Genomic DNA, 288,358 nt, shown 5'->3' with positions numbered 1-288,358 from the left:
TGCACATTGACTTTCTCTCGGAATCCTTGGGGCACACTCAGAGCAGGAGGGCCTGCCTGCCCAGGGAGTGAGTAGCCTTCTGCTCCATCTGCCCCATGGTTCCCTTACTTGGCTACTGTGGGGGCATGTGGGAAGGGTGGCAGCTAAGTGACACAGGGGTAGGAACATCCCTGGGGATATTCAAGCTTTGGGATGCCTGAATTGTCCTTCACTGAGGAGGACTATCCCTGAGGGGCTACTGTGTGTCTGCCAAGATACTACCATGATGGGTATTAGGCCAAAGTCCAGTGGACACGTAAAGATGCCCTGACCTCAGGGAACGCCCATCTCAGAAAGGACCAAAGTCAGTGGCTCCCCAAGCAGCATGAATTGCTGAGGCCCAGAGATGAAGCAGTTGTGTCTGCTGGGTAGGGATGGTGCAGAGTGTAGGGACAGTGGTACCCAACAGAGCCAGGGCAAAGTCAGATGGGCCCTCGAGGCCAAGAAAGGACTTCACACGTCACCCTGGTAACAATGGTGGATACAGGCACGTTTTAGGAGTGGTTGCTACAAAATCAGGTTCAATTAATTTCCAAGCAGCTCCTCAGGACAGCTTAGGAAATTAAAGTGGGGAGAAGCCACAGTGGAAATTATTTCTGGCTTCTGAATGAGCTTTTTGGAATTTCAGCGGGCAAAATCCATCGTTGAGTAAGGGCTGTGGCTTTCTCTTGTTCTAGACTCTCGGGCAGACAGACAGACATGACATAGGCTCAGGTCAGACAGAGGACAGCTTCCCAGGCAACCTGTTCTCTGGAAACTGACATTAATCCGTGGCAGAGCTTCCACAGAAACATAGGCTCTCCTCAGGAATGTTTTTTCTATGAATAAAAACCTTATTGAGTGTTTGGAAGCCATATAGAAGAATCAATATCCTTGACACATAAAAGTGTCTCTGATAACAACACAGCACTGGGAGTTAATCTCAGAAATTCAGCTTCACAGGCAGCATCAGCTGCGATACTGTACACCCAGAGTTTAGAGGGAGCCTGTGAGTCCAGGCTAGCCCAAGGTCAGATGGTCGGGTTTGACCACTGCTTCCCTATCTCCTACCCCGACCCCTGGGAAGTCTCCCTTCATAGAATCCAACTGCTACTCTTCAGCCTCGTGGGAGCATCTGGCTTCCATGTAGGGCTGGGATGAAGGCAGAGTTCCCTCTCCTAAGCCAAGGCATAAGTAGGGCCACTCAGAGAGGCCATGAATTCCCAAGGCCATTCCCTTTTCGCTGGAGCAGAAAGGAAGGTGGCCGGGGAGCTGGGTTGAACACCAGCAGCTTCTGCAGGAAAGAGAAGCAGTGTGCCTTGTGTTTGGAGCAGGCAGGGCATGGTGGGGACACAGCTGGAGGGCTGGATTACTGGGAGCAGAGAGTGAGGATGAAGATGGCACAGCTGGGAAGCAGCGGGGATGTGTCAGGCTTCTGGCCTGGTCTGACCTCATAGAGGATGCAGCCAGTTCCGGCATCAGCTGACTGTACACCCAAAGCGAGAGGGCACTGGGGGATCTTGCTTAATCAGTGATGTGGGTGGAAGTGATGCTCCAGGCCCCCACACGCATCACAGGCACAGCTGGCTTGATTTTGTGTGCATGTCTGGGCTAGCCCGCGATGCTCTTTTCCCACAGCCAGTCACCTTTTAGGGAACCTTTGCTGGGCAGACCACACGGACACTATTATGACCTGTCCTGGACAGCATTGGCTGTGTGGGCACAGGCGGGGGCTTCCTGAAGCTTCTCTTGGTATTCTCTTTCTCAAGTGTGCTTCCAGGGGTCGGTGTACAGCTCTTCTGTGATTCTGTGAGCGAGCTAAAGTCTGGCTTGAGGGTTTCCTAGGTAACACGAGCAAATCAAACTGCTCAGGCTCAGTTTTCCTACCTGTGAAATGTGATCATGTGGTCAGCACAGTCTCACACGTGTTTAGCGCCAATGCAGGTCACTAAGGGTGGAGGAGAGAGTAACGTTATCCATACCCTTGGTGATGTTCCGCTGTCCCTGTGATGGTTCTCAGACTGACAGTGCCTTTATGAACCCAGGGAGAAGGAATATAAGAATAATAAATTGGCTCATTAGTATGTAGGTAATTAGAGGCAGAACCAAGACCAGGCTTATAACTCCATCCATCTATTCATCTATTTCCTGTCTGTTCATCTTCACCCTTCCATTCATTCATTCACCCTTCCAGGCACTCACCTACTTACTTCTCCTTCTATCTATCATCAGCATACCCATCCATCCATCCATCCATCCATCATCCATCCATCCATCATCCATCCATCCATCATCCATCCATCCATCATCCATCCATCCATCCATCCATCATCCATCCATCCATCATCCATCCATCCATCCATCCATCATCCATCCATTCATCTGTCTATTCTTCTGTCCATCAGTCCATCCGTCTGTCCGTCCATCCATCCGTCCGTCCGTCCGTCCGTCCGTCCATCCATCCGTCCGTCCGTCCATCCATCCGTCCATCTGTCCATCCATCCATTCATCTATTCATCCATCTATCCACTTTACATTAGTCTACTCACCCCCCCCACAAAACCATCCATCTACCCACTTTCTACCACCCATGCATTCTCCTATATTCTTCCCATTTGTCCATCTGTCAGTTTGCCCCATCTCTCCCACCTTCTTTCCCTCCCTCCCTCCGTCCCCGCCTCCCTTCCTCCATCTTATTCACCCCTCCTTACCAATCAACCCACTTCCCCCATCAATCAACCCCCTTCTCATCATCCATATATGCTCTTCCGTTCCATACTTTGCTGGACCCCTACTGGTGCTGCACATCCACAGGAATGATTCCTAGGGGAAGCTCAGGGCTCCCAGGCTCACAAATGTCTTGGCTCAGTGTGGGAGGGTGTGAACATGGTCACACAGGTGTGGGTAAACAGAACACCTGTTGAGGAGGAGGCCTCCTCATTGGCATACCTTACACGCTAGGGACAGCATCGTGAAGGATGCCTGGGTGTGAACCCGGCAGTATGGGATTCTGTACGCTGCAGAGTCTGTTCCTGCCTGGAGTCGTGGGAGCAGACTCCCAGGATCCACTCTGCAGGCCTCCTGCTCCATAGTCTGCACTTTCACAGCCCTCAGTGTGTGTGTGTGCGTGCGTGCGTGCGTGTGCGTGTGTGCAGTCATGTTTTCACCTGTGGTTCCATCTCTTCCTGCTGTGTTTGTTAGCACAGGTGCTTTGAGACATTCTGATTCAAGGACCTTGTTTGTCTCTGTAGTAATGAGAATGGCGCCCTACACATCTCAGTCTGACTAATGGTATTGTGATTGTGTGATAGACAGCCTCCTGAGCAGGTTGCATTAGGAAACACACACACACACACACACACACACACACACACACACACACACACAGAGTATTTTATAAGGAGGCCAAAAACATAGTTCTAAAAAATGAAAAGGAAAAGGGAACACAAATCATATGTAAACTCATAAACATCCATTCTTTTAATCTCAACAAGGAGCTTGTTTCCAAGGACAGGACTGGGTCTCTCTGTGGCAGCTGCATCTCGGGGTTGCAGGTGAGTCTTCTGGCCAGCTCGGCCTTTAGATTAGTCTGTGTATTGTTCCAGAAGCTTTCCTGGGTGCTCAGCTGCTGGCCTGAGACCTGCATTCCTTGCAAACTTGCCTTTGCTTCTAGCCTCACAGCCCTGGATTACTTCTGGTCAGCCTCTGCCAGCCCGGCACCGTGACAGGGCTGCCGGGCCTTGCCTGAGCCGCAGCAGCTGATGCTCATGCTCTCTGGCATGGCTTTTGCAGCATGACATTGAGACACACTCACAGGATGTTCTTTTCACTAACTTATCTGGCCATGCTGACAAAAGTACACCCCAGCCAGGGGTGAGCCTGGTGACCCTGGTGACCTCCCTCAAATCCACACAGGTCTCTGATGCCTCCGAGAGCCAGGGCTTCCTCCACGCTTCCTCCTTCACACTACCCTGCTGTCCTCTAATGGCTGGCTAACCTCGACGTGCCTGTGGCTTCCTGGTTCTTCCAGAAGAATGAAAAGGTGCAGCAGACGGGGAGAGGTAATTCTTAGCACAGACATGTGAGGGTGCCCACACTTGATTTGTTTTTATACTAAATAAAACTCAGTTAGTTAAATAACATGCTGTCTCAGAAGCCAGCTTCTCTGGCCTCTCAGTGCCCTTTGCTTGTGTCCTTAACCCAGACCTCATCTTTGGGCTCCGCTCCTACCCCCTAGGGTGTGTGTTTTGAGCTGGTCACTTTGTTCCCCCAAGGTAGTTTCAACTGAGTCCATAGTGTCCACTGTGAAGCTCTGCTTCTCATAAACCAAATTCTAGTTGTAAATCATCTAAGTATTTTTTTTTGCCAAATTCTATAAAGTATACAAACTGCACAGGTATTAAATGTGTATATGTACTTTGCCTGTATGAATGTTTGTATCCCAGGTGAGCCTGGTGCCTGTGGAGGCCAGAAAAAGTCACTGGAGCCCCTGGAGCTGGAGTTACAGTTTTGAGCCATTTGGGAAACAAATCTAGGTTCTCTGTAAGAGCAGCCAGTGCTCTTAACCCATCTCTTGAGACCCCAGATATTATGATTTTTTTTTAAAAAAATTACTGTACATCACACCGTTTTTTTCTTACTATACATTTAGCAGAGGTCTCTTATGTAATAGCCATACCATATAAAAATTACCTATAGCATGATTGGAGAAACAGCTCTGAGGTTAAGAGCATTGGCTGTTCTTTCAGAAGTTCTGAGTTCAATTCCCAGCATCCACAACCATCTATAATGAGATCTGGTGCCCTCTTCTGGCATGCAGACAGAACACTATATGCATAAACATAAATAAATCTTTAAAAAATTACCAATAGCATTGTCTGCCAGTGCGTGTCTCTGGTCTGTCTCTCGGTATGAGAAACCTTGCTGCTCAAACACAGTTCGTCCCTAGACCTTAACTTATCTCTGAGCCCCAAGCATATTATTCAGATCCTGGCTCATCATTATACTCCAGACCTTTCCTAGAGTCCCTGCCTTGGCCATGAGCCCCATTACCTTAACCTTTCTAGTTCTTCTGAATCTGGTTATGGCTCATGTACTCATCAGCCATCTGCCTGTGCATCTGTCCATCTGTCCGTCCACCCACCCACCCATCCATCCACGCAACCACCCACCCATCCACTTCCTATCATCCATCCATTCATCCATCCATCCATCCATCCATCCATGCACTCGTCCGTCCGTCCGTCCGTCCGTCCGTCCACCCACCCACCCATCCACTTCCTATCATCCATCCATCCACATTCTTCCGAGCTATTCATCTGTCACTCTCTCCCTTAATCCCTCCCTTCTACACTGGATTCCCACTGGTGCTACACACTCCCACATTCCTGGGCCTCCTGGCATGCTCCCCCATCTCCTACGTCCAGCTACTGGTACCATTTTAGTGTGTCACTTCCTCTCATTTCCTCCCCAGGCGCCAGATGTAGACGATTATAGTCCCACACTAGCTCAGAATGGAGTATAATAAAGGTCTCTTTATTTAGGGGTAGAGCTCTGGTCTGTGGTAGACTCACAGATCAGCAGTCCTCTGCATGAGCGGGGGACAGGAACTGAATCCAGCAGCCAAGGGACTGCACATGTTTCTACATCTGTATATATAGTACATGTGACCACGCCCAGAGTGTGTCAGTATCCTAAAGGTTATTGGCTGAAGGAGTTCCTACAGCACCAGGCAAACTTTATGCTGGGTCCTGTCGGTACAGGCGGACGCTTCCAAAGTGTTGATGCATTCTGCTACTGTTCAGTCAAGGTGTTCTGAATGTCACCTGCCGTGATCTTGGGAACCCTCCTCCCATCCCTTCCCATTCTCACTGTATCTCTGTACATTGGGAGGATGTCATAAGCTCTCCAGACTTCCAGACTTTTGAGGCCTCTGATGTCCTTGCTCCAACAGGTAGAGGACTAATTCCTCAGCAGTGCCCCACAGCCTGTGGCTCATCTGACTCCCCCCACCCCCATCCAAGAGCAGACTCACAGCCCTGGCTCTGTACCTCCCATGATCAGACCTCAGTAAATGGTGGGTGACAGATGAGCTGCGTCAGAGGCTTTCGGTAACACTCTCGGCACTACCGAGCACAACACGTTTTCCGTAGTGGGAAAGCGTACTCTCCTCACCCTCCTGTTTGCCCCTCATCCCCCGTCTTCACTGCCAGGGCCACACTAATGACCCTGAACTGCATCTTAATCATTGCTTGGCAAAGCGGTGAGGATTCTAATGTTGGTGAGGAGCCTTGCGGTCCTGACCCTGCCCAGCATAGCTCTACTGTCAAGCCAGGCACTTACTGTAAGCCCCTCAGGGCCCACCGAGTGGGCCAGGAGTGCACGGTATTATTGACTTGTGTTGGAACTCCCGTCAGATGTATTGATCTGGAAACAAAGTGTTGGTGGGGTAAGCTGAGGTCGATATGTCACCCCGCAGTGCAGCGGGCTTTGTGTTTTTCTTCACCTCGGAGTGTCTTCATTAGTGATTCCTGAGAAACAGGGTGCTGCTCTGCCTTCCCCATCTCCGTGATGAAGCCATGCTTAGCCGGCGGGGTGTGAGCATTGTCTGTCTGGGGTAAAGGAAAACAAGAAGCTGCACAATTTTAACATTCAAGAAGTAAGACTAGGGGCTGCAGAGTGTTGGCGTGGTACTTGTCATTCAAGGAGCAGGTCTTGAGTTCAACCCCAGTGAAAAAACTGGGTGTGATGGCAAGTGCTTGTCATAGCAGTGATGGGAAGGCAGAGGCAGGCAGGTCCCTTGGGCTCAGCAGCAAGCTAGCCCAGGCTGGTCAGTGAGATGCGCTGCCAGTTGGTGAGATGCCCTGCTGGTCAGTGAGATGCGCTGCCGGTCAGTGAGATGCGCTGCCGGTCAGTGAGATGCACTGCCAGTTGGTGAGGTGCCCTGGCGGTCAGTGAGATGACCCTGCTGGTCAGCACCTGAGGAATGACACCTAAGCTTGACCTATGCACACACAAGTGCATGTGTACTATGTGCCCCTGCATATATGAGCATGCATGCCAAACACATACAGAAGCAAGGCCAGATCACAGAGGAGACACCCTGGGCACAGAGAACCCAGGTGGCCCAGAGTGAGTCTCTGGTTCATTGTGAAATATTAATTTAAGATGTATTACACTCATTTATGCTGTGGAGTATTTGTCTAATGATTCAAAGACGTGTTACAGTTGTTTGTTTAAATAAGATTAACCTGGGGCCTGGAGGCTGCGTCAGCAACCAGCTGACAGGAAGTGGCAGGGAGGAGCCATGTGTAGCTAGGGTTTCTAAGAGGGGCTGAGTAGAAGGACGCCTGGTTTGGGGGAGCAGTGAGAGAAGAGAGAAAGTTAGCTTCTTGCTATTCAGCCTCTCTGAGTGAGCAGAATTTCACCTTAACCTTTGAATCCTGAGTTCTACAAAGGGATAGAGATCTAAATAAAGCTTCCTTTAGTGGCCGTGATAGAGCCAGTATCTGAAGGAACAATTCCTACATGGCTTCAGCCAAGGTGTCTGAACCACTAGTGGTAGCTACAGAGTCGTGATCGCCATTTAGGACAGTGGTTGCTCCAAGGGGCAGCTCCTGAACGTAATGCAAAGAAACACTGGTTATTTCAGGATCACATTGGCTGCACATGGAATCCTGCCTGAGGTTGTCCAGTTACACCTGTGTGTGTTACTATGTTATGATGAACCGGCATGAGCCGACAGGTTCATGTAGTGATATTTCATTTGTATTTTGATGAATAAAGCTTGCCTGAAGACCAGAACACAAAATATCCATACTAGTCAGTGATAACAGGCCAGGCAGTGTTGGCAGACACCTTTAATCCCAGCAGCCACACTAGTTAGCCACAGAGGCTGGGTGGAGGTACACACCTTTAATCCAGCGCTGGAGAGGAATGTAAGGTGGGCTGAGACAGGAACCTGCCCTTCAGTCTGAAGGTTTCATGGAAGTCAGAGCTCTCTAGTGCTGGCTGCTTTGCTTTTCTGATCTTCAGGTTGAACCCCAATATCTGTCTCTGGGTTTTTATTATTCATGCTACAGGTTCTCCGAAACTGCATGGTGTGTCTAGGATGGTGGCCCTGTGGAGTTGTCCCTGATGGCCGTACTGTGTCCTGGGTACTCTCTGCTGCCTTTCACAGACAGCAGGTCTTGGCGATGGGCTGCAGACTCAGTCCATCCGAAAGGGCTGATGGCTGTGGAGTCCTGCTGGTCATCCTGGTGTCACAGAGCTCAGTCAGCGCCGGGTGTCACATGGGAGGGTGGCCTGGCCTTCCTTAAACTCCATCTTCCCAGCGCTCCACACAGCAGTCGCCACACCCCTGGAGCGTCTGGGGTCACTTTCAGGCCTACACTGAGGGGCAGGTACTGTTGGGATTGTCAGTGTTCCTGGAGGCCCTGCTTGGATGGTCCCTACAGCAACACCAGGGCTCTAGTCAGAGCCTGTCACAGTCCTCCATGGAGGTGATGCCTGTTCCCAAGTATTAGAGCCCAAGATCACATTATTTATTTTTAATTAAAATATTTAGATTTATTCTACGTGCATGAGTGTTTTGCCTTCATGTGTGTGTGCTATGTACATTCAGTGCCCATCGAGGTCCAGAAATGGAGTTACAGATGGTTGTGAACTGCTATGTGGGTATTGGGAACTTAATCCATGTCCTCTGTGAGAGCAGCCAGTGTTCTTGACTGCTAAGCCATCTCTCCAACCCCTTCATTGAACTTTGAAAATACTACTAACTTTGAATAGTAAAACCAAGCAGCAGAGAGAGCATGCCATAGCTCATAGTCCCTCCATTGCTACTGTACAAGCTATGCCATGGGGTCATCCCTGACCCTGTTAGGAGGTGTGGCCGGGAGCACTGCCTCTGGGAGGGTGCTCCCACCCGCTCCCACCCTTCCACACCCCTATGTTGTGAATAGATGAGCCCGACAGCCATGATCATGGAAACATGGGCATCTCTGGTTCAGAGTCCTTCAGGTTTATGCCCAGGTATGGTGTCTGGGTCATATCACAGTTCTGTTTCTTGTTTGTTAAGAAACCTCCAGACTGATTTCCCGTTGACAGCACGTAAGGTTCTTCCTGGGCCAAATCCACACCGGCATTTATATTCCTGATGATTCCATTCTGACCAGGGTGGAGGTGGCGGCAAAATGGAGTCTTATGGTAGTTTTAACCTGAGTTTCACAGCTGGCTGAGGGTGTTGCGCACTTTTTATTCAAGTGCTTACTAGCTATTTCAATTTCGTCCTTTGAGAACGTTCTTTTGAGCTCCATGGCTCATTTTAAAAACTGGATTGTTTCGTTTTCTCGGTATTCATAGTCTGTTAAGTTCAATGGCGGTCGCAGATACTCTGCCCCAATCCTTTGTCTGATGTGAAGCTGGGAAATCTTTCCTCCCATCTGTGGGTGCCTCTTTGCCCAGACGGTGATGCCCTTTCCTACACAGAAGCTTTTCAGTTTCCTGAGGTCCCATCCATCTTATTTCTGGAGCACTTACACCCCATCCAGGAAGTTCTATGTCTGTGACTTGATGTATATCCTTCACTTTCTCCTTTGGTCGCTTCAGGACATTGGGTTTCCGGTATGGGTCTTACTTTAAGCTTCTTCATCTATTTGAGGTTCATTTTTGTGCCAGGTGAGAGGTAGGGATCTAGTTTCATTTTTTCCCACGTGTCGAAAGCCAGTTTTCCCAGCACCATTTATTGTAGATTCTTACTTTTCTCTGATGCATATTTTTAAAGTCTTTGTCAAAGATCAATTAGCTGTGCAAAGTTACACCTGGGTCTTCTAGTCTATCCAGTTAATCTACCTGCCTGGGTTTGCACCAGCACCATGCTGCTCTTGTTACTATGGCTCTGGAGTATAATTTGAAATCAGGTATGGTGATGCTTTTTGCATTTTGGCTATCCTTGGGCTTTTCCAAAATCAACAGCAACAGCTTTCCACACAGCAACAACAGCCCCCACCAAACAGCAATAACAACCCCTCAAACAAACAAACACGCAGTAATAAACCTAGTCAAGGAAACGGAAGATCTCTCCAATGAAAAGGGTAGGACGCTAAAGAAAGCAATTGAAGAAGACACTAGAAGTTGGACAGACATTGATCGGAAGAATCAATACTGTGAAAATTGCCATCTTACTAAAAGCAATCTACAGATTCAATGCAATTCCAATCAAAATACCAGGACCCTTTTTCACAGATGTATTTCACTTTTAAAAGATGGTGCCGAGCCTGACAGGGCTGAAATCTATGGAAGTAATGAGTGTGTTGGTTGTTCTTGCCCAGCTCCTGACCTCAGCTCCTTCCCTCACCTTATTCTAGAACTTTGGAATCTAACAGGGACAGATGTTTAGTAGACAGAGCCGCTGGGGTCTGATGGCTGCTGATTACTGCACAGCTGCTCATTGTCTCCTCTCCAGACTCTCGCCTTCACTCACGGGAACACCTGTGTGAAAGCAAGCCCACCCAGCATGAGCTCTCTTTGGGACCAGCAGGCGCCAGTCTTAGCACTTGGCCTCCCTTTGCATCTGCGTATTGCCCACATTGCTGTAGACTACGCAAATACAGCTCCCCTCTTGGTTCCCTTTACACTGTTTGCTCTCTGTCCTCACTGACGTTACCGTTCCAGTGTCATCCATCCTAGGAAGCTTGTGTGGACTTAGTTTAAGACCCAAGTCACAATTTTAAATAGTTCTTCCTCCTAAAACGTCAGCTGTACACGATCCTGTGATCTCACCTCTGACTTGTTCTCCTGAGCCACAGAGGATATTTTTGCTTTAAAAACACTTGTTGTGTTTCCCTTTCCTTTGAGAGTGTGTGAGGTCTTTAGGACACTCTCCTGTCATTATCAGACAGTGGGCTGTTTGGGTCCTGTGTGCTCTGGTTGTAGTGAAGTGTGCTCTGCCAGCCCTCAGCATCCGCGTTTCACTCCTCCGCGAAGATGGCAAGAGAGGAGCATTATCAACAAAGCAGTAATGGAATAGGGTTTGTGGGGAGCCCCAGAGAGAGGCCAAGAGCTAGGAGCAAGCCTTCCTGGTCATCACTTCCATGGAGAAATGGAAGTGTCCCTCAGCCTGGCACATGGGCTTCTGAGGACAGGATGGAGTGGCTGAAGAAAGAACCATGGGGCTAAAGGTGCACATCTCAAGTGTCCTCCCTGAATGTTGGGACAGCTGTGGTCCCTGAGGGCTTCCCTAAGTGCCGAGAACTCCATGAGGTGATAGTACGCACGGCAAAGACCATTATTCTTTCCACAGATTTTTGCTTACGTCGGAGCGGCAAACACAAGATAAAAAGGGGGCAGAGCTGGTATCTTAGTGAAATCGGAAGTGCTTACTAGGGCTGGCTCCCAGCTTCCTGCACTTCTAAAGACCAACCAGGTTTTCCAGGCAGAGAAGAGGAGCAGCTGCAAGACCAACAACAAAGAAGCTTGGGTCAAAGCCTGAGCTGGAGCATGCTTAGGTCGGGTGGCAGAGGGAGGTACTGAGCAGTAGGGAATAAGTCAAAGAGACAGATGTCTCAGGTGAGGCTTTTAGCCAACCTGTAGGGAAGGATGTCCCGAAGACACCAAGGAACAGCATGCTGAGTTCAAAGACCACACCTGGCAGCAATGCCTCCTTGAGGGCAATCTGCTTCTATGGGATGCAGCCAGGGACCTCACCCGAGGGTGTGGGCTTGGGTGGGGTGAACTGGGTCTGGCCGCGTTTTCCACCTAGAATCCACGGGTGATGACCTGGGTGCTGACAGAGGAGGGGACAGGGTTTTGCTGAGAGGTTAGGAGCTCTCCGCACATTCCCTGAACTGTTCTCCAGGTTCTGGGTGGTTGTTGGATTCCTAAAGACTCAGGTGTATGACTCAGCAGCAGCAAGTGGATCCTGGACCAAGTGTGAGTCCCCGGGGCAAGCCACAGGAGAGCAGCGCTGTGCATGGGGGTCGCTCATGCTGGGCCCAGAGTGTTCACTGCAGAGCACTGAGCATCTAGAGGCAGAGATCACCAACAAATTAACCCTGCACAGAGCCAATCAATCTCACAAGATTTATATTAGGGTGCACGTTTCTCTTAGGGAATTCTATAGAGAACAGTGGGCATGGTTACATGGTAGGCGTCTTCCACACTGACAACTGCAGCTTGCTCATTCAATGCTGAAAATCCAGACATCCCAAGAGATTGAGTGAGGGCTACGCAGCTGGCTGGGACAAGATGGGGAGGGTCACATGCTGACTCTGGATTTCCCATCATCCACTCTTCCACGTATTGCTTTTTTGTTGTTGTTGTTGTTTGGGTTTTTCAAGACAGGGTTTCTCTGTAGCTTTGGAGCCTATCCTGGAACTAGCTCTTCACAGAGATCCACCTGCCTCTGCCTCCCAAGTGCAGGGATCAAAAGCATGTGCCACCACCACTCAGCACATATATTGCTTTGTGTGTGTGTGTGTGTGCTTACTTTATTCATGACAAGTATATTTAAAAGGACATATAGAGTCCCTCGGTGTGGAAGCATCGTCATGGAAATGGGCATCTATAAGACTATGTTTGTGCTTAGTATGGAAGGAGATGTGCACGTGTGGACAAGAGTATTTGTATAGCAAGCATAGAAGTAGGCATCCAAGTGTGTATAGAGGTGTGCACAGAAGGGGACTCGGGGGCTTGTGGTTAGTGTACATTATATATCTATATGAAAATGTCCTGGGGTAGCATAGTCCATGTGTGATAAAAATTAAAAGAGGGGGAAGAAGTATGTATATAGAGTTGATGTGTATGCAGCCCATACTCAGTTGGTTTAAGAAAAGCATGTACACATATGTATGTGCATACATGCATGTAGCCTATACTTATGCATGCATGCACATTCCTCTCCCTGTGACCTTCCTGCTGCTGAAACTGTTCCAATAGATAACATGACATGGGGATCACCTCCGTGGAGGTCTCCACAGCAACTCCACAGTCAGAACAGAACATCTCTTCCTCCTGCAGTTTTAGTGGTCAGTCCCTAACCTCAGCAGCTGGTTGCTGTCATTTACACTGTTGGTAAGGCCTTCAAGAATATCACTAGCTTCTGATCCTCAGGGATAAGTAACCTTCGCTTACTTTCTGTTTGCTGCCCGAGGCTCTTGAGCCCCTCTTCCTTCCAGGGGAATGTTTCAATTTGGAAGAATGTTGCAACTAGGAGAAACATGCTACACAGTACCACCAGCTAGCCTAATCTAGAAAATCAATTGGTGACATTCCCAGAGATTAGCCTCTTCGGCTGACAGTCAGTGTAACCCATCATGGCTCCCTACTATGCCCGGGATGAGGAGAGATCCAGCTGAAGGTCCTGAGATGCTCCAGCAACCTGTGTGACCCAGGTATGAGGCCTGTTTGGGGATTGATGGTGAGACCCACACAGATGGCATTATGGGGGACTTGATGGTAGCTGTATTGAGGAGGAAATGGAATGGGGGAGCTCAGGTTCACCTAGGATCTCACTGGGGTGCAAACAGTTTCCATGCACCTTGAATGGGGCTCCATCTTTGTGACAGTGCACACAAGGACATGGGGGTCATATTTTACAATGTTGTCTTAGATTTCTTCTTGCTTTGGGGGTTTGAAGACATTCTCAATTTCTTAACCCACCATTTGGGAGCAGTTCAGGAGATCAGCTGTCCTCCTGAGTCCTCAGAATTAGTCTCTAAAGCGCCATCTAACTTGCTTGGAAAAGTGCACCCTCCAGAAATAGCAAATTTGGCAGGAAAGCTGGGTAAGGTCCCATGATTACATAAAAACTAGTATTCATTTTACACAGAGTGTCAAGTTGGTCTTTAAATAGCAGCCTCATAGGCACGAGCCATTTTATTATCCATTAAGTCATTCAGCATCCACTATACAGGTTTTCAGGTTATTTTCCCCAGAGGAGTTGCTGATATGCAGTATTCTTGGAAAAAAAGACAGAGAGAGAAAGAGAGAGAGAAAGGGTGGTGAGAGGAGAAAGAGAAATTGTTGAATAGCGTATCCTGCAAGCAATCTCTTATTGCATTTGCTTGATAATTTAGGCAAAATGCAGACATCAAATTTGAGACAAGTAAAAAGGAAATCTTAGGAAAGCACCATAAACTCGGGACTGTTTTCTGTAGTTCAGCTAGAGTTTTTTTGTTTTGCTGCCAATCTTGGTTCTGTCTATGGCAATTATAGGCAAAAGTCCATCATTATGTCCCCATTCTGAGTGGGACACCATGTTAGGCACAGGCCAGAAAGACAGCATTGTCTCCACTGTGGCTGGAGCCTGGAATTCCTGTTGAAGGTCACTTGGAGATTCCACAGCAGGGCATGGGGGCCACTGCGGGAGCCTCTTGCTGCTATCTTTCGCGAGCAGGGACTCCTAAGCAGCATGGAATCTCTACACATCCTAAAGGCAATACAGAAAATATTGAGTCAGGCTTTATAGACTTTTTTATTTTGGGGTCCAGAATCCAGTGATTATCAAATTTTCTAAAAGATTAGTGGCCACCAGAAATGGGGAGGGGACAGTGCTGTGGAATCTAGGTCCCAGTGAGGTGTGAGTGGCAAACTGGAAGTCATCACAACAGACGCTAATGAGGTTTGTTGTTCTGTGAGAACATGAGGCACTTTTAACTCAGCCATGCAGAGAAAGGCAACAGCCAGCAAGCACCTGCCACCTGTGATTTAGAGTTGAACCTCGGTAGCAGGAGACATCATCACACGTCATACCCTTGTCTTCTGGTTGTGGTCCCAAAGAGAGAGGATGGATAAGAAGAGCCCTGAGGTGCCATTTGAGTGACATGATGACATGGTTTGAAGGGTTATTGGAAAAGGCTTCTTCCATCTGTGGGCACGCCCCAGGATCCCCTTGCTCTGCTGGGGTTTACATCACAGGAATGCATAGCAACCCTGATAGATGGTGTGAATTCTTTCCTCTGAAAGGAGTCCTTGACTCCATCAGAAAGAGCTCTTGCATGCCTGCCTTTGCAAATGGAGGAGGCCACACCCCTTTCATCCAGCACCTTGTCCCTGCTCAAGACCGTCATCATCTTTGATGTGGGACTGGCATGATGCTGACATCCTAGGCTGGGCATATTCCCAGAATGTTGGTCCCTTGAACATGGACGTTTCCAGGGATAAAACTCAACACTGCTTCACAGCCTGTATGTGATATCAGCCACACATAAAGGTGTGCCCATGAGGCTGCCTGATGGCTGGAGCTCAGCTTTGTGTGGGTGTCAGGGATTTGAAGGCACAAGCGGTAGAGGCTTTGACTACTTAGCACATGACACAGGAGTATTGGAGAATTATAGCAGCTGGCTAGCTATACCCATGGCAGATGCAGTCATAGTCTGTGGGGCTGCTATGCCAGATCCCCAGCTCTGAACTTTGAGGATTTCAAGGATGTCACAGTGGTTTTTGGAGTCTGGAGTTGGCAAGCAGACAGATTCTTGGGCCATTTCTGCTTTTAGGTTCCACTAAAGGAGTATCTGAAATGTCATTTTCCTCTGAGAGGCAGTGCCAGCAATGTCTGAATAGTGGTCCAATGGAAAATGTCTCCCGTGATCTCAGGTGTTTGAACACTTGGTCCCCAGTTGGTGGCACTGTTTGGGGAGCTTTAGGAGGTGAGGCCTTGATGCAGGAAATACGTCACTGGGGGCAGGCCTTAAGATGAAAATCTCTGCTTCCTGCTTGGGTTCAAGGTGTGAACTCTCAGCTTCCTGTTCCGGCCACCACGTCTACTGCTTGTTGAGACTCTGCTCCATGATCTGTGACTCTTATCTCTCTAGCAGTGTGAGCCCAAGTAATCTATCTTCTCTAAGTTATCTTTGCCATGGTATAAGAGTAACTGATACAGTCTGGGGCCTCCTCTAACCAACTTCCAACTCCAGAAACCACACTTGGTTCTGTTCGGTGCTAGAATGAATGCCTTTGGCTGGGGAAGTGAAGTGATAACCACTGAAGGGCAACTAAACCATCGGGTAGCACTGGTTCAGGAACCCTAGGGCCCCTGGATGTTCCCCTGGGGAATGGGCCAGCTCTAGAAGAGCAGCAGGTGCACACACCCCTCTGCTCACTGTCTGCTCTGTTAGGGGTCATGGCTGCACCGTTCCTCCATCCCAGTCCAGCTAGTGTGTTAAAGTGAAGTTTACATGTACTCTCTCTCTCTCTCTCTGAACTGACTCTCCTCTGCCTGTCCCTTCCTCCCTGGATTCCAGCGACTTTTCTGCAGTTTTCTCTGGCCACCCTAGGGGTTCCCAAAGCAAAGGTTCTCACTCAGGTCTTGTTATTTCCCAACCCCTGGGGGCATGGAGAGGTGTTGCATATGGCATAACCAGAGAAGGGCAGGCTGACCATAGGTCCTGGAACTCATAGGTGAAAGAGAAGTTACCAGTCCTTACTATGAGTTTACTTGATTCCAGGGGGATCTTGCCAGCCGAGATGGCAGCTGGTGCCTGGGATTATGTTGTCCTGTTTGTTTTTAATTTAAGCGAGGCGAAAGGCACAGCTGTGAAGCTGAAGGGAGTAACAGAGTAACACAGTGAAAGGCTTGATGAATCTGGAGACTCAAATCACTTGGGAGCCTGACTTCAGTGAGGTGCTGCAGGAAGAGAACCATTGCTATGCATCGTCTTCAGCAGAGAAGAACTTAAACCGGATTCATTCTCTATCTACCAGCTCGGCTCCTCCCTCTGGAGTGTCAAGGACACACCTAAGGGTCTCCCCCCACCCCACATATAAGATGTAGCAATAAGAGGAGCGTCCAGGGTTCAAGTCCCTGTTTGGGCCCCATTTGTAGTAATAAGAGCGGCGGGGCTGCGTCCCCAGCACCCCGGCTGCCTGGCTAGCTTATGCCCGAAATAACAACACACAAACTGTATTCATTTAATCACTGCTTGGCCCATTTCTATCTAGCCTCTTCTAGGCTAATTCTCACATATTAATTTAGCCCATTTCTAATCATCTGTGTAGCGCCCCTAGGTGCGCTTACCGGGAAGATTCTAGCCTATGTCCATCCTGGGTCGGAGCTTCATCGTGTGTGTCTGCCCAGGAGCCGGGAGCATGGTGTCTCTCTGAGGCATCTGCTCTCGAGAGGAGAGCTGTGGAGTCTGAGCTCACTTCCTCTTCCTCCCAGCGTTCTGTTCTGTTTACTCCTCCCACCTATCTTCTAACCAATGAGGGCCAAGCAGTTTCTTTTTATTTAACCAATGACCTTCCTCCATCATTCTTTTACATTTAAAGGGGGATATGATATAGGACTTTTCATGACAATGAGACACTCTGCTCCTGGCAGCACCAATCTACTTCAAGAGGAAGATGGGCATCGAAGAGGCTCATTATGGAGTTTGATAGCCATTTGGGCAAGAAACTGCTCTTGCCTGGACTATTGCATAAACTGGACACAGAGAACCCGCAGAGAGAGGACTACTGAACTTGCCTAAGGTGAGATGATCTTTCGGGGTTCCTGATTCATGAAAGAGTCTGCGAGACATTCTTCAGGACACAACAGATAGTGACTGAACTGACTTTGAATTTTCCTGCTTTATGGAAATGTCTGCTGGATACCATGGGCCTGAAGGCTGAAGATGGATGCCCCAACTTTGGGTGACTGTCCAGGCAGCGAGATGACTGTCATTTCTAGAGTTTTAAAAGTTGCTTTTTTCTTGTTTGCTTAGGTAGTATTGTATCTTTCTGGAGTCTTTGATGGAGTTAAGAATAGTTAGTTATAGTTATAGTTTTCCTTAGTTATGATAAAGATTATTGTAACTTTTACTTGATAACTGTTTCGTTATCTGTAATTCTGCTATGTTAAAGTTAAAGCCTTTTATTTTATTTTATTTTATTTTTTTTTGCTTAAACTGAAAAAGGGGAAATGATGGAGGAAGGTCATTGGTTAAATAAAAAGAAACTGCTTGGCCCTCATTGGTTAGAAGATAGGTGGGAGGAGTAAACAGAACAGAACGCTGGGAGGAAGAGGAAGTGAGCTCAGACTCCACAGCTCTCCTCTCGAGAGCAGATGCCTCAGAGAGAGATGCCATGCTCCCAGCTCCCAGGCAGACACACGCGATGAAGCTCCGACCCAGGATGGACATAGGCTAGAATCTTCCCGGTAAGCACACCTAGGGGCGCTACACAGATGATTAGAAATGGGCTAAATTAATATGTGAGAATTAGCCTAGAAGAGGCTAGATAGAAATGGGCCAAGCAGTGATTAAATGAATACAGTTTGTGTGTTGTTATTTCGGGCATAAGCTAGCCAGGCAGCCGGGGTGCTGGGGACGCAGCCCCACTGCTCTTATTACTACAATAAGAATTTCTAGAGGATGAGGCCAAGCAGGGTTAGAACACATCTAATTGCATGTGGACGGCCGGCTCTGTCTGTAGCCTATCCCTCAATATGTATGGAGCAGGACACAGAGTAGGAGGTGATGCCATCTGTGGAGACTTGGGGTCTGATGAGCAAGACCAGTGACAGAAGTGCCCAGGTGAAGGCCAGCAAGGTTCTGAGATGGCGAGGATGTTGCAGCTGACTTTATTAAATGAACAGAATATAGTTAGGGGAATGTGGTGGTTTGAACGAATGGAATACTTGGTCCCCTGTATTAGTAAGACTATTCTAAAGGAACAGAGCTGATCTATCTATATATCTGTCTGTCTATCTATCTATCTATCTATCTATACACATACACACACATATAGTGCATATGTATACACACATACACATATATATCCCATATATCTGTATATACATATACCATACCCTTCATATATATGAGATTTATTAGAGGGACTTACAGGCTATAGTCTGAATAGGCAAACAATGACTGGATTCTGACATAAAGGCCAAGGGTCTGGTAGTTGTTCTGTTCACAAGGCTGGATGTCTCAGCAGTCCCCACATCGTGTTGGAGTCCCAGAGAAGTCTGAGAAAGATGCCAATTTCCAGTCTACACTGGAACCGCCAGGAAGTAGGCTCTAACAACAGGAAGGAGTGCCATAGAAACAGTACAGATGAACTTGTCAGCGGGGCTGAAGGCAAGCAGGCAAAAGTGAAAGCTTACGCCTTCCTGTCCTTTTAGCTAGGCTGCCACCAGAAGGCATGGCCTGGATTTGGGGTGGGTCTTCTCACCTTGATGAGTCAATCAAGACAATCCATTAGAGGTATGCACCGTTTCTTGGGTTTTAGTTGATTCTAGATGTAGTCGACAACCAAGATGAGCTAACTCATCCCCGGTTAGCGGAATTGCTTGGTAAGGATTAGGAGGTGTGGTCTTGTTGGAGGAGGTGTGCCACTGAGGGTGGACTTTGAGAACGTGTTCTCTTTCTTCCTTGTGGTTGTGGATCAAGACGTGAACTTCAGGTGTTCCTTTACTCCACCATTATGGACTCCAATCCTATTAAACCATGAAGCAAATTAGATGCTTTCTTTTGTAGATTTGCTTGGTCGTGGTGTTTTCCATAGCAACAGAAAAGTAGCTAAGACATTGAAGAAATGAGAGAAATGAAAATACGTAGTGACAGAGCAAATTATTAAAGGGGTGATTGGAACCAAAGCTGGGGTTTGCTGTAAAAAAGCATGAGGTGCAATGAAGGCATGGAGCTGATACAGGAAATTAGAGTCTTGCCAGCCTGGACTCAGGCTTGCTCCACCATGTGGGTCTGGTGACCTCAGGCCACTGTCCCTCTCTGAGCATGACAGTTGGCTAATGAAAGTGACAGTGTAGACTTGCTATGCAAGTTTAAACTCATATCCCAGGACCTGATAAGGCATGTGATCCACTCTGAAGCCACTTGTTATATAAGGAGAGAGGAAAGTACCTCTTGGTACACTTGGGATATGATCACCCACCACCATGAAAAAAATTACATATTTCAAACCCCAGCCAGCATTATTCTAAACATAGCCAACACTATTGTAATAGAAGTCACAGGGGTCCCCCGTATGAGTGTGTCATGCAGGATTGTCCACTACCCTGCTGTCTAATTGTGTCCCAGGGCCTCCAGTCACTGGTGTGGGACCAAGAAAAGAAAGGAGTAAATGCCTTTTGAATTGGGAAAATTGTTATTGGATTGTTATTATTGGATTAAGAGAACCCCACAGTTACATGAAGTATGATCAGAGCAATAAGCTGGGCTGAACTGGCTAGTCACAAAGGAGACATTCAGTGATAGGTACTATCTGATCTGCACTACAGTGGCTGGGGAGCATGCTTCTGCAGCCTCAGTGGTGAGCAGTTTCCTGGGAGCATGCTTCTGCAGCCTCAGTGGTGAGCAGTTTCCTGGGAGCATGCTTCTGCAGCCTCAGTGGTGGGCAGTTTCTGGGAGTATGCTTTTCCAGCCTCAGTGGTGGACAGTTTCTTGGGGAGCATGCTTCTGCAGCTGCAGTGGTGAGCAGTTTCCTGGGAGCATGCTTCTTCAGCAGTGGTGGACAGTTTCTTGGGGAGCATGCTTCTGCAGCTGCAGTGGTGAGCAGTTTCCTGGGAGCATGCTTCTTCAGCAGTGGTTGGCCGTTTCCTGGGTGCTATTTGAAGGGGAGCCATGTGGAACTTGACCAGAGACTACTTTGGGACAAGGAAATGATAAGATTGGGAGATACACAGCCTGGCACAGTAGGAAGAAGACAGTACCATGAAGGTGTCATCACATCCTGTGGTCACTTCTAGGAGGCTCGTGTCCCTCCTGTGACAATGCAGTTTTCTTTGGGGTGTGATAAAATGACAATAAAAAAAAATCTTTGTTACAAACCAGCAACACAAACATGAGGAAACATAAAAACCCAGCACATTTCTTCAGTTAAACGTGCAATACAGCTTTTCTATGTATTCTAGGAAAGACATGAACAATATCTACCCACCCCAAATAGGGGACCAATGACAAGGCAAAGCAAGGCTATAACCACAGTCCGAAGGTTTTAACTGGGGCTTCTTACAGGACTGAGGATGACGGCTGACTTACAGGAGCTGAAATGACTCAAAGCCTCCCACAGCATGGGTGACAGCTCCCAAGGCTGGGGACCTGGAGCTTACTGTGCTCCTGCAGGCAGCTTGACAGGTTGGAGAGCATCTCTTTCAGGCAGCTTAGAGGGTCAGAGCCTCATTCCAGGTAGCTTGGTTAGTCTCCTAGGCCTCTTCCAGCAGAGTGGCTGGTTTCTGATTGGTCAGCTTGGCCAGTCTGAGCTGAGCTCCACTTTTCTCAAAATGCCTCCTTGCAGTACTCTCTGTGTAAGCTTGGAAGTAGAGAAAGCTAGAGAGTCTGGTCAGTTTCAGGAACTTCCAGAAGCTGAGTTGTTTACTTCCTGAGTTTTAATGAACTTCTCTGCAGGATGGAATATTACACACACACACATACACACACACACACACACACACACACACACACACACACACAGAGAGAGAGAGAGAGAGAGAGAGAGAGAGAGAGAGAGAGAGAGAGGAGAGAGAGATAGTCAGAAAGAGGCAAAAAGTGCATGCAATTTGTGGGTGGCTCATGGGATTTTAGTGTGTATTTTCTAGATCTTTCTAGATTTTTTAAATCAAAATTCTACTTCTTGTATGTGGCAGCAGGAAAATGACTGTGAGAAGCTCAAGGCACCTTTGATGGTGGTGCATGCCAAGGCAGGTGTGACCGTTTACTTTGTCCTTTCTCGATTCTTTTCAGACACCCAGGTAATAATGGACACCCGTAGGCCAAATCTGACCTAAAAGCTGTGGGTCTTTGGAGAGGAGGCTGGAGGGTGAAACCCATGGTGACCTGGTGAGAGGAATATCAGCAATATGTCATACACTTTTATATTGCTGTGATAAGATACCATGATGGAAAGCAACCTACAGGGTTTATTTGGGTTTAAAGTTCCAGAGGCTCAGAGGTCACAATGAAGGCTTGGCGGCAAGAGCAGGAGGACACACAGTGAACCTCAAATCCAGAGCAGGGAGCACAAACTTGAAATGGAGCGAGTCTTTTAACTGTCAAAGTCCACCACTTCCAGTGACATCCTTCCTTCAGTAAGAGCAGACTTCCTAGGCCTCCTCAGACAGCACCACCGATCGGAGACCATGTGTCCCAATGCCTGTGACTATGGGGGACACCCTGCTGTTCAATTCTAGGACTGTCACCATGCAGAAGATTGCACCATCTTTGAGGTCTCTGCCCCTCACTTGTTCCGGGAAGTCTGTGGAGAGCTGGGATGTGGTGTGACCACAGGAGCTAGTCCCTTGGGCTCACACTCCAAACTGTGGCTTCTCTCTGGGTTACTCATGTTTTGGTAGAAAGCAACTGAGCTGTGAATCTCAGCTCCTGAAGCCGGATTGACTTTGTGCTGTTTAAGGATGATGGTCATCCCCATCCCGCCATGGGCGGGGCAAGGTACCACATCCGTCTGTCTTAGCGTCCAGCAGTCAGTCATTCATCCCTTAGCTGTGTATTAAATTTGGAGGGGAGGCACTGTACACAGCAGATTCATTCGCGATATTGGTAAGTAAACAAATACGTGTACACGCATGTGCAGGTACATGCACACATGTGCACGTGAGTAGAGAGGGCAGAGGTTGTCCCAGCTATCTTCCCTTTTAGTGGTCACGTGACTGTCACACTTGTGCTATGCATCCCCCACCCCCACACCACAGATACATACCAAATAAATGCAAAAACTTTTTTTTATTTTAAAAGCAAAACTCCAAGAAGACTTTCTGTTTCCGCCGCAGCCCTGCACGGCGTCCCCCCATCTCCTCAAGCATTCAGATGAATGGAGGATCCCTTTAGAAGTGACAGCCCGAAGTGTAAGAATGATAAACGGCTCTGGCCTTGATAATTTTTATTAAGCACTAAATGTCACATTTAACCTGCATTATGGAAAGCAATTACCCATGTATCAACAGTCAAGCAGCGCAGAGTGCAGCGCCCGCAGACGGCGCACGCGGCTCCATCTGGGAATAAGGATTTTCAATTAGGAGGCGAATAGCTGAGGGGGGATGCGGTCTTCCCGCGGCTCCCAGAGGAGGTCTCTCGGTAGAGTCTTCATACGCAAGCCAGCGTGGCGGTGTCAGCCGGCCGTCCCCAGCCATCTGCTGCCAGAGCAGCCGCACTTTATCAAATCTCAATATTTACAGACGCTGATCAGCTCGTGGGGCCAGGATGGCTCCCTGCCAGGGAGTTCTGGGAAATTCATTTTAAGGTGTGTTTCAGTAGGCTAATTAATTTACAAGCACCTGTCTCATGCCTGGGAGCTGTTAGTGGCGCAGATGAGCACAGCCGGGAGAGAGACTTTATCCCGGAAATAGATTTCAATTGATTTTAATTTGCTGATGACACAGTTGTAGGTTTAGTGGGAGTGAAGCCTACAGCCCCTATTTTTTTCCTTCCTTTTTTGGAGTGGGTCTCACTGGTGACATATTGCTTGGCTCGGCCATTGCTGGGAAGGGTGGCCTCAGCAGGATGCTCATGTGACAGGCACCTGTGGCCAAAGAGCCTGGGAAAGTGGTATTGATTGAGTCCAGTGAGATGCTGGCGTGGCATTGCTAGTTAGCCCAGATGGATGCCTAGGGACATGTGGATTTCAGACACACAACAAGTGGTCTTCAGCAACAGTGTCCCCACAGGTCCATCTAACACTATCCTGTGTGTCAAATGCCTGATGGCTGTTTAATCTGGCCTCCTAGATGTCACCTGCTGGGTTTGGAGCTTCCAGTGTGGTGACAACCATTGACTGCTGGAAAAGGCATTACTGTCAGTCAATAGTCTCCTGTACTTAGGGCCAAGGGGACACACTGCCCAGGCTCTGTCCCGAGGCTCTCTGCCCCCAGATGTACTCCTCATCCACCAACAACTGTCTTTATGTCTTTACGGCCCATCCCACCATCTTTGTTGAGTGAGGGGTTTGGGCTCCTCTCTTTGTCTGGATGGCCTTGGGATGTATGCAGACACTAGCTGTGTGAAGAAACCAGAAAAAAGAACAAGAGAAGAGAAGGGCTCCTCAAACCCACACTCTGTGTGGTCACTGCGTCACCCAAAGTTGGGTACCAGTTACACTTTTACAAGCTGAAGAGAGCGTGTGGGCGGCTTGCCAGTAGCACTCTGAAGAGGAAATGCCAAGAAGATGCAAAAGTGTACGCTGGGTGATATGGGTTTGATTTCCATTCCCAGGAAGCTGCAGTTGCCTATGGCAGTGGTCAGATACCTCTTCTTCCTGCAGGAGGGCTGGCACAGGGCACCGTGGAGAGGAGGAATGGGCGGAGGGCTTCCAAAGTGTCCTCTGTGTGAGCGTGACATGGTCAGAAGGACCTCTAGGGTTACTCAGGGACTTCTGTGGTGCTGGGTGTGTGGTTGCCCAACCTAGAGTCTCCTCCCTTTGCTTCTCTTTCCTCTCCACACCTTTTCGTTTATTGGTTTGTGTGTGCTGGGCCCACATGGGCCTAGAACTCTGGCAGTCTTCCTGCCTCAGTCATACAAGTCCTGGAGTTACTGGCTTGTGCCTGCACACTCAGCTCTATGTCCCATGTCTTAAAGCCTTCCTCTAAAAGACACATATGACATTTGGTGTCCGGAGGGAGCCACTGCTTCAGGAGAACACACAGGACAGTGGTCTCTTCAGTATTAATGCCAGGGGGCAAACTCTGCTTCTCTCAGTGACAGGCTGGTACTTTCATTGTGGGTGATGTTCTGAGTGAGACTCATGTGTGCCATGCCTCTAGATGGTGCCTGTTTTGACTTCAGCCTACATCACCGTTGAATCCTCCACAGTGAGGCTCAGCATGCTGGAGGGTAGGCACTCAATGAGTATTTCTCAAATAAATGTTAAAAGCACAGCTTTTGAAACATGCTTGAAAAAGAAAAAAACCAAGCAGAGCGTTCATCTAATTAAGAAGTGGGAAATATCAATACAGGATGGAACAAGGATTTGGCTAGTAAGATCCTGGGCGGGGGTGGAGGGTGGGGAAGGACTAAAGATACAGAGGAGGCTGAGTCAGGCCTGGCTCCGAAGCCTGCTGCCCTGTGATGAACCCTCCCTCTCTTCCTTTGCCTCCTCACTCCCCCTTTCCCTTTCTAAATATGTACACAGGAAATGAGTGTGTGCGTGCCAACACGAATGTGAACGCGTAGGCAGATTCTCCCGTGTCTTGACTGCGAAGCTGGTAGAGATGATGCTGGTTGGTGTGTGTGAGGAAAATGTTGATTTCTCTCATAAGTCAATAGATGTCCTGAGGAAGAAGCCCAGACCGCAGGTGTAGTGAGCATCCTATGTGGATGAGAAGAGGCCACCACCCTGGGTAGAGAGCCTGAGAGTCCAGCTATGCCATCCTGTAGTAGCCCTGGAGAGTGGAGTCATTCTGGGGACAAAGCCCTAAGGATGGCTTGGAGGAGGTATGAGATGGGTCAGCTCACATCAGCTTACCAAGGAGCCTCCCACGGTGCCCTCAGTGCTAACCTCTCTGCCCTGTGGGGCTCCCCATCCTGAGCTGTGTGTTTACCAGCGGTCACTGGTCCAGCACCTTATTCTCTCCCTCCACTCCTGTGTTGACTGATGCACCCTACGGTGGAGCCGAGGGAGAGCAATGCAGAGCTGCAGAAGCTATCACAGTCAGAGAACACCAGCAGGATGGCTACCACTGTGCTACAGGCAGGAGTCTGCGGTAATAGCAGAGAGGCAGCGTATTGGTGGAAATCTTTATCCTGTAGGTCCAGGAGGTGGGGGATCCTCCACTGGGCACAAACTTCAGCAATCTCCAGCCAAGCCAGCCTTCCCTGCTCCCTCACACCACAGGGAACCGCTCTGGTGTCTCTTATAAGTACACAGGTCACAGCTGGGTGGGGAGAGGTCAACTGTCTTTAAGATAGGCATTTACATTGTTATTACATATAAGTGAATGACCTCCAACAACCTCAGGAAATGCCACATCTCGAGACGCTCCTAGATGAGCTGGTGGCTGCGGGCTCTCAGAAGGCTATGTGACGGTCCCTTCTGAACCACAGGAAGGTTGGTGAAGGGCTGTCTATCACGATGTTGTTTTGCAGAGTGTCCAGACCCTGTTTGTAGGAGTATGAGTTCATGGCTTCCATGCATTTTGCTGTGCATGATGGGTGATCTCATCTTCATCTTGGTTGGGTTAAGATATGCTTGGTTATTGATGGGACACACCTTGCAGTATTTCTGTGAGTTTCCAGAGAGACTGGACGGAGGGGAGAAGACCTTTCTTGGTGTTTGAAGCCCAGCCCTATGAGCTCAGGTCCTGCTTTGTGTACAAAAGGGAAGGGACAAAGCCCACTGGGCAACAGTGTTCTTTCTCTGCTCCTTGGTCTGTCAAGGGTGAAGAAGCTGGGGCTGCTGCAGCCTTCAGCCTTTCTCATCATGTTGATGTTCCAACCAAGATGGGCTATACTTTTAAATTGTGTGCCAAAATGAGTCCTTCTTCCCAAAGTTATCCTTGTTGGGTATTGGGCTATGGGGAGAAAAGTAACATAGGGTTCTTTAAGTGGCTAGTGAGGAGGGTTCAAAGACAGCAGACCCCAGCTCAGAAATGTTTGTGCGGGACCTGCGGGACCTGGGAAAATGGTGCAGTAGGTAAAACACTTGCTGACTCAAATTCTGATCCCCAGGGTCTGTGTAAAAGCAGCTGGGTGTTGGGATACGTGCTTGCATTCCCAGCACTGGTGAGGAGACGGGGCTGGGGAAGGCTTGCTGGCCAGTTAGTCTAGTCGCATCGGTGGGCTCAGTGTATGTAAGAGACCTCGTCTCCAAGAAGGCGGTGGAAAGGTGATTGTGGCAGACACACATGTCAACCTCTGGCCTCTGTATACACACATACATGCATGGAGAAGCAGCTAAAGACAGCGTCTGAGGTTGGTACATGATTAGAGAAATGCATGTACAGAGGCACACGCACACATGCACGCACACATGCGCGCACACACACATGCACGCACACACACACACACATGCACACAATTCACTCTGTGGCTCACTGTGAGATAGATAACCAGTGTTGGCTCTGGACAGGATGTGAGTGACTGGCACTTCTAATATTGTGCACACACCCAGGGATAGTGTCCTTATCCATCTATGGACAAACTGTAAGTGTACCTCAGTCTGATCCGAGAGTCCCAGGGTGATAAGAATGCAGAAACCACAGCCCTGCCTAGGACACATCATACTCTTCCCACAGATCTTGTCCCTAGAAGCCAGGCAGCTAGCAGGCCTGGGAGCCTGGGAGGCCCCGTACTCAGGAGGAGACCTCAGATTTCCATCTTCTGAAAGGCCTGGGGGTTCACCAGACAGGGCTCATTAACTGAAGACAGTTGAGCTTGCGAGCTCCGGGGCTCACAATTCAATTATGGAGGGAGATAATCTTCCCGGGATGGTTCATCAAGACTGATTTTTAATTAATTCTGTGCATGTGGGGATGCTGTGGAACGCACAGGGCTGTCACCTCTGTGTTCATGCTGCTGGACTCTGCGCAGGTGCATGCTTAGAGCAATACTCCCCCGACAGGCTGGGCCATACTGGTTCTCTGCCTTGGGGCAGGTTGGTCTGAACATGGGTGGTTTCCAGACCTTGCTGGATTGGTCCTGATTCTGTGGCATGACTGACAGCAATGGTTCTTGCCCTGTTCTCTGGTCCACACCCTAAAACCTCAGTAGAGATGTGACCCAATAGCAGTGAGTCTTAGTTCACTTTTTTTTGAGACAGGATCTCAAGTATCCCAGGCTGGTCTAAACAATGGCCTTGAACTTCTATCAATCCTCCCACTGCTTCCTGGTGCTAGACAGGAGGTGTACCCCCATACTGGTTGGGGTCACACGCATGGCCTCGTGTCTGACTTTGACATGGTGTTGGAGAGCTGAATTCAGGCTCTCCTCTTTGCATGGATAACACTTTACCCACTGAGCTAGCTCCACAGCTCTTTGAATGGAATCTTTTCTTATTCCTACAGTTTCATAAGCTATGGATTTGTGTTAAGATGAGGAAACCCACTGACAACATACCTGAGTGGCTTTTGTGCATGTCAGCAAACTTCCTGCTATGTGATCAATCAGTCAGATCGCAACACATAGTTGAACTGCCTGCTTTAGGCCCAGAGCTAAGGTGGCCACAGGCTAACACTCTACAGTGTGTGTAAGATCTCATTACTGACTAAGTTTTGCTGTTTATGTAGATAAGCAGTTCAACACACTTGCCTTCTCCCTGCAGGCCATCTGGGACCCATGCACAGTGGCGTTTTAGGACCGTGTTTGAAATCACAGCCAGGGAAGAAAGAGGTCTTGTTTTTGATTGTTTTTAATGTTGTGATCATATTGTGGAAAGCCATACCTGAAGAGAGATTGGCATTTTAAAATTTTATTTTCCATGGTAGAGGGCCTTATACACAGGAAGCAGGCCTCTACCCTGAGCCATGCCTCCAGCTCAGGTTTAACCGTATTAACCATACCTTCCGGTGGTGTTGTGCGATCTTGTCCTGGTGTGACCATCACCACCGCTATCTCCAGAACGTCTCATCTTCCCAAACTGGAATTCCCACCTACTAATCTCTTGTTCCCCTGCCCCATCCATGGCTGTCTTGTGTCTCTGTGAACCTGACAACTCTGGCTGTCTCAGATAGATGGAATCATGGCCTGCTTATCTTTTTTTATTGACTGGCTCCATCACAACCCTGTGGCAGGTGACCTTCTCCCTGATGGCTAGATCTTATTCCACTGTGTGGACAGACCTCATCTGTTTTTCCATTTGTCTGCTAATAGGTACTTGGGACTGCAGTGACTAAATGCTTTCGTAAACAGGGGCACACAGACAGGAGTCGGTTGCTCCTGCTTTGGGTTCTTCTAAATAGACATCTTCGAAAGTTTTATGAACAGAAAAGTAATGCCTACTCTTATTACTTCAGCTTGAAAATGTTAAGTCCTAACTGTGCAGGATATCCCGCCACTGGCGTGTCTAAAAGTTCCTGAGGAACAAGTCCTCAAGAAGTGAGGTGGCTGGAGGGCACAGCAGGCGACCCAGGAGAAGCCGCCTACCGGGAGGAGAGCAGAGTCCTCCGCGTGAGGTGGCTGGAGGGCACGGCAGGCGACCCAGGAGAAGCCGCCTACCAGGAGGAGAGCAGAGTCCTCCGCGTGAGGTGGCTGGAGGGCACGGCAGGCGACCCAGGAGAAGCCGCCTACCAGGAGGAGAGCAGAGTCCTCCATGATTCTGCATTTGGCAGGACTGTAGCAGAGAGCTAGAAAATCGCTTTTGCTGGCATTGACTTTAGATGACAAAAAGAAGCAGGCGCCACTTCCTTCTGCGGTTTGCGCTTTCCTCTTTCCTGGAGAGCATCTTCCCCGACTTTCCCAGATAAGGCACGGAGGTAAATTCTGCAGATACCCCTGAAACTTAATACTAAGTTAATAGTAATGACCTCATTCTCTCTCATTCTCTCTCTCTCTCTCTCTCTCTTTCTCTCTCTCTCTCTCTCTCTCTGTGTGTGTGTGTGTGTGTGTGTGTATACACATGCATGCAGGCTGCATGCGTATAGACCAGAGGTCTACCTCATCTGTTCTTTCCTGGAACTTGCTGAGTCAGCTAAACTGAGCCCCAGGGACCTGCCTGTCTTTGTCTTCCAGGTTCTGGGTTTACAAGCATATGCCATTATGCCTATCTTAAAAAAAAATGTGGTCCTGGGCCATCTAACTCAATTATTCAAGTAGTACTGGCCAGACTTTTTGCGACCCCAAAATTCCCTTTTCTTGACAGTAATTGTTCCAGGAACAGCTGGGTGACAAAATTCAGGCCAGTGTAATACACACGGGACAGTACCAGCAAACGTTCTGAAAGTGGGCAGCAAGAGTCCGGCTCTGCATCCGGGAGCAGCGTCTGAGCTGCTGAGGTGTTCCGCTGAGGATGGAGCCAGGTGTGAGAGCCGTGAAAGTGGGAATGCCTGAGACTTGTGGGGAGAGGAGCCGGCAAAGCTGCTAAGAGAGGTCTGTATCCATCTGCGTGGCCCTGCTGTTGGGCTGCCTACAGGGAGGCAGATAGTCTGCCCCTTCCAGTGTGGAGGCTGCTAGGTGGTATGTGAGCCGTGGAACTGGATTTCATTTTCCTTAGACTTAGCTTTGACAAAGATTGTGCTGGCCAGCACAGCCCTGGGCGCTGCAGCGATGGATGAAGCACCTTACTACTCAAGTCCATCTGAGCCTGGCTCCCTTCCTCCCATCTGCCTTCAAGCCAAGGACTGACTGTCTGTCTCTCTGCTGGCCCCTCTGTTCTCAGCGTGGTGAGATCTGGGGATGAGACTTGGCTCCACACGGTGTTCAGTCTTTTCTCTCCTGTGGACCACACTGAGGTTGGATGGCATTTTGGGAATGACCCGATCCATCCTGTAGATCCTACTTGATAGGGCTGTGTTGATTAAAAACACCTCCTTCTTTCTGATGTGTGCAGCAGTAGATTAAGTTGTAGGCTCATTCCCTGCCCCTACATAACCTTGGGTTTAAGCTTGCTTTCTGCAGTGTGCAATCACTTTCCCTCCGTCCGCCAATCTTTCCTCCCATTGGCTGCTTTCTGTGGTTTCCTCCACCAATATTTTCCTGCTATAGCCACAGATAGACTTTTGGATAATCTCATTTTATCTTTCCATGACTCTGGTTGCAGGCTGAAGTGGAATCAGTTAGCTCTGAGTAGGATCAGTTAACCTCGAGTAGATGCATTAGCCCAGAGTGGCTGTCACTCCCTCTGCCTCTATTCTCACGTTACAACTTATCTTAAAAATTCATGCTTTTCTTAGTTCCCGAAGCATGAAGCTACGTGTGAGCTCCACTTTACACAATGCTCTTGTTCACTTCCTTTTCCTGCTCTATAACGTTTTTGCAAACATTTGTGCTGGTCGGCTTCATAGCCTTCTTTTTCCAGCGGAGGTGACTTGTCCCAGGTTGCTCTTGGCTGCTGGGTCGGAATGTGTGCTCCTCCGTGGTTGCTCACTCCTCAGGCTGCACCTTCTCACGCCTTCTGTCGGTGCACAGTGGCACTGGAACTGGAATTGGTGTTTGGGGAGCCAGAGGAGGTGGAGCCTAGCGCAGTTCTTCTCTGAAGTTGTCAGTGAAGCCACATGTGGTGATCCAGGCCTGCAATCCAGTCCTTGGGAGGTAGGGGAGAGGAGGATTAGACATTCACGGCCAGCCTTAATGACATAGCGAATCTGAGTTCAGTCTTGTCTACATGAGACCCTGTCTCAAACAAGTAAGCAAACAAACAAAATAAACAAATAAACAAGGTTGTTAGTCATCTGTCCTGAGCACAGTCTCAGAAAGATGCTCCAAGGTCTGCTGCAGACTTGCCACTTTCTCACTGTCCCCAGCTCAGAAGGTACACTCTCTCAGGGTCCTAGACCCAATAGGGAGGTAGAGGAGGGGGAGCCAGGAACATGAGCAACCCCTGCCAACTCTTCCTTAGTCTTCCTACGTGGCAGTGCGGTTTTAGTTCCTCTACTGGGGACAAAGATTGCTGCCCAGCAGATGTCTGCCTCCTGCCGTGGCAGAGGTCCTTTACTGAAGGTTCGACCAACTGCCTTGCTGAGCAGTCTCCCAGTGTGAAATTTGAACCATACAGTCAGTTCTGACAAGAAGAACAAGACTGCCTGGCATACATACTGCTCTCCTTCTGGAACGTTCTCGAGAAGCCAGGGACTAGAGCACTCTGGAGGAGACACTGGCATCAGGGTAAATAGACCGGGTTCTAGGAAGCCTAAGATTCGAGTGAGGGGTGAGTTGTCCTCAGAGAACAGCTGTGACATGCTCTGGGGAGTCATTGACACGAGCAATTCCCAGGGACACTAGAAGGCACCAACTCAAGGACCAGCTGCTCCAAAACTCTCCGGTATTCCTTTTGCTCTGGATCAATAAGTGGGCAAAAGGGAAATTTTCAGGAAGACACATCTGGCCATTGGAATGGCGATTTTGGTGCCTGCATTTTAGAGAATGCAAGAGGAAGAAATTGCATTACCTGCAACAGGGGCAGCCAACATAAAAAATTAAACCACTCTCGTGTCCACGTGGCTGGAAAGTTAAAGAATGCAGGCAGACTCTCATTGCCAACAGTTTGTAGACAGATCTCAGTCTGATTCTAAGAGGAAACCTGTAGTGATTTTAATAATTAAGGCACAATCAAATGTTTGTCCTTAATAATTAATGGGGAAATACCAAGCTGAAAATTTAAGCTTTTGCCCTGCATAGAGTCATTTTAAGATACATATTTGACTCGGGATTCTTTTTCCTGTGAGACACAGGAGAGAGGGTAGGACATGTGTGTGCATGTGACCCAGGTAGGGGTTGTGTGTTCAGGGTCCTCCTTGATGGTCCCAGTGTAGGCAAAGCCCTCAGATGTAAGGGCTCCTGAGTGGCGGGTTTTATATGTAGAGTCCTTGGTGAAGCAAAGACATGCTGGTTCCATATAGCAGACACACTGTTGTCCCCTGCAGTCCTGGGAACCTTAGTCAGTATTCTGGGGCAGGAACTCAGGAGGTAGAAGGAATGTAGGTGTATATGTTTGTGTGTGTAGAAGTCAGAGGTCAGCAGTAGGTGCCAGTCTCTCTTTGCCTCCCTCTTTTGAGACATGGTTGCTCACCGAGCCAGAATTCGCCTAGACTGGCCAGTCAGCAAGTCCCAGGAGTCCTCCTGCCTCTGCCTCCTCCACTCTGGTGTTTATAGATATACCACCGCACCAAGTTTACATATGGGTATGGGTATTGAACTCAGATCCTCATGTTTGCATACATTACTTACAACCATCTCCCCAGCCTCCAACCCTAGGCACTTTCTGCAAAGAGTAAAGTGTGCCAATTGTACTGTTCAGATGTTCTCCCTCCATCAACTCAGTCTGAGGACAGGCATTGCCCCTAGGTTGACAGTGAAGGTTGATAGGTGATAGCAGCCTATGTCACTCTCTTAAATCCCTCTCCACGGGGAGAGGTGCTCTCTGCTCCCGAAGCCCCCAGTGGTGTAATGGCTTCTTTGGGGTAACAGTGCTGGTCCCCCAGCACTGCAGAGCGGCAAGTATGGCCTGTAGCATGCAGCACACACACACACACACTTTGGAGCTAACAATGTAGGACCATGTGTAAAGCGAAGGAGGAAGCCTTAAACAGGTGTCATTTGAGGAATAAGACAATCGGAAGGCTTTCGCGGATAATGAAGATTACACGGAACTGTGTCAACAGATCCGCGCTTTCAGAGCGGCCGCCGTCCGCCAGGAAGCTTCCGCTTTCTCTCAGCTGCAGTTCCTTTTCATCCTCTATGTGTGTTGTCTACACTTGCCTCTTTATAGATCAAAACAGACCTCCAGGTAGTGCCTTTGGAGAAACACCTTTCTGTCTCAGGCAGGTAGAGCTCGCTGGAGACTGAAGAGGGATGCTGCCTTCTCCCGGCAGCCCCCAGCAAGTCTGGACCAGAGGCGGGCAGCGCTTTCTGATGTTGGTGTTTCTTGCATTTTGTTTTTCTGCCCATCCCTTTCTTTCAAGTTATTAATCCCGATACTACAAACTTGTGCGACAGGAAATCTATTTTGTTATCTTCCCCTGCTGTGTGTGGCGTACAAATACCTTGAACTTTGGGGGAAAGCCGTGGCAAAGTAAGGTGTGTTCTAGACCAGGAGGAATGAGTTAAGGAAGGGTTGCCAGCCTCTACTCTGTAACCTTTCCTTCAGCAGAGGCAGTAGAGTTAGTCGGACCCCACACAGGCTCTGGACACAAATCTCACCACCTTCCTGCTGCCAGGCATTAGAGCATATCACAAGCCTCCTCTAGCTTTGCTTTCTGTGACTGCCTGATGTGTGTGTGTGTAAGTTTGTGTGTGTATGTATATATATATGTGTGTGTGTGCATTTGTGTGTATGTGTGTTTGTGTGTATATATATGTGTGTGTTTGTGTATGTTTGTGTGTGTATATGTGTTTATGTTCGTATATATGTGTGTATCTATGTATGTATGTGTGTATATGTTCATATGTATTTGTGTATGTGTGTTTGTGTGTTTATATGTGTGTTATGTGAATGTATGTGTTTATGTGTGTATATATATTTATGTGTGTATATATGTATGTGTGTATCTGTGTGTATATGTGTTTGTGTGTATATGTGCGTATGCTTGTGTATGTACATGTGTTTGTGTGTATGTATGTACATGTGTATAGGTTTGTGTGCGTTTGAGCCTGCCCCAGCACAAGTGCTGTGATTTACGAGGGACCATGACCATGTGAGGTATTGGGTTCATTCGCTGGAAGGTCACAATCAACCCCTGGGTCATGTACAGTTTCACTGTATTATTGTCCTTGCTCTTTTGTTTTTTTTGTTTTTTGTTTTTTTTTGGTTTTTCGAGACAGGGTTTCTCCGTAGATTTTTTGGTTCCTGTCCTGGAACTAGCTCTTGTAGACCAGGCTGGCCTCGAACTCTGAGAGATCCACCTGCCTCTGCCTCCCGAGTGCTGGGATTAAAGGCATGCGCCACCACCGCCCAGCTATTGTCCTTGCTCTTTCTGATGTGGGTTTAGAGTCCCTGTTACAGAGCTGACCTATTTACCATATCCACCATGCTCCCTGTGCTGGTGTTTGCAAGCCGACTGGTGTCACACTGACTTTTCTACATCCCTCAGCAGAATCCGTCCCCTTTCTTCTTAACACGCCTATCTCCACGGGAGACATGATATTGTCCTCCTCCCTCGGCCATCATCACCACTCTCACATCCACCTTTGGTTTCTCCAATGTGAACCTTGAGGGCACTGTCTGCCACGTGTGGCAGATGTTCTAGAAGCTCTTGCACACTAAAGCAGTGTGTTAAGGCACATACCCGGGAGGGGGGGGTGGGGGTTCTACCTCTTAGCTCTAGTGAGCAGGTCAGAAAGTGTCAACTGTCCCAGTGGGTTTCTGGCGGCTAATTTGATTGCCATGTGACAGAATCTAAACTCATCAGGGAAGCAAACCCCTGGTTGTGTGTGTGAGGCGTTTCTACATTAGGTCATTGAGATGGGAGATCTACCCTAAGTCCCTGAACTAAAGAAAGACTAAAGAAAAGGAGAAAGCTGAGGCCCATTGGTATTCATCTTTATTTTGCTTCCTGACTATGGTTACAATGTTACTAGCCACCTCAGACTCCTGCCCATGGTTTTCAGCTGGGATGGCCGGTACTCCCAGCCGTGAGCCAGAATTAGCCCTTCCTCCTTTTGTTTTTTCGTGTCAGGAACTTTGCTGCGGAAATGAGAAGCATAATAGAGATGCCCCTTCTGGGCGCCCAGCAGCGCCAAGCTCCTTGCGGTCCTCCCCTCAGCCCCTGAACTTAAGCGCCTCAAGGTCTCAGAGACGGGAGCCTTTGGCTCTGCCCATGCCCCCGCACGCACTGTGTGCCTGTCTTTCAGGACACCCACGTGTGGGGCTCCGTGGGAGGACGCCTTTGTCTGGGAGCGGATGGAGTACACTGCGGAATCCCCTGCAGATGCCGCCGTTCCAGGAACACGTGTACTGCGGCGTATCGAGTGACGGCGCGCTGTGGGGAACAGCGATGAATAGAGGGGCACACAATAACACGCATTGTTGATGTTTGTTAAAATAAAGATATTCAATTTATAATAAAAGGGATTAAATGCTTAATTCATGCCTATGTTAATATTTGTCTGCGAGTACACAGATAAATGGCAGCGCACCTTATCACGTCCAACACCTGCGCGTACAAGTTCCTCGGCTGAGATCTCCACGGGATTGTATGTTTTACAGAGCTTAAACTTTCATTTCCCAAAAATAATGATATCATTCATTTACAGATATAGATAGGCACGCCGTACTCCAGCTTCAGCCGAGGCAGGCATTGTGGCTTGGGCTACGGAATACGGGATTAATTACAGTGGCGATAGGCCACGGTCCGCCACCGCAGCAACCAGTGACTAGCACAGTGGTGGTGGCCGCATTCTTCCCTTCAGGAGCTAGTGGGGAGCAGTGCCTCAGCTGCCTGCCCAGCGGAGGGTTGTGATGCAGTCAGTTTTGTGCAGGGCTGCTGTGCCGAGAAGCCACGGCGCTTGTGAACTGAATCTGATTTTTTAATATGCCAGGGTAATTTACTACTTAAGCGACCAGGGCTGGGGGCTTGGAGGGCTGGGTATGAAGCTGTTTGCAACAGGATTTGCCGAGCTTGCTTGAAGCCACTGGCTGCATCTCCAGTACTGCATAAGCCAGGTATGGTGGCACACTCTAGCACTAGGGCGGTAGAGGCAAGAAGATGAGGGGTTCAAGGTCATCCTTGGTTATGTATGAATTTGGGGATAGCGTGGACTACATGGGACCTCATCTGAAGGGGGAGAGAATATGATGCTATCTATCTTTGGGTGCAGCTCCCATGGGCGGCTAGCCGATACCCATGATTAGCTGTAACTCCATCATTCCTGGGCAAAGATGAAGTCAGGTCCTGCTCCTCCATGGCTTTGGGAAAGCTAAGTCCACAGCTACTTGGAACTCTGAGGTTCCAAGCCCAGGGTTGTGTTAGATACGACATGCCATCAGGGACAGTTCCTCACACAGTCCAGCCTGGCTTGCCTGGCTGTGCCATACGGGTTCCCAGGTATAGCAGTGCATCATGGGAAACCATTTGCATGAGGACAAGCTGCTGGCTAGCCTTCCTGGCTGACCTGCTTCGGAAACCAAGGCAGGGGTGTCTGGGTTCTCTCTCAGCATCTAGGGAAGTGGCCAGGGCATACCAGGGTTTCACATATGTGGTGTGGGTCAGAGAGATACCGCTGGGGTACATATGGCTGGCACCGCCCCCTCTCCTTCCTTTCTCTTTCCTGCCCTCCCTGTCTCTTTTTCCCTTCATTGCTGCCTGCTCTATACTCCTCAAGTTTCTTCCTGGTGATCTCGGGCCTCATTGCTCCTCTCCACGGACCCCCCCCCCCCCCATACACTGATACAAGGAACATATGTGATATGTGGAGGAGGCACCTGCTGTCCTGTGGTAATGAGGAACACGAGCAGCTGCGGACAATGGTGGAGATGTGGCTGCCTGGCTCCACGGAGCTGCCGTGCTCTGCTAAGGCGTCTCTGCCTGGCTGCTCAGGTCCAGGTCACAGGATTCAGAGGGAGCCCGAGTGGAAGTTCAGGCTTCCTTAGACACACTTCAAATGCTTTGAAAGCCGTGCGTGGCTGGGGCCCCGTTCTACACAGCGTGTTACTGGGCACAATCATCTGTGTGGGAAGTTCTACAAAGGAGCGCTGTTCCAGAGAGGACTGCATCTGCCCACCGGATCCAGAAACATTAGTTTATTCTGTCTTGGAGTAGGATCGGCTGGCTGCTTGGCAGACTCAGCCCTGACCTTAGCTTCCTGTCTGGCCTCTACTGAGAGAAAAGTCTCTCTCTCTCTCTCTTTCTCTCTCTCTCATATATTTTAGATAGGAAAATATTAAATTAGACTGACGTTAAAGAAGAGTGCTTTGTGATTTTTCATCAGAAAAGGGGAAAGTAAAACCTGAGCTGCCATGGGAAAGAAGTGTAGTAAAATAAATTAAAATAAATAAAAATTCGACTGGTAAACAGAAACCAGCAGATTTACTTAAAACTTAATTTCTAATATAAATCGATATAAAAGCAACCTTAACCCTTCTCGGAATCTCCAAAACACCCAAGTCCATCTCTGGGCTTGTGTTTAAATCGAAACCAGCTAAACAGTCAGTTAAGGTGTAGTCCTACCCGATGAAGTCCATCCTAGTCTGTTCTGCAAGGTAACCTGAGACCATCTGAAAACTCAGATATGCTCCCCTGCTTGCTGGCTTTAGTCTTTCCCTGCCCCAACATGGGAAATTTGATTGATTGATTGTTTCAGCATCTGGTAGCTGAAGAGAGGGGTGTAATGTTTCTCTAGGACATTTTTCTCCTGCAAGGGTGGTGACAGCTATATCACAGTCAGGAGGAGAAGGAAGAAGGGGCCTGTCCACTTCTCTTGCCTTGCAAGGTTTTTGTTTGTTTTGAGACAGGGTTTCTCTGTAGCTCTGGAGACTGACCTAGAACTAACTCTTGTAGACTAGGGTGACCTTGAACTCACAGAGGTTCCACCTGCCTCTGCCTCTGCCTCCTGAGTGCTGGGATTAAAGGCCTGTGCCACCACCTGGCTCCTTACAAGGGTTTTATTCTTACTCATTTTTCTCTTTTGTTTTGTGGCATCCTCCTGCCCCAACTTTTCAGTGCTGCTTCCTCTGAGGTCTTGTTCTGTTGGTGTTCTTGTTTCTGGGATGTTCTATACATCGGTAGTAGCTGTTATATGAATCTCCAGTCTTGTCTGTGGCTGAGAACTGGATGCCCGCCTTGGGCTGAGTAAAATGCTAAGACCTTCTTGCCTTTGATCTTCTGCAAAATGAAAATTACATCGCTATAAATTATGAATGTCCGTAATGGGTTTTAAATAGCTGGGTAGCCCTGGCCCAAATATTAGGAGGAACCATGTGGGTTGCCTGTGACACTGGGCACCATTCAGCTGGCTCAGCACCACCAAGACCCCTCTGTGGGGTGATGGGATGGACATGCCACAGACAACTGTGTTTGTAGGAAGCCGCCCCTCCCCCCTTCATTTAAACAGAATGGTTTTTTTTCTTTAGACACTGGGACTTTTGTTATGCTAATGAGCCGGGGACCATTTCCAATTCAATTTTACCTGGGCCTGGTCAGCTGAGTCGCTTTTGTTGGCGTCCCTCTGGGACCTTCCTTGTCTTTTAAACTGTAATTTAGTTGGAGCGGTCGTCAATTTCCTCTGCTCATTACATTTGCTGGGTATCACAGATATTTAATCGTGCCCATGTCCCAGGACCTGAAGGGAATCTGAAGGGGCTGTGTCTTTTCTGAGCCAGTGGGGTGGTCTGCCCCTCTGCTGCTGTCTCTGTGTCTGTCACCCCTGCCTGTGGGCTGGCCTTTGGTTGGGCTTCCAAGAAGAGATCTGGGCACAGAACCTGCTTGGAGGAGGGCTCTGTAATTAATTAGCAATTCCAGTTAGGTGGACAGGCCAGCCAGCCTGCTGGGTCTGCGCTCACTCTCACCGTCTTGGGCACAGGGGGACTCTAAGCCACCACCTGTAAACTCCCTGCCAGAGCGGAGCCTCAAACCTGCTGTATGATTAATTTTTATCAGAGTCACCAGCTGTCGTGGAAGTCCCAGCAGCGCCATTTCCTACCCCTCATCCATCCACCCCCAGCTGCGCTGGACCATGGGGGCCCCCAGCCTGGGAGTTGGGCCTCTAAGCAGGTGTTTGGTGGGCACAAGATGAACGTCCTCCCATCCCCATTTTCTGAAAGCTAGGACAAGGTTAACTGTTGAGTGTCTGCATCCAATTGAGGTCTGCATCCAATTGAGGTCTGCATCCAATTGAGGTCTGCAGTACAGAGCAGACTGGCAGGCGAGTGTCTGAGGGGTTCTCCTTCCTGCTGTCAACAGTGAAGCAGGAGCTCGGACTGGGGCCAAACACGGTCACCTGAAGCCACTGAGAGGGATGACTGACCACTGTGGCTGTCACAGAAGCATTTGCCTTCCTACACTGTGGGAGAATGACAGGAACAGACCAGAGAGAGTAAGACAGGAAGATGAGGAATAATGGATAGATGGGTACAAAGTTACACACACACACACACACACACACACACAGAGAGAGAGAGAGAGAGGGAGAGAGAGAGAGAGAACAGCATAGGGGAGTACACACAGAGAGAGAGAGAGAGAGAGAGAGAGAGAGAGAGAACAGCATAGGGGAGTACACACACACACACACACACACACACACAGAGAGAGAGAGAGAGAGAGAGAGAGAGAGAGAACAGCATAGGGGAGTACACACACACACACACACAGAACACAGCACACTGGGAGCACACACACACACACACACAGAGAGAGAGAGAGAGAGAGAGAGAGAGAGAGAGAGAGAGAGTTGGGGGAGAAAGAGAAGGGCAGCCAGCAGCTCCCTGGCAGTCTCGTGGTGACTGTCTCCCAGAACAGTGACCATGGCCCTAGCCTGAAGCCTCTGCTCTCAGCTCCACCACCCTTCTCTGTTCCACCCTGAAGTGCAGGGCTGTGTTAAATCTCCAGCCTTTGGCAGCTCCTGTGTGTCCCTTCCTGCAGAGGAGAGGCAGTGCCAGGGGATTTCAAGAGTGCCAGAGCCAGTGGGCACAGCTCCTATCCCTTGCCAACTGCAGGGTGATGGGGACTCTCTGCCCCTCCAGCCTGCTCTCAGGCTTCCTTTCTTCTACACTCTGGCGCGGCTTTCTTGGCTGTCCCTCTCCAGAGTGCGGCATCTAGACTCCCATGCAGTATCAGTGTGACTGCAGGCAATAGTCCTCCCTTTGTGTCTGATGGTGAGCAGTGGCAGTTACAGCAAAACCATGAGACACCCTAGTGCAGTGGTCACACCATCTCTGACCAAGCCCTGTGTCCCCCAAGACAGTTCTGTGAGGTCCTTTCATAAGTCATGTATGTAGAAGTCACCATGGTACCTTTTGCTGAGTGTCATGACTGAGTTCCCTGGTGACAGGTCTCCTTCAGGCAGTGGGACGCAAATTCTCTCCTTGTGTCACAATGGGTCCTGCTGGCTTTCCTCCTCCTCCTCCACGGGCGTAGATGAAGAAACACCGCCAGGTACTTCCTTCCTTTCTGACTCTAAGTTGATCACCAGTTGGCAAACACACCTGAGAGCCAGTTCTCCATTGTCCCTCTTGCCTGTGTGTCCACTAACTGGAGCTAGCTGCTAGAGCCCAGGCCTGGCTCTTCACACCCCACAAATACCTGGGCAGCAACTCCCCGAGCATTTGCTGTTGTTGGGCTGATGAAGACATTCGATAGTGGCTGGGCACAGAGTATGTTCTGCCCGCCACCCAGGAGCAGGGTGCTGCCGGCTTTGCTCTTAGTAGCTCTGTGACCGACCCCCAGGAAGTGTGTTCCTTCTCTGAACCTTGATTTCTTATGGGAAGCAGATGGCATCACTGGAAGGGGAGAGGAAAGAGGATGGATAGCTCCAAGAACCCCTGGACACCAGTGACTCAGCACTGCCTTGTTTGGAGCAGTTGTCCCCAGACATGTCAGGGGCAGGTTAGAACTGCCCAGAGTTCTAGGAGATCGTGCCTGAGGCTTGGTTAGAGTGATGGTCATGGGGCCACCAAGCACAGTAGGAGCAGACACCCTGAATATGCACGCTGCCGGCTCAGCCTTCCCAGTCTTTAGGTAAGGGCACAGTGAGGGAATCGAGGTGCCTTGTTAGGTCATATCACTGCAGCCATGCGCCTTTAGAAAAGAAACCTAAAAATTCTGAACAGCGGCTTAGCCCTGGGTGCAATGTTATGGCAACAGGCAGCAGCAATGCCTCCACACTACCACCTCTCTGGGAGACTCGGGCCGCCCTGCCGGATGTTTGGGATGTCTGCAAAGGGTATTTACCTCAGAGAGGGGCTCAAACCCACATTTTCTCTTATGTCCATCACTGTTGTCTTTGAAAACAAGTCTATTTTTTGAGGAGTTAGAAGTCTCCCCAAGGGTCTTGAGAGCCCACAGTGTTGGAAACCAGTGTTCCCCGAGGCCAACCGGCCACTGCCCCTCATTCCCTAGACTGCCTGTTGTCTCATCTTTTCTCTAGGGCAAAATCACACTGTGCCTGGATACAAGCAAGCTAATCAGGCCCTGACAGTGCTGACTGTGGTGAGTCCAGTGGGCATTTGGTACTCAGCCAACAGAGCCATGGAGGGTGCTGTAGGCACAGAAGTAGAGGTTGCCATGCCTTCTGCCCTGAAGCCACTATGGCTGGCTTCTGGCCCCAAATTGCAACAACTGCATGCTCTTCTTTCAGCTCAGTCAAATATGCAGTAGTTATGCTGGTTGGTCTGTCAACTTGACACAAACGTCTGGAAAGAGGGAGTCTCAGTTGAGAAAATGTCTCCATAAGATTGTTCAGTGGACAAATCCATGGAGTTTTTATTGTCCTGATTGATGGGGCTTCAAGGTCACTGGAGACACTGGAGCAACCCTGGGCTGGCTTTCTTGGGTGTGATAAGAAGGCAGGCAGAGCAAGGCCTCAGGAGCAAGCCAGCTTCTGCCTCGTTTGGGTTCCTGCCCTGACTTCCTGGATAATGGACAATAAACTGTAAAATGAAACAAACCTTTCTTCCCCAAGTCTCAGTGTGGCATTTTTATGCCACAGCAACAGAAACCATAGCCAACACAGCAGCAATCCACTTGCTAATCATGAATTCTTTTTCCTGTCTCAGTCTAAGTTACTCCAGGGACCTTTTCCCCATTTGGGTTTTGTGGAGGGTTTGAAGTCACGTTCGCCTGTTCTGGGAAGCTGATGTGTTTTCCTGTTTGCGGCTCTAAAGCACGCGGCTCAAGAAATGGCCCCCGAACTCTTGCCCAGAGACCCAGATCCTGACCCCAACCACAGTACTGTGCCAGGCGAGGAAGACCTAGCCTTCAATTCTCCTAATGGCGTCTTCAAACGGGCAGCTTACGTAGTAGGTTCCTCTAACCCTGAAAGCGGAAGCAGCCTGTAGCCTGGGGTGGAGGCCTTGAGCACAGCATCCATTGCTGATTTGATTCTTCCCAAGGACGGTTTCCTTCCTGCACAAAAGAGAACAGAGAGTGTTTGGAGAGGGGGGGTGCCAAATGGCCTTAGTCAAGGTCATTCAGCAAGGTGACCTTGGGCCTCTGAATAAGGCTCCCAGTAAAACGAGGAGGTGGAGGTGGCTCTGAGTCTCCACTGCCCTCCCAGGGTGCCCACAGGGCCTGCGGTGCAGCCTGGACACAGCGCTGACATGGCATTGTGATGTCTGCATTAATATGAGATGATGTGCCGCAGTGACATGCTGCGCAATGGAAATGCCACAGTGAGAGGAGGGCTGCCGGGTTAGGGGGGTTGGGGTGGTGGGGGCCAGGGCTGGGGCTCCCCAGGAGCCCATTCAGACACGCACTGTTGGAATTTGCAGGTCTCTTCAAATTTTGGAAAGACAGCTTTGTTGCAATGTCTTTCTCAGGTGTTAGGTAAGCCCTTAGCCCCCTCTTCTCTCTCTCTCTCTCTCTCTCTCTCTCTCTCTCTCTCTCTCTCCAGCCTTCCTTTGGCAAATGGTGAAATCACTGCCTATAGCACTTGGGCTCCTGTTGGAGGCTGGGTAGGGATCGTGAACAGCAGCATGGGAAGGAATGAGGCTGGCATTCAGGGGGGTTCCAGTTTCCCTTCTCAGCCTTTCTCAAGGCACAGGTGCTGTTTGATGTGGCCGTTACTTTTAGCGGCTGCTGGGGCACAGGACAGTTGGCAGTTCAAGGTTCGCCTCAGTCACCTAATGAGTTGGAGGCAAGCCTGGACGGCAGGAGAACACCCCCTAGTTGAAGTGTGAACTCACAAGGTGAAGTAAGAACCCTCAGAGGTGAAGTAAGAATCCACAGAGGTATGATAGTCAATTTGTTAAGGGGTACAATGAAAAGATACAGATACAAAGTAAGGCTGATGCCACCGCTGTTTCTATGCTCTCCACTGCTTGGTCTCCAACCCTGCCAAGCACAAGCCAGCACACGAGCAGGGGTGGGGAGGTGGTGGGCTCCCACTTATCAGTTCCCTCAAAGCACGCGAGGCCACGCCCTAAGGCTGGTACCCTGAAGATTATTGGCACAGTGAATTCCACAACAGGCAGAAGTTTTTGAATACTGGCAATGCATGTCTCATAAAAGTCCTTGGTAGAACTGAGACGCTCTTGGAATCTTCTACCCAGACCCCTCAAAGGGTTAGATGGGTGCCGTGTCCCTCATTTTTGACATGCGGGTCAAGGAAGTGTGAAGCAAAGACTGTCTACCTTAATGCTTCCCTGGTGGCTTGGTTGGCACTAGCTGTCTAGAGTCGAACTTCCCCTCGGGCTGTACACTCACGTTCCTATTGTCTTTTCAGTTAGCACTGAGAACCAGGCCCTCCTGATTCGTGATCTGGGGTGAGCGACTTTTCTTTTCCCTCCCTTTTAGCTCTGAATGGGGGTTTCTTTGGATTCGCGTACAATGAACATGGAGAGCACATTCTTCTTGTTTATGTTGTATTTGTTGGTCTTCCTATCCCTGTGATGAGCCTTCTGGGCCTAGATCCTCTTGCACTCAGTCAGCTCACCCTGGCCACGTGTACTAACACAATATCTGGTTCCCACAGAATTTACTTTTTTCTTTTGTCTCCTCTGTTTCCATCTTGTTGATTTTTGTTGTAATCTCTGAATGATGCTATCATCTTCTTTTATTAAAATTTTAATTCCAGTCATTATATGCTTAATTTCTTAATTTTTTTTGAATGCGGCGTTGGGTGTCCTTGTTACACAGATGAAGTATCCACTCTCCACTCCCGGATGTCATTGGTGAGCAGTATTGTTAATGTGTTCATTTTCCTCCTTCCAACTCCAAATTTTCTTCTTGCTTCCTATTCATTTGTCAGAGCCCCCTCTTTCTTTTTCCTTGAGTGTTAGTGTGTTCTGATTGCCAGGCGTGTTCAGAGAGAGGCTCTGAGCAGAAGATGGCCAGGATTGTCTGTAAGGACCAAGGATCTATGCAATGTTCCAATCAGCCATTCCCCAGCATTCATTTATAATGAAAACAGAGACAACAGGGCCTCAAAAGTGCAGCTATGTTTACATTTTCTATATGTCGATGTCGGTGCTCTTAGCTCCAGGACCTACGAGCTATGCCGTGGCCACAGCTGGCTGCCGTAGCACCCTGCAGCCTGGGGGTCAGAAATACTGCAATGGCTGCCTCAAATCAGCTATGGTGGAAGTCACTTTACAGAAATAATTACAAGGGGTTTTGAAATGATTGCTCTGAAAAGGAGCAGAGCTGCGGCAGCTCAGCCTTCTACCCCTTAGCAGCAATGTTGGTTCAGATATCTCTTCTGTGTAGGGAGCTGTAGCGTTGACTTGTTTGTTCATCCTTCGTGTTTGAAGTTATTTATCACAGCAATCAACACCATACTCTGCAAAAAAAAAAATGTTTACTATTTACCATAAAGGAAGCTATAGCTGTGAATACAACGTATTCTAAGGCATTCATAATGAGGGGTTCTGCAGTTGAGGCATAAGGCATCTTTTGATTACATTTGATTTTCCTAAAAAGTTAAAAATTAAATCACATACATATATCAATCATAACAAAACTAATATTTTTCTAAGCTCAATATTTTAGTCTGAAAATTATGACATTGTGAATAGGGAAAAAATATAAACAGCGAGAAGAAGACAATCAAGAAGAAATGAGATAATAATCTTCAGATGAAACAATTAAATATGAATTATGACATAATCACAGGCCCCCCGATGGGTGAAGAAGGGAGCTACTGATGATATAATCACGTTCACTGAAATGCCAACTGCTGCGTAGGCTAAAAAGATATTTATTCCTTTGCAAGTTCTTTAGTTGGTTCTTTTTAAACTTTCTCAAAATGTTCCCTCAGACTGGAGACTTCTGTGCTTCAGTTAAATAAAAGCTCATATTGAGGGGATGAGGAGAGCGCTCGGAGCTTAACAAACATTGTTCCTACAAACGACCTGACCTGTGTTTGATTCCTGGCAGCCAGAGGCAACTCCCAACCATCCACAGCTCCAGTTCCAGGGACCTGACGCCCCCTTCTGGCCTCTGAGAGCCCCAGGCTCACATGTAGCCCTCAGATAGGCATTCCGGCAAAACACTCATAGGCATAAAAATAAAAGGGAGCAGCTGAGAACAAAGGAAGCATGTGGTCCTATTGAAAGCAGCTTATCAGTGTGCAGTGGGTTTTCAGACAAGATTGTTGTCCCCGCTACAAGACTCAGTTCCAAGACAGACACACTGCGCACGGCTAATCTGACTTTCATATCAAAATCTAAACCGTGTAAACTTCAGCATCACCACAAGCTTGTCTACGCAGTTAGGTATAAAAATGATTTCAATCTTGAAAATAAAATGAACTATTAATCCTGACTAGTATAATTATTTGGCTACAAACCATATGTGTGCATCTATATACACACACATATATTATTATTGTTTATTTTTATTTTTCTGTTACTGGTGATCAAACCCAAGGAAGGACTCATCCACAATAGGCCAGTGGCCTACCTCTGGGTCACTTCTCTAATTTCAAATGTTGATTTTTTTTTTTTTTTTTTTTTTTTTGTGAGCATTCTCTAGCGGGAAGCACCACTATCTGGGTAATCCAAATCACAAGTTTAAAGGAAGATTTAGTTTCTGGAAGCTGAAGAGTTTGGAATGTGTCCATACACACATATTCACATCTGTACACACAGACAAAAATGTGAGAGAAACACATAGGTGTGTATGCGTGACCAACCCATCCATGTATGGAGGCCGTGACAGACAGCGTGTCATGGCTATAGCCTGTGATGGGCTCAGGTGACAGGGAAAGAGTCAGATGTGGTCCTACTGACTGACTTCTGTCTTATTCATTCTTATTAGTGTTAGGTTGTTAGGTTGTAGTCCCCAGTTGTTGCTGCAGCACCTGCATCCGATCTGTTTGTTGCAGCTGTAATTACTGTCGATCCCATTAGGTAATTTGTCTAACGACCATGCTGTGCTTGCGTTGGCTTCCAAAGAGTCGGAGTGGCAAAAGATGCGTGGGACGACCGAGGATGGGCTTCTCGTCTGTAAATTTACACGATCCCTTTAAAAAGAAAACTTATTTTCTTGTATTAAACGTAATTCATAGTTATTTAAACAACGCGGGAAGTGTAGATTGGCAGGAGCTATTCAGCTACAGCGGTGGTTAAGGCAGCTGTAGCATTCAGTCAGAATAACAGTATTTCTCCGTCCGCAATTATTATTTTCCAGTGCCGAGACCCTAATGTGGTGCAATTTCTTGTCCTGGTTTTCTTGGGGGTAGTGTCATAGAATAAGCATTTTCTCCTATCGTGAAAACTCCTTGTCAACCATTTTCAATGTGTGTAAAACACGCTGGCCTGAGGCTGCCGCCGCACTCACCACTGGCAAGTCGGTCTTTTTCCGTATCTTTGAGTTAAGGAGTGTTTCCTAAGACTGGGTTTTTCAGGAGGGAAGTTACTATGACAAGAGATAAAAACACATGGAGGGCTCCGAAAACCCTTCTGTACAGCTAGTCTGAAGTCATCTCTGAGCATGCGCTGGGTCCTTCCTCAAGTCACTCACGTCGTTGCCCAGGAGACTTCCTATCTGCAAGGCCAGCCTGGTTAGGGCGCGGTGGGTAGCCAGGGCTTCTACGTGCAGCTTGCTAACACAGCTGTTACTAAGGTGATTCTGGTGTCCTGGGTTGATGGGGTGGAGGCCTGGGTGGGATCCCAGGGTCTTGCTGTGTTTCATTTCCCATGATACGAGTTAAGGCATCCATGCCTCGGAAGGCGCGGGGAGGACAGCCCGCGCGGCGGGAGAGTCGCTCATAATGGTTTATGATGACAAAGCTGGTACCTTTTTATGCAATTACAGCCCACACTTGCTCATTATTTTCTACTTAGCTTGATCTGTACTTCAAACAGACATACTGTATAAAGCAAATGCTACAAGCGAATAATGCGGGCGGCCCCGCCCACCCTCAGCACCTATGCAGGTAATACCTCCTAATAAGACAGTGAGCCAGCTTCCTAATCAAAGCGTCTCTTTGTTTAATCGTGTTGTGTGTTGGAGGTCAAAGCTGTTATAACAAAACATCTATCTTGGAGCTTTTTAGAGGGACCTGTTTAAAAAGGTTAAAGTGGGTAATTAGTACACCGTCATTTGCAAGTCCTTGGCAATAAGAATTGCTTTTCAACGGACCGTTTATCCATGATCCGAAGCTCCACGCTGTGGGCTTCTTGACTAGGTCAGGAAACGTAATTAATAAATGATAGGATTATTTATGGTTCACGGTGCCAGATTAGAAACACAATGATCTAGGGAACGAGTGAACGCAATCCTCAGAGGCAGCCAAACAGTCTCTGATCCTCGGACTGAACTATCCTGTCACCTGACAAGGTGACGTGAACTCAGAACGGGAGCAGTTTCTCTGCTGAGCTCTGCTGGGGGCTGATGGATCCAGCCTAGCTCTGTCAGACTAGTGCTGGGAGCAAGGGGGGAATTACATCTTTTTGTTTCGCTGGGATCCCTAAACCTAACATGGTTTCTGAATACGAGCTAGGGCTTATAGTAAAGCTATAGCCGAAACAAGTTGGGAAAATGTACCTGCATCTTCTCAAATCAAAATGTGTTTAGCACAAAGTGGATATTCTTTTCCTTTTGACGCTGTTTCTGCCAGAATTCCCCGATGGGTTACACATTTAGAGTCTTATTCCGAACAGTTTGGGCCAGACAGAGCTCTGTCCTCTTCTGTCCTCCAAGGCGGTGCAGCTGGAAGTCCGTCTCTGAAGTTTGTATATTTCCTTTGGACAAGTCTGGTGGTGGGTGCCTGGCCCAAATGACGAGGACCGTCTGCAGACCCTTGGCCACTTGCCCTGGCATTTTCCCCAAATGTCTTCACACCATACTTGGAAGGCTGGCAAGTTAGTGACATGTCCAGCTTTTGTGCCACTGTCCTGTGTGAGACCCTGTCACAGTTAGTGTTTCTTGCACTTGTATGACACACTGTATCCACAGGGGACCTGTGAAGTTCTTTTCTTTCCTGTCTGTGATGGCTCATTTTGGTTGCCAGTTTGACAGGATCTAGAATCTCTAGCCGACAAACGTCTGTGGGGAATTTTCTGGACTGAGCTAGTTGAGGTGGGAAGATCCACCCTAATAAGGGCAGCAGTGTCCCGTGGGTAAGCGTCCCAGAGTGAAGGAAAGAAGAGCATTAGTTAAACACCAGCATTCATTTCTCTGCCTCATGACTGCCGATTCAATGTGACCAGGACCCTTAAGCTCTGGCTACTATGACTTTCCTGCCACTGCGGACTGTACACTCAAGCTGTGAACCCAAACAAGCCTTTCCTTCCTTAAGCTGCTTTTATTGGATATTCTATAACCAACACACGATCTCAGTCTCTGCATATGCAAATTCAAAAACCTACACCTCTTGCCTGGCTTACAGGCACCATGATGCTAAAGAGGTGTGGAGACAGGCTCAAGCCTGCTTTCCTGCGGAGCCTAACTCAGTGAGCATTAAACATAATAGCCACTGAAAGGCTTGGCTGGTAACCTTGGAAGCCGGACAGCATTGGTGACATGGTCACTCCTGGGTCCCTTTGCTTTGCCGATCACAGTGCTGCATCGGAATCATGAAAGACCAGCCCTAGCTGAGCATTCGGGGAGCCATCTCACTGCATCGCACGTGTGCACCTGGGACATGGAGGTCGCGGTACTGAGAGGCACAGGTGAAGATGCTCAGGGACTCAGGCCCTGAAGAGCAGTGTTGGCCTGACAAAGGCCACCCAAGTGTGTCCCTTACTAGTTAAAGAACAGTGTTCTATGGCTACAAAGTGACATGGCAAAGAAGAGGAGATGGGGCAGGGCTAGGGTGCTGCCGAATCTGCAGTCCTGGGGGTGGGGAAGAAGGGAGCTCTATGTATGTGTGTGCATGTGTGTGTGTGTGCGTATGTCTGGTGTGTTGTGTGGTATTGTATGTGTATGTATGTGGTGTGTGTCTTTGTGTGTGTGGTATGGTATGTGTATGTGTGTGGTGTGTGTGGTATATATGTGTGTGTGAGGGGTGTGTGTGCATGTATGTACGTATGTGTGAGGTGTGTGTGTGTGAAGGGTGTGTGTGTGAGTGGGGGCACTTCATGACAGGTCCTCTTCCAGTCAGGCATCTCAGTCCCTTGAGACCAGTGCACCCCTCGTGTGGTTGCGAGCTTGCAATGTCTCATTCCTACACTTTAAGGGCTTACCCACCTAGAACCCCATAAACAAACATCATTTGGACAAAAGACTTTTTGGGATCAGGAGATGTTAGGGATTGGGATAAACCCAACTGCCTAGTTAGGGTTTCTATTGCTGTGAAGAGACACCATGACCATGGCAGCTCTTACAAAGAAAACATTTAATTGGGGTGCTTCACTTACAGTTTCAGATGTTTGGTCTGTTATCATCATGGTGGGGAGCACGTCAGCATGAAGGCAGGTGTCTTGCTGGAGAGAGACAGCAGAAAGCCAAGGACATCCGGGATTGTCAGCACCACCAGGAAGTGAAAGAGACAAATAGGACCCACCCTAAAGCCCTGGGGGTGGGGTGTTGTGGCTGCTCTCACCTTAGCCTAGGTGTCCTAGGCTTGTGGGTGCCAGCGCTCCAGCGCTCTCTCTCTCTCTCTCTCTCTCTCTCTCTCTCTCTCTCTCTCTCTCTCTGTGTGTGTGTGTGTGTGTGTGTGTGTGAGAGAGAGAGAGAGAGAGAGAGAGAGAGAGAGAGAGAGAGAAGAATATGAACTGGTGTGTACATGCAATGAAAAGCAGTGGGGGTCAGAAGTCAGAAGACGGCCTGTGTGTGAGCTGGTCTTCACCCTTCACTGTGAGACAGGGTTCTCTTGTTTTCTACTGTGTTTGCCAGGCTACCTGACCTGTGAGTGCCCAGGGATTCTGTTGGGTTTTTGTTTTTGTTTTGTTTTTTGCCTCTTATCTTACCATAAGATTGGCCAGGTGCTGCTCCTCATAGTTTTATGTGGGTTCTGGGGATTTGATCTCGGGCCTTCACATTTATCCAGCAAATACATTACCCACTGAGCCATGTCCCCAGCCCAGAACTGTTATTTTTAAGTCTTCTGGTTTGAAATGGCTTGTCATAGCACCTGGGAAATAAATACACAGCCTAAAAGTGATATGAGCTACTGAAAATAAAGTTGTGTGCTAACCCCAGGGCAGTAGTAAAATGAGGCTTTCTGTCTCCTGGGAATGAGGGAAATGTTTGCAGACCACACATAGGATAAAGGGATTATCTGAAGAGACGTCCATCTATCCTGCCATGTGAATTAACTATCATGACCACTAATCATCAGAGGGATGCAAATTCAAAGCTTGGGGTCATTCGACCCCCTAGGAGGACCTTTATCAAAAAAAAGTCTTGGGCTGTGCAGCCAGGGAACTGAGAGGAAGGAAGGCAGATGTCACATGACCTCATTCATGTGTGGTCTTAACCCGTGGAATCTCTGGCCCTAGGACATGGAATGGCATCACCAGGAGCTCCAGTTGGGATGGGCAGCCTTGGTCAGAGACCACATAGTTCAGTGTGATGCAGCAAACTCTGAATTCAGGAGAGCCTGTGTGTCATAGGGTGAGTTCAGGAAGCAACAGTGAGCCCACGTCTTACGATTTCAAGAGGAGATGTTAAACAATCTCACTAAAAGAAAAAAGAAGATTGCCAAGTGTGCGAATGCCTATGCTAATTAGCCTAATTAGCCATTCCTCAGAGTATCTGTCTCCAAACCACACGCTTCACACGGTGAACACGCACAATCCACTTTCTTGGCATCAATCAGCAAATGTTTTCCAAACATCCTGTGGGTACAACTTCAAAGTGAGCGAAATAATGAGGGTGTACTGCATGGACGAGAGGAAGGACAAAGGAAGAGGGAGACCATGTCAGTGCATTCCGGAAGAGGAAGGAAGCAGAGGTGGGAATCTGAGGTTTCTGCCATGGGTGCGCTGGCACGTGGCATGTCAAACTGTTGCTACTGATTCTCCCAAGATGGCAAGGAGCAATTTCCCTCGACTCTCCAGAAGATTTTGTTGTCTGTAGGAATCAATACCTCTAACCTGATTTTTACTTATAGGATACTCTCTCAGATCCACAGGTTATGAGGCAGTTTGGACAAACCTTGCCTGTGGGACTATAGAGACATTTTTGTTCTCCATCACTAGGTGACAGGTCCAAATGGCCCAGATCATATTTAGGTACCAGAGGCTTCTACCAGCCTGTGAGCCTCTGACTCAGCTGTTGCTGATGGTGCCAGGCTATGTATTAAATCTGCCTGGAGGTTGGAGAGATGGCTCAGAGGTTAAGAGCACTGGCTATTCATCCAGAGGACCTGGGACCAGAGGACAAACATCCACATGGCAGCTCACAGCCATCTCTAAGTCCAGTTCCATGGGATCTGATCTCTGCAGGCACCAGGCATGCAGGCAAAACAGACACAGACACACACACACACACACACCAAAAAAATCTTAAAATTAATTTAATATGCTTGAGGCAGGAGGATTGGTATGTTGATTCTCTTTTTAGAGACACAGTGTGGCATTTTCTCAGAAGGCTTGTTGTCAGATAGGGGTGTGCTGCCTGGTACCTCTGTGAACATCATATAGTTCGTAGTTCTTGAATAGAAGACCAAGGGACACCTACTGCCCTTCTGAATACCCATCCCTGGAACTGGATGGTAGAGCATTGGGACGGGTCCAAGCATGCTTATTTTACCGGCAGAGGGTTTTTTGTTTGATTGTTTGCTTTTAAATTGATGCTTGCAAAATACTTCCTAGTGAAGTTGTAACTACACAAAACTTTTTCCCATGCTGTAGTTTGGAGGGGAAGCTGGGGCACACCCTTCCTGAAGGGAGGAGTTGGCTAGTGATGCAGTCAAAATGCCGAGATGAGGGGAGATAAACAATTTATGTATTGACCAGTTCTCAAGGTTCAAGGATCTAACCCTAGAGCTGCCCAGACGGAGTCCCGCCCTGCTCCCTCACACTGCCCGCTGCCCTTTCTCGTACTTAAACAGAGTCCTCTTCCCTGACAGGGCGAAGATTCGAAACTGCTTGTCTGTCAGGGCATACAGCTGCACCTGATTCTGAAGTATCCGGGTCTAAACTGTACAGGGTGCGAACTGCACAACGGTTGTCAACCCTTCTGACTTGTCAGGGTTTCCAGCAAGTTCAGTCGTTAGCCATTTACCCAAATAGGAATGGCAGCTGGAGAAATAAAATTAGAGGATCTAATTGGATTATATTTTTTACACTTCTGGTAAATGGTAGCTGATGATGAGACAGACATTTGATGAAGATGGGTGATTGGGACTTGCCACATTTTTGGTTCTGGGCAGGTGATGCTTTGATAGTCCTACGCATGCTGTATGGAATGGAAAGACTTGCAGGTTATTATTTTTTGTCAGAGAAATAATATATATATATATTATATAACTATATATATATATAGTTATATTTATATTTGTGCTGGCTATTGAGAGTCACTTAATACCTCACATCACGAAAGAGAAGAATCTTTGTTTAAAAGCTTGAGAGTACAGCATTCTAGCCAGGCACAACTGCCTGCATTAGCTGGGCTGAACTGAACCATGTGGACATTTACAGATAATCTTGTAGTCGGTTGGTACGGAGGCAATGGTTCCCTGAAAATGCAAAGAGAGGAGAAGAAACAGACATAAAAGCAGACTTTCCTGAAGTGTTTTTCTCCACTGTAGGAGCGAGAGGGGCCAGCTGGAAGGCTCTACTGTCCCGTGTTTACAAGCCTCAGGTGTGCTCCGTTCCAGATGCCAAGCCCCTGGCTATTATCCAGGTTCCTGGGTCTATGTTGGAGGGCAGCATCCGGGTGCGGTTGAGCCACCTGCTTACCCTAGCCTCTCGGGTGATTCTGGGGTCTCTGTGCTTACCCAGAAGCTGCTTTCTGGTAGGAAGCTCAAGTCTGTCAATTGAGGCCGAGCACCCCCGTTTTATTCCTCTGATTTTCTAGTGGATTTACATCTTGAGGAACATAGCAGGTGCTTGAATTCTGTAGCACTATAATGAAATGGAAAACTGTCAATGCCACTGGAGTGATTGAAAAATTTCCAAAATGACGTTGAATTTATAAAACGTGATGAGGTTGGGGCCCAAAATCCAGCCTGACTTTCTGGAAAAAGCGTCTACTCTCACGTCTCCTGACAGGACACAGAGGGCTTGGGTCTTCATGGGGAGCCTGCACCCTCAGGCTCCCTGGAGAAATCTAAAAACCACAGCGTTAGGATGCAATTTTATGCGGCATGTTTAATCCAGCGTTTGTGAATAGCAAATTGCCAGGGCTTCTCAGACATGCTATTCTATCTGCAATTCCAGAGCCAGGAAGAGGTGCGGGGAGTTGCAGCAATTACAGGCCCATCTCATTGATTAATGCCAATTGCAAAATAGTTGTGAAAATATTGGCCTTACAGCTTCAGTCTGTTTTACCTAATACCCTCCATGCCAATAAACCAGTTTTTCCAAAGGAATGTCCCGAGACGAAGTGGCAGGGCCATCTGCGACCCTTGGGTGTCAATACTGCACAGAGGACAGCTCTAGCACGTGCCCACCTACTTATCTTTGCACATCCCCTTCACTCAACAGCCATGCCCTTAATCTCAAGGCACAAGACAGCTAAGTTAAAAATGCTACATTGTTTGATGGGTTGCAAAGCCATTAGGTAACATGGTCTGGTTACACGCCATAGTGAACCTTGGGAAAGCCGGAGGCTGGACAATATCTTCCCCGGGAAGAATAAGGAAGTTGACAGGACATAGTGATGCTGCTCCCTCTATATTCCAGAAGCTGCAATGAATGTTACCGAATAAATGCATCAAAGAGTCAAGTAAATAAAGAATGGCTACTAGTGTCATTGAGCTAGCTTTCTCTAATCAATAATTGAGAACTGGCTGTATATGTATATAATGTAGATATAAATTATAAACCCACTCTCTGCCCTTAAATGCATTCATGCTGTGGGTCCCTCTCTGATCCTGGTGTCCACAGAGGAGTCTGGCTGAGCCCAGTGTTTTATTGTGAGTACCAAGAATTAAATGAGACTCCCCAAAGCATCTTATGTCTACTGATCCAAAGCCTCTTTCAACCTGCAGCCCTTGGGCTGTTTGTCCCAATGCATTGGTTGATCATAAGGTCATGCAAAAGGAGGGGCCTTCCTGGCTTAGCATGTGGTAAGTACTCTGAAGTGTTGGCTGCTGTTAGCACACACCAGTTCCTGTGTACAGCTTAAGATGATGGAAGGGCATCATTGGTGTTTGTGTAGCGAAGCTGGCTACCTCTTTCCCAGTATGTATCGTGTGCCAGACTCCCTGCCCAAACTTTGTATACAACCTCATGTGGTTCCACCATGGCTCTGTGGGTAGGGAGGGCACTGTCACGTTACAGAGGAGCTCTCTGAGGTTCAGACAGGGTTTGCAGCGTGCTAAAGTCACACAGGGTGGATGTGGTAGAGCTCTGTTCTCCTCCCTTCCTTCCCCCTCCTCTTCTACCCTCTCCCATGATCCCCACGCTCCCAATTTACTCAGATCTTGTCTTTTTCTACTTCCCATGTAGATTAGATCCATGTATGTCTCTCTTAGGGTATTCATTGTTGTCTAGGTTCTCTGGGATTGTGAATTGTAGGTTGGTTTTTCTTTGCTTTATGTTTAAAAGCTACTTATGAGTGAGCACATGCTATATTTGTCTTTCTGGTTCAGGGTTACCTCACTCAATATGATGTTTTCTAGATCCATCCATTTGCCTGCAAATTTCAAGATGTCATTTTTTTCTGCTGTGTAGTACTCCATTATATAAATGTACCACATTTTCCTTATCCATTCTTCAGGGGCATTTAGGTTGTTTCCAGGTTCTAGCTATGACAAACAAAGCTGCTATGAACACAGTTGAGCATATATCCTTGTGGTATGATTGAGCATCCTTTGGGTATATACCCAACAGTGGTATTGCTGGATCTTGAGGTAGATTGTTTCCTAATTTTCTGAGAAATCGCCATACTGACGTCCAAAGAGGCTGTACCAGTTTGCACTCCCACGGTTGCAGGAGTGTTTCCTTAACCAACATTCTCTTCAGCATAAGCTATCATCAGTGTTTTTAGATTTGGCCATTCTTACAGGTGTAAGGTGGAATCTCGGAGTTGTTTTGATTTGCATTTTTCTAATGGCTAAGGGTGTTAAGCATTTCTTTAATTTTAGCCATTTGAGATTTGTCTGTTGAAAGTTTTCTTTTTAAGTCTGTACCCCATTTTTTTTATTGGGATATTTGTTCTTTTGATGTCAAGTTTCTTGAGTTCTTTGTATGTTTTGGAGATCAGTCCTCTGTCCCATGGGGTTGATGAAGACCTTTTCCCATTCTGTAGTTCGCTGTTTTGTCTTGTTGATTGTGATGGTTTCAATGCAGAATTTTACAAGATTTTCAAAGAGGTCAAATCTTTTATTCACTTCTTTATTGCTGGAATTTTATACTCTTCCTTCTTGTTGGATGACTGACCTGATGGGGAGCTGGTATTTACTCAGCCTTAGGAGAGGACCAAGACTCGGGGGCCACCTGCTTCTTTTTCTCTGCCATCGTGTGCTTTGGGAATCTTTGGAGCCAGCGTCAATAACTGAACTCGTGGCGGTGCCGGTGCTGGAGTGGCTGCTGACCTCAGATCTCAGCTCACTGATTGTCCTCTTGTTGCCACCCTCTCTCGGCTGTCTGTGGTGAGGAGGGTCCTAGAGTCATCGTCACTAACCCTAACGCACGCTCTGCCCCAGTCTCCTCCCTTGGTGCTATTAGTTGATGAAACCGTATCCATTTCTCACGTTGAACCGTCTTTTGTTCTTCTCGTCTTCCTTTTGGTGATGACCGAGCTGCTGGTGCGAGACCGTCTGCGCCACTGTTACCCATGCAGCAGTCCTGGTACCAGGCTTGGTGCTGAGGGTGAGAGGGGACAGCATTAGGAGGAGGTGAGGCATGTGGCTGCTGGGTCTGATGTACTGGTCATGGGTGCGGCGATCATGACGGGGGTGATGGTGACTGGGGGCAGGTGCAGCAGCTGCAGCTCTTTTCAGGATGTGACGGCAGCTAGGTTGTCATTGAGGCTCCTCAGGGCTCCCTGCTGCCCTGTTGAAATAGGAGCGGCGGGGCTGCGTCCCCAGCACCCCGGCTGCCTGGCTAGCTTATGCCCGAAATAACAACACACAAACTGTATTCATTTAATCACTGCTTGGCCCATTTCTATCTAGCCTCTTCTAGGCTAATTCTCACATATTAATTTAGCTCATTTCTAATCATCTGTGTAGTGCCCCTAGGTGCGCTTACCGGGAAGATTCTAGTCTATGTCCATCCTGGGTCGGTGCTTCATCATGTGCATCTGCCCAGGAGCCGGGAGCATGGTGTCTCTCTGAGGCGTCTGCTCCCGAGAGGAGAGCTGTGGAGTCTGAGCTCACTTCCTCTTCCTCCCAGCGTTCTGTTCTGTTTACTCCTCCCACCTATCTTCTAACCAATGAGGACCAAGCAGTGTCTTTTTATTTAACCAATGACCTTCCTCCATCACTGCCTGCTCTCAGAGAGGGTGGGTATTTGGCCGTGTCTGTAAGTCATGGATCTTCCCTTCCTTTGCAGGCAATGCCAGGGCTCTGAATGTTGTTTGCCACTGGGGAGATTTTGTAGATGTTTAGTGAGATTGAACATATTTTTGTATTTATGCCAGAGTAGTTTTCCCTTTTGTTTTAATTTTCTACTTAAAATGCTTTCTCATCTTTGGAATAAACTATGTGGCCTTCAATATTGCGGTAACCGCTGTACCTGCAGGCTAGAGGCCATCTCCAGTTACACGTATGAAGCTAGTCTTTCCTGACTCTTCCCTTTGCCTTCTAGCTTTGTGTTTGGCATCTTCACACAGAAGTGAATGGCAGGCACAAGGGAGGGAAAATTCATTTTCCTCTCACATCACCAGGTCCACGGCTGAAGCACCTGTAACAAAAGATGAATTAGCAAGAGAGAGCGTACATTCATCTACCTCGGGCTCACACATCACAGGAATCTTCAGCAACGAGGACCTGGAGACGCAGGCAGCCTGAGCAATTTGAGCTGGGTTGGACACTTGAGGGCAAGTCCAATATGCGACACTGACCAGAGATAGTAAAGCAGAACTGGGGGTGGTGGTGGTTGAGGGCTTCATGACAACTGGGAACAGGCTCTTCTTTGCGTCCTCAGATATGCAAGGCAGATGATGGTCCATTCCTCTGGGCTCAGGATATATGTGTGTGTGTGTGTGCACGCGCGTGAGCATGCACGCGCATGCACATTCTCTACAGGAGCTCTTGCCTCTGCTGGGCTCTCTGAGAACTTCTACACTTCCCTCTGATTTTTCCCTGCCTTTGGGACAAATTCCGCTTTCGCTCCTACAGCCTATTCCATTGTTCTCCTTTTGCTGTGACCAAACACTCAAGCAGACACAATTTAAAAAGAGGATATATTTTGGCCCATGGTTTGAGGATGCAGCCTGGCACAGCAAGTGAGGTAGACAGCAGAGAGGGGAGGTCACATTGCACCTGCGGCCAGGCACCAGCGAGAGATGGATGCTGGATATCAGGCTGCTCTTCTCTTCCTTCTTTTACTTAATCTGGGGCCCCAGCCAGTGGATGGTGCTACTCAAGTCCAGAGTGGGTCTTATCCCCTTCCTTAAGTGCCTCTGGAAACACTCTCAGAGATGAGCCTAGAAGTCTATCTCCTGGATGTTTCTAAGTCCAGAGTTGGCAAAGATGGACCATCTCACTGTCTGCCTTGAACTCTCTTTTCTCCTCTGCCGGTGCTGACTTCCACACAGTTTCTGTTGGCTTTCTAGGGGCTCCTCCTTTTCTCTCGCAGTGTGATGACCTTTCAGGGCTTGGCTTAATGATCAGCCTGGCTGGGGAGCCAGGGCCTAGGTGCTCAGTCTTCTATCCTAGTGACTCCTGATGCTGACACACTTGCCTGGTGAACCATTTTCAGGAGGAGCTGTGAAGTCTGTCTAATATAATAGAGGAAGTTCACATATGCAGCTTAATGGGAGAGGGTTGGCTCCCCATGAAGAGTGGGGAGTCAGGGAGGAACCACCAGAGTTTTACACATCTGATCTGCACAGAGAGGCAGGGCACAGATTCCCACTCATGGGTCATGAAAACACGTGTGGGTTGGGTAGGTAAACATGTGGATGAGTGTTTGGGGTGTCTGGTGTGTGCTCCTGCTGTGTGTGGTTGGTGATGGTCACCTCTGTCTCTTCCTTGGGCCAAATACTCAGATGTCTCCTCTCCCACATCCCTGTTCTTTCTGAGATGAGATGTCTCAGCCGTAAGAAAACCCAGCAGGCGTCTGTGTCCTGTCACATACTCTTCTTTTTGAGGCTTAAACTTCTGTGTGACTCTTGAGAGAGCACTGACTGTCCTGGGCCCTAGCAGTGGCCTGGCCTCCAGGAAATCTGGAGGTTTGACCTGATTAGGTGCTATGTCTCTTGCTGGAGATGTCAGGAGGCTCAGATATTCATTTTATGATCATGTCACACAGAGGGCTCAGAAAGTGGACCTTTGTCACATAATAAATGGTGACAGGCTGTCTCAAGCTTCAGAGGATGCTGGTGTCCACTGCCTTGGGCAGTACACTGCAGGCCCACCCCTGGGTCATGGAGGAGGTCCTGCCACCCCCGGTCCTCATGACAGCTCACACATCTTGCTCTTGGCCATGGTGGTTGCTGAGTTTCTCCGTGTGGCTCCTGCTCCCACTGAGTTTGAAATGTGAAGGACTTGGCCTCCAGCCTTCTTGTGGTGACACGTGATGCTGCAAGCCTTGCTAGGGAGTAAACACAGCTCCCTGACAAAACCATGGATACAGACCCTCCAACGCAGAGTAAGCTCTCAGGCCTCGGAATTTCACAAGTCTCTTTTTGTTCTAGGAAACATTCAGAGCTGTTTGACTTTGGGCAAAATTGAGAAACATCTCGAAGTACATTAGCTCCAAGGCCACCTCATTTCACACAGCTGAAAGCGTCACTCGGGTTTAATTAAAAAAAAAAATCCCCAGAAGACTGCAAAATATGACACGTCCCCAGTCACGGTGCATTCGTCCCTGCCTGCAAGCCAAATCTGCCCCCACACGTACCCACCCTCACCTCTCAGCCCCCAGCTACATGGCGGCGCGAAGCTGTGTTCCTCTGCAACCACGACTTCCTTGGCAGGGTTCCACGTGAATCAGTGCTGTGGAGCTTAAAAGACTCCTGGTGTTCTGTTCCTGGGAGAATGAGTCACCACTCTGCAGGTTGTGACACGAAAACGGCACCCTGTCCAACTCTGCTCGGTGGTCAGTCCGTGGGACCCAGCTCCAAGGCATGTGGGAACTTGGTACCATTATTGTTAAATCTGGCTCCTGCAGGGCTGGCAGTCACAGGACCCAAGACAAACTTTCTCCTTCCCCAGACTCTTATTTTTAGCACTGGGGTGCTGACAAACCCCACACACTTCATAAATTACCTCAAGGATCCACAGAAGGGACAGGAGTGGTTCAGAGATGTGTGGGACAGTCAGATGTGGCTGGGGGTCACCATGGTGTCACCCACTGTGATCTCCAGCTAAGCTTTTGTCCCAGCTTAAGGCCATTTTGGTTCAACTTTCCATGGTTTTAGAAATTCAACAAACATTCTAATTGGCTCTGCAGCCAATCTTGGACCATATCTCTTTCTGTTTGAGGCAGCAAAAGAACCACACCCTGATGGAGGAAGGTCATTGGCTAATAAAGGCACTGCCCTGGCCCATTTTATTGGTTAGAGGATAGGTGGGAGGAGTAAACAGAACAAAATGCTGGAAGGAAGAGGAAGTGAGCTCAGAGACTCCACAGCTCTCTCGGGAGCAGCCGCCTCAGGGAGAGACGCCATGCCCCGCTCCCAGGATGAAGCTCCGACCCAGGATGGACTAGGCTGGAATCTCCCCGGTAAGCGCACCTTGGGGTGCTACATACAGATGATTAGAGGTGGGCTAAATTAATATGTGAGAATTAGCCTAGAAGAGAATGGGCCAGGCAGTGTTTAAATGAATACAGTTTGTGTGTTGTTATTTTGGGGCATAAGCTAGCTGAGCAGGCGGCCGGGTGTGGGGGACGCAGCCCTGCCGCCCCATATTACTACATTTGGCGCCCAGACGTGTGAACAACTAAACCCACTTAAAAAACCTGAGAAGGCTTAAAAATAAGGGAAAGAGAGTTTAACACAGATTTTTGCTGTTTGTTGGTGGTGTGCTGTAGAGAGATTTCCCGATTCAGCAACAGTAGCAGAAAAAAGGCTGTGTCATTTTAAAGCGCGACTTCCTGGGGCTGTGCCGCCATTGCGATCTCTGTCTGGCTCCTGCGGGAGACAGAGCTTTTGAATAGAGCATAAATGGAGTAAAGTGCTACAATTAGTTTGATGGCAACTAGACTCGCTGTGTTCTCGGGTCTGCTCTGCTTGCCAGAGGCAAGCAAGCACCTCATCTAAGAGAGGCTTCCTGACTCAGCTTTAGCTGCAAAGCCTGCAGCTCATTAAGAGGTCCTGCCACGAAATACTTAAACGGTGTTGACGAAAAGCTGAACGCATGCTTTTCGGTTTTCAGCCGTAGCAGGAAAAAAGCTGCGCCGTTTAAAAATGCCGGCTTTCTGGGCCATCCTGCCAGGGCAAACTCTGACTGTTTGAGGCAGGAGGGCCGGCTACCGAGAGAGAGGACTTGAGTGTTGTCTGTTGTAGCTCACTTGCTGGCAGGGACCTTGAAATGCCATACAGTTGTGGCTATAAACATGGCTACAGCCAGTACCTCAGCCATGAGGCTGAAAAGCTAAGGAATGGACTGGATCTAGCTGGCAAAGCCACGCCTTTAATCCTACTGACATTGCTTGGTAAATTAAAGACTCATGTGGTCAAAAAAAGAGAGATATACAGTAAAGAGAGATTCAAAGACAAAGAAAATTTTTAAATGGTTTACATTGTGTTAAAAATATATACAGACTAAAAGTTGAACTTCTTAAAGTAAAAAAAAAAAAAGGAAGAGAGTTGTTGTGTGTGGTAGCACACGCCTTTAATCCCAGTGCCTAGAAGGCAGAGACAAACAGATCTCTGTGAGTTCAAGGTGTAGTAGTGTACACCTTTAATCCCGAATGCCTGGGAGGCAGAGACAGGCGGATCTCTGAGAGTTCAAAGACAGCCTGGTCTACAGAGATATTCCAGGTCAAAGATATACGCTCAAAAAGCAAAAAGTTAGCCTAGGAATGTCACAGCTTAGATTCTTAAGTGCCTACTGATTTAAAGGCGCAAATCAAAAGTGCCCTTGGATAGTAAAAAATTGCAGATTCACAATAGGACAGATTCAGACCACTAAATGAGTCACACTGTGGATGAATGTACGTAGGCTTGGGAGAGAGAAGAAAAAGAATATAGAGAATAAAGTTAATGGTTTAAAAAAGTAAAAGTAAAGTCTTTAAAGAGACAGAGTACAGATAGTTAAGAGATTAAAAGAAATAAAGAAAAATAAGCCACGTAAAAATGGAAAATTCACAGAGAGTCTGGATTATGTACATTGTGTTTTCTTTAAAATTTTTGACTGTGAAGGAGCTAAGTACAGAGAGACATTTCGTTATATGGGCTGCCAAATGGAACCAGAACGGATATCATGAGGGTATGATTTCAGAATTTGGATCTAAGGATATGATACTTTGGAAAAGAGATTCTTCTTTTGTTTTCACAGAGGATCAGACCTTGTGGATTGCATTTATTCCGATTTGGTATGATGGACCACGCCCTCCTGAAGGGTTGGTGTGAACGCCTTCAAAAAATTGCTTCGCTCAACTGCCAACTGAGATGAAACTAGCACACAGGTTGTACCATGAAAGACCTAATTAACGACGCCCCCATTCAGCAGGAAGCAGTTTGGAGAGAAAAAACTGCGCCCATGTTCCCAAATATGGTTTATAAACGTCCTTTTACATTTAAAGGGGGATATGATATAGATATGAATAATTTGCATTAGTATAGATTTTGCTTTATTGATAGAGATTTAAGGTCAATTTTGTTATATGTATAAGTGTTTCTGATATTGATTAAGGTGTTGTGATTGTGTAGTTCATTATTAAAATGTAATGTATAATTAGGAAATATAGGTTGTTGATGGATAATAATAAATAATAATCAAGTTTGTAATCATGTTAGTTAATATTTTCTAGATGTGCATAGATATATTTTAGATAGGCATTCTTCATATTTTTCAAAGATTATAGAATATGGCATTTTAAATGTTTTAATAACTGAGGACTTTTATGACAATGAGACATGTCTGCTCCTGGCGGCACCAATCTACTTCGAGAGGAAGATGGGCATCGAAGAGGATCATTATGGAGTTTGATAGCCATTTGGGCAAGAAACTGCTCTTGCCTGGACTATTGCATAAACTGGACACAGAGAACCCACAGAGAGAGGACTACTGAACTTGCCTAAGGTGAGATGATCTTTCGGGGTTCCTGATTCATTTTGAAAGAGTCTGCGAGACATTCTGCAGGACACAACAGATAGTGACTGAACTGACTTTGAATTTTCCTGCTTTATGGAAATGTCTGCTGGATACCATGGGCCTGAAGGCTGAAGATGGATGCCCCAACGGTACAAAAGAACTTTGGGTGACTGTCCAGGCAGCGAGATGTCTCTGTCATTTCTAGAGTTTTAAAAGTTGCTTTTTTCTTGTTTGCTTAGGTAGTATTGTGTCTTTCTGGAGTCTTTGATGGAGTTAAGAATAGTTATAGTTTTTCTTAGTTATGACAAAGATTATTGTAACTTTTACTTGATAACTGTTTTGTTATATGTAATTTTGCTATGTTAAAGTTAAAGCTTTTTTTTTGTTTAAACCGAAAAAGGGGAAATGATGGAGGAAGGTCATTGGCTAATAAAGGCACTGCCCTGGCCCATTTTATTGGTTAGAGGATAGGTGGGAGGAGTAAACAGAACAAAATGCTGGAAGGAAGAGGAAGTGAGCTCAGAGACTCCACAGCTCTCTCGGGAGCAGCCGCCTCAGGGAGAGACGCCATGCCCCGCTCCCAGGATGAAGCTCCGACCCAGGATGGACTAGGCTGGAATCTCCCCGGTAAGCGCACCTTGGGGTGCTACATACAGATGATTAGAGGTGGGCTAAATTAATATGTGAGAATTAGCCTAGAAGAGAATGGGCCAGGCAGTGTTTAAATGAATACAGTTTGTGTGTTGTTATTTTGGGGCATAAGCTAGCTGAGCAGGCGGCCGGGTGTGGGGGACGCAGCCCTGCCGCCCCATATTACTACAACACCCGAAGGTCATGTCTTTGCACCCCTATGTGTGCTGTATGCATGTATACACGTGTGTATGTGACTGTATCCCTCTGTGTGTGGGCACCTGTAGAGTTCAACATTAACATTGGATGTATTCCTCTGTTGCTCTTTACCCCATTGTTTATTACATAAAATAATAATAGTAGTGTGTGTATGTGTGCATGATGCATGTGTGTGGGGTTGGAAGGGTATATGCCATAGTATGTGTGTGGAGGTCAGAGGACAACTGCGAAGTTGGTTCTCTCCTTTACAAGGTTCTGGGGATTGAACTCAGGTCAGCAGGCTGTGTGGCAAGTTCCTTTACCTGCTGAGCCACCTCACCTGGCCCAATCTAATTTTTGAGACATGCCTTTTACTCCACCTGGAACTCGCCACTGTGACCAGATTGATTGGTCAGGGAGCTCGGGAGTTACCTTTCTCCACCACTGTCCCCCAGTGCTGGAGGTAAAGATGCAGATCACCATATTCAACCTTTTTGTGACAACTGCAGACTGACTCTTTCTCTTCCCAGAATTCTCCTGTTCTCATTGCCCTGCCTCTACTTCCTGCCTGGTTTCCCCACCTAAACTTCCTGCATAGCTACTAGCCAATCAGCATTTTATTAAACAAGTACAAGAAACAAATCTTTACAGGATAAAATAATTGTCCCACAGCACTTCCTTTTTTTGTTTCCCCACATTGAAGGCAGCATGATACTTCTCATTCATTTTTGTTTTGTTTTTCAAGACAGGGTTTCACTGTGTTGTATAGCTCTGGCTGTTCTGGATCTCACTCTATAGATTAGGCAGGCCTCGAACTCAGAGATCTGCCTGCCTCTGCCTCCCAAGTGCTGGGATTAAAAGCGTGCACCACTACCGCCAACTAGCACAATGCTTTTCAATGTCAGGTTCCCAGATACCTATCAGACACTCTCAGAAGACCCAGTTAGGAAACCCTGAAATCTTACCCAACTTTGTGCATATATGATACTGGGGAGAGCAAGAGCAAAGCTTCCATCCAATTCTCTAGCAGTTTCTGACCCCGCCCCCAGTTGTACAGAACCTGCTCTAATGGGCCAAGCTCTCTGCCTCAGCAGAAGTGGAGGGCCAACACGGGAGATGTACTCAAGGTTAGAGCTGGAAATGTTGGTGTGGGGTCAGGAGGCCAGGATGTGGGGAGGGGTCCGGGGTGGCTGCTTGGCCCATGTGCCACTAAATACTCACCGAGATCTAGAAGTTTCTAGGAAGGCTTATGCAGATGAGGTTAAGGTAAAAGGAGGGAAGGGTGCTGAAGCAGATATCTCTTTGTGACGAGTCCAACCGCGTGAAGGCTGAAAGAGGAAAGGTTGGCTTGCCTCTGAGGAGGAGCAGTTCTGCCGCAGATGGCCTTGGACTTGAGCTACCACAAGAACTGTTTCCAGTTCTCCAGCCCGAATTCAGACCTGTGACCCCCATCACAGGAGCCACTGCCCTGAAATCCAGAGCCTTGGAGGCTAGATTCACCCAGACATACTCTCTAGGCGTTAACATTTGTAGACATCTAGAGGTAACAGATATGTATAGCTAAACAGGCACAGGAACACATAGGTATCCCCAAACTCTGACAAGTTGTTCTGGCTTTTTGGAGAACTCTGACTGATACAGGGCCCCACTTGCCTTATTAATATTTACTCAGCAAACCATGAGTTCTACATTTTTTTGCATGTTAATTCTCAAAGTTGCACTTGGAGCTGGACAACTGCCCCAGTCAGCAGTGACTGACACGGATTGATGGGGACAAGAAAAAGATGTGCCACTAAGTTTGAAGAAAATGGGTGAGTTTGGACCATGTCTTCCTTCCTAGAGAGTCCTGGTGTGTGGGGAGGCTGTCATCACCTTGTCTCGGTGCCCCGCTGCCTGTTTTCCATATGCTAGGGTTTGCTTCAGCAAGGCTCCCAGTGCCCATGGATAGCCCACACTACGCTGAATCTCTGAACTTCCCTTTGATCCTTCCCCAGATCTGTTTCCAGCCCTGGAGCGCTTGGCTACTCCAAGGGGCCCCAGCTCCTGCTTGGTCTCCCATTGACTGCTGGTCTTCCTCGTCTTGTGCTGGCAGGAGGGCAGCCTCCCAGGAGATCTGGCTCTGCTTGACTTCACAGGGCAGGGATTAGGCTAGCTACTCCAGAGAGGTTCACACTCGTCTTGGCATGACTTCAGCTGCACACTATTCCCCCCGGGGATGCTGTGCTCTCTTCCTGGCCAGAGGACTTGGCAGAGCCTGGGCCCCATGGGGAGGTGAGGGGCCTTCACTTGCCTCTTCTGTTGAGCAGACATCTCCAGCGCTACTCACCTCGTTGACCACACACTTGAGCCTGCTCTGCCGTCATCATCCAATTACACCGTGAATGATGAGGGGGCAGAGTAGAGCCCTAGACACATAGGATGCCAACCCTGCTCCCGGCTCTACTCTGCCCATCTGGACAGCAGCCAGCCCCAGCCACCACTCACGGGGATGTCTCCTCACTTACTCTTGGTCCATTATTGCTCATAACACTTGGACCACGAGCAGCGTTGGCAGCCGATGTTGGTGGCAGGATAGCTTTAAACCCTGCATCTGGCATCCCTGGGGTGGTGCTGGAGCAGAGCACATGCTAGCTCCCAGAAAGGAGATGTATTTAAGCAGCACCATGAGGCTGGGTCTTCCAGGAGTGGAAGTTGAGTCTGATGCAACCAAGGTTACCGGAAATGGCTGCTGGGCTGCAACAGGAAAGGGGTAGAAGAGAGGATGGAGGCAAGGGAGCATGCATCTTTAAGGGTGTGGGCATCGCAGATGCAACCAGTGTCGCATGCAGCCTTGACATGTGCCTTCCATCTGGCTTTGGGTAGGCATCGCTATTGGACCACTGATGGCATTGCTGTGAAGGGGGGTGTAGTCCTAACCCTCGAGCCTGGACATATTCCCACAGCACTCTCAGCCTGAGGGACCCCGTGAGGTGGCTTGTTTGTGTGATGTGGATTATGAGAAGACCACTCTGTCCCTTTATTCTCTCCACCTGCATCCTCTTGAGGTGGTTCTGTTAGGATTCATCAGTTGCAAGTTGAAGAAACCAGTTCATTTCAGTTAAAAAGAGGTTTAACCTGGGGCTGAGTCTGTCGGCGCAGTGCTGGGGAGCCTGGGCAGGAGGGAGAATGAGCACCCCATTGACTGCTGCAGAGAAAAGTGGCCAGACCCTGTTTGCCACCACTTAAGCCTTTCTGTGAGCCTGCTCTCAGCTCAGAGGCACAACACAGATTTGGCTCTGTCAGTACAGTCAGGGAAGAGGCATTGCCATGGTTCCTGGCCTTAGTGATGGTGACTAACTGTCCCAGTCCCAGGCCGTGTGTGAGGAGTTGATAGAGGACATGCCAAGGTCATGGTAGGACAAGTAGGTAGGTGAAGCAGGACCACAGGAAGGCACAGTATCCAGGGCAGGGCTCAGAGCAGCAGGGCATAGGCTGCCATGTTTGGTGAGGGAAAATAGCTAAGAAGAGAGTTAAACAGGGTTGGGGAGAAACCTGAATGAGGCGAATATTCTTCAGTCTCTCCAGAGAAGAGAGGGTGGAGAAGCGGGGTTAGACAAAGCAGAGTGGCCGAGGCTGTAGACACAGACCCGCTGGTCTTTCCACCATGGGGATGGTGACACCTTTGCTTTGGGCTTCTGTGTGACCTGTTCAGTCCATGCTAGGGACAGGACCCTCTTTGCGTCATGATGAGGTGTGCACTTAGGAGAGAAACAACTTTCTCCTGCTGCTTGTGGGAACAACAGCATTTTGGAAGCTCCAGACTATGAGAACAGAATGTGTGGCTTTGCCTCCCTCAGCCTCTGCAGAGTCCAGTCCTCTGGTTCTGCTCACAGAGATGTGCGCTGTAGGACAGCAGGCCACCCCATATCAAGACTGTTCTGGCCAAGCCGGCTCTATGATTGGCATGTCACTAAGAACTGCCACAGGCTTAGTTGGATCCAGTCTCTGAGCACACACACAGCTGAGTTGACAAATTGTCTTCCGTAATTTTTTATCCTCTCCTGTTTTTCTGTTCTCATAAAAAGATAATGATCATAGCCACTACACCTCTCGGTGGCTCTGGGCTTCCCCATTGGCTGTTCAGCCACAAGCCCCTGCCTGGACCTGGGGTGCTGGGTGGGGGCTCCTGCCCATGGTGAGCGTTCACAAAAGCCCCTGGTGAGCTCAGCCATCTTGGCATTGTCGTCTAGGATTTTTTTTTTTTAATTAAAAGTCTGCCTTGGAGTATGTCAAGTACTCCTGTATTTTTGCCATTCTTCCTATCTCTATGGCAACAAAAATATTTCAACATTTACATGGACATCGTATTCCCTGCTGATGTGCCGTCTGAACTGTGTGCACCGAGAAGGGAACCACAGATGCTGGCTTCCACGGCCGGGATGCTGGAGTTGCCAGGACAACCGAGAGCCCCAAAGATGTCCTCGCGGTAGCACTAGATGGAAGGCTTTAAATTAATTCATCCTTGTGTGTTTTTGTAGCTGATGTTGTTAATTGAAATAATAGGGATGACCTTCCGTGTGCATTCGAAGCACCTGTCCTATTAAAACCGCCTGTGCTGTTTGCTTAAGTACACTCGTCTCTCAGGCAAATCCAGCGTGAAATACGAGGAAATGGAAGACACTTACCTCGTATCACTGCGCTTCACACGTGGACTTGGCGAAAATGGGGGAAAAGCGGCCTTTCTATTGGGCTAGAAACACCACTGATAATTTATTGTTTTTTTTTTTTTAATTTTAAATCCTTATTTATTTCTTCTCCCTTCTTTGCGGGCTATGAGCCTGAACGAACGTCTGTCAAATGTTGGCCATGGGGAGGAGAGCAGTGTTTATTGACCTGTCTGCATGCTTCTGTAGATGGGGCATCAGGTGAAGCTGGGTAGGCTACCAGCCCTGGGTGCATTTGTCCCCATTGTCCTTGTAAGCATTGGTTCTGGGAATGTCTTTCACTGAAGTGTGGTATCATATCTGCCTCACTCATGTATTGCCTGCTTCCCAGAATTCTATTGAAGTGACAGCCACAACACAGAGATCAGACATGACCGTTTCCACCCTACCCCTTCCCGCCATAAATAAAATTGTGGGGTTAGCACAGGAAAGCAAAGATGTAAATTGTTCCATGTAAATGAAGAAACAGATTCTCAGGGTTGTGATGCTGTCTCTAAGGAATAGCTAATGAAATTTGGAGTAAGGCTAGATTAAAAGTTATTTGCATACACTTGGGAGTTTAGAGGAAGCTGGTCACTGGGGAAGGCAATGAACCCGGGGCAGCCCACACATTAGGAGGCAGGAGGATGGAAGACTTGGGGCGGTGACAGGTCCAGCCTTGGGTGGCAGGGTAAGATAAAGTCTTGGCTTCGAGAGCAGGAGGAAAGGAAGCAAGGAAGGAGAGAGCAGAAGTCACCCACAGAGGAACCTGGCACAGTTCAGCTTCTCATTCTGGGACGGGACAGCTTGCATCTCTCTGAGGGTGACTTGCTCTTTCCTTTGATCCCCTGTGTGATCACAATTGCAAATTGAATTCCTATTATCAGTGTCTGTGGCTGTAGACCAAAAGAAGAAAAACAACCAATAAACGGCTAGCTAGAGCCCTTTGGCTTCCCTGGGTGTTGTCATAAACCTTAAGAGAGTCATATCTGGGTGCATGAACCAATGGTAACTAGTGATTTGGCTTTCTTGCCACTGTGGCAATGCCTGCCACAAGGGAGGAGGGATTTATCTGGTTCATGGTTGTGCTGGCTGGTTTTATGTCAACTTGACCCAAGCTAAAGTCATCTGAGAGGAGGGAACCTCAACTGAGAAAATGATTCCATAATATTGGGCTATAGGCAAGCTTGTAGGATATTTTCTTAATTAGTGATTGATGGGGGAGGGCCCAGCCCATTGTGGGTGGTGCCATCTCTGGGCTGGTGGTCCTGGATTCTATAAGAAAGCACTGAGCAAGCCATGAAGAGTAAGTCAGTAAGCAGAGCCCCTCCATGACCTCTATCAGCTCCTACCTCTTGCCCTGCTTGAGTTCATGGCTTGACTTCCTTTAATAATGAACAGTAACACGGACGTGTGAGCCAAATAAACCCTTTCCTCCCTAAGTTGCTTTCATCATGGTGTTTCAGTACAGCTCTAGTCTCCCTGACTGAGACTGTGGTTTCGGAGTGTTCAGTCCACGGTTGTTTGGTCAGATCATTAGGTGGTGGGAACATGTGGCCAAGGAGGGCCTTCACCTCACCCCTCAGCAGTCAGGAAGCAGGGAAGGAGCCAGGAGAAGGCATAGGCCTAAAGACCTACCCCAGTGACCTACTTCCTGCAGCTAGACCCCGTCCCCTAATCTTTCCGTGTCTCCCCAAACAGCACCTCCAGGTTCAGACCAAGCATCCAGCACAGGAGCCTGTGGGAGGCAGTTCACATTCAAGCCATGGGAATCTGGAATATAAGAGGCATAGGGTTGGGAAATATGGTGTTGAGGCAGAAGGACCCTGGGCTTGCAGAGATCACTCACAGGACCTCCTTCTGACGATGCCACTGGCCAGGGAAGTCGGAACGACTCTGCCTGTGGATAGGTTCCTCTGACTCCACCACTCAGTAAACAGCCAGCACAGGTGGAGCCAGGCACAGTGAAGCCCTGGCTCTGGGCGGGAGAGGACCCAGGGTGACTCCCTAGCCAATCTTCAGGGACTGGTAATTACACTAATGGTCTCTGACTGCTGGTTTTAAAGGAATTACCACGAGGGCTTTTAAAACGATGACTTTTCCTTCATAGCTGTAATCTGCACTGTCTTTTCAGGCTTTCAAGGAGCACACAGCTGAGCTAAGCAAGGATCAGGCCAGTCCTCAGCAGTGAAGTGTCTCCTTCCTGGCTCTTTGATTTGAGAGGAGGGGCACTTTCAATTTTGTTGGGTCTGACTTTTTCTACTCCGGTCCAGCTTTTGTGTTGATTTTCAAAATTACATTTTACTTATTATTTATTGTGTGTATGTGCACACAAGTGGGGGTCAGGGGACAGCCTTCAGGGAGTCAGTTCTGCTGCATACCATGTGGGTCTTGAGAGCTGAGCGCATGTCAGGCTTGACAGCAAACATGATGTTTCCTTGCTGAGCCGTCTCATCAGCCCGAAGCTTCTATAGTTCACCAAAAAGATGACAAATAATATTTTGAGGAGATATTCTCTCTAACTTAAAACTTCCCCAAATTTTTTAAGAGCTAAGCCATTGCGGACACACATTGGACTTTGGTTAAATGTCAATATTATGCAGGTTCACTGACAAAAACAATTGGTAAAGAAAAATGAACACAAGTTATTAATAGCATGTTAACCAATAAACGACCTATAGAGTCATTACTGTCATTTGACAATTGCATTCCCTAATTCCCCTTCAAGTTTTCCTTTTGAGAAGCTGGAAGAGATGACTATATAAATCACAATGTTTTTTAATTCCTTTTTTTTTTTTTTGAGACCAAGTCTCACCTTGTAGCCCACTCTGTCCTAGAACTTGTGGAGATCCTCCTGGCTCACCTTCCCAAGAGAGCTGGAATTACAGTGTGGATTTCCATGCCTGGCTTCAGTTTTGTTCTCGTTTTCTTTGTTAAGTTTTCAGAAGTTGGAAGGTCAACCCTTGGCTACTGTAGATTTAGGACACCCTACTAAGCATCCATCTAAATCTACAGCAGAAATTCCTTGTTGGAGTGCTTTGGTATGGGGAGAAGTTCATATAGTTCAGAACAATAGAAATTTTGGATTCCTGGCAGTTGGATGCCACGTTAGAGGTGGGACTGTGAACTGGTGATTTTCCCTGGGACGTTCTGAGTCAATAGTCAGAAGCTTGGAGAAATCGGAGCTGGTGTAGTCAGAGGTTCCCACTGAACAGGTAGACTCTCCACTGTGGCCCCTGTGCTCAGAGTCCACAGGTCTGCAGCAGGAGGACTAAGGAAGGCTCCTGTGTGTCCCTGTTAAGTGATGAGTCATGAGGAACAGAGGGGAAGTTTAGGCTTCCTGTGAGCCTATTCCATTTTCCTTCATGAATTTACTAAGTTCATTATTGCTTGCTGCAATGTCTCCCATACCTTTGAGTATTTAATTTCCTTTCTAATAGACAAACTGTCATGGGAGGTTACACAAAGCATTATTATTCAAAGGAATGTTTATATCACTCAGATAAATATCATAGAGAATTATGGGTTGGGAGTGTGTTTATTACATATACAACAGAGAAAATTGACTGGTATTATCAAGTAAATACATGCTATATTTAAATTACATGATAACAATCGCCAATCATCAAGTTTTTCCTTAGTATACTGAAATTAGAATATACAGAAAAGCAAATTAATATTTAAACCCTGTATAAGTTTGAGCATCTCCGCAATGCATGACAAAGAGGAGGCCTGAGCCATGCTGGGGTGAGGGTGGGTACGCTGGTCGTGTCTGACTGTAGGAGGTCCATAGATGCCACTCAGCACCAGAGCCTGTGGGCTAGAAGTGCGTCCTTTTGCACCAAGGATAATTCCGATTGAAAGTGTTTGTTAGCTGCATCTTCTGTGTGGGTGCAAGAGAGAGCACTGAGCACTCGAAATAAAACAATTTCTGGTCCTTGGAAGTGTAGAAGACTTTCCAACAGGGGACAAGGCCAGCTGGGCCGTAACACAAGGGACCTTAAAACACGCACACTGTGGTGTTGTGCAGATCAAGCATGGTATCTCAAACACGACTTAGCTGTGCACATGGGCTTGTACCCGAGGTAGGCTCAGGGAAGGAAGGAGATGGTCGGTGCTGTCTCTAGGTAACTGGTTAGTGCTGGTTTCAGTTGGTTGGTCCAGTTGGGATGGATCTGCTTGCTTCTATGCCTGTCCTGGATCATGTCGTTACATCTGGAAGACCAGGTGATAGAGTGTATGGGAGGCTGGTCTTTCTTTTAATTCAACCTAGTCCCTAACATGGTAGCGTCCATGTTCAGGGCTAGCTCCTCCCTCCTCAGCTAAACCCCCCTGAAGATACCCTCAGCCACACCTGAAGTGAGTCTCCTAGATGGTTCCAAATCCTGTTAAGGTTACAGCGAAGGCTATTCATCACCCATGCTGGTTCTCCCCACATGAGATGTGGGGGGACGATTCTAGGAGGAACCAGACATCAGGAGCTCCATGCTGCTAGAACATTCTCCATAAACAGAGTGATTCCAGGTAGAAAGCATGTTCCAGGTACCTTGGGACATACTTCTTCTTGCTGTATGGAATCATCATGACACCCAGGGTGTGGGCTAGCAGTGATCTCAGAGTGAGGTAACATGGGAGGTGTTGGGCAATTTAGGAGGACACCCCTGTCCCCTGAAAATTCAGAGCTACCAGCTGCTCCCTCTAGGATTCCCCGGAACAGAAATATGAGGGGCTGGTGTCTTGACTGGGCTGGTGGGGGGTCTGATTCACACTGAGGGGGCGCAGTATGACGTAGGGAAGGGTGAGGGTTGCCAATGGGCTGCTACGTGGCAACTTTGCCTTCTTCTAGATGTGGTACAGGATATCAAGGACATTGACATCAGAGACCTCAAGGAAATGATGTTAGTTTGTCTCGTCTTTCCTCATGTGGCTTGTCAGTCTGCCATCAAGTGAGAGTCCCCATGGGGCTGCTGGCAACGCTGCCCCCTCTGGATTTCTTTGTACTTTAGGTTGTGATAGACTGTTGTCTGTCTGTACAGTGTAGGCTCACATGAATCTCACATCATGCAGGAAGCTGTCTCAGAACTGCAGCTTCATGTGGCCCCACAAATTCTGTCTTCCCTTCTAAGAACAAATATTAGGCTTAGAGGGTCTCAGACATTTGTTCAAGTTCACTCAGAGTGCTGGTGACCCCTGGTGTCCTAACTCATTTATCTCAACCTCAGAATATCATTGTATATTCATATGCTATTCATATATATATATATATATATATATATATATATATATATATGAAACATGCCACATCTCTATAACGAGAAGGAAAGGGGCCAGTGGTGGGGAGCAATTTCACATTCTGCGTGTTAGATCTTTTGAGATGATGTTTGGTAGGATGCCTGCAAGACAGAGAAGTAAATCAATTCCTGACGTGGGAGTGAGAGGGGCCCAGGAATTGAAGTGAGGATCAGCTTGGCAAGGCGCTCTGTGGTATTATCAGGAAGAACACCAGTGGTGGCCTACAGTTCAGTGGTCCTGGGAGGTGTGAGCTGTGTACAGTTATTGAAGAGATGGCATTGGACAATCTAGATTGTCCTTTCCTGAGGGGTGAGCATCTCTGTGACTGTATGCCTGCTTGCTACTTCCTCAAGATACTTCTTTAGCAGGTGACAAGTAAGTGAGCAGAGATGCCACCAACCATACTGTCTGATGTGGGAGTGCTGTGTGTAGCCTTGGATGTGAGTACCCTTACATAGAGAGGTGTAGGAATTTCCCCTCTCTGCTCTGGGCCCCAGTGATGCAATATGAGCTGCCCTGCTCCACCTCTAGTCCCTACCACGGTGAACTAAAACCTCTGAGACTTAGCCCAAACAGCACCCATCTCCTTGAAGGCAGACATTGTGTCACAGGACAAAAAGCCCCACTCTGATGCACACCCATTCTTACACAGCCCCATTCACTCCTACACAGACACACAGGCTCACGCCCACCTTGGCAAATATTCAGGAATAAAAGATCCCACCGTGTTCATAGGACATGGGCATTGCAGACCAGGAGACCGGGCATAGGAACCCAGTGATGGAGAAAGTGCCCTTTAGACACCCGAGAGAACTGTTCTCCGTCAGCTTGTCCCAGTTTCAGGACCTCCCAGAATCCTCATGCTGGAGAAGGGAGGATGGCAGGACCTAGGGAGTCTTGGAGGGAGTGGGTGTGTGCCCCCCCCCCAGGAGGTCAGGCTTTACATAGGCAGGGATGGCTTGCTGATTGCCCAGGCTGGGGATCGAAGAGCCCGCTGTGCGTCCACCCGGGCTGGTTTGGGATACCTGTTGGACAGCTACTGTGTGAAGAGGAAACATCAAAGCCATCGGCCTTTCTATTGGATGCCATTGACTTGCACTTAATCTGCTCTGCTCCCCAGTGAGCGCTGAAGGGCCAATTTGCTGTGCAGCCTTCTGTGCATTAGTGTCCATTATGCGGCAATGGGTGTCTATCAGTGTCAATATGTCAGCAAGCAATTAATTCAGCTCACTACCCCTTGCCAGTAATTGCTAATCACTGGACCATCCTGTGCTCATAATATTAAACACCATCTTGACCATTTAGTGCCTCAGCTGCGAGCTGACACGTGGTGTTGACTGCGAGCGGAAGATAATTATAGAAGGAGTTATATCTGGAATCATATGCATTTTAGGACTTACGTTAATATATAAAGTACTCATATGGCTTCTATAGTAAGATACATGTATTAAGCATCAGCTGTAGGATAAGTTTGGTAAAAAGAGTTCACAGAAATATTCAAGCTTCGAGTTCTTTGTAAAGTTTTCTACATACTTAGAAGGAATGATATATATGCAGTGTGGGGGTCATAGGGAAAACACAATTGACAAGACAAGACTCAGGATAGACTTTGCCTTGAGCCCAAAGCTCTGAAGGCAGAGTGGATGGGGAGGTCTACAAACAGGAAGCCTCTGGCATTCCCAGGTGGGGCCATTCCTGCTCCCGGTAAGACGATAAGAAGCACCAACTGTGTGCACAAGGGACAAGTGACTGCTGTCTGGCTTGTGACCCTCAGGATGCTGGGAAGGAACCTGATGGGATGAGCACAGTGGGTGGTGTATGTGCCATGCTGTGAGCAGGGACCTCCAGCGTCTACCCACCAGTGTCCCCACACGAGACTGTTGTCACTGGGTTCTGATCTGCATAGTAGTGTCTGTAGGACAGGGACTCTGACTCGGGATACAGGACTAGATGCTCTTTACACAACCATGAAGATATTTAGACCCTGAAGAATCAAGGGCAAGAGAACTGTGAAGCAAACTCAAATGTTTGAAGTCTGAACATATAAGAATACATTGTGTGTATGAATGGGTGCATCTAGGCTTTGCTGAATCACGTCATATTTGGAAGTGGATCTTACATACCAGCGCACCTGAGTGTATGGAACAGCAGTCAGAACATGATATACATAGTGGTGTCCCATGCTTTTGTATCATATACAAGACTGCTTCTCATGTGGACACAAACAACAAATCCAAGACTGCTTCTTGTTGGCAGAGGCTGCTAGTTTGTTTCCCAACCTCCCTGACTCGAAATAATCACACAGTAATTATATTATTTGCAATACTGTTTGGACAATAGCTTAAGCATACCTTTAGCTAGTTCTTATATCCGAAACTAACCCATCTCCTTTAATCTGTGGCTTACATGGTAAAGTTCAATCTGGTGTCCGGCGTCTGTCTCCAGAGAGGCTACATGGCTTCTCCCTGACCCTGCCTACTCTCTCTACATATCTCTTTCAGATATAAGCCATTGTTAAGCCATTGTCCAAAAGTAGCTTCTTTATTAACCAATGGCATTAAAACATATTCACAGCACACATCACCTCCCCTTTTCTGTCTAAATAAAAAGAGAGGTTTTAAGTTAAACATAACAAGAACAAAACAGGTATCAAGCAAGAATTGCAATTACAACATTTATATCTATTTTATCTTTTATCATAACTAAGGAAAACTATAATTATAACTATCTATTCTTTAACTCTATCAAAGACCCCAGAAGCATATAATATTACCTAAGTTATCAGGAAGTGCATTGTAAGCAACTTCCAAAACTCTAGAATTAACAGAGATATCTTGCTTACTGGACAGTCACCCAAAGTTCTTCTGTAACATTCTTCTAGGCATCCATCTTCAGCCTACAGTCCCATAGCATCTGGCAAACTTTTCCATGAAGCAGGAAATTTGAAAGATTGTTTCACCTATATTGGCAGTTTGTCAGTCACTTTCTTCTGTGTCCTGCAGAATGTCTGGCAGACTCTTTCATGAAGCAGGAACCCCAAAGGACTGTCTCACCTTCTTTAGGCAGCTTCAGCAATCATTTTTCTGTGGGACCTGCAAGTTCAATCAAACAGTTCAGGGCAAGAGAAATTTCTGCCCAAATGGCTAACAAACTCCATGAGGAGTCTTTTTGATGTCCATCATCCTCTTGAAGTAGATTAGTGCTGCCAGGAGCAGATGTGTCTCATGTCATGAAAAGTCCTAAGCTTTTAAAACATTTTTAAATGTCATATCCCGTAAGTTTTTGAAAGGTATGAAGATTTTCTATCTAACTGAAATATATCTCTACATATCTATAAACCTTACTAACATGACTAGAAGCTTGGCCATGATAGATGGTTGTTGTAGGAAGGTCGCTTGTTTGTTCCCGGCTGCTCAGCCCTGAAATACTCACACAGAAACCATATTATTTGCAATACTGTTTGGACAATAGCTTAAGCAGATTTCTGGCTAACTCATATATTAAATTAACCCATTTCTATTAATCTGTGTATCACCACAAGGCTGTGGCTTACTGGGTAAAGTTCTGTCCAGCTTCTGTCTCCAGCAGGGCTACATGGCTTCTCCCTGACTCTGCCTACTCTCTCTATAACTCTTTCAGTCTGGCTTTGCTCTGTTAAGCCATTGGCTGAAAGCAGCTTCTTTATTAACTAGTGGCAATAAAACATTTTCATAGCATACATGACCTCCCACATCAGCTTCTCCTGAAGGTACTTGACATCCGGGACTGCTTCCTATTCAATTACATGTAGGACTGCTCCCCATACAAGTCCATGTTTTCCAGGACTTCTTCACATGTGGGCCCATGCTATCCAAGACTGCTTGCTTGGTAGGTCCAAACAATAAAATCAATGTAAAAGAACAGGTAAGGAGTTAGTTACTTATGGCCAGTGGCTTGCTTGTTGTGGTATCTATAGTGGAGGTCCCACTGTGATGTTAGTTCTCTCTAGAGTGAGGTGTGAGACGCCTTCTCCCATCATGCAACTCATGAAGGCCGAGCCACAGAACCACGGCCCCATGGCAAATCCTGTCCCATCTTCCACAAGAACAATTATGAAATCTCCCCCTGCACTTTCAAGTAAAGGTGAGGTCTAGCGTGGGCGTCACAGTCTCTGAGTGTGTTTTCTGTGATGTGGAACTTTCATCTGGGGTGGGGGGGTGTGCTGGTCACAGGGTAGGCTTTGACACTGATCAGCGGTGGAACAGCAGTGATGGCTGATGGGAGTGGCTCCAAGGGTCACACCTGGGCCTTTGCGGGGAGGAGTGCCTGGCCTTGAAGGGTCTTACGTCTTCACCCTGGTGTTGTTCATTTTCCCATGATTGCATTTAGCCTGAGCAGACCAAGCTTCCAAGGGCTGGTGGAGGTGTCCTCTGGTAAAGATACTGCCTGGCTCATGTGCTGTCTTCTTGGGGCCTCATAATGAGAGTTGGGTCTTTGTGAACGTGTCATCTTTGAGTGGCTTGCGATTGGTCCTATTTGTCATTTTATTAGCAACTCACTTTAGCCATCTTTTCCAACTGAAAAGAGAATAAAGGAGACACCTAACATGAAGGAGGGAGCTAAGAGCCTACCTACAATGCCTTGGCAATTGGCAGTTGCTGGAATGAAGTGATAGAATTTCCACAATGTGAAATTTAATATGCTTTATTTTAGTGATATATCATCTGATCAGACTTCTGTGTGCAGCCAGAATCACAAAAACAATTTTTATAAATGTGAGTTCATTCACCTGAAGGTGACTCACAGTGACTTTAAGGGCCACAATTCCAAATTCTTCCAAAGCTTTAAAATTACCTTCCCTCACCAAGCAAGGAACCCAAGTAAAGACAGACAGAAGGAGAATCTCATGAGCTCACCAGTGTCCATTTTTCCTCTTGGCAGGAAGGCAAGGAGGTCAGAGGTCAGCTGTGGGTGTGTTTCTTGATGGCATTCTACCTTATGTTTGGACATGGGATTTCTCAATGGACTTGGAGATCAGTTGTCTAGACTAGCTAGTCAGTAAGCTTCAGGGATCTGCCTATCTCTGCCATGCCTCCCTTGCCACCACAGATGTAAGCCTCAGGGCTTATCTTTCACTTTACCCACTGAGCCATCTTCCCAGCCTTTTACCTTGTGCTTCGAGACTGGAGTTTTCACTGACCTGAGGTTTTCCCATGGGACTAGGGTAGCTGGTCAGTGAGTTCCATGGATCCACGGTCCCCAGTTCCCCAGTACTAAGACTAAAAGCCTGTGCTACCATAAAAACGTGTGTATGTATTTGTGCTTGTATGTGTGTTGTGTGTACATGCATGCATGAGTGTGTGCACATGTGTGTACATGCATGTGTGCATGCACATGTGTGCATAGGTGTGTGTGTGTGCATGTTGTGTGTGCATACGTGTGTATGCATGCGTATATGTGTATTTAATGTGGGATCTGAAGATTAATCTCAAGTTCCCATGCTTACAAGGTAAATAGTTTGTTCCATGAGCTCTCTCCTTCCTGTTCCATTATTGACATACTTGATTAGACATACTTGATTAAAACCAAGCCCCAAAATGAAATTATGCTCTATGAAAACATACAGAAATAAAAATAAATAACCCTTGTTGAATTCCCTGGAAAGACCGGGTGTCTTTGTCTGGCTCTTTTTTTTGGTGAAAACATTAAAAGAGAAAGAACTTCTTTCAAATGTGTGGAGAAAGCTGAGTTCAAGCCTGGTATAGAAGTCACTATTTCTCAGTCATCTTTAGTGTGTATACACTACTTCTTTCCAACCCCTCCAGAGGAGATTTAGGAGATGAGCGGGCATGTCCCCGTGAGTGTGGCATGCCTGTGACACTTCTGCACTCTGAGAAGTAGCGGTAAGGAGTCCTTTCCATCGCTCTCTCTGGGTGTCCAGCGGCGACTGATGTAAATATTTTATTAGGGCAATCTGCAGGTCTCTGAAGATTATATGTCTTATCAAGTTGACCCTTATAATTATGTTGTCTTCTGCAACTGCGGGATCGCTTGAATTTTGCAGCTCTTTGGTAAATACTGAGCACGGGAGGAACACAACTGGAGGCAGAGATGACTGAGGATAAAAGCCGTGGCAACAGAGATGAGCCACGTTCAGGTGACAGGTAGAAGCCTTCACCGCACGGGGAGCCTCATCAGGCCAGACAACAGAAGGGTCTCCACGCTTCCTGGGTCTCCCTCCACAGTCAGTTGCTTTACAAGTCTCTGGTCTGCCCCCTCTCCTCAGTTTGCAATGAAATTTTGGTGCTGAAATCTTTACCAGCCGAGGAGCCGCAGTCCCCAGGGAAGGAGAAGTTCTGAGGTTAGGTAGATATGAATCTAAATCGCCCACCCCTTCCCATCCCTGTGTGGCTTCAGTCCCCCACATCCGGTGGGCCCAGCCATCAAAGGGCTTTATATATGGCCTCTTGGTGTGAATGCCAAGCTCTCTTGCAGGGGGGCAATACCAAGAGGAAAAGAGCCCCTTAGCCCCCAAGTGTGCACAGGGAGGGGTGGTCACAGGTCAGAGGGCCTTCATGTGTCCAGTCCTCTCGCTGGGCCTGTGCTTCCTCCCCACTTCTGCTCCCATGGTGCTCAACCCTGCATGAGCCCAGCCCGACTCAGCGCCTTTGAAGCTCACAGAGGCCACGCTAGGCTGTGCCCCGCAGGGTCATCTTTCTTCGGTGGGGGAGGGTCTTTATGTCACAGCTTTCATCCTCCCATCCCTTCCTTTCCACACCAAGGCTAATCAGCTCGCTCACACCCTGCCTTTGTACCCCCAGCCAGGGCCTGCGAGTAGCATTTGAGAGCTGAGCAAAACGGCAGGCTGTGAGCACTATCTATGCTACATTGTAGACATGGGGACTCTTATGAACTCGGGTATAATGGGAAGTGATGCTCTTTCTTCCCTGTCACCCGTGTCTTCAGCGTGCATCCTGGCGGCAGCATAGTGTGTCTTTTCAACACAGCTTCCCCTACTTGGTGCCAGGTCCCTGCACACATGGGGGACAGAAGGACTGTCCTCGGCCTCCACCAGCCTAGAGCTCCCAGGTTCTTATGCCACCCTGACCAAGGACACATTCCTGTAAGTCCGTCATGCATCTAGAGTCAAAGAGATTCAAGGACAAGGAAATGAAAATAGGAATAGGGAAACTTCTAGCAATCTTGCAAGTCTCCCTCCTGTTGGAGCCATCTAGCCCCACAGACTGGAAAGCAGTTTCTCTAAAGAGGGAGTAGCTAGCTGCTATGAACTAGTCACCTACAGGGAGCCGAGGACCCGAGGAGTACAGTCCAAACTCTAGAAACTCTAATAAGCCTACGGGGCTTACTCTTAGGCTATCACAGGGGCACTACTGGGCAGGGCCTGTCCAGAGGGACCCATAGTAGCCTGGAGTGACCATAACCACTGTGAAGTTCCCTCTGGCATCAGCAGCACCCTTGAAGTCTCGAGCTCTTGGGTAGGTCTCAGAGTCAGCACGGGTCTTTGGCCCATCTGGCTGATATTCATGCTGGAGGCAAGTCGGTTGTAGTGAGGAGAGCTAAAGAGAAACTTTATGGATGGATCTTCAAACCATGAGGTGCATCATCTGGGGTGAGAGTGGACAGGGGCATAGTGGGGCACCAGACAGTCAAGAGGGATAGCACTCAGTGGGGTCGGTATGTGGATCAAATACAGCATACAGCCCGTGTGGTCCTCAGTGTGTTGTCTTTCTAGGTTCAAATCCTTTCTCGGCTGCCTGGGGGAGATCTGGGGCTGTCATCCTGTTGCTCAGAGGTGACTTTCTGCCAGTATCCATTGCGCAGGATGGTCTGGCTGTCCATGTAGAATGTCAACAGCCCCTTCTCTGTAGTAAGCAGCCACACTCTGTGCTGTCATCTTAGCTCCCGAGGCTAGGCCACTCCGTCGAGGTCACTGTGTTGGCTTCTCCCAGCAGAGCAGGAACTGGAACCCACGCCGTGTCTGCGGTCTTGTTGTCTAGGTCTCGCCATTCTGCCCCTTCTGTTACTCTAGTTGTGCCGGGCAGGCAGCTCACTCTGCTCTGGCACTGTGCACAGTCAACACCAAGTCTTCACTGCCTGCCTCCTTATGAGGAAACTGAGGCAGAAAGGAATGAGGGTGGTGTCTGTGCCGAACCAGGATATGTCCCCGGGACCACACGTCTCCAAGTTCTTGAGGAGATAGCTGGATAGCTGCTGTTAGCCTCTCCTGTGATACCCGCTCTCACTGCAGCCTGCTGCCTAGTTCTGAGAGCGTGCTGTCTCACCCACAGATTGCATAGAAAAGATCATGAGCCCAGCACACTGAGCAGACCCTCAGTATTTACATGGGATAAAGACTTCATTTAGCCTTTGGTGCTTTCTCAGTTTAGACTTCCAAGTCCCATGCTGGGGCTGAGCACAGCCCTTTCCCCTTTACCCTTGTCATTGTCCTTAAGTTGCCTATTTGAAATAAGACATACTTTTAATTCTACAGTAATTATAAATTCATGAGGCGATCCGATACCGTCCCACGTATCTAGAACACAACCAGGATGCTGGGTAGACAGAGCAGGGTAGACCAGATGTCACCTGCTGCACACAGGCACGATTCTGCCCACTTTCACCTCATGCCCTCACACACTACCTCATGTCAAGCTGTATGCCCACCGTGCTGACAGTGTGCACTGCTGCAAGGCCCGTGTAGCTTGTGAGCGGACCCCCTCTGCTCACCGTCATTTCCTCGAGGCTCAGCCAGAGTTGGCATGGGTAGATGACTTCTTTCTCTGGATTGCTAGGCAGTAGCTACGGCTTGGGTATATCTCATTTTGGAGTCCCGTGGTATGAAAGTCACCCTATGGTATAGATAAGGTGTCTTATTCTGGAACCCTTCATACACACAAGAAAGACTTTTTCCACTCTGAGGGTCTGGTATAGGAAGCTGCCATGACCATCTAGGACCAGATTTTTATGATTCCTGTGTTCATTGGAATCAATAACCAGGGTGTAATTCCTAGGAGACAAGACAAGTATCTGTTTATAAAGAACAGTGTTGGGAGCAGTGAGACCCCAGATCCTGAATTTCTTGTAATCCCCTGATCTGAGTGCCTACAGCTGCTCTGAGCACGAGACTTTCAGGAGTTCCTGATGGCAGGAGAGTGGTTTCTGGTGGGTTTGGCTGGGGCTTGGCTATCTCTATATAATCTGCCCCTGAACACAATAAAGGGGGCATTCTTGGGGAATCCAGGGGTGACACGTGTCACTGTCTCTCTGTTTGTGTGTGTCTGTGTATTTTAACCTCCAGCCCCCTTGCCGGAAGCTCGCGAACTGGGTGCCAGTGCACAGAGCGCAGACATGGGGGCGTGGTGTGCGGCAGAACAGGAGCCGTCAGGCTGTCTTAGAGAGTTGCGGGGCTGCTCTGCATTCCCACCAAGCCTTCAATAATGCCAGCGTGGCCACACCCACCTCTCTTCCATCATACGACCTTTCTCCCATCATCTCTACTGCTTCCCATCATCACATCCCCTTCTCCCCATCATACACACCTCTCCCCACCATGCACACCTCTCTCCTACCATGCACACCTCTCCCCACCATGCACATCTCTCCCCACCATACACACCTCTCCCCACCATACACACCTCTCTCCTACCATACACACCTCTCCCCACCATACACACCTCTCCCCACCATACACACCTCTCTCCTACCATGCACACCTCTCCCCACCATGCACACCTCTCTCCTACCATGCACACCTCTCCCCACCATACACACCTCTCCCCCACCATACACACCTCTCTCCTACCATGCACACCTCTCCCCACCATGCACACCTCTCTCCTACCATACACACCTCTCCCCACCATGCACACCTCTCTCCTACCATACACACCTCTCTCCTACCATACACACCTCTCCCCACCATACACACCTCTCTCCTACCATACACACCTCTCCCCACCATACACACCTCTCTCCTACCATACACACCTCTCTCCTACCATACACACCTCTCTCCACCATGCACACCTCTCTCCACCATACACACCTCTCTCCTACCATACACACCTCTCCCCACCATGCACACCTCTCTCCTACCATACACACCTCTCCCCACCATACACACCTCTCTCCACCATACACACCTCTCTCCACCATACACACCTCTCCCCACCATACACACCTCTCCCTACCATACACACCTCATGCCATCATACACACCTCTCTCCTACCATACACACCTCTCTCCCCCACCATACACACCTCTCTCCTACCATACACACCTCTCCCCACCATGCACACCTCTCCCCACCATACACACCTCTCCCCACCATACACACCTCTCCCCACCATACACACCTCTCTCCTACCATGCACACCTCTCTCCTACCATACACACCTCTCCCCCACCATACACACCTCTCCCCCACCATACACACCTCTCTCCCCCACCATACACACCTCTCCCCCACCATGCACACCTCATGCCATCATACACACCTCTCCCAGTCAGGTCCACCGCTTCTCATAGCCTTTGAGGAGATCATTTTTGTCTTTTGCTTCTTTTGTCTTCACTGTTCAGCATATGAGGACATCTCATTGTGGCTTCAGTTTGCGTAGTCTGATGGCTGATGACGGCATGTAAATTCTCTTCCTGTGCTTACTATGCCCTCTCTTTGGTGGGACATAGGGTTATGCTTTGTGCCCATTGTGTGATTAAATGAGTTATATTTTATTGCTGAGTTTTAAGAGTTCATCATACATCTTGAATGCACCTTCATTGATAGAGATTTGCTTTGCAAATTATGTAAAGCCAACTCGTCTTTCCACCCCTTTACCATTCCCTATTTCCCTTAACGTCTGTACATTTGCTGATATCCTATGTCCTGAAGATTTTTCTCCTACTTCTGTCTTTTAAAAAAGTTTTTTGAGTTTTTCATTTTTCATCAAGTCTATGATGATTCTTGAGTTCGTTCTTTATGAGGTGGGGGTTTATGTCAGCCTTATGTCCACACTGTGGTTGTCCTATCATTCATCATCATTTGTTGAGAAATGATCTCTCCTCGCTTGCCATCTTTGGCCATCAAGAAGCCCCTGCACATTGCGTGTCCCCGTGTGTGTGTCCCTGCTATGAGTCTGTTCTCATTAATGGTTCTAATCTAATGAACTAGATATCCATCATTCCACCAGCCCCGGCTGTCTGGCTCACAGTAGACAGTGTTTCCAAACCTGATGGATAATTCTCTATGCCTCATTCTGCAGAACCTTTTCATCTGCACACACATTTTAAAGAAAGCCCACCTGTGTTTAGACCCCCTTGCTGGGACATAGATAGGAGTCTGTGGGGACATACATTTGGCATCTTTACGCTGTTACGTCTTCTGATCCTAGAGCACAGTTTGTCCCTTCTTTTGTCCGTTCCCTCCGCCATCACTTTGTACTGTTGGCATGCAGACTCTGTGCGTGTTTGTTTCTCCGCCGCAGCTGCAAAGCTATTGTGACTTCCAATTGCTTGTTGCTAACTTACAGAAGTGGGGCTGACTCCACGTGTTTACTTCGTGCCCCGCAATTGCTGGATGCCCTTCTCGGCGCGGCACACACGCAGACTCTGCTAGGGCTCCTAGGTGGGAGATCTCCTCCATTGAATATACAGTATCTTGCTCCTCCTGCTGGTCTCCATGCCCTTGGCTGCACTCCTCGGGACTTTCAGCACTGGCCTAGGAAGAGTTGAGAGAGCCTCAGCCATCTCTCTACAACCCTTTGGCTCACTCAACTCTCTACAACCCTTCGGCTCACCTCGTTTGTACCTAATCAGTTGGGGACAGGGACAGCCACACCCGGTGATGCTCAAGCCCTTCGGTGACAAGTGCTCAGAGCCAGCAGCAAACCGACTCCAGAGTTACATGGGAAGAAAAGATACACGCCAGCCATGTGGGACTGAGTCACAACAAGTGAAACTGGATCAACATTTAAAATAATTCCGTGTATCCCACCCTGTCAGTAGGCCAACGAAGAAAGACCATCTAGGAACCAGGAGCAGACAGATATCGAGTCTAGCAAGCTAGCCACTGCTGTGCGGCCTTGACAGATTCCTTCTGGGATCTAGAATACTGACACCAAGGTCATGTGTGTTGTTTCAAGAATATATGCTTTGTTAAGTCAGAGAAGGGGTATCTGTATGAACATTAAAGTCCTTGGAACAGTAATCTGTCCTCATGAAATAAACCTTGAAAACATTTCAATATATTTAATTTTATTTTAAAATTATAAGCATTTGAGGGTTGCCTGCATGTATACCTGCGTGCCGCATGCATGTCCGCTGCCTGTAGAGGCCAGGGGAGACCATCAGGTCTCCCAGAGCTGGAGTTACAGACGGTTGTATGTTCTCCTCTAGCTGCTGGAGATAGAATCTGGGTCCTCTGCAAAAGCAGCTGGGATCTTAGCTGCCAAGCTTTCTCTCCAGCTCCAATATGTGGGTTATTAAATGAAGAACAGGAACTCTAAAGACTACATGGGGAGTAGTCAGACGGAAGTTGGACCCATTTGGAGCTCTGTAATGGATGCAGAAGGTCACGGGGTGGGGCACAAAGACTCAGGGTACTGGATTAAGACCCAGAGAATATCCTAATCCTGCATGGTGCCTGCCTTCCACACCCAGCAAAGCAAAGGCCAAAGCTGCTGGCCTCGCCAATAGACTCGAGCTCCAAGAAGTCTCCATGTTGTAGAAATGTGCTCTTGTCAGCAAACAGAATGCTCTTGGGGTGCGCTTGTGCTGAGGAGAGGATCAGCCTTAATCGCTGCGTCCCACCACACAGCGCATTTACCTGAAAGCAGTCTCTGAATAGCGATTCCGAGCCCATGGGCGATGCCTCTCTGGACTGCTATTTATTTTTCCTTCAGAGTGTGCGAGACACCACCAATCTTCTTATTTCTTGGGGGATGAACAATCGCGCATTAAGAGACATTTAAATAACGCTTAATTTTTGAGGCAAGAGAATTAGACAAATGGAAGTGTTCAGCTTTGGCTTTGGATCGGGTTTCTGTTTTTTAAGCTTAATGTGTGGTATTAGCCTATTAAGTGGCTTTCTCTTGTTTGATAGACTCTCTATCCCCATTAGATGTCATTTTTCCCACTGGTGTTTTATATTATTTGTCTGTTAGCTCTTCTTATGTTAAATTACAGGAGCTGCGGGGGAAATAATTAGATTTATTTCTTTGTACTTTTAGTTTTCAGTTTAAAGGTCTATTCAAAAATAACTCACAATATGATACATACAAGGTCATTTTCCACTCAGATTAGCTCATAAAATGAAATATCTCCTTTAGCTGTTATTTTCTGCAGATGAGGAAAGATGCCCAAACACCTGGTCAGAAGAGCATAACCAGGGCATGGGAACTGCACGAGGAGATCCTGCCAACATTAACAGGACCAGACTTACCTGTGTTTGAGCATGGCTCTTCCCAGTTGGAGGAGGAGATCGCTGTAGACGCTACTTGAGCTATCTGGGTCAGAGCCTGTGCCCTGACAATCCTAACAAGCTTGGTTCAGCCCCATGTTCTCAACAGGTCATATGAAGAAATGAGTAGTAGCGACAAGAAGAACAAGGAGATTTATTCAGCACAGCCACATTGGGGATAAGAACAAATAAAGGGGCCCAATGACCCTCCCCCAGTTCATTTTTGTGGTCTTGAGATGAGGTTTAAGTTTAAAGATGAAGCAAGAGGTGTGGGTCACTAGGCAATGGTCAAGGAGCTGTCCTGCCCCCTACTGTCCATCATTGTCAAGGGTTCATTCTCTCCAGCAAGGCAGCCTGACATGTCCTCAGAAATGTGTGCAATCTCTTCCTCCTTTGGCATGCATCAATCCCCAGTCTTTTCCTTTCCCGGAGAAGTCCCATTTCCTTAGGGACCATTGTTTCAATGAACTGGTAGCCAGATGGAAGGGTCCAAGTGTTTCTTTTTAGAATATCTTCATCCCTGCCAAGTGCCAGGATGGTGACCTAGAGGTGACGGTCCTAGACTCCCAGGGAATGCTGCCCTCACAGTGGCTCACCAGCAAGAGCCCATGGGAGCCTGTCTTGTGAGGTGTCTGGCATTCCTGGTGTTCAAATGCTGTTGCTCACCTGCTCACCCTCAACTATCCTCTCATGGGAATAAAGACAGAGGAGATAAAGACACCCTCAGGTGACCTGGCCTCCTAAGGCAGGTGCCTGTCCTGAGGGAGACCTGGTTTCAGGAGCTCATGACCTCCACTTTAAAATGGAGACGGCGAGTTCTTCAGCCCCTGTGGGTGCTCGTTTGGTGGCATTCCTCTGTGTGTGTGTGCTCATGGAGGTGTTCACTGACGACATGCCCAGGATTCGCATGGCCTTTTGGGTACACCTGGGTCAGGGGCTAGATTGGTATACCGGATCCAGAACTCACTCTTATGACAACCTGGTTCTTCCCTTCAGTGACTGATTCTTTATTTGCAAAACACACATGAAAGTCCACCTTGGAGTTTGTTAGAAGCCTTCTCTCATTTTGTCAGTGAGCCGTGGGAACCCTAACTGTGCCTGGTTGAGGCTCTCATAGGCAGTGTGACCCTATAGCTTACTGTGAGGGTCTCTGTTTCCCCTCTGACAGGTAAGCAGGCTGATGGACAGAGGTTAGGATGGTTGAGGTACAATTTAAAGTCTGCCTGGGGATGACCTAAGAAGGCGACTGTTGTCCTCATTCTCTTTCTCTGGGTGTCGAAGAAGCTGGAGGCCCTGTCTGTTGTTTGTGCTTCTTTTCCAGAGCCTACTGGGTTTCCTCTCCAGCCTTCTTGTGCCTCTGTTCCTACCAGTATGCAATGCAGCATCACTAATGGCGCAGATGGTCTCGGGCCGTCTGCGCCTTGGGATCAATGCTGAAAACCTTTGGATCCAGTCACAGGGATGGCTTTCCCGTGACTAGGTCCTGGCAGATAGAGTCCAGGTATCAGTGTGGATACCAGATCCTTCTAGAAGTTTCCTGTGGTTACACAACCATAGTGTGGGAAATGTCGGGAGTCCGGTAGGATTATAGTGATGCATCTCACAGTAATCTCTCGAAAGCTAAAATCATGTTTAAAAACCAAGTGATCAAGACAGCGCATGCACCTCTCATCTGGAAAGCATGGCTGAGGGGAGAGCTTCAGTTTTAGGGAACATCGTTCAGTGTGCAGGAGGTTAGGCCTTAAGCTAGGGTCATCTTGGAAGAAGGAACCTCAGTTGAGAGCATTTCCTCCATAAGACTGACCTGTAGGCAAGTCTGTAGGGCATTTTCTTGATGAATGATATAGCAGGGGCCATCTCCTGTGGGTGGTGCCATCTTTTGGTAGGTGGTCCTGAGTTAAAACAAAACAAAACTGAGTAACCCAGGGGAAGCAACCCAGTAAGAAACGCTCCTCCATTGCTTCTGTTTCAGATCTTGCCTCCAGCTTCCTGTCTTGAATCCCTGTCCTGAGTCCCTCGATGATGGGCTATAACCTGCTAGATGAAATTAACCCTTTCCTCTTCAAGTTTTCGTAATTGTCTATCACAAGGAAAATTCAAACAGAGGCGACATGACTCACGTGATTGCCCCAATCTGTCCCTACCTGCTGAAGCCACCTTCGATGGCAGCGCAGCTCTCGAGGAGTCATAGGAAGCAGCCCAGACTGTTTCCCCAGCTCTGTAACATGGGACAGTCTGACCCATGAATCTATCTCATGGAGGTTAAAACCAAAGTAGGGCCATACCCCTGCCCCAGCACTTCGGGGATTCCATGAAACCACATGAGCAAGTACATCTGAATCATCTGCTTTACCCCTCCCCACAGCGTGTGAGCCCAGAATCCACCCCTCCTCCGTCTGTCTCTGTGCTTTCGTGATTTATGTAATCTTCTGTCCATTAACATATTTGTGTCATGGACTTCAGATACCTGCACGCGCGCCCTGCCAGGTGGCTTTCATCTCCGGCATCCCAAGTGCTTACAACCTGGTCCAAAGATAACTCCCTGGATGTTAATCCATTCCCATAGCACAGCCCCGCAGGGAGAAGAGATCAACAGTATTATCAGTGCACAACACCTCTGTCCCATTCAGGGGAGCCCTGTCGCAGCCTCTCCTAACGGACGGAGATAAGGGCCAGCAGCGCTGTCACACCTGTGTGTGTTTACTCAGGTCTTTAAAGATAAACACTGTCATTGGGGAGTCAGATATCAGGCAATTATAAAACTTCAGAGACTCCTGAGACTCCTGAGATTCCTCCCTCTCTCTCTAGTCAGTGATGGATACCATGAGAATCAGGAATCTTGCCACGAAGGAACTACATTTCCGTCTGGTCCACAGAGAAGTGCACTGGGGGCCCTTTGCCTCTTACTAGGAATGTTTCCCCGAGCAGGTTGTGCAGGTTCTTGGGTGCTAATGAGGAGATGGACATTTCTGGCAGCCCCTTGCTTATCCTTGGGGAACTAGACCGCTGCTCCAGTGTGTATGCATAGCAGAGACCAGGGGCCTTTGGCGTGTTCAGGTGGTGCCTCTCACAGCCTGAGGTGGACGGATGGGCATCTTGGGGATCTGTGTATACCCGTGGAGCACAGTTCTGTCCTAAGGTTACCTAAGAAGGAACAAATACCTGCAATTATGCTTGCTGAAGAGGGTCGGGAAACCTTCACCGTGTCTTCATCAGGTCCTTATGTGTGGGAGACGCCACTTGCCAAGACGTGAGTAGGAAGACAGTCACTACTGCAGGAATCACAGGGCACAGCAACCCTGGCTGAGGCCACACTCATTGGCTCTGCACGGGGTGTGAACCTTTTGAAAGACAGGGTAGAGCTCCTGAAATTTGAGGTTTGGGGTTTCTCTGCAGTGATCATTGTCTGCGAGTCATCCTTTGACAGGAATGGATAAGAAGGGGTCAATGCCTCAGAAACAGAGGTCTGAGTCCCCACCATTGACTTTGGCAGGGATCCAGCAGGTCTTCAGTGAGGGGGTGGGAAATACAGGGCAGAAGATGGACAAAGTCCCTGGGGACCAGGCTAGAGAAGCAGAGGCTGTAAGGTCGGGTGTGCAGGATGTGCTGCAGCAAGGTGGCAGGGGAGCAATGGGACACAGGAGGTAAGCCTGAGTCACGGGGGCTCTCAGTGCTCCTTTGTCAAGGGCACGCAGCAGCCCAGTGTTGATGGAGTCTTGAGCCTCCGGGCTTCCCAACAGAGAGGCCTATCCCACTGTTCACATGACAGCAGATAACAGAAGATGGAGTCACGAAGACTTGGCTGCCACACCATACTGGCTGGGCCTGTGTCAGGGATAATGGGTGTTTTTGTGTCTGCAAGTCATGCAATCCCTGTCATAGCTACTTTGCTCTTGTAGCCCCCAAAGTAACCACATACAACAACAGTATGCAATAAATGGCTGTGGTTGAGTACCAATAAAACCTTATCCATGAAACAGTGGTCCAGACTGCCAATCAAGGTGCATTTATAAAATAAACAGTGGGCTAGATTTGTCAGAGAGTCCTAGCCAGTTGATGGGTGATTGACATCAAAGGAGGCAGGTCCGTAAGGAAGGTGAGGAAGACGAGAGAGTCACAGAAAGTGACAGGGACAGAGAACACGTGCTGGTGGGCACCAGTGGGTTATGATGGTGGCAGTTTGTGGGGTAGCGACTCTCCTTCCCTTCAGTTGCTGTGATAAAACACTGGCTAAAACCAACGTGGGGAGGAAGTCATTGTATCTTACACACCACGATCCATCATTGGGGGAAGCTGGGATTCCCGCAGGATCTGTAGAGGGAGGCTGCTCACTGGCTTTCTCTCTGCCTCCCTCACAGGCTCCTTAGCTAGCCTCATACAGGGCCCAGGCTACCTTTCTAGGGATAGTGCTGCCCACAGTGGTTTGGGGCCTCTCATATTAGTCATCACTGAGGACAATCTCTCACAGACATGGCCACAGGCCAATCAGATTTAGGCAATTCCTCAACTGAGGCTCCTTCCCTCTAGAGGACTCCAGGTTGTGTCAGGTTCACAGTGAAAGACATCCAGCTTAATTTCAGAACAATTCATCTTTCCAAATAGTGCCTTGCGTAATTATAAATTTAGGGTCTTGTTATCCTGGTTTGAGCACCTTTTACCAAGCCTCTGATGTCACCATCTCTTCTCCAGTGTCCCCAGGACAATTCAGAGTCTGCTCGGAAGGATAGTAAGGTTTCTCCAGCCTATGCTTTCTTGGTGTTTCTCTTTTCAATGTACTTTTGTGCTTTTACCAAAATATCAAGCGTGATATTTCTGGGTGAATTTTCACCAGAGAAAGTCACAGGGTGTTCGAACGTGTGTTTTCTGTTCTTCGGAAGCTGTCTGCTACCGGTGGGTCATTTCATTAGAATTCATTTTTTGTTGACAGCAAAACACAAGGAGATGGGAGTATTAGAATCAACTTGAGCTTGTGGATTTGAAGCTTTGTATGCATTAGCAGTTCAAAGACAAGCCTTGTTTCTGTCCAATGAGGAGGCTGTTCAAGGACACAGCTGCTGGTGCCACCAGGAGCCTCGCGTGTACCCGGCGAAGGGCCCTCTAAACACATTACCGTCTTCTGTGTTGCCCTTCCCTCTTTGCGCCACACTTGGCTCAGCTCACCTCTGTGCATCTGCCGTGCGAAGAAAAATGTCTCTTCTCGCTTAAGTGTCTCTTTAGAGCTTCCTTCCTAATTGTTTCACCTCTGCTCAGCAGCCGCATCAAGAAGAATTCTCCTTGTTCACCATTAAAGCACATCACTTGGATTGTAGGATATTAGTGTTGTCACAGGCAAGGGGCCACTGGCTCTCTCCTAAGCTTCTTAAGCTTTTGAGAATACCCAGAAGGTCCCAGGGCATCCTTGGGGTCACCCGTGCTGGGACCCAAAGGCCTGGAGCCTCTTGTAGCTCTTCAAATGCAAATACGAAGGCGGAGCAGCAGTTACCATAAAGGCGGGAGCTTCACAAAGGCCCAGTGGCAGCCTGTCCCCTCTCTCTTCTGGTTCTACTGTTGGCCTAAGCTGTGTGGAGCTGGTGGTAGCCCCCTTGAGGATTAGAAAACACTGATTTAAAATGTCTACTCAGAAGAGCGGCCGGGGCCGTGCAAAGGCTCAGCTAGGAAAGGCGGTTGCTGCTAAGTCTGTAGCAGAGTTCCCTCTTTAGGACCCACCTGGTAGAAGAAGAGAACCAAGTCCCACGAGCTGCTGTCCGACCTATACAGACGATCAGGTGCACATGCGAGGATGTGCGCAGTCTCTCAAATCCTGCTCTGTCTCCCTGAGCGAAGCTGGTGACCTAAGGATGAGCCTTATATTTTTTCTTAAAGGAAAAGAAGAATGTTATTTCACAATTTGTAAAATTCCTTAGAGACTCAAGCTTTAATGTCCCTAAGTAAAGGTTGACTTGTGGTAGCCACCCTAAAGATTTCCTGTTCTCTACAGTTCTTTCTGGGATACAGTGACAGAGCCCACTGACATGAATTATCCAGGAACTAACAAAATAACATTGTTACACAAACGGTGCTACAGCCATTACCTCCACGGTTTTATTTTTGTTTGTTTGTTTGTTTGTTTTTCTCTGTATTTACCCATGGCCAGCTGTGGTCTGAGAATATTAAATGGAGCACCTCAGAAATAAACATGCCATATATATTCTAGGTGAGCATGGTCCAGTCTACAGCTGTCTCACTCTATCCTGCTTGGGCATGAGCATCCTTCCCTTCACTCAGTGTGTCCGCACTGTATATGCTACCCACCCGTTAGGTGCTTAGTAACTAGCCCTGGCCTTGGATTGGCTCTCCTGGTACCACACTGCTTTTATGTTCAAGTCCTTTTATTGACTAGTGGGCACAAAATGCCAAGGAAGTGATACTGGCCATTTTATTATGGTGTACATTAACAAGACTGTTTAAAATTTAGCTGTTCATAACAACTGTGTGTGTGTGTGTGTGTGTGTGGCGTGAGTCACAGAACATCTTGTGAAAGTCACTTTTCTCCTTCTGCCATGTGGGTTCCAGGAACCAGAATTTAACAACAAGTGCCCTTAACCAGTGAGCAATCTCACTGGCCCTTGATAGCCACCCCTAATGTCAGACTGTGGTAACTTAGAAATGAAACTTTTGTGTGTATGTGTGTGTGTGTATGTATGTGTGTATGTATGTGTATGTATGTGTGTATATGTGTGTATGTATGTATGTGCATGTGTATGTATGTGTGTGTATGTATGTGTGTATGTATGTGTGTATGTGTGTGTATGTATGTGTATGTATGTGTGTATATGTGTGTGTATGTATGTGCATGTGTGTATGTAGGTGTGTGTATGTAGGTGTGTGTATGTATGTGTGTATGTGTGTGTGTATGTGTGCGTGTGTAATCACTAGTATGTACAGAATGTGTCACTAGCTCCGCTTTAGGCATGCTGTGGGATATTTGGGATGTCCTTTCATGGTTTGGAGGGTCTTCAGAGGAGAGCTCAGAGGCCTGAAAAGCAGACCCCCCCATTTACAGTCTGCTCTGCGAGGATTTTCCCAGAGTGGCTGGACGTCTTTCTCTGCTCCACAGCTCCTGTGGGTTTGTGCTGAGCGTGTCCTGGTACACGGCTAGGCACGTCTGTGGGATTTAGTGGGCTCTGGATCTGCAACGTGGGTGACTTCAGCAGGTCACAAAGACACAAACGCCAGTGGGTAACTAAAGTGAACGGTGGCTGACTGTTTGCCATGAAAGACCCAGGTGCAGTAGGAGAGCTGGACAGCTCCCCATCCCTCCCAAGGACAAGACATTGCATTAAAGATTTAGGAACCAGAGTGCTTGCGCCTGCGCGCTGTGGCCACCAGGCCAGGCAGAAGGTCTGCGGCAGGCTCAGTGTCTTGGCCTCTCCCTCCTGATAACCTTTTGTTAAGGGCTCCTGGGAACCTGGTCTCCTTTGTGCAGGCATCTGCTTCCAGCTGGAGATGCAGAGGGTAGTGTGCAAGGCGATGAAGATTTGTCTTGGCCCCACTCGGTGCTGAAATGTTCTGGAATCTCTGTTCTCTGGATTATGCATAGGAGTAGATCAGGTCAGTTATAACAGACCTCTGAGATCAGGGCGAGGACGTCCTCGTTGGGCGGCGGCCGTGGTGAGCCTCTCTCCTGTCCTCAGTCCAAGCCCAGGCTTTCCAGTTGGCTGGAAGTTGAATCCTTATTCTTTAAGAATTGCCAATGGAGCCCTATAATCCTCTCTGGTTCCTCAGTAAATCAGGACTTCGGTTTATTGACATGTAATTAGATCTGTGTGTCACCCTGTCAATGCCTGTGTAAACATCACAGGGTGAGTAGCTGACCCTTACAAGATCAGCTGCCCTCCCCCAATCTCCGGGGATACCTGACTCCAGTCCAAGAGCTGCCAAAACCTCCCAGCTCCCTGTTCCCTTCCTCCTGCATTCTCATCCTTGGCAGGCACCAGGGACCACGAGGAAGGAGGAGAAGGGATCTTCGGATTACAGTTCCTCATTTCTTCTCTCTGTTGCTCCTTAAATGAAGAAGGTGGAGCACAAATATTGGCGTTCGCTAGTGCCCGAGGTGCCCAGGACCACATGACCGCCGAGTTTCCTCACGCTGGTTAATCATTGCTTTTTGGAACACTTCCTTCTTGCATCCCCTTCCAGGCTGAGATGGCCTTGGCAGCAAGTGTTTGTTGCCGACTCTGTCACAGGCTGGCAGGAATGTGGTAGGCAGGTGATATTAGCAGGTTCACAGACAGCAGGGAATGGATTATCGCTGCTGTTCTTAGCCATGTGGGGCTGAGTACTGACGCTGAACTGACTTGGCACTTGAGGCCATTCCCTCATTGCTGCCCCAGGGTTTCTACGAAGCCAGTACCCCTCATTTCCATTGCATAGTTGGTGCAGCTGTAGCTCTGAGAAGGTCATGATCTGACACACAGGCTGGACCCCAGAGGCACGGACATCTGCTGGATCAAATGGGCTAGATCCCTAACCACTATGTCAATTGGCCACAGAGGTCTTCTTTTGTGTTTTGGGCATGGATAGTCTTCCAGGTCAGGACAAATTTGGGTGGACTAGACCAGACGTAAGAACACTCACCTACTCAGACTTGGCCCCAGATGGTTCGCTGATGGTGGACCTTGGCCCCTTGGTAGTTGACTGTGGTTTATCCTGACTTCCATGGTTGTCATATTGTAGACCCTGCCTATCAGGAGGGTCACTGTAGAAGGCAAGGCTGTTAGGGCAGTAGTAGGGAACAGATGAGGCTCTGGCTTCCCCTCCATGGTGTCTCTGAGCCTAGCAGTGAGGAATTCTACCTCTGCCCATTGGTTCCCTTCAGATTCCTGTGTCTGTACTCTGTTTGCTTACTCTAGTAATTTGGTGGCTGACTGTCTAAAACTGTTCTCAATGCAGCCACAGCAGAGCAGGAACTACAGCAGGTTGAGGGGGACATCCGCACAGGGAATTCTGCATCTTCATTGGAGCAGAAAACAAGGTTTAATTTCTAAAATAAACCACACAGATCTCTTACTGAGATTCTCTTTTCTTCTGATTCCATTGCCCCTGTGTGTGGCTAGCCTGAGGAGACCTTCCCTGTAATGAGGGACAAGCATCTGTGACCTGCTCTAGGTGGGCACTGGAACTCTGTGCGGGACCCTGATCAGCTGAGCCTGTGTAACCCAGGTGTGACTAGGGATGCCAGTGATACCTGAGGCTGGCTAAGAGAAGGCCCCTCCTCCCTGGGTGCTTCAGTGGCTCTGGCTATAAATGGCACAGCCTCTGGCCCGTGGGTCCCCAACCAGGAGCTAAGCCACCAGTGCATATGACTCAATTCAGAGAGGCCTTTGAAGGTGCCGGCTGACGGTAAAATGTCACCCAATCAATAAGGAACGCTGCACTGGGTAGAGGAAACCAATGGCATCTCTCATCTTCTTCACTGCGGAGCCACATTGTGACCGTTTCATCCTGGGTAATTAAAGAAAGTGTGTGTGTGTGTGCGCGCGTGTGTGCATGTGTGTATGCATGTGTGCATGTGCGTGTGTGTGTGTGTGTTGCGCGTGTGTGCATGTGTGTATGCATGTGTGCATGTGCGTGTGTGTGTGCACATGTGTGCGTGTGTGTATGCATGTGTGCATGTGCGTGTGTGTGTGCGCGTGTGTGCATGTGTGTATGCATGTGTGCATGTGCGTGTGTGTGTGCGCGTGTGTGCGTGTGTGTATGCATGTGTGCATGTGCGTGTGTGTGTGCGCGTGTGTGCATGTGTATATGCATGTGTGTATGCATGTGTGCATGTGCGTGTGTGTGTGCGCGTGTGTGCATGTGTGTATGCATGTGTGCATGTGCGCGCGTGTGTGTGTGTGTAGGGGGTGAGGATGGGGAGGACCATGTGCTAGCATAAAGCAGCCTCTCATGAAAAGTGCCTCTGATCCCTAGCCGATACTCCCAGCTTCCTCTTTCCAGACGTCTGTAAGGCTGTAGGCGTATGTTCTCCTGCATACCACTGTGGACGTTCCTCACCGGACCCAGGATCCACACACATCGTAGCACAGGCCAGAGCTCCATTCCTTTCTGTGGCTGGATAAGCAGTCGAAACAAGAGAACAGCAGTGACCAGCAAAAGAGCAAAAAGTGCCTGTGGTGACATTGAGTGGCTAACCTGGCCAGGTTACAGTGCTTCTGCAGCAGATGGAACCTGCTAATGTTCCCCAAGGGATTCAATGTGGATTCACGGGTTCTTTACCACACAACACAGGAGACACACATGCTCACATGTTCTCAAGAGCCAAAAGACAAGGCTTCGACACGCCTACCTGGACAGACACGTATATTGAAACCATGTATATTGAAACCACAGTCACAGGAAGAAATGGAATTCCGATCCACATTCCTTTTGCCACATGGGATAAACCGGACTCAAAAGGACAAATGTGGACTATTCCATCTGTGATGCCCGGGGTGGGGCAGAGGTAAGACCGAGGCACAGGAGCGGATCACAGAACATGTCATGGGAGCAGGTCAGAGGGAGTCAGGGCTGGCCTGGGGCCCAGACGTAAACTCTGATCACTCTGTGCACAAGTCAGAAAGTGGGGATCCCCGTGTGTCTGTGTCCGGCTGACCCGCGCAGCAGCTGCTGCACTTCTCACTGTTCCTCTCTCTCTCATCCCTGGGATAAAGGAGGTTGGCATGCTGCCCTGCTCAGGGCTGGAATCACTTGACCTTCTCTCTCAGTGGAGGGGCAGCCAGTGGTCACAGTGTCCAGGGCTCACATCACCAGTCAGTGTGACTCCAGATCTCACTGAGATCTGTGTTGTGGGAGACACAGGGACCTCTGCAGCCCTGGGGATGGAGAGGGGAGGAAGAGGGCACTGCTCATGATCTGAACATCACATGCTCAGATCAGTGCACACTCATGAGATGGGATGATTTTTTTTTCTTTTTTCTTTTGCTTTTTTTTTTTTTTTTTTTTTTTTTTTGACAGGGTTTCTCTGTAGCTTTGGAGCCTGTTCTGGAAACTAACTCATGTAGACCAGGCTGGTCTCGAACTCACAGAGATACGCTTGCCTCTACCTCCTGAGTGCTGGAATTAAAGGTATGCACCATCACTACCTGGCTGAGATGGGATGGATCGTAAAGGAAAGCCCCGTGTGTGGTCTGGGAGTCAGGTAGACTTAGAGACATTCCCTCAGGCCCCAGTCACTGCACTGGGGTCCTGGGGCTCAGGGATCAGAGGTCAAAGCCTTGGGGGGGGCCAATGAAGCCCATCACCTGATGAAGCTTTGTACCATGTGGACCAATCTCCTTGAGAGACAAGTTTTGCATATGGGAAGATGTGGGAGGTTTGGACAGAGCCTAGCTCCTGAGGCTGCTCTTCCTGAGGAGGGCTCAGCTCTGCTGGCCCTGGGCCTAGGGAGACTCACCCCTCAGGCTGTAACACTCATCTGTCTGTGGCGCCATCCTGCTGAGGGACAGGTGGTACTGAAAACACGTGCTTGCTATGATTTCAAGACAGGTGTCAAGAGTTAGGATGGGGTTGTCCTGGGTAGTGCCTCCCCCTTCATCCGAAGTGACCGGTGTCCTTTTGTAAAGGAGAAGCTTGCACAGCTCAGAGGCACACAGGGAATGCATGGAGAGAGGGTTGAAGCTATGATCTCACCATCTCAGAGACGTCCATCACCAAGAGAAGTTTAGGGGGCCCTCCTTAGGGCTCAAAGAACACAGACTGCCAGGGTTTAACCTCTGACTTCTGGGCCCAGGAACTGTTTAAATCACCTAATCATCTGTGAAAGGAGATGCCCAAACCTGAGATCCTCCAAGACCAAAGCAGCCATAACTGTGCATGGGGCTGTAGCCAGGGCCACCTGCTTCTCCAGCCTGTTGCTGGATTGTGACAATAGCCCTCTCTCTTGCTTTCACGCCTGCCAAAACAGAGGAGACCATGTTTAATAAAAGGAAGTCATTTCAGGCTTTTCCCCTGTGTGGAAAGTTCTACAGTCAACCCGCCGTGTTCATTCTCTCACTGTTTTCCTCTGACGGTGAGATTCAAATCTCAGGTTCCAAAAGCGCCTTTGGGAAACCGATCGGGTGACAGGAAAGGTCAGAGAGCTGGGGAATGACTGGTGATTAGTTTACAGTTGTTATGATACCGGCTCCACAACAATGGAATTAGTCTTTAGAGAGAGAAATTAAAAGGTAGTTTGCCCCCGAGGGAGCTGTGGGGTTCGGCGAATTAGTTATGATGATTCTCCTCCTTGGGACAGACGTGGAGCCCCAGGGCGCCTCATTGTTTAATCAGGGCAGTATCGTTGAACTGATTAATCTCGCTTCCCCTGAAGAGAGATGCTTGCCTGCCAGACCTGGGGATGATTCCACTCTGCATACCGCCAGTGTTATAGCTTCTGGGGCTCTGGGCCTCCGGGCTGGGTTAGGGGAGGGGAAGGACCGGATGGAGCAAGGTGAAATGGGCTGGGATGAGATGTGGCCTACCCACCACGCAGCCTTCTGCTTTGGGTCTGCCCCCATGTCCTTGCGTTTGCTTCAAGCATAACCCACAGGCTGCAGACTTTCTTCTCTGTTTCTGTTTTCTGTGACTGGAGCCCAGAGAGGAAGGTGGACAGCTAGACAGGTCTGAGAGGTGAGGGTCTTCCCAAGGACATGGCTGACTTTAACTGAAGCCTGAGCCCTGGAAGCTACCAAATAGGTGGACTCAGCCAGGGGAGGAAGGATCTTTGACTTGTGAAGCTCCTAACTTGACTTGCTCTGGATATCTTTGTCACCAAGATCCACAGATCCTTCTCTGACGCCACCAGCAGCAGCCTAAACTCGGGGATTACGGATGTTAAAACATTCCTATTTCATCATCCTGTTCAGGAAGGAGCAAACCGTTCCTTACCCATGGGGCAAAGGTGCTGAAAAGTGTTCCATCATTTCCTCTGGTCAGGAAATGCTCACTTGATACACTGTATTACATCACAGAGAGTCCCTGGAAGTCAGCTGCGAGGACTGTTAGGCTACACTCAATAATCAGTAGCATCTCAGTGTCCCTGTGTGCCTGGGTAGCAGCTGGAGGCCTTCTGTGAATCATGTGTGCATGTGTGCACGCGTGTGTGCCTCTGAGTTGAAGGAGAGGAGAAAGCTAATCCACAAGGTAAAAATGCAAGTTGGTGCAAGTAAAACTATCCTCACTTTTAACCAAGATGTGGTCGGAGGTTGTGAGGAGGAGCCGGTTGGTAAGATGTGGCATGTTTCACACAACCGTCCACTGAGGACCTGGGGACTTGGACATCTTCTGTCCCCCTCTGCAGACTCCAGGGCTGCGCTGTCACCTGGCCGTGGCGGGAGTCCTTTATAAAGTGGTCCAGGCAACTTCAAGATCTTGTTGTGTTTGGGTGGTGCCCCCCTCCCCTGCCCTTGACCTTGAAGAAGCTTCTTTGAGATCTGTTCAGTGGCAAACAGGGAGAAGGCATGCACATTTTCAAAGACGAGAGAGAGCGGTTCTCTGCCACGTTTCTTTGTAAGACAATTAAGCAATCCCGGAGGGTTCACTACTCTAGCTACTGGGGTAAAATTTATATTGAGAATCATTCTATTTATGGAATATGTGATCTTTTAAGATGCTGCTTATCTTGCTTTACGAGAAAAACATAAAACCTCTTTCAACAACAAGACACTTTTACTGGGGCGAGCCACCCAGTGTGAGTGTGTGTGTGTGTGGGGGGGGGGTGAGGTGCCAACAGGTGTCCTGCATAATAGCATATTTGTGATGGAAATGCTGTCATTTTTCCTGCACGGGAAATCCCTTAGTTCTCTGCTCTCCTGCAACTGGTGGCTTTGCCCTGTGCATGGGGAATGGGTACAGCACCTCAGGGAGCATCAATACTTCAGGCACAAATAGAGAAGGAAGGTTGGAGCATCATGAGCAAGTACAGGAGCAGGGAAACAGGGGCTGGGTGAGGAAGGCCACGGAAGGAGGCAGCAGGGGCATTATGGGGAGATAGATGCCCAGAGGTTAGAACCAGGGCAGAAAGACCCATCAGTGCTGAAGACTTCCCTACGCTTCTTGTCTGAACTTGATGGAGGCTCCCCAACCCAAAACAGACTGTGCTATTTGCTTTCAAGTCTGCTGTGGGCTCAACAGAACTGCAGGGAGGCGCTTATATGCTCTGGCCCTCAGGTGCGCAGCTTGCAGAATTACAAGGGTCAAAAGCACAAATTTTACCTGCTCTGCTTAGGCTGTAAAGGAGTCAGGATGGGGAGTAACAGGGAGCTATGATTTATACTTTGATAACTTAAGTGAAATAAATTGATAGTTTCGCATGGGGAAAAAAATGACCACGTCTGTTCCCACAGACTCTAACTGCTATTCCGGTGAGAAATTTCAACAAACGGGACAAAGATAAAATCAGCTGGTCATTAATACAGAGTTTAACACCCGTGAGAGGCCATGAGCACAACCTTGTGTTAGGCATTACTGCATGATTTACTGTGAGCACTGTTCCTCTTGTGTAAAGACCTGAGTCAGCTGAGAATCACAACTCCAAGCCGTGTGTGCTAAGAATAGGCAGGGGGAAGGAGGAGGACCTGAGCCACATCCAGGCTGCCCAGAGTCCTGCATTGACCCTAACTCATTCTCAGGTGGCCAAGGACACTGAACCACACTCAGGCTACCTAGTGCATTCCTACATGACCAAAATGTGTACTCCTGGGTCCTACTCTTTTGCCATGTGATCTCTGTCACTATAGTTACTTGCTTATTTGACTCTACATTTGTGGGTTTGTAGAAAGAACCTGTTCTCATGTTTGGTCGCTAGAGGGTTGAGTGAAAACATTGGATAATGAACACACAGGAAAAATGAGCTGGCTTGTTTATTGTGATGCTGAGACTTGAACCCAGGACCTCACACATTCTAGGAGAGCATTCCACCACTGAACTGTATGTCCACCGGGGTCACCCTAAGTTGCCCAGGCTAGCCTTGAACTCATTCTGTTACTTGCCCAGGCTGGTCTTGAACCTGTGACCTTTCTACCTCAGCCTCCTAAGTTCTAGGATTACAGACCTGCACCACTAGGGAGAAGGTAATTGTGATTCTAGCAAATCTTACAGTGTTGTGACTTAGTAATAGAGACTCCTTGAGCCTTAACTAGACACAACCACCACTTTCCCCATGGGCTAAGTCAGACTTCTGGAAACAGAATGAGATCGGCTTGAGCATTAGTTAACACAAGCTTCAGAAAGGTTGATCAGCCAGTCCAAGTCCAGCTGACACGCAGCAGAACCGAGGTTTGAGCCGAGGCTGGCTGAAGCAGAACCCTATTGTGGGGCATGACCCTCATCTCTGAAGCACGAGTGGGATTTGAGCTGCTGGAGTCCATGCCCTTGTACGCAGTTCCCCGGACCCTGAGACAAGCTGCTTATGCTGCAAACCTCCAAGTGTCACCCTGTGCGGTGTGGTTTTATGCCAATTTGACACAAGCTAAAGTCATCGGAAAGGCAGCAACCTCAGTTTAAAAAGTGCCTCCAAAGATCTGGCTGCAGGCCAGTCTGTAGGGCATTTCTTAAAATTAGTGATTGATGGGGAGGGCCCAGCCCATTGTGGATGGTGCCATCTGGGGTTGGCGATCCTGAGTTCTGTAAGAAAGCAGGCTGAGCAAGTCATGGGGAACAATCCAGGAAGTCAGGTTCCAACATGGCCTCTGCATCAGCTCCAGCATCCAGGTTCCTGCCCTGTTTTTGAGCTCCTGTTCTGACTTCCTTTGATGACGAACAGTGATGTGGGGGAAGTACAAGCCAAATAAACCCTCTCTCCTCCTCAACTTACTTTTTGGTCATGGTGTTTCATCACAGCAATAGAAACCTTGATTAAGACAGCTCTTGTTTGCTGGCGATGGGCATCCACTTTCCAATGGGTACTGTGAAGTCACCTTGGGTGGCCACTGGGAAGGACTCTCCCAGCAGAGGAAGTGAGACACAGAAGCTGGCTAAGAATGTTGGGTTTGGGCACAGCCCCCTCAGAGAGTGAGTCACCCACCCAGACAGCCTTGTTTAGGTTGTTCTCTGTCTTAAAATTTCCACCGAGATGTGGAGGAAGGCCCAGCACTATAAAGGACGATGAGAACCCCAAGCCACAGTGGGGACATTCATGAATCCGAAATCCCTCAGCTGTAATTGAGAGAGCCACTAAGCGATTGGTGATTGATGGGAGAGTGCCCAGCCCATGGTGGGTGGTGCCGTCCTTGGGCTGGGGATACTGGGTTCTATAAGAAAACAGGCCAAGCAAGCCATGGGGAACAGTCAGTCTCTCTGTCTGTCTGTCTGTTTCTCGCCTCTCACTCCCTCTCTGCCCCTCCCTCTTTTCTTCCTCCCCTGCACCTCTCTTAAACACACGCAAAACAAAAGACAACCCGAAGATCTTTGCAAAGTTCTCAGTGTTCGACGGCGAGAGCTTTGCATGTTCAAACATTTTAAGCCTTTGTGTCCTCATGAACATTTGTGTCTGAAGGTCCAGGGCAAAGTTGCTCTGATGCCCAGTGCTCTGGAGCTTCTCTGAGTTGCTTACCAGAAGAATACTTTATATAAATTGGGAGGAAAATGTGGAGGCTCCATTTTTTTTTTCTCCATGGGATGGAGAAATTTCTTTTAGCTTGCTTGAGCTCTCCCTGTTCGAGCTAACGGGGAGAAAATGACTTTTAGATTCAGATGGTGACAGATCGTCACTCAGAAACCCCTGCGATGGCTGTGCCAACCAACCCTGCATCCTAAGGACACATGGCTTCCCACAGTCCTGAGAGCCACTGCCCTTGTTCTCCTTCTCTTTCTCTGCGCCGCTGTGAAGGCTGGGGCAGATTTTGGTTCGCATGAAGTGCACAGTGTTAACTAGGTGACATATGGGTGGGGGGACACTCCTGCTTGTCCACTGCAGCCAGGGGGGCCGTTTCCATAGCGATAAGAAGCAGAAGTGCTCACGCAGCCTAATTGGTATGCATCCCAGGTTCGGGTTCATTGTGCCTGTACTAATGACAGGGTTGTCTCAATAATAAGGATGGTGCACACTGGAAAAATTCGCTGCCTTCGTATATTTTTTCCCTGGCAGAGAACTACTTAGAGACCGTAGTCAGTAAGAAGAGTGACTGGCAGGCTTAAGGGGCTGCTTAGCAGCATATGGGGAAGGCTGGTGCTCTGTGCCACGTGCATATGCTGCCATTAAACTCCAGCTTGGCGCTTTGTGTGCTCCTGGTCGCATGCCAGCAAGCCCACCTGCTGCAAGAATACTTATAAAGCCCAACTCAAAAGTGATTGAAAAGCTCCTAGAATAAACTGTAATAACACAGTAACACAGTGCCTCACAGATGGGACATAATTGCGAGCTAAAGTGTACAGCCTCTGCGGTAATGAAAACACGAGCCATTAAATTAAAATCACAAGGGAAAAAACGATAAAAGTCTGTTGATTTTTTTTTTAGTTTTATTGCAAAAACTTCAATTTTCCTGCCCTCATTAATCAAATACCATAAAACTATAGTGTCACTTTGTTGTGGGGGATATGCAGGCAATTAGAGTGATGAGTGTTGATTAAAATGATGTAACTTTGGTTGTTTGCTTGCACAGATAAGTTAGACCCTCTGTAACTGGAGCCTGGGGCTTCTGACATCCATACATCCGCTGGCAGACACAGCCTCTGGAATCTGCCGGGATGTCTTCTCGAGGCAGAGGCCGTCCGTGCAGGCAGAAGAGCTTGCCTCTATTTTCAATATCAACACATTTAAAGTAGATACTTTCTCCCTCCTCAGCCACTCTTTTTCTGATACACTAGTGATTTTTTTTTTACTTTTCTTTTTTATAATTGAGAGACTTGCTAAGCTATGTAAACACAGGAACTCCCTGAGCCTCATCAATGCCATTGTAATTAGTGCTGGGCCAGGCTTGGAGCTGCGGGCTGGCACCCTGGCAGGCTGAATGGGCTCGGCAGGGCTCCGAGACGCTGCCCCTCAGCCGCCAGTGGCCCCCCCAGCATCATTGTTCTGCTCCTGTCTGTGGGTGGGCCTTTGAGGAGAAAGAAACATTTGTCATGGCTGTACCCCAGTAAACAGCCTTGAAAAGACTTTCTTCATTTCTGATTGTGTGTTTCTTCGCTGCTCTTCAGGGCAAAGTGGGCTGATTCCCACCCATTTAAAGAAGGAAAGAGCAGGAGGCAGAGTTGCCCGCTCTAGGAGCCGACAGAGGCAGGTGGCGGCTTGGTGTGTCCCCTACCCTGCCCTGCCAGCTCCAAGACAGACTCTGACAGCTGCCATGCTTTTCCTGTCCCTTCACCTTTGTGGCAAAGGACACCTGGGCTGTTTCTCTGAGCATGTCTCCTGCTCTGAGGAGGGTCTTGGCAGTCACTAGTGGTGCTAAGGAAACGTTCACCCCAGGGCCCACCCCTTCACAAGCTGCCTGGCTGCACAGTCCCTGACAGAGCCACATCCTGCAGCTGTGGGGATGCTGGGGACAACAGTTGGGGGGGGCTGCAAATCATACACAGAAGTGTTACTGACACTGTCAATGCAGACCAGCGGGCCTGAGCAGGCTGGATGACAGAGTCGGTAGGGGAAGACAGTGTAGGCAACACTGACTCAAGCCTTTCTCAGGGACAGGAACAGTCTAGGACATCATCACCATCATCATCATCATCATCATCATCATCATCATCATCATCATCATATCATCATCATTATCATCATCATCATCATCTTTTTAAAAAAGAATAAGTCATTTCTGAGTGGGCAGATGCCAGGTCACATGGGCCCATACTAGGTCATTCAGCTATGGTGGCCCGAGAACAATGGAATATTCAGGTCTAGGTGCTGACTGACCCACAGGCTGTCTGCTAATGTCTTGAGTGGACCAGTTTGAGTCAGCTCAATGTACTGTGTTGTAAGCTGGTCTTCCTATGAAGGGGCCTTCTCTGTGACCATCCCAGAATTGATGCTGTACTGTTCTTCACAGTGAGGACTTCAAGGCTGGTCTGTGGAGACCTCCATTGTCTACCTGGCCTGGGGCAATGACACTGGGGACACATAGCAGCACTTCCCAAACCCTGTGTGTCCCAGGCCCTTTTCAGGCAATCAGCATCCCGGGGTTGTCTATTTCATGGTGAAGGTGGCTAGGGCCAAATGTCCCTGCTGTGGCCCAAGCAGCTCACCGGCTCCTGCTGAATGGTCAGCTGAGTGGTCATGGCCAACAGGAAGAAGACAGGGGCTCTAGTAGGCTAAGTCAGAGTAGAATGTGGCGAGGGGACCTGGCTCTGACGTACTCATGAGTAAGAGGTGATGTTCTTGTCACATGTGGTAGTTTGTTAAGTAGAATTGTTGAGCCCCTTTGGCTGTGAGGAGAGGGGACCATCAGAGGATCCCTCCAGCTGTCTGCTGTGAAGCTGTGACTGGTTGTTGAATGCACTGTGTCTTCTGCCACAAAGGGAAATATGGCAAAATACAATATCCCCAAATGCTTAACAAGACATGTATTGGCAAAAATTGTATGGACAAAGAATGACAACGCCATTGTTGCGGTTGATCAGCTCATTTGCTGGAAGTGTAGACAGTGTCCTCCTTGGCTTAGATCTCACATCAAGTCCCTCTGTCCCCTCTGACGTTTGGGAGAGCAGGTTGGAAACCAGTGTGCATTGCCAAAGCAAGGAAGCATCTAAATGCACAGGTCTGTTGTGATCTGAAAGGAGGGGTGGATGAGCCATGGCTGGGAGTGATTTCAGGGCCCCTGGGACCTTGTGAGTGGAACTTCTTTTCTAATTCCTGGGTTCACTGTGTGACCTGATTGTAGAACTACTTACTGATGGTCACTCCCACCTGAAATTCCACCCAGAGATCCAGCTGTGGGGTGGGACTTGTGAACCACGTGAGTCACGTGGAAGCACACGGCACCGGGAGCTCACACACCCGAGTGCTCCTGAGCTCTTTTCTTGGGGTGTGTTTTGGAATATTCCTCATAAACTCTTGCTTAGAATGTGTTTCTCATATGTAGGAGTCTTACGGTCTACTGCCTGAACTAGCAGGGCACCTGATTCCTTTATTTAAAATCAAGCATTTGTGACAGGTCCAAGGAGCACCCTGACACGAGGGTGAAGGGGTTCGAGGCCCCTTTCCACTGTCATGAGAACACAGCCGTTTCCATACCTGGGCTCTCCACGCTCGAGGGACTGATATCTGGCTTAATCACATGTTCCCCACGGTGGCTCATCAGACAACCTTTAACTTTAGCAAGTCAGCAAGATGCCAGCCATGACTGCAGCCAGACCAGGGGCCCCTTGTCATGGGGTATGGAGTCTACACTCCCTGACTGCGGAAGGGGATCTGACTACAGAAAGTCCCTTCTCTGCTCTTCCAGAGTTTTAGCTACCTCCTTTGAAGGTGAGCCTCCCTACCTCAATGAACGGTTTGGAAACTTCCTCACAGACATGCCCAGAGGTTTGTCTTCTAGATGACACAGCGTTGGTCAACTCTAGCTGTCAGTTAAGCAGCACAGGCACTCCCCTCTCTGCTCTCATCTTGACTTTTACTTGACATCTTGATCCCCCAACACCGACAGGTGTCCAGAATGCTGTGAATCAAGAGGCGTCTCCACCTCTTGGCTCCAGCAAACTCTGGGGTTCTGAAACCCTACGATCTGAGATTATAGATCACAGGCAGCGTCCCCAAGGCTGAGTTTATACTGTGTTCTCTGCCATCACCAAAATACAGTACCAAAACTCAATCCTCCAGATTTCTCTGGATAACATGGTTGTGTCAACGTTTTGGAATGAAGGGGTCCCCTTGACAGTGGCAGGGAAATTGGGCAGAAGAAATTGAGGGATTGGGTAAGATGAAAGGGACCTGTGCCCAAGACAGCCCAGGGAGCCTGTGGAATAGCAACCATGTGGAGGTACATGAGGCATCTGGCAAGGCACAGCGCCTTCCAATTCCAGTTGCCACGGGGAAGGGTGGGGTCCTCTCCTGAGGACAAGGAACAGACTATGGATCAAGCCTCTTTTCTGGAAGATTCCAGGACGCCTCTGCACTGACGTGATGGGGTACCCTGCAGCTCCCAGGGGCAGAACAGCAGTTTCGTTTCTTTCTTGGCTTCAATTAGGCTTCCAACCACGACGTGAGCGTCCTCCACCACAACTCTGGCAATTAGTGTGCACGGGAGAAAGTTGCAGGGTGGCTTGGGCAGGCCTTTATGTGGTGCTCGGCCCGGGGTGGGGGCCCTCTTTCTCTCCAGCGAGACACAAGCCTGAATGGGGGATGTCATTAGGCCCTCATTCCTCCAGTGCGGCTTCTCTTTAGAATAACAAAAACACATCAGTGGTAAGTTTCAGTGTTATTTTTAATAAAAGAAAACCCTTTAATTTACATATATTTAAGGCTAAGTAAATGAAAATGCATTATGTTACCACTGTTCCCTGGGATAATGAACCCAGAGGGTTCGGAGCAGCCATTTGCTTTCAAGCCCCGCACACCCCCAGCTCAAGCTTGCTGCTGGGTGAGGGAGGGATGTGGGGCCACACTAAGATGCTTTGTGAGCGGAGCTTGCTGTAGACTTTGGAGAACCTACGTCTTCTGGGCCAAGCAAGTGCCCAAGCTTAGGTTAGCGCTCGCCTGCTGAATCAGAGCCTACAGCAGGGTGAACGGTGGAGGGATGGGTGGCACACCTGATCCTCTAGATGCAGGCTTCCAGGCCACCTTTGTGAGGCCTAGGAACAGGGCTCAGGCAGCAAAGAAATCATGCATGTATACACATGCATACATGAACATGTTCATATGTGTACACATACGTGTTTTCACTATGCAGTAACTAAAGACATTTATGTGAGCATATTTGCATGCATAAGCAGGCCCAAAATCAAATATTCTTATGCACACACGTGTATGATCACATGTTCCCACTTATGCAAAGCCCAAACACAACAGTGCATGTACACTTACATACACATTTGTGTGTACACACATGCACCCATTTATGTGATACCCAGTTATGTATACACCTGTTCACATGTACACAGACCCCTTTGTGATACATGAGCATATGTGTTTGTTGACATGCATGCATTTACACATCTACAACGTATTTATTTACATGTATATCCGCCAAACACACTTACATATACACATGTACTGTGAGCATGCACTCCATTTCTTTGTACTGCTTTATGAATTTTATGAATGAAACTGTTTTTCAGAGTTTGTCTTGGATCTGGCACCCCTGTCATTTGTAGCTCTCTTGATGGACTGGGTCTTGAATGTCATCCAAGACAGGAGGGTCACACATATAACACAAGCTAAGCACATGGCCTCCAAGGGGGAGCAGTGTGGATTGTAGCAGGAATCAATGGCTTCCTTCACTGATATGTGATGGGCTCTACATGGGGTCCTGCCTCACCTCTGTAATTATGGGGAGTCATCCCTCACCTCTGTAATTATGGGGGTTTCAGCCCACCTTCCTTGACTCTGCTGCGGGGTGCGGCTGGGCGGGTGGGAAGGCCACCAGAGCTCCCTCAGTGCTTCACCAGGTTCCCCTAATCTCTTTTGTTGAGGTCCCACTGCAGCGGGCCACAGCCTCCTGCACAGACAAATGTCCAGCGCCTGCACACAGAGGCCGAGGGACCAGCCCTATCGAGACCTAAGCCCTGAGGCATGTGGCCCTGGCTCCTCAGAGAAGCAGAGCTCCTCTGGGCTCCAGGAGCAGGGCTGAGGAGGGCCAGGAGCAAGCCTGACATTCCTGCTTCCACAAGGACATGTTCCTTTCTCTCTGTTTCTATTTTCTTCAGGTAATCGGGTGATGTGAAAAGAAGCAAGATAAGGGTATTGTGTGGCTGACAAGATTCCGATGATCCTGTCTGTGAGGAGGGAGGGAGTCTGGTCTCCGAACCCACCAGTGGTCAGGGAGAAGGTCCCCACTTCTGCCCCTGGGAGTGGGAGCTGGAGCTTTTCTTCAGCTGTGATCACAGTTTTATTCTCAAGGTGATAAAAACGCAACTTGGTCAGGACCCCATTTTCTAGCTCAGTGGTGACAATCTTAGTACAAATGCCATCTGTCTCTATGTAAGGGCACTGTCTTGGCACATGGACAACATTTTGGCTGCGAGTTATGAACTGGACTGATAAAGTCCACTCCTGTTTCCAAAGGCTTGTGACCCTCAGTATTCATGACATGTCCCCTAGGTATCTCTCTGGGAAGCAGGATGCATTGAGTTAAGATGAGCAGTGTGCATGCCTGCTCACATGGCCAGCTTGGCATGGTGTCTTGTTTGGAGTCATGTACAGACATTTACCAAACAGCATATGGCAGCAAGCTGCTGCCTTCGTGCCCACGTGGAAATCACAGCAGCTCTGTGATCCAGAGAGCTTGAACCATGATGTGTAGCACAATTCATAAAAACCCAGAGACAGACATTGGGGTTCAACCTGAAGGTCAGAAAAGTAAAACAGTGAAACTGTGCCACTCTCTGAACCTCAGGCAAGCTCCATCCATCAAAAATACAAATGAAGTATCACTACACTGATGCTCAGGATCCAACATGTGGATGGTGTTATATATTTGCATGTAGAGGCGAGGAGGGAGCATGCATTTCTGTTGAGACAGCTTAGACAGGGAAAAGTTCCTTTAGCAGAGGTGACATATCTGATTTCTTCTTGTTTCTAAAATAGACCAAGTCAGATGCGGCTTGTTGAGTTGACTTGCTACAAGCCAGTGCAGACCTGTGAGCCCAGACCCAGTGGCTGTCAGTCCTTCCTTCTGTTGGGGGAGCTGGTTCTCTGGCTTCGCTTGTGTATTTGGTCTCTGGTTACAGATGCCAACGCTGAATGTATTATTTACCTTTCTGTCACTCTGTTCCTGTGACGAAACACTAGGCACGAAGCAACTTAGAGAAGAAAGAGTTCACCTGGGCTTATGATTATAGAGGATCAGAGTCCACACCGTGGGTGTGGGGAAGGGACGGCAGTGGCAGGGGGAGCAGGAAGCCAAGGGCCCACATTTTGAACTGCAAGCCCAAAGCACAAAGAGGCAGCTAGAAATGGTGGTCTCTCGAAGGGTGGTAGCAGTGGCATCCTTCTCCTAACAAGGCCATACCATCTAAGCCTTCCAGGATAGTGTCAAAAGTCAGGGACCAAGTATTCAAATAAACAAGGTTATGGCAGGGAATGGGGGAACAACTCACTTACACCCCCACAGTCAGCTCAGCAGGCGCACTATTCTGAGCTCGATGGAACTTGGGTATTGGGAATGACCCTTTGCCTTTTCTTCTGTGGATTCCCCTTAGCTCCTGATTCTGACTTGGAAGCTGGCCTTACTCCTACCTGTAGTGATATTTCATTTGTATTTTAATAAATAAAGCTTACCTGAAGATCAGAGAGTGAAACGGCCCCATTGGTCAGCCTTACAGAGCAGGCAGTGGTGGTGCACACACCTCTAATCCCAGTAGCCACACTAGTTTGCCATAGAAACCAGGTAGTAGTGGTGCATGCCTTTTAATCCCAGGACTGGAGAGGAATATAAAATGGGAGGAGACAGCTCTCAGACTTAGTCTTGTTCTGAAATCCCTGGAGGAAGGGTCGCCATTTTGGACAGTGGCTGGCTGTTTTGCTTTTCTGACCTTCAGGCTGAACCCTGCTATCTGTTTCTGGGTTTTTAATTAATCGTGCTACACACACCCAAGCACACCCTGGAGGGAGCCATGCATGAGGGGAACTGTGGGGAGGAGTCAGGCAGGAAAAACACAGTTTTGGTCCAAGCACCAGGTTCTTCTCCTGCATGTGCCCAGGACTCAGGAGTGGGGGTAGAGAATACGGAGGAAGATGCTGCAGACCATGAGCATGGTCTTCCCAGTGTGGGGGGATAGCGACGTGGGGGACACGTTGGAGCCACATTGACTCAGACCATGAGTGTTGTCTTAGGTCTTCCCAGATGTGTAGGGATAGAGACTGGGGAGGGGGCACTGACTCAGATCCACTACCCCTTTTCCTAACAAGTCCTCCTGACGCCATCTTTCCCATAGCGTGAATGTTTGCTGTGGTCCCCCCCCCTCCCCCCAAAAAAAGGTCATTTCACCCATACAAGCCTGGTGAGGATGGAGGTGTTTCTCTTTTCATCACGGCCCTTCCAGGGTACTTCAGTGTCTGCGCACAGGGCCTGCTGCAGAGAGAAGGACAGGTGACATTGTGGTTATGGGTACCGTCTCTTCGGTGCATCTCCCGGGGACCACTGGGTGATAATGTTGAAGTATACACTGGGATATGGCTCAGTGACAGACACTTGCCTCGTGGCACAAGGTCCTGAGTTCAACCCCCAGCCCTGAAATGAGGAGAAAGGAGCCAACTATCCTCCAAGAGGGCTCATTGCTTCATAGCTTGGGTTTTGAAGTGGTTTTTCACAGGACGGGTTCGCTTTACTGTGAGAGGAATTATCACATTAACGATTTGTGTGGCTGTTTTCCTACACCCAAGACAAAGCGTTCATGTAAAGACATTCTTTAGGTTCCATAAAGGGTAACATTCTGGAAGAGCTAGCCTGGCTCAGTGATGAGCCCCCCACTCACTTCCCTGGGGGACCTCGTAGCTGTCGGAAGCGCAATGGAACTGTCAAAAGCACATGAAGTCAGCTGTGCAAACGGGGGAACAGAAGTCACGGCTCCCTTTGTTCTGTGACAGCGGGAAAATCTTAAACTTTTCATCAAAGAGGAAATAAAATTCCAACACTTGCACACCTAAGTAGCGGGGTTCACCCCTCCCCACTCCTCACCACCAACACGGAGCAAGCTTGCCAGCCAACAGCCCTGTCAAGATGGCAGCCATGGACCTCATCTTGCTTACCTCCTTGCTCTTGGAGGCTCTGTCTGGGCCTCATGCACAGAAAACTGGCTTTGCAGGACACACATTCTGAGGGAAGACCCCGATTACAGGATAGAAAACTATGTCAGCTTCATAAGGGGCTAGAGGAGCAGCCGCGGAGGCTGAGGCTGTGGCGAGGAATTTGAAGGTTCAACTCTCTGTCCTTCCCCTGCCTAGCGTTTCTTAGGTCCTCACAGAGGGTGGTGGGTCTCCTTGGGTATCAGTCTGTGTGCCATGCCGGAAGGATGGAGGAGAATGAATGGGCACCTACCTTATCGTCACTGGTTTCCAGCAGCCCCAGGAGTTTTCAAGGGGCAGCTTTGCCAAGAGCCCCACCTCCCGCAAGCCCTATGTTGTTGAGCTGTGGTGGGACCACACCATCAGCATGTGTCCCTGCATCTGCCTGGGGGCCCCTGGGAGTTCTCAGTGGCATCTCCTTACTGTTTTGGTATGTCTGAAATCCACACAAAGATCCAGAGAGCTACGGAGCTGCTGAAGGGACACCCCACCCTCATGCCTTCGTCTTAAAGGTTCTTTCAAGAGCCAAACAGTGCAGCAGGGCTGGCAGCCTGCTGACAGTGGGCATGGAGGAGTGGCAATATCAGCCAGCCACGGCATCTTTTTCTTCTCTTTGCTTTGAGTCACTGGCCCTGTCCCCGGGTCCTGGATAAGAAGCAGCGGGCAGACCCAGTGGAAGCAGAAACTAGCTCAAGGAAGGAGGACTGTTCTAGAACACAGGCTGAGGCAGAAGACCCAGGGGCATTTGGGGTTCCTCCTCTGTTCCTAGTAAAGGAGGTGGGGAGCACAAGCAAGCACATATGTCCCTCCCACAAAGGCCACTTGGGGTCCTTCCTCTCCTCTGTGGCCTCAGGCTCAGGGAGCAGAGACAGATCACAGACTGTCCTGCAGAACCCATCATTGGTCTGGTTCATCTGGGGCCCGGTAATGTGGAATGGAGAGAGATCACATGGGACTTGTGGCTGCCAGAGCACTGTACCCTCTGCCACCAGGGTACAGTGACAGGGAGCTAAAGATACCCACGGGGCCTCAGCTGAATTTGACGGATAAATAAACCCTCAGGGTCATTTACCAAAGGGAATGTGTGAGATTGTGCAAATATTTGTGGCTTCATAAATACTGAGTGAGGAAACCCATGCACCTATGTCACTGTGTGTGTGCGCTTCATGTGTGTGGCTGTATATGTGTGCTTTGTGTGTGTGTGTGTGTGTGTGTGTGTGTGTGTGTGTTACTTTTCATGTGTGGGTGAGGAGGAATCACTTTCATATGTGTGTGTGTCACTTTTCCTGTGTGTGAGGTCACTTTTCCTGTGTGTGAGGTCACTTTTCCTGTGTGTGAGGTCACTTTTCCTGTGTGTGAGGTCACTTTTCCTGTGTGTGAGGTCACTTTTCCTGTGTGTGAGGTCACTGTTCCTGAGTGTGAGGTCACTTTTCCTGTGTGTGAGGTCACTTTTCCTGTGTGTGAGGTCACTTTTCCTGTATGTGAGGTCACTGTTCCTGTGTGTGAGGTCACTTTTCCTGTGTGTGAGGTCACTTTTCCTGTGTGTGAGGTCACTTTTCCTGTGTGTGTGTCACTTTTCCTGTGTGTGAGGTTACTTTTCCTGTGTGTGAGGTCACTTTTCCTGTGTGTTAGGTCACTTTTCCTGTGTGTGAGGTCACTTTTCCTGTGTGTGAGGTCACTTTTCCTGTGTGTGAGGTCACTTTTCCTGTGTGTGAAGTCACTGTTCCTGAGTGTGAGGTCACTTTTCCTGTGTGTGAGGTCACTTTTCCTGTGTGTGAGGTCACTTTTCCTGTGTGTGAGGTCACTTTTCCTGTGTGTGAGGTCACTTTTCCTGTGTGTGAGGTCACTTTTCCTGTGTGTGAGGTCACTGTTCCTGAGTGTGAGGTCACTTTTCCTGTGTGTGAGGTCACTTTTTCTGTGTGTGAGGTCACTTTTCCTGTGTGTGAGGTCACTTTTCCTGTGTGTCTGTCACTTTCCCTATGTGTGTGGTCACCTTTCAGGTGTGTATAGAGGTGTGGATGGAGCTTCATTTCCCAGAAGAGTAAATGAAGTTTCTATCTTGAGGTAGTATATTCAGCCAGTCTGCCTGCCTGCCTTTCTTCCTTCCTTTCTTCCTTCCTTCCTTCCTTCCTTCCTTCCTTCCTTCCTTCCTTCCTTCACTACACGTGTCCCAGGGTGGATTGCCAGGTGGCACAGCAAGGACCTCCCTGCAGTGACAGTCACCTTCGTCAGAGCTGAGGAAGAGGTCCACAGAACACGTGTTTAAGTCTCCCAGAGTGGCTGACTTAGCCCCGAGGCACCTAGGAGCTACCTTCCCACAACACTAGAATGGCAGAACTGGGATTTGCTTGTCAAGGAAAATGACTTCAGCTGGTGACATCTGCAGGGGCTTTGCTGATTTGAAGAATCTGTTGTCCTGACCATCTTCTGGGGCCTCCTTACCTAACTGTTGGGTGCAGGAGTCAGGTCCCTGTGCTGTCTGACTTTTTATTGGCTGCAGCTAGGCCCACGCTATAGGGCAGGGTAGGGTCTGGCAGGGTTTATGCACTACTTGGGAAGACATCTCGCTGTCTGGGCTCCTGGGTGTGGGTATACTTTCACTGTCCTTGCTGTGTTTATGTGGGCGTCACTATGGGGCAGCGTATGCTCTGAGTTCAACACTAGAACTTCTGCCCCCTCTGTCATGGAAGCTGCAACTGAAGACCACAGTGTGGGCAGCCCAGCTCCCTCTGAGCCTCTCTTCTTGGCTTTCGGACAATCTTATCCTCGTGTCAGGACATGGCTGTACCTCCATGGGTGTTGCTACCCAAATCTCCTTGGAGGATGCCAGACATCACCTCTTTAAGATGCCCTATCCAAACACAGCCATGTTCTGAGGTATTGAGGGCTAGGATTGCAGCCTGCTGGAAACATCAGATGCTGTGTTGCTAACAATAGCTGTCCTGTTCCGGATGTGCACATGGGAAGGCAGGAGAGCCAGTTCTAGGACCCAGGGAGGTGACCTGTGTGGGAGACCCTGAGGAGGCTTAGAGTCCACACAGTGTCAGGCTGAGGCCCTCATACCGCCTGTGGGTCTGCCAGGGATGCCTCTCTAGAACATTCCCGCTCAGAGGCATCTGTGCTGTTACTTTTTGGCTTTTAACATATTGTCCTCTATTTAAAATGATGGTACAAATCTAAAGTTGTTGAATATTTTGCTATTTAGAAATTTTGGCCGACTTTGGAGCCCTGGTCATCTAATGCTGCTGTAGGCCTTTCATGAGAGTATTCTGGGGGTATGCCTGAACCCCAGCACTGATCTCTCCGTCTGGGGTAGCACTCAGCCGTCTTCTCCTTACGGCCCCTGTCATCCACCTCCGCTGGATTTCGGGCACGGAAGCCTTTCCCACAATTAAGGTGCTCTGAGAGGATTAATCTGCTTTTTGTAATCTTGTCAGAAACATGATACTATAATCTAGCTGTTGACTGAAATCTAATTCCATTTAACTTTTCCCTCGACTGGGTGAGGTGCTGTCTCCCTCTGCTTTCCCTGGCTTCTTTGTATCTGCTGTGTGATCAGAGATGATGGCGTAATTGATTTCTGAGCCATTCAAGAGGCCTTCAAATTGCCTCTGTTGTTGGCTGTCGAATGTTGAAGGTAAAATAAAGTCAGGGCTCTATTTTCCTAAATACCTGTTCTGCGAGGAAGCAGCATCTACTGCAAGGCTTGGCGCTTGGCGGGAACCCAGGAAACTGTGACCATCAGCTGGGACATCCGCTCGGGAAAGCGAAGGTGTGTATATGCAGTTAGCCAGCCCCCTACCCCCGTTCCATTTCAGGAAGCGTTCTGGAAAGTTCCGTTCTAACGCTGTGATACAATCACCAGCGGATGGCTTATATAGTTTCCTCACAACTCGGGGGCTTCTGAAGATAATTTGTGAAACAATTTCTGTTGACTTTGATCCTTTTGGGTGGCTAAGTACTAATAAAATTGAGAATGAGCTGGCTTAGATGTCTCCCAGCTGGTGCTCAGAGCTAAAGGACAACAGAGATGAGATCCGTAGAATACTAATCTGCTGGCTGGCACAGGTCCCGCGTGCAGGAGCTGAGTGCAGGGATCCCTGTGTAGGGATGGCGGTGCTGCTTTCCTTCATGGGGCATCAGGATGCGAACCTGCTCTCAATCCCATGTTCTGCAGGCCTCTGTACACCAGTCTCATTTCCCTGCGGCACCCAATGCTAGAACCTTCTCCAGCATCAAGGCTGGGCAGGCACGGCTCCCATGCCCGGGTGCTCCTCACTGCACGTGCCTCATCCATTCCCATCCAGCAGGCTCCCTCAAGACTCCCTGAAGGAATAGGAGGTCCTGGAGAGAGGTGAAGAGAACCAGTGTCTGCTGCAGCATCCTGTCAACGGGTCTGCAGTGTGGCCTTGTCATTGATGTATGCCTTACCTGGGAAGACACTTATCTCTGCAGGACCTCCCCACTTAGCTCCTTCCCTATAGGCTAGAAGATCACATAGGCCCTCCCTGTTTTACTGGAAATATCCAATGCAATAAAAAAAAAAAAAGGCCATTCTGCAAGTCTGTGGACTCAGCCTGGGTAAGATCCCAAATATGTCCCATATCCTTTTGGCCTATTCTCCCAAGGGGGCCTGATCATGTACCAAGTCCCCAAAGTGAGGATTAATGCAGACCCTGATTCCTGGACACACCCATACATTTCATCCCCCGATGGCATAGCTGCCCATGCCAATAAACCATGCCTGTTGGTGTATTGGTATCCTAAACTCGAAGGGTACCGAGATACGTAGAGGCTGGTTAGCACATTGCTATGGCTGGTTGTATCTAGTTGCATGACCTAGAACCCTCTGGGGAGATAGTCTCAGTGAGGGATTGCCTTAATCAAATTAACCTGTGGATGAGGCTGTGGGGGATTGTTCTGATTGCCTTGTTTGATGTGGGAAGATCCAGCTTGAAATTGAGGAGCAGCCTAGTTTTGGATCCTAGTCTGTGTAAGAGAAGAGAAAAGACAGGGCAGTGGTGGCGTATGCCTTTAATCCCAGCACTTGGGAGGCAGAGGCAGGTGGATCTTCGTGAGTACGAGGCCAGCCTGGTCTACATGAGTGAGTTTCAGGACAGCCATGGCAGTTACACAGAGAAACCCTGTCTCTAGAAACTAAAAAAGTAGGAGTAGAGAAATGTAGTCAAACCTAATCTTGTATGCACTTATTTCTCTCTCACACTATGGTGTCTGTGTGTATGCACACACGTTTGCACATGTGTTAGTGTGCCTGCGGAAGCCAGATGTCGACATTGGACGTCCTCCTTAATCGCTTTCCACCTTCCTTTCTAAGACAGGATCTCTCCCCTTACGCAGAGCTCGCTGCTTTGGCCAGGCTGGGTGGCCAGGGAGCCCCAGCTAAAGGTCTGTTTCTATCTTCCCAGCATGCCTTGCCACACCTAGCTTTTGATGTGGCTGCTAGGGACCCACAACCAGGCTCTCTTGCTGATGGGGCAAGTGCATTACTGACCGAGCTGTCTCCACAGCTCCCACTGTTGGTACTGAAAAGCCGTTGTCCCACCCGCTGACCAAAGGGATCCTAGGAGATGATGAAGCACCCATCAGCCTGCTATGGGGCCTCTCTGCTTAGTCATGGGACCACTGCTGGCCAGAGTCTCATGATCTCCTACCCAAGCATGGCACCCCAAGCATGGCACCCACACTTTCTCAGTTCAGCTTAGCCTCATTTTAGGCCTGCAGCCATTGAACCATTCTTGCTGGATATTAACAGGGTTCTAAACAAGTTTTCGGACCCAGAGAAAAAAATGCTTTCATATGTATTTATGAGAGCATCCTGTGCTTATTGTGATTGCCTTATTCTTTCAGTTAAATTCCCTGGGCCAGTTTCTCTACAAAACTCATGGATCTGAGCAAATGAGAGCCAGGGATATCGGTTCCCGTGGCATGACATGAAGTCAAACTGTTCAGAATTACCCCCAAATGTTGGGTAATTCTGTACCCAGGCTCATCATTTCACTTTGAAGGAGGGCTGACACTTCTGTCTGAGGAAGCTTACCCACACATCCATTAGCCGAGTTCCAATGTTAGCTCCAACCCTGGCTTCGTTTTAAATAGATAGCTATGGGACCAATGGGTGCAGCTCTTCGGAAGTGTAGGATGTACGCTGACTTCTTGGGGAAAGGCTGAACGGTGGGTTTGGAACAATAGAAAACTCTAGGTCTGGACAGTGCTATGCAGACTTGTAGAAGAGACCAGGGTGAGCAGCCTGTAGACGCAGGACCTTCCCCTCTCTCCTTCCCGCCCCGCATGGGGCTCCCCAGCGCAGAGGTGAAGGGGGCCTTATCGTCGAAAGCCCTGTTTTCCCCGTGACTTGTTTGTTTTATTATTGTTTTGACATTTACGGAGTGCCAGGGTTATGAGGGTAGGAGGTGGTATATATAATTACCCCGGGGCCCTGACTTTCCTCATCTAGACACAAAATCTATATAAAGAAAACCACACAAAGCCCAACTGGCAGGCGAGAGGAGGGGAACACTGTGAGTCACTTCCGGGACTCACTGGATGGGGTGGCTGCCACATGGAACAAATGCCAGCATCCTCCATAACGGTGCCCACACTACCACCACAAGCTTGGGCATCTCACCCTGCCGGGACCCGAGAACACCTGCCCTCCTCACACAATCTGCCCACATCTCATGGCATTTAGTGGGAATCTCCTCCAAGCTGGTCCCTGAAATCCAAGTGTGCACAAGGGTCCCACCTGACGGAACACCTGGTTCAAACACGGCTTGTGATTCGGGGCCTTAGCTGAGGCTGGGGATCTTGTCTCTAGCAAGCTGCTGGGGTGCAGACACTGAAGGCTCATGGGCTGCCTGAGACCTAGGTGCCCTGTAGCTCTTGGTAGGATTGCCCCTGCTGGGGGCACCTTCTCTATTACACCCTTAGCCTGGACTGGACTGGCTCTTCCTCCCTGAACGTTTTCTCCTTCCTGTGACTAAATTCCCGAGAAGTAAAGATAGGTTTCTTTCAGCTCACCATTCGAGGATACAGTTCATCATGGCGGGGAAGACATGGGGCAGGCAGCTTCATAGCGGCTGGTGCGTGGAGTCTGGATTCCTTCGCAGTCTGGCAGAACAAGACTAAAAGTGGGGCCAGGTTGTGCAATCTCAAAGCCGTGATTCACTTCCTTCAGTCAGGCCCCACTTCCTAAAGGTTTCCATGTCTTCTAAAACAGTTCCGGCAGCTGGGGGGATCAAAACTAGGGGTCTGTGGGACCATCTCACATTCCAGTCACAATCACAGAAGAGACCTCCTCTCTCTCACTGGTTCCCAACAGCCAGCAAGGGAGGACTCTGATTCCACTTTGACCTTCTACTGTGTACTCAGATCTCCCAGAATTCCATTTCCAAGCCTTGTGTCCCCCTGGTGAGGCTGAGAGCCGAGAGGCTAGAGTCTTGGTTTCTGCTTTAGTCTCTTAGATGAACCTGACCCAGCACTGGAATGCAGGCGTGTGTGTGGGTGGAAGGTGTGGGCAGGCTGTCTGCCATCGTCTCTAGGGAGTTTTATCAGCATCCATCACGGCGCTTTGCTTAGGTGCATGGCCCTGCTCCTCTGAGCAGCCTCAGATGCTGCTTCTGCAGCCTCACTCCACTTCGGGCGTCACCCCTTCCAGCTGCTGTGTGCTTCTCCAGTGACCTGACCTCCTCGTCTCTCTCTGCCAGCCTCTGCGCCACCCATCATCTCCTCTCACAGTCGCTCGGGCCCTCTGAAGAGGGAGATTTCTCACCCCTCTGCTTAGAAGCACCAGGTAGCTTTTCTTTGCTGTTGGGTCCAAGCCTCGTGTAGCCTAGAAGGCATGGGGTTCCTACCTTTCACGCCTCCAGGAATCATAGCCGCACCTCCGTCCAGGGGTTGTAATTCACAGAGAAGGACCAAAAGACCGAGGCTAGCACAGCAACAGTTTGCTATAATGTCTGGCAGCAGGGACTGGTGGGCTATGAGTTCATAAGAACGTGCCATACCAAGGAGAGAAGCTATTTACTGACTTCGTGTTCTATGTCAATCACTGAGCCAGGCTTTTCTCGGACATGATTTCATTTGGTATTTATAGCAACTATACATGTGAGGAAACTTTGATAAGGGAAATGCTTTTAAACTGCACGGGGCTGCTCGGCTAGTGAATGGAAGGGGCACTGTGACCCTGGACCTCACAGCAGTCTCATGCTACAGCTCTCCGTGAGGGAAGGGAGGGAGGGAGACGGGGTTGCATCTTGTGGCTAGGTCTGTGGGGGTATATACTCAGGGTGCTGCATCAGGATAGCACCCCACCCCCCAGCTGTGTGGCTTTACCCTGGGAGGGAGGTCTCAGGAGTTACTGGGTTCTCTGATGCCTGGAAACACACAGACTTGTAATGCAGTCTCAGCCCAGCTGAGCACAGCTGAACTCAGGAGCTTGCGTCTTGCTTCCTTATTACCCCTCATGCTGGCCAAACATCAACCCAAAGATGCAGAATCGTGGATGCTTTGAAAATGAGGACACCGTGGTGCTTAATTGGGTGCTCATGCCCATAGGTTCAGAAGGCGAGTCCCCCTGCAGCTTTTGCCTTCTCGATAGAAAAACAAAGCTTACATGACTGTCAGATCCTGTCCGGTCACCTACTTTCCCTGAGTCAGCTAGCCAATTGTCACTGACCACAGAGAACTTTGCTGTGGCCGCTGTCACCTGACAGTGTGTCTGTCCACCCACACCATGGCTCACTGTCAAAGTCAGTATTCTTGGGAGATGTTCACTGGACAGATTGCTGCTTTTTAGGTAAGCTTCTGCTGATTCGCTTGCTTTTGCCTTGTTTGGGGAATGAGAAGCAAAAGCCAGCTCCGAAATGCAGTCTTACTCAACACAAACAGGGTCTTTGCAAGTTTCAGGAAGTCGTAGGGTCTCTTGCAAATAACTTCTGGAATTGAAAGTAAAAAGCAACTGTAACTGGAGGTTTCTCTTTCTGCCTGGTACCACAGACACTTTTAAAATAACCACTCAGGGGCTTGATATTAATTATATGTTGTTTGGCCATTAGCTCAGGCTTATTATTAACTAGTTCTTACAACCTAAATTAACCCATTTCTATTAGTTTATATTTTATCACGCGGCTTGTGGCTTGTTACCTCACACCTTGTTTCTCAGGTGGCTGATAGCTTCTTCCTCAACTCCACTTTCTTTCTCCCCCTCTCTCTGCTTGGATTTCCCACCTAGTTATATTCTGCCCCACTACAAGCGAAAGCTGCTTCTTTATTATGGTAATAAAACATATTTACAGCATATAAAGGAGCATCCCACATCAAGTAACTCTAATACTTGAAATTACAGGAAATTCCACAAATAGTGGCATGGCAAGGGCAAAGCGTTTTATAGGAAGTAAAAAACACCAGAAATTTACCATCTTTTACACCCAACTTAAATTTTATTTTTTATTTTCCAATTTTCTTTTTGTTTGTTTTCTGAGACAAGGTTTCTTTGTGTAACAGTCCTGACTGCCCTGAAACTCACTTTGTAGAGCAGGCTGGACTTGAACTCATAGAGATCCGCCTCCCTCTGCCTCCTGAGTGCTGGGATTAAAGACATGCAACACCTCTGCCCAGCTAACTCTTGTTTTAATAGAGACGCTTATTTCAGGCTAGCCCAATACTTGTAGCAATCCTCCTGCCTCAGCCTTCACATGTTGTGTTTATAGGTGTGAGACATACATACATAAAAGTACAGCCCAGCTTGACCTCAAACTCGAAATCCTCCTGCCTCAACCTATCAGTATGTACCTACCAACCTGTGCCACAAATCCAGCATAAATTCTAAAACAGTTTCTTTCCTGATGGGTACTCTGCTTGAGAAGACCAGTTTTCCAGATATACATACAGAAAAGAGCTGTGTGGTGACGTCATGTGATCCTTGGCAGGGTTCACAAGCCTGCTTTCCTTTTGGAGGCAGATTTTAAATCATGAATCAGGCTGTATCATCGCTACTGGGCCTCTCAGCCCTTGGAGACCCCTTCAATCATTTCTTCTGTGGAAGGAGTTTGCTTTTCACATTCCCCTCAAGTTGACAGTCGTAAGCTTTTCTGGTTTGGCTCTGACGTTTTCGGTGTCTCTTACACGTGCATTGCTGCCTATTGTGTGCGATTGTGTGCGTTCACACATGTGCGCCAGCTGCGCCTCCATTCAGGTTTTACCTCATAGTCTTCCAGGAATTGGTTAATTTTATGTCTTTCTCAAAGAATACAATTCTGGCTTTGTTGGCACTTTATTTTTAACTGAATTATTTTGTTCTTACCATTTCCTTTCTTTAACTGTGTTAGGTTTGTCCTGCTATTCTGGTAGTTCATTGATTTCTAGCACTTTATTAAAGAGTCTTTTTTACTATTTAATTTGTGTGTGGGAGAGCATGCGCACATGGAGGTCCACAGAGGACAGAAGAGGGCACCAGATTCCCAGAGCTGAGTTACAGATGACTGTGAGCCACCATGTGGGAGCTGGGAATCAAACCAGGGTCTTCTGGAAAGAGCAGGCAGTTCTCTTCATCTCCGAGCCAGCTCTCCAGCCTCCACCATGTTATAACTGGAATATCTAGTATTTCTTCTCTCTTAAAGCATTTTTTCTAACACTTATGAGTCTGCTTCAACGCTCCTCTGTCGTCCTGTTTTTCCTCTTTCCTAGATGCTGTACTGGTGTGGGAAGTCCTTCTGTATACGTGTTCCTTTTATTGGCTAATGAATAAAGAGGCTGCTTTCAGCCAGTGGCTTAACAGAATATAGCCAGGCTGGCAAAGATATAGAGAGTAGGCAGAGTCAGGGAGACGCCATGGAGCTGCCAGAGGAGAAAGACATGAGCCACCAGCTCGAACCTTGCCAGTAGGACATGAGCCTTGTGGTAAAATATAAAATAATAGAAATGGGTTAGTTTAAGATATGAGCTAGCTAAAAATATGCTTAAGCTATTGGCCAAACAGTACTGCAAATAATACAGTTTCTGTGTAATTATTTCGTGGTCTGGGTGGCTGGGAACGAACAAGCGGCCTCCAACTACACTGTAGCTCTCATCCCTTGTCATTAACACATCCCTGGGATATGCAGTCCAGTCCATCAGATGGGGAGCTCACCATGGACACTTGTTGTAAGCCTGGCAGACCCGTCTTCTGATGGAGTTCATGTGTCCTGTCTCTACTGCCCTTATGAAGATTTCTTACTCTGCTCTGTTCTCCTTAACAGAACACTTAGATGATTTTCTCCCTGTCTTACTTCCTAACCTGATGTGGAACTAATTCTGTGGTGTGGTAATGTACTACATCTGCGATGTTGCTTGTTGCTTAGGAACATCAATTAGCTGGAATCATATGACCTGAAATCTAAGCCAACACTGACCCTTCTTCAATGCAAGAAACGTACCTTCAATATAAACCGTAGGTGTGTAGGTTGTTTCTTCATTCTGTATTGTTTTAAACTCATAAATTATAGGTTGTCATTTCTGTAGCTTGTATTTATGGAGGTTCCATCCCTTCTTAAATCTCACACACATATTTCTGGGATTTGCCCCCTAAAGTTTACCTCATAAAAACACCTTAATAAAGATCAACTAAGGTTTTTTAAAAATGGCTTTGCTCCATTGTGATTTTTGATAATTATATTTAACTGATTGACAGGCTCAGGTTCATGTCTCTGTCTCCTTCAGTCCTTTGAAGCTAGCATCTCCGTGTCCTCTGTCACAGTTGGGCACCCATTTTCCCCAATGACTATTTCATCCTCCCTAGATCTACTCTCTGTCCCAGTGCATTTACATAAAGGTCTCAGCATCATCCATATTCCCCAGTGGTGTCCGTGATGCTCACATATGTGTTGAGAACAGAGAAGGACATCAAGGGTCTTCACTCTCTACCTCATTGTTCCATACAGGTTCCCTCGTTGAAACTAAGGCTGTTTGGCCAGCCAATGTGTCTATTAAGTTCTATTTGTATTTTTCCCTCTATTTGCCCCATTTTGTGGAGGCTAGTGAGAACTGACGCATGCCATCCAATCATAATTGTCTCTTCAGCTGTGTCTAGCCTGGGCCTTAATCTTTCTATTAACGCTATTAAGTCTGGTCTGACAAGATGGCTCACACTGGTAAAGGCACTCCACCAAGCCTGACAGTGAGTTCAATCCTTGGCGCCCACATGACAGGAGCGAACCTCAGAAAGTTGTCCTCTCGCCTCCATGCACGCACCATGGCATGTGCACATATAGACATAGACATGCGCTGACACAGAACAAATAAACGAGATGCCATAAATAAATAAAGTTATTAGAGGTTTCACTGTGAAAACTTTTGCTTCTCAGACCACCGTTGCACGTGGTGCAGGGGACACACGTTCTCAGTAGGCCATTCTTTCCATCACGCACCTTTTCTATCCAGCACCCTTCCCATCATGCACCTTCCCATTACACACCCTTCCCATCATGCACCTTTCCCATCACGCACCCTCCCCGTCACGCACCCTTCCCATCATCACGCACCTTCCCATCATGCACCCTTCCCATCACTTACCTTTCCATCACACACCTTTCCATCATGCACCTTTCCCGTCACGCACCCTCCCCGTCACGCACCCTTCCCATCATCACGCACCTTCCCATCATGCACCCTTCCCATCACTTACCTTTCCATCACACACCTTTCCATCATGCACCTTTCCCGTCACGCACCCTTCCCATCATCACGCACCTTCCCATCACGCACCCTTCCCGTCATCATGCACCTTCCCATCATGCAACTAGAAGTGGGGCATTTCTTGGAAGGCCAAAAAGTTTTGAAATATAGCCTGCATAGTGAAAAATAAAAATGCATAAAATAGGTGCTTCCTTGGTCCTTGAAGAGGCCTTGCAGAGGCCCCAGCTTCAAAGGTGTCATGGGGAAGTGGTCTTGGTGCTACACTTGGGGTTATTTGAGCAGCAGCCCTCCTGGGTGAGCCCTGGGATCTCTGCTTCCTCTCCCCACATCTGGACCCCCTGGCACTCAGCCAACTCCAGAGTGCTCAGCAGCGATTTGCCTCTACCGCCCTCACTCCCATGGTTTGCTGTTTCTCTCCACACGTATGTTGCACTGTTCTTATACTTAAAAATAATCGGAAAGAAAGGAAAATAAATAGGCCGTGCATAGGCATGTGGGATATATGTGCAGGTTGACATGGGCAAGCCACAGGCTTCTGTCTCACCCTGACCCATCCTTCCCACACCCCTGCCCCACCCCCTCACCCCACCCCTGCTAACCAGTCCTCACAGTTGACAGAAACAACAGTCCTGGAAGATGTTTGTGTAAAACCTGCTGAGGACAAAGCTGGGCTGACTTTGAGGGACTGTCACAAAGCTTCCAGGGGCCAAGAGTGGAAGATCTCAAGTGTGTGGGCAGAAATTCGCAGGGAAAGCATTGCCAACCTGAAGGCTGCGCTTCTTTCCCTTGGAACAGCTGGAGAGGGCTCTGGGCCACAGCTTACCCAGAAATGCAGCTGAAGAACAATTTGGGGCAGGGGCAGGAGAGGGGGGTCACTTTAAAATGGTATACTTTAAGTGTGACAGGCTGTGTAAATAGGCCCAAGGTCATGGAGAACACCCAAGTGTTCTGTCTTCTGAGCAAAGACCTGAAGACTAAGGGGAAAGAAAACCATGAGCATAAAGGGTTTAGGTCTTCCGTGGTCAAGAGAAGGTAGATACCACCACTGGAGCCAATGCGCCAGACCCACGCTGAAGCGGTCTCTGGGGGTGACTGCTGCCTCCCCCTGGCTTCCACTCTGTGTCCAAAGCCTTCTTATCCCACCACAGTTGGGCAGAGCTCAGTCTCATGTGTCCCCAACTGGCATCCCTGCAGCTCCGTTGGTAGGGAAGTCACGCCCATCTACAGGAGAGCAAAGTAGATGTTGCCCAGAGACTGGGAGTCCCCACTTTCCCTCTGGGTGTCAAGAGCCACCGGCTGCATTCAGATTCTGACCACCTTGGTGCTGGGCCCTTTCCAGCTGTCCTGTGCTCAGACACATGCAGTCTTCCTCATGGTTTGCTGGTGTGGGATTCCCCTCTGTATGCTGTGAATATGTTTTATTATCATTGGTTAATAAAGAAGCTGCTTTGGCCTATGGCAGGGCAGAATATAGCAAGGCAGGAAATTCAAGCAGAGATAGAGGAGGAAAGAAGGCAGAGTCAGGCAGACGCCATGTAGCTGCCCAAGGAGCAAGAGGCAACAAACCTTGAGCCTTGTGGTAAAATATACCATAATAGAGATGGGTTAATTAAGATGCAAAAGCTACTAGAAATACACCTGAGCCATCAGCCAAACAGTGTTGTAATTAATATAGTTTCTGTGTGATTATTTGGGTCTGGGTGGCCTGGAAACAAAAGTGCAATCTCCGACTACAGTTTTCTATTTAATAACTTATATGCAATGCAGCTGTTCCAGGTGGAAAGGCAAATGCATTCTGGTTGCAAAAGACACATTCACAGTGGAGACTCTGCGTTTTTGATAAGGGCATCCCCGACGTGGCTTTGGGTGGCATACAGTGGTATGTCGTAGTTAGGGTCACTGTTGTTGTGATGAAACACCATGACCAAAAGCAAGTTGGGGAGGAAAGGGTTTGTTTGGCTTATCCTTCCACATTGCAATCCATCACTGAAGGAAGTCAGGACAGGAACTCAAACTGGGCAGGAATCTGGAGGCAGGAGTTGATGATGCAGAGACCATGGAGGGGTGCTGCCTACTGGCTTGCTCCTCATGGCTTGCTCAGTCTGCTTTCTTAGAGAACCCAGGACCACCAGCCCAGAGATGGCACCTCCCACCATAGACTGGGCCCTCTCCTGTCAATTACTAACAGAGAAAATGCTCTACAGTAGCATCTTATGGAGGCATTTTCTCAACTGAGGCTCCTGCCTTTCCCTCCCTAGCTTGTATCAAATTGACATAAAGCTAGTCAGGACATTCACAAAAGCCAAACAGAGACCTTAAACTGACTCGATGCAAGTTTTCCCACCAATGAACACTTCACTTAAGTGAAAAGTTGCCGTGTGAAGTTTGGCTGAAGCTCAGTGTGGATTTTTGATTCTTTCCTCAGGGGGAGTGGAATTCTGAGCCAAAGGAGACCAGTGTTTCCAAGGCCCCTGCACTGTGGAAATTCACAGGAGTGGACACCAGCAAGTAAGAGACTGGCGCTTGAGAATCTGAGTTTGCTTTTTTTGTTATTTGATGTTGGTTTGTTTGCCATTTGACCTTTTGAAAACATATCTGGTTTTAAGTTGTCTTCCTATGGTTCTCACGAGGTACTGTGTCTTTTGATAGCCACAGTCCACTCTTCCATGAAAAGCTTTTTCCTACTGATCTTCAAGTACTTTTTGCATATTGAGATTTTAGTAGCTTTTGGGTGAGATGGTCTACTTCATCTGTTTTCCCAAGTTTGACATGCCTCCTGTTTCTCTAACGTTAAAAGGTACTCAAGACCATCAAGATTTTCCTTAGTTTCTGTTGTGATTCCATGTTTGCAGAGTGCCTTCACAGCAGACGTTTCTTATGGAAATTTCTGATTCCTTCTGACTTTGCCGATGCAGTAAAATCCACATGTACTTCACGCGGATGCGCGAGGCTAGCGCAAGAGCCAGTGTTTGCACTTAAGCAATTTCTCCTGGAGAATTGATGGAACAGTTTGGTCTTTCTCGGCCGACATAAACACGTTCCTATATTATGTTGAAGAGTAGCACGTTGTTTGCCTCTATTTCTGCTTTTTTGTCTGTTCCTTAAAGTCTTGCTTTCTGGCCACCGCTGAGCTCGGGCTGCTGCTGTATCTTAACTGCAGGCTTCCATGGTTCTCTTTGCCCACGTGTGTGCCCACGTCAAGTTTATGTGAGCTCAGTGAACCTCACAGAACTATGTTGTTAGAGGGATTCAGTGGAAATTTGCTTTATGGGGTCCTTGTGATTTTGCAACACATGCGTGTTTGTATGTAGGGCTGTTATATGGCTTTTATGTTATTTGTGTTCCCCTCAAGAGAGTATTGGATAACGGTCCACTCTCACCGTCTTTGTTCCTATGGGCGTCTGTGTCATGCGGTCCTTCTGAAGCGCCGTCTTAATGCTGCTGGTGTGTGGACACTGTTTTTCTGCTTGACCCATCATCGCAGTCGATTTGCTGTGAAGGCAGGGAGGATATCTGGATGTTAGAAGTAATGCTAACTTTTTCTCTTATCCTCAACTCCCCCGGTCCCCACATGGTGGCAGGCAATGGGAAAGAGGGTGCCTATGAATGTTGAGCTTTGTAAAGGTCATCACATTGTACCGGGTTGGATGCCCACCCTCCACATTGAGCCCAAGTCCCTTATACAATTTTTTTTGTTCTGTTTTCTTGAGACAAGGTCTCACTCCATATCCCTGGGTAGCCTTCAAATTAACTAAAACTATCCCAAGAAAGTCTCAAACTCTTGGCCATCTTCCTGCCTCAGTCTACCTAGTGCTTCGATGATGGGCATGTGCCACCAAATCTGAATCCCTGTGACACTTTGAAATGGCACGTCTGTTCCCTGGGACCTCCTTGGCTTGCCGACCCAGCCTCAGCATCTCGTCTTCATTTCTTTGGACTCTTTACGTACATGATGCATTTTAAATTCTAATGGTTTGAAACGGAGGCTTAAACACCGGTGCCATTGGTGACTGTGTTTACTGGCTTTTCGGAACCAAGATAAACCCAGGTGTCTCTGCAGGTGCCAAGCGCTCTGGATGGCGTGAGTCTAGAAACAGTCTCCACTGCTTCCCCTGCACTGTCCCCCCACAAATGGTTAAATAGACGGGATGATGTTGCAGGTGTCTGGATACAGTATGGTAACCTCAGGAATGCTTGTATATTTAGCTGTGGGATTGGGCTTGTAGCTAACTCTGCACACGGGGGCTCCCTGTGCCCGGCCCACACTTATGTCTCCATCAGATCCCCAGGGACTTGTGCTGCCTTTGTTCAGAATGACCCCCGAAGGCTACCATCTTCCCCACTGAGTCACAGAGCGTGGCTTCTCATGCCTTTTCTGGGCTCCTGTGACTCTGCTCTTCTTCATGAGTGGTCAGGTTTCTGTGTGCTACAAGCTGGTTTAGCAGATCAGAATTACTTCAGTGTGAGTTCATTTAGAAGGTCCTTATTCCTCTACCAGTTTCATAATTATCTACAATCCCAAGCAAAATCAGATAAAATGTTTAGATACTGGTGTTCTCCATCAGTCTCCCCATGTCCTGGGCACTTGCTGGGCCTCTTTAGTTTGGAGCATGTGCCCTGAGTCTTTTCTGGAGTTTCTGGTGATTTCTCTGTGAACTCCTTCTGTAATTCCTGTTATTTGAACTTTGGATCTTTGGGGCTGATATCCTAATGTCATATCATCTTTCATTTCTTTTTCTAAATTCCTACATCTGTTTTTCTCTTCCTTTGGGGTTCAGTTCTCCTTTCTGAGAGGTTTAGCCCACCTTATCTAATCCCCTGGGCATTTATGTCACCATTTATTTCATCTCATAACTTGTGGGAATCACTTCTCCTATTGTTCTGTTCCATTGCTTGAGTTCAGGCCGTCTGCCCTGGCAGCAAGCACCTCTTTCCTCTGAGCCATTTTGCTGGTCTCTCTTAAGTCTTTAAAGATAATGTAGTTTATGAAGACCTCATATCTGGTCTCTGATGCGGCTATGTAAATACCTTACCCATGCCACGTTTTCCTGTCTTTCACGCTGTTATCGTTGCTCACTTACCTGAAGTGAACCCCTTGTTTGCTTGTATGTGAAATGGGAACATTGAAAGGCGATGGCGTGTCAGGAAGCCCCAAGCACATGGTATATTTGATGGGCTCATGACTTAGAGTGGTGCTGTTTCTATAAGGTGGGAACCTCCGTATCAGTGTCTATAGTTTTTTTTTATCATTATCTAATTAAATGGTTCACCCCTGCCTGTCCTTATAAGGCTCAATAGCTCTTAGATTGAGGGCTCTTGGAAGACCAAGAGCAGCAGCCCTGCCTCTGCTTACTTGAGGGCTGCTCAGCCAGGCAGCGGGAAGGGTGTCTACCAGCCTGCTTGGGTTGGGATGAGATCTGGGGTCTGACACCCCTAAGAGAGACTCTTGCTTTTGCCTCCTTTGGCATAGCCCTGTTCCCAGGATACATAGCTCTGAGATGGCAGATGAACACCCTCCATGAAGTATCAAGTCTCCTTACTTCCTATCAGCTGGCCACGGTCTGACACCCCAGCACTTTCTGACCTAACACCAGCAATCCATCTACTTCCCAGCTTTCAAAACATGGGGCCGTCTACTCCTCTTTCTCTATCCCAACGAGGATGGACCTTTAAAAGAAGTCCCCACAATGTCTTTCTGGGGGGGACTGGGGACACAGTTCAATTGCACATCCACACAGCCATCCTTGGTTCCCTTCCATGGTCTCTGCCGAACTGATACCTGGTCACACATCAGCTGTAGTCATACTGTCTGGGCCACCCCACCAACCTGTTAGCAAGCTCCCTGGAGGAAGGAACTGGGTCATAGTTTATCCCTGCCCAGCTCCGGCTCAGGGCCTGCCATTAAACTGTCCACTTGTAAAACTTTGTATACCGCATGCTATGAAAACTTGGATGCTGGTGGTCAGAGGGAAATACAGCATGGTAACCATGTTAATTCTCAGTGTTACAGTATGACAGTAGTCAGCAGCTCACATGCATGTCAACATGTGTGTGATCCTGGTAACCCCGTGTCTATTTAAATATAAAGCACTCAATACAATTCATACAACAAATGATACACTCTTGAAAATTAAGATCCCCCTTCCAAAAGCGAGAAGGAACTTGTCATGCGGCCTTTCCTCCGTGGTCACACCTAACTGCTAAACATGACGATGTCTTAGCCCTTGCAGTGCCCCGTGTGGAAAGCACATGCCTGCTCTTTCACAGATCCCGCGTGTGAACAGAACAAGGCCGAATCTCTTTGTTGGCCAAGGTTAGTTCTCTCAACACAACTCCCACTCAGAGAAGCACAGGAGTGAGAGCTTGCCACCCAAGCTCCTTCACGTGGAAGGCTGAAGTCTTGCTGGGGAGAAAGGACTTTAAAATTTTATTTACTGACCTTTTCTATCATATTTTTTTTCTTATGTCTGATACTTACAGTTTTGTTTACCCCTAGAATTCAGTTTTTCTGGAAAACAACGAAAGGGTTCAGTCCCTGACAGGGGTGAGGGTGAAGAGATTTTTCAGGCACCCCACATGTGGTACAGTGCTTCTCAGTGTGGAGGGGTACCCCGAGGCTGTTTCTGGTATCTAGCGGGTTGAGAAGAGGCCTTCTGTAAGCACCTTACCACACAGAGGTTAAGCCACACAGACACTGTCCCGGCTTGCACACGGACAGCCATGAGATCCACACTAGGGAGAGAGAGCGCACAGTGAAAAGCTGCTGCGGTTTAGATGCAGCAGAAGCATGAAGGGCAAGAGAGGAAGGTTTCGGGCGAACGTCGCACTGAGCATGCTCAGTTCACGGTAGTAGAAGAGTTGGCCTCCCCTCCCTGCCCTCAGAGTCACTTTGGGAGGGATGAATCAGGTCCACACCGTCCTGCCTGCTAACTGTGCTGGGAGCTGACTCATCTTCAGTCACGGGGCTGTTAACAACGAGGCAGAAATTCGCTTTCACTGCAGTGGGGGCTGCTGGGAAGAGGGACAGGAGGGGCTTCCCTGACAACCGGGGGAGGGAGGAACCGAGGTTACATGGCTTCTGCCTTCCATGCTTTCGCTCTGGAAGTTGGTTGCTTCTATCTCTCGGGCTAAAGAAATCTCCCCTAACTGCTGAGAGATAAATAACGTGTCGGGATTGTATTACCCTCAGCCTACCGTTCAGGGATATGACTGAAAGTCTTGAATCCTAAGTAGGGAGAAAACATGGCCAGTTTTTCCTAATCACCTACATCTAGTACATGGTGGAAACGGGGGCTGGAAGGAGCCCTTGGTCAGGAGGAAGGGCCCAGAAGGAACCTCCAGTGTCTGAAATAAAGGGGCTATCCCTTTAATTGCTTCTCTTTAAAATTCCCTATCTTTCTCTGCTGGCCTCGCTCCCTCCCCTCCCCCCCCCCCCAGGAAAAAGAGCCCTAAAACAGAAAGGTTAATCTAAGTATACATTTTAAGCTTTTAAAGGCTCCATTACGAGACTTATTATGCTAAAAGACACACCTGGCATGCCACGGCTTCTAAGTGTATCAGCCAGGCTCTTGTAATGATTCACTTAAATGCTGTGGCCAGAATTCCTTCCCGTGATTTCTATGTAAATTGGACGCCTCTCACAATTACTGTAATATGCGTGCAATTCCACTTATTATTTCTTTTAACGCTGAAACTTTTATCACTTAACTCACTGGACAGAATATTTGAGCCATTTGCAATCATTAGAACAGTTTTGTTTGGTCAAACCCTTGTGGGATTATACTCTGGGAAAAACGGAGTGAATTATATTCATTGCCAGAAAACAGCAATTTTAAATATATAAGGGGCACCCGGAAAATGTTCATTTTCGTTCAAATTCAATATTATATCTTACTTCTTTTTTTTTTCCAGCAGGGTAAGGCTTTTTATCTTTAAGCAATTTATAAAGCCCAGCATGGACGGGGAGTGAGGCAAGCGTGTGGTAGAAGATCTCACTGATAGATACATAGTTACTCTGCCCACAGGGAGAGGCGGTATCACAGGGATTTGAGGTAACAGCTTTTCACTTTGGGAGGTTTTCCATGTGATCCCAGGGGGAGGTCATGGAGTGTTTGCTGATTTCTCCTAGGTTCCAACACGGAGCATTTATCAACTTCCTCGCCCTCATCAATGCCCTCACCTGCCGTTTCCTTCCTTCCCTAGCTGAGAATGAGTAGGCGTGACAATTTCCACCCAAAACTCTGCTCCCTTTTGCAGACCTTCAGAAGACATCAAATGTATTCAAATAAATTGAAGAACAAAACCAGAAAATAAGGAAACATTGTTGCCTGTTGAGCTGATCTTTTATCTTTTTTTTTTTTTCTGTCGGAATGGCTGTTCTGGCATCTAACCTTAGCGTAGATGCTGACTGACCTACCCAGCCTGTTAGAGGCGCCTTTCCTGTCCTGGTCACTGAAATGTATAGCAGCCTGAGAAAGAGCCCTCACACCGGCTGATTTGACTGTGCCTCTGAGGGGTAAGACAGTGTAGGTAGGTAGGCTTGTTTCCAGCACACAACTGGAGAATTTACATCCTGTGTTTGATTAATTGCATAAACCCATCTAAATTTGGGGGTCAAGTTTCTAATGCTTTTCATTGTACCACGTAGAAATGAGGCTAAGTAACGTAACCTGTCTATGGTGTTTATTTCCCAAATCTTATCCTCCAAAGTTTTAACTTAAGACAGTTGAAAACGTCCAGTTTTCTTGAAGGCCTTAGCATATGGCATAAAAATTGAAGTTCCTCTAATTTGTACTTCATCTATTTTTTTTCTGGTGATATTCCCCAAAGAGAAGATATTTCCATTCTTCCGGAGATGAAAGCTAAAGTGTTAGCCGTTCTATCAAGGCAATGCTACTTCTCATGCGAAGAGAAATCTTCCTGGGCATATATGATAATCAAAATATGCTCTGCAACATGTAAGCCCATAGCTACATGTCTGTGTGCACTGCTGTGTGTGAGAGAAGAGACAGACAGACAGACACAGCCTCAGTAAAAGAGAGTTCGTGGTGTGGTGCATCTTTCCTCTGAAAATTAACGTGGCAGACTTGAGAGTGAGACCACCTCTGCCCTGAGTGTGATGCTGAATGTGAGAACACAGAGGGTCCTAAATGTTAAATCAGAGGGAGAGATTTGGGTTTTTTAATAAAAGATGAAGACAAATTCAAGTCCATATATTTTTAAGCGAAGGGCAGTGAAGAAGAAAGGTCACAGGGCTGTGGTACCCCAAGCCCAGAAGAAGCAAATCTCAGCTCGCCTCTCAGTCCCAGTGAAAACCAGAAGCCCAGGGCATGCTGGCAGTGTCTGTAAATGCATGTCTGGCCAAGTAACGTTTTGACTCTCTCTCTCTCTCTCTCTCTCTCTCTCTCTCTCACACACACACACACACAGAGAGAGAGAGAGAGAGAGAGAGAGAGAGAGATAATACTTCTGGCACATTTTGGAAAGAAACGGTAGCTCTGAGTCTTAGATAATGAACTCTTGGCATACAGCAGGTGAAATCCAATGCACCCACGTTGCAAGCTTCACTCCCTTCCTGGAAATGAATGCATGGAGATACTTAGACTTCTAAAGAGATGCAGATACCCCAAGAGGACCGCAGAAAGCAACCTGCGAGATGGACATCGCCTCCCCGCTTCAGGTGCAATCATTAGCAGAGACTATTTTATAAATTGTAAATTGATAATGTATTCATGGGACAGTGGAGAAAAGCCAGCCACATTATTTCGCTTTTTCCGCCTGTGTATTTTCGAAGACCTCCCATAGTTAACATTATAATATAGTTAGTGGCTACAAATCACCGGGGCTGATTATAGGAAAGCTGTCAGCTCATTCCGCTCTGAAAAGGCTGAAGCAAATAGCTTCTCTCTTTGCCATGGAGACTGGCTCTGTTTTTACGGTTACTCTGGAAACCAGAGCCTTTCTGTTGTTAGACCTTTTTAGTTACTTTAGCTATTAAACCTTCTGCTTGAGACAAAAGGAAGGAGGCATGCAGCCACTTCCGCTAAGGGAAATCTCAGGGTTCAGAGAGGCAGAGCTCAGGGCAGCAGAAACAAAAGCTGGCCAGCCGGGTTGGGACATGTTTGCCAGGGAGGTGGCTGTGCCTTGGAGGGTGGGATCACCATAGGTGAGGGAGGCCTCACCTAGCTCTTGCTGGGCACCAGACTGCAGGACACTGTGCTGCCCAGGACCCCAGCCTTAACCACATCATAGCCAATCCTGCATCCGCTGCCACTGATTTTACCATGAACCTGGGTTTAGAGGATTTCAGCACTCAACAGTGTGTGTTTCCAGAAAACAGCGTGTTACCTTAGCCCAGATTCACCATCGGAGAGAATGAGGGTACCCTTTTGCTTATAAAACAAAACTGGAACCCAAAATAATTACTATCCTTCTCAGTGTATTGCTAGGACCAAGACCCTAAAGAGAAAATGAACCTGTGAGATCAGATACTTTACAAAGCGAGGTGGGATGAATTTGTAATGTGCAGTCTAGAAAAGCTTCTGGGCTGTTTGCAAGCCGGGCAAGCTCTCTCTCCACCTCCTGTTGACTCTGTCCACCAAGTGACAACATTTTCACACAGGCGGCCGTTTTCCCATCATCAGTGTCCCTTTCTGTCTCGCCTTTTGGTTATGGTGTTTCAGACGCCCCAGACTAACTAGGCTGCAAATCCAGACTTGACACGAGCAGTCCCCTTAGCCTTAGCGTCAATCCACGTACTTCTGCCACTACAGGCCTTGCCGCAGACTGAGTATTCAGTGAATTTCATCTGAACTGTTAGTTCCCAGCTCTCTTCCTCCCGTCTGTCCATCACTAAGGTCTGCAAGCTAAAACTAATCACCTGCGTTAGAAAGTAGCAGCCATGGGCTTGGGAAATTGCTCTGCCGGCAGAGTGCTTGCTATGTACAAGGACCTGATTTTTGAATCCCTCCTCCCATGGAAAGAGTGAAGTGTTGTGTATGAACGTGTGATACTAGGACGCTTGAGGCTTGCTGGCCAGCCAGTCTAGTCTAAGCAGCAGGCCCCAGGTCCCAGTGAGAGACCCTGCTTCAGAAACCAAAGTCGATGGCCTCTGCAAGTGACCTCATGACCTCTGGTCTCCACACACACGTGTATGTACTGCATGAAAACATACCTACTCACACATATACGCTTGTGCGCACGCACATACCTTTAAAAAGTACTGAGCAGATTTACCAGTTGATACTTGTTGGCAGGAATCATCATTAAGACTTACCCTTTTAGCTGGGCCGTGGTGGTGCACGCCTTTAATCCCAGCACTGGGGAGGCAGAGGCAGGCGGATCTCTGTGAGTTCGAGGCCAGCCTGGTCTACAAGAGCTAGTTCCAGGACAGGCACCAAAAACTACAGAGAAACCCTGTCTCAAAAATAAAAAAAAAAAAAAAAAGACTTACCCTTTCAATATACTCTTCAGTCCTGATCAGTATGACATTATAATACAGAGAACAGATCACCTATGCCATACGCTGTGAGCACAAGAATTTGTCCCCTTTGGACCAAACCACAGCCAGCCTGGGATCTGGGTGAGGGTCTGGGTGTGTGTGGACCTTTTCTAGCCTCTCATCTGTCCAAGTAACAGCAACACAGAGAAAGTCCAGAGCTGAGTAGAAACCTCTCAGCTCATGGGACCAGAAGGTCTCCCGATTCTGGTCAGCAGGCCTGATGGGTAGCATGTCCTTGGGGACTCCTTGCTGGTAAGGGTGGTTAGAACAAATCAACCTGAAGCCATCAAAAGACTGTTTTATCAGTCCTGCTAATCATTTCCATCCAAATCACATTCCTTTCGTCCTGGAAAGCTATGACACCTAGGTGAAGCCTACCCCGTATTTCCACCCCATGTGAAGAGAATTCCCGGTGAACGCATGCTGTTGTGGGCGTTCTAGCAATCGTGGGTTTGCTTTGGCTGTAGAAAATCATGAGTCTAAGGAGACCCACTAAGCCCTCCACTGACCAGAGTGTGTCACATTTGTCTGGGGACAACGCCCTCCGTAGAGCTTAGAGCTGTCTCTTCAGGGCACTGGCATTACTGGGTCCTTTCTCTGGAGCTGGGAAGAATGTTACTAATAAACTCCAAGCTTTTGGGGTTCACTCTGTTGGGATGCAGACTTCCAACTGAGGGGTGCCTTGGAGGAAGGGAGACCCTTGATGAGCACACAGCTCACCCTGATGCTGTAGGATGAGCTTGACAGTGGTAGCTGTTTTCCACTTTCTGTCTCTCCCTGCTGCCTCCGGCCAAGCAGGTTAGGAAAGCCTATGGGGTGTGTAAGCCTCCAGCCAGCCCTCCTAAGCTGCGGGTTGTGTGCCTCTGGCTTGATGCCTGTGTTTCTTGGATCTATGTTGTTTTATATGTGTTTCCTTATAGATCACTCTGTGAGCTCTGACTTTGGGCTCATGGCTCATTCTTCTGTTTTCACCTTGATAATTTACCAGACGTTCGGTTTGTGGTTATCTGCTTTGTTTCGGTCGCGTGATTAAAATGGCAATTGACTTTTTGGTTGACTGTGAGTGAATTCGTCTCTTCTGTAACTTCGTCAGAGTGTATTGTTTCCCCGCGTGAATTTGAGGTCTGCTTCAGAAATGTACATAAATTCTTAATTTGTATTTTTAAAAATTGTTGTTGGAAAATGGTTCTGCGGTATGAATGTCCTTTGTATAATGTCAGACATCACTCCAGGGGTTTATGGATTAAATGCTGCCATCTTTTATAGATTGCTACTTAAAGTGAATTATGGCTCCTTTGAAACCAGAGTTTTCCAAACAGTGGCTTGCCATCCGTCAGCCAGAGTGCCGTATTTCTGCACAAATTTCCCATCAACCCCGTTCTGTAGGAGGGCTTGTGAGGACTTGAGGGTGCACAGGAGAGCATGCCAGCACCGAAGGGCCCACACGCCAGTGTTGCATTGTTGCCTCAGCTAAATGCGAGCTTCTCCTGGTGACAGGAGCTGCAGGGCTGACTAACACTGGAGACGATTGGCAGGCATTCGCTCTGTTAGTGTGCTCCCTAAATTTCATTACAATTTCACTTTTTGTCAAGTTCTACATCATCTCTCCTGCTGTATCCCAAAACCCCCGGGCCTGGATCCTGCCCTAATCATGCCTGCCTCTCCTTCCATACCCACGTGAATTGAGTCACCCATGCTAGCTGGTGTGCAGGCCTGAACTGAAAAATGTCTAATTTTAGAGGACCACAGACTATAATTTTAGCCCAGCCTTTCCTTGGGAACCCATTGACAAAACCACATGGAGCTGTGTCTTATGATAAAACTGGCAAGACTTCTCTGCTCTGTCCTGTTCGAATCTGATAGATGCTCAGTGGCTGGGCACACAGGAGACTAAGCTTAGGAAGAGACCCAGTACTGCCAGGGCAGACCTAGTCATGTGGAACAGGAAGTAAGGGCTGGACGGATGTCTGCCCTGTTGTGTGCATAACCAAGGGGCCAGCCTTACCTTGGAGGGTGTCCGCTGGTCCTTGTCCTGTCTGCCTTGTCACGATCCTATGCTGATGCTGAGCAGAGCATTTCGTCCTTCTGTCACCTGTGCCCCCACCCTCACCCCCAGTCACAGAGTTCGGAGCACCAGCAACCTAGCAGTCATCAAAAGATGCAGGGGAAACGGCAGAGCTTGTAGATCTTTGATTTCAACTGCATATTAAGTAATATTATGCTCTCAGGGACAATAGGGCTTTTCAGAGAATATAGACCGTTTACAGAGATTGTTTTCTTTGCATTCTTAATAGAATCCTATATTTTCTCCTGGCTTTATAATTTGAACAAAGTATATCAGAAATATGCAGGAGTGGATGAGCAGCTGCAGCCCCAGATGTGCCTGGTAATCTGGATGTTTGTGTGCAGAGGACGTTTGATGCCAGGGTGGACAGTAACATTAGCCCTTCCTCCTCTCTAGTCTATTATTTGAATGGCTCCGGTACCCAGAAATCATGTGTTAATAGATTGGCGAGTCTAGGGCTGTATTCATTTGTCCGTTTGAGCCCTAGACAGTGATTGGTGGTGGGGGGAGCTTTTGGGGGGCTGTCTTGGATGGGTTGTTAAATTCCTTGTTTATGTAAGTTTTATTTATATGTGGAAAAGCACACAGCTCCTCAAGAGCACCTCCGAGGCCAGAGTGGATAGAAGAGAAATGCCAAGTTTGGGCTAAAAAAACCAGTTTCTGGAGTAAACGCTGCCCCAGGCTGTGTGTGGAGGGCAGAGCTCCGCGTTGCCACTCGGGGGCATTTGCCAGACAGCTGCTGGTGGTGAAGAAATCCCAGACTCCAGTCCCAGAATATTTCCTACACATCTGAATTTTGCTTGCCGCAGGCCTTGGGGCTCTTTCCTCCTGATTCCTATCGATAGAAGTCATTAGTCTCCATACTTGTGTACACGAGTGCGCACATGAACATGAGAGCACACACATGAATGCGTGTGCACACATGAACGCGTGTGGACGCACGTGCCCCCCCCCACAGGCCCTTGCACACACATACAAAGTGGAGAAGGGACAGCCTGAGACCCTGTGTGGATCGGGAGCTTGTGGATCAGCCCACTCCCACAAACTGGTCCTGGAGGTTTCACAGCTCGTGCTAGGCTTTCTCTGAGCCTCCCGCTCTGTGAGAACGGAGCAGTCAATGGACCCTCTCTCCGGTCCACGGATCTTGCCCTTGAGGAGACAGAGCTGGTCCACAGCTCCTTCCCACAAATTAAAAAATGAAACTGGATGAGGGCAGGCTGCACACTAGACAAAGCCCGGGGAGTGGAGATATTTCAATTACAGCTATTCTATTTAGCGGGCGGCCGCTGTGCTCCAGGAGGCACTTGCTCTCCCTGGTGTTTACACTTCTTCTTACTCTATAGGATTAGGTCTGTTGCACACACAGGAGAGGAAGTCGTTTTATTTTACACAAATCAGCTACTTAAAGTAAATTGAGACATATAGAATTTACCAAGGAAATGAGTGATTTGGTGTGAAGGAGGAGGAGGTGTGTTGTAAATCAACACGGAGGGCCGAATGGGGAAATTGACAGAGCACTGTAATCACTCCCAACACCCACTGAAGTTATTGATCCAGAACCTCTGTAATCCCCTTCACATAACACAAGCAATTTCATATAATGCCTGTAATAGCGGAGCATTCAAACTCAAGTAGCCGTCTGAAGGCATTGTATCTAATGGCGAAGCTGCCTCTGCTGGGGAAGTGTAACAGCCGGAGCACAAAGCGCCAGGCCTCTTGCCTTTCATAGGTAACAGCCTCTGATAAGAGCCCAGTTCTGAAGATAAACAGTTCCTAACGCCAAAGAAAATGAGCCATTAATTGCTGGCTTGCTAAATATGTTGTAAAAGACGTGAGTGGTGGGCACAACATGGGGGGAACGGGACTGGATTTGGGGTTGATAAACTTCTTGGGTTATCCATACGCCGCTATCTGATGTTAATTACAACGGAGGGGAGACAGCTGACAGGCCGTTTAGCTACCGGGTCATTACCTCCTTCCCAGGTGCTGCCCAGGAAACGTTCCCCCAGTTTTACAAGCTCCTTCCCGCGCTGATGGATTATTCTGTAGCCTTATCAAAGCTTTGCCAGCTCCTCATTAATATATAGAGCGAGTCGCCCTGTTCTATATATCATTGTCTTCCTCGTGGGGAGGGCCAATCAGTCAGCCGTTATCAACCAGTCAGCAGAAGGCAGCAATCAGACCTGCCGGCAAAGAATCACGGGAGAGCAGGGAGGTTAAATGAGGCTGACAGTCTTGATAATGATGATTATGCTATAAATTGAGATATGATGATAAAAGGAGAATAAAAGACACAATCTGAAGCAATATTTGGTTTAACATGTCTCTCTTTTTCGTTCCTGTGAAATGGCCATAACATTTATCACACCGAACAAGAATGGACATTTAACCACCGTGATAAGCCAGAACGGCAGCAGACTGAGGACCCAACAAGCTGTGATTACAATGTCAGCCGCTTTCTCCAGCAGTGGAGCAAAATCGGGAGATAGAGCGTGTGTTACAATCATTCATGCATTATTCCGTAGAATGAAAGAAAGTTGATCTATTCTAGAAACGTCTTTCAGCCTTCTAGATGGAAAACCAAAGGAGACAGTTAATATATTCTTCTGCTCCCAAGATCATTTTTATCAATGAAACAATAGGAAGTTAGTGACGGTTCCTCCCATCACAAGGCACAAATGCATGTTTATTAGTAGCTGCTTCACGCTGCGGCAGGCAGCTCTGAGCGACTCCTACCCTGCTGGATTTTGAAGGAGAGGCGGCTCACACCTACCAAGTGGTCCCATGTGTGGCTCTCCAGTAAAACAAGAGTGAGTGACAGTTTCCTTTGCTTTTAGAGACTAAGAAGTTCAGAATCAAAGGTGAGGCCGGACAGGGTGTTAAGCCGCCAGTGACAGACGTGTCTTCAGGCAGGAGGATGTAACCGCCAAGAGTGGGAAGAGATTTTGACAGCCCCACAGAAGAAGATGGGAAAAATGGAAGTTTTCTCCCCGAGGCTCACGTGCTGAACCTCATAGTTTCAAACCTTTATGCTTTCCACATGTATGAGCTGCTGCTGCTGCCCGCTCATAAAATAGTCTGTGTGGGCTGGTGACATGGGCTGCAAATTCCACAGTCCGGTGTGTTTCCACAGAAAGGACAATTTTGGTTTTTGTTTTATTTTCAGTTTCCGAATGGCGTCATCAGGAATGGACAGGAGGAAATCCTGTAGCGGGGGCGGGGTAAGAAGTTGAGCTCTTTGGTTGTCTCTGCTTCTGCCAGGCTCCTGTGCTCGGCTCCTAGCCGCCCTTTAGTCCACTGAAGCGCAGGTTCCTCACTTTCAGCGCTGTGACTGTTTCTTCACCAGCGTCAAGGGCTGTGTGCGCTGCAGAGCCGTCAGATGTGCTGGTCTTCCATCTGGTCTGTGATAACCCAAGATCTCCAGACACACTCACGGTGTCCCCTGGGGAAAGCTATTGATCTGAACTGCCGTGACTGTCCCCACTCTGGAGCGTCACGCCAGTCACTCCTGTTGTTGTCCTTCTGGGGAGCTGGTTCAGTTGCAATGATCAGATGTGTTTGGGATACAGAACATAGGATATGGCGTCTGCAACATCGCAAACAAAATTCCTAAAGTTCGTGGTTCTGGTTCTGACACGGCAGCAGGACGTTTTTGTCCTGCCTATTTATTTCGATGAGAGATCCTGCAGAATCCCTACGGTCTGACGGTGACACTTAGCTGGACTCACTGTGACACTGATGTTTCCCCAGGGAAGACTTGAACGTGATGCTGAGACCCAGGGAAGGGCTAAGGGCACACTCCAGCATGTGAGATGACATGTCTCATCTACACGTGCATCATGCCTGTCACACACTGAATGCGTGGTTACGTGTTGCACATAAATAAGGCCTCTTCCTCAGAGGCCTGTGGGGGGTCTGTTTGGGGTCCTGTGAAGCTAGCACTGAGGTTGTCCTCCCAGAAAGCACACCTGTATGTGCTTGGTGGACGCAAGCAGAGCAGCTTCTTGTTCCACTGAAGGCCTTGAGCTCCTGAATGTACGTATACCCCTTTTCCAAAGCTCCTATAAGCTCTCAGACAGTATCTCTTTTCCAGAACATACTATGTCTGGTGGAAATAGGTCAGGGAAAACTGGAAAATAAAGAACATTTTTCTTCACTCCTTTGGAGCATTTCTGCAGGATTTGGAGTCTAGTCCTCTGTCTGGGGAGCAGCCCCCAAGCCCACCCCTGCATCAGACACATGGCAGAGTTGCCCCAGCTGGGCAACATGTACACACAGGACATAGCCTGACTTACAGAGCCCGTAGGGTGTGCGATTCCATAGTGGGGACAGAATACTTCTTATTTCTAGCAGACGAGTCCTGATTGGAGAGAGAGCAGGCACTTCTGAGGCCTTTGATGGGTCCGTGTGTGTGACATCCTTGCTCCCTGTGCTCCACGGGGCTCAGGAGCCCTTCCCATCTGCTTCAATCTTGCCTGTGATGGATGGTGTAGCATTAGGTGGTCGGTTTGAATTTTGGCGAATAAGCTGGGGGCAGGAAAAAAACTCTTGCTCCTTAGTCTGTTTTATTAACTTTGTTTTTCCTTGCGGGGGCCCAGCTCCACAGAGCCTCCAGATAATCACGCGGCACAGGTGGCTCCCGAGGCCCCTGCTCCCTGCAGAAATGATTTGTACCTCTGGCTGATTGTCACTAACAGAAAATGAGAATGAGAGACATTCAATGCAAAGTAATGTGTGCTGTACAATTACTGGATTAATAATTTTATTCCATTACTGTGTGGGGAAGAGGACATCAGCCTGGGATCTGCAATTCGAGTATATTTCCAAGCGTCCTGTTAAAAGACTGAGCAAGGGTCAGGAAACTTAATTATGCTATAACTAGATAGAAATTGCCAAGTGATAAAAAGAAACATCCAGACAGATTCAGCAGGAAATTACAGCCTTAATAATATAGCATAATGCCCACTTCTATACAATTATTGGAGAGGCCCTAAATGGTTCAGAATAGCAGGCTTTGGGTTCCTGGTAACTACAAAATTCCTACTGAAAGTGACATTGCTCATTCTTGCTGTAAATATTTTTTTAAATAAATAACACAATTATTCACTGGTCCAAATCTAATGCTCACTGCAGACTAGATACCATTGACCACACTGGTGTTCTGGAGGGATGGGTGAGAGGACTGGATTTAGGAGGAGAGGCACATAAATTTGCAAATTAAGTTTCTGGCACCATATTTGAACAAATCTCTCCATGCATGTAGCCTTTCGTTTAAAAAGAAAAAGAAAATGTGTGTGCACATCTACCGCTCCAAGGAACACCAGTGGTCCGTGCTGCTTCCGGTCCCGTGTGACTGCTCTGAGCTGGGGATGGTGTGTCTTTACCATCTACCTGCGGGAGGAGGGGATGCTCGGTTCTTCTCCGCATCCTTGGGGAGGAGGAAAAGAGAACTTTTTGAGACGGAGCTGTCAGCAGCCAGGAAAGGAGCTGTTACATCTGTAAGCGTGCCATGATGTTTTGAAAACCAGAGCCCTGCCTCACACAGCCCACTGCACGTGACACCGTGGCCTCCCCGTCTGCTGGGTTTGGCCCTGCTTCCCTCTGTCTGCAGGAGGGGAAAGTCATTCCTCCTGTCGCCCAGGAGAGCCCAACATTTCATTTTGTATTCCAGGGATGCAGATTAATCAGCGCCCTACCCGAGATGGCTGCCCTGCCCAGAAATCTGCCTATCTGCTTTGCCGTGCATCCCCGAATCTAATTTCCTACAGGAACCGATATTAATCACCCTGTTTAAACAGAGGGGATTTGGGGTCTAGACAAATGTGACATTTGGTTCTGTAACTTGCTGAATATTTTTCTTCCTTTCATTCCGATTTAAAGAGACAATGGCTGTAGCAGCTTCCTCTTGAACAGTCACCGCTGAGGTGTTTTATTTGTACTTGACACTGGTTGTTTTGGACAGTGACGGCGAATCCAGATTCCTGCTATTTGTGCTTGAGGAAAATGGGAAATAGATTTGGAACTAGGAAGTTCGTACATTTTGCTAGTGGTGACTTGGCTCGCGACGGGTGGTGACTTGTTTATCTCTGGCACCAAAGTGAGGGAAAAATGGCCATTTTTAAGACAGCCCTCACCCCTCTCCTCACGTATTATGCATGGAGAAGTTACATCCATCAGCTGTCGGCACCTCTGCCAGGAGTATTTGGCGTATTTTATTCTGGCTGCCTGCGGTACAATGGAAGAAACAGGAGGCAGAAGAGCTACTTGCTTAGAAAAATGTGCCGGTGTGCCCGGAGCCGCTGCCAGCTGGAAGGACGGCACGACATCCGTCACCCCGGATCCTCTGCTCTGGCGAAAGCAGAACCAACCATAGCTAGGCGACATCCATCACCCTGATCCTCTGCTCTCACGAAAGCAGAACCACCATAGCCAGGATTTTGCTGAGATGCGTGCCTGGGCCTCTCCAGCCACCCAGGTTAATCCAGGTTGGCATTGCTTCTGCAGGGCCATGTGCAGCGCCCTGGGGATGGGTGTGAGAGGGCAGAGAATGTCAGCAAGGCTGTGCTCCATGGTTAAGGAGTCCTGGGGACCCTGAGCCCAAGGTACTTCCCTGAGATTCCCCAAATTGGGGTCCCCTGAAAGAGATGAATTCCACAGGTTCTATGGGGACTCCTTTCAAAGGTCTGTTCTCAACTCATCATGGCCTTCCTGCCATGCTTAAATGTATATCACCACCATCATGCCCAGGTTGGGGACAGGTCCCCATGGGTAGCATGGCCTCCTCTTCCAGCAGAATAGGATGGTGCTTCAGAGCAGCAAGACATCACTGGCTATAAGCCAGGGGCTGGCAAGAGACAACGAGCAACAGCAAAACCCCAGCCTGGGGTCTCCTCGATAGGATAAAAATGCCGCTTCTCCTGTGCAGAATTTCTGCCTTGAGTTTGTTTATGCCACTATACTGACACTAAGAGATGGTTTTGGGGTGTATCCATCCAAAGATCGACATCCAAAACAGGTACCGGCAAGTGCATCGTCCAAAGGCCCCTGTGCAGTCATGGAGAGGGGACGGAGTTCTGTTGTGCTTCCCAGCAGCTGCTCTGCTTTCTGGGCCTGGTGCTAAGTCACCAGGCTATCTCCACAGGCACGTTGCGACTTACACGGTTTATCTCTCCGTGCTAATCGCATTTTATTTGACATCTTAAAGGTCCCAAGTGGTTTTAAAGGGCACGATTACTGGACTGTGTGTTTTAACAAGAAGTGGCTGAGTCCCATTCTGGGCTGTGTGTTTTATTTATGGAGAAATGGCTGGGTTCTGTTCCATTCCTTGCTTTGAAGTCTTGGTACCACTCAGCTGTCAGAGCTGTGCCTTCTCTGGTTTGATGTTAAGCAGGAAAGCCTTGGAGCAGCCTCTTAGAAACAGAGGAACACGAATAGTAGTGAATTAACTGGTGCGATCTGTTGCAGGCTCCACGCACCTGCCCTGAAGTGTGAACAGAGCTGTAAGCTCAAGTGCCTTGCTAACTAAGGACCCGAGTCTGAATTGGTGTAGACCCTTATTTTCTGTCAAATTATTTTGAAGGGAATAATTTTCTTTCGCCCTGACATCCTGTCTGGTATGACTTTGGCCGGAGAGACGTGAACAGCTCCATTCAAATCTCGCTTACGATTCAGTGACTCTGAGTTTTACTTGTAGAAGTATGCACAACTTACAGACACTGCTGAAGAAAAGTCCTCCCATCAGCAACCACTGATGCTAATAAATCCTTAGAGATGGGGACTCGTGAGCACATACAATAGTACTCCACGGAGTACATTAAGGAGCACAGTCTCGTCTGGTCTCACGAGAAGTCGAGAGGGCAGCAGCCATGGTTGAGTCTCACCTGGAGGACAGCCATCGGCAGCACTGCCATACAGACGCGCACGTTAAGAGTGTTGAAAGTTGCGTGAGTCTAGGAAAATATCCTCCGAATTATAGTGAGTTTACTCTCAGACTAGGTCACGCTTCCAGCTCTCTATACTGTGTCTAGCAGAGCCTCACGTAGGCACACGAGCTGTTGAGTGGCCAGCAGGGCCACTGCTCAGCCAAACCCTCTTAAGTCGCCATGAAGGGGGCTGATAGAAGAAAATGCCTGAGACCAGGAGCCCTCTGGAGAGGAAGATGGAGGCATGACCTCAGATCTACAGCAGACCAGAGTTAACTGCCTGTATCTCAGGAGAGAGTACGCGTGTGTATGTGTGTGGTGTGTATATCGTATGTGCGTGTGGTCATATATACATATATATGTTTATATATTGTGCGGATGTGTATGCACACGTGTTTTGTACTAATATGACTATTAGCACCATATGTATGCATGTGCTATCTATCTTTAAATGTATGTGTATCCATCTGCAGGCATGCATATATACATAGGTATGTGCCTGTCTGTATCTTCAGAATCAGAACCTACAGTCTCCTGCATTTGACAGTCCCTCTGGAGTTTTTTTTCTGGGCCTTCACTAAAAGCACCCACCCGGGACAGCTTCCGTATCTTTGTCCTGTTACTGAGACATGTTGTAAGTATGATGTCATGTGACTCAGTGGCCCTGTTTGGAGTATTAGTGCCTCTCACGAGGCTGTTCCTTGAAGTGCCACAATATGGCTGTAGGTGAAATCATAGAGCTTGCATCCCAGCCCAGGTTCCTGGGTAGGCCAACTCTGAGCCTCCCGGGGTCTCAGTATCCTGGTGGGGCCACTATGTCAGCCTCCAGGTCCCACTCATCCAGCACATACTGGATGTCTGCATGGCCTGGACCAGGGAGATATAAACAGGGATAGACCTGCCTCAAAGCAGCCTCAGCTGGCAGCAGAGCTCCTATTCCATGCCAGGGCCGTAACTGAGCCCACTCGGTGCCTGGATGGCAATGCCTATCCTTGTGGGCATACTGTGGTGATATCACCAAGGCCGCCATGACACCCTGACAGCTGACGTTTCTTAGGCTCCCCATCTGTGCAGGTGTGCTGCCAAGGCTGGGGTTCAGTCACCCAAACAATTGCACCAAAAAAGAAACTGCAGTCTGGGCAGCGTGACCCCGTAATCGCTAGGACATGGCGGCTATAGCTCAAGCCCAGTCTGCAACTCTGGAGCCGGGATCTTCCTACTATCATTTCCTTTTCTGTTTTATTTATTGTTGAAATTAAAGTAGATACAAAAAAGGGGGGCTGGAGTGGAGGGGAGGAGTCTCATCTTCAACTCAGAGGAAGGTGAGCCTGTGCTCTGCAAGTTTGCACAACTGACCAGCTGGTTAATCTTGACTGTGTGTGTAAGCCTTCTACACCCCAGTTCCTCATCAGTAGGCTGTAGCCTTCCCCACAATGAAGGTGAGTAAGGGCGAAGAGTTGGAAGTGGTTTCTCTTGCAGGTGTAACAATCGCATCCAAATATCCGGGAGTGTCGAGGCTGCACTCCGCCCTGGAGCCCAGGAGGAGGTGGAGAGGGAGCTCTCGGCCGGTCCATCTTCACTTCCTCATTCCCGGCACTATATGGATTTACCCAAAAGCTACGAGATAGCCCAAGCTACAGATACTGGTGTAGGGAATCGCATGTCAGAAGAACGGCAACTGACGGTAGATGTCAAATATTAAATACTATCTGGTTATTACCTAGCATATGAGCCATGGAAGTAGCTTAACAATTACAGCCGTGATTGACTAGGTGGGAACCCAAATCCTAAACATCCAGTGTAGAAGGGATAATTATAACACATTAGCACCTGCTTAGACAAGATTGACAACCCCAGCCTAACATCTGCCTAATATCACTTTCATACTTTCGTGCATTTTCCCTTTTGAATGGAGCCACATAAGATTTCCTGGAGAATAACAATAACACACATCTATGTTATTCATTCATGGCACTCCAGCTGCGTGTTTTCTTTGGTCACGGCTTCCTGCTGGCACTTTTACAAGGAAATGAAGTGCGTGGGAAGGGGCTTTGGGACCTAGGCAGGCACCATGGTGGAATGCCTCTAACAGAACTGTTCTCACTGACCCTGATACATGAAATGGATCCCAAAGCAGGAAGGGCAATATTAAATTAGTCACACATATATGTGCATAAATGCCTGTATTGTATGTGCGTAGATCTAGTTGAAAGCCCAGCAATCTTCTGTCCCATAATCAGAGTTGGGAGCAGCATTGTCACCTCTAGGAGCTCACAGGGAAGTGGGGTGTGTGCTGTGACTACAGGTACAGCACAGCCACCCCCTTTCCTTCTATCCGAAGACCATTCTAGAAGCCTGTTAGAAAAAGGAGCTCTGTGTCTTTTAGTTGGGCTCTGCTTTCCAAATGTTGTGATTAAAGGCATGTGCCACCAGGCCTGGCCGTTAGTGTTTTTAATAAACATGCATTTATTTATAGGTTTTCTACAATAAAATCTAATGATGATTTTTTTTCCTTTTTTGTATGTAGGTGAATGGGTGATGTGTGTCTATGTCTGTGTGTTCATGTGTGTAGACACACGAGTGTGAGTGTTCATGCATGTGTGTTGAGGCCCAACGTTGAAGGTAGATAGGTGTCTTCTTCAATTGCTTCCTATGTTATTGATGAGGCAGTGTCTCTGGTTGAACCTCCAACTGCTGTTACAGTTACTTTCCATCTTGCTCTAGGGATCCCTGGCTCTGCCTTTTAAGTGAGGGGAATATAGGCAGGCCTCTGCACCCACTCGGGATTTGCATGGGTTCTAGAGCTCTGAACTCCAGCCTTAATACTTTACCTACTGAGTCATCCCTACAACCCCGTGGTTTCTATTTAACGGATTCTATCCAGAAACACTCCAACCAAGCCTTGAGTCAACGTCTTTCCTTCTCTCGGTTTCACCTTCGAGCACGATCTCTGTATTGAGTGACTTTTGGATGAAGTGGGATGTGTGTGTCAATATTTATCTGTGCAGACATTTCCAGTGTCTCATACCATGGGAAAAAGCCTTCCCCTTGCCCACAGCCAGTTGTCTGCACCCTGTGGATGAAATCCAGCCAGCTGCTCTCCACTGTCCTTTTACTGTCTACCGCACTGTCCTGCTCACCACCCCGATCGTATGTCTTTAGCTCAGGTGGCCTGAGGTCCTTACCAGCATCATCTCTGTACTCTAGTTTCAGACGTTAGAATCGGCTTGTCAATATTGACGCACCCTTGCTGAGATGACTTTAAAGGCTAGATTCCACTGGGGTGACGAGACCTGTTAATTAGGAGCTTCCTTTGTGAGCTGTGAGTCTCTGCTCATTTATGAAAGAAATTCTGATGAATCACGAGCACACGATGGCTCTTAGATGTGTACCCAGGACCTCATATTTATGCTTTTAGAGGCTCACACATTAGCCAAATGGCTACCATTGAGCTTTATGCCCTAAATGTCACTTTAAAATTTCATATTGTGTTAGTATGGAGAACTCTCTAGCTGCTAGGAGTCCCGTTAACAGTTGAGGGAGCAAGCCAAGGTGAAAAGGTGAGGCATGGACAAGATGTCTGCAATCTACTGATACTGTAGGCAAGTGGCCCAGGATCCCTCTACTCTTCCGGTTTTGCCCATAAAATGGCCCTGACAAGGGTCAGATGACAGTGAGAGTAGTGGTCACCTGACTGCCAAGGAGATGGCACCTGAACTTGGATAGTGCTCTGTGTCTCTGTCGGGAGGGAACCTGGGGGTGGAGGGGGTGGATAGCACAATCTGAGTCATGGGAAGACAAGTTTTCTGCTCTTCCTTCTCTTCCAGTGTGAAAGTCTCTGAGAGGCTCCCTTCATCTACTCAATGGATTCTACCTAGGCCAGGGATGTAAATGGTGGGTGTGGTCAAGACCTTGTGGTCCCATCTCCAGGCTGGTAGTCCAAGTCTGAGCACCAAGCTAGGAAGAATTTTCAGAATCCTGGTAATATGTTGGGAGCGGTGAGACCCCAGATCCTGAATTTCTTGTGATCTCCTGATCTGAGTGCCTACAGCTGCTCTGAGCATGAGACCTTCAGGAGTTCCTGATGGCAGGAGAGTGGTTTCTGGTGGGTTTGGCTGGGGCATGGGTATCTCTATATAATCTGCCCCTGAACACAATAAAGGGGGCATTCTTGGGGAATTCAAAGATGGCCTTTGTCGCTGTCTCTCTGTGTGTGTCTGTGTATTTTAACCTCCTGCCCCTTGCCCGAAGCTCGGTAACTGGGTGCCAGCTCACAGAGTGCAGACATTGGGCGTGGTGCGCGGCAGTAATAGGCCGCACTAAAAGGGCTAACCTGGGATTCTGGCCTGGAAGTGGACTTCTACACTAGTGTATTGGAAGGCAAATGCCTTGAGGTGTCATACCTATGGCTTCGCTAAGCTGACCTCTTAGTTCCAAGAGGTTTTCTATACATTTTTAAGTTAGTGTTTCCTGTAAGACAGCCATGTTACCTGCAAATAAAACCTAGTTTGCTTCTTTCTTCCCCAGACTATCGGCCTTTCTTTCTCTGCCCTTCCTGTTGCTGGGTAGACCTTCCTGTGACACTGAGTAGGCAGTCAGAGTGAATATTGTTACCTTGCTTCTAGCACAGGGAAGTCACTTCCTGTGCATATCAATCTGTACAACGTAGGTGTAGTTATAGACAAACTACTCTTAGTTTATTTTCCTGTGTTGAATAAAATGCCCTGACTAAAGCTACTTCAGAGGACAAGGGTTTATTTGGCTCACAATTAAGGACATAGTTCATCACAGTGGGGAGTCACGGTGGTAATATCTAGAAAGAACTGATCTTAGATAGTGAAGGTAGCAAGGTACTCCTATGACTCAGTAGAGTAAGACAAACAAACCATTTCACCAAGTTAAGTTGATTTGGGTCCATGCTTTATGAAAAGTGGCAGAGAAACAGCCTGGGCTAGAAACTGGTACCAGGAGTGGGGTGTTATTGTGACGGACCTAGCCATATTGTTTTGGGAAGGGACGTGGTGGCATTTGGAGCTTCAGGCTAGAAAAGACATTGCGCACTCAGAGTGAGGCAGGGAGTGAGCTGCAGTTCTCCATGGCCTCTGCTTGAGTTCTTGCCTTGCCTTCCCTCCATCATGGACCGGAACCCGTAAGCCAAATGAACCCTTTCCTCCCCAAGCTGTTTTGGTCAATGTTTTAGCACATCAGCAGAAAGCAAACTAAGAGAGAGGTTATATTGTTTCTTGCTCTGAGCCTACTGATGTAGTAGCTATGATGGCTAACTTCAACTGCCAACTTGATGAGATCTAGAACAATCTAGGAGCTGAGTCTCTGGATGCTCCTAAGGGGGATTAACTTGATCAGGCTGATGTAGGAAGTCCTACCCACTGTGGGTGGCATCATTCCCTGGGATGGGATCCTGGATAGTATAAAAAAGGAAACAGTAAGATGAGCACAAATATTCATCGCTCTCTGCTTCTTGGTTGCTGATGCAATGTGAGCTGGCCATCTGCTGTGACTTCCCCGCCATGATGGACTATAACCTCGATGTCCCTTTTACTGCTTTCGTCGAGGTGTTCTTCCATAGCAACAGGAAATGTAAGCAAGACAGTGACTTCTGGGGACAGTTTTCAAATGCTGAACAAGCATGAGTTTCTAGACTGACCTCTGACTAGGTGGATGGCGTTATCTCCACATGTCCTGTGCAGTTCTTGCTGGTTTCTGTTCCACTGTCTGAATATGTGCCCTCTGCCTTTCCATGAGTCCCTGTGCTCCCTGTGGGTTGTTCATGAGGTCATTGCACCTTGTCTTTAGACTGGCCGCTTCTTCCTTGTGACGAGGATGAAGGGCAGGGAGGATGTGTTCTGAGACCGTAAGTAGGGTAGCAGAGACGACTGTGATCAAGCTTGTGGTTTCCACCAGGCTTCTGACAAACCATTGGAGAGAGAAGCAGGTTTATCTTTATATTCTTTCCACCGGTGTCCGTCAGTCATTCTGCCCTCTTTGTGCATTCTGTCTCCTGAGCCTTTATATTTTTAATAATTCTTTCCCAAGGAAGAATTTCTTCTTCATTTTTAGAGTATGCTCTTTCTGGGTACAGAATTTTAAGCTGGCGCTTTCCTCCTTGGGTTAGTTTAAAGGTATTGCTCCTCAGCACCCTGTGTCCTGACTTCTGTAACCCCGCCTCCTCACTGCAGCCACCTTCCCTGGCAGCCAATCACAATGCAGTTTCCCAGTTTCTAGCTCCCTAACGTGACCCCCTATAATGGTGGCCCTTCCAGGCTCCCTGTCATGTTGGCAGCCCGTGTGAGTTTTCTTTTCTTTCCTTTTTTTTCCTTCAGCCTCACCTTGCCTGAGATTCTCTGAGCTTGTGGGCCTTGGGTTTGCCATGGTCCTTTGTCCTTTTGTGTACCCTCAGCTATGATAACTAGTCTGATGTTTCTCTAGCCGTGTTCCACCTTCTACTTCTGACCTCCCAGTGTTCCTCTCTCCAGCCCTGGACTGGATCCACAGCTCTGTTGCTCTGTGATTTCTGGCTTTTCTCTTGCGCTGCCCCTCCACATTCCTGGCTCAGCATCTCCAGGGCTATGCCTCTTTCCTGCCTGCTCAGGACTTGCCGGTGTTGAGCCGTGGGAATGTTGCTGGCATGAGCCAGCTTCTGCCGGTTTGTTTTATTTCTAGCACTTCCACCCGGCTTTTGCTTACATTTGCGGTTTCTCTCCCGAGAGTCCCCTTTGGTACTGCACGTGACTTCAAAAAAAAAATAGCGCTTATTTGTGTGCACGTGCCTGTGCATGTGCATGTGCACGTGTGTGTGTATGATGGGTGTGTGAGCATGGGTGTGAACATACGACCATACGTAGAGGTTAGAGGGCAAGATTCAGGAGTCAGTGCTTTCTCCATCAGGGGATCTGGAGACTGAACTCTGGTCAGCTTGCATGGCAAAATGCTTTTGCTGGCCGATCTGTCTAAGATGCCCTCTCAAAGGAGACCAATGCTCAGAACCAGACTGAACTGGCTCTGTCTTCCTCCTGGGTGAGCATGGCCTGGCTTTGAGGCCTGTGCTGCTCTCAGGCAACTGCAGCCACACTAAAACCTGCCCAGCTGCTTATGGATTGCTGCACACCTCCCATTGCAGATCCAGGCTGCAATCTAGAACAGTGGCCCACATCCCCTGACCTCTAATATTCTTTTAACTCTTTTCCTAAAGAACTTGGGACTTACAGCTCCACAGGTGAGCACAAAATCATCTCTGAAAACCGTGTGACCTGCTGCAGCCAGCAGGAGAACGGCGGCTGTGGTGCTAGCTCAGCTGCTCACCTTAAGAAGACCCAGAGTTGGACAGGCTACACCTGGCTCGCTCTCGAGGCATTGTTCGGTGAGGAATCAGCCTGATGCTAAAGGACACACGGGCACTGCTCTGCTCCTCTGTGATTCCTCGAGGAGTAAGACGGGATATGAGCAGGGCTGAAGGAGAGCTGGATAGTGGGGTTCACTGGGCACAGAGAGCTCCATCTGGGAAAGCGAGAATGTTCTGGAATGCGTGGGGCAAGGTGGGGGTGAGTGGATTCTGTTCCTGCATCGCACGTTTAGAAATAATTCGAATGGCAAGTTTTCGCATGAGTGTTAATGGCCTAAGAGAGCCCTGCCAGGCTCAGAAGGGCTCGCTCTATCAAGAGGTGTCTCTCTGCCTCACAGGGTGCTCTCCCAGGTGATGTAATTCAACGCTTATTTGGAACAGAAACACACGCAGTGGTGCTGGGACACATGCGATGGTCTCAGGCTGCTTTGCTTAGAGCTTGTTCTAAGATAGCCTAAGAGTGGTCTCAGGCATGGATTATTGCTTTGGTATGGATAATATATCAAAAGGAGATAGGATCAGGGCCTGAGTAGAACCCTGGGGGGGTCTCACTTTGTCACCCCCCCTCCATTCCATCTGAGTCTTGTCTCTTCAGGCATAGGGGGAGGAGTCTTGTCAGGACAGGTATCTCTTCTACCATATCTGTCAGGGAGGTATTTTACACAGGGTCTCCAACAGCCTCTGCATTCAAAAGAACATCCAGGAAGCCCAGTATGGTGGCTCCATGTCCTCCTAAGCAAGGCCAGAAGCGAGAACAGTCCCAGGCTTTATTCACTGCTCCTGGGCAGGTAGGATTGTCATCTGGTGGATGAGTGAGTTCCTGATGAGCTTACGTGTTTATAATGAACACTTACTGCCGCAGGTCTTGTCCAAGAGAGGCCCTGCTGGTTTGTCATACATACAGATGAGACTGTACTGTGTGCTGTCGACTGCCCCAGTACACTGGTGGAATTTGCCAAAGTGGCTAATTGCATCTTCCATTCCAGAGGTCTGCTCATATCAGATGGAATGCATCAGAATCACGGTGTACTCACTTCCGGCTGTGATCATCCTTGGAAGCTGTAGCAAGGGATGTGTAGGTTACAGAGGTCATAGTCGAGGGACTGCAGCCCACAGCTGGCCATCTTTGGGGTTAAAGGCCTGCTGACTTTATTATCTAGTTATGGTGCGCCTCACTGGAAGCAGCCTTAGGTCTTTGGGAGACACCGTCATCAGCTTGCTGTGCCAGTTTTGCCTTTGCTCCGCGGATAACTTTTCTCTCTAGTCCATTTATTAATTTACCTTGTGCATGCTTATCTTGGTATAAACCAGCTACCTTCCCATGAGTCAGGAATTTCCAGTCTGCAGCCTGTGGGTTGCCTGTATCCCAGGATAGCTATGAATGCCATCCAACACTTCTGAAGATGACCACACCCACAATGCAGTGTCTGTAGGGTGGGCACCCCTGTTATAGATGAAGGGTTAGAAATGGGAAGTTTATTATCTCAGATAATCCAACAAGAGACACACAGAGCTGTGATGAGAACCATCTCAGCAGGGACATGCATGGGCCAGGGTTGTGAAGCCTGAGCCCCAGGAAGGACACATTCACCATCTTTCCCAGCATGCTGGCTGGGATGCTCACTTCTCTGCTCCTCACCCAGCTAGCTGGATGTCTCAGGCTCCTGGAAAGAAGCTGGAGGAAGGCATATTGCTGTAAAGATGAAGTTAAATGTCACGATCATGAGCAGTCAATAGTGGAGCTGTTCAGTCTCTTGCCGTTATCTGCCACGTTGCTCCAGGAAAGCGGTTGCTTTACCAATCCGGAATGCTGGAGTGGCTCGGTGGGTGATAATTGACCAGGTTCATATTTCTATTCATGGGTTTTTAAAAAGAAGGCGATGTGGGCTGTGTCCAAGTGCAGCGTTTGATTGTGTTAATGAACGTGATAATCAGGTTTGGATGTACAACCCAATGCCTTCTACAAATAGCATGGTGGCCTAACCTGCTGGGTGCCTGTAACCTTGTAAAACCTCGAGCCATTGTCCCCAAATTACTGCATTCATTGTACCAGGATTACTTCAACTGTATCCAACGAGAATGATTTGTTCCGAAAGAAAGTTCTAAACAAAGAGCCATGTGAGGGAAAACACATCGGCCTCCTTCTCCTCTGCATCTACACCCTAGGGGTTTGAGTACAAGGACCAAGACTTCTCTGAAGCCCACAGGAAGAGGACTTTCTGAGCTTGGCTTGCTGTCTGCCACGGCGGGTGTCCAGGACTCATTCTGCGAGACAGCCAGGACCTGCTGTCCACCAATTCCAGAATAACTCAGATACTCACTAGCCCCTTTTATCTGGGTCTTCAACAAAGGGCTTGCTCTGCAGAGGGATAAAAGTTTGAGATGGCCCTTGGTCAAGGACATTGGGCCTTGAAAGTAGATGGACCCTGATTTGAACCTCATCTTTACTGAAAGTCTGCTCTCAGAGAGGTGTCTCCTCCTCAGAGTCCCACTATAGGGAGAAGGCTGCTCTTCTACCACATGACCTTGTACGAATATCAGGGACTTTCTACATCTTGTCAGCTGATGCAATAGTCCATGGACTAATAATATTGGAGGAAAATGGCACCTACACCGAGCACACGCAGCCTCTTTCTGTCTCTGGTCCTTAATCAGGACCCTGGGACAGCTGTTTGCACAGCACTCACCGTGCAGTTTGCCACCCAGTTCACACAGAAATCACTTAAAGGTGGGTGAGCGGGTATGCGGAGCTTTGCACTAGTGTCTTAACTTTTTTCCCGTGGCTGCGAGAAAAGACTCTCAGAAGCCACTCAAGAGGGAAAGGGTCTATTTGAGCTCCCATTTCCTTCCAGTTGCAGTCTGTCATGGAGGGGCAATCAAGATGGCAGGACCCCGAGAGACGACTCAAGAGCAGAGAGCGATGAAGGCAGGCGTGCATGCAACTTCTGCGCCTCCTTTCTCCATGTTGGCCAGGTCAGAATTCCCTGCGACGGGAATGTTCCCACCCACGATGAACATGGGTCCGCCCACATCATCCAGTGTCATCAAGACAATCCCTCACAGATATTCCAGAGGCCAGCCTCATTCTCGATAACCCTTGCAGGTGTGCCTCGAAGCCTGCCTCCTCGGTGTGGGGTTGACAGTGAACCCCACGTCACTACACACCTTTTTATACAGAGGCTCGAACATCTGCAGATCTAGGAATCCAGAGTGGCTGTTCTGGAGACAACCATCCATGAATGCCGAGGGTCCTTGTATTTCCTAAAAAGAAACTGGCCTTTCAATGACAATAATGTATCTCATTCTATTAATATATTTGCAAAGTATATTTGCATATGTATCTTCCTTGGTTTTTGCACTTTGGAAATTCACTTTCGAAGCACAGTACAGTGGAAGTATGCACCTGAAGGGCCTCCCTGGTGATGGAGGAAAGTCATTGGTTAAATAAAAAGAAACTGCTTGGCCCTCATTGGCTAGAAGATAGGTGGGAGGAGTAAACAGAACAGAACGCTGGGAGGAAGAGGAAGTGAGCTCAGACTCCACAGCTCTCCTCTCGGGAGCAGATGCCTCAGAGAGACGCCATGCTCCCAGCTCCCAGGCAGACGCACGCGATGAAGCTCCAACCCAGATGGACATAGGCTAGAATCTTCCCGGTAAGCGCACCTAGGGGCGCTACACAGATGATTAGAAATGGGCTAAATTAATATGTGAGAATTAGCCTAGAAGAGGCTAGATAGAAATGGGCCAAGCAGTGATTAAATGAATACAGTTTGTGTGTTGTTATTTCGGGCATAAGCTAGCCAGGCAGCCGGGGTGCTGGGGACGCAGCCCCACCGCTCCTCTTACTACACCCTGGGAAGAGGGATTGGGGTCAGTCCTTTGCCATTGACCCATGTGGGGTATTTGAATCTTTCTCTTGATTCAAATTCAAAGAAGGATTGTCTTTGTGGAGATCTGGGGAGTCAACCCCGATAAGGCAATGGTTTTTGGTGTGAAAACCGTGTCTCCTACACCAGGCCATTCTGAAAGGATGAAAGTTACCTGGGAGCATGTGACACAAAATGCAAGAATATTTGAATAAGCTCCATTACCTCTTGTCATCTTGAAACTATAGTCAGGGGTTCCATCCTAAACCCTTGCCTACCTAGGAGTTCTCTGCCCTGTAGGTCTTGGCTGTGCTGTGGTCCATGCTACATCCCAGGGAGGGCCCATGAGGTGGAGGGAATGTGGACACTGGTAGCAATGGCTATCACAACCCTCCCTGTATCTTCTTGGGTGGCCCAAGTGTAGCCTCAGACCTCCGTGTGTGTGGTTTAGAAGATGGGCAGAGAAAGTGAGCGGGACGACCTTGCAGCCTCCACATGGAGCAGGGAGCAGGGAGCACAGGGCCGTGTTGGCAACTGATCATCTGTTCTATTTCTATGACTCCTATCACCATGGCATCGGAAAGCCTGGCAGCTCCAGGCTAAAAACAGAAGCCGGGGGTGGGGGGAGTGTGCCCTTCCTGACTCCAGATCATCTGGAGATACATTCTCCAGGAAACAAAGAACCCAGAACTCGCTGCATCTCTGACCCCATGGCTTAAGAAGGAACTGCATATGGCGGCTCTAGCCCAGGCTCCAACAAACAGGTAGCCCATATACGTACACACTCAGGTGCTGCCTGGATCCTAAGACCCAGGACCCTCACTTCATCCACCTATATCTAGAGTCCACTAAGAGGCCAGATGCTGAGACTCATGGACCTGTCCTTATAGAGACTCCCAGTGACTCTGGGGCCATCAGGAACTTGGCTGTGCCGAGATGAGGGGTGCTGAAAGTATTGGTAGAGCATCTGTGAAAATGTTCTGATTCCCAAAAGGAACCCAGAATGCTCACTAGAGGGGAAGGTGGGCTCTGGGTGTTAGATAGTGCTGTGGCATGTAAGATGAACAGGACAATCTGAGGAAGAACACCAAGGTAGGACATGTCATCTTGAACCCCATATCCCTGCAGGCATTGAGTGCACCAGCAAGGGGGACAGGTTCATAAAGCCCCTTCATATCCTATGGATTTGGTTCTGGGCCATACTTAGCCACACAAGAGGGTTTTCCTGGAGCCGTGGATGATTTTTCTTTTCTTCGAGTTTTGCAGGTGGGACTTCAGTTATGATGGTTACTCTTGACTGGGTTGAGAGGTAGTTTGGAGGCTAGCAAAATGCACCCATTGAATGAGTCTGTGAAGGCGTACCAGAGAGTATGAGCTAAGGGGGAGCTGAATGCAGATGGCATCATCACTGGGGCAGAGGGCCTGGATGAAAGGAGGATAAAGAGGAAGAAAGGAGAACTGACAGCATTGGCTCACACTACTGCACCCACCCCAGCTCTGTGTATGTGTGCACACATGCATCTGTGTGTTTCCTGCCCTGGCATGAGCCAGCCATGAGGGACTGAGACTCCTGAAAGTAGAAGCAAGCAAGTTCTTCTGCACTGAGTCGTCTGCTCAGACATCTGCCACAGCGGTGACAGGCTGACCCATAGCTTCTGCCATGGGAAGGCATTGCTGTTGATAGCTGGTACTTTGGGTTCTGAGCAGAGATGCCTCTGTCTGTACTTCTGTCCCTCTCCTAAAGTCCCATTTCAGCTCTCATGTGAGAAGCCTATCTCTAGACAAAGTCATATTCCATAGTGCCTAGTTGCTTAGGGGACAGGCGGGAGTTTCACAGCCCTGTGGTACATGTGTCTGACTAGCTGGGGCTCCTCAATCTCTCAGCGTGCTCTCCAGGAGCAGAGCCTCCTGACTGAGGAAGATGAGCCATCAAGCTGAGCCCCCCCACCCCAGGGTCCCTCCAAGCCCGGCCCTGCTCCTACTTTGCAGGGTTATATCTGAGTGTACCCCTTTAGGCCTGCTTGGGACTTTATCAACCATCCCAGCTCTCCCTGGAGGAGTTAAATATCTCGTTGACCAGCTGTGAGTGTGTTTGGGCAGAGGGGAATGTTGGCAGAGCTAGATTCCTGATGCTAACATTGCCCATTCCTAGGCTTTTATTAGAGTGGACAGTCTTCTGTAGAAAGGAACTGTGGACAGTGTTCCTTTCTCCAGCTCCCGGCCGCCTTGCTAGCTTATGCCCCGAAATAATTACATGGAAACTGTACTCTTTTAAACACTGCTTGGCCCATTAGTTTCTAGCCTCTTCTTGGCTAACTCTCATATCTCTACTAACCCATATCTAATAATCTGTGTTTACCAGGAAGATTCTAGTGTACGTCCATCTTGGGCTGGAGTTTCCTTGCGCGTCTGCCCCAGAGAGGAGTGGCAGGGTGTCTGCCTAACTTCCCTTCTTCCCAGCATTCTGTTCTGTTTACTCCACCCACCTATGTTCTAACCTATCAGGCCAAGCAGTTTCTTTATTAATTAACCAATGAAAGCAACAGATTGATATGACACTCCCACGTCAGTCTTCTTACCTGAAAAGCTTGTGTCTAGGTGGACATCCTGAGTGGATGATAAGGACTTTGCCTTCTCTATGATCTAAGTTGACTGTCACGAGGTTATTTCAAGTTTGCAGTGGAAGGCAGGCCTTGGTCAGACTTTCTGGGAAAGGTTTTCCTAAGACCTTTCATTGGAGCCATCTTACTAGACTCTAGACAGACCCCTTCTGCTTGCTCTAGCTGAGGGAAGTTAGCAAACATCTTACCAGACTCTAGACAGACCCCTTCTGCTTGCTCTAGATGAGGGAAGTTAGCAAACATCTTACCAGACTCTAGACAGACCCCTTCTGCTTGCTCTAGCTGAGGGAAGTTAGCAAACAGTTGTGGGTTGAACTTCGTTGTCCTCCACATAAAATGCCCAGGTTCTAAACCCCCAGTGTCTGGGAGTGTGGCTTTATTTTGGAAGCAGGGTCCTTGGAGATTGCCAAGCTAAAAGGAACTGACTAGAATAGGCCATGACCCGAGAACACAAGGATCTTTGGAGAAAGATATGACAGCTCTATCAGGTGCACTAAAGGAAAGGTGGTAGATGGTTCTGGGAGAGAAAGCCATCTGCAAGCCAAGGGACAGCTGGGGTGAGCAGCATCAGGCAGGGCTGCCCTCATTCTGAGATCTTGACCTTAGAGCTCCTGGCTTCCAGAACTAATGTGGCACGTTTCGGCTGTTTTGAGGAGCCCAGGTGAGACTAAGCTTGGTGTCCCACACCAGTGTTTTTACTCATGGCCACCCCAGAAGAATGTGTACCAAGGCCTTTATGAAACGCGTCCTGGTAGTAGCGCTTGCTTTGAGAAATGCCAGTGCTGAGGATGGCGCGTGGCAGTTGCTTGGAGAATATGGCTTCACTGTGCTGTGACACCCTCATGGCATCCCAGGAGCACAGCAATGGGGCAAGCCTATTGGTCCATGTGGAGCACTGGGCAGAGTCCATGATAGAGCTGGCCGTCTTTATGCTCTCCCCTCGGGTTAGGCATGGCCGCGTGGCAGCTTCTCTGTTGGCTCTTTTTCGGCCTCTTCTGTCTGTGTGAAGGGACTCCATGATGATCACTTTCAGTTCCATCCCTTGGAAAGCTCTGATAATTAGATTTAAATCATAAGATATGCTAATGCATGCAGATAGTGGCAGGATGAAGATTTCAAAGGCAGCTTAATGTTCTCTTCCCAGGCAGAGACAATGCCGAGCTGTGCAGATAATGGGTTGTGTGCTGTTCCAAGATCCGGGAAGGTTAAATAAGAGGAGCTGAGCATCTAGCAGGGGCTGGTTCAGTGCTCAGGGCTGGGATCACTAGCAAGTTAACAGCTAATTACCTCGGGGTTTTGCAAAGCACATTTCCAATGTGCTCTGGTTGGCATGATAGCATGTGCCCGGTCCTGCCAGATCCGCCCTACCACTTGTCTGTGGAGAACACACCCCAAAGTTATGGGGGCTTTGCAAGACCCTGCTCCTGGAGAGTAACTCACAGAAGAGCCAACCACAGTACAATCACCACTCACGGGTCTCATGGCAGTCCTAAATATAGGAGGGGTTGGGGGAAGAAAGAGCCCACAAAGCAGACTGTCTGATGTGTGTGGAGGCTGGGGAGAGAACATGGTGGGAGATAAAGTCAAAGCTCTGAGACTAAGGCTATGTCTGACACCCCCACCCCCATGTGATATAAAGGTGATGTCACATGTGCGTCCACAGCTAACACACCCTATGCAAGCTAGGGTGTTGTGGCACCTAAACTCAAACAGCTTACTGAGAAGCTAGGCCTGCCTTGGACAACCCACGGGGAAAGAAGGTGCATTCTGCACACCATCTCCCCTGTGCTCCTCTGCCTATGCAGACAACATGTAGTTGCCTATTGAAGTTTCAGTGACCCCTGTCCTCAACCTCTACCCCTCCCCGCACAGACACACGCCAGAGAACAGAGTCAATGAGGAGTAGACAGGAGGCAAGTGCTTCACACTGGGCAGGGGAAAGGACAGATGGGACAGCATTGTGTAAGGAGCATAAGGTGGGGGTTGAGGTGGAACCATCAGACACCAGACCTTTGTAGGGCCAGACTACTGTGTGGCTGCATGGCCACGACCACGCACGCCAAGCTGGTTTCAAAGCAAGGGAGTGAACACAGATTGTCTCATTTCTGTGTGTTAGAGAACCATTCCCCAAGAGGAAGAATCTCCGAAGAGAAGCCACTCATAGAGAGGCCACCATCTTGCTCATGATGTCAGCAGGCTGCTGAGGAGACCCTCTGAGCATCAAACCAGAGCCTGCTGGGGCTTCGCACATGGCCTTCCCACCCCTCCTGCAAGAAAATGATTGACACTGGTGTTCCCATAGTGGGGCAAGTGATGAGCTAGAGCATCTGTACTAGCTTAAGAGGAAATCTACTAGCAGCCCCCACCCCAGAACACTAGGAACCGTCTTTAGAGGGCAGAATCGTCAGAGTCTGGCCCCTCTTCAAGGCCCTTCCTCTTGACTTATGGTTTGCATTTCGGCCTTGGTTCTGGGAGGATGGGCAGACTTTTTTACATATTATGAACCAGAGAAAGATTTGTTTTTCGGGCATTACTGCTACTGCTTTCAAATGCCCTTCTGTCTCTCTCAAGATTTAATGATCTGTTGTGAACCACATCTGTGGAATTGCTGTTGCCCAACATGGTTTGGAACAGAAACCATCAAATATTTGGAAGCCGGAAAGCCAAGTGAGGATAGTTAGAGCAAATACACAGCTCTGGCGTGGCACACTTGATCGAAGCTCACACAGACGGCTAGGGGGAAAGAAAGACGGGGTGCCGAGACAGACGCTAGGGGTGGCACAACCTGTGCGTATTTCATAGCCTTTTGACCCACGTGTGATCACATACCACACATGTTCTGACCTAGAGAGTGTATCCCAGTCCTCACAGGGCCCTGAGCTCTGAGTTGGTGTCCCTTCCCACCGCCATTGTGCCCTGGGTGCCCTGGCATCCCAGGTATTCAGAAGCCTCCAGACTCTGCTGCACTGGTCTCCATCCAGAGGAAACAGTTTCTGCTCAGCCCTGGCAGCCCCACTCTACAGAATTTTACTGAACAGTGAGGCCCTGTTTCATTGCGAGGTTCTGTGCTAACATCACGTGTGTGGTGATAGATTCGAGCACCCTTCAGTTTCTTCCCGCGGAACATGCATCTCCTGTCCTGAGTACATGCCAGAGTTTGTCATCTTTACATATGGTTTCTTACCCCTGTGTCCTGGGGTGAACCAGCAAGTTGTCACACGCTAGCAGTTGCTTTAACTAAAGGGGTTCCTGGTGTTTTAGCAACTATATGGAGTTATCAGTTGTTTGGGGGAGCTGAGGAGTAAAGCCAGAGTCTTTGCTTGGCTCACAGGGCAACCTTGACCTCTGGGCTTGTGTTGGATCAGAACCACAGGGCCACTGTAAACAGACAGGCCGGGCTTCTCTGACAGAGCCTCGAGGTTACAAGGTATTAGAGGGGGAGGGACCCCAGGACCTCAGGACCACAGGGGTACTAAGTATCTCCTGAAAGCCTGCCATGATGCCCATCCATAGTTCTTTTGACCTTGTCCCCATCACAGGTGACTGCAGGTGATGCCCCTTGTATAACCAGGTGTCAGCTCAGAGTCCCATCAGCTCTATGGCTTCTGAAGGCCTCCTGCTGGACAATGGACATGAGAAAGGGTGGGGCTCATGGTCCCTCCAAAGACAAATCCCACCAAAACAATGTCCTATCACTTGGCCTTGTAGAGAAGCCCTCTCTGGCCAGTGCCAACCCCTGACAAGAAAGAGTTTATGTTTAAATTCATAGGACCCATAGGTTCAGTGCCTCTAATGATTCCCTCCTGATCCCCTCCTCCCTGGGAAGCCAGACCCCTGCTGCCCTGGATCTTGCCCCTGAGGATGCCTCTTTGCCACCCAGCTTTCCGTGTCTTTCTTCACTCCCCAACAGACCTCTTGAGAACAGGGTGACTCTTGGCATGGGTTCCCACACCACCCCTCAGGTCCCTGGATATCTCCTGTGGATTACTAACCACACAGCTGCCTTTGGGGCTTCATTTCTTTAAATGCTGAAAAGGTCGATCACTATCTGCTCCTCAGAGTCTCACTCAAGGTGACCACAGCCCTATCGCTTGTCCCTAATCTCATTATCTTTCATTTTTTCTTCCCTTAATTGCATTCCCCACTTATCCGGCTTGATACCCACGCCTCCAGTGACACACACACACACACACACACACACACACTCTTCTTTAGTCTTTGTTGGGCAGCTCCTGAATATCTCCAGGGTATTTTTGTCTCACTCAGAGCTGGGTTTGCCCTGACCTTAGACTACAGTGACTCTCTGGCCTTGGCTCTGTTCCCAGTGGCTGGTAATCTTCCCCGCCCAGCAGCGTCTTTTCTCTGCTATTTACCTCTGGAGCAAGCAAGGTTGCTGGCAGCTGTGCGTTTTATAAAGCCATGCACGGATATTGTAGGCGTTAATTCCCTTTGTTTGTCTTGATCGTGTTTTGAAAAGGAAACCACCCCAAACCTGCCTAGTACACAATCTTCTGTATCACAAAATATATCTGTGTGCTTGTGGTTCCTTGTTGGGAGGCAAAGGTGTGTTTGCTTAGAATGCTTGTTGAGGCTGAGGAATGCCGCTGTGTGGGGCTGCAGAAGCCTAGCTCCAGCACATGGCTTAGCATGTATCTGTGTGCGATCTGCCTGTGTGCGACTCTGTGCATACATTGTGTACCGCTGTGTGTTTCTGTGCATATCTATGTATGGGCACCTGTGTGTATCTCTGTATGAATTCATGTGTGTCTGCCTGTCTGAGTGTGAGTACTCCTGTTTCTGAGTGGGTGTACTTGACTCTGTGTATAAATACATGTATGTATACATGCTTCCTTGTGCACACTGTCCTTAGGGAGTGAGATATGAGAAAACCAGTCTTATCAGCTAAAACAAATAATCTCTCTGCAGAGCCCTGACTGTGGAGCCTGTTTGCCATCCATTGCTCATTGCTAGGCTGTTTCAGGTCTTCCTGTGGGGCCTGGGGGTGGGTTTACCCCCGTCTCGTGGAGTCTTGACCTATTGGATAATTCCCAGTTCTCAGTCACCCACCCTACTGAAGCCGCAAATCCTTTCCACCGTCCAGCCTCTTCCTGTGGGAAATGGGTGTGCTGTCATCTGCTGCTGCCCTTTGTGAGTGACGGGAGGAAATATTAATTGACTTTCTAGGAATTAATTATCAGCAGCCTGCTCAGAGTCTCCGTGTCTCCTGGTGACCCCAACCCTACGACAGTGCTTTAAATTGCACTGCTCAACCTAGCCCACCATATCCTTTCATTTCAAAGCATGCTTTTTTTTGTTTTGTTTTGTTTTTTTGCCTTCATGGTTTTTTATTTTGTTTTGTTTTGGGGGGGGCTTCTTTTTTCTTTCTTTTTTTTTTTACTTTTAAAACTTCAATCTGACACAATTTTCTCATTCCACATTACCCCCAATGCTTTATTTCACATAGGTGTCTCTCAGAATTCATCTTTTCCCACCCTCCTTGCCTGCACTAATACTTAGCATTTTTATAGAGCTTTCAGCTTCAAAGTGCCCTGCAAATTTAGGGAGGTTTAATTGTCTCACCCTTTTGGGCACCACTGGATCAGTTCCTGGAGGCTGAGCTGTGGCCTCCAGGGTTGATTCTCCATGCAGGGGGTCTCTCTGGGCTAAGATGAGAAGAGCCTGTGTGCTGGTGGCTACTTGCTGAGCCTGCTTACACATGGCACCCCATTAAAACTGTAATGGGTTTCTAAAACCTACATCGTGGGGCCATTTGTGGGAAGCCAGGCGTTTTACCACAAGAGAAGGTGGCAAACAGGGTTTGCACATTTAAATATCCAGCCCTAATCTTCTGAACAATCCTGTTACTGGGAAAATGAACTTCTTGGAAATTCTCAGCAATAAACTGCGCTGCGCAGGATGCTATGCTATGCAAAGACCTGGCTAACATTTCATTAAAAGCAGCCCTTAAGCGGAACACCATGAGTCGGCCATCTCCAAAGCTCTGTGACTCTGGTAGGCCTTCTGGGCTAGGAGAAGATGCTGACTGAGAGCCATTTCCCAGTTGTCGACGGAGATGGGAAACAGGACAGCGGTCAGAAGTGGAGAAGGAAGAGGCTGCTTCCAAGTGCTGAGGCCCTGGAGCCTCTTTATCTAGATAAACAGCACATGGTTCCTGCTCTTTCCCACCTGGTTTGTCTGCCCCTAAGGCCATAATTGTTGTAGTTCTTTCTCCTCTTTTATATTTTAAGCCTTAAAAATGTGTATGAATCTATGGCCAGGGTTCCAGAAAACAGTATCCGGTGTCTTGGGCTGTGCATTCTTTCTGATCTGAGTTAGAAGTTTGGGCTCCAGGCTGGGGAGCTGGCCTAGCTGATTCAGTGCTTGCTGTGCAAGAGTGAAGACGTGAGTTCAGATCTCCAGCACCCAAGCAAGCAGCCATGTGCCTTTACCTACTGCCACAGACAGGGAGACAAGGGGATGCCAGGCAGTCTAGCAGAATTGGTGAGCCCAGATTTGGTTAGAGAGCCCAGCTTGAAACAAAAAAAAAATAAGGTGAAAATGACTGAGGAAGTTATCCAGCATCGACAACCTCGGGCCCCTGCTTTCATATCTGCGTGTTTGCGTGCGTGTGCACACATGCACAACTGGTTTGTGCCTGACCTTGTGTTGCATCTGACTATGTCTCTTTCCCAGCAACACAGGGTGAGTATTTCTGGGACAGTACACCCGTAACAGATCATTATCAAGAGATTCTCATACATGAGCATACTGTGCGCATTCACGGTGTGAAGTGGGGCAGGCAGAGGAGGACACACCGTGCTCATTAATGGTATGAAGCTTGCCAGGCTGAGGAGAACATACTGTGTGCATTCATGGTGTGAAGTGGGGCAGGCACAGGAGAGCAAACTGTGTGCATTCATGGTGTGAAGTGGGGCAGGCAAAGGAGGACACACTGTGGGCATTCACAGTGTGAAGTGGGGCAGGCAAAGGAGAGCAATGCTTCTCCACCTTGAGTGTTTACTTCTGTAAGCTGTGAGATGACCCCAGAAGGGCTGCAACAACAGCTCCAGAATTAACTTGGATGTCAAGACAATCATGTCTGCATCTCACTGAGGCTTTGTGCCCCGGAAAGCCTCGTCGTTTAGGACACAACCACCAGATGAATCACTGCATATGGCTGGTGATTGGATTGCTTGCAGAGGCTGTAAGTGCATTGAGGAGTTTATTGATTTCCCAGAAAATAATCATTGTCTTGACCTTGTGGCTGTTCAAATGCGATGAAATAGTTCTTCCCAGCAGGAACAATGCGAGAAGCAAATGGGCTTCCTTCCCTCATGAATGTGCTCAAACTTCAGTGCAGGGATCATGACTGACCCCATTACTTCCAGTGCTGAGATGCTCTTTCTCAATTACTCTTAATTGGAATCAGGTTATCTTCCCCTATGGGCTCGTCCCTAGGACTGGGAGCTTGACACTAGATATCCTCAAGACCTCATGTCATTCAGACTTTCAGAGACGATGCACTGAGCGCCAGACATTGAGGTGAATCCTATGAGGCAAACTGAACAAGTCACCCTGTCCTGTTGGCTGTGGCTTTTTTATATCTGCCTGTGGCTATGTGTGTTCACACGTGTGAGCATGGGTACCCGGTGTGGATGTGTGTGTTGCTATCAGTGTGAGAGGAGGGGAGAAAGGCAGGCACATAATCCGGGCTGAGGAAAAGGAAGATGAAGTATAGTTTCATTATAAATGCAGGCCCACCCCACCCCCACACTGTCTTTGTTAGAGAGAACATTGGGTAATCCTGCCAGTGACTCAGTCCTCACCGTGGAGCTGAGTCCTTTGAGGGGACATGTAAGAGTCTTGTGAGCTGGACCAGACGTTGAAGCAGGGTGGCTGGCTCTCAGATATGAAGAGCTTCATCTGGGACCCCACAGGAAAGTAGTTAGATCTCCATGTGTGGGGATGCAGAAAACACACACATGCATTTGAATGTGTATGTGTGTGTGTGTGTATGTGTGTGTGTGTGTACCAGTGCATATATAACCATCTACTCTTGCACATGTTTGTTAGTGCTAGGTGTGATGCATTTGTCATGTGTGTCTTTGTTAGGTATATTTATGTGTGTATGGTGTGTGTGTGTGTGTGTGTGTACCCACCTATGTGTGTTGGGCATGGGACATGCAGCAAGTGAGGCAGGGTACCAGATGAAGATTAAGCAGGCACAAGGGCTCTGGTGATAATATCGCTCTATTTCCAGCACTACAGGTCAGGGCCACCAGAGTCAAAAGGAGAGGGAAGAGAGAGCACCCAACCAGCTGCCAGCGAGTCACTGGTTGGACATGGGCTGGCTGTGGGTGCACCATGGTAGGCGAGATTCCCTGGCTGTGTACAGAGGTTTGTGGGAAAGCGCTGGAGCTTCAGAATCTTCTGTGTATAGTCAGCACATCTGACTTGAATTTATCTAGTTCAAGCTGGTATCAGCAAGAACAGAGTTGGTAGGTCAGGGCTGCTGACAGTGGCAACCTGTTTGTGTTGAGGCTTTCTGGGTTCAGTGTCTGCGTAGTTAGCTGTACCACATTCTGCATTTCCAGGTCCCCCATGTGAGCTGGCCTCAGGACTTCAGCTGACAACTGAGGGACAGGTCCCTCCGCTTTGATGTGTGGTTTCCTGGCATCTGAGCCTCTAACTGCCTCCCATCTTCATCTCTCATGACTGTGTGGGGTGTTCTAGTTGCTTCTAGCTTCCCTCTCTCCACTCCAAAAGTAGCGGTCTCCCAAAAGGACAGGGAGATAAGGACCAGAAGCTTTCACAAGGGTGAGGATAGTTGCTAGGGAGGGTGGAAGATGCCCCTGCAACTTGGTGGCATATGTTATCCCAGCACTGTTACGCCTCTGAGACACACATTACCCTGTCACTGTGGAGGCTCGGAGACCCCCTGAGTTGGTGTGTGGTGTGAATGGGCAGCTGAAGGCAGCAGGAATATACTTTGTCATGTTCTGGAATCCTCAGGGTTGTTTCCTTCAGAGGCTGGGGGAGACTCCCACACCTCTTGGTGTCCCCCATCTCTGCTGTCATGTATCTGTTTCCCTGCTTCCAGTGAGGACACAGCCATACTGGGTTAAGGACTACTCTGTTCAAGTAGTCACACCTTAGCTAATCATATCTGCCACTCCTAGAAAAGGGCACATTCTCTTGATAGGGAGAGTAAGACTTCAACATGGCCTTTGGTGGGAACAATTCCAGCCACAGATTCTGGTTCCAGTCTCTAGAATTCAGAGTCTTTGCTGTTGGAGCCGGACTGTACAGGATGATCTTCGGGGAGGTATCTGTCCTCACCTTGCATACCTGGGTCTAGCTTGGCTTTCTGCCCTGGAGCCAATGCCTTGCCTCTGAATGTCCATGGGTGTTGTTTCAGCTCCAGGATAATGTGTTGTGTGACTTGACCATAGGAGCCTGTACATACGCCCCCACGGACACGCTAACAGCCTTTCCCAGGGTTTCAGGCATGCAGAGTCTGGGAAGAAGGGCTGTGTACTGGTTGGTGCACTCGTTGCCATGGAGAGTTTGTAAAACACCTGACGGCACAGTGTTCTACCTGTGGACCTGATCACACTGTAGTTAAACAAACCCAGGTGGCTAGTGTCATTTCAGTGACATGTCTACACAATGACTTGCCCACATTTACCAATGTTTCAGTGTCTGCATCCACTCTAGGAAATGTGACTGTGCCCATTTTGGTACCCTGCATAGCAACCACTATATTGTAGCATCTCCAAATGCCCTTGTATGTGGAGCCTGCTCTTTCATTCCCAGTTCCCTAGACCTGAATAATCACACAGAAAGTATACAAATTACAATACTGTTTGGCCAATGGTTCAGGCATATTCCTAGCTAGCTCTTTTATCTTAATTTAACTGATTTCTTTTTTATTGATTTTTATTAGCTCCATGTTTTTCTCTGTTCCCCTCCCTGCCTCTTCCCACTTCAACCCTCCCCAAAAGTCCCCATGCTCCCAATTTACTCAGGAGATCTTGTCTTTTTCTACTTCCCATGTACTTTAGATCTATGTAAGTCTCTCTTAGGGTCCTTATTGTTGTCTAAATTCTTTGGGATTGTGATTTGTAGGCTTGTTTTCTTTGCTTTATGTTTAAAAACCACTTAAACATACATGTGATGTGAGTATATGTGATAATTGTCTTTCTGTGTCACCTCACTCAAAATAATGTTTTCTAAGAATGGCCAAGATCAAAAACACTGATGACAATTTATGCTGGAGAGGTTGTGGGGTAAAGGGACTTCTGCATTGCTGAATGCAAGCTGGTACAGCCCCTTTGGATGTCAGTGTGGTGATTTCTCAGAAAATTAGAAAACAACCTTCCTCAAGACCCAGCAATACCACTTTTGGGTATATATCCAAAGGATGCTTAATTGTGCCACAAGGACGTGTGCTCAACTATGTTCATAGCAGCATTATTTATTATAGCCAGAACCTGGAAACAACCTAAATTTAACCCATTTCTATTCATCTGTGTATCACCACGAATTTGAATATTATAAATGACTATCTATTAATCTGTAATTTTTAATTATATATTACATTTTTAAATGAGCTGCAAAAACACATAATACCTTAAACAAGAGTATAAATATGCATAGAACAAAATAGACCTTAAATTTGTATCAATAAACCAGAATCTATACCAATACAAAGTATTCATTTTTATATCGTATCCCCCTTTAAATGAAAACAAACATTTATTAACAGTAATTTTGGGAATTTGGGTGTTGTTTTCTCCAAACTGCTTCCTACTGTTTGTTGCAAAGTATTTTTAGGGTTCATAGAGACCTTTCAGGGGGGTCTTGTTCTGTCAAACCACATTAACCTGGGAGGATCTTACAGATTCTTATCATCTGTGGAAACAAAAGCTCTTTTCCAAAGCAACTTATCCTTAGATTCAAATTTTGAAGTCAAGATACCTTTATGTTGGTTTAACTTAGCAGCCCCCAGAATCAAATGTCTCTCTGCGATCAAAAATTCAAAGAAAACACAATAATATACATAATCCAAACTCTCTGTGTATATTCCATTTTTGCATGACTTATTTTTCTTTACCCCTTTAATTTATGACTGTCTGTACTCTTTTGTATTACTTTTACTGCCTCTTTAAAGACTTTGTTTCACTTTTTAAAACTATTTATTTCTTTTTATAATGGTCTATACTCTTTTTCTACCTTCTCCTAATCTTACATACATTTTTAAAATGTACTATGGCCTGTTCAAAGGTTTATTTCTGTCTGAATCTGTCTTTATTGCATATCTATAACCATTTTCTGACCAGGAACATCTTTTTAAAAAAATGCTAAGTGGGTGTAGTTAGAACCAACTCCATAGCCCTGCCTGTTTGTTCTACCCCATCCAACATGATGGAGGTACATTCACCACCAGCTCTCTGAGCCATGCTCACTGTCCCATCTCCAGGGACTCAGAGGGTCTTTGTCACCATTAAGCCACTAGTAACATGCTGCTCACAAACCCCATTTAAGTGCAGGACCTCCTGAAAGAACCAGAGTTAGTGCTGCCAACGTGAATCAGGAAGCTGTTTCTTAAAGAAGCCATGCAGTTCTTCCTGCTAATGCTGAGTCAGGAGCCCTTCTCTTAAAGGATCTGCACCTTTGCTCGCTGCCAGTAAACAGAGAAAATCTGAAAAAAACTGTGACTATCTAGAAGTCATGATTAACTCTATTCTTTTATGTCTAGAATCCTTTCTCAAGCTCTCTCAATTTCCTGTTCACCCTCAACCTCCTATGTCCTAGTCTTCAATCAGACACATTATTGTGGGTTGGTGGGGAAGAGCTCCAGGTCTCTAGTCCACCCATTTCACTCTGGAATACCTGTCAGGGAGCCCCTATGTGTCAGCCTTGTTCTCTACATAGATGATACCAGGTCCCCAGGTCAAGTCCCCGCCCTCCGCATACTGACGAACGTGCAAGGATGTTTAGATGAAGTTCGTGCAATGGATGAAGCAATAGGGTTGCAATATGGAGTAGCTGGGGAAGGATATGTAGGGTTCTCTCCATGGAGCATGCTGCAACGGCATTTTGAGCATCAGGGCGTAACTGGACCTGAATGGGGAGAAGGAATCATGTGGTGATGGTTGACGTGCAGCAGTACTGGGGAGGGGCCAGAAAGGAATGTAAGTCACACACGTGTGGCTGATAAAGAGGCTCTGAGCCTTCCCGTGCTTGATCAGCCTCTTGTAGGTGCTCTCACTGGAGGAAGATGATGTATCCGGGGAGCATTTCCCCGGCATTAAGGTTAGAAGGACCACAGCAGAATGCTGATACCACATCACTGCAGCTCAGTGATTTCCGACAGGGAGGGGCAGCACAACCGGTGGCTTGTGCAGGTGGGCCACATATCCTGTCCTTGTGTTCTCAGGAAGAGCACCTCCGTGACTGCGTAGCATACTCGTAAATGGGGATTTTGAACAGCAGAACCAAGATTGACAACAGCCTGTCTGTCAGCGTCTTTTTCCTCCCTGACCTAGGGATTTTTCCAATGTCGTTTGAAAGCTTAAGAGAGCACCACGCGGGAGAAGGAGCTAATGACAGTAATAGCAGGAGTAACCGATCTGTAGCCAGCAGGTGCAGCGCGCTGACTTATACCCACCACACAGGTTAGAGCCACAAAGCCGGTGTGTTTATTTATATATTTGAGATAAAATAACTATAATGAATATACTAAAGCAATCCACACGTTATCAGTCGGCAAATTACCGAGTACTGCTCTGCGTCGCTATGTTAAGATTTGGGGACAAATTGTATGAAATAGCTGCTCTCCAACAACCTACTCAATATTCTCAAAACTCCTAAGCCTTCCAGGAACACTCATACAACATCAGTGTCACACATGGGATGCTGCTGTGGCCAACACGCCCTGCGGGAAGCAGGGCACCGATAGTCAGCTGGGGGCTGACAGGCTCTCCAGGGGGTCCAGGGCAGGGACCGCCGAGTGGACCATACATGACCTTGAGGAGCCCTGAGGGCCACTGTACTGAAACAGGGAGAAAGAGATGCTGATGGTACTGGAGCCAGTTCAGACTACAGCACAGAGGGAGGCTCCTGTCACAAGAGAGCGCCAACTGTACACCCCATCACGGCAGAGAGACTGAGGGCAAGGAAGGGAGAGGAGCCTGGAGAGACAGCAAGGGGAGTAACCGTGCCCTGGTGTCTCTGATGACCCAAGATTATCCTGAAGGTCATGGGAGTGGACACAGGTCATCTTCTTACGTCACTTGGGGCCACAGGAGGTGGAAACAGAGCAGCTTTTTTGGCTTACTCCATGCCTTTGCTATAGACATAGTATCCCATGACCCCTTGTCCCATGTTACCTGATGGAAGCTCTCTAATGGGTTGTTCTCACTGTGGACCAAACACAGCCACCACAGTGAGATGCCCCGAGGACCACAACTCTAGGTCATAGTCGGGTGTTTCACAACTGAAGGGAAGTGGGGTGCGTCTCCAGAAGAGGTATCTTTTTGGCCTGGAACATCTCTGTGTTGGACAGTTTGCAGCCATTCTGCTGCTCCTTCCTAATGGTATCTGTCCGCAGCGTTCTTCCAGAAGAATATAGCTGTGGTCTTAGGTTGAAATGGAGTCTACAGTGAAATCCTGAAGCCTCTGCTCAGTGGAGTGCAGGCTGCCATACCTGGTCCATGTGACAATTAGGGGACAGTGTAAGTGTTCCCTACGTATTTGCAGATTAGGAGAGTGGATGGGACAATAGACACTCATGTCTCCTAAGACACTTACCTGCCTTTGTGTTCAAGCCTCCCCTCTCCCATCGTGTGTTTATAAACACACTGCAGTCTCTCTGACTCTCAGCCGCCCTCCACTGTGTACAGCCCAAAGGTTTACTCTTATTGGCTAACCGCTTTCCCAGAGTCCCACATCTCTCTGTGTGCTCGCTCTGTGCCATGGCCACCATTCTACTTTCTTCTCTTAAAGCAACATGTTTAGCCGACACCTGGGTGGGAGCATGGGCTGTGTGCTTTCCTCTGCTAGGTCATTTTTAAAGCACCGTGGGGTGGCCATAAGTTTGAAACGAAATCAGTCAGCCGGGAAAGCTGGCTGAAAGTCCTGTCCGGGCTGAGCAGGGAGGGGACCTCAGTCCCCACTCCGCGACTCACACCTGCCTGGAGCACTGCAGTGCAGGAGGCTGCCTGTCAGGGAGACTGCCCTGAGGACAATGAAGGACCCTGGGCCCTGAGTCTTGTCCCCACAGCCTGCTCTATGCCTGAGACAGTGTTCCTCCTTTTTTGCCCCTGCTCTAGGCCTGCAGAGAGCGAGAGTGATGTGGACCCCACCAGGGTGTTGTTCAGGCTGTCTGGGCACACAAAGGCCCATTTCGGGTGACTGGCAGGTACTTGCCCTCTGCCTCCCGCTGAGCTATTGGTGAGCCTTCGTGGTCTCTGATTTTAAGCTGTTCCTGGCCTGCATGTTAATGTGTAGGGTCCAGCGCATGGGGGGAGCAGGAGCACTTAACCCCTTTATCCATGAGTCTGCATGCAGTGTGGTGACTCAAAACTCCCAGAAAGCTCTCAAACTGGGGCCGGTTGCATGGGCAGCGGAGCTGCATCCAAGACCTTCCCCCATGCAGTTGCATGAAATATCTCCCTTGGGGCACATGTCTTCCTTTGTCTTCATGACTCGGCCGATGTGAGGTTTCACGGACAAATACAGAATCTGAAGAGGAACCTGCCATGGTGCACACTGAACGTTGTTTCTGTGGAACCTATTCACTTGGGCTCTTTCTAGGGAAGTTCATGCAGTGGTATTGCATTCATATTTTAGTAAATAAAACTTACCTGAAGTTCAGAGGGTAAAACAGCGGCACTGATCAGCCTTACAAACCAGGCAGTGGTGACACACACCTTTGATCCCAGTAGCCACACTAGTTGCCATAGAAACCAGGTGGTGGTGGTGCACGCCTTTAATCCCAGTACTGGGGAGGAATATAAGACAGGAGGAGACATCTCTAACACAGTCTCATTCTGAGTATCTCAGAGGCATTTCAGACTGAGGTAGAGGTAAGGCCAGTGGCTGGTTGTTTTGCTTTTCTGACCTTCAGGTTGAACCCCAATTTATGTCTCTGGTTTTATATTAATTGTGCTACAAGATCAGGCAGCTACCCCAAACAACTTTTAAAAATCCTTGCTAGAGGAGACTGGGGAAGTAGTTCAGTTCATGAAGTACTTACTGTGAAGTGTCCGACTTCAAATCTCCAGCAGCACTGTGTTAAAAGCCAGGCGTGGCAGCATGCACCTACAGTCCCACAACTGCAGAGTCGGAGGCAGGAACATCCCTGTGGCTGGCCGGACAACTTGTCCAGCCAAAGAGCGAGATTCTCAGCTTTGGTGAGAGATACTGTGGGTGCAAGTGTTTACAGGACAAGCCTGACAGTCTAAGTTTAGACCTCCAGAACCCAGGTATAAAGCCAGATGCTATGGTGCACACCTGCACTCCAGCATGCCTATGACAAGATGGGAGGATACATGGGAGAACTGCCCCAAAGCCCACAGGCCAGCTTGCCTGGAGTATGCAATACACCAGAAACAGGGGAGCCTGACTCAGCCAAGGTGGGAGAGAACCAACTCTAAAAGGTTGACCAACCACACCAGCACTATGGTATATCATTCTCTCTCTCTCTCTCTCTCTCTCTCTCTCTCTCTCTCTCTTTCCCTCCCTGCCTCTCTCTCTCTCTCTCTCTCTCTCTCTCTCTCTCTCTCTCTCTCTCTCCTACTGTGGTGAGCTGGGGAATGTTGCAAAGTCTGGTTTACCAAAGACCTGCCCAGTTTTTTCAGGCCCACAGAGTGTGCAGCAAATCTCCGACAAATCACCATCAGGGGCTGAGCTGGAAACCTTACATGAACATCGTGTGTGTGTGTGTGTGTGTGTGTGTGTGTGTGTGTGTGCATGTGTGTGTGTGTGTGTGTGTGTGTGTGTTGATATATGTGTGTACACCATGAGTTGTCCTGGCTTTGGAGCTCAGAAGTTAACTTCAGGAGCCATCCACATCCCCTTGTTTTTATGAGAAAGGACCTCTCACTGTCCTGGAACTCCTCAAGGAGGCTAGTCTGCCTGGCCAGGGAGCTGCAGGAATCCATCTGTGCCCACAACCTCAGGACTGTAATTATAATCAGACATCACCACACATGGGTTCTTCGTGTGGACTTGAGGCTCAGGCACATGTCTAGCACACACAAGGCCCCAGGATTCATCCCCGGTACTGAGAAAAATAAACATCAAATTATCTTCCTTCCCACTGTGGCAGTGCTCACTGCCTCTGTCCCAAGGGTGGCCATGCTTCCACAGAGGCTTGTCTGGAATTTTCCTACGAGGTAGGTAAACAGAGAGCCCCTGTCAGGGCATCTCCATGGTCTCGGGAGAGTGTTTCGTGTGGAGAAAGGAAGCAAGGATTTGGGGAGGACTTTGGGAGGCCCTGATGCCTGGAGGAACTGCACACTGCCGTCTCTCCACATCTTCAGAGGACTGTGGTCCTCCCTCACACTTTTCCCTCCAGGATGTGATGTCACAGAATGACACAGACTCTTGTGGAGGTGCGCGGCTCCAGAAGGGGCTCAGCTTCTCTATTTTACTTGCTGACATTTGCAAATATTGTGTCCTCACCCCATGGCTCCACTAGCCTTGGTGCCTAGAATTTCAATGCCATTCCATACTTTCTTCTGAGAAAGTTGCCTCCAGGCAAGATGCTGAGCGTCTCTGACGATGAGTTTGTTCGTGAGTCTTTCCCAGACAGTTGAGTTGGCACTGGGGAGAGAAGTTACCCTTGTCAGCCAGAGTGGAGTGCCTGTCTCTGCTGGGGGAGGGGGTGGATGCATTTGCTTGGCCTGAGGTGGAATCTGCCCCTGCACCAAGATCACACTGCCACCAATGACGGGCCTCTCGTGCCTCCAGCGATTCGGAATGGTCTTGTAAACCAACAGCCTTCACAGCCTCTGATTCAGCCGTAATAAGGGGCTCCCTGGATAGAAGCCTTTGGCACCAAACAATGGAATGACCTGGGAATTAGATCCCATTATTACAGCCTTGGTCCTGTGTGATGTTGCCTAGAATTCCTTGGCAGTTATCAACCAGGGAGGTAGGAAACAGGGACATTGTCACAGACCAAGCCAATATCTATCCCACCTATAGTTGGTGACCACCTATCTCTGGGACGATGAGCAGAACCCCAGAGTTTAACCTCCCTCCCTTGGCTAGTAATTCTCGTAAGGGCCTGATGTGGTGACTATGTCTGCAGCTGCTGGCAGGTGTGGGTTTGGGTCTGGGGGTAGACACTGTGGGCTCTTAGCCGGCTGCCATCTCAGGTCAATGATGGGGCTTCCCATCCTGCCTGGAACACTCAGTGGAGCATCTCGTGATTGCTCCACATGGTGGAATCATGGAAATAAGTCAGTGTGGGGAAATAATAAGCCATTGATTAAAATTGAGGAGCCAGTTGATGAGAAGATGTTCCCGGGTGACTCGTGTTAAGTGTGTGAAAATCAGGGCATCCACTGTGTGGTAACTGAGGGGCTCTCATGGTGGACAAAACATCTCCATACCTAACAATTAATTTACAGATTAGCCAATAGCTAACCATGGAGGAGTCAGGAATCCAGCTGTACCCCATCCTCGCCATCCCCCATTCAGGGGTCATGAGAGCCTATTCCATTACACCTGCAGTGTGTGTGGCTGTTTCGTTACCTTTGGCTGAAGTTTAAACTAGTTTCTGACACACGGGAGGAGGAACAGAGGACACCACATGTACGGGAAACCCTACAGGTTGAGGATAAGCGAAAGTGTTGGTATCTTTCTAGGGCTTTTCCAAAGAAGACAGTGGGGACCTTCGGCAGCTCCTGGGGACGCTGAGGGTTCAGACTGGGATCACAAACCAAGGGGTCTTTGTGCCATCAAGGCTCAGCCTAAGCAAATCCTGCTAGCACACAGGAGCTCAGAAGTAGCCCCAACTCTGCACATACAGTGTGTATTTTGCCGTGCACCCTCAGAGGTTAAACCGAAACCCATTGAGACCCCCAGCCTGAGCAAGCAGTTGAGGGGCCACTATCTCCTCTGTACACTGATGCAGCTGACAAACTCGTCTTGTGGCAGTGGCTCACTTACCAGAGTGTGGCTTCATTTGTGCAGTTTGACTGTTCTCAGTCAAGATTTATACTTCTGTGATGTGGTCAAACTTAGGGAGACTTTTTGGGTACACCATGGTGTTGACTTGTGTGAGCACATAAAACAAGCCCAACCTTCAGAAGTGTGTTCTGATAAAGTCCCATAATTGGATGAATTCCACCTTGGGCAAGGAAGCTGATTTTAGCCACTCCAGAGGAGAATTCTGAGACAAAGACTCTGTAGAGGCATGCTGGGAAGGGGTAAGCCCACTTTCTAGAGCATAACACAGTTCTGCCTGAATTTTGTATCCTGAACCTGGAGTGTTGACATCAATCAGAGCTGGTGGAAGGAGGTAAATAGAGAAAGGATATGAGGCATTTCCTCAGGCTTCGAAGTTACTGCCTCATGGATGAAGGTGTCCCTGCCATCTGGGATGTGGTGTGGTCTTCAGAGGGACTGGGTTTAAGAGCCACCGTTGAGCTGCAGAGGATATGCCAGCAGAGACTCCTTTGGACCACTGGAATGAGCATGAAGATCGAGGTCTAGGAAAAATACAAGGTAAATTAGGAGCCTGCATAGTATGAGCTTCTAGCGGGCACGTGGCAGGGAGAGAGTTGATTACAGCAGCCATGTCAAGCCCATGGGTAGGGCTGTCTCATGTGGTGTAGATATCAGTAGTGTAGACATGGTGTCAGCCAAGTCTTTACCATCAGGTCTCCCCGGGGAGAAAAGCAAGCAGAACAACCAGGGGAAAGATGCTCCCTCCAGCCTGGGGCCAGGCCAGCTGTGGGCTCACAGCAGCTCTGTGAGAGAAGGAAGCCAGGCAGAGGAACAGAAAGGCCTGGAGTGTCAGGAGAGAGTGGCAGTAGATAGAACATGCTTGACAGGAAGTGGTGGGCACACGAGAAACATTGGGAAGGGAGTGCTCAGAGTCAGGCGTGAGCAGCGTGCAATGACTAGGACCGAACACCAATCTACAAACCATGAAGAAGAGGGTCCATTCACTGTGCGCATACCAGTGAGTGAGTGGATGATGGATGTCCCTTCCTATGTTTTGCTTTCAGGACACCGGATGTTCTTGGAGAACAGGGTCTATAAGGACTCTGTCTAGACGTTGAACTATAAACGTATTTAGCTGTCATCCCTTTAACCCTTCTTGGAAGACTCCCCTCTTGCCACACTTAGCAACAGTCCTTCGGTATCATGGGTTAGCGGATATTCCCCTCTGCATCCACGTAGGGCAGGAAGGCTGAAGATGGCCAGTATGGCTTAGCTCCAGGCACACAGGCACCCATGCCATTCATTGGCATACGAGTCAGGAGACATTTATGAGCCTCAAGCTTCCCCATCAGTAGCTGTGATCCAAGTGCAGGTACCTCTAGAGCTTTCGGCTGGCATGAGTCAGTGTGTGCCCAACAATGCCAGAGCATAGCTGGCCCTTGTCCTCTGGACACAGACACCAGAGTGCCTTATAGCTTTGCTTGGCTGGGGTCATGGTTTGAATGAGAAATGTCCTGGCAGGCTCTGGAGTTTGAGTTTTTTGTCCGTAGTTGGTGGTGTTGTTTTAGAAGGTTCTGGAACCTTTAGGAGGTAGAGCCTTGATAGAGGAAGTTGATTGTTAGGGGTGGACCTTGAGACTTTGTAGTCTTGCCCTGCTTCCTGTCTGCTCTCTGTTTCCTGTTCCGTCCAGTCGTGTGGTAAGGGGTCCTCATGGCACCCTCTTTCCCCTGGAGCCTTCCTCTTTGTGTTGGCCCGTACCTCAAACTATGAGCCCAGGTAAACCCTGCCTTCCTTAGCTGCTTCTTGTTTAGATGTGTGCATGTGTGTGTGTGTTTGTGTGTGGTGTGTTTATGTGTGTGCATGTGTGTTATGTACACTTGTGTGCAGTTACCCAAGCAGGTCAGAAGCATCAGCTCCCCCAGAGCTAGAGTTACAGGAAGTTGAGAGCTGCCTGATGTGAGCGGTGGGAACCAAAGTCAGCTTCTCTGCAAGAGAAATGCAGGGTTTTACCACTGAACACCTCTCTAGTCCCTCTCTGCCCCCAGTCTGGTCTTAAACATGTGACTTTCCCCCTGGGGCTCCTCTGAGGAGATCCTGTTGGGGAAGCAAGGCTCGCTCGCAGATGAACCCTGCGAGCTGATTTTTCCATCCTCTTAGCTCAGGGCTTACATCTACAGCTCAAATCCTGAGCTGTTTCTTCAGCTCTGAAGTCGGGATGGGTGCTCCTCAGCCACCATTGACTGGAGAGTGATGAAGTCTGTGACATTTTATGAGTGGGGAGGACCAGTGTGGGTGGAAACTGCTTCAGAAGTGAGACGGCTTCCATAGTCTTTGCCCTCCACACTGCAGCCCAGCAGTGGTGCTGGTCAGGAGTGGCCCTGGGAACAAACTTATCCCCCTAAATATTATTGGGGTGAGAGATGATAAGGCCCGTCTTCAGCAGCATACACAGTGGAGCCCTTACCTCACCTCAGTGTCGCTTGCCAGTGCTGTGATCTCCCAGCATGACCTCAGCCACGCAGAAGAACACAGGAAACGCTACATATTTAAGATCAGACTTGGTGGAGGCAGACTGGTTCAGCAGTTAAGAGTTTGGAAGAGTAGTTTCAGTGAGATGTACCAGGGTGGGAACTGTTGCGAAGAGACCCTCCCCTCCCCAGCACCTGCTTTTCTGGAAGCAATTTGGTGCTGGAAGAGCATACTCGCTCTGGGAAACATATCTGTTTGACCCTTAGCTCTTGTGCTGTCCTCCGGAGCAGAGCTAGTGGCACGAGTGGGCGTGGGTGGGCCGACCCTTGTTCCACCCATCCCTGGCTCTGTAAGTCACCTTGAACACGGGCTGTGCCTTCCACAGTGACTCCTGGAAGCCTCATTTCACGCCACTCCTTTCTGTTGAAGCGTGACACTCAAATTTGAGATGGGAGCAGAGATCAGCAGCCCCTGTCAGCCGCTGTCAACCCAGGTGTGACAGTGCCGTCTTCCTAAATTGCTGCTAATCTTGCAGAGCCCCCTCTCTCTGCACCCCTCCATCGTGCTGTTTGCTCACATTGAAATTTCCCCTCCGAGGTGTCACTGTTTGCCATTTAGTAAGTAGGAGGAACCGGGAGAGCAGCTCGAGCCCCGGATTTGGGGAACTGGAGAAAGCTGATTAGCTATTCAGGGAGAATAATCTTATTGAGAGAGCAAGAGCTGTATAAAGAATGCCATTCCCTTCCCAGTAACAATCTTCTAATTATGTTGTCAGGCTTGCTGTTCAGTTCTCCCCCGTGACGTTAAGAAACCCGCTTCTATGTTAAGGAAGAGATTTCCAGTTTCTGATGCTGTTTGCTGATTTTTTTATATTATTATTGTCTAAAGAATCTGTATGTATTAAAGCAAACATTAAAAAGTGATTCATGTATAGTGTAATCAGGAGGGAGGAGGCACGCAGGCCTTTGTGGGGGGTTGGAAGGAAGGGGTACCCCATGGGGTGCTCAGGAGCCTGAGAGTTAAGCGGGGCCGGGGGGATGGGGGTGAAGATTGCAATTCTACGCAAGCATGCAGCTTTTGCGTAACCGTGGAATGCAGTTGCAGAGCGATGCAGGTCAGAAGCAGAGGTGGGAAGCAGCCCAGCTGTAGGCCACACAACATCCCAGCACACTGGCTCTTTGGGTAGGCTCTCCTTCACTCCGCCCTGAAAGGGGAAGAACCTCAGACCAGCAAACCCTAGATGCAATGCTCACCCCCCCCCCACCAGCAGAAGGGTGTTGAAGGACAGGGAGTATGTGGATAGGGTACCAAGGGCAGGCTTTGTAGTACAGCTTGGTGAACAGCGAGTTTAATTAGGGCTGCATACAGGAGCATGGGCAACTTACAGGCAGCTGGAGCCCTGAGAAAAATATCTCAGGAACTGGTAACTGCTTTTGTATTCTGGAGTGTGTGTGTTGGAGGGGGGGGGTGCACAGGGCCTCATGTCCCTTCTCTCCATGCAACATTGTACAAGTCTACTGCAGGCAATTGTGTTGCTGGGAGTCCAAGGCGACAACATCCACGGTCATGTCCATTCCACACCAGCCTTCTGCAGCATTCTGAGTCAGGACAGCTCTTTGCACATGTGACATTGACTAGAGCCGGGAGTAAGTATAGAACATTCTGGAACAATTATGGAAGAAAACCGGGTGGCCTGAATGCACCGAGAGTCCTGGTTATTTGTGGTTCTCTAGATAACTGGGGTCAAGGAGGGAGGCTGGCAGAAGCCAGGGGGCCTGGACTCAGACTGGAAGAACGAGACGGTGGAGAGCTGAGCTGAGAACTACAGAGGCAGAAGGGCCCCATCCTCCTGACAGGTGGGGTGAGAGGCATCAGGGCAGCCTGTGTGGGCCTCTGTTCTGTGGCAGAGACAAGGTAGCAAGACCCAGTAGCACCGTTTCCCCAGCGGTCTGGTCCTCTGTGGATCCGCAGAGCCGCTGCTCAGGGAAGGCTGTGTGAATACATGTGCTCTTTGTCACCAAGAAATCAGGCTTTCTGGGAAGGTTCCAGGTAGGCAGTAGTATGCATGAGCACCAAGGTGACCCCTTGCTGCAACAAGGTGCCGTTCACTGCAGGGAAGAGCAGACCGACGTCGAGGGGCTACAAGGCATGTCCCACCTTTCGACATTTACAAATTTCAGGCTCATTAGGTTAGTTTGTAATTTTGAATTGGGATCCACTGATAGCTCTCCTGGGCCTCACGCAGCTTCAGGACTGCAGGGTGGACACGCTTGGTTAGAAAAGCGAGCCCAGAACGCAGTAGGTCTACCAGAAGGTAGTAGGTACTCTATGAACTGCGTGCCTCCTTTAGCGAGCCGGCTCAGGGTTGGGAAGACCTTTCTCATGTTCATTTTCACACATCTCCTCTCTTGTTTTATTTTGAATGAGCAATGAGTGCACGGATTCCGGTAGACAAGATGGTAGCAAACCTCCTGACCCGTTGGGGCTCCCCTTTCCGGTTGCTGATCTCAGCCCTTCCTGTTTTCTCCTTTCGGACTCAGCCCACCGTGAGCTCTAGGCTGTGGAGGAAGACCTCACCTGGGAGCAGCCTTTGATTTGTGGACGAGCCTTAGGTTGCCTTTGTGGCCTCTTCCTTCATTAACGTGTTCGTGTTCTGCATGGTGCTGCAATGGGTCCCTGTGAACATGTATGTTTCTCACGTGTGTCGGTAGTTGTAAAAGATAAACTTCCTGAAGTATTTCTAGGTCAAGATTCTGTGCATTTATTTATTTTATTTTATTTTTTTCAAATGGGCCAGGGCAGTTTCAGCAGTGATGGAGCTGTTACTGTGCCCATCACTTTCATATCAGCGAAAATGAAGAAACTGCTTTACAGCAAACCAAGATGTCTAACTTCTTAGTTTTGTTTTGAGGCTGGCTTGCTTGCCATCACTGTAGTTAGTGTTTTATAGGTTTGATCCTATCCCTTACCAAGTGATATTAACTACTCAGAGATCCCAAAGCATGCATCAGCAAAGTCACCTATGGAGCAGGGGAAGAGTGGTCGGGGGCACTGACATGCAATAACATACTATATACACAAAAGACTGCACAAGTTCCGAATGCTCTCCGTACAGAAATGACAGTGGCTAGAGAGATGGCTCAGCAGGTGGAGGACCAGAGTCAGGTTCCCAACCCCCACATGGTGACTCACAGCCATTGGGCTCTACCTACAGGGGATGATGGCCTCTTCAGATTCTGTGCATTTATATTTTTCAAAGATTTCGCTGACACATACTGATTATGCATTTATAGGGTACAGTGTGGTAATTCCATATGTGGATACGTCTGTAATGGCAGTAACACTGTTTTCTCCAGAGCCGCTTATGTCTGTGTGTTTCTAGCCTTCAAGCTCCTTTCCCAGTTCTTTGTAAAATGTCAAGTGATTTGTAACATCAAACCACCCTGCTGCCCTGAAGTCCTTCCAGGTGACTGTTTGGACACCTGTCACCCAGATCCCAGTGACTGACCACTTGTTCTCTGTACCAGGGACCCCATGAGAGTGTGACCTCCCCACTCCCCCCACCAGCTCAGTCTGCCTCCCCACTCCCCCCACCAGCTCAGTCTGCCTCCCCACTCCCCCCACCAGCTCAGTCTGCCTCCCCACTCCCCCCACCAGCTCAGTCTGCCTCCCCACTCCCCCCACCAGCTCAGTCTGCCTCCCCACTCCCCCCACCAGCTCAGTCTGTCTCCCCACTCCCCCCACCAGCTCAGTCTGCCTCCCCATTCCCCCCACCAGCTCAGTCTGTCTCCCCATTCCCCCCACCAGCTCAGTCTGTCTCCCCACTTTTCTCTCTGCTGAGCTGGAGAGCACTAATGTGTCAGTCCGATTTAAATTTACATTTCTCTTTCTGTGAGTTGAAGTGGGGGCTTCTGTGAGAGGCACTTTTGAGTTTAATTTTCCATGACTGTCTACGAGCATCCCTTGGTGACTTCTTCTCTTGGGTGGCTGGTCTTTTGCTCATGGATGTGCAGGCCCTCATCTCCTAGACAAATTATCACTTCCCAGTACGAATTCAAATATTTTGATCCGGTTAGTCATTTGTCTTCTCTCTTTGTTCTCATTTCTTCTCGTAATCTGAAATTTTCTATTTTTTATGTAAGATTAGGCAAAGATTTCTTGAGTATGGCACAGACAGCATGGTCCATAAAAGACAAAAAAGTGACAAATTAAATGTCACCAGAATTATGAAGTTCTGTCCTGCAAAGGGTACCGTTCAGAGGGTGAAAGAAAGGCACAGCCCCAGAGAAAAAAAGAAAAAGGCTGGCACGTAGAATACATAAAGAATCCTTAAACTCAATAACAAAAAGACAAATGGCCCAATTAAAAATAGGCAAAAGGTTTCAATAGACAGCTCACCAAAGAACTTCCAATAGCAGCTAATGGACCTGTAATGACATTCACCGTTATTCATCAACAGGAAAATGACGTAAAACTACAGGGAGATACGCGTGCCCAGCCGGATTGCAACACTATTAAAAATAAAATCCAGACAATAAGCGCCTTCCAAACTTTGGGTGGGGATGGAAGAAAACTTGACCTGACACTCTCTCTAAGGGTCGAGCAAACTGACCATGTAGCTCAGAAATGCTGAATCCTGGGGGTAGGTGGACCTGGAGAAAACAGGAGTGTAGACTAGTGGCCGACATCACGAGCCCAGTGTGCGGGGCTCCTGCTGGAAGGGCTCAGGTGTCTGTCTGCAGGTGGATGGATACAGGCAGCATGGAAAGTCTGCAGTGCGGAGTCATGTTCTGGAAGCAAAGGAACAAGGGATGATGCATGCACTATCGTGACTAATCCTTCAAGCGTTCTCGGCAACTGAAAAGATCGGGAACAAAAGCACACTGCACGTCTGTTTATAATCATTTACAGGAAAGCCATCCTGGTCCCCAGTAACAGACACAGTGTGATCGCACCTCGAGTTTGACGGGCAGGTTGTCACCTTGATTGTCATGCTATCGCATGAGCGCAGACTTTTAGGGCTGTCAATCATTTGCTATATGTGGGGTTACTGCATACCTTATAGACCCCCACGAAGCCGTGTGTAATAGCAGTCTTCCAAATGATGCATTTTTACATTTTTTTACTTGTTTTGAGTGGGGCAACTTGAGAGAGCTGGTTCTCTCCTTCTACCACGTGAGTTCCAGGGATCAAACTCGGGGCCTCGGCCTTGGCAACAAGCTCCTCAGCCACCAAACCGTCTTGCTGGCCCTTAGCAAGCTTTGATTTTGCAGGTTCTAGATCTTATCATTTTATTCTCACTCTGGTTATGAAAAATATCTCTACCTTTTCTTCTCTCGTATTTTTTGTAAGTCTTGACAAAAACTCCTTAGCCATGACAATTAAAATGTATTTTCTTATGTGTATAATTGATCTACCTAGAATTCATTTCTATATACAGCATACTATGGAAGTTTAGATTTTTCCCCCCAGTTGTGCCAACATATCTTGAAAAGAAAATAAGTCTCTTTTACAAGTTTCTGAAATATTATTTACCAGATAGAAAGTTTCTGTACCATTCCTCAACTTTCTATTTTGATCTGTCTGTCTGTCTGTCTGTCTGTCTGTCTGTCTGCCTTTCTCTCTTTCTTCTTATATCAGTGCCCCAACATCCTCACTGTAGCTTTGAGGGATGTTCAGTCATTTCTTCCTTGCTTTAACTTTCTCTTCCCTAAGGAGTTTAGAGTCAAGATGCTCAAGTTCAGACAATCCCATCCCTCTACGCGGCTGTACTTCACATCCCTTAAATGTGGCATGAACCCTCCTCCCTCAGCCCCAGCGCCCTGAGCTCCCTTGATTCAAGTGATTGAAGACAGATCAAAATCTTTCTTCTGAGGGGAGACCCTGGAACTAAAACATTTGGTGTTGATCTTTTGTGTCGGGGCAGTGGGGCAGTACATGTTTGCACACATTACTGGGAGACCAGCTTACAACCTTAGGTGGCATTCCTTGGGAACCTACTCACTCTATCTATCTATCTATCTATCTATCTATCTATCTATCTATCTATCTATCTTTAAATAAGGGGTCTGGTTGACCTGCAGTTGAAAAATTAGACTAGGTTGCAGGCCAGTGAGTCCTGGGATCTGCCTGTTCTCATCTTCTTGAGCTCAAAGGACCCAGACCGATCCTTCATAACTGGGTGGGGGAGGGAGAAATAAGGGCAGCAGCCATGGAAAGCCAAGATTGCCCTGGCAGAGTTACCAGGTGTGTGGTGTTTCAGGGCTCAAGGTATCCCAGGTTCGTCTGTGTGACACCTGTTTCTCTGTATCTCAGTACGGACACGAGAAGTGAGTCTAATTAAACAGTGGGTCATGAGTAGATCTCGCTAGCCCTTAATCCTAAAACAGGGATTTCACGGAGCAGGCAGAAAAGCAAAGATCATGCAGGGGTGGGACAATTTCTTCCCTCCCCTGTGCAGCCCAGCCTGGGGTGGGCGCTGAGGCACAAAACACAGAGAACAAAAGAGCCCCTCTCCAGCATGTCAGCACATTTGGACTGTAGGAGGTAGTCTTCTTGAATACGGAAAACAGGGAAGAAAGAGAGGGGAAGAAAAGATAGGAACGAAGCCTGTTCCCTATACTTAGAAAAGCTAAACTGCTCAGGTGTCTCCCCAAAGGCAGGGTCCTAATTAGTAAGGCATGAGGCACCCATGCAGCTTGCTGGGCGCTGCGCTGACCTCATCCCTACAGGATAACAACCCGTCACAGAGAGCACTCAGAGGGGAGGAAGAAGAAGGGAACCCCATAGTCCCCACACACAAAGCCAATGCTCCTCCTTGGACTTAGTTATTCATGTGCCTACCCTCAATCATTTCTCACACTTCCAGCCATTCCTGTTTTAAGAGCCATAGATGAGGTATGACATTGTGGGGCTCCATCCACAGTATGACTGTCATAACCAGCATTCACCTTTGCTTTGCACACCCAGTCCTGTGATCCCCAAATGCACATTCCAGATCGCTGATGGTCCCTGATTGGGAATTCTGAGAGTTAACTAGGGGCCCTTGGTGTCTTAGGCACTGCTTGTTGGTTAAAAGTCTATGTTGTCCATCAAGAAATCACTTCTTCATGGGTTGTTCTTTTATTCATTTGTGTGTGTGTGTGCACACATGTGTGTGCACGCATGCACACACGAATGCCAATATGTAGCAGTGTGTGTGTGCAGGGCAGAGGCTGACTCCTGGTATCCTCCTCGGTCACTCTCCAGCTTTCCTTTTGAGGTGCTCTTTTACTGAACCTGGAGCTTACAGACCTGGCTGCGCTAGCTGGCCAGCGGGCTCCCAGGGTCCCCTCTCTCCACTTCACAAGCTAGTGTGACAGGCATCTGTGTCACCCTCAGCTTTCCTCCTTTGTGTGGTTGCAGGGGCACACTGCTGCTCCCAGCTTCTCACGTGTCTGCTGGGCGTCCGAATTTCCACCCCCAGGCTTACAGAACAAGGACTTTGAGTACTCAGCCATCTCCGACATCTAGGCCCCAGGGACGTTCTCCAGTACTGTGAAGCTTCCTGCTGTTCTGTGCTGCTGGAGCGGGGATGCGAACTGATGCAGGAGATGAGTGAGGGCCGTTGTCATTCTGTGTCCTGTCTTACCTGATGCAAAACTCCTTCAAGGGTCTCTCAATGAAGCAGACTCGGTAGCTCTGCAGCTCCCACAATATCCAAAGGGTATCTGGAATACCCTTCCTCCATGACCTCAACCTATCAGTGCTGGTCCCTCCACCATCATCTGGCATGTTTTCCTGCATCCACCATATAGCAAGCCAGACTTGGCCTTTGTGCCAAGCGCCAAGCTGGGCCTGGAGTTCTGCTGGGGACCTGGAGGCAAGAAGAACCACCATAAGGGTCCTCAGCAAAGATAATTGAATAAAATTAAGAGAGGGAAGGAGGGATAAGGAAGGGACAGAGGAAGGAAGTGGCAAGGACAGAGGGAAGAGAAGAGGGGCGGAAGGAAAGAAAGGCTGGTTCATTGGGGGTGGCCTTGGGAGAGCTGCCATCTCTCTGTCAATCTGTTAAGTTCACTGACTATATCGTGGGACTCCAGTGTGCAATTACAGTCAGAAGAGCTTTCTCACTCAGGTACATAATGACTCATGCTGGGAATGTAATTAAAATATTGTGGTGGTTTAAAAATAATACTCTATTAGGATAATACACAAGATGGCTAATTCAGAGAGCATGCTTCCCGCTCTGATTGGGCCTCTGTGAGACAGTACCGCAGGCGTTTCATCTGTAGCGCAGAGCTGGGGTAAATGCTTGGCCTGGCTGGAGCGCGCTGTGTACTGCATGCTGGGTGGCTGACATTTGAGAATTTTTACCGTGCCCCAGAAGCTTCTGAAAGCAGGGGCCCAACTTGACTCTGCTGTTTGAAGTCTGGGCCTCGAGCGGCAGCAGCGCTCCTTGAAATGCCACCTCTGGGTTGTCCCTGCGGAGATTGGGCTGGACACCTGCCCAGCGACCTTTGCTTCTGTCCTGCGGATTTCACAGGTCAGGGTTCTGAGCTCCAAGATGTGGGCTTGCTGCCTGGGCGGGAGAACCTTGGGGACCCAAGCCTGCGCCTCCCTCTAGTCCCAGCGGGGCAGCTGAGTTTTCAGTATCTCTTCCCTTTATTTTGTTTGGTTCTTGGATCAATGATTCCACAACCAGTACTAATGCTAGCCACACTTCTGGTTGAGAGCTGCCTTCCAGGCTGGCTGCACAGGGCTCCCATGGCCCTCTTCTGTCCCTCTTCCCATGGGAACTCATACGGTAGTCGTGCCCAGACACTCCCTGTAACTCTGTTATACCTTTCTAATTAGATCTGCAGCTACCGGCTCTCTAATAAGACCACACTCCACGGTTCTCCCAAAGGCCAGCAGTGCAGTCTGAGGCTCACATGTTTCCTAGTACCTGGTGAGAGCCTCTGGGGACTGGAGCTGGCTTGTTATTCCTGAAAAGACCCTTCTTCCTCCTCAGGAGAGTAACTCTCCTTAGAACTTGCTCGTGGCCTAGCTGGGTGACCCATCCCACAGCACTGGCCTCCAGGCACCTCTGTCTCGGCTGCCAAACCGTTGATTATTTTGTTTGTTTGCCTCCTCTGTTCTTTTGGAGCTGGAGTTGTTGGTTTTGATCTTGGTTTGAAGGTGAATGTAGAAAGAGCCAAGGTCAGAAGGGCCAAGGAAGGGAGCTATCCCTCCAGGAGAGCTACCTGTGAAGATAGCCACCTCGCTGGCCCTAATATGCACTGTGACCTCTGGGAGATGGGATGTTCTGTAGAATGAGCCTTCTGTATGCTGTGAATATATGTTGTTCTACTGATTGATAATAAAAGCTGCTTTGGCCTATAGTGAGGCAGAATATAGCTAGGCGGGAAAGCCAAACTGAATACAGGGAGAAAGAAGGGCCCAGTCAAGAGAGACACAAGCAAGTCACTCAAGAAACAAGATGCCAGCAGACCAGTAAAAGCAAAGGCCATGTGGCAATACATAGATTAATAGAAATTGATTAATTTAAATGTAAGAACTAGTTAGTAATAAGCTTGAACTATAGGCCAAGCAGTTTGTAAGCCTCTGAGTAATTATTTAGAAATGGCTGCTGGATGGGGCAGGACAGAGAAACCTCTGTTTACAGGGATGCCTTCTGAGAAATCTACATAGGGATCCGTCAGAGCCGTGTGAGGACCAGCCTCCCCTGCATTTCTTTTGTGTGCTTTGGTTCAGTTTTTGTTTGTGTCTCATTTTGGTTTTTACTGAGACAGTGTCTCACTATGTAGCTTAGGCTATAAACTTTCCACCTTCCTATGTACTGGTCTCTCTTCTCTCTCTCTCTGTCACACACACGCACACACACACACCCTCCCAGCCTAGCTCTGCTTTTCATACGCCTTTCTGCTAATCTTTCTGCTAATGTAGTATTGGAGGGAATTGAAGGTCTCCTGAGAGCCGTGCTGGTAGTCACTTACAGAAAAGGTGGGTATTTCTGCCTAGAAACTGAGTCTTCCTAGCAAGCTGTTTCCTCCAGAGAAGAAACAAGACTACCATGCTGTTTTGGGATACTATGAGCGGCAGGTGCTGGGGTGTTATAGAGTGGTGCTCAGAAGGGCTAACTGCTGAAGGCAGGACGGGCCAGAACTCGCACAGACCAAACAGACTCCGCAGCTTCTCCTTCCATCCCCTCTCTCCATACAGAACTACCTGCCCCGTTACAAGGTCCAGCAGGTTCCTACTCTTTCTTCCCAGTGGCCCTGACTACAGTCACTGTCACATTCAAGGTGTGACCACCTCTGGTCACTATTGTTACCTGCTAACTATGTCCCACCAGTCTGGCCAGTGAGTTCTGTTCTTACTTGGTCAGAGAACCTGAAACTCAACCCCAATCAAGAGCCCTTGGATTCAGTGGGGGACGGCGGGGTATCACTGGACCCCCAGAAAGTTTCCATCAGCCTGCATCTAAGGGAGCAGACCCTGCTTTCTCTTGTGGAGGCCAACCTCTCCTTGCTTCCCTGCCCCCATTGCTCTATTCCAAGTCTTCCTTGGATCTTCCAGGCCCTTGATAGGGCTCCAACTGAGAACAACACCTCTTCACATGTGTTTGTCTTCTGTATAAGGCTGCTTTGAATCCCGAATCCCAGGTAACTCAGAAGTTTATGTTTTTCTTTGGGGGAAAGGGATTCACCCTAAAAAAAAAAAATCTACTTTTTCCCATGAGCCAGCAAAAATGGAGTTGGCCCAACTTCTACAAACACATGCACCTTAGGTCTAAGGGGGCATCAACAAGACAACCCCCAACCCACCATCAGTCCTAGAGGTGGGGTCACAAGCAACTCACCCAAATTCTCCAGCTACTGGAACATCACACAGAAGGAAATGAGAAGATATCAGAGGATTGGCCCAACACCCTGCAATAATGCTGGGTTGGGCAGCCTGGCTCCATGGGTACAATGAAGCAGAGGAAATGGGATAGGCAAAGCCCAGCGAGCTTAGCGGGTTAAACTTGACACTTCAGACCTACCGGAAGCAGGTTGGGGTTAATGGAGCCAGCAGACACGGAAATCGGGAGAAGGAATTCAACAGCAGCCTAGAACCAAACAAGTCTGAGTCCAGGACAGCAAGGCCAAGCATGGGACCTCAGCCTGGGCCCCACCCTGCTTTCTGCACTGGCAATGTCCCTTTGAAGAGACAGGTCAAGGGCTCAGCCCTCCCTTCTTAGCCACATGTCTTTTTTCAAGATGGCTGCCGCGCACCATGCCCCAGTGTCTGTGCTCTGTGCACTGGCACCCAGTTACCGAGCTTCGGGCAAGGGGCAGGAGGTTAAAATACACAGACACACACAGAGAGACAGCGACACGGGTCATCCTTGAATTCCCCAAGAATGCCCCCTTTACTGTGTTCAGGGGCAGATTATATAGAGATAGCCACGCCCCAGCCAAACCCACCAGAAACTACTCTCCTGCCTTCAGGAAGAGCTGTAGGCACTCAGATCAGGGGATTACAAGAAATTCAGGATCTGGGGTCTCTCTGCTCCCAACAGATGGCTTCATGCATGTCCTACCTGACTACCGACCAGGGGCTTTTCCCATCTTCTGCTCAGCCCCATGTCTGCCTATGAAGTTGGTTTCTACAACAAGGAACTTAAGAATGACAGCCAGAAATACAGAGTCTCTCTGTTCTTGATTACGCATTTCTTCCCAAGGGAGAAAGTCTTAGATTAATGATCATGATGATAAATATATTTTAAGATTAGAGGTGGCATGTTCTTCCTCATCAATTTCTATTCCTCGGGTCATTAAGCCCTGAAGTTTGGAATGGAAAGATGTTCAGTGAATTAGCGTAAGGTTCAGCTGTGCTCGGGGAGGAAGCCATCCCGGGCTTGGGATGTGAGAACTGTGTTTGTCAATCTTTTCATATCAGCCTATACAGCATCTTTAAACAGTTTCATCATGATCAACAGTCTGTACTTTTGTTCCAACCCTTGCTTGGTCCTGTGGCTGGAGCCTTGCAAGCTTGGTAGAGTCGTGAGGATGAGGTAACATCCAGGGCTTTGTGGATAGATTCACAGAAAGTTCTGCCATGATCCCATTTTGAATTAGCAAATCCCACCCCTCTGCCTGATTTGATGACTCTCTGGAGCGGCCCTTGGTACCTTCGCCTGGCCAGTTATTGCTTCTCCATGGGTAACCTGGGTTACAGCACACTGCACAGTTAGCCTTCTCTTGCTGGTGTGGGCTGCAGCCATCATCGTAACTTCTCTCTGGCTTTGTGATTGGCATCTCACTCTGAGTCCATCACATGACTTTGCCATTCAGCAGACCCACTGTCTCCTTGCCAGGAGCCCTGTCCTGTGGCCTCACACTGGCCATTCTGGAACTTCTGGTTGAGAAAGGGATCAAACCTGAGGGTTCCATGATCCCTGCTCTAGGGCTGTATCCCCACTCATACCTCCATGTTCCTGCCTGTCCCCTGCCTCCAGGCCCAATGAAGTCCCTCCTTCCTGTTGACTGTGTACTTCTGGACTTCCAGAATCCCATAGCCAGGCCCATCTTCTGCAGGGACTCAAAGGATAGAACTAGAGGAAGCCCAAGCTATAGCTGGCCTGTGACTGTGCCCATTTGTGGGACTCTCCCTGATGGCTGGGCCTGGGGATCCTAGGGAAGTGTTACACAAAAGATCCCGGGAAGGGACCTTAGGGTGTGTCCTTACAGGTCATGGGTCTGCAGGAAGCTAGCAGACAGAAGACCAGGGCCATGTGTTCTGGAGGGCCCATCCTCTGTGTTGTGTCTGCCCATGAACCTGAAGTATCAGAAGCAAGTGCCCTGCTAGGCACTGCTGTGGTCTGCTCCTCCCACCTTACTTCCTGTGGACTGTTGCATGGCCATGTTTTCTCTTAGGTTTTCCATAAAGGTCAAGCACAAAGGGGCTCATAGCCAGGCTTAGCCTCTCCTTGGCCTCTGCAAAACACTGGTGACATGTTTGCTTAAAAAGGGATAAGCCCAGATGGGAAACTGAGAAATTGGTGATGACCTGGGGAGCTGGGAAGCACAGGGAGCAAGGAAGGTGACAGGGACTGGGCCGGCATTGACTGACAAGAAGCAGAGCCATCTCATGGGTTCCTGGGAGGGTCCTGATGGAAAGTTGAGGCTTGGACTTGAGTAGACATGATGTGCTGGCTCACAGTGAGCTGTGGAAGAAGTTTGGTCCTCAATGCTCATTTCCTGTGAAGACAGCCATGACAACTCTAGCAGGACACTGAGCAATGAGGAAGAAATCTGATCTGGGGAAGAACGGTCCCAGAACTCCAGAAAGGATGTCTGCCTCCCAGGTTATAGTCCGGGCACCTTAGACCCCAGCAGGAGGTTGGAGGATTCCTTTCTGGGGAGACTGGGGTTCCAGGAATTATGATCCTGAATGTTTTTAGAGTGTTGAAAGCAAGCACAAATCAGAATTAAAGAGAGCTCTCCAGACTTCCCCTCTGGGTACGCAAAGCTAAGAACCTGGAGACTCACTTCCAAGATGGCACAGAAAAGATGGCTTCATGTTCCAAACTTTAACCTAATCACTTAGGACAGAAGTCTCCCCATAATAGTCAATAAACACATCCCAGAGAAGAGCAGAGAGAGCCAGGGCGGCAGGAAAGTGTAGAAGAGGAGGTGCCAGAGGAGGGCATCCTCCCAGGACAGGACAGTGAAATACCCATGGGCTTCCAGTCTCTGTCTTGCCAAAGGAGACAGGAACAAACAAACAAACAAAAACCCCCACTAAACCAAAGTGTTATACACCACAGCAGATGCTGGGGGAGGAAACACCTGTGTGAGGGTCAGTGCGGCCTCCGTAGCTTCTGGTGCATGGCAGCAGCAAACAGAAGGACATTTATAAGGCCCAGAAGTGTGTGTGCCTTGCTTAGAACCGTGGAGGTAAATAGAGGCAGTGGAAGGAGGCGAAGGATGAGCTGTAGCCTAGTTGTGTCTCTGGAATGCTGGGCAGGACACAGCCCTCTCTGCCCTAAGTCTTACAGGCCTATTTGAGTTTTTATTTTATGCAAATAGGAACTGGTAAAAAAAATTTGAAGCTTATGGGGGAAAAAAGGAATAAAAATAAGCCAGGGTCTTGTGTTGTGTTCAATGATCACAGAAAAGCACAGTGACCAACAGTGCAGGGTCCCAGGCCCTTCCCAGCATTCCCTGGCACACAGTTGACCAGATTGAAAAATTCTGAGCCATAAACGGTTGTTTTTCATTTGTAATTAGCTAAAAATAATTAACTGATTTTCACCTCGTTATCTAATTATTCTTTATTCCCTAATTACCTGTGTGGGCTTTGCACTGACTGTGGACTTGGTAACAAATGAGGGAGAGGAGGCCAGATTTTACTGGCAGTGCTTGGCTTCTGGTTTCTTAGCTTTAAAGCATTAGCAGGGAGAACTGTCTCAGCAGGCACTCACTCCTCTGTGCTACAGGGCTGGTGAAGCTTCCACTTGGATGATTCTAAGGCATTCACGCTCAATTTAATGCTCTCTGAATATATATTTAACTGGAAAGTTGGTCTCTCCTCTCTGGAGAGACAATGGAGGGGGTTGAGGCCTACACCTTGGAGCTGGGACTCTCCTGCAGCAACAGGAAGCCAGGCTCTCAATCTTCACTGAGCCTATAGCGAGACCTGGCTGGGCCCGGTGTCATCTCCTCACAGCCCACGGTGCAGAACAGTGGCTTCCGCCCTCCAGCTCTGCCGCTTGGCAGACGGACACTCGGAGAAGTGAAGTAGCTTATCCAAAGCTCACAGCTAACGCAAGGTAACAGTTATGGAACCTGGGTCCTGTAGCCTGAGGACTATCACTATGTGGCCCTCGGCAAGTCACCTGGCTGTGTCCCTGACCCCCAGTCCCTCATGCACCCAAAGCTGTAGAGACATTCGTCTGTCTAGCTAGTCCAAGAAGGGGTCATTGAGAGCAGTAAGTCATAGGAAAGCCTCGAGGCTACATACTCCTGGTTTCCTATCCTCTGAGAGAAGCATGGGATTCGACCTGACTGGCTGCTGCTGTCAAATGCCCGGGGAAGGAAAGGGAGGAGGCAGGCGGGATGGGAGAGGAAGGAAGTGGAGCATGCGCTACTAAGGGAGCCCTTCCCTCTGGATTTCCCCAGATGGTACCAGTGAGATGCCCCCCACACTAAGTTGAGGAGTCCCAGGTTGTCATGTGCACTGGGATCAACATCAAGTAAGGACTCCCTTTCTCTGTACCCACAAACCATGTGGGCACAGCTCTGGGAAACACCTGGAGGCCAGGATTCAGCCTGAGGTCAGCAGGAGCCCTAGAATCAGGAGTTTCAGCTCTAGAGGTAGGATGCAGCAGTTAACCAGGGGCCCCAGCATTCTTTGCAGGGTTGGGTGACTATGTGGACCCTGGGGTGGCTTACAGGTTCGGAGACTCAGTCCATTATTGTCATAGCGGGGAGGATGGAGGTGTGTAGACAGACATGGTGCTGGACATGGAGCTGAGAGTTCTACATCTGGATCCCAGGCAGCAGGAAGAGAGAGAGAGAGACACTGGGTCTGGCTTAAAAGCATTTGCAACCTCCAAGTCCACCCCCTAGTGGCATACCTACTCCAGTAAGGCCATATCCTTCCCAAACAATTCCAGTAACTGGGGACCAAGCATTCAAACATGAGCCTAGAAAAACCCTTCTTGTTCAAACCGCCACACCGCTGAAGCCGCAGGGTGGGGCAAATGACGACTTCGTCCCATTCCAGGTGTCAGGTCCTGGGATCTCAGAGCACCCATGAGCCCCCAAGTGTAGTGATTGAGCCCAGAGGCTAGAGGGGTCAGTCTGAGCCTAGGAAGCTATCCTGGCACTGGTTCCTGGCAGGGTTTATTGAGCGCTCTCGCTCCTGAGAGTAACCGCATGGAAAGGTTTGTTCTCCATGAGGTTTATGTTCTCTGAGGCTCCACCCAGAACAAAGGGAAATACACACGAGATGGCTGTATTTCCATTTGGGTCACATCCACCCTACCCTTGCGATCCCAGGGGTGTGGACCATTCTCTTGTTTAGGAAACATTGCACCGACTCCCCTGGAGCCGAGCCTTCCCTGCCCTGTGCCTACTCACAGACCAGGGCCTCTGTCGTGTGGCGTTTCCTGGGGAGACAAGAACAAGTCTTTTCGCCCCAAATAGGTCACCCTGATGACAGAGAGGAGAAAGGACTCTGCCTGAGTCTAGCTTGGTAAGGCAGTGAGCTTACTGGGGTTACTCAGGGGTGACTTAGGTATGAATGCCTGGGTGACAAGAAAGCTCCCTGGAGGTCCCAGCCTGACCTTCAGCTGGCAGGGACCTGTTCCAGAGTCTTACCTCCTCAGCATTAGTATTGCTTTTATAACCTTAGGGGAGACCTTGTGCGTCCTCTAAATTTGGGGATTCTCGAGAGGCTTGGAAGTTTCCTTGGCTTCCTAAGGCTTGTGAGGATTCCTCCTCCTCCCAGGAGGGATTTCTGGTTTGAAGAACAGGGCTACATATTACCCTCGAACACGGCCTACCAGTCCCTTCAGGCTACATCAGTACAGGTTTGGACCCAGCAGGTTCAGGAGGTCCCTCACACTGAGGATCTCAGAAGCCACTTTGAAAATCCCTGCCTGGACCTTTCTAGGCGGAAGTAGGGCCAGAAGGCAGTGGGTCAGAGAGTCACATTTGTCTAGAAATAGCCCAAACAGAGGCAGCAGCTTGATTAGCTCGGCACCTGGGAAATGGAGGAAGCGTCCCCTCGGTCCCCTGCTCACTTGGGAATGTGAGCCTTTGTCTCTACCCTGTTAAGATCTGGCTCTTCATTCCTGCTGCAATGCAGCGCAGAGCCGTCCAGCTGGGTCATGGGGACCTTTATAAAGAATGTGTTTTCAATTAAGCCGCTCGAGCCGTGTGCTGGGTGCTCACTCAGGGCCGCCCAAGAGGCAGCCCTTGAGGCTCCCTGAAGCACCCTTGAGCAGACATGGCCCTCATACAGATGTGCCTCTCAGGGGCACACACTTCCCCTAGAGGTTCACTGCATATGTCTGCAGCCCAGGCTATGGCCCTGCAATGGTGAGGACATTAGGACCTGCCCTATCAGTGGGTACTGAGCCAGGCAGTCAGAGAGCCTGGGCCCTGCTCCCACCCCTTACCCATAGTCCTGTGGGAAGTAGGAACTCTGGGTCTGTGCTGATGAGAACAGTCAGGAAAAGCGTCCTTATTCTCGCTGGCCAGGTTTCTTCCAGGTGTGCACGCCTATTTGTGCAATTGTTCCAACTGGTCCGATGGCAGCTTGATATGAAAACTGGTAGCAGCCTAGCTCACAGTTGGGGATGCGGTCATGTCGGGATCCTCCGGAGCATGGAATGGAGGACTGTAAGCATCCCGAAGGCTTGGTCTCCTAACACAGACCCAGTACAGAACTGTCACCCAGAATATGCAATGCGCTTACGGGAGGACACAGAGCTAGTAGAAATAGAGCTCTGGGCTGTAGTTGGTTAACTGACTCCTTTGAGTGACCACATGAGGTCAGTCCAGGTCTTCACACATGCGTGATAGCTGGTGCTCCTAACCACTGAGCGGTCCAACCCCTGATACGTTATTTCTGCATATCTCAGCATCCACATACAGTCAGGAAGAGTCCTTGACCGTGGTCATGCCTACCCCATCAACAGCACACATTCAGCCGGGACGTCACCCTGCAGGGCTTCCTCCACACTCCCTGTGGACTGTCACAAAGCCAGTGGGAAGGTTCCGGGTGGGAGACAGCTTTCCCTGCTGCTCTGCTGAGGTAATAATCTTTTATTGGTAATGTAAACATCTTCCTCTAATTGTTTGAAATCACCTCAGCTTGATAAGCATACAATGTACGTATTTTATAGGCGTAATTCAATTAATTTTCCAGAGAAAAGTATCAGTTAGATGCATGTAAACATACTGGTTAAATTGTATGTCTTCATTCCTTCCACTCCAATGACAGAGATGGCGAAGAGCAGACTATAAAAATTGCACCACGAGCTTGTTCCTGTTTTTTTTTTTATCGCCTGTCAAATTATTGCTGAGACGCCCAGAGTTGGTAGCGAAACATTATGATCCAATGCTAGCAAGTGGTGAGACGCCATGTGTAGGTTACACATTGAGTTTAGGTAATGTACCAGAAAACATGGCATGAAAACACTAATTTTCTCAATCTATATTGGTCGACGCGCTGTTTACCAATGAGAGGTGAAGATCTTTAAGCAGTTTGTTAACTTGAAGTCTTGGCTGGGCTGCAAGCGAAAACTGCTCTAGCTGTTCTCGAACTGGTAATGGACGTGCGGAAGACTCTGTAGCTTACGTTAGCTGCTTGGGGATGTCCCAGGTCCCGGGCTCCAGAGAGCAAGCTGGTTGACTATTTGCTAGGAGGGCACCACCACTGTTTGAGCAAACACAAGCAACGTGTCTCCTCTCTCTCTCCATCATAGCTTCCCACACCACACACAGCCTCCTTAGGGAAGATGACCTCCACGCCCTGCAGCCCATCCTTCGTGGAGGGAGCAGAGAGAGCTGTTATTAACGGCGCATCTCAAGCTGTTGAACGGGAGAGCCGGTTTAATTTAATTTATCTGGCCTATAAAAATAAAATAAAGAGAAGCGGGAGATGTGTTATTACCCGCCTTCGATGACACCGGCATTCAAACATTTTATTAGCTTATTATTGAACAGCATCGCCGACAAGAGCCTCTTTGTCTTGCATGCCACTCCGTGAAACCTATTCTTCAGTTTTAAGGAATAATTGTTGTCTAAGAACACGAGGGGGAAAATAGAATCTTGTAGCTTATGGGTCGATCTGAAGGAGGCCTTCTAAATGCTGGCTCCTGCCTGGTCCGATTTAGCTTTCCCTCAACTCTTTCCCGAGGCCCTGACATCGTGATATTGGGCAGCTTCATCCCAGCGTCCTTTGACTAAGCCAGTGAACCCTACAAAATACAGGAGAAGACACAAACTCCATGAGCCCCCTTTGCTCACAAGCTCTGTGGAACATTCCAGGGAGTGCTGGCTTGGTCACCGTCAACGCTTTTTGGCAGCTAACGCCGCTGTGCTCCAAGGCCAGGCCTCGTGTTGCATACTAATAAGTACCTGCTAACATTGAAATGAGCACAGGGTGACCCTACCCAGAAGCCAGTTCGCTTTTACTGCGCTCCAGCCCCTGGCAAAATTACACATTCATTCCACAGCCCTATTTTATAGAAAGTGGTTGAAAGGTTCCCTGGATCGTGGGAAAGGCCATCGGCCTTGGAGGACATTTTAGCCCGAGCAGGGACATAGCCTACAAGGTAAGGGGCCCAGGGAACATGCATTATGTCAGGCAGAGGGGATACTCTTTCTTGTGAGTATTTTGATGCTGGTGTCTCATTACTGTCTTTCTATAATGACATCCTTGTGAGCCTAAAGTAGGAGGCCTGAGGAGATACTCCACGGGATTGGGCCCCAAAGCCAAGAAGCCATTTCTCCATGTGATCTGTCTAATAAATGAAGTGCGTTTTATAGGCTTCTTCCATATTTTTTAAGTACAGCTTTATGGGGAGTTGAGTGATTGGGACAGGATCTCACGTCGCCCAGGCTGGCTTTGAACTCACCACGGAGCTGAAGCTGGCCTTGCCCTGGGATTATAAGTTCGCACCACCGTCTCTAGCTCTGTCAACTTATCTAATTTTATCAGCACCCACAAAAAGATCTTGTCGCTCCGTCCACTTTGTGACTGCAGAAATCAGTCGATCCAAGTGTCCTTATCAGCAAGCAAGCAAGGTCGTGGAGCAACAGCAAATACGCCAGTCGTGCCAAGCGCGCTTCATCAAGCAGTCCGTGAAAGGACCAGCTTCCATAAAAACCGCCGTGGCCACTGATTTAACATACGCCGGGGCCTGGATAAATTTTATTTTGTAATAGACAAATTTTTATATCTTTTGTTTTCAAGGACCCGACTTATTGTCCTATTTTTAAAGGTTAAAAACATCACTAATCGCCTTTATATCGATCTGTGGCCTCCGAAACTGTGCATATGTGATGGGCGCATAAGACTGCGTTTTAAGAGAAATGGAAGGGATCTAAATTAAAATCTGTCCCCGGGGATTGCAGCAGAGGCAGAAATGGTAGCGATCAGACTCTGCCCCCTTCCTCCTAAGTTTCTGGAGATGTTTTCAGTGTGCGTCAGGGGAAGGGCAAGCAAATCATATGAAAGAAAAGTAAATCTTCAAGTTATAAAAATCGATTGTTTCCGAGTCAGCGCTGTGACTGTGTGTGGTCCCCGCTGTGTGAATTTCCTGTTGGGTGGTGGGAAGTGGTGTGGACCAGGTGCCGTGAGTCCCTGTCCAACACGGTTGCTGTCAGCCGCGTGTACCTCTTCAGATTTAAATATGAATTTGATACATTCAAAATCAAATATAATTAGAAGCTCAGTTCTCCCCACAAGCCACGTCTGTGGTGCCCCATCACCCTGAGTGGCTCGGGGCCACCGCATGGCACTTGTGATACCATTTACAACACAAGGGTGTGTCTTGTGTTGTCTTGAGAACACAAGCTCCTAGTAGAGGTCATCCTACAGATCATGGTGTGGCACAGATGTGTGGTTTCAGCAGTCTGCCGTCTTTGCACGTATGTAAGAAGCGTGTATCTACCTTTCGGAGAAGGGGAAAATACCATTTTGATACCTTGAGAGCGGGTTTAGACTTACATGAATGGATGTGGTTTCAGTTTGGCTCTAAAGTCTACTGACTTTGAGACATACCAGCTGTTTGGAGGTCCCCAGGCCCCCCAACTATATCCCAAGGTATGCCTATGTCCGGTTCAGAATAGACCCTAGCACCAGGAAGGGGGGGGGCTTGCTCACAAGGAGTGTCTCCACTGTTAGCTCTGGCATGACAAACAACGGACTGAGCTACCACAGCTATGGTCACAACGAGGAGCCAGAGCCCTAGGGACCGCTCCAAAGCCTGCACACAGAGCCACCAGGGGACATACTGGCGTGGAAGATATTGGGTGACAATCCCCCCCCCCCGCCCCCGCGAACCTCGGTGTGCTTTGTTTAGTTACCAGCCCTTCAGTGACTGGTACTTTAGTCACCCTGGGGGCACTTATCTGTGTCGCCTCCTGTGAACAGGGGATGAGAAGTACCCGCCATCTCTCAGGGTCAGGAAGAAGGCTCTTCCTTCCTGGTACTGTTCTCATTCAGCCCATTGGAGAGCTCTGTTCCCCAAGTGGGATCCATACCCCTGACTGTGAGAGTAACCCAGGAAGCTGCAGGCCAGTGCTGCGGCCTTTCAGGGCGGGTTGCCGCCCTCCCCTGGGCCCCTTGCACCCATACAGCTGCTGGCTGCTGCCATTCTGTGCTCGTTTTGTTGCTCGCAACCTCTTTGCACTGGGACCCAGATGCAAGTGAATGGGTCACAAAAGAAGTATCTGGGTTAAATGCGTGCTAAACAGGTTTAAAATTACTGCTCATTGTGTGAAGCAGATGCGAGGCTCAAACAAATGCAAAACATGCAGATGCCAGGGGAGGCACTTCCACAGACACAGCCTCCTAGCCTGATGCTGCAGGGGTGAGGTGGGTGCGGTCCCTGAAGTCCTCAGCCAGTGCAACCAACCCCTGAGTGCCGGAGGAGCGGGAGGAGCGGGCAAGGGCAGAGACCCCTGTGCTTTAAGCATCCTATGGTTCTCTTGTTGCTCTGACCTGACTCTTGATCCTTTTAACATCAAATGAGTGCCAAGTGCACCTCTGCTGTCTTCTGGGCCATCCTATGGAGATGGAGATGCCTGGAGGCTTCCTCTTTCTCCACACACACAGAGGTCTTAACTTTGGCCAAGCGTGAGTAGTGAGCCATATGGCTTGGCTTAGCAGGTTGTTTATCATTCATTTCAGTGTCCGATGCGCATTTCTTGGTGACACTTGGTGGTTTGCAAGTTGCTGCCTGGCGAGCATGCCTGACAGGGACGTACGGGTGTGTTTTAGGATGACAGTGTTGAACAATCACAGAACTAGATTCACTGTCGAGAGGAGTTCTGGATAAGTCCCCCAAAGAATCTGTCCTTTGGGGTCACCTGCTAGGTGGCTTCTGCTGTTGGTGCTTCTCTTTTTTCTTACTCTGCAGCTCCGCCAACTCTGGAATTTCTGTTTATCCTAGACTGCTCTCAGGCTTGTGGCAGTCCTCCTTCCTGGGCCTTCCTCGTGCTCGGATAAGAGGCAGGAGCCTCTTCACCAGCTTCACACTTTTATAAATACCTAGCTCCTAGCCTGCTTCTCAGGGTGAACATCATTCTTTGTCCCGGCTCACGGAGACCCTGAGGCCTGAGAGAACAGGTGCAGCAGGCGGACCAACCTCATCACTGCAAGAATCCGAGCCTTGGTCAGACCCCAGCCAGCTCTGAGACTCACACGTCCACGCCTCTGACCACAGGGGACAGCTGTGCTAGTTGCAGCCCATTCACGTTTCTCTTCCTATTTGAAGCAGCATCTGAGGGAAGGGATCAATATTTATCCCTGAAATCTGGCTTTTGGCTCATTTAGCATTTTCCTTCTTGCTTTAGAAACTGGGTGTGTTTATCATGACTGTCGTGTCTGGGAACATGTGCACCCGTTGAGGGATTGCTAGAGCTTAGAGTTGCTCTCCACAGACGTGACATCACCCGCTCACCTTGTTTCTGTAGTATGAACTTGTGAGGTCCTCTCTTGGGCAATGTACTGCTAATGACTGCACTCACCACGCACGGTGAACTACCCTCTCACCAACTCCGCCCCCAGCCTCAAGTCTCTATGCGGAAGTACCAGCAGCACGGCAGCAGCCCGCCCCAGCAACACCATTGCCCTCTCCTCTCCACTGAGCTCACTCACTCTTTTGCCTTTTTGCATTCCATGGAGCAGGTAGACAGTGCAATACTTTCTTTCCGACTTTGTATGGCTTTCTCCTGGCTCATCCGAACTGTCACAAACGGCAGGCCTTCTTTCCGCCAGCTGACTCCTACTTGGTTATGTTTGTACATTTTCTTCCAGATCTCCATTCACTGGCTGGGGGACACCTGGTGTATTGGTGACTTTTCCGCTGATGTAATAAATCAGTGTGAACAAAAGCAATGGGAGGAGGGGTCTGTTTTGTCTTCCGGATTCAGAGGGCGAGAGTCTGTTATAGAGAGGCGTGGTCTAGTGGCAGGAGCTGGAAGCTGACTGATCATATTTCATCAGTACATAGGAAACAAAGAGAGAGCTGGAGGGATGGCTCAGTGGTTAAGAGCACGAACTGCTCTTTCAAAAGACCTGAGTTCAATTCCCAGTACCCACCTGGTAGCTCACAACCATTTGCAATTCCAGCCCTAGGGATCTGAGGGCCTCCTCTGTGGATACTGCATGGTCTTAGTGTACAGACATACACATAGAAATAAATAATTAAAAAAAAGAAAGCAAAGAGAAGAGGAAGTGGTGCAGGTGGAATTGTAAATCCTCAAAACCCTTTCCTAGTGACACACTTCCTTCAGCAAGGCCGTACCTACTAAAAGTTCAATAGCCTCCCAGACAGTGCCGCAAGCTGGAGACAAGTGTTCAAACACCTCAGTCTGTGGGGAATGTTTTCATTCAGACCACCACACTTGGTTGTCAGTGAACATGTGTGTGCAGGAATCTCTTGGACATACTGACTTCAGCTTTTCCACAGGCAAACTCAGGAGTAGAGCTACTGGTTCACATGCAGTTTTATTTTTGACTTTTTGGGGGTCCTTCCTACGATTGTCCTGAACACTGTATAAAGTCCCATCCCCTTTAGCAAAACAGGAGGGGTCCGGTTTCTTGTTTGCAGACCAGCGCTGCCCCCCCTCTCTCCCTCCCTCCCTCCCTCCCTCTTTCCCTCCCTCCCTCCCTTCCTCCTTCTCTCCCTCCCTCCCTCCCCCTCTTGTTTTTTGAGATAGGGTTTCTCTGTGTAACAGCCTAGCTGTCCTGGAACTAGCTCTGTAGATCGGGCTGGCCACCACCGCCCCGCCGTCTTCTGTCTCTTGCGTGACAGTTCTTCTAACAGTGTGATGCTGCAGTTTGTTCTGCTTTCAATGTGATTTTTTTTTTTCTAGTGGTTGGTCACTTGGAACATTTTTCCATACTTGTTGACAATTTCTATTTCCTCTTTTGAAAAATGTTTGTGTGAATCTTCTGACTCCCCCCGCCTTTGGTATTTTTGAAACAGGGGTCTCACTCTGCAGCTTTGGTTGGCCTGGTACTCCCAGGCCAATTGTATATTACATTCAAGCTGGCCTCAAACTTCTGGCAGTCCTCCTGCCTCAACCTCCTGAGTGCTGGAATTACAAGGCAAGAGCCACCATACCCAGTGCAATTGCTTTAAACTGAGTTATTTACTTTCTTGCTGTTGAGTTGCTTTGATTCTTATCAATTCCCATTACTAAGCCCTTATTAGATGTCTGTCTGGGTACAGAATACAAGGATGTGTGTCCTTCTATGGTAGAAGCAAGGACTAATAGTCAGGAAAACAATGGGCCTGCTGACATAGATGTACACACATAGCACATACTCCGTTAGCACACGTGCCGTGACACACATCTGACAGCCTAGCCAAAGGCTCAAGAGGCACACAGTTCTATAAACACACGGTGAATGTGTCACTAGGCTGCCTTTCTCTCCTCCCTCTGATCTGGCCTACTAGCGTCTCCAGAGACGGATGCCTCTGTTACTTATTCCAAGAAAACACCCAACCAAAAAGATGGCCGTTCACTGCCTAAAGGAATGTAGAAATAGACTGGACACATAGAACATATGTTCATATATAGCAGACACGGTATGTTTAGCTGCATGGGAATGCTACCAATTGATTCCGACTTCTGAGATTCTGGTGGTTTGACATGTTCTTCAGAAATGAGCTCTTTTTAAAAGACATATTTTGAATACCTCCTCCTATTACTCCTTAGTGTATGCCAGGACAGGAGGTTCCCATCTTAGCTGCCTCGGTGTGTGTAAGAGGCACACACAGAACCATGGAAGCCGGACCACTTCAGATTGCCAGGTTAAGAGTCAGGTGATGCCCTGGAGCTCATCAACCAGCTGCCCTCTCCTTATCCATTCAAGTATAGCAACGCCCCCCCCCCCCCCGCCCCCAAGGCTGGTGCAGGGGATGGGGCAGCCTAGTGACACATTCACATTGTGGAGGGTGGAGGAAGAAGGTACTGTTTTATTGCAAGGAAACTGGTGGTTTCTCCACTTTTGCTAAGAAGGGCCTGTGTATATGTGGGTGGTTCCCATGCTTGGTGGGTTCATATGGCTAACCCCCACTAAATTCCAACAAGGACGGATGTGCCCTTGGGGAAGACGGATCTCTCATTTCCTGACCCCAGCAGGTCTCCCTCTGAGACCACCTCTGTCTTGGGGCCTCAATGCTGACCGTGACAGTCTGCCCTCCCCATCAGGCCAGACATTTGGGGGTGAGGACAGAAAGCCCCCATTCTGAGACTGGTGAGGGTGGAAGAGAGGAGAACATTCTTTGGGGGGGGTGTCACAAACCAATCAGTTTCTCCTTGTGTCCCCTGAAGGAAAGTAGAGCGGCAATGAGCATCCAAGCTGTTTGCTCGGCACACAATGCGAAGCAGAAAAGCAGCAGGGGGACAGCAGGACGAGCGCATTGTTCCTTCCCTCCAGCCACATTATTCCTTCTTTATTAAGTTCAGACGTGATAAAGAGCCCCGCTCCTCCCTGGAGCGTGACAAGTGGTTGTCTAGAACCCTTGCAGGCAACAATTATCTTTATAAATAGGCCAGCGAATGCCCACTGCCACCCTTGCAGAAGTGTGGGATGCTAACACACGCTGCACTCCAGCCTTTGCACAGAATGCGGCTGCGGCCAGGTATTAGTCACACGACTCAGGACCGCAGCAGAAAGCCAGGGACATAAAGAGTGGTCAATCAATGGCAGTCCCCTGGCCGCGAAAGCCCATCTCTGCTTCCCCACTCCACTCTCCATTAGTAGGGAGCAGCAGATGGTGTCCAGGTCAGTCCTGGGGGTAGGGGACAGCCCTGGGGGCGGGGAAGGATTCAGGAAGCAAGGAGAGCTCCTGTTTGTGTGGGGGACTGGGCTATGTAAGATGCCTGGGGACCCTAACTTGCTCTATGAAACAAGCCTTCTGTGGGTCTCTCTTCTGACCACACCCCCTATCCCTGGCTCCTTCTGAGATGGCCCTGGTGACCTCTAAGGTGATGCAGTGTCAGGATGGATCTACATAGCCAGGGTGTTATCAGAGAAGGTTTATTTGCTTCTAGATATGGTGTGGCAAGGTGACAGAGCAACCCTGTAAAGTTAATGGGTGTTTGAAGAAGAGCCTTGTCCTCCAGGGCTCACCTGTCATTGGGTATGCCCATCTTTTTGTGGCTATAGCCCTTCTATAGAAGGGCTGGCACCAGGCTGGGGAGGCTTTGACCCCATAATATTCCAAAATCACCTCTGCTGTGAAACAAGACAGCTAGGCTTCCTCCACTCCCAACAGGGCCAGCCTGGGTTCCATTCTTTCTAGCAGGGCCAGCCTGGGGAGCGGTCACCCAATAGGTTCCCTGTGCTGGGAACCTTATGGTAAATGAATTAGTCATAAGATTCCGAGCCTGGATAACCTGCTTCTAGAGGGATAATTCAGAGTGTGTTGGGCAGTCTCAGGCAGAGTAGAGTAGGATGCAGGATGTCCCATGGCCCAGGTTATTCCTGCTCAGTGCCATCTGGGGACTCTGGCTCAGCCTTGCCTCTTTGTGTGAGAAGCGAGGACCTGAGGTGGAGAGAGATTCCCCAGTAGGGGGTCAGGGGAAGCCAGGAAGACCCAGAAGGAACCATGGCTCCCACACTCCTGCACATGTGCCCCATACCAAAGGCCTCTTTCCCACACTGCCTTAGGGGGCTGGACCAACCCGTACTGATAGGGGAACAGTCTTGAAGAGGTAGCCCACATCATAGGGCCTTCCATCACCAGAACATGGCATGGCAACAGGGAGAGGAAGCTGAGATCTGGGCAGGTAGAGTGTGTCCAGTCAGGTTCTCCATCACTGTGTTGTTCACTGATCATTGGCTCACAAGGACGAAAGGTTTATTTTGGTTTCTGGTTTCAGAGGTATCTGCCCATGGCTTAGTCCTGTTGCACTGGGCCTGTGGCAGGCATGAGAGGGAAAGAAATGTGGGTATGCCAAGGTACCTGGGAGGGAAGAGAGAAACAGAAGGGCCAGATTCCCTATATCTCCTTCAAGTAAAAGCCCCAGTGGCATAACTACCTTTCCCTAGCATCACCTACCTACAGCACCAGAGGCTGAGGACCAAGCAAGTCTCCAACATATGGTCTCTGAGGGAATTTTAGATCTAACATAACACATAGCCCATGGAGATCTGAAAAGTGAGGGTTGTGTATCCCATGTCAGGGCCAACCTGGATGACCCTCTTGGCTACCCCAGCAGTCCTACACAAACCCAGAACACACCAAGGGTATCATGTGGCTTGGAGCCCAAGGACATCCTACTATCTCATGGGGAGCCACAGTTCCAAGACATAGCGGGAAGTCCCCCATCCCATACCTAGCCTGTTCAGTGTGACAGCAGAATGGAAAGACAGGTAGGGCCATGCCAGGCTAGCCCTGAGCAAGCTGCTCTGCTATCTCTGCCTCTTGGTGCTCTCTGATGTAACATGGAATCACCTCTCCATCCCCAGACGGTGCCCTGTGAGGTCCTAGAGAGGCAGACCCTCAGAGCACAGATATTGGTGCTGCCGATGCAAACACTACCAACCACCGTAGCCCCTGGTGTCCACCCACAGGAGAGGGCCACAGGATCCACTCTGCCAATGGACCATCAATGCAGAATAAGAATGTCTGGAAGCCAGAATACAGCTAGTCAGCCCATGGCTTGAGCAAATGCCCTGCTCCTCCCTTGATCTGCACATCTCTAGGCTGAACGCTTTCCTAACTGATATCTAAACTAAATATAGAGAGCCTGTCTAAATTTAGTACCACGAATGAATCTCTCTATTCATCTCCAGTCTTTCCACTGCCAACCCCCAGCACCCCACTGAGATTTAACGATCAGACCTTGGATGTGAGCTGCTGAGCCTTCCTGGAACTAGAGGCTGGTACTGCGCGGAGGGAAGGATACCCCTCCCACGTGCTGTCCTGTGCCACGAACCACAACGGGAATCTGACATAATCGTGCATATTTCAAGAAGAGACAACATGGTCCCAGAATGTTGATTTACTCTGGAAAGAAATAGAAATATTCGTAACTGAATCAATAGCTCCAAGTCAACCAATAGTGTTGGGGCAGGAAGTAATAACATGCTCACTATGGAAAAACCCTGACCGCTCACGATTTTAAATTCTTGCAAGTGAGAAAGGGGAAACACAAGGCTGCACAACTGAGGGACCTAGAGACGGCACGCTAAGTTCACGGTCTGCCCGATCCTCTGTCTCCTGACTTCTGCCTTGACTGTCACTCCCAAGGCCCTGGTTCTCTACCCATAAAACCCACATTCTGCACAGCAGGACAGAAGCCTGAGCTAAGGGAATGAGCGCCTGCCGTTTTCCACAGAATAAGTGTTCCTACCAGTGGGCACGAGGCTACCAGTGGGCACGAGGCTGCCAGTGTGCTGCTGGGTAGAAACAGCCCTGCCTGGAAGACATGACCCCCAAAGTATCCGGGATAACAGTGAGTGGACCTCCAAGTTAGGAAGACAGCATACATGGCCTTCACTTTCAATGTGGTTTATTTTATCAGAAGTTTATGAACTTGATCTTTAATGATGGCCCAGTGGGATGAGCAGGCCCTAAAAGTGCTAGCATTTTAATAGTTGGTCCTTTCTAGAGGAACAAGATGGCCTCCCACAGTATTTCAGACTTTCCCTTACACACAGGACCAGATTCCTGGCTCTCATATTACGGCCCCAGTTTTGATGAAGCTCCTGGAGCTCACCTGACTAGTAAGGAAGAGACATCTGTGAAAGGAAGGGAAGGTGTAGTGGTCAATGCCTGTGATCCCAGCACTGGGAGACAGGGATGTCATGATCTGCTCAAGTTGAGGCTAGCCTGGTCTACAGAGAAAGTTCTACCCAGCTGGCGCTACATAGGGAGATCGTGCCTTACAAAGACAAAACCCCCAAAATGGAAAACAAAGCAACAGCAAGGGAATCTAGGGAGAGGCAACTCTGGCTGGTTTCACTGTCATCTGAAGCAAGGTGTGCTAGCTTGTGATTGGCTGAGACTCGACTTCCCCTTCTGGCTATGGGTTATTGTGTGTTATAGGTCATGGTGTATGGACCAGATGTAAATCAGCATGGAGGCAGCTTTTGGATAGGTGCCTCAACTCGAGCCAGTTTCCATCAGAGAGACTTCGCCCAGCAACTGATGGAAACAGATGCAGAGACTCATGGCCAAACATTAGGCAGAGCTTGGCGAATCCTGCGGAGGGGAGGGAGGATTGTAGGAGCTAGAGGGACCAAGGGCCTCCCAAGAAAACCCTCAGAATCAACTTGTCTGAGCTCCTAGGAGATCACAGAGACTGAACCAACAACCAGGGAGCCTGCAGGGGACTGACCTAGTCATTCTGCATGTATGTGACAGTTGTGTAGCTTGATCTTCTTGTGGGCCTCCTAACAGTGGGAACAGGGGCTGTCTCTGACTCTGATGCCTACTTTTGAGACCTATTCCTCCTCGTGGAATGCCTCAACCAACCTTAGAGGAGGTGCCTAGTCTCACTGCAACTTGACATACCATGGCTGGCTGCTATCCATAGGAGGCCCACCTGTATCTGAAGAGAAACAGTGTAGAGAGAATGGATGGGGGGGTAGAGGGGAGGTGGAGAAGGAGGAATTGGGAAGAGGGGAGGGAGGGAAACTTTGGTTGGGATAGAAAAACAAAACAAACAAATAAACAACAAAAGAATCCAACTTCAATCTGATTCTTTCTGCTGTGTGTGGTTTGCTCTTCTGCGCTTGTGGTTTTACTTCCTGTGTCTGAGAGGTTGACCTACTTGGACATTAGTAAAAGAGGGGCATCTGGCTGACAGCCATTCACGCCATTTTTAAACCATCCATCTTCCCTTTGCTCATTTGCACTGACACCATTTGTCAATTCTAAATTGCAGGAGTCGCGTGTGTCTGGTCTGGACTTTCAGAGTTGTCAAAGATCTGGCTGTGGGGTCATGTGACAGGCTTCACTGTCCATGGAGACTGGTCATCTCACTCTTCTTTTACAAATAATGTTCTTATTCTGGAGAGATGGCCAAGAACAGGTGCTATTCTAGCCGAGAGCCCAAGTTCAGTGACTGACTGGGGGCTCACAGCTGCCTATCACCTGACTGCAGCGGATCTGATGCCGTCTTCTGAATGTCTTTAGTAAACACACACACACATCTAAAATAATATTCTCAGCTCGTCATTCATATTTATTTTTCTATGAGTCAGATTATCCTGCCCCACTTCTGAAAGAGATGGCATTTTTATTAGGATAATTAAACGTATAGATTAAGAGTGAGCTGGACTCTAACTCCCATATTACGCCCCGTCCCCAGCATTCATTCTGCATTTCGTGTGTGCGAGCTCACTTTGCACCATAAGAAGCATTTATGGTTTTCCTTGTAAGTTCAACTTTCCTGATCACTCTTGTGTTTTCTCTGCCTGTTGTTTGAAGGCTCTACTTCCAAGCCCCTGCCCTAGGGTGTGATTAGGTCTTAGACAGATGGCAATTCTCCTCCATCTTTTACACCCTTGCATTTCCTAAGTTCTGCATAGAGTGAAGATCTTGCTCCTGCTTGAGCAAGACCCTGTCTCCCTGGTAGTGGCTGTAGATTCCATACTTTTGCTGGCCATGCCTTGGCTTCCTCAAGGTCCATTGGGAGCCTCGCTGGCACATCTAAACCATGGCGTGAAGACTGCATATGGCCCAACACTAAGTCATGAATTTACTTGAAGCATTATAGATCGTCTCTATGTTATGTATTTATTTGTTTGTTTGTCTGTTTATGTGGATCTTGAGTATGAGCTTTGTCGATGGCAATATGGCCTAGAGAAGACAGGTGTCTTGCCATGCCTGTCCTAAGAAATTCAGGGAGGTTTGCTCATTCATTATTTCTGATGTGTGTGTGTGGCTGGCAATAGCAGATTATACCTGAAGAATGAGGTGTTGCTCCACAACCGAGGGATCTCTTCTTTGTGTGTGGGAAGGGGGTGGTGTGAATGAAGGGGTGCTGTGTTGCTGTTTTCTTTTTTTAAACAAATACTGTTTGCTCACCAAAATCTACTTCCTGACTTATGACACAATCTTTCTGCTCTGCAGGCCCAACTGTCGTCCCAATGCAGCTAACCAGGACCACTTGGTTAGGGAAATGGACCCGAGCTGGCCACAGCTCAGTCGTTCTCAGATACTAACATGGCCCTACACAGTGTGGAGAGCCTGGCACTAACTGTCAGGCTCACGTCACCAAGAACTGGTGGGATCTTCTCCACATCTTACTTTGGTCCTCAGCACGCATGATGCAGATGAAGAAGGAAGTCAGACTCTCAAGACTGACTTGTGTTCCCACTTGAAGGCATAGTGTCTGCTTCGTGTGGGTTTCCAGGTTTGATTCCTGATCCACATTGGCTCCATCTTCTGCCACTGAGGTTGGGTGTCTCAGAATGGGCTTCACACCACATGGATCATATCTGATTCCCTGATGGAGTTACATGCTACAAACGGCTCTGCACACATCCAGGAGAGGTTTGTTGGCTTTTGCTGCTTTTGGTTTCCAGCACTGTTCTCTGAAGACTGTCGAGACACTCTTGAAAGGCCTCCCCAGGCAGGAATTGGAAACAGCTAGTCACATCACATTCGAGAGCAGAGACACAATAAACACATTTTATTATCGAGGGCTCAAACCCCAAGAATGATGCCCCCTAGGTGGAGGCAGGGTCTGCTCACATCGATAAGACAATCAAGACAATCCCCCATAATCATGCCCACTGGCTAACCTGGTCTACACAGTTCCTCACAAAAAGTCCCTTCCCAGAGGATTCTAGATTGAGTGAGCTGTCACGCTTGAGTCTCCTTGGAGCGTGGAAGCCTCAGGAGGAAGGAAGCCAATTCCCTGAAGGACTAAGAGCAAGGAGTTCTGGAACTTAGGCATGGGCAGCCCTGAGGACAGCCAGACACAGCTGGACAGCCGGATACGGGGAGCTGCCCTGAGAAGTGCACCCAGGAGGCAGCTGGGGAATCACCGCAGCCATGGAGGACAATTTCCAGAACCTGGACTGGCCACAGAGGATGAACGGAGATGGAAATCCAACAATATGGAGTAGGCCTCTCCTTCGAGACATCCAAAGCTTGTCTGAGCTGACTGGTAACGGTTTCTGGGAGCCAATGACACTAGGGCATGATGTCACCACTTCGTGATCGTGTCCCTGGAGGAGGTAATGCTTCAGGTGTGGGAAGGGCCTAGTCTGGGCCAGGTGAACATCAGGAGTGGAACAGGAGACATGGGGAGAAGGATTCTCGGGTCTTCAGCTTCAGCCACAGCTGAATCGCCTCCTTCATGTTGCTGCTCCCCACACACGCCTGTCTATGAGAGAAGAGATATTCTCCCTAGGAAAACCTGTTTTCCTCCATATCCCAGGCTCATCCCTCAGGTTAAGATTGGGGGTGTTCCCTGATGTCGAAACTCTGAGCATCCCAAGACGTCGGGATCTGGTCCTTAAACATCCAGACCTCCAAGTAGCCTTTTTCTTTCCTGCTAAAATCCAGACTATTGGAAGGAAACCTCAGACAGCAGAGCTCCAGGGAGGGAAGCCCTTGTCTCTATACCCAGGGGCCACACACAGCACTTTGGCTGCTTCCCTCTTGGAGACTGAGCCCAGGGACAGTGTCATGGGTCACTATGTCCTCGAGAGCCTATTTGGATTACAAATTTCCACAGCTGGAGAGGAAGGCGTGGTCTACCTCAGAGAACTCCGTAGAGGACCGCATGCTGGAAAACAACCATTTTCTGACAGGTAAGGCCTTTGTGCTCATGTGATCTCTGGGAAAGTGGGTCATGGTATGTGCAGGCCATAGAATGTTCTGGAAGATGCCGGTTTCTGTATGGATCATTGTTGTGTGCACGGGACTCACAGGAAAGTGGACTCAGAGTGCCACCGCCGTGTCGTGCTCTCCAGATGAGAGGCCTGGACTCAGGGGGCCTTGCCCATGTTCTAGAAGATCTAATTCACAGGGGGAGAGGGCACATTCACCTTTGTGTTCCTGATAGCCTGGAAAATAAACGAGAGAAAGAGCGAGTACTGGCAGAACTGGGTCCTCTAAGACAGAAAAGTTCGGGATTGTGTCAAGTGAGTTGTTTTAAGTGTTTGCAGTAGGATGAAGATCTGGTGTGACCTCAGTTTTGTTGGTCTGGGATGTATGATGACGTGGAAACCACTGTTTGAACCGGTGGGGAAGGGCGTATTGACGGAACACTAAGGAGAGGCCGTCTTCAGCATTGCTCTGGGCTCCTCCCTCACCCATGCACCCCTAAGCTCTCCACACCACATGTTAAAGTGGGAGAATCAAAGGATGTGAGCCCCAGGGTGGTGGCCAGGCATCAAGGGGGTGGGGTGAGCTGGGGGAAGCCATCACTGGGGCAGCTTTTCCAGAACGCAGGTGGGAAGTTAAGCCAGGGTATCTCATGAGACCTTCACTGTCTGAGTCCCAGGTCAATGGGTGACACACTTCTGAAATACAGGAAGCAGTTATTGGGGAGGTAGACATGGTAACACATGCTATACTAGAGGATATATCTGGTGCCATCCCCCAATCAAGGACATGTGGCTTCTTGAATACTGTGACCTTTGACCCTATGGTTCCATGCTCAGGAATTTCTTCTAAGGTAAAAGTATTATATCCATGCTTGGTAAAACCCTTGTAATGAAGAAAAAGAAAATGGACAGCTATGGAGGGGGATGAGGCACAGTATGTATGTCTCAGGATTTTAGCAACATGGAAACCCCACGGGACCACATGTAAGGGGCCAATGTGGCATATATGGATGGTGTAGTGCCTGATTATGAAGACGGAAGCGGGCAAGGGGAAAATGTTCTTCATCCAATAATACTTGAGGGTATTTTGAACTTGGGTCTGGGCTCTGACTGGGGGCATCTTGTGTGTCCTGCCTGTGGAGGACAAGATTCCAGCTCCCTTTAGGGTCTCCAGCTCCATGGGTGCAGCCCATGTGGCCCTCTGACCATGTGTACAGAGGCAGAATGGCCAACATGGCAGGGCAGGAGAAGCTTTGGGAGGCGCCTGTTGATCTTGGACATGAACAGCCCTTTTGTGGGTCTGAGGAACCCACCTATCCAAACCCTAGGAAAATGGCGGTACAGGATAGAGCCTTCTCCAACAACTAGCAAGCTTGGGGACAGGCCAGGGCTCCAGTGGGGCAGCAGCCACACCCATTCCATGGCTGCCGTCCAGCTATACCCCAAGGAGCTACCATGACTCTTGGGCTGGTGATGCTGAACACAGGACACATCTAGACATGGCTCACCTGCTTCGTGTGTTTTCTCTCTCTCTCCCTCCCTCGAATGATCTGAAGCAATGGTGTTTCCTCATTTCCTTTCTCTCCTTCCACCAAGCTAGCTCCCTTCAGCTGTTTCCATCCTTTGGGTGGTTAATGCGGCCATTAGCACAGGAATATGAACTGGTTGCCCTGCAGGCAGAGCCCTTCCCCTACTCCCATTGTGCCTTCAGAACTTGACCCCTGACCTCTGACCCATCTAGCTGGTACCCACCACGTCATTTCTCTTAACCTTGCTCTGGTTCTTTCCTTCCTAGGTTCCTGCCCTGTATCCATCCCATCTCCTGTTCCTCACCACCTTGCATTGCCTTCCTTCCTTGATAGCAAACATCCTGCTTTATTTTCTTTAATTGGCACACATGGGACAAGTCAGGGGGTTTATAAAGATGCCCCACTGTTCTTCTCCCTCTCCTCTCTTCCTTTCCAAACCTCCTCCTCCCCTCCTCTCTCTCTCTCTCTCTCTCTCTCTCTCTCTCTCTCTCTCTCTGTGGGCGCGCACTCTTTATCAGTCCCTCTGTTGATGAATTCCATACCTCAGCTATTATGATGAGAGCCGCAATGAACACAGATGAGCGTATGTGCTGACTTGAGTTCTCTTTGTGTCCCTGGGCATTTGGAGATCGTCTGACTGGGCACAGCATCTTCAGTGGGCAGCGATGCTTTGTCAGCACGCTGGAGACAAGTGCCCATCTCTGGTGTCCCTGTGGCAGAGGATCCTGCTGTGGTCGCTCCCTTAAAGCACCCTCCCCCTATTCTTCATGCCACATATCTTCCCATGGCCTCTCTCTTCGGATTCCCTGACCCCTGCTTCCACTGACCTCACCTGCTGTCTAACCCATCAGGCAAGTTTTTAACTTTAATTGTTAGATCTATTTCAGAAGTTCTATTTGGCTGTTTCCCCATCTTTGTTGCACCTGCCCTCATATTCATATTTTATGTATTGTGTTTGCTTAGGCATAATAAGATGATGTCATTATCCGTGTTGTATAGATTCACCTTTGCTAACATAGCATCCTTTCCCCTCATTGATTCTGGTTTCCTGTCTTCATCTCTCCACTGGAATTCTTGTCTGTTCCTCAATGTTGATCATCTTTGCCATTGTGCTTTTAAAGTATCCATTCCAGTTTTTACAGTCTTCTCCCTCCCTCCCTCCCTCCCTCCCTTCCTCCCTTCCTACCAGTTTTCTGTTGACCATGAGAAGACAGGAACCAGGTCTGACAGCTTGTGCCTAGCACTTGGAAAGTGAAGGCAGGGAGATCAGGAGTTCAAGGTCACCCTGGGCTCCACCCCACTGCAAAAAGGAAAACAAACAAACAGGCTTAAACCAACTCAGAACCAAAATCAGCAACATCAGAACAGATAGGGATATTCAAAGGGGCGAAGTGGCTGAATTAATGACAGTGGTTCTCAAGAAGGGCATAGCCTCTGGTTGACTGGTGAAGGGTCAGGAGACAGGATGAGCTGAGTTCGGGGTATGTTGTTGCTATGGTTACACTTGGTGTGCCCCCACCTTGACTCCTCTTTCCGTGCTAGAGGGAGAAGCATTTGGCAACACCTGCTTTCTTTTCAGTCTCAGGCCTTCAGTGTCCATCCCAAGCTGAGTGGACTTCCTCCTGGCTTTTTCTCTTGCTGGTATGACTGCAGGCTAATCTGATCTGGGCAGGTCCTCCACCAGTACTTGCTTTTCATAGGTGACTCCGGGCTGAGTCAAGGTGAGGGTAAAGCGCGAGCAGTTCAATCTGGTTCTGAAGGTGCTGTCATCAGGCCTTACTCTGAAGGCTACAGAGGGAATGCTTATGCCGGTTCTCACCCTCACCATCCCTCCTGAGCTCCCCAGTTCTCACCTACACACCCCAACCATTCCTCCTGAGCTCCCAGTTCTCGCCTACACATCCCCATCATCTGCCCTGAGCTCTGTGGTGTGAACATGGTTTAGATAGCTGTAATTTGCCTCTGCTCATGGTGAGGTTGGGATTCTCCTCACACCTTAAAGCATGCATTGCGGACACTTTCCAACAGGGGAGACAGCCACTCTTGCCTTGTGTTCGTCCTACACATCAGTAAAAGCAAAGTGTGTTGGGAGCAGTGAGACCCCAGATCCTGAATTTCTTGTAATCCCCTGATCTGAGTGCCTACAGCTGCTCTGAGCACGAGACCTTCAGGAGTTCCTGATGGCAGGAGAGTGGTTTCTGGTGGGTTTGGCTGGGGCATGGCTATCTCTATATAATCTGCCCCTGAACACAATAAAGGGGGCTGTTGTGTTAAGAGTGGCGGGCTACTTTCCCGGCACCCGGCCGCCCGCATGGCTAGCTTTACCCGAAATAATTACATGGAAACTATATTCTTTTAAACACTGCTTGGCCCATTAGTTTCAGTTTCTTATTGGCTAGCTCTTACATATCGATCTAACCCATTTCTAATAATCTGTGTAGCTCCACGAGCTGGCTTACCAAAAAAGATCTTAACCTGGAATGGGTTAAGATCTGTCTGGAATGGGAGAATCATGGCGACTCACTGACTCAGCTTCTTTCTCCCAGCATTCTGTTCTGTTTACTCTGCCTATCTAAATTCTACCCTATCAGAGGCCAAGCAGTTTCTTTATTACTTAACCAATGAAACAACAGATAGAAAGATGACCCTCCTCCATCAGGGGGCATTCTTGGGGAATTCAAGGATGACCCGTGTCACTGTCTCTCTGTGTGTGTCTGTGTATTTTACCCTCCAGCCCCCTTGCCCAAAGATCGCGAACTGGGTGCCAGCACACAGAGCGCAGACACGGGGGCATGGTGCATGGCAAAAGTGGTCTGCATTCTTCCCATGAACTAAACGCTTGATGGCTGTTGGCGTCACTGATGCTCCTGCCGTGGTTACAGTTTCTCAAGCCACGGTACCATCTTGTCCTTTAACCAAGAAGAGGCACTCTGGTCCCCCTCTGGACTTCTTTCTTCAGATGTTTCTCAGTGGCTTCACCTCTAACAATGTGATATGATTGGCTGCTGGTTTGACATGCTCCCTTCTTATTAGAACAAGGTCTATTATGAGTTTCCTAAAAATGTCTTTTAATCAAGAAACATCTTGTTTTCCTTAGAAAAGAAAAGAAAAAAGAAAGGAGGAAAAAATGAAATGCAGAGTCCGGCAGTGGTGGCTCACAGCTTTAATCCCAGCATTCAGGAGGCAGAGGCAGGCAGGAGGATCTCTGTAAGTGCAAGGCCAGCCCAGTCTACAGAGCGAGTGCCATTAAAGACTCCAAAGCTACACAGAGAAACCCTGTCTCAAAATACCCCCCCCCCAAAAAAGGCATTTTAAATGACAGACTTGAGGAGTGCCGTTGAGTCTGTCTCTCCCTGTGTTTGGGTCTGTGGTGACTCTCAGGTCCACCTCTGCTGGCCACTCTCTGTCTTCTGAGACGTCACCTCCAGACAGATGTTCCTCCTGTGTTCCTACCTCATATTCAGTGCTCCGCAGCTCTGCCTTTTCTGTCCAGCGGGATTGAAAACTTCTCACGTCTCGCCTTCCATCTTATCGCCGTGGCTTTCAGCTTCAGATCACAGGCCTCACGTGGGCTCATGTCTCACGGACGCTTCAAAGCAGAAGCACGATTTCCCCTCCGTCCTACAGTTAAGCTCTTTTCAAAACTATGCTAATCTCCCTGGAATATTCTATTTATCCCTTTTGTATAGAAAAATATTTCCATAGATGTCACGTGATGATTTTGTTCTGGTGCTTTTTTTTCCTTCTGTACACAGCCAGCCATCCACATCTGCAGGTATCATTTAACCACCCAATGAGAGGAAATATTCTGGAAAAAAAATGCATCGATTCTGAACCCATTCAGACATGTTCCCTGTGTTCATTCCCTACACACCACAACTTGCCGGCATTCACAGAGCACCTCATGGTGTTAGGCCCACGAGTCATGTACACATGAACAGAGGCGTAAGAGAAGATGTGTTGGGTTATAGGTTCCCAGCATCATTTTCCAGAAGGGATCTGAGCTTCCATGATATTGTCTGTGGACTCCAGAAGACTGTACCTGCCCCATGGGTACAGCACAATGGCATTTGCTCTGGATAAATTGTCTAGTAATTGTCTCAACTGTTTGAGAGACACTCATAAAATCACACTTTCCCACAGCTTGCTTTAAAAGTGTGTGTTATTTGGAAACCTGGCTATGGTGGCAAGGAGAATTGGGGAGGATATGAACCTAGGACCTCTTTTCTTCAATATGGTTTGGGACACCAAGCCTCCCTTCTATCCACCCAGTGTGCTCTGCCGGAAGCCTTTGATATTCTCATCGCTAGCCCCCAAAGGGATGCTTGCATTTCTGGGACCATCTCTGCACTGTGGTCCCCAAACCTGGTCCTTGAGTCTTCAATCATGTTACCCAACGATCCTGATGTGTAATAGTGATCAGTTCTGAACAGGAACGTCAAGTCTGTCCGTCAGACTGTCTGGTGTCACTTGACTTCAGCCCCACAACTGTTACTCACATTGCACAAGATGGTACTTTCCTTTTAAACAAAACCAAACTTTGGTGTTCTACTGGGTAGCAGCTGCAGGGGATGCCAGCCCCCAGCAGCCAGCTTCCCATTGGGATCACGTGAAAAGATGCCATGACACCATGTGCTGTCTACTCTCTGGTACCCAGAGCTGGGGGTCATACCCTGGCAGGTTGAGCTAGGAAACTGCTTGAGCAGAGTGGGTTCTGTGCCATGCCTAAGGTCTTTGCCAATATTGAGGCACTAAGACCAAGAGTTAGGTTAGCCAATGACTACTCCAGTAGGCAGCTTGGGGCTTCAGAGACTCTGTCACCCTGTGTTGCAAATGCGGCAGCAGGAGAGGCTATGGAGGAGGAAGGCTTCTGCAGGGCAGGGGCTTTTCTCTTGTGGTGTTTGCTGATTCCTAACCGGTATAGCTGGTCTTAGAGAGCCCACGGGGAAATTTAGAGCCCAAGGTCTTTGGGAGAGCAATGAAGACACACACTCCCAGTCTGTGTTCCGCTGGTGAGACTTACTGGGGACCCAGACGAGACCTCCTTTGTGAGGGGATCTCTGAAGTTAATGGGGCTGAGATGCACACTCCAGGGGTGGTTAGTGCTACCCCTTTGGGACCGAGTCTCACCCAAGCTGGGATAGCTGGGGAGGGAGAAATTGACTGCAGGGACCTCAAGGCGAAAGCAGGACTGCTTTCCCAGTAGTGCCGGGGGCCATCTGGCCGATCACCATTGTCCACTCACAGACACAATCAGAGGCTGGGTACCAACAGATGGGCACCCTTTCCAAACACGTAACACTTGCAGAAGAGCCCAGTCACATGTCAGAGGGCTGCAACAGGACATCTCTGAAAGGGTTCTGCACACCTCCTGCTAAGATTCCGCAGGCGGGTCTTCTCCAATTCATCTTAAGTCTATAGCAGATCAGAAGTCAGGAACCTCAAGTTGGGGTGCAGCTCTCAACACAAGCATTTGGAAGGTAATCACAAAGAGATTCTGGAAAATAGACCAACCAGACCCTTCAGCATCCTTCCAGGACAATGTGCATGAGGATAGTAGGAAGTATGTGTGAGCAGACGAGAGGATGGGGGGGTGTCGAAGACAGTGTGGATGAGAGGAAGAATGGATGGGGGTGTGGATGAGAGGAAGAATGGATGGGGGTGTGGATGAGAGGAAGAATGGATGGGGGTGTGGATGAGAGGAAGAATAGATGAGGGGTGTGGATGAGAGGAAGAATGGATGGGTCGCCAGATAAATACTTAGACTACACCATGGAAAAAGTTTTGTGCTAGGGAACGGTCCCTAGATTGGTCCAGTCACAGCTCTGCTAGCTTGTAACCCATGCCCCAGCATTTCAGCTTTTGTGTGTGAGTGAGTAGGCGGGGTGGGATGATTTCTAGAAGGTTCCTGACTGGCAGAATCATTCTGTGGCTAGGGCCTTCGTTGCTATGCACAGAGAGTGCCGCAGTCATTAGAGCTGACATGGGGCTGAACACTTAAGGAGTTCAGCTGTAGAAAAGCTAGCCAGATGTGGCTGATTTGAATATGCATGCTTGACTGCTGTTTTCCCCAGGATCTGAGATGTCAAAATTGTGCACGTGGCAGTTGTGAGCCTGCAGTGTCATGGTCCCATCTACTTGTCATGCATAGTAGAGAGCTGCCTGGTGGTCAAGCTCATAAGGTTTTATGTGTGTGTATGTGTGTGTGTGTGTGTGTGTGTGCGGGGGGGGGGGTGTTGTTTTCCTTAATCTCCAAATTCCTAAAAAGTTCTATCCAGTAGAAGGAAATGAAAGTCCGTGTGGTGAAGTCAATGGAAGAATGGCTCTAACTTTGAGCATGGCAGGACCACAGCCTGGGATATGGCCCTTCAGCGAGTGAGGCGCTTTGTATCCAGCGACTGCACTGAGGGTCGGATGTGTGAAAGTTCCTTTAGACACCACAGAGAGCAAGGAGCAAAGCAGCTGTTGGCCTTGGGTCCCACAGTCTCTTAAGCACTAGAAAATTCCAGTGGGAAGTTCTATGAACATAAACAAAGACTGCACAGATGAAGATGAAGAAAACAAAGCTCCTGTCCCCATGGTCCCCATGGTCCCCATGGTTTGGCAGAGACTCCAAGGAAGTCAGAGGATGGGAAGGTCTAATGATGGAAAAGGGAAGTCTCTGGGTTGTTTGTTATTGGCCTGTGCACACTGGAGTCAGTGACAAGAAGCAGTGATCCTCTGTGATCATGAGGGTGTGTGTGTGTTTTATTTTCTGTGATTGCTTCTGGGACAGAAAGAGGGACAGAAGTTACAGAGGCTGCTGGGATGTGGGGTTTTGATCACATGGAGTTAAGAGATCATGTTTGACTCCATGTTGTTATTGATGGAAGCCTGGCTTCCTCCCAATGACACCCATCAGAAGAGAGTGGGCAGGTTTCAATGGCAGGTGAAGGATCCCATTCCTTTTGTCAAGATGCAGCCATTGTTTATTGGTCTGCATTATTATCCTGTCTCTCTGTTTTCTCATATGCTAAGGCAGTGGTCCTTCCCCACCCTTGGAGTCAACAGGGCTCCCAACTCAGTCCACTCCTCAGCATAGCTTCAAATAAAATCTCAGGAGGAGGGGCTCACTGGAATCCAATCAAGGAGAGTGGGGCCGTTCCATTATGATGTAAATAAGCACAGCTAATGGATTGCAGGTCATTTCACAACAAAGAGCTGGGAGTCTGGAAGGTCCAGACACTGGAGGGCAGAGGACGTGCTGGTTCCAAAAGGACTGAGGTAGCAAGCCGTAGGGGAAACTCCCTCTGGGGAGATGAAGGAGTCTCAGCCACCCAACCTCCATCACGAAGGTTACCACGTGTCCTTGTACATTTTGACTGATGTGTACATGGTGTGTGTGTGAGTGTGTGTGTGTGTGTGTGTGTGTGTGTGTGTGTGTAAGCCAGGGGACAACCTTTGACTGTTGTTTCTCAGGAACCATCTAGAGTTTTGAGACAGGGTCTCATATTGGCCTGAGAGTTTCCAGTTTGATGAAGCTGGATAGTGAGGCCCAGGGATCCATCTGTGTCTGCCTCCCCAACACTGGAATTACACGCGTACACTGCCACCCCCAGACTTTCTACACAGTCCCAGTGTTTTAGGGACTGAACTCGGGTCTTCAGGCTTCTGCATTAAGTAATTTCCTGACGGAGCCATCTCCCCAGCCACTCACAATACAATATTTTTTAGGGTAAATTAAGACTTGCATGAGCTGTGGCATGCAATGAACAGGAATATCTGTGTTCCCCCCAAACAGATGCCACAGTCAGACAAGTTCCTGAGGCAGCACTGGTATTTATATTGGGGGAGGAGGGAGGTTGAGTTGCCTTGGAGTAATGGAAAAGACCAAGTTCCTGGACACGTGGGACAGATGTGACCAATATGATGGCTGTCCTGTGGTCCCATGTGCATCATCCTGTGTGCCCTGAGGGAGCCCCATCCTGAGCTTCAACCTCAGTGTTCTCCCTGATGCTCCTGAGCTATCACAGCCCTGCAGAGTGGTCACACATGGGTGGGCTACGAAACTCTGTCATGCCCTCACCTGGATATCTGAGACACCCGGCCTAATCTGGGATGACTTGGATCTCTCTGCACTGGGCTACTCTCTCTTTGTGCTGGCCACTGGAGGAAGCACAGTTGAGATTCCTCAAGAGTAAGAATGCCATGGATGCGAATAGAGCAGCAGAGGCTGGACCCTGCCCCCCTCACTCAGGTGGCGGATGCCCAACCATCCAGAGTATCACACACAGTGGACCTGCTCCAAGATAAGAGGGAGCATAGAGGATAAGTGTGTGTGTGGAAGGGACCCAAGTATGTGGGAGGCCATCTACTTGTCACTGGTGCCAGGGGGAGCTGCCCTGTGCTTACACTGTCTCATCTTCCTTGGGTGGTATTCCTGAGAAAGAGAAGCATCCTCCAAAGAGTGTTCTTAAAAAGTCAGTGGTTGCCAGGCGGTGGTGGCACACGCCTTTAATCCCAGCACTTGGGAGGCAGAGGCAGACGGATCTCAGTGAGTTCGAGGCCAGCCTGGTCTACAAGAGCTAGTTCCAGGACAGGAACCAAAAAAGCTACGGAGAAACCCTGTCTCGAAAAAAAAAAAAAAGTCAGTGGTGAGGGTAAGAGACTGCTATGGGGCCCATCTGTGCCCAATTTCCGCCTCTTGGAGAGTGGTACAGTCGCACCAAAGTGACTACAGGAGGCTTCACGGCACAGTTGAGTTCCCCGGGCCCCCAGCATACAAACACAACCGCCTCAGAGAGTGTGGCTCCTATCACACATCAGAGTGTGATGTTCTCAGGGCTGTGAGGTGATGTATAGGGCATCAGGTGAAGTTCGGATTTCAGATAAGCGATGAGTCTTTGTCTTGAGGGAGGCATGGCCACTCTTTTCATGCTCTAACAACCTGGAACACCAAGGCTCCATCAGAAAGAACTGTCTTGTGTCCCATGAGAGAGGCTCAGGGTCACTGGGAGCCCAGGGAAGGAGGTCAGACGTAGCGACCAGATACCTCTCCCTTTGGCAGCCCTGCTAGAAACCCAGGAAACTTGTGTGTCTCTGGCTTCAGGTCTCCCTAAATTCCTCTGAAAAACCCCAGAAATGGAAAGATGCAGGGTGGGTGTGGGACATAGAAGGGGAAGGAGATGATTAAAGTGCCCAGGACTGTTTGATTTATGGTTTGTGCACGGAGATTTGAAGAGCGAGATAGTCTGATGTGTGTTAATTGTACAATGACTAATTGTTCAAAGGCTAATGACAGAGATGAATGCCTGTAAATATCTTTGTGGGCAAACGCTTCAAAGGTGATTAAACTCTGCCAGGCTTCTCAACAATGGTGCAGGGCTAAGAAAAGAGAAAGAGTTCTGAAGATAAAGGCGCTCGTTCTCAGAACTTCCTACGGCTTCACCGTGACGTGTCTGTCCAGCATGCTGCAGTGGCCTCCCATGATCACTGGATATCCTGTTCCTTCCGTCCTTCCTTTGTGAAAATTTCAGCACTGGGGCTCTAGAACTCTCTCTGCAGCAGGGATTTAGGGAAGGGGCGGGGCAGGCATAGGAGGTCCTGTTTCTGAGATACTGACCCAGAAAAGCCAGCTTGCAAGATGAAAAGATGGAAAACACATGGAGAGAGGGATGGTCGCGGAAGTCTGGAGCCTTGAGATGGGCCTGAGCATGCATAAGAATGAAGGATTCATCCTACAGTTGTAGGGAGAGAGGGAGAAGCCTGTAAGGCAGGATGGGACATCTTGGAAGTCCTGTATGGGGGTATTGAGAGACGGAAAAGACCATTGCTATATTTTAAGCATAGGTTTGAATCTTCTGACTGTGAGGCAGAGCCCTACAATAAGCCTCATGGACCATATCCTGCCCAGTAGACACCCTAACCTGACCTTTAACAGGCCCCTCTTTTGGGCAGACTAAACCTGGGCTGCTACAGAGTTCTACTTGCTACTGATGGAGATGAAGGAGGAGGGGTAGGGAGAGGGCCTTCCTGAGTGGTTGTGACCCCCACACCTCTGGGTGTTCAAAGCATGGATGGTAGAACCCATTGATGAAGCATGTGATTGGGACCACAGCATTTAAGAGGCTGGATTCGGCATCTTGGGAGATGCCCACCCCAAGCATCCAGATCAACTGTCAGAACCTCATAACGCGACTGTAGCATACCCACTAAGCTGGCGTGCCAGTCAGTGGGCCAAGGAGCAGCATTCTGTCTGTCTACTGTGGTCACCGATGGTCCCGTATCCTTGTACATGAGTTTCCGATGCACATCCCCAACACTGGCCCCCAAGTCCCCAGTGATGCTGACCAGTTTCCAAACATGCTCTTGCTCACGTGCCTCAGAACAGGGAATGTCTCGTTTCTTGATGATGCATTTGAACCTCAGAACTCTACTTTACTAAAAGCACAGCTAGCAATCTTCCAAATATTAATTAGTTTGTAAGCAGATTATAATTTATAGCATGTATATAAGAATTCAGCTTGGAATAACTATGAATTTATCTGTCTTTTATTTACTGGATTGTTTTTTATTATTATTATCTGGCACCTATTCTGTTTAGCAATTAGAATATAAACTTCAAGGCAAGAGTATATATTAATAATTATAATTACGTTTAGGAAAAATTAAAGCCAAGTGAAAATAAATGGCTATGGCTTTGGAAGAAAATTTACTTCTTTGTTGTTGAGTTGGCGTGGAGTCATTAAGAATTATAGATTGTTCACAGCCCTCAACACGCTGTCCTCGTGTGGTCGCAAACATGAGGAGGAAGAATAAGGGTGAGAACGCCCGGGCACCATCCACACACTGAATGTTTGTTTCCCACATAATGTCTAATGTCTGAAAACACCGAGTGCTCCAGCCAGTTGGTGAGAAACCAGAACTGGCATGCCGCAGCTTTGTGACACTGTTTCCTGTCACCACACTGACAACACAGTCTTAATAGCAGCTGTGTCTTTAAGGAGGAGTGGTGGTCCTGGGGAAGACAGGCAAGACCCCCAAATCCTTGCAATCTTCCTGCTTTGGGAGAGAATTGTCTGCCTCAGGAGGCATCAGTGTTGTGGGACATAACATCTGCTTCACAGAGGTCCCCATAGAGACTTCAGGGGGTGGGGGGGGGACTATGGTCCTACTGAGATGGAGTGGAAGCTTCGGTGCCCAGAAAACCCAATGTTGTTATTTTAGGAGTTGAAGGTTTTGCTTTCTTTTTATGAAATCGTCAGGGTTTGGAGTGCCTGTGGTAGCGATGGTACCAAACCCTGGAAACTCTCATCTGACAGGCTTTTCACTTGCTGGAAATCTAAATGATATGCAAATGCTCCTGTGAACAAGGCAATGGAAGGCCACCCTGGGGCAAGCAGACAGGACAAAGCTGGTCACTGGCCACCCATGCTCCATCTGGAAGACGCTGGATAGAGACTCGGGAAGTGACTTTAGCTGGGCTTGTTGATGGCTGTGTCACCCCAGGTGATCACCCGCCTGCTCTGTGCTTCACTGTCTTTTCTGTTAGGGTCTGACTATGCAGTGTGCCCCACAGCTTGGGTGTTAAATGCTGGATCCCCAAGTTGGTGGCACTGTTTGGAGGGGTGGTAGGAACTTAGGAGGTGGTGTCTAGCTCTAGGAAGTACATCATTGGGGCATGCTTTTAAAATTATACATAATCCCAGGGGCCTTCATCCTCCCCTCCCCTCCTCCTCTGCCCTTCTCCTTTCTTCCTCTCTCTCTCTCTCTCTCTTTGTCTCTCTGTCTCTCTCTGTCTCTGTCTCTCTCTTTCTGTACTCCTGCCATCATGATGTTCTCCCTCACTGGAGCCAAGGACTAAGGACTGTATCCTCTGAAACTATAAGCCAAAAAACAAAACAAACAAAAAATAACAAAACAAACAAACAAACCCTTCCTCCTCTGAGGTGTTTTTCCCAAGTGTTGGATCACAGTAACAGCATGACCAGTGAGTAGGTTGACCCCTGTATCAAGTGGCTGGAAGGCCATCCTTTTGATGGCTTATGCTTCCTAATTCTGAGTTTCACAGATGCAAAGATTCTAAGATCAAAACATTTCTGAAACATTGTTGCTGGTTCAGACCAACCCCTCTGTACAACTAGACTTTCAAACTCAGAACAAATACAGTGTCTCTTCTCCCAGGGCACAGAAACTCCTCCTGCACAGGGCTCAGGACTGTTCCCCCCCCCCACACACACACACACACTGACAGACGACACAGCCTATGCACAGGGACCTGGAGGTCACTGCTGTAAACTTGTTCTTACGCCATGAAGACCTTCTCGCAGAATGGTTGGTCCATTACAAAGAAATAAACTGAAAACTACAATGAAATTAGGCTGATTTTTAGCTGTCAAATTTGGGTTACAGAGTGGAAAAGAAAAAAAATCATTTTTAAAGCTGAAACAGCTGTTATATAGTATTATATTTTAAACCCCGTAAGAGGGACTAGTTAATTAATTTCCACATTGTCATACTCTCCTTAATAGTGTCCCAAAATACCTCACTATGGTTAATCATGATTGGAATTTTTTATCAGTCACAATCTAATACATTTTTCTCAAAAGAAGATTTTGTTGCACATTAAAATAACTTTGTTTGAGTGCTTTAATTGTAGATCTTAATCTTGTTTGAAAATAAAACCTTCATCCAATTCAAAGTCAGACAAAAGTTAGTGCCTCTACTTGAGAAAACACCTTCCGACTTTGCCTGGCTTTCTCTCTTCTGTCGGCGCCGAGCCCTACCGTCTCATTTCACACGGCTTTAATGAGTAATTGTTTTCCACGGTTTCTAAGAGTTTTTCTCCCCAATATTTCATTCCAGAATAAAAGGTAATGATCCATAAATTCTTAATGCCATATTTTTATAGCCAGTAAATTAGTCTTTAATGGGTTCAATAAGTTCTGTGATGTATGTCATTAATTGTTAATGGTGTTTTAACTAGATAATTGTTATGAAGGGCGGTTTGTCACTGTGCTGGTGAATGACGGGTCCACACCATTTGTTCTGCTTCACAACACTCTGCTTATTGTATCTGGCTTTGTGTGCTCAGAGCAGATGGGACGGAGCTTCTGACAGGAGGGTCTGCCCTCTGGGTCTGTTAGCCGGTGGTCCTTCAGGCTGGATAAAAAGCCACATGGAACTCCGAAGTGGGAACAGCTCCATCCTCGCTGTGACCCGTGGTTTCATGGGTCTTTTGGGCTACTTGACAGACAGCCACGGGGCATTGTGGCTGGGATAGTTGGTCTTGTGTCACGAAGTATAAGCAGGGGCACTCGGTCATTTAATTATTAGTGAAGCACCACACTGCTGTGAAGACAGGTTACACATGCTAATGTCAACATCCGTGTGTGCTCTGGCTGGTGTGGATGAGTCCAGAACATCTGTCTGCCATGGCAAAAAGTGGGCTTTCCTAGAGGAGAAGGAGCTCTGCTTGCCTGTGCTTGGCTGTGTCCCTGACAGCCTCCACTCAGGAGAACTGTCGGATATGTTTGAGTTCAACTATGCTAGGCTCTGCATTGCAGGCTGAGCCTATGTCTGCGTCTGTTCCCCATTCTCTTAGGCAGAGTTCATGCTCTGCTAGTGAGTAAAGTCAGAATGTGGGAGGGCTAGCCTGGGCATCCAAGTGCACCCATCTCTCCTATGTGCTAATGAGCAAAGGGGAGACTCTCTCATTGGCAGAATTGGCAGAGAGCCCAAGGGATCTCTGGAACCACTGGAAAAAGGCAGGTCTTCTAGGAAGATGCTTTCAAAAAGTGGACTCATGAGCATGGAAGGAAAGGCGGTGGAGTAAGCACGCGGTGGAGAATGGCAAACAAGAGACATGTGGCAGTGGGTACAGGAGCAGTATGGGACAAAGAAGTGTCCTGGTTGTACCGGAGAGGCAGGGGTGAACCAGCAAGACATGCCCTTTAAAACAGGATTTCAGTTGCTGGGTAGGAGCCCACGTTAGCCTGGGGAAGTGGTACCAATGGTGAAGGCCCAGGAGTTGCGCAAGTGCTGGCATTATCTGGAGGGCCCTCTCAGGTTGGCCTTGGCACGAGACTGGCAGGAGGGGTGGGCCTGTGCAGGGACCTGCATGTGTCTGTAAAACAACTGGAACAGATTTACGCTTGGTGTCATAGCAAAATGCTATGGCTTTAGGTTTAAAGGTATGAACATTTTAAAAGGCAATTAGAGGAAAGATAAAACTCTATAGTTATGTCTGACACCTGTTAGGCTTGGACTATGAAGTCTGTGGAAGAGGCACACCTGTCTGTACTTTTAGCAGGAAACTTAACTAGTGAACTAACGAGCTATCAGTACCCTAGTCCTCAGACTCCATCAGAGAGATCTGAGAGGGATAAGTAATGGGCAGAAGTGAGACAGTTTTTATCAGCTACCTAGTCAATCCCAAGTCTCTCCACGGTCTTTGGGACACACAAGTCCCAGAAGCAGTACTTGCCTTTAGCTGCTAAATCCAGGAGGCCTGACAGATTTTCCTGTGGGGGTAGGAATTGGTTTACCTGTCTTGGCAAGATGAACAGTCAGTTCCCCCAGTGTCCTGCCGTCCCGTCCAGGCAGGGTCCAAGCAACTGATGAGGTGAAAGGCAGCTTTCTGCTGTGTGTCTGCTTTACTGCATTAAAGCAAACCTCCAGGTAGCAGTTCTTCTGCAGTTATCCATCTTCTTAGAGGAGCTACGGGATGCTACAAGAGCTGGCACGCTCCTCTCGTCATAGGAAGCTTTTGTTAAATGTCATATTCTCGGATCTGTAAAGATACTTGAGGATCAGGGTATCATTACCTGTTAGGTATATCTAAATTAGAGATGTTAAATTTGGACATACGGTTCCAGATGAGAAGTTCCTGTATCCCGATAAGCCTCTCTGCTGCCACAGCAATCCCAATCAGACCAAATCAAACCGAATTAGAAAAAGCCCCGGTTTAATGGATAAAATGCTCCCAGATGATTCTCCATCTCTCCAGAGAGGAGACAGGAAAGGAAGACCAGAAAAGCACATGTCTGTTTCCTGGGGGGGCGGTTTAAGTATCCTGTGGGAGTGATCTTGAGCAACTCTAGGGGAGGGGTCATTGTTTGTCGGGCTTTCTGAGATACATGAAGCTTTGGAGAGAGATGGGAGAGAGGGCTTGGGGTGGAGCTTCCACCCAAACAATATATATTTAAAGTAAAATGAAAATGCCTTTTTAAAATGATTGGTAAATAGGTTGGGTGTTAGGGTATATGTGTTTAATCCTAGCGTTCAGGAGAGGCAGAAGCACGTGCAAGAGAGAGAGAAACTGGTTTGTGATTGTGTCTATTAGGTGTTTGGATGGAGAATGATCAAACCACGCTGTAATGTTTCCTTCAAAACACTCTACTCTGTCTCTCTAAACGGAGGACCAGAAATATGACAGCTCATTTGGTGTGCACACATTGTTGGACCATGATCCATACATATGTGCTATTTCTAACACACAGTGCTCAATATTCTAGCTACTGTCTTCACTACAATGATTGTTGTAGATACAATTCATAGACTATACAATTAGCCCTTTTAAGTTACAATGTTCTGAGCTTTTCTCAATAGTCATAAACTCACAAGTAACTCCACCATGACGTCTTCTGGTGTCCCCCCAAGGAAACCCATAGTCACTGGAGGTCAATCCCTTCCCCCCCCCTCTCCTAACTTCACTTCAACACACGCAGTTTCTGTTGTACAGATTGGCTTATTTGAGGCATATCATCTAAATGAACACCTACAGTCCAAGATGATCATTTCAGCTGGTTTATTTTAGTTTTCATATTACAAAGTTCACCATATGTAGGGATTATTGCCACATTATCCTCTTTTATAGCAGCACTTGTATGAACATACCACAGTTGGGTTGGCTTTCTAGTCATTAATTCATTGGCCTTTGGGTTGCTTCCACTTTGGGTTATTAATTCATTGGCCTTTGGGTTGCTTCCACTTTGGGTTATTGCTCATAACTTTGGTATAAATAAATGTACATAGTTCTCTTGTATATATACATTATCCCAATTCTCTTAATTATCACATAGAAGTAAATTTTCTGGGTCATATAATTCTATATTAAAATTTTAGGGAATCTACTGAGCTACTTCCCATAGTCACTGACCTATATGGAATTTCAAGAATTTCAAGAATCCGGTTGCAGATTTCCCCCCATCCAAGCCAGGACTCCTATTAACTCTGTTTTGGTAAAGACCCAGCGGGTTTGAAGTCAATGATGTTCCCCATGTCATCACATCTCCATGTACTTATTCTTTGAGTATATTTTTGAAAAATTATTACTCAAATCCTTTGATCATTTTAAAACTGGTTTATTATCCTTTAATTTTTGAAAGGCAAAAACACTTTATATATTCAGGGTGCTAGGCCTTTATCAGATGTATAATTTGAAAATCTCTCCTGTCCTATAAGCTGTATCAGGTTTTCTGTTGATGTCCTTTCCACCTTATCTACTTTTTCTTTTTGTTCCCTCCGTTTTTCGTGCCACATCTGAGAGACTGACAGCTAATGAGAGTGAGCAGGGCTGCTGCCCAGGTTTTCCCAGATGACCCACCTCTCACTGAGGTTTTTTTTTTTTTTTTTTTTTTTTTTTTTTTTTTTTTTTTTACCAAGCTCCTCTGCACTGCAAGATGAAGTCACTGTGTTTGGTAGCATGCGATCTTGATCAATCCAGCACTGTTTCAGTTTGTTTTCAACTATTTACTAAAAGATCGCCCTCTCCCATCGACTTGTCTTGGCTCTCTGGTTGAGGGTCAACTTTCTGTAAGAATGATGATCTATTTCTGGACTCTCACTTCCCTTCCTCTGACCTGTGTTTGCATGCGGATACAGGATGCTGTTTACTTTTCTTCTGTAGGAAGTTTTGAGATCAATGTTTTCCCTCAAAGCAGCCTGCCTGCCCAGTTCTTTGCTCTTCCACGTGAAGTATCTTACCTTGACATTTATAGAAAGAATTCAGCTGGGATTTTTTTTCCACCTGAGATGGTGTCGCACTGTGTAATCCATGCTGTTTCTTTACTCAGAGCAATTCTCTTGCTTTCGCATCCCAAATCCTGGGATTACAGGCATATGCCACCATGCCCAGACAGCCTGGGATGTTTGTTTGCAAGTATGACCTTGAACCTGTAGCGTTTCCAATCTCAATATTGTTCCTTCTTTTAATCTGCCAACATGAGATGTATTTTATTTATGTTTTGTTTAATTCCTTTTGATGGTAACCTGCATTTTTCATCATATAAATGACATTTGTTTTGTAAAATATATTCTTAGTTATTTTAATTTTGGTACTATTATAAACATAATTGGTTTTAGAATTCAGATTTAGAATTTAGATTGTTCGTTGCTAGTTGTACATAGTTGACACAATTAGTACTTGTATATTAACCTTGTATCTTGTAACACAGATACATTAGTTCTAGTACTTGTGTGTATGTGTACATGTGTTTCTTAGATTATATGTGCACGATCAGACCATCTGTAAGTGGAGGGTATTTTATTTCTTTCTTTACAACATGAACATTTCTTGCTGACTTGCTTTGGCTAGTGTCTCCAGTGCAGTGCTGAATGGAAAGCAGACAGCACTCTGCCCTTCGTCTTGCTCCTGATCTTTGGGGAAAGCATTTAGTGTTTTGCTTCTGAGATTTCTACCTCTCGGGTTGAGAACTTCCCTTTCTGTCTCGAATGTCTTGAGTGTTGTTATCAGGAAAGGTGTGGGAGTTTGTTAGATGCTTCACTCACTGACCTGGTTGTGTCTGTTTCTTCTTATCCTCTTGGTGTCACGCTGTGAATCAACCAGTTTCCATGTGTCTGCGGCTTCCTTCTCCCGCAATGCCTTCATCTGGCTATGGCACCGGAGTCATATTGGTCACACAGAACAAACTAAATGTTAAATACCCCCACCTCTTCTACAGCATTAACTCTGAAAACCATTTGGTCTTGGTAGGAAATTTGGCCAGCAAAGCAATCCCTTGTTGCTTGTCAGTGGTGCTGGTCCCCTTTCTCGTGCCAGTGTCAGCAATTTTAAATCTCCTATTTAATGTTTTAGCACACTAAAGTTTGACATCAGTAATGTCAATCTTCTAAAATGAACAATTTCCTCCTTTGCTGATTTTTTCAATTTTTTACTCTTGATTTCTTTCATTTATACGTGAATCTTTTTTCTTCTTCTTTGTTTTGTTTTATCGAGAAAAGCACCTTTCTGAAGCACAGGCTGGTCTTGAGCTTCTACCCTTCTTCCCCCATCTCCCTGGTGCTGGGACACAGGCACAGCCTCTCCATTGGGGCATCTCTTTCCTCAAGCTCATTTTGATTTACTCTTTCTTCAGTTCCCAGCGTCCTGTGGCCTTTATTCTCTGTTAAGTGTGGATGTTGGCAGAGTGGGGATGCCACTGAGCTTTTCTTATTCCACCCTATGAGTTTCTGCGTTGGTGCTTTTGTTCACATCAAAACACTTCCATGTGAGCGGACATTTCTCTCCTGCCGCCAGTTCCCAAATTACCACACAGAGACCTATATTAATTGTAAATGCTCATCCAATAGCTCAGGCTTGTTTCTAGCTAACTCTTACATTGAAACTAACCCATATTCCTATCTATGCTTTGCCATGTGACCTGGTACCTTTTCTCAGGACAGCGTGCCCATCTTCCTCTCTCTGAGTCGGCCATGACTCTCAACTCTCCCCTTCTCCTTCCTATCATTCTCAGTTTGTCCCTCCCACCTAACCTTATTCTGTTCAGCTATTGGCTAGCCAGGTTGTTTATTAAACAAATCACTGTGACACATCTTCACGGTGATTCCACAACACTTCCTTATTTCCTATAAGGTTTATGTCAAATCCCATGTCTTAGCTGCCCTGGGGACCATTCCTCTAGCTGCTTTCCCCATTCTGTGTAGGGATCACAACTTCCTCATGTCCACATGTGTGTGTGTGTCTTTGTGTATGTGTGTGTGAATATGTGTCTATGTTTCTCCATGTTAATGTATATGTGTTTATGTGTATCCATGTGAATGTATATTGCTGTCTATCTGTGTGTATGTGTGTATGAGTGTGCCTGAATATCTGTGTGTGTTTATGCATGTTTGTGTGTATGTGTATCTATGTGTTTATGTATTTGTTTATATGCATTTATTTGCGTATATGTCTGTGTGTTTGGGATCTGCGTGTGTGTATGTGTGTGTGACTGTGGATCTGTCTATGTGTATTCATATGAATGTGTATGTGCTATGTGTATCTCTGTGTGTATGTGTGTAAGAGTGTGCCTGTATATCAGTGTGTTTATGCATGTCTGTGAGTATATGTATCTGTGTTTATATGTTTATGTATGCGTGCTTGTGTATGTGCCTCTGTGTGTATATGTCTATGTCTGTATATGTGTGCATATATAGGCATATGTGTCTATGTGTTTATGTCTGTGTATGTATATATGTGTCTCTGTGTGTGTTTCTCATGGTCCTATTGCTGTGTTATCAAGTAGACATGTTGTGTAACACACTGCACCACTCTGAGAATCTGAACTCCCTCCCTCAGAGTTTCCTCGTGCTCCTGTTTCTTGTTGGGCCATCTATACTAACCCTGTAACATCTGTTTTTGCTGCTGGTAGTTGAGCCTTTACTCAGTTACATCAGTGCTCAGAGAATGGTTAAATAAGTTGTCCTTCCTTTCCTTGAAGTCAGTCTGTCCCTGTCTTTACTGAGGACCAGGGATCAGTGTTTTTGTTAACCCTGTAGGTTCAGTCTGTACCCACACCCAGGAGGCTGAAACACCAAATTGGTTCTGATTTTAGAGTTAACTCTTCCAACTGAAGGTCTTCTGTTCATTCCTGTGTCAAGAAGCTTTTGTTTCTCTTGAAAGAGTGGAAGGATGGGCCAGCCCTTTACACTCAGAGACTGGACATTATGACCTCATCTTAAAATGACAGGGAGTTGGGTGGAGTGAGATTGTCATGCAGTCAGCAAGAACTTCCTGAGTCTAGGAGCAGGCTACACAATGGCCACCGCAGTTGACATGGGCTTCCTAGAACTCCCATTTCAGGATAGTAGGGACACCTTCTTCACTGGGTGATGGCCACAGAGGACAGGTACTTGTATCACTATCTCATAAGACACCACAGAAAGCTCCTAATGGGGCCAGACAGGGGGTAGGCTTCCTGTTCCAGGTCTTTCCCTGGCTTAGTCAGAACCTAGCCAAGCTGTTCATCTGAAGAAAAGACTTGTTCTTTTGTGTTGTATAGCTAAGGTTCCAGAGGATTCTCCCTGAAGTTAGTAAAGGCTGTACAGACATGGCTATCGATCAGCCTGCTTGGTTGGCTGTTTTTATTCTGAGAATTTTAATACAGAGGGATTCACATCAAAGCGTCCCCCCTGGTGAAATGCGCACACAGGTGAAAGCCCTCACAGAAGAGACTGGGGCGGGGGGGGGGGGGGGGGGGGGGGGGGACTCCCTGCATTGTGTCCTGGAATCAGCCGCCCCTATGGCAAGCATTAGTAGAGATGGCAGTTGTCACATTGAATCACCGTGGAGAGGAGAAAAGGTTCTTCACTCTGCTTCAGCGCACACAGAGACGAAATAGCGTCGTGGACACAAGCAGCTTATGACAGGGCAAGAGGGAAAACAAGCCAGTCAACAAATCTGTAAGGGTCGGGCTGTTGTTAAGGCTCTTTACCAGGGTACTCATGCCTGGCTGGAGCCTGCAGCAGCGCTGGGTCCCACTGTCAGCCTCGGCAAGGGTCTGGGGGAGGAGGCTCCTGAGCTGGTTGGGGTTCAAAGACCTGAGGTCTAATTACCAGGATAATTAGGGTGAGAACAAGTTGCTCTCTGCTAGTCCCTCTGTGCGCTGGGAGAAAGTGCAGCTAAGCACTCCCATGCTGTCGCCTGGGAGGGAAGGCGACCCCATGCCGAGCGCCGACTTGGTCTTTAGCTTGTCCTATGTAATTTTGCGCGCTGTTTGAATGTGCTAACGAGGCACGTTATTTTTAGCCATGTCAGCAAAGGGATCCAATTCCTGCACAGTTGTGCCTCTTGCGTAAGTGATTTGTTTTCTAACGACCTTCATGAGAGCCAGAGAAATATGCCTTCCCTGGAATGAGCCCCCGCTGACCCTTGGCTTTCCTGGGGCAAAGGGTTGGGCGGAGGGGACCCTAGAAGTGGCCCATCTCCCTGTAATAGGGGAGCTATACAGAGGGTGCTGCATCGGAGATCAGTTCAGAAGATAAAATTAACATGGCGTATGACTGGTTGGAAGTGGGTGGTTTGCAGGAGGGGCAAGGGAGCCTGGTAGGGTTCTGGCCCTGACAGAGCTTCTCAGAGGAGGACTGGGAAATGTGCTGCCTCCATGTGTGGAGGAGAAAAGTCCAAAGAGCAAGTGCCGCTCCAGGAAGCGCTCCAGCCTGCCTCCAATGCTCCTGACACTGAGGGAGACCAGCAAGACCAGCAAGCCCAGATGGGGAATTGTGGGGGCAGGATGCTCAGTATGGCTCTCAGTTCCCAAGGCAGTGAGGGAAGAGGGTGACACCTGAGGAGCCACGACCCTGAGACCACATGGCAGTTGTTACCCTGGGGCCAAGTGACTTGGCTTCTGCTGGGGCCAGAGGAAGCTGTGTGAGTTACTTCCGAGTCCTGAGGGGAGAAGTAGTGGGAGGCAGAGGAAGAGAGGGGCTGAAGGCTTTGTTAGTCTGGAAGCCAGAAGAAGGTCCCAATTTACTTCTGGGAGATCAAGGAAGATGGAATTGGGGGTAGGAGGGGCCCACATATCAGCTTGCTCCTTCCTAGTCTTGGATTCCTCAGAAGAAAAAATTGTGTCATGCTCGGGAGAGGCTGCCTGAAACAGCTTCTCTGACGTGCCCTAGGAGAGAAGAAAGTGGACCATGGTGTCTCTTGGGCTGTGCTCTGAAAAGCACCATGGAGTCGGGACCTTGCCGGTGAGACAGACGTGGGCGATTCACCTCCCCTCAGGAACTTTCCAGCCCTCCATTTCCTTGTGTTAATTCATCTGTGAGCTCAGAGACTAGGGAAGCAAGCAGCACTCAGGCAGGAAATATTTCTAAATATAAGTCCTGGGCTTGGCTTTATGCCATTTTCCTGTCAAGACACAATCTTAAGGCAGCTTTGAGGAGAGGGAAATATTCTAGAGAGGTGAGGTTCCTGAACCAAGAGGAAGCAGGGCATAGAGCAAGCTGGTCTCTCTATGTGCAGTGAACCTTCAATCCCAAATCAGAAGCCAGTGCCACAGAGAACTCAGAAGCCTCCCGAAGGGAAAAGAGGCTCAGGAGTCAGGTTCAGGGGCTGGGAGTGGGCCAGGAGCCAACCTTGAATGAGGAGCTGGGCTTTCAGGCCCTTTCTGAGAGCAGCACAGTGTCCTGTGGCTCCAAGGGGCCTGGGGACCAACCTGTGGTAGCCATTTCAACACAGATGCCCTGGACCTAAGTTTAAAACAGAAGGGGAAGACAAGAAAGTGCTGCGTTCTAGAAGGAATGTCACTGACGGGGCGAGCCGTGTGCTTACCATGAGCCTCTGCTGGGGCCAAATGAAGAAGATGCTCAGGGCACCCTCCCCCGAGTGCAAACTGACGTGTGTGTGTGTGTGTGTGTGTGTGTGTTGTGTGAAAGCATGATGGATGAGAGGCAGCAGCAAAATCCCAACACACTTCCCATGTGCTTACGATGTACGATCTCAGTTTGAGTTCCGGTGGATTTCCACTTTTTAAAATAAAATAGGGGCCTAGCTGCAACCTGCTGGAGCTGGGGTCCTAAGAACAGATGCATACGCGGCAGCAGTGACAGGACCAGCATAGCAGCCACAGTGTGTCGGGGGCACCTGTCCACTCTCGGCAAGAGGGGCTGAGACCACCACTGAAGTGCAGTGGCCACCAGGTCTAGGGACTGTCAGAGCTTATGTCAGAAAGGACATTCTAAAATACTGACATTTGTCTTCTTATAGGCAGCCCTGGCCATGACTTCAGAAGTACATTCCAAACCAGAATGAAAATATAAAGAGATAATGCCCTAGGTCCCCAAACTGGACAATTTGAGACTGGGGAGACCTGTTTCCCATAGAGGCAGCTAGATTAGACATGTGCCCTTCTTGCAAGACCACCTTGTCCTTGGGCATCATGGGACTGGCCCCTGGTTGGCCCAGGGCTCCTGATCTACCACTGTAAGGTGGGAACACTGAGATCCAAGGCCATCCCACCCTTCAGCCAGACCTTTCATTCTGCATCCCAGGCACAGGATCCATGGATTATGTGGATAAACCTCCCAGTGGTCACCTGACATCCTGGAAGCTAGAGCCTTCTGGAATGCCACGTCCTGTTCTGCGGGAGACACGAGGTATCCTGTGCAACATTTAGGGTGGAGTTGGGGACGATTGCTGCACGATCACCAGACACCCTGGCAATAAAACCTTCAAAGTCATCCTTGATAAGGGACATTGTTGTATAAGCACTTGTTCTTATCAGTATAATCTCTCCTTCCAAACCAGATGTAGATGCCACTCCCTGCTACCTTCCTGAGGGCACAGGACACATACAGGTTCCTGAGAAGAGTCCCCAGTGTAGAGATGGGATGGATGTCACAGGGAATGTGAACTCCTGCTGACCTGGGTGAAGAAAGCCCTCCTTTATGGTACCCTCTGACCTGGCCTCTGCTTCGGATATACCACCTGAAGTCTCATCAGGACGTCTTTAATGAGACTGGAAACTCTAGGCCAGAACAGACAGGTAGTTGGAGGACGCTGGTTCACTCATACTGACACAAACTGAGTCCGTAAAAAGTCAATGGCCCACCTTGGGGTGGCAGACAGGACCCAAATGCCTTGCTCACTGCCCCTGCATCATTGCCAGCGCCCCAGACAGACTAGATGATCCCAAGGATGGATGGATCAAATGCTCAGCACAGGACAAATACAGCAGGGAGCTGCAGGCAGTGAGGGGGCTGCGGCTTTCCAATCCCCGCACCGTCAGCCTTCCCTGAAAAGTTGACCTTTCTAAACACACACAGGTCTCGTCCCCTCAGAGGGTGACAGCATGTCCCCTGCCCCGTGGAAACAGGGCCCTAATAGGTCTCCTCTCTGCCGTTTATCACACACCGAAGGCCAGGCTGGGCCTCTAATAGTTCCCTTTCAGCACGCGGCCTGCTACTGACTGTGGAAAATGTAGGTTTGGCTGCATTGATGGCCCTCGGTAATGGCTGTGATTACACCCTCTGCATCCTCTTCGCAGTGCCAGCCTTTCAGCCGAGCAGCACATTATGCCTGGATAAGACTCAAAGAGCGGCTTAATACCAGGTTCTTGGGGCTGTAATGAGCGGTTCAGGATGGGGCAGACACAGCCGCAGCAGTAGCTCGGCAGCCCCGCGATTCAAACACGTCGCGGCGTCCGCGGGCACCTTTTGCAGTTAAAGCTCAGCTTACACCTTTGCTTGGATCATGGGAAAGAAGGAACATAAACACAAAAACAAATGCCTTGCCTTCCACGCAGCCCAAGAAAAGCAACTGACTGCCACCCAGTCAGCCTGGGAAGACAGGCATGCCTGAGTAGAGGAAGCCGGCGGCAGCAGGCAGATGTCTCAGAATGCGTGTGTGTGTCACAGAGGTGACTCTTGTCACCTCCCATGGTGTCTTTCAGAACTCTCCCGGGTCGCCTGGACTCTTTGTTTTCGTTATTTGTGGGTGAGGTGGGAATGTCACTTAACTCTGCCTGTGAGTCACGAGCATCAGGAAGGATGGCACCTTCATCTCACTCCTGGACCAGTTGTCATGGTGCACCCCGGAGGGGGTGGTTCCCTTTCCCAGAATGCATGGTTCTACAATGGAGGCCCAAAGGCTGTCAGACCAATACCAGCCATGTCATAAGCTGCCTGGGTGTTTCATACGGTTTTCCTTTTCTCTGCCTTCTTACTAGAAGACTCGAGACTGTGTTGGAGGCCGCACTGTGGGCCTAGTACCTGAGGTCAGTGTCAGAAGCACCCAGCTAGGGAGCCAGCATGGGACCCACCTGGGCCCTCTGCATCTGGGTAACAGTTGTGTAGCTTGGTCTTTTGTGGGGCCCCTAACAGTAGGACCAGTACCTGTCCCTGATGCAAGAGCTGGCTCTTTGGAACCTACTCCCTGTGGTGGGATGCCTTGTGCAGTCTTGATGCAGGAGGGAGGAGCTTGGCCCTGCCTCAACTTGATATGCTGTGCTTTGGGAAGCCTTACCCCATCTGAGATAGAGGAGGAGTGAGTGGATGAGGGATGGGAGGAGAGGGAAGTGGGGAGAGGGAACAGGAGGAGAGGCAGGAGAGGAAACTGAGATTGGTATATAAAATAAAATTTTAAAAAATGATGAATAAAAAAAAGAATAGAGTCACCAATAGCATGGAGCTTGCTTCAGTTGATAGCAGCAAGCTCACAGTCCCAGGTCACCCACCCACAGTTCCAATGACAACCTACAAACCCAGAATTCACATGACCTCTTCACTTAATTCACCGTGGCAACTCTCAGCACTCAGGGACACCCTGAACTCACAATTGCAGTGTTCTTGTCATGAGCACAACTTAGCACAAGCCAAATAAAGAGGAGGGTCCTACAGTAGGGCTTTGAAACCCCTTCTCTCCCTGGACTCGGAGGGCCCCTCCCTCCCAGCTCGTCTGTGTGTGTGCCTACCAAGACACCCTCACTGCGCTTCCTGAATAGACACTCCTCATTAAGCCACTGACTGGGACAAAGCTACCGTCCCATTCTGTAGTGGAGAGCCCAGCTGACATTCCACGCCACAGAGCACCTGCCTAGGTCAGGTGGCTGATCTCTCAGTGTGACAGATGCTATTAAGCTTACGATTCCTAGGGGCTACGTGAACAACCCCAGCATCCTTGCTCTCTGGAAACCCTAAGAGCTCAGAGATGACCTCCTGAGGATGTGGGATAAGGAACCAGCACGCTCCCCACTGCACTGGGAACACAAGACGGTGCTGAGTGGCACAACACAAATGACAGGTCACCTCGCCACTGCTAGCAATCACAGTCCCATCCGCCGCCGTGATACAGGCCCAGGGCACTTCAGTGAAGAGCCAGCAAAACGATAGAACAGGGTCCATTTGGCAATTCTCTATAAACCCATCTAGGAATAATCATTTCTGCATGAGCTAAGACACATGGCAACCGATTTTTGTCAAATTCTGAAATTCTCGCTGCTTTTCAGAACAAAACAAACCATTTGTCAGAATCTTAAACTGGTTTTATTTACGCCGTCCATTACCTTTGAATTCTGTGTGGTTGTCTGCTGTGTTTTATGGAAGATTGATTAGTAAACCTGTAAACCGACAGGGAAAGCAACACATTCGAATCATTTTTACAAGCATGTAATATTACCTCCAGCGATGCTTCGAAACCAGTGTTATTTTCTGCTTTTGATAAATGCTGATTCCGATGAAGCTCAGTCTGCATGACCACAGGAGTTCCTAAAGCCGGTAAGGGAGGGACTGCCTGTGGACTATAACAAAAAGGCACATGTTCAGAATAAACACACACAGCAGTGAGCAACTCAGAGAGCCAAGTGCCCTGCCTGGACAGGAGGAAGCCCAGGCACCTTCCATATGCCAAAGAGGTCACTCTTTTCTGCCATCTCAAGAAACTACGGCAATCTGGTGAGGCACCAGGGGTGTGCGTGGGATGCCAAGGGGAACTGTGGGGCGCTTTGCATTCTAGGATTTCCCAGTGAGGTGATCACATGATGTGTTTGTAGCAGGAAGGAAAAGTTTCAGTCGGTGGTGTGTGCGATAAGGGACATTTACAGCTGGCTCCAGGAGGAGACAGAGGCCTGCATCATGGCGGCCCCTTCAGGCCCAGATATGACATCCTGACAGTGGAGTGGGGAGGTATCTGCTGGCCCTGGCAGGATTCTCGGCACCTGCTGCGGTGCTGTTGTGATGGCTGCACTAATGACTTTGAACCTGGGATGGACTGACCACCATCGGTCACCTTCAGAGCTGTCAAGATCCTTGGTGACAAGATGGCAGTGAGGAGCGTGTTAAAGACAGTGTCTAGGACTCTACGAGAGACCAAGGTGGCCATCACATCTACATCCTGAGCAATGTTCTCTGCTCAACATGTCCCTAACCACCCACACTCTAACCTGACCCACATCGCTCTCCTCTCATTGACACATTGGGAACTAGTAAGATCTGGGAGCTTTGCAGATGGCTGAACTCAGTGGTGTCCAAAGAGCCCTGGCAACAACAAAATCCAGACTGTAGTGTGTGGTCCTGTTTCCTCCAGAAGCTCATGGAAGGAGGAAGTATAGAGTACTGTACTGTACTGATGGCTATTACTATTCTATACCCAATCTCACCTGGGCTCCACCTCTGACTGCACCCAGGCTAACTCACTGCTGTAGCCAGCTGACTATTCTCCACCCTGGGCAGACCAGATTATGGGGTTGGCTACTCAGCTGGCAGGATGGTTAACTGGCACTCTGGTTATCAAGTTGGCTGGCTAGTTTTTTGCCTGCGTAACCTCATAGCTGGCTGGCTGGCTCACTGGTTGGTTGGGTGCCTATGTTGCTGGAACTGGTTGTTTGGCTAGTTGGCTGGCTGCCTGGCTTGCTGGTGGGCTGGTTGGTTAGTTGGCTGTCTTGTTGGTGGACTGGCTGCCTGGCTGGCTAGTGAGCTGACTGGCTGGCTGGTGGTCTGGTTGGCTGACTGGGGGGATGACTTTCTTTTTTAAAGCAATAGGGTCAGATTTAGAATGCCAAAGGTCAGCTTCCGGTTTAATAAGAAGGAAAAACATTTTAAGTCTATTTTATTTTCTAGCCCAAATTAATGAATCAGAAATGCCTCTCAGCCTGGTTCTTTTCCTCTGCTTGTTGAGTTTCTTTTTAATTCAGAAGGATCAAGTGTGAAGGCCTGCCTCTACTTCCTAGGCTGCCACCTCCACAGAGCAGGGACATGAATAATTTTTATTAAGTGGTGTTCAAGAAGATACCTGAGTACACCTTCCCTCCCATCTGTGGTCTAGAAAGAGAGTTCTTTAAAATCCAAAAGGATTTGCAAAGTAGCAATATTTGCAAGCGTAAAATACAGTATGCAAATATATTCCATTAAATATAAAACGTGTGCATTCCATGTATCGTTTAAGAATATTTATTTTTAGTTTATGTGTGTAACTATTTTACATGTATCTATTGCACCACATACAAGCCTGGGTGCCCATAGAGGCTAGACAAAGGCTTCAGGTTTCCTGGAACTGGAGTCACAGATGGTTGTGAGCCGCCATGGGGTTGCTGAGAACTGCACCCAGGTCCTCTGAGAGATCGGCTAAGTGCTCCTAACTGCTGAGCCAGCCCTCCAGCCCTCTGTCTTATGCACTAATGTCAACCGATACCTACCAGTCAAGGAGGAGGTTCAGGCCCTGCAGCTGAGGATGAGCCCTTAGTCCTCTCAGTTCTCATCCAGGACACCTTGGGACTGTGCCGCTTACCAGGGTCTCCGTGGTGTGTGGTTCCCGGCAGGGGGCACCCTGAGGAAATGAGAGACCAATTAGTGGACAGAGTGGTACTTGTGGAGGAAGCTGGCTTCACAGCCTGAATGAGATGCAAGAGCAATGGCATAGGGACCTTCCCAGACAGGAGCAACCATTGATGGCCATTCGGCTTCCTGCACGGAATCCTCCTGCCCAGTTCTGGTTCCAGTGTCTTGTATCCTGAGTCCTCTCCCCTTGCGCCTCTGTCTCCAGGTTTGCAGCCAAACTCTGATTTCCGTCTGGCACCATTGTCAAACTCCTGGCCTCTTGTTAACGTGGGCTGAGCAGGGCTCCTCCCTTCAGGACCCCAGTCAGGGCCATCACTCACTCCGTGGTGTTTACGGCTCCAGAGTGGGCCCCGTAGAGGCTCTCTAAACACCACACTGAAACGGCCATTAGAAAGAGTCAGTAATTCCAGCCATTTAATTCTTGAAGGAAAGCCAATTCAAAGAAACACCTGGAACTTGAGCCACCCTCTGGTGGGACAGGACAATAGTGTGACTCTGCCAGGTGACAGTGACGAAGTGGCTGGAGTCAGCGGGAGTGGAGAAGAGTGGGTGAGAAGAGTGGGTGAGATAGCACTGGGTTTCAGGCAGAGCTCACCGGGAAAGTCTACCAGCACAAACATGACCCAGAGCCAGCACAGCTGAGCGCACACAGCTCACCAGCTTCCTGAAATCCACCATGAGCAGACCAGGGGTCAGAGGACAGCATGCTGGGCACAGAGCCTAAGGAGGGCTGATCTCCCCTTCTCTCTTGACGCTGACTTTTTGTGCTTACCAAAACGTCGTGGCATTTGACTCTTGGGGAATCAGCCGTCGTTAGGATGCTTTGCCCACTTACCCCAGTTTCCAGGGGCTGAGCTACCTGCAGAACCATCTTCCTCCACACTCACGGGTCTGCATGCACAGAGTCAACCAACCCCAAATTAAAACTGTTCTGTGTCAAACTCATGTGAATTTTTTTTTCTCTCGTAGTTAGCCCCAAACAGTACAGTAGGCAGCTCTTTGCACAGTATTTACATATGGGTACACAATGTCAGAAGATGGTCTCGGTGTATAAGGGCATGTGTGTGGGGGTGATATTCAAATATAGTATTTTGTATCAAGGACTTAGCATGTGTGTATTTTTAAAATTATTATTTTTAAGTATGTTTGTACACACGCATGTGCACATATGTGCAAGTACTGGTGTCTGTAGAAACCAGAGCCGTCAGATCTCCTGGAGCTGAAACTGCAGGCAGTTGTGAGTCACTTGATATGGGTGCTGGAAATTGACCTCTGGCCCCTGAGAGGGTAATGCATGCTGTTAACCACTGAGCCATCCCTGCAGCCTCCCCTGTACGGATGTCGACACCCATAGCAGGTCCTGGAACCAATTCCCATGAATGCCAAGGATAGCTGTTCTGAGCCTCTATGGAATCATGACACTGGGCTCCTTGGAGCAGTGGCCTAATGGTCCTACCCCACCCAAGTGATGTTGCCTTCATGTATGCCAAGGTATAGCTGGGATGATATGGGTCCCTGCTGACCTCAAGAGAGGAGTTAGAAATGGGGCCTTTTTTTATGTTTGGAGTTCATTGAGGATCACAGCCTGAACTTTGTGCTGCCGTCTCCCAGCATGTCCCCTGCTTGAGGTCCATGTGCTAAAATATACCCTCTGCTCAGCCCTCAGCATCTACACCCAAGTTCCATTCTAGGTCCTATGTTAGAGAACCGCAGAGGCCCTGGTAGTGAGCTCAGTCTGCTCCCCCTCTGCATCTCTGTCTTCCTGACTGGACTTAGGAGTCAGGATGTGTTCTTAAGTTAAAGACTGGCAATGAGACAAACTCCAAACGGTCATACACCTGTGTGTGCGCACGCGCACGTGTGTGTGTGTGTGTGTGTATGTGTGTGTGTACATACATTGTCAGTATCTCTAAGGAAAGGCTTGGCGTATAAAGAAGCTGAAAGAATAATGACCGGAATGAGATAGCTGCCAAGGTGACAAGATGTGTAATGATGGGTGAGAGACGAAGACACGTCACTCAAACCTCCATGAGCTGACATTCTGCACATAACGCGGGATTTCCCAGCTCCACAGCCATCCTGTCAGGCCTCAGACAGCGGCTGCCTCTCTGCTAGTGCCCTGTCTCACTGCTCTGGTGCCCTTACCGTGCGAAGGTGTCAGACACTAATGTGGCCTCGGATCACAGGCCTGACAAAGCAGCACATTGAGCCCAGAGCTGGGGCTGGAGGTGGGTGGGCCGAGGGTCCGGGGAGAGGCAGAATGCCAGAAAGAGAGAGTAACCTGAAGAAGGGTTGAGGGTCTGGAGAGAAGAGAGAACCCAAGAGACCTGTGACATAGAGGGGCAGAAAGGTCTGATGAGGAGAAATACTGGGGGGACATGGTCGGGGAACAACCAGGCTGTTTGGGGACCAGGAGCACGAACCTGGACTTGGTACTTCCAGCCTTCCCTCTCTGCCACCCAGGAACAAGACCTGCTGCTCTGTTCTGCAGAGTCCGTGTTCACGGGGAACATCCTGAGCTGAGCCTTTCCTCTGTCTGCCGCTCCCCTCTCTTCTCTGTGGTTCCTACTTTCCCGGGGGCCCCTTCCTTGTAACTCTGTGCCCTAGTGAGCTCGCAGGGACCCCCTTCCCAGGCCTGCACCATGGGCCCCTAGAACCCAAGCTGGAAACAAACACATCTCTACTGCACATCTCACTGGGGAGACCATGCTGGAACCTTACGGTGGGCTGGAGGGAGAGTATATATATGCACTCGGTGTGTGTTGAAGTGCGTATTGAGCAAGTTAGTGTGAACGTGAGTGCTTTGGTGTGAGAGCAGGTGTACGCGTGCCGTGACACATATGTAGAGGTCAGAGGGCAGCCTAGATGTGGGCCCTCTCCTTACGCCTTGTTCTGAAGCACAGTCTCTTGTTGAGCTTCGACTATGCCAGGCTGCTTGACCCTTGAACTTCTGAGGATTTTCATGCCTCCACCTCCCATCTTGCTGTCGGTACGATGAGATCCCAGGTGTATCCAATTGTATCCAGCTTTACTTGAGCTCTGGGGGCTCTGAACTTGGCTCTCTACCCGTTCAGCAGCAGGCACTTAGTCTACGGAACCATCTCCCCATCCCTGCACAAGCCCTTTCTGCTGGCGACACAAGGAATTGGGAATAAAGATGCAGGCAGTTCTGGAGCATTTTCCTCCTCCTCTTGTCTTCCTGTAGAAGCCCTGTACTGTGACAGCTGTGTCCTTAACAGCACTGATGTCACCAGCCTACATGAGCATTGCTGTAGCCAAACAGAACCCCAGGCAGGATAGGCTCGGTTACCATAAGTAACCTGGGCCTCCACGGAGAGGCGCTGTCTGGACTTTGAGGATGCGTCGCTGGCTGTGGTGAAAGCAGCAGGTTGATTTAAGGGATGAGCTGCCACCAAGCAGCCAATGGCAGAGGTCCCTTCTGGTTCCCAGCAGGAGATTGTTTATTTAATATGGACGAAATTGGACATCTGCTTCACGCCATTTACCAAATCTGCAGGTACTTGTCTCCTATGCGTTTGTGGGGCCGGTAGGACTGGGAATTGGCGTGAATGTGCTATGGAAAAGCTAGAACAGAAATCATATATATTTGCTCTCTGGGAGCAGATAGAAGAGGGGGTTAGAAAGTCATCCTGGCATTTTCCTCTAGAATACACTGGAATCTGCTTACGGTTGTGAAACCAGCAATCGTAACCATCAGGGATCTGCCAGAAGCAGACACTTCAAGCCAGCACCGCTGACTGCGTACTTCACGCTTGACGTTCCCGCGGCCTGTGCTGGAGCTAGCCCCAGGCAGCCGCTGCCGAGGGACGCCTTGTAGCCCTCAGCTCATTAATATTGGAAAATATACAAATTGAGGTTAACGGGATTATCATAAGTTGTCTCGGCTATTGGGATTTCTGGGGATTGCACGGGATCTGGAAGCCATTTGTCTGCTTAGACTGCTGCTTGCTGCCCTGCCCATGGTCCCTGGGGTGTTTTCAGGAATGGGTGGGAAGGAGCAATAAGCATGAGCCATCATATAACCAGCTTCCTCTGATGCACATCCCACCCATGTAAACCATGGGAACCTTGAGAAAATCAGTCCCTACTGGAGCCCACCTGGACCAGGTCTGTCTTTGCCTTGGAGCCTCTCCATGAAGTGGGACGGCCAGATGCATTTTTAAATAAGTCAGATGAATCAATGCGACTTCTGTCTGATTACAGAACTGGTACCCTACTGTCTGCCAGGGAGTCTGTCTAAGTGCTCTTAGATCAGAAATGCATGCACCCACATAATTTCCCACTGTGCCCAGCTTCCGGCAGCCAGGTGCTCATCTCTAGTGGTCCGCAGCAAGTTCATTTTGTTCATCTAGAACCATCAGGTCGGAGAACTGAACTTCAGCTTGAAGTTCATTTTAAAAAAAAAAGATAATGTTTCTATTGATTAACAATTTGGAAGCTAGACAGTTACAATTTCCTGGTTGTTTTCCATCTCCAAGACAAGCCTCTTCTTCCAGCCTGGTCTCGCCAAGTTCCTTTTCATTTCAAGGATGTCTTTCCTTAGGCAAGTAAAGATGGCTTCAGAGTGGGACCCTGGGCCAGCTTCTAGCCATACCTGTTCTGCTCTCCACAGCCCTGCCTGTGACTCCAAGTACAGTGGTTTCTGCATAAACTTGAGGCCATGCAGTGTGAAAAAGGGGCCTTTGCTTGCCGCTGATGTCCCTGCTCCACCTGGGTCTGCAATGCTGAACTCTGAGCGTGGAACTGGCTCATTTAGGGGACAGGTTCCCACGAGGACTCTGGTATTAGGTGTCCAGTTCCCAGGCCCTGAGCTCCATCAGGGCTGCATGGGCTGAGCAATCATGCAAATGAGCTGAAATCCATCATATAATGGGGTCCATTTGATACTCATCTTTGGGGAGGAATGAATAAATCATTGTGCCCATCAGGAGACTTCTACACAAATTGGCCTGGGCAGAGCCATGGGGACACTTTGATGAGCAGGCTGTGAGACAGCGGCCATCTAATGATGAATGCCCCTTTCTGTCCTGGCTCACCCAAGTCCCTGGCACCTGTTGTAACTAAAACTAGACCTGGGCACAGCGCGCAGCCGGCAGCCAAAGAGAGGTGGGAGAACAATGCTGTCCACTCTCACAGTACTGCAGCAAGAGGCTGGCAGAAGGCTGTGATGGCACAGCGCATCCTTGAAGTGCCCTCTGCAGGGGGACAGCCCTCCTTTGCCACCTTGATCGGCTCTGTCCTTCCATTCCTGCAGGCTGCTGGGGCCAACCTATCCCAGTGCGGTCCTGTTGCCATTCCACTGGGGACTTCTCATTTTTAAATATATTCTCCAAAGCCTCCTTGCTAAGCCAAAGGTGGGGCCTCACATCTAGAATCTCAGTACTTGGGAGACCCATGTAGGTGGGAGTATTTCAAGTTTGAGGCTAGCCTGGGTTACATAGCCCCAGATCAGTTTGATTGCGGAATGAGACCCTGTCAAGAAGAGGTTGGAGCAGAAGTTCTTGGATTCATGGGCAAGTCTTGGATTCTTCCCTTTGGGGTGTGACGTTGCAGATAGACCTCACTGCCCAGGGTCTGGGGGTGCTGGCAATAAAGCCCTTGAGGGGCCTAAGCAAGGTAAAGAATACATCAGTGACATTAAACCACCCATGTGACCTTCACTTGTAAAGACTTACATTGTAAGTCTCTGCCTCAGTCCTGTGAGAGCCTAGATGATTCGGACAATGGCCAAAAGCTTCCAGACACCAGTGTTTCAGGGTCCTCCGTGTGCTGCCTTCCCTTGGGCCTAGGGGGTAGAAGTAAACAGAACTTCATAATGTGGGTTCCCTGGGCCCCTACAGTGTATAGTGTCCCTGTTCATTTGCATAAGCCAGGGTGACATCCGGCCAGGATAACCTGGCTCCACTAAGAAGTGGTGACTTGCATCCTACACGTTGAAGGGTTTCTGCCACATGAGACCTGGTGTGCTGGGTGAGCGGCACCTTCCCAGCTTCAGGTAATCTTTGGCCAAATGCAGCTAGCTTTTCTCTTTTTAAAGATGTTTCTTTCTCCCTTTCCTTTGTATAGAAATGAAATGCAGGTATAGAAATTCTTGGTCACAAGGAAATAGTGACCCCGTGCCACAGAGACCAGCTTCCCTGGGGATGCTGAAGGGCTGGTCTAAGAAAGTGCTCCCTCCCAGACTCAGGGCAGATGTCCTGATATGTGGGCAGGGTGTGTTCTTCCGGAGCCCTGTCCTGGGCCACTCCTCGCTAAGGGTACCCCAGCCATCCTAAGTATCACTGACAGCAGTCTTGACCTTCATGTGGAGTTCTTCTTTGGATGGGTCTCTCTTCATGTAACCATCTTCCTGTAGGAACACTAGTCACAGTGAGGTGGGGTTGCCCCAGCCCTGTGTTGCCTCTTCCCAGCCAGTTGCACCTGCAAGGGTCCTCCAGCAAACACAGCTATGGTGACCAAAGGCTAGCATCTCACATAGGAACCTCAGCCATTATCCACCTACAGCACCTGTTGGCCATGTCCCCTTTTCTTGCCTCTCTAGGCCCAGGGTCTCTGGGTCTTTCCAGGTTTTCTTCATGTGCCTCCTTCCTGCATATCTTTAAGATGACATTTAAATTTTATAATTCAGCTTTGTTTTTGCATTTTATCTTAAAGAATTTCACTCATGTATGCAATGAGATATGCTCATATCTACTTCCTATTTCCTCCTCCAACTCCTCCTGTGTCACCCCCTAAAAGACCCCCCCATGCAATTTAATCTTTTTTAATAACTACTGAGTCTGGTTAGAGCTACCTATGTGCTCAAGAGTGGGGCCACCTACTAGACCATGGAATTCCTACCAGTGGCCAGTCTTAAAAAAGAGTGATTCCCTCTCCTTTATTAAATAATAAGCTACCAATGGCTCCTCAGTAAGGATGGGGGCTGGAGATCATGGACCCCGTCTATGCCAGAATACTGGCTGACTTGATCTTGTGTAAGTCCAGTAATCACAGCTTCTGTAAGCTTGTGATTATAGTGGCCATGTTATGTCCCAAAGACTACATTTTGCAGCACCCTCCCCCCAATCCTCCAGCTCTTACGTCTGTCTACTTCCCATTGCCCCGGCTTCGGTTGGGGGGAGGGGTGATACAGAGGTCTGTTAAGGGCTGAGCACTCTGCCCATCTCTTCCTCTCTCCACTGACCACCGCGCATCACAAATAAAAGCCTCTCCGACCAGGGCTGAGAACAACCCAGGCATACAGTATAAATGTAAATATGTAGACGACAATTTGACAGCTTGACCATATAGTAAATATTAATAGCGGTTCTACCCCACGACCTGTAAAAGCCTCAGCCATGAACTTACGACCAGCCCTGCAAGAGTGGGCATGAGATTCCCTCCTGGGGAACAGACTCAGAGTACATTTTTAAGTAGCTGTGCTGGGTATGTTTTCTTGTATGTTAACACTATAGAACTTAGTATATTCTACCTACACAAAACATTCATCGTCACAGTGGTCTGAGCATCTGACTCTCCTTTTCAGGGTGATATTCATGGGAGATGCTTTCTGCATTAGTCAGGGGATGCTGGGTCTTGCTGCTGTAACACATAGTCCAGAGCTTGAGCACCCCCAGTTCATAGGAAAGGACTCTGCAGCAAGGCAGACCGGACAGCTGGGCCGTGGGTAGTCTGGGTGCTTGCAGAGTCCTCCATGTGAGCTTCAGTTCATCACTTAGGGATGAGACAGTAGGAGAACCTCAGGCTTGGAGGTGTGGTCTAGGCGTGGTGTGCCTCGCTTCCGACTCTTGTGATGGCCACCAGAAGTCACGTGAGTGCGCAGAAGGAAAGGCCAAGTGTGTAGATGAAGGCCTGCTGGCTGTGAAGACCAGGATGGACACATCTTGAGTCAGAACTCGTGCTAGCACAGTCTCATTCTCCCCTGAGATGTGCAGAAGCAGATATATGAGGGTGTTGTGGACGGATGGACAAATGGATAGATAGAAGGCTCAGAGCCCTGCTCCTTTTAGTGTGTGCTCTTGATTCCCTATGCTGTCGTCTGGAGCTCAGCAGTGCTGCTGGCTGGGACTAGAGGAGTTTTTACTCCGAGATGGCACACCACAGGGAGCTTAGAGCAAGTGAAAGATTCACCTTTCTTTACAGTAGGCAAAAAGGGAGGGGGAGGTAGAAAAGGAGAATGACAGGTAGCTACATGTCCCCCAGAGAAGAAGATGGAGACACTGAAGGTCTGGACAGAAGCCCACAAAGGCCAGCTGCGTCAAGAGAGGCTGCCGTGTTGAGCCGTAATACTGTACCTGCTGGCCCTATGCTGTGTGGCTTTAATTCAATGGACTGACTTGGAATAGCCGCAGCCGTTTTTTCTCCCTAGATCCTTTGTCCTGGCCTCTACAGTCTAACCTGGGGTCCAAAACAGGTAGCATCTTTCCTCCAGGTACCAACATCTTTCAATGTGTTCAGTATCCACACACTTTCTCCAAATGGAACCTTCCAGAAAGCATCAGGCAGAATAAAGAAGGACAAAGCTCCCTGAAGACGAGGCAGGCTTGCTCTGGGCCTCAAAGCAGCACCTAGGACACACAGAGGCACTGAACAAGGCAAGAGCTCCTTGAAGCAGCTTCCAGACCCCTGCACTGTGCATCCAGACTCTCGTTGGGTGCCTTGGCCGGCAGGTTACCTGCCTTCAGGCTGCTGCATCTATGAGCCACAGGGACACACCTACAGGCTGTCCAGGAGGAAGGTGGCCAGCCATCTCAAGCCTGAGCAGCCACTGGCCACTGCCATTTGGGAATCTGGTAATGCTGGAGCCCTGGTTTCGAGGGAAGCTCTGTCAGCTCTTCCGCTCTGAATTCCTATTTTCAATGATTTATAATGAGGCAACTCTTTAAAACTGGCGTCAGCTGCTTGAGCTATATGCAGCCAAGAGAATAGATCCTGGGCCTTTTTTAGCACGCCACTAACTATGAAATTGTTTGATTTTTACAAAACATATTTAGCAAATTGTTAAAAGTATTGGCTAAACACAGCATTTCATAAATGGTATGTTGAGGGGATGGAGACGTGAACTTCGCAATCATCCGCCTTCGTTGCGTGGCGTCTTGCTCTGCGATGCTCTGCGAAAAATGCAACCTGGATCCACACATCAGAAGTACACCACTACAGGCCGCAAATATCACACATCCTGATTACCTGATTACATTCATTTACATTAAATTTGTAATTAAATGTAATTTTATGCATATTGAGTGAAAATCCTTGGGGAAACCCTTGACTTGGGTACAACCGAAAGCGGTGGGACCGAGCGCATGGAGGAGCTGCCAGTGACTCAGCTGTAAACCGAAATCTCCAAAGCACATTGCGCATCAGGCATCTGGGAATGTTGGGGTGTGGAGACAAATCCCTGTGCCTGCGGCTTTGACCTTTGGGGGTCGTGGGAGACTGAGGCACTTTGCCTCGCCCTGTGGTTCTGACTCTGCTGGGGGAAGCAGCAGTGGATGGTGCCTGCCTGTGCTCTGAACCCTGTCTGCACAGTAGCGTTTTGCAGTCTTTATCCAAATTCTGTCTCCTGCATCACCATGGCAACCTCATCTATGGCAAGCCTGAGGACATTAGGATCAACTAGGAGGAGGAGGCTCCGCCTTGGATTTGGCCTTGAATGACTAATTGTACCTCTTTGCCCTTTGGCAGTAAGCAACAAGACAGCTCAATGGCCAAGGCAGGCTGTGGAAGTTTCTTGCTGAAGCTTAGAGTCCTCTGACCCCATGGTACTAAGGATCTCCCAGAGTCCTCTGCTCTGTCTAGCAAGGAGAGATGGAGAAGTTGCCAAAGCATCTTGTCTCATTTCTTACCTATGGGGAGACAGGGTGTTCCAGGGGAGGTATCTCAGACATTCTTGGTAAGCAACACCAAACTGGCTTCAGAACTGGACCTTCCAGCCCACTGATGGTCAGTAATGCTGTCTCCAGTCCTGGCAGTCAGCCCCTCTCTATAGCATGAGTATTTGACTCAAACAATGCAAAACACAGAACTTTCTCGTGAAAAGGAGAGTTGTGGGGGTAGACAGATGGTACCCCAACTGTGCACATATCAGAATTACCTGGAAAACTGGCTCAGGAGGTCAGGAGAGCCTAGGCACTCCTCAAGAGTTCCTTTATGAGGCTAGGAACCCTTGATCTGAAGGAAGCCTCCTCTCTGTCCTTATATTGGTTGGCCTTTCTTAAGAGTGTGACAAAATCCTGACCAAGTTGTTCTTGGAGAGGACCCAAGAACAGTTCCCCAGACCCACATAGTAACTCACAAGCATCCATAACTCCAGTTCCAGGGGATCCAGCACCCTCTTCCGACCTCCACAGTTACCAGGCGTGCATATGGTGTGTGTGTGTGTGTGTGTGTGTGTGTGTGTGTGTGTGCAGTCAAAATGCTTATACACATATAAAATAAAATTTAAAAACATTAAATAGAAAAATGTAAAAAGCAACTAAAGTAAGGAAGGGGGTTGGGGCTCATATTTTGAGGGTACAGTCCATCATGGCACAGGAGGCAGAGAAGCACGAGGATGAGGCGGCTGGTCAAGTTACATCTGCAGTCAGGACGCAGAAAGGAGTAATTGTTGCTGCTGCTTGGTCACTTTCTTCTTTTCATTCAGCCCAGGTCCCAAACCCATGGGGTGCTCCCACCCATGTTTAGGTCTTTGCCTCTCGGTTAAACCTCTCTGGCAACACCTTTACAGACACAGTCAGATGTGTCTTCTAGGTTGACTCCAAATCCAGTCTGGTCAGTAACGAAGATTAACTATCACGGTCATACCTTAAGTGACTCTCATCACCGAATCCCAGTATGGCATTGTGACCTTAGTCACCTGTCATTGCATGACTGGGACAACATGGCCCAGGGCCACGAGCAGAATCTGCCCTGAAGACAGTTCCAGTTTTGTGCTACTCCAGAGGGTGTCCGGCAATCTACAACCTGTATGTGTTCACTTGAGTGGAGGAGGGAGAGGAGGAGGGGAGAACAGGAAGAGGAGAAGGAGAAAGAGGGGGAGAAGCAGGGAGAAAAGGAAGTACCCCTGCAGAGGGCATGAGGCTGTTCACTGGGTGCACCCCAGAGAATCCATGGATGGAGCTTCTCCCTCAAGGCAAGTCCAGGTTTGCCAAGGGTCCCACACAGCTAAGGCTCTGTGCCTGAGGGACCCGATAACGAAGTGTCTGCCACGAATCCCAGCCCCAGAGAGCTTTCCCATGGCCAAGATTTATGCTCCAGGGACACTATCCTTAGACATAATTGTTTGTAAAGTAATTTCCCCATCATAGAGTAGCAGAAGGAGCAATCCTTCCTTCTTGTTCCAAACTGGAAGAAATCTGGTGTCGTCCTTGGCTCACGTAGGTAATCTCTCCTTGGCTTGGGGCATGCTGTCAACACTCAAGAGCATCAAAAAGCATTTCTGGAAGGAGACACGGTGTCGGGTGGCAGCTATGTGCTAGGTGGTATGAAGTCTAAGTCACCGTTTCTTGTTTTGGCATGGTTGGAAGGAGGTACGGGGTGAGGGGTGTTAGTTACTGAGACTGCGAGAGTAATCACCAGTACCTGCTAACTTCCTGAGCTGCAGAAGGACTAGGTTTCTTCCGCTGGGTCCCTCCCACAAGCTGCAACTCACAGCCAACCTCTGTGGTGTGGCCTCACTGTGGTGACCAGAAAGCAGACCTTTGGTGTCGTTTCCCAGCAATAATTCTGGGGATCACTGGGTAGCAAACTGGTACCAAAGGCTTTGTTTTTATGGTCTTTTTCTGGCAAGTGTGCTTATTCATTTGTGCGTTCATTCATTTATTCACTTATATGTGACAAATATTCTTTGTGCCCCGCTTGTATACTGACACTGATTTAACGTATTTAGCAGTCTTTCGGGGCAGATTTAAGTAGAGTCCTGGCTTGGGTGGATCTGAGAGCCAGTTGATCATCTTGCGCAAGACCTGGTAGACGCTACAAACCCTCTTTCCCTGGACTTCCTTGTGCCCTCCCCCTCCCTGCAAGCTCGGCCCTTTCAGCCCCCTCACCTTGCCTTCCTGAGTCTCTGGCTCAGCCCACCCATTCTCTAGCAGATGTCATGACCCTCTCCCAGTGTGCCCTGGAGACGGCGTCTTTTCTCATCATTAACTTTAGCTAGAAATAATTGATTCTTCGGTATTCCCACATAGCGAATGGCACCAGAGCAGGTCCGTGGTTTGGCTTATTACTGGTAGTGTAGTCAATGCCCAATCAGGGCGAACTTTTCGGGATGGGGTGTTCAACACGGCTGGCAGCAGACTAACCCCATGCCGCCCTCAGCTCTGAAGCACTCGCTGCTCTCAGGAGAGGTGACAGGAGCAGTGGTTGTCAAGGCAGAGCCGCAGCCACATCCATGTCACCTGAACACTGTTCCCAGCAGCTGAGCTGGTTCATCCCTTAGTGCCTCCTCCCTGTGTAGGGAATGCTGTACGGACCCCTTTCACCTGGGTCACTTTCCTGGGGTCGTCCAGACAGAAGACCTAACCTGTGTCTTCCCTAGGGTTTGAATAGGAGCGGAGGAGGATCTGCTCCTCTAGGGTACCGACTTCCATTTTAATTCATTTACTTCCTCATGAAGCATTTTACATAAGCAGTAGTGATTTTAGCAGCTGTAGCTAGGGCCCCTCTTCCATCCTGGGCCCTGCTTACTTTCAGTCCTGTTTTCTCTGATCTGCCTGAACTATTGGTGAGTTAGGCCCAGCCTGACTCCTTGATGTGTGTCCGCGGTTGCCAGCATCCTTGCTGCAGGCCTGTGTGCATGGTTCCCTGCCCTCCTTCCTGGCTTTGTCCTGGTGCTGCAGGCTGAGAGCAGCGCCAGCATTAGCCAGACCTGTCTGCGATGAGCTGCTGACATTTCTGAAGCTCCAGGTGCAGGAGGGAAAAGGACCCCGCCGCGTTTCAGAGTCAGACGGCATTGTACGGCGAACAGCTGATTTCAAAGCCAGGATCAGGTCCTTTCATGCGTTCAGAATATATCAATTTGGAATGCGCAGTTTGAAATTGCTGGTTATAGAATTTGATACATTTGATTGTAGTATAATTTTCCAAGGGCTGTAATATCCAAACCCTAACCTGGGGGGTGACGAGCTCGCGTTCAGGTTTACGGCTCCTGGAATCGTCACCTGGTGCCCGGAGACTGGTTCTATCTTGTTTGAGGCTCACAGAAAACACCTTTGGTGCTTTGTGTCCCTGAAGCAAGTACCTCACTGCCTGACGCTGCCCTTTTCCAGCTTCCAGGACACCTTATTAGTGTTTTCTCTTCCTTTCTAATTGACTCCTGCCTAAGCACATTTCCATGTGAACGGAACCGTGGCAGTAACTCTGGTGGGTCTGAGTGGCCCTGTCCACGTCTGTCTTTCCAATCCCACGAGCTGCAGCTCTTGAGAGCGTGGTTGGTGCCTTGGGAGCAGCACCACACACAGAGCCGGGCATGCTCTGCCCAGGAAGTGACAGCAGCCCACCCTGCTGAGAGCACTGGCAAACAAGAGTGCTTTCTCACAGGGTCCAAGTCCTCAGCTGCAGAGGTGTGGAAGACTCTGGCAATTGTCGGATAACAAAGGGGCACCCACCCCCATCTCCAGGGGCTGCTAGTCCTGAGCCTTTGGTGGACTGGCTTAGCTGGCAAGAAGTAGGCATCCCCTCTCATTTCCACTGTGCCCATACCCAAGTAAGAGCAGCATAGACCTCACAGCCACAGGGCATCCTGCCATGGCTCTCTCTGACATCCCAGCATGTGCTGTTTGGACCACCTTGAAACCAGAAATGGAGTTCCCAGGGCGGATCTGTCCCAAACTCGGCAGTCACCATGTTTTGACGGACAGAACTGTGCCTAGAAGTCTTTGCCTTAGAAACAAAATAACAAAATTAGAGGGAGAGGAGGAGAAGGAGAGGAGAAAAGGAGAGAGGGAGGGGGAAAGGAAGGAGAAAGGAAGGAGAGAGGAGAGGAGGGGAGAAGAGAAGGAGAGAGAAAGAAAGTCCATCTTGCTATTAAGTTCAGCCTAGAAGACACAGAAACCTTGGGGCAGCTTTGGGAGTGAGGCTACCAGCAGGAGTCCCCAGCGGATGAGACTTTTATCGAGCACTGCAGTCTCAGGGGCCTCTACACACACGGCTTTTTCTCTTCTGCCTCTCTGTTTATTTATAATGCGGTTTTAAAAACAAAAAACAGAGCCACACTCTCTGAGCACTTTTGTCTCGGGCTCCCGAGTAACCGTCTACAGTGGCTAATCTACACATACGCTACCTTCAGTCCTGTGAGTTTTAGATTGTTTCTTATTTAAAGTTTTCAGTTTGGGTGTGAAATGTCCCCCACAGGCTCAGGTATTTGAGCTTGGTCTCCAGCTGCTGGTGTTGTTAGGGAGGCCGTGGAATCCTTGGCAGGGGGAACCTCAGCAGAAGAGTCTCAAATGAGGGCTTTCAGGTTTTACAGCCCCACCACACTCTGTCAGCTGCTTCCATCAGGATCTCCTAAGGTGTGAGGAGGCAAGATTGCGGAAGTGGCACACACTGCCGACTTCCCGCTGCCTGCTGCCCACTGCCTGCTGCTGGCCGCCATCCCTTCCCCACCAGCCTTCCTGCCCCATGATGAACTGTCCCATCAAACCATGAACAAAAATAAACCCTTCCTTCAGTTTCTTTGTCAGGTGCTTGGTTACCAGGACAAGAAAAGTACCAATATAGAAATTTTATCCCAGTGTGCCACCCAGTCTGATTGAAATCTCTCTAGCCCCTGGCAAAAAACTTCAGTCCATTCATTCATTCATTCATTCATTCATTCCGTTTTTTACTTATTTCCTTTCCATTTCTTCCTTTCCTGACCTCTCTTACCTTCTCTCTTCTTCCTTCCCTTTCTCTCCCTTACATTTTCCTCCCTCCATATCGTTTATCCTCTCTCTCTCTCTCCTCCCCCTCTCATCCTCGCCTCCACACTCCCTCCCTTCTAGGACTCTCATCCCCAGTGTCTCACACACAGCGGAGCAAGGGTGAGCATCCTTCAGCGGCCTCACGCTTGGGGAGCATTTCTCTAACATGAAGTGTTAGGGATGAAAGTGTGAACATGTAAACACTGTCACAGTGTGGCACACCAGGTTGGTGCCCCTTTTCTGGCCCACACCGTACCCATCAGTCTGATCACCTAGCCAGAGGGCCCTCCCCCACCCCCTGTAAATCTCCTTGGAGTTCACAACCTCAGCCCTTGCCTCTGGTGTCACCCAGGGGAAATCGTGAGTGGTTCTCACGGACCTGTCACAGAGTGTGCACTCGGGGCCCAGCCTCGGTGTTTGCCTTTACTTCCTTTTCTCCCATTTGCGGAGCGGAGTGATAGCTAAATTATAAGCTTTTCCTTGGTCCCATCAGTTAAATCTGAATTCCCCTGAGTGCTGCCTTTAAAAGATTTAACCAGGCGTTCCGAATCAGCCGCTGATGGGCTTGCTTCCCTCGACTGAGCAATCACGCTGGCTCCCCATCACCGCCTGCACGGCCTGTCCCAGGGCTATGCGTCCTGGGTCTGTATGCAGGAGCCAGGTAGGACACATCTAGACAGAGCCTAGACATCACACCTACCTCTGATACTGTGCTTCTGTAAGATACACTGCCTCTTGAGGACAGCGTGTGGGTCAAGGGAGCAAAGCCACTTGGACAGCTTTGCTAAACTCGGAAACTAGGAGGGAAGGCTCCATTGCTATTTTCCTTCCTTCTGCAGCTTGTGAGTATCAGACATGGATCTGCAGCCGTTGCTTCTTACTCCAGGCACACTTATCCCTCAGCCTGCTGTAATAAAATCTGGATTTGCCAGAAGAAATGCACCCCCAAATGAATGGCGTCTTTGCATGGGAGAGCGGAGCCTGCCTTCCAGCGGGAGGACTGATAGCTGGTAGTCAGGGAGCACTAAGACCCACGTAAGATGACAGCGGGGATCGATTGCGTCCTCCTCTTCCATTTCACAGCTAGTGGGGACCTTCACACCAAATGCTCAGCCAGCCAGTACAGCATCTCACTGCTGTGTTTCATTGGCACCCTCCCCCTAAAGTATGTTTTTCCTAGAGTATTTTCAGGGCATTCTCCTCAAACTTCATAGGTTGCATGCTCGGTGTGTGGCTAAAGTCTCTGAGATCCAGACTCATAGGAGACCCAGTCTTAGTGATGCCCTGTCTACAGGCCCAGGTGTGTTTGGAGGAAGGCGACCTGGAGCAAAACCTGGACCTCATATCAGTCGCAAATAACAGGACTTTAGATATATATATATATATATATATACACATACACACATATATACATACATACGTATGTATGTGTGTGTGTGTGTATATATATATATATATATGAGGAAATAAACTTCCATCACTCTTGATGGGGACTTGAGGCACTAAGCATCTGGAGCCAGCTGTTCTGGGCTACCCAGGCTTGGATGTGTGCTATGAAGTTTTCTAATACTGTGTTTCAAAACCAGTGAACATGCTCTGGCTGAATGGTGCTAACCAGGGTATCTGGATGCGCCAGAGCTCCATCTTGTAACATATCTGTTCATCTGGGCTTTCTGCCTTGTTGCTGCCGATTGGATTTGATGAGTGTTGTGCCATGAACACCACTTCCCCCAGGGCACCCACCAGTTACTTGGCCAAAGACGCCAGCGTGGTGCCCATGGAGACCCCAAGCTATGAGCCTTTTAGCCTCTTCTCTAGCCTCCATAGTATTCTCCCAGCATCAGCCTGGGTTTCTTCCTGGGTTGGGGGTACAGGGCGCAGGTATTCAACAGAGCACACAGATGTTGGTGGCTATGGCTTTATTCTAACCTGTACTAGAAAAACCGACAGGGACACATCAGACTGATTTTATGAGTCTCATTGCTTAGCTAAATGCAAAAGAAAATGGGTCAATTTGAAGAAAATTCCATGTCAGTATGAGTCCAGGGTACTAATGAGAATGGTGGGCCGGGAGCGCGTGGCGCCGCCCTCCTCTGCACCCACACCCCGGCACTTCAGCTGTGCTCTCGAACACACTCGTGCCCACACCTGTGCACCCACACGCCTTTTCTCCTTGTCCACCAGGAGAGGTAGATGGTCCTGCTTGCTGGCATCTCTTGTTATCTGAGCGTTAACCCTGGGCTTTTGTCTTCTTTCTGGAACCAATGGAAAGTTGCTTCCAGGCTGGTTTATAATCTGCATACATTCGTGCGTAGTAGGATTTACTCTAACTGTAGAACAAACTCTTGTTTGTTTGTTTGTTTTAAAAAAAAAGCCAGACAGAAAGTATACAGTAAAAAGAAACAGCTACTTCAGCCCAGGAAATGAAAATTGATTTTTCTCTCTCAGCACACACACCCACGCACACTCACAGACTGGGTAATTGTGTGCTCTCAGCTATCCGTGGTGTTCCCTTTGTGAGAGTCTCCTGTGTCCTCATTTTGGTTTCCCCAGCTCATACAGGCCTTCTTGAAAGTTCCACTCATGACCACTTTTCTTCAGAGAAATTTTTACAAGACCTCAGGTAAACCAGCATATGAAATAGGTATAAAAATCTAATACTTACTGGTAATAATTCATAAACTTATATTTAAAAATTCATATAGTATTACCTCTTATTAAAAGCCAAATGAAATATGTGTGCTAATGATGTGGGTTTGCTTATTTGGTTTTATGCAAGGAAACCTTGGCTGAATATCAACACCGTGGGATATAGAATATTTTTTTCAACCATTTTTCAAAGTTGCTGAATATTTCTGTTTTACAAGCATCAATGCTGATGATGTAAATGAGCAAAATAAGACATCAGAAGGGTGCTCAGGGCCAGTCAGAAATGGCTGGAAATTCTGTTCTAATCCCAAACCAAAATTCACATGAAGCTCAAGTTAGCTCCTGAAACAACTTTTGAAATTGAACTCCTAACAGTGTAATCCAAACACAGTTCCTTCATTGCTTTTCTTGTTACCAAACAAAACAACTTACAAAATCTGTTTTTTTTTTTTGTTTCAGTATTTGTTTTCTTTTTTATATGTTTTTGTGCATGGTGGTGTTTTGACTACAAAGCAGTATGGGTGCCATGTATGTATGTGCAGTACTTGTGAGAACAGAAGAGGGCATCGGATCCCCTGGGACTAGAGTTTTACAGGAGGTTTTGAGCAACTTCGTGGGTGCTGGAAATCGAACCTAGGTCCTCTGGAAAAGCACCCAGTGCTCTTAACCATTGAGCCATCTCTCCAGCCCCTACAAAAAGCAAGTTAAAAAGCAAGTTAAGGGGCTATTTGAGCTCACAGTTGAGGGTGCAGTCTATCGTGAGAAAGGTATGGCTGTACGTAGGAGGCAGGGGCTCTCACTGGTCTGCAGTCAGGAAGCAGAGAGAGGCAGACGCCCTATTCTGCTGACTTTCTCCTTTTTACTCAGCCCAGGGTCCCAGACCATGAATGGTACCAATCACATTCCGGTGGGTCTTAAACATCCCTGGAAAGACCTCACAGGCTGAGGGGTGTCTCCTGGTGATTCAAAGTCCAGTCAAGTTGGTACTAAGGATGATCACAGATACATCCCTTCGATGCCTACATGCTGAGGAGTGATGGGAGGCAAATATTAGAAGTCTTTGTTTTCTGTAATTAAACAATCCATTATACTCGTGTAAGAGCAACACACTTCGTATGCACAGCTAAAATACTGCAGCTCGTAAAGAGAGTTCGTGAACCTAAGTGTTTCTGATAGTGTTCGCTGATGCTGAGTGTGGTGGTCACATGCATAGTGCAAAGTATGCATGTTGTGTGTTCAGAACATGGCTGTAGTGAAGTCACACAGTGCAACACAGAGAAGCATAAGCTAGCAACACCCCAGATTCATTACGCATTTAATTTTGGGCTAATTTTAGGTCACTGTGCATCACTGTGCAGAAATCTTTTGGTATTGTCTTTTTTGTCAGCTCCCATGTAGGGTTGCAACCCACAGTTTAAGAGGCAGGGTCTGGGCTCCGTGTGCTCCAGAGGACGGTCCAGTTGGCAGTCGCAATGATCCATCAGCTGGGAATCATGGTGTGAAATGCATGCGTGGCTCTAACCCTCCAGTCATCAACACGCTGGCTTATCACTGGTGGCACGCAGACATCTGAGGATGTAGTTGGGTTAGCTCCTGTTCTCCATAGATAAATGAACATTTATATAAAGTAATCACTTAGACAAGAAGAGAGGAGGGATGGAGCAACACTAGTTAAACATGGATGGGGTTGGGAAGAGCGGCTTGCTGAGATGCCGTGCTGTCAGGGAGCTTGGCGGGGTGACTTTTCCAAGAACAAGGTATGAAAGACGCTGTGAGAGCAAGGTAGAGAGGTCCCCAAGGCAGTGGCTTCCCACAGCTATCACTTCAAACGTTGGAATGTCTCCTCCTAGCTTTGAAATTGCACAGGGTTAAATGCCAGCAGCTAACCCAGGCTTAGAAAGGCACGCAGCACGGAAAATACACACATCCTATATCATAAATGATCCAGCAAGAAGGCCAACGCTGAAGAAGGCGTAACGCGAGTTTACAATGGAATGCGGCGGTTTATTTCTCAATGTTCCTATTGTTCTAAATTACAGTGTACGAGATCAATATTGGTAAAATACTAGACTAAATATAACTTTTTTTCTTTCTCTATACCACCTAACTGACAGTAGGAGAGTTCTTTACGGCTTCTCCACAGTCTAAAGGTCACTGAACAATTGGAATCCCCTGTTGATACGGAGGGGGGATGGGCGCTTCCTGCAGCAGCTCCAAAGTGCAGGGCAAGGACCACTATGAGTCCTGAGTAGAAACATTTGCCCTGAATGCATACACCTCCCTCTTCAGTCACTACGTGTGGATACAACCCATGCTTCTTCGTGTTGCATGTTGCCTGGGAACCAGCTCGTGCAAAGGGTAGCATAGTTAGCCAAAAATTCCAGACCTTTCTTGTGGGGGATTTTAGGTAACTTGTAATTTATTCTTTGTTATGAGCAATAACACCATAAGAAAATACACACACACACACACACACACACACACACACACACACACACTTCAGTCCACCATGGTCCAGGCTGAGCTATATACATGCAAGTAGGAGTTTGGTCACTGACCATTGTGGGTACCTACTGGTGACTTTTTCTTGGGAGGCGTGAACACCTGTCTATTTATTCTAGATAATGCCCTGAGGGTCTTATGAGAGGGGGGTGGGAGAAACATCTGCCTTGGGGAAACATTGAATGTATAGCCTACCCCTACCCCAGGCGGGTAACACCTGAGGAAAACTGCATCTCACAAGTTCCCTATTTAGCTTGCGGGGATCTTGACTGGCCAGTATCGTCTCCTCAGTAGCCCCTATTAGGTACATAATCCAGAGAAAGGACTTGGTGGATCTTGTGAGTTTGAGGAAGTTCCTGAATTGGAGATTTTGTTTAGTTTCAGAGCCTTATGAGTTTTATTTCCCACTTGTGTTAACCGCCTCCCTTCTGAAGGAAATGCCTGCTCTCTGCCATGCCTCCGCCTCCCATTGTCCAAAGATGGCAGAGGGCTTTAGGAGGCCAAGTGTTACTATAGTTGGTGCAGAGCTGGTGGCCCTGGATCCTCAGCGTCACCTCTCCCGCTGCCCTGTTCCTGTGCCCAGTGGGGGAAACAGACATTTAGTTACCAGCACTGTGTAAGCAAGAGGATAGCGTTGTAGCCATGGTCTGGCACGTGGGGCAATGGGTGACATTTTCTAAGTGCTCAATGAGAGATGGAAGACTGAAGATGAAAGTCCCCAGCTAATGAGGGGGCTTGGTCCGTGCTTCCCCATGTGACGCCAAGACCATCTCTCCACCTGGGCACTGAGACACAATAGGCTTGGCAATCCTCTCTTTAGATTTCCAGTAGGAAGGTCAGGTGGTATTGGAAACTGTGGCCTTTCCGTGGAGAGGAGAGAGAAGTGGCTCACTGCTGTTGATCTTGTTAGAGCTCAGCACAGTCACAGAAGCCCCTCTGCCCACCTGGAGCCGACACTGTTGCATGGAAGCTGACACCGACCTTCCCCACGGCTCCTGGGCAACATGTGCAGTGGGCCATCATGAGAGCAAAGTGTGTGCCCTCCCCGCCAACCCAGTCCAAAGACCTGAGCCCCACTTCATGCCCAGTTGCCCAGTCCTCATGTGGGAAGTCCCTTGGACAGTGGTCAGTCTACAGGCCTCTCATTCAAGACCAGAAGTATCTACAGAGCAAGCCCTTATTGCTTCTGATGGATGTCTGAATCATAGCATGTAACGTGGGGCCCAGTAAGCAGAAGGTACTCGGTTAGTGTCCATGATCAATTCAGCAATCTACTTCCTGCTCTCATGACCATTGTGACTCCACTTCAACTCTCATGAGGAAATAGGACAGATCTGGAAGATAGACACACTTAGGATGCCCCAGGTTCCATCTTGATGTCTTCTTCATCAGGAGCCCTTCACTGTTGATCTGAGGGCATGAGGGGTTGACTTGCGGGAAATGGCAGTGATGCACAGACAGAGACAGGTTGTCCCATGTTGTGGAAACCAACAGGATACATGTGCACCTGCTGGGCTCGCTGACATGGCACAGAACATAAACAGCCAGACTCCCTCTCCCTGCAGAGGAACTCAGTGACAGCACACTGAAAGAATCCTCCTTTTTCCCAATGCAACCAACCATCGAAGGTTGGGAAGCTACTTTGTGGCCACTGTCTTTACCTAGGTACACTGACAGTGGACAATCCACAGTTTCTATATAAGAACAGAGAATCCATTGCTAAAGAACATATATTTTCAAATAGATGATTTTCAAGTTGCCTATTTAGAGACATCCATAAGGGTCATGGCTTTCACTACCTTAAGAAGTCCCTTTACCTTCCCATTCTGTCCCCAGTAAGCACCAACCTTCCACCTCTTTCTACCTTGGAACCATCTTGTACCCTGTGTCCAGGTATGACCACCCTAGAGACATCTATAAATACTCCAATTTATATCCTAAGGTGGTTTACTGATTCTATGTAATGTCCTCAAGCATCGTTATTCTGCAGCGTGGGTCAAAATATCCTTACTGCGAAGGCTGGGTAATTTGTCACTGTGGTAGACTACATTTTGTCCATCATTCATCCATCAATGGATACTCAGGCCGTCTTTGGTTCCTGTGGACATGTTATACAGCAATGAACATGGCCGTAAAACTACCAGACTCCCTTTGAAAACATGGGCCTTTGAAGCCAGGTGTGAGCTCCCAAAGTCTCCCCCATCGTTCCACAGAAGCCCAGTGCACTGCAGAGCAGTCACAGATCCAGCAGCCAGTGTTGTTATTGTAAGAGGAAGTGTCGTTGTGTTCGATAGAGGCATCACAGTCAGGAGAGAAGCAGTTGAAAATACAACTCTTGAAGCACCAACCGAGGGTCTTGGGCTGGCCTGTGACTAGGGCCACACCCCCAGGTCTCTTCACTCTTCCAGCAGTAGGGTACGGGTCAAGGTCTCTGTCATCCACCAGCATGCTCTTGGAACGAGATGGAGATATAGCCTCATCGACTGCAGACAGACACACCTCTGTGCATGGGCAAGGCAGCGCAAGCTTGCCTCTGGGTTAATCCGCATCTCAGCTAGGTCCTTTCCCCATCCCTTTTACCTACAATCTTCAGGTCAAGAGGCCTCACTCTCTCCCATCAGGTAACCCGTGACATCCATGCTGGAGCTTGATGGCTGAGTGTCTTGTCTCTCCTGTTCATAGCACGCCCAGGGCTTCAGACTCGAACCCTGACACTGGTCCTCTAAGGGTGCTATCCATGACACTGTCAGCAAAGTAGGATGTGGCACGGGCCAAGTGTCAACAGAAGGTGAGCAAGAAAATCAGCCGCCATCTGAAGTTAATTGCCCTGCTTAGAAGTTAATTAAATACTTGTTGGGAGCAGCGGGGTAGATCCTAATTAAACGTGTCTAATAACAGGGCCCTGACTTTTCCTGACACTGGGGATTCCAGCCGGCTTAAATACTCTGCTGAGGGCAATAAGAGCTGTCAGGTTGGCATCTGTGGGCCGACTTTGAGTCACAGGCTCGGTAGTCTAGTCCTAATTTGCCACATATTGACCACTTCACATGTGTTTAATTTACATGCATTTCAATCTGGGAGGCCCTAGATGGTTCCTGATAATTTTTCCACTTTCCCCTCTTTTCCAAGAGTAACCGAAAAGGAACGGGAACTCCAAAGGCTCTTGGAAGCGGTTAAGAACAGCATTTGGTGTGATTGGGGTAACGACCATGATTAATGCCTGTTTACTGCTGCCTCTCTGGCATGAGGCAAACAAAGCTGTGGCCTCTCTCCCTCAGCCTCTGGGGAGTGGAGCCACTTCCATGTGGGATGGACTTGCTGAGGTCCCTGCCCGCTGTGTCTGGATGGACATGCTAAGGTCCCTGCCCTCTGTGCCTGGATTCCTGGGCACTGCTGGCATAGATGTGGTATACGGATCCATCTTGTTCTCCTTTCTTTGCTCTCTGGCTATGCCTGGAAGTGCAAGCAACAGGAATGTCTACCCAGAGTGAAGCGATGGATGACTGACCCCCATTGGCTGATGGGGAGGTGAAGGGTGTGACCCAGGTGCTATAGCCCCAGCTGCTTTCTGAAGGCTCTGGTTTTCACTCAAGTGCAGAGAAGGTAGAAGGATCCCCAGGCTGTGTGTAGGGAGGAAGAGAGAGGCCTCAGTCGCTGGACTCACTCTAGGGATGGAGCTTTATCCTCAGAGTGTTGTGATACCCACCGTGTCTGCATGTGCCCCCATCTTTCTCATGTCAGGAGATTTGGCCAGTTCTTTTTGTCTCATCAGAGCACCCAGTAATACCAACACTCTTTTTCTTGCCCACAGAAACACTCTGAGCCTGAGTCAGGTCCTACTGTCCCAGCCGTTCCCCAGAAGAAAATTCAGTGGCCACTCTCTGATGACTGATACATACTCCACCTCCCCCGGGAAGCCCCAGCTAGGCCTCTTCCAGGATGATCCACTGTCCCATGGTGCCCAGCTGGCCATCAGGGTCCTGGGAGCTGCTGTGTGGAGGCTAACACCATCCTTAGTCCCCAAGACTCAGCTCTGCAGGAGCTTCCCTTCTGATCATCATGGTCACCACATGGGTGGCCAGGGGGTAACCCAGCAGTGACGCCCAGACCCGTCTCGCCATCTTCCCTAGAGACAGGGCCACGAAGGAGTTAAGCCAAGCAGCCCCTTCCTGCTTGTCACCTTCTCACCAAACAGCGGGAATTAATGAAAAGATGTAAGCACTCAGATCTTTTCTGGCAAGAAAGCTTGTTGAGATAATCAATTAACCTGAGAAGATCAAATTGACGGGGCTTAAGAGCAGAGTCATTTGAGACGCCAGATTATCTAGCCAGATGATTGCGTTTGTTGCAATGCAAGGAAGCAGTAAGAATGCTTTTGAGAAGTCTCGAGCCTTCGGAAAGACTTAATGTTATTTTCCCCCACAGAATTAATCTGCCCATTAGAGCATACTTTAACCTCTTAGGAGAAATACCCTGGGACAACCTTAATTTACCTCGTTCCTTTCTTCAAACTGCGAAAATGATTCAAAGACAGCAAACATATAAATTGGTTCCAAGCTTTTGCTTTTGCTTGTTCTTAAATGGAAGGTTTTCTTTCAAAAAATGAAATGAAAACTCAGTTTGCATTGCAATCTTCCCCCAGCCCAGGTCCTTCCAAATAGCCAGCGTGTCTCTTGGATCCCCTCTATCTCGAAGGAGGCTGCGCCAGCTCTTGACTAGTCGCCACAGGGAAGTGCGTGGAGGTGGCCTCCTGATAAAAAGCCAACCTGTCAGTGATGCCCAGGCCAGTCTGAACATCTCTGCACACATGGCACTACACAGAGACAGCATCAGCGGAGGCAGCCTCAGGCAAGGGGTACTCTGTTGACTGAGGACATGCTGCTGTCAGAGATGCTGGTGGTCACTCAGGTGGGGGATGGGGATGGAGCGAGGATGCTTTCTTAAAGACACCCTTGTAAAAACAATGTTAGGAGCAGCCAACTCTCACGTAGTATCTTGTTCACCCACTTTAGAGAAAAGTCATTTCTGGCACATGGGCATTGCTGTAACTTGGAACAGTAACTCAGTAGAGAGCATCCAATTCAGACTCCCATGCTCCGACCCTGGCGAGCTCTGCGACAATTTCTGTTTGAAAGCAGCCTGCTTATTGGTGATTCCCACACATAAAGGAATTATTTTTCCTAAGCAATTGGTTTTGATTGTGCAGTGTTCTAGTTTCTCCTCGACTGTGGAAGAAAAGCTAATCTCCTGGCTCACCAACTTGTGCAGCAGAAAAAACAAGAGGAAAAGGGAATTTTCGACAAGTTAAACTCCTATTTTTTTTGAGACAAAATGTGAATGAAGATGATGAACTTATTCATAAGAGATGAGAAGTTTGAGATGAATGATTTATGGGTTGAAGCATTAAAATATATTAATTTACCACGCAGGCAGCCGATCTCAACGTTGACTTGCAAAAGCGATGTGCACAATGATTATTGAGGTGCAAAGAGCCCGCATGTGGGGCTGTGCAGTCTGAGTGGCATGTGTCTAAGAGCTTTTGGGGTGAACAAGCCTGTTGCATCCTCAGAGCACAGCCAGATGCTAGCTAGCGGGGGATAGCCTTGGCAGAGCCTGAGAATCTGAGCGTACCCCCCAGAAAAAGCACCTCATGCCTGCAGGTCAGGTGGGTGGAGTAGCAGTGGGCATCCCATAGCAGCCCATGTCAACAGTGCATGGCTTCTGCACCTCCGTGTTGTGGACACGGTGGACAATTCTTTGTTATGGGCCCATCCTATGCTTTATAGAGCGGCCAGCAGCTGTCTCACCCTCCAGCCATGAGACACTAGGAGCACATACTCTACTCCCGAGGCAGGACATTCAAAGCTGCCTTTGCATATTTCCGTATGTCCCCTGAAAACTGGCTGAGTGCCACCCCTGCAATTCACAATTATGTGACCAACAGAGGCCTCTCAGAGGACTTGCCTCGGTGCCATAAAGCCTGAGGACCATACCATCTTAGCAGGCTAAGATGCACTTGCATGTAGACACTCATAAGAAAACACATCCATAGGATTCACGGCAGCCCTGGCCACTACTATGGGTAACACTCTCTACCGTGTTGTCCCCCTGACCTTCGTGATGGTCTCAGTTAATTCTGGACCCTTGGTAGGTCTCACATGTGTCCCTAGACATTCCTCCCCCATCCCTGAGATATGGCACCATCATCATAGACCGCATAACTGTGGGAGCCCATCTGTTCCAACCTTCCATTGGCTTGAGCCCACAGCTGAGGTAATAGTGTTAGGGTGAGCCCTGGGAGCCCAGCCTTCGTCAGGTCCCCCAGGGCATTGTGCACCACCTCAGAAAGCTTCCTTGGACCTCTGCAGGGGAGGAATCACATTGAGAGCTCATATTCTCAACCCAAGGCCATCATCCCTAGCCCTCAGAAGCACCAAACGCAGGGCAGGGGCAGACATATTGACACCTTATGCCTAGCTGTGTGACCTCAGAAGTGGTTTCACCTGCTGAGCCTCCAACTCTGCCACATCGTGGGATGAACACAATTTGGTCCTTCAGTCCTTATGACAACCCACTGAGGCCCCACAGCAAAACATTTGCTTTGCACTGGCACCTGAGAAAGAATGTGGGGCCGTCACATGTTCTCCACAGAGATGACTAAGGGACAACCGTCCCCTCAACTACTTCCTCATTGGTGCACACGTGCAAAGTGTGAAAGGGGAAGATGATGGCTGCCTATGGGGAAGATGGCTGCCTATGTGTCAGAACCCCTGGATGCCAACCTGGGCCTCTGCAAGCTCTCCCAGTCCTGGGAGAGGGTAGGCAAGTGTTGTCAGTTCCCCCTGATGAGCACCTGTGCACCTTGGTTTGGTGCACCTGGAGAAGGAAGCTTTTGCTGGCCTGCCCTGCTCCTCATCCTTTAGCCCTCAGATTAAAGCAGCCTGGGCCCATGTATCAGCCACTGCCAACAACTGAATGAGGCCCCCGAGACCCAACTGTCCTTTGAGAGTGTCCCCAAGCCAATCTAGTCCATTGGAAATGGTATGGCTGAAACTAGCAGATAAATTACATGATACACATGATCCCAAATCCCCCAAACACAGCAGCAGCTTCCCTGTGTCTCTAGAGATATAGATCTTGGTCCCACTGACTTCTTCAGTGCACCCCATGACTGTGCCGGTCCAACATCTCCTCCAGAGCAACTCAGCCAATGGTCCAGCCACCTGCAAGGCCATTATTTCCTTCCGGGGTGACATACAAGAGTTCAGAGGAGCAGCATGGGCAGCGCCTACTCTGCCGACAGGGTTGGGAAGGTGGGGGATGGTCTGTGTGGCACATTCTACTGCATTCGTGTTCCCATGATAGTGTAGAAGTGAGTCAGGGGACAGTGAGGAAGGCAGGGCCTCCATCCTAGTGTGTCTGATGTCCGCCTCCACCAAGAGGCTCAATTCAAGACTGTCATTTTGATCTAACTCTTTCTCAATAAAGCAGCACACCAAAAACTGACAGCCACCAAATCCTGGAAGGGTGGGAACCATTTCCTCCGTCCATGCTCCTGAACATGTGATCCTGGTGACCTCTACAATACTCACCGTGGCCAGTGGAGCTGCCAAAGCACAGGTAGTTGGCATGCTGTGAAGAGACACCAGGGCCAATGCGCCTCTTATAAAAGAAAGCATTTAACTGGAGCCTTGCTTCTATTTTTTAGAAGTTTAGCCCATTATTGTGTCAGGGAGCATAACGCCATACATAGTGCTAGAGCTGAAAAGTTACCTCAGGCAGAGAGAGAGTCAGACAGACAGACGGATAGATGGATGGATGGACACTGGGCCTGGTGTGAGCTTTTGGAAACCTCCAAGCCCACCCCAGTGACACATTTCCTCCAACAAGGCCACACCTTCAAATCCTTCTCGAATAGTGCCACTCCTGGTGTCTAAGCATTCCAATATATGAGCCTATGGGGGCCTTTCTTATTCAAACCATCGCACATGCCTTGTGGAAGAGAGCCAGATAGTGCTGTCTCAGGCTAACTATGTCCTGGAGTTGCCTGCACCAGCCACGGCAGGATAGAGTTCAAGTTCACAGAGTCAGGTCGGCAGGATGGACATTACCTAGGAGACAAATGCTGCTGACATTGCTAAGGAACCAAGAGTGAGCAAGTCTTGGGTTCTAATCCCATCCCAGGGACTGGCAACCTTGACTAACTTTGCTTTTCTTCCTGTGCAAATGGTGCTGGCATCCACCCTTCTGAGCAGAATTCTGGAGGGTTGCGCCTTTCACAGACCCAGCACCTGGCACTCAGAGAGTGCTCACAAGTGCCCACCACCACGATATCTACCACGGACCCCAGCTGCCACAGACATCGGAGCCAGTGCAAAGTAATACTTACTAAGGCAACGAAAGAGTAAGCCAAGTTTTAGGGGGCTGAGAACAAAATGGAAGGTGAAACGGGGAGCTTGTCTCTAAATGAGGGAAGAAAATGAGAAGGGCTAAGCAGCATAGGAGAAAGGAGGAGCCTGGGCTCTGTGCAGGCAGAGTGGGCGAGCGAGAGGAGAGAGAGAGAGAGTGCTTGCTGGTGGGCACAGGGCAGCATGCCAAGTTCTGTAATAAAGAAGTGATTAATTGAAGCAGCCCAGGAGAGGATTAGAACAGAGCGCTTTTGATATTGTGCAGTTAGGAAGGAAGGCTGCAAGGAATTTTAAAGCATATTAAAAAAATAAAAAGGAAAAAAGAAAGCTGGAAAAAAATGAAAGCCCATGTTTTGTGCAGGTTTGCTGTTCAGCCCAGTGGTGCCTGCAGCCTGCCACAGCCATGTGAAACACCCCTCCTCAGTTACTCTTCTGGGGAATCCAAAGCACACTGTTTGTAGAATCTAAGCAAACCAGAGCATGGAAGGGAAACAATTCCAGGAGTAGACGGTGAGGCAGTCACATTATTTAGGCTCCTGAAGGATTTTCACAATGAAGGCAGGAAGGCAGGGTTCCCCTGATTCTTTGTGACATGTGTGGATGGTTATCATTCTGCCCGGTCAAAACACGCACTTGCTGTGTGAAGGGCTCCGAACAGTTGAAAGGGGGGCCAGGCCATGACAGCAAGAGGGTCCTGTGAGGATTCAGTCTTTGGCCACTGCCCTTGGAAGGCAGACTGGGATTTCAGCAGATTCAACCCCACACCGTGCCTCTCTGTTTCCGAGTGGGACGTCCTTGTGTCTTCACACAGCGAGAAGCAACCCAGTCACTCTTCATCTGAGAACTTTGTGAACAAGACAGAAAAATGCATAGAAATAAGGGATGTGTAGTGGGAAGTCTGTATATAGTGCTTGATTAAAATATCTTTTATTTCTGCTCTTCAGAGACGACATATGGTTGTCTCTTAGTATCAAAGGGGGTAAGGTCCAGAAGTCCATGTGGGTACCCAGACCCACAATGCTCCAGTCTCCGAATGGTGAAGGATATGCCCATATCCTTCCAGTCCTTGAAATGACTTCTTGATGGCCAATGTCTAGCATAGCATGAATTCTGCACGTGTGATCCTTACACTCTGCTGCCTGGGGAATGGGGACAAGGATGTTCACACGTGCTTAGGAAAGCAACCCTTTCTTTCAAATACTTTTGACCCATGCTTGGTTGACTGGTCAATGAGGATGCCAAAGATAAGAAGTGCTAACTATATTGTTAAATTTCATCCCCGGGTGCCTGAAAACATCTGAGTTATAACCCCAGTTTGTTTACTAACTAATGGAAGAAGTGGAATTTCTTTGGATCTCATTTTCCCCCTCTGTCAAAGTCCACCTTACAGATTTCTTAGCCTCCTCTGCTATCTGTCTCCATGACACACACACACACACACTATTTCAATTTCCATACTCTGGAGTTATGTCCATCAAAGTCAAGGTGAAGTTGATGGCCCCTGAGACCTTTGGTTCCACTTGAGGCCAACAATGTGGGCTCAGTAGGCCCCATTAGCCACACAGTGGTAAAATATTTTTTTATAAAAGCTGAAAAATGCAAAGGACCCTGTGGGGAGCAGGGGTCGTGTACCCAGGTGAGTTTCAGACTGGGTCTAGCTTCCTTCCACCCATCCATCCAGAAAGGTGCTTGGTGTGGAAGCCATGAAGCTTGCTGACTGGAGAAGCTGCATCCAAACCATCTAACCATTGAGGTGATCTGCTCCTTCCTCTAGCTAAGGCTCAGCCTTAGAACCAATGGCATACACAAAAAAAGCACCCCTCCTGCCTGAAAGGCTGGCTACCGTGACGCTTGAATTCCGTGAGTTCATCACTGCTTGCAGTAACCCTTATGACTGCATTATGGAATGGGAAGGGTGGAGGCTCAGCAAGGCTGACCCCGTGGACACTACAGCCAGGGCTGGAACTTGCCTTTTGAGGCTTCTTGTGTATCTTGTTGATACATTCACCACACAAAATTGTCTAAGTTTTCCAGAGTATTGTATTAAAATACTCTAAAATACTATTACAGCCTCTGAAAATATGGAATTCTCCAAAATTTAAAGAAATTTCGAAGGATTCTGACTTGGGAATGCGTGGTGAAGGGTTGCCGTGCTGTCGCGCAACAAACGTAGTTTTAAAAGGTTCCCTTGGACACAGATGTCCTTTGACAATATCAAGGCACAACTGCACAGTAACCATGAACATCCGGGTGGTTCTGAAGGCTGCAGAGTCACCTCTGGATTGAGTGTGGAGGGGGTCACAGTCCGTCTTGCTGAAGGGGAGATGGGGGTGGGGTCATGCTGCCACCGGGCACAGCCTGAAGTGTGGGCTGCACCTCTCCACCCTCAGCCGTGTTCATTGGCTTCGCTGGAATGGAAATTTCGAACCAACGCCTAGATAAACTAAGCCAGTGCACAGGGATTAGGTGCTTCGGACCCTGCTAAGCCCTAGCCTGGGAAACCTCTGCGCTCTGAAAGATTTGGCTTGACTGTCTAGTTTGGACATTCTTGGAGTCCTTTTCTCCACAGAAACAAAGCATGCCTCAGTCTGTGCCCGGCCTTTGGTGAGCACCAAGGTCAGTGTTCCCTGGGGTACCAGATGCTGCAAACCAGTTCACCTTCTCTCCCTCTGGCCCAAAGGGTCATTCTGGGCAGAAAGCCAACTGCTCCTCAACATATATCCCTACTTTGATGTGTTTCCTACCAGCTTCATTCTAAGCCCACAGGATCCTCCAGCCTAAGCTGGCTCATTCCCTGGTAGAAACAACCCCAGGACCCTAAGCCAGTAGGCTGCCTGACCGTTCCCTTGGGGTTGTAGCATGAGGATTATTTAAGGAGAGACAAGGGCTCAGCCCCTTTTAGCGGGCAAGCCTGCAGGGAAAGAGCCCAGAGGTTTCTCTCTTGTGCTAAGGACGGGAAGACAATTCACCAGGAGAAAATGGCACACCAGGGTGTGCAGTTGCTGACTGCACACGTTAGCCCTTCCTACAAAGCAGTGTTCGTTGTTTTAAGGAAATACATTGCGTCTCCACCTGAAGAGCTGAACAGGGAAGAACTGCCTATCTGGGGGACAGGGAGTGGCTGGAGACACAAGCTACTGTGCTGGCCAGCTGGATAACCACAAAGGGCTTGCTTCCCGGGGACTAACCTAGGACTGCAGTCTCTGTACATGGTACTCCAAGGCGACAATCATGTGCTTTGAAACATGGGGGTGCTGTTGTCAACAAAGGTATCCTCCAAGGGACTTACCAGGAGAGTCAAGGGATGGTTTACAGCAGGTGATGGGTAAATATAGTCTAGCCGGTGCTGCCCAGTGGAATGTTCTAGAAGGCCCCGCAGCCAGCTCCAGGATTAGTGGGTGGAGAGGCTAGCACAGGAGTGAAGCCTGCCCTGTGGGCTATTCCCATTCCCACTTTCCCTCTGAGAGTAGGGAATGGCTGGGTCCAGCCAGACCTCGCTGCCCATATGCCAGTCAGCTCCTGTCTGCCTTTTTGTTTACACTGGGAGCACAATGGGAGCTATAGTCCCTCCAATACATCATTTATAAGTGTATTCTACCTCTGAATGTACAGACAGGGCTGGCTGTGGGTGAATAAGCTCTGTGAATATTGCCAAGACCCCGGGCTTTGTTCGGCATTCTTCTTCACAATAGACACCACACTTTGGAAGTAATTTTAAAAAGAGAATCAAAATAGTGGTACTTTTAGCCTTTGTTTCTTTGATTCCACTCTGCATTCTCTGTCTCTCATTCAGCTGCTCCCATTATCCTGACAAATTAAATAAACCACTCCATTGCAAAAGGCTTGGGCAGGCAGGACTTCACTTCACTGCAGCCCCAGGAAGTCGGATAAACATTGAGGTGGCTTCAGTGGCAAGTCCAGCTAACTTTAGTGAAGGAGGAGAAAAATGAGGCTGAGGGGAGGGCTCAGAACTTGAGCTGGTCAGCAGCAAGGATGGACCGGCCTCCGAAGCCGCGACTGACCACCACCAAGCCAAGAGCCGCAGCTCCCAGAAGTGCTCAGCGTTCCTTCCCGCTGTGTGGCTCTGGGAGCCTGAATGGTGAGTCAGGGCAGGGTGTGGACACAGGGGCTGTCAGCCAGGGGCAAGCAGTAGATGCCCACAGGAAGAAGCAGTAGACTGCACTGGGGAGCCAGAGTGCATCCCAGACAAGCATTGTGAAGTTCCTCTGATTTTCAGGAGACATATTGCTCCCAATGAGAAGCAATTCCAAAAGAATCTCTCTCTCTCTCTCTCTCTCTCTCTCTCTCTCTCTCTCTCTCTCTTTCTCTCTCTCTTTCTTTCTCTCCCTCTCTCTCTTTCTTTCTCTCCCCCTCCCTCCCTCCCTCCCTCCCTCCTTCCTTCCCTCTCTCTCTCACATATATCTCCCTTCCTCCTCTCCAAACACTATGGGAGTTTCTTATTTGTTCAATTACAACCTAATTTTTAGGTTCAAACAGCAAAGGGGCTGAGTGGGCAGACTTTCAAGTACAGTGTTGTTTGAGGGTCTTTCTAAGGACCAAACTACATTTGCTTGCAAAGAGGCTGCTTTGACATGTGGTCTTGGAACACTTCATTTGTTCTTGTTGCCGGGGGTGGGGGCTGTATATTTACAGAAGCTCTTACATTAATAACTTATTGTTTTAAAAGAAAGGAGGGAGGAAGGGGAGAGAGAGAGAAACACACACACAGAGAAATTGAGAGCGAGAGAGAGAGAGAAAGAGAGAGAGAATAAAGAAAAGAACAGAATTTTTTCTAATGTGGCAATATAAAGTTACTTGGGTTAAATTCCAGATCTGTGGGTGTTGTGGATATTGAACACCACAGGCCGGGCTTTGATTTGGGGGAACAGCGCACAGATGCCCTAAGAAATCAATGTTGTCAGAACTGTACTGGGCACTGAACAAAACAGGTGGAATGGGTGGGCAGCGGGGAAGGATGGAGGGCGCTACCCCAGGCAGCTGGTTCTCTTAGGAAAATTGGACTGCAGTAAATGCCAGCCAGGGCGGCTTTGAAGACACCAGCCACCAGCTAAGATGGCCTCATCTAAAATGCAGGCGGTGAGACCAGAGTTGGGGGGCTCTGTGTTCCAGCAGAGGCATCCCCTGGCTCCAAGTCAGAGGGCACCACAGGCAGAGGAAAATATTGAGCCAGTGTGGTTTGAACAGAAGCACCTGATTCGTCTTTTATTACCAAAGAAAGACTTGAAAGACCCAGGTGAAATTTCCCTCCATTGTTTAGAAAAACTCTCTGTAATTTGCCCCCAGGGAAATCCAAGGTCCTTGTGGCCAGGGCCCTGCCCCACTGCCCCTCTGCCACCAGGCCTCTCTCTGGAAGCAAATGTCTCCGGAGTCCCTGGAGAACCGTGAGGCCAGTGGGACCACTGAAGGTCAGGGCTGCCCACTGAGGCCTGACTTTTAGCTAAAGAGGCTTCACTTCCCAACCGCCCTGTCGAGTCTAATTTGGTGGCATTATGTGAAGGGGTAGGTCGCTTCTGACAGGAGGGGGTTAAATGAGATTACAAGCCCGGCAGGCTGTCAGCAGCCACCGCTGGCTGCGATGGCAAATTGCAATTTAATGGTCAGCTTTATCTGTACGGTATCAGTGGAATCGGCTGTTTTCAGCAACTTAATTGGCACTGTTTGCAGGAGTTTTTCGAGGAGGTAGGAGAGTTGACTGGATCTTAATGTTGAATTATTTAGAGAGCAAACTGACAGAATGTCGGTGGAATCTGCGGCGGGTTTTGTTTCTCTGAAACACAGAGAGCTTATGAATGGACGAGATGCTGAATTCTGCCGCAGTACCCAGAACTTCCTAAAAATACTCAGAGGGTCTGATGTACTGGGGTTTATTTATAGGGAAATAAACAAAGAGTAGCAATTGCTTTTCCAGTACGTGTGCGTGTCTGACTGTTGAGGACATGAGAATCCAATGAAGACACAGAAGCTCCCCCTGCCCAGTGTGCACAGAAGGATGGGTGCAGAGAGATGGCCTTAGGCTGGGGGACAGGAGACCCAGGGACCATCCCTCGTACCAAACTGATGGCAGGGCTGTGTGAGCACATGTGTAGGAGGTACTCATGTATAGTGTGTAGGTGTTTTGTGCACATGTATATGTACATATAAGAAAGTATGTGAGCCCATGAGTATACATGGGTGAGTCTATTCCAGCATATGAACATGTATAGTGTGCATGTGTGAAGATTTGGATATGAATGTATACATGTGTAGCTATGAGTGTATATACTCATGTTAATGTATTTACATATGTGGGTATGGATGTGTGCACACACATATATGTATGTTAGAGCATGAGTGTGTGCTCATATGTTGTGTGTGCACATGTGTATGTTTGGATATGTATGTAAACATGTGTATGTGTGAGTTATGGAAGTAAGTACATACATATATGTATTTGATGTATGTTTATTTGCCTCTGTGTGTGCATGTGGATGAGTTTGTGTATGAATGTACTTGAGGAGACTTAGTCTCTGTGCACACGTGTAAGATGAGTATGCATGTGTCATATACATGTAGTTGTGATATGTGTGTACATGTGTACACATGTATTATAAATAAGCATAAATAAGTGAGTATGAAGTGTGTGATACATATTGTACATGCGTGTATGAGAGTGTGCATGTGGCTATAAAAGTGTGTGAGTGTGTATATTTTGTATGTATGTATGCAAAAATGGAGAGAATATACATGTTTGGGTGTGATGTGAGTGTTGTGTGTTTATGTGAATGTGAAAGCGTGTGTAAATGGGTATACATATGTAGTTATGATACATGGTATATGGATATATGTGCTTGTTCACATAGGGATATATACATATATTATGATGATGTGGTATACTTATGCTATATATGAGAGAATGTGAATGTGTGTATACAGATGTATATAATATGTCTGTATATAAATGTGTGTGAGTGTGCATGTAGATCTATATATGTGGTATATATATATATAGCTTATGAGTGCACATATGTACATGCATGATATGTATAGTGTGATTGTGTTGAATATGTGGATATATACAAAGGGCATTTGCATGAGTGTACCTGTGGAATGTATGTGCATGTGTGTGTGGATCTACATGTGTATAGCTGTGGGGTATTTTGTATGAATGATGGAAGCATACATGATTTTATATGTATTCATGATTGTTGGGGCATACCTATGTGGGGTGTGGTTAGCCTATGGCAATCATGCTGGTGTTTCTGTGTCAAAACTGCATGAGTTAAGGTTGGAGCATCAAATCCACTCAGACAGCTATAGCTTCATAGTAGCGCCCAGGTGTCTGAATGCATGGATACTTTGCCATCTATGTGCGCGCTGACAAGGAAGATGGTGCATGGCACACGGCAAGTAGAGAGTCAGGCAGGAGTCTGCACAGCAGGGAAATGGGCTGGCAGCCGACCCTGGCAGTGTGTGTGGCCGTGTGCACCCGAGGGAAGCTCGCGTTGCAAGGACAGGAGCATGTGCGGGATCCTTGGAGAAACAAGGCAGAAGGGAGAGAGAAAACAGAAAGCACCGCACAGGCAGACACCAGCATTGTCTGTTCCCAGTGAGGGGTCAGTTCGGCAAGTTCAGGATTAGTAAATTTAATATCCTGTCAAAATCCTCATGATAATGAACAAGCTGCCTGGCCGGCTGGGCACAGCAGCTCCACACTGCAGCCGACAAGATAGCGCGGCTAATTTATGAGCAAGGGATAGGGCTGTGCTGGCAGAGCAGGCTGGGCCAGCAAAGGAGGGCGGTCCTCACTGGAGAGCCATCAGCTAGGGATAGCACTGGGCTCCAGTGACCCACGGCACAGCACAGGTGACCCCAGCACAGCTGACGTCTTGGGGCCCTGACTTTCAGAGAAGGATGGGGAAGGGGGGACACCTTGCAGAAACTGACTCATCTCTGCTTGCCTGGAAGCCCCTGGGGCCTGTTTGTTATCTAAAAGCTGGGGTAGAGGGTGGGGCACAGAGTGGTCCTGAAGAGGAAAGTGAGGTCAGAGGCTCACAGCATGTTGCGAGGATAGGCATGCTGGGAAAAAGGAAGACACGGGGTTACCCACGGGAGCCTGTCAGGGCGGGTTACAGGCTGCACAACGGGCCATGCAGCATGCCATGCTCCTTGGCAAGGAACATGCAAACGACGAAGTTCCTGTGCAATTTGTTTGAGGCTCTGCACCTCTCTAAGCAGCTGTCATGGCCGTGCATGATGGTGCATTGAATCTGAATGGGGCTCTCCACATCAAAACCTCGCTTCCATTATGATAGCATCTCCCGCTCGGAGCTGTAATGCTTATTAATTCTGCGCCCATGCTCCCGGCTGAGGCAAATGTATTCCATCAGCCCAGCATTTAATTTAATTAGTACAGCTGGGCTCTCATTCTCCTCTCTGTGTCAGAGGCATTGTCAGCACGTTCTGCCGTAACACAATTACTGATTGCTTTTAGATAGGCAGAAATATGATTAGGGTATTGGGTGACTGTATCATAAGCCTTATTAGATTCATTTGAAATCTGGAGATAAATAGGAAACTTTTATTTGCAGTGTAATGAGATTATGCTTATTAGGCCAAGGCCTCGCAACCTTTTGCAAAGAACACAGCGTATCGGTCGGATTAGACCCTGGAACTACACTTTCTGCTCTCGGCAGCTCTGAGCCGCCACACCGCCCAGTGCAGACTTAACTGTTGTCACAGTGCATGCGGTGAGGATCACAGACTCCCGGGGATCTTCTTCAGATAAAGGACAGGCGTTACCCTTCCTTCTCCGAGGAAATACACCCATCTTGAAGTGAAAGAGGAGGGAATGGTATTAGAAGTATTTTGAAAAATCAATAGCCGCACTAAAAGGAATTACTCTTTCCCATGTATATACGTCACTTGTAAAGGTTGGCATATGGCAGCCATCTCAAAGTCCCCATGCTCAGTTTGTAGGTGTCCATCCTGCCTGTTATGATGACAGCAAGTGAGTCTCATGGCGCTCCATCTTCCCTCGCTAAGCAGTCATCTGAGAGGCCTTGAGGCGCTCTTGTGGGTCGGCCTCCCACAAGCATGCAGGACGCATGCCCAGGACACATGCGCAAGGATGTGTGGCAAAGATGCACATGTGGCTACCACCTGTGTCATGAAGTAAGATATAGGAATTAAGATGCAATATTTCCTGAGCTGATAAAACCAATAAAATCATTGGCTATAAAGTATAGGACTTTCATATATAAGGAAAATTATAATCATTTTTATTGGATATAAAAAAATCAGGGGATGACACATAATTCTTGTTTTTAGAAAAAAGATGCAAAATGTAAAATCTAAATTTGCAAAGTGCACGTCATTTCCCCGAGTCTTGTGCTCTTCTCTGCCTCCCTCCATTTTCACCCGGTCACTCACAACGTGAACATGATCTCAACTAAGCCAAGCAGGTTGTTGCCACTCATGTGTGAAAGTTTCTGTTAACTTAAAGTGAGAGGTATTTATTTATTTTTATCATCAAGGTCTTTACTAGCATATATGAGCTGTGCACAATAATGGATTTCGTTGTGACATTTGTGTACATGTAAGCACTGTATCTTTATTATAGTCACCTCCGTTACCCTTTTTGTCACCTTCCCCTCCAATGATTTCCTTTTGCTTCCCTATTTTCATGTTTTGTGTGTGTGTGTGTGTGTGTGTGTGTGTGTATGTGGGGGGGGGGGAGGAGAGATATAGAAAGACAGAAAGACAAAAGACCCAATGAGTTAGGGTTACTTACAGGAGTGATATGGGATTCCCCCCTGTATGCTATGAATATGTTTTATTACCATTGGTTATTAAAGAAGCTGTTTCAGCCAATGACTTAGTAGAGTAAAGCCAGGTGGGAAATCTGAACAGGGAGAAAGTAGGCAGAGTCAGAGAGACCCCGTGTAGCTGTCAGAAGCTGCCAGTCAAAACCTTACCGGTAGGCCATAGCCTTGCAGTGATTCGCAGATTAATAGAAATGAGTTAATTTAACATGCAAGAGTTATCTAGAAATATGCCTAAGCTATCAGCCAAACAGTGTTGTAATTATTATAGTATCTGTGTGATTACACTCGGGTCTGAGCGGTCGGAAAATGAATGAGCAGTCTCCACCTACACAGGAGCATGGGTGAGGGTTATCTACAAGCACACAGGCACCTTAATGGTCACTATCCTACTAAAGAAAATGTCTCCCTCCCTACCTCTCCATCAACTGCCAGCTGTCTAGAGGTCCTCAGGGAGGAATGGCCTTGTGCGACTCTCTCCCCAGCAGCAGGGAGCATGTGTGTCTTGGTTAAATAGGTGGTCAAGTGAAGAGCTATAAGCAGAAAAACCTGTGCTGGCCCCACAATCCAAAGCAAAGAGGGAGATGGAGGGGGGCTGGAGGTTGTGGGGTATAGGATTTGTCTTATGCGAACATGCTTTAGAAACAAGTCATGAGACCCCTTCATGTGGGGAGCATATATAGCGCCCCTAAGTTTGACAATTAAAGGTGGCTCAAATGTCAGGGCCTTGTGAGTTCAAGGTGTAGATCCCGGAGGGCCCATCCTCACATGTCCCCACTGTCACTGGTCATCATGTCATGTGGTTTTGAGTTTGAAGGTCCTTAGTGGTTCTTCTCATCTGTAAGTCATTGGTCATGTGTGAGCCAATCAGATAACTCCTGTGAAGACACGTGTCCTTTCTCCACATGGTCCTTGACAATGCTGCTAGGCAGTGGCAGGGATCCTGAGTGGCACCATTTGCATTTGGCATTGAATCAGCTCACATGAAGTTGAAGTTCAGTGAAGGACAGAGGAAGCAAGAATGAGCCACAACCCTGCATCTCTGCGCCAGAAAAAACAGCAGCAACCTTGCTGCCCATGACTGGTGGGAGCCCCAAGCTGCCTCGCCTTCCCCAGCCTGCCAGATGTGCCTCCTCAGTCCGCCCAGGAAGTCCACGACTAGGGATTGCTGTCATGGCTTAAGTGTTAGGAGCCTGAAACATGAGTACAAAACCTGGATTATAGTTCATGAAAACTGAAAAAGTATCTTTAAAAGAAACTAAATAAAAGCAAGCTGCTTTTATCGCTGTAGAGTTACTCATGTGTTTGGTCAGTGTAAATTCTGGGGCTGGGAAGGGGCCATTAGAATGGAAGATTCCATGGCCAGGGGTCTTCACATGTGGTTGTGCTCAGTTGTCTTACTTTAAGAAAACTTGGGAAGTGAATTGTGAGTCAATGTTGTGGAGACAAGAAGGAGGTTTGGTAAACTGCCAGAGCCCAATCCCTAAGCAGAGACACTGGCACTATGTCCAAATGTGCATGTTCTTTCTTGGGAGGTAGAGGCAGGAGGCCTAGGAGTTCAGGCCAGGTTCAGCTGCATAGCTCATTCCAGGCCAGCCTGGTTTACAAGACACCTGTGCCAAAAACAAAAACAAAAAGGCATGCTGTACACTAAGCTACCTCAGGCATGGGTCTGGGTTATTTTGTGAATCCATTCTCCTCTGAACAGATCTGGCCACAGACTCGCTCTGTGTCATGAATCTGGAGGTCTTCCAGGATGGAGGAGGCTCGCTGACTCCTGGCTGTGGCGCAGACTCTAATCACCTTCCTGCGGTTCGCAGAGGTTAAAGGGAAGTGCCATAGAACCAGCAAGTGTATAGGGATGCCTGTCTGCAGAAGTGAATGTGGATGCCCGTGGCTGCGACTCTGAAGATGGGCTCAGAGAAGGCTTGGACTCTTGTGACCCTTCCAACATGGGGACAGGGAGGTGGTGTTAATGGGGGCAATTGTTATACCCCGTGCTCTCCCTGACTGCTCTCCACATCAAATCCCACCCAAACGTCTTTAAAGTCGGTTGTTAGATTAGGCCACCCTGCGGCAGTGTGACCTCTGTCAGCTCATGCCACCTGCAAAGGGATGTGTCCCCCAACCCTGAGCCACTGGAACTAGGACTTCTGTGTGTTGTGGTTGACCCGGAGAAGAGCAGGTCACATTCTGCACACAGTGCTGATCATCACACAGAACAGATCGCTGCACCTGACATTTCTTGTCACCCTCTCAGCAGCTGGGAGCTGAACAAGCTTAGGCTCATCCCCAGGATTCAGTGTCAGGGGCGCTTGGTTTTGCTTCGCCGTAGAAGTATTTAGCTGTGTGTCATCATTTTTCCCAGTGAATCAGATGACAAGCTTGCTCTATTGCTGATCCAGGGAGTGGCCTTGTGGTGTTTCTGTAGAATCAGGACCCACACTGCAGCATACATGAAACCTAGTTTGCCAAGAACATTAAGGGTAGCCTGGAAATTGAACAGGACTTTGGACTTGGCGTTCAGCACAGAGGCCAAGACAGGGCTCTTGATGCACAGCACGCTGAGGCAGCTTCCCAACAGGTTCTGCTGCCTGCCTGACATAACAGGGACAGAGCTGGCCCACAACTTAACAAGGGGAACCAAGATAAGAAACCCCAGCTCCCTAAGGCCAACTACAGGCAGTATAGCTCAAGACTGAACAGTGAGGTTGCCATGGCATCACCAGCCTCTTGGTGAAGGGTATACCTATCGGAGCCACCTGATACTCTGTGAGGACCCCAGTCCCTCTCTTACTTTCCTATCTTCACCCATGCCTGTCATTTGGAAATTTCTCCAGTAAATTTGCTTCATCAAAATTCAGCCCAGGTACCTATGTGCATACACATTTCACACATACATACATACACACAAATGCATGCATACATACATACATACACACATACAAACATATAAACACAAATACAAACAGACTTACACACACAGAACCACATGTACACACACACTGTGTGTCTCTGTGAGTGGTGTGCGTGTGTGTGTGTGTGTGTGCGTGTGTGTGTGTGTGTGTGTGTGTGCGTGTACACACATGCATTAGCCACACAGGCACACCAGACGTCATGACTGAGGTGGCTGGGGCAGCACCGAGTTAAAGGTTCCCTTTAGTTCCCCCCACCGAAGCAGGCAGCACCACTATGACTTTCAGCACAGCCAGCACACCAAAGCTCTGTGTAAAGGAGACCGCATCATTGGGTGCTAAATACATGTTTATCACGAAATAAAAACAACTTTTATCTCTGGCCCTGTTTTACAAGCAAATGCAAGCACGAGGAAAATAGTGACAGCCAGTCTTCCAGAGTGTGGATTAATGAAAGTGTGATAATTGCTATATGTTTGCTTGGTGTGGATTCAAGGGTAAATCACAGCAGAAGTAATTAGATAATTATTAAAGTGTGCATTTCATCTGCAAGCCCCAGGGAATATCACACATGAATTCGCTGGAGCCTGTTCTGCTTCCTGTTTAAAAGCCCATGCTGCCTCTGGGATCTTCTGCCAGGCTGCTCTTGGGAAAGTAGCAGCTTGTGATGGTGTCTTTGCCTCGGGCCATGTCTGGCTGTGCTGATCTCTGCCAGGCTGCTTGAGTGTTCCTTCCCAGGAAAGCCACAGCTTGTTAAAGGGGACCCTGGTATGTCTGTCATCATCTTCTTTGGGATTTGTGATAACTGTTTTCTACGACTTCGCCCTAAGGCCAGAATACCAAAGCATTTCCCATGAAAGGCTGCTCTCTTGACCCTCTCCTTCCAGATGCTGGAGCCAAAAGCCCTTCAAGATAGAATGGCACCATGCGATGGAATTTAAAAATTATACTTGAGAGTACAAGCTTGCTTCTGGGCCTTTCCTGAGAATAGCCAGTAAAAAAAAAAAAAAAAAAAAAAAAATTCAAGACCCCAGGCGGCTTTGATTTGTTCTTAACTCCCTGAGTCCTAATCCCGTAGTTTCCCTTCAGGCTGCAGTAAGCCCGTGGCCATGTTTTCCTCTCTAGAGGCGAAGGGAAGGGTGGTGGGGTCGATATCAGTGATCCACAACCAGAAGACTCAATCCCACATCCCGCTCCTAAGTCCTGCACTGAGCTGCAAAGAGATGTCTGGTCCTCCCACCACTATTTACACGTAAAGAAACTGATTTAGCAGCACATCAAGTAGAGTCACTTAGGGGTTCAGCCACTTCACTCATTCATTGGCACGCCATCCCTATGATACCCCTATGGAGACTTGGTAGAAAAGCTTTGTAATCTAAATGGACAGGAAGAGCTCAGATGTGTAAGGACCACGTGAGAGCCAATGGCATCTTCCACCTTTAAGCCTAGAATTTCACTTTTCCTATATCTAGGCGCTGTGGTGATAAACAGGTCCTATGACCTCCCCGGGCCTCTTCTTCTCACCTGTGGCACAGGGCTAGAAGTGCCCCTTTGCCCAGTGTTATTGGGGGAGTCAGTGATTAAATAATGGAGTCAGTTGCAGGGTCTGTAACCAGAAAATCCTCAATAACGGTGAGCTAGTCCTATAGAAGCACCTCAGACATCTCTAGAGCCGTCAACTGCCAGAATAGGGTCACGCTCCTCCTCCCAAAGGAGGGACATTGTTGAGGCTGAGGCGTGGAAAGGGGCTAACAGGCGCCACGTCATCTTTCTAGGGACCACAGCACCATCGTCATGCACAGTGGCAGTCAGCCCCAGCTGCCTGACCCTTGACTTTCCTAGAAATATGAACCCCAGGCTCCTTAACAACTCTTAGCACACCCCACTGATCAACCTCACCTAGCAAGAAGCTAATCACGTACCCAGTGGGCACCAGGGTTCCACTGTGACCTTGTAGTCCCCCAAAGAACCATAGAGCTGGTGGCATTAATCTGGTACAGAAACTATATGTCTGACATGAGAATGCCCATTAATTCTTACTGTTGGACATTTTGGTTTTAAAGTCACCTAACCAAAGCAGGTTTCTAGGCACAAGACTCGGGTTTCCCAGC

The sequence above is a fragment of the Microtus oregoni genome, unplaced genomic scaffold (assembly GCF_018167655.1).
Source record: "Microtus oregoni isolate MIOR12 unplaced genomic scaffold, Mior012 000024F_ref0000369, whole genome shotgun sequence".
Taxonomy (NCBI): Eukaryota; Metazoa; Chordata; class Mammalia; order Rodentia; family Cricetidae; genus Microtus; species Microtus oregoni.
This window is presented reverse-complemented; position numbering follows the sequence as displayed.